The 244592-nt window shown below is 39.4% G+C and overlaps 3 protein-coding genes and 1 long non-coding RNA gene across 13 annotated transcripts; 3 read left to right on the top strand and 1 right to left on the bottom strand.

Annotated features, from left to right (window-relative positions):
- Window positions 1-27231: 27231 nt before the first annotated feature.
- On the top strand, window positions 27232-98125 carry LOC127432188 (elongation of very long chain fatty acids protein 2-like). 2 transcript variants are annotated; one of them, XM_051683061.1, is made up of 8 exons: window positions 27232-27369; window positions 40209-40272; window positions 75083-75270; window positions 77020-77097; window positions 89266-89437; window positions 91724-91848; window positions 92249-92383; window positions 97013-98125. In XM_051683061.1, exons 1-8 carry the CDS (start codon window positions 27367-27369, stop codon window positions 97130-97132), a joined length of 885 nt encoding a protein of 294 aa, XP_051539021.1. In that variant the 5' UTR covers window positions 27232-27366; the 3' UTR covers window positions 97133-98125. The 2 variants fall into 2 exon arrangements, with proteins under 2 accessions (XP_051539021.1, XP_051539022.1); XM_051683062.1 differs by lacking the exons at window positions 27232-27369; window positions 40209-40272 and adding exons at window positions 73997-74110; window positions 74776-74951.
- A 117-nt stretch (window positions 98126-98242) lies between these two features.
- LOC127432180 (synaptonemal complex protein 2-like) lies at window positions 98243-126409 on the bottom strand. 8 transcript variants are annotated; one of them, XM_051683037.1, is made up of 33 exons: window positions 126301-126409; window positions 122657-122773; window positions 122462-122563; window positions 122331-122355; window positions 122149-122234; window positions 121967-122055; window positions 121479-121513; window positions 120497-120639; window positions 120346-120398; window positions 120187-120232; window positions 119996-120088; window positions 119859-119919; window positions 119513-119676; window positions 119308-119347; window positions 119164-119206; window positions 118982-119015; window positions 118860-118903; window positions 118721-118778; window positions 117624-117740; window positions 115611-115660; window positions 113466-113511; window positions 113254-113356; window positions 113104-113147; window positions 111987-112107; window positions 106936-107006; window positions 106790-106853; window positions 106583-106684; window positions 105411-105517; window positions 102844-102938; window positions 102536-102635; window positions 101624-101682; window positions 100285-100366; window positions 98243-98380 (listed from the first exon to the last, which is right to left on the bottom strand). In XM_051683037.1, exons 1-33 carry the CDS (start codon window positions 126325-126327, stop codon window positions 98294-98296), a joined length of 2508 nt encoding a protein of 835 aa, XP_051538997.1. In that variant the 5' UTR covers window positions 126328-126409; the 3' UTR covers window positions 98243-98293. The 8 variants fall into 8 exon arrangements, 5 of the variants coding, with proteins under 5 accessions (XP_051538997.1, XP_051538996.1, XP_051538998.1 ...); XR_007895707.1 differs by having other exon boundaries at window positions 100285-100385; window positions 122462-122773; XM_051683036.1 differs by having other exon boundaries at window positions 122462-122773.
- LOC127432184 (chorion-specific transcription factor GCMb-like) lies at window positions 126199-137499 on the top strand. Its single transcript, XM_051683053.1, has 5 exons — window positions 126199-126801; window positions 127510-127762; window positions 128384-128496; window positions 129885-130010; window positions 133958-137499. Exons 1-5 carry the CDS (start codon window positions 126706-126708, stop codon window positions 134864-134866), a joined length of 1497 nt encoding a protein of 498 aa, XP_051539013.1. The 5' UTR covers window positions 126199-126705; the 3' UTR covers window positions 134867-137499.
- LOC127432190 (uncharacterized) lies at window positions 130020-133125 on the top strand. Of its 2 annotated transcripts, XR_007895711.1 has the most exons (5): window positions 130020-132034; window positions 132131-132275; window positions 132367-132477; window positions 132579-132630; window positions 132724-133125. It is a non-coding gene; the product is annotated as an uncharacterized LOC127432190 (long non-coding RNA). The 2 variants fall into 2 exon arrangements; XR_007895710.1 differs by having other exon boundaries at window positions 132367-133125.
- Window positions 137500-244592: the final 107093 nt, after the last annotated feature.

The following is a 244592-nucleotide window of genomic DNA, read 5'->3' as shown; positions in this document are numbered from 1 at the left end:
GATTGGTATTGGTATTGAAGAATACTTTGTTTTTAAATATGAACCACTAAAGTTAAAAACCCACTTTCCACAACATATTCAGTGTTGGGTGTAATCTGATTACAAAGTAATTAGTTACTAAATCCGGTTACCTTCAAAGGTATTCAAAGAGTCAAAAAGTAGAGTAAAACATTACAATGTAACGACTATACAATGACTTTGTCACATATTCCGTGTTGTTTGTTTTGACTTATGTTGAAATTCTGATTTAGTTCCCTGTTCCTGTTTCCTGTTAGTTTTGTAGTCCTTTGTAGTTTCTTTTCATGATTGGTTTTCCCCTGATTGTTTCCCCAGGTGTTCCTCGTTCCCTTGTTTTCCCTTGTGTATTTAAGCCCTTGTTTTTTTGTCAGTCTTCATCTGTATTATGCTGTGCTTTGTTCCCTGTGTTTTGTTTCATTATGTTCTGAGTTACCTGGTTTACTTTTGTTTTATTAAAAAGGCTGCATTTAGATCCTCATTCCTCTCCTGTCTCATCACAGAAAGACTGACTGAGAAATGGATCTAGCGGCCATCAGGATTCTACTCCTTCAGTTTTTAGAGCTGGCAAATGTAGTGCACTATCCAGACCGCTCTCTGGTGGTTTTCTTCGGAGCCGGTCTGAATAGTGCACTGAGGGAACTCATGCCTCCGGCTGATCCTCACTGGACGCTCTGCGATTATGTGGAGAAAGCTCTGGAACTTAGCGGTTCCCCTTATACAGTGGATTATGGCGGGAACCCTGGGCCAAAACCTGCGTCCATGGCCCCTGTCTCAAAAGCCTTCCACGGCCCTTGTCTCGAAGCCTTCCAAGGCCCCTGTCTCCAAGTTGTATGATCTGCCACTGATGTCGGTGCATAGGTCCATGAAGACCCTACCTCAAAAATTGTCTGTGCCCACGCCTGCCACGGTCAACGAGCCAGCACCCACGCCTGCCACTGTCAACGAGCCAACGCCCACGCCTGCCACGGCCAACGAGTTGCCAGCCTCGTCCGTCCCAGAGCCAGTGATGCCAGCGTTGCCAGCGTTGCCAACTTCGGCCATCCAGAGGAGGAGGAAGAGAAGAAAAGTTTCCGTTCCCAAGTCTCTTCCCATGTACACAACCATGGAGGTCATTTCCGAGTCTCCCCCCATGTTCACAACCACGGAGGTCGTTCCCGAGTCTCCTCCCATGTTCACGACCACGGAGGTCGTTCCCGAGTCTCTGCTCATGTTCACAACCACGGAGGTCGTTCCCGAATCTCTGCCCATGCCCACGACTACAGAGGTCATTCCCGAGTCTCTGCCCATGCCCACGACTACAGAGGTCGTTCCCAAGTCTCTTCCCATGTACACGACCACAGAGATCATTTCCAAGTCTCTGTCCATGCCCACGACTACGGAGGTCATTTCCGAGTCTCTGCCCATGCCCGCGACCACAGAGGTCGTTCCCGAATCTCTTCCCATGTTCGTGAACATGGAGGTCATTTCCCATTCATCCAGGACTCTTTGTCTCGAGCCTCCCACGGCTCCGCCTTCCACGGCTTGGCCCCTCGAGCCTCCCACGACTCCGCCCCCAGAGTCTATTTCCCCAGCGACTCCGCCCCCTGAGACTATTTCCCCAGAGGCTCCGCCGCTCCCCCAGAGACTATTCCTCCTGCAGCTCCTCCCATTCCCCCAGAGACTATTCCTCCTGTGGCTCCGCCCGCTCCCCCAGAGACTATTCCTCCTGCGGCTCTGCCCGCTCCCCCAGAGACTATTCCTCCTGCGGCTCTGCCCGCTCCCCCAGAGACTATTCCTCCTGCGGCTCCGCCCGCTCCCCCAGAGACTATTCCTCCTGTGGCTCTGCCCGCTCACCCAGAGAGTCCTCCTACAGCGGCTCCGCCGCCTGACCCTGTCTCGGTCCTGCGGCCGCCTCTCTGGCCTCCTGACCCTGTCACGGCCCTGCGGCCACCTCCCGCCTTCTGGTTTAGTTCCCTGTTCCTGTTTCCTGTTAGTTTTGTAGTCCTTTGTAGTTTCTTTTCATGATTGGTTTTCCCCTGATTGTTTCCTCAGATGTTCCTCGTTCCCTTGTTTTCCCTTGTGTATTTAAGCCCTTGTTTTCCCCTGTTTTTTGTCAGTCTTCATCTGTATTATGCTGTGCTTTTGTTCCTTGTGTTTTGTTTCATTATGTTCTGAGTTACCTGGTTTACTTTTGTTTTATTAAAAAAGGCTGCATTTAGATACTCATTCCTCTCCTGTCTCGTCACATTTACAATGACTTTCAATTAAGGTCATTACTTTTAAGTACTGTACATTACTTGGATTACACATTTAGTATTTTTGCAGTTCTGTGACAGCTAAAGAGCATACAGCCCCTAATGAGTCATTGTAAGGGAGAAACGTTTGGTGCATTGGCCTGCGACAATGAACAAGGAGGAAATATAGATATTGGGGATGCACCAATATAAAATTTTTGTCTGATACCGAAAACTATAGGCCGATAATGATTTTTTGCCACTTACCTTATTTTGTTATCTGATTTTACTTTGGAATTATGCTTTAAAAATGTATAAAGAGGTATTTACTGTTCTAACAATAAAGAATTTTCTCAAAAGCATAAGAAAAAAAAAAAAAAAACAGGTGTGCTACAAAGGCATCAAAAAAGTATAGCCACTGGTGCTCATTGGAAAAAGGGGTAACAAAAATTCTTGAAAAAAGTGGTATGAATTAAAAAGCCCTTATTTAACCGGGCTACAACATCTAAAATGGCTAACGCATTTCGGCTAAGAAAGCCTTCATCAGAGTACAATTCCCCATTACAAAGAGGCACAATATATAGTCTTGGCCATCAGTGAAAACATCAACAGCTGATCAACAAGTGGGAGTGGCTCACTGTTACGACCCCGTCTAGGGTGAGGCCGCAACATAAAACTGGAACACATAAATAAATGTCTTTTTACGATTTTATTTAAAAACATCACAGTGGAAGCAACAACTTCAGGGGTGAGCATAAGCCAAAAAAGCAAAAACAAAAAACAAAGCCCAACTAACTCTTGAAAAAACAACTAAATAAACTATAATAAGACAAATTAAATTACAATAAACACCTTTACTCCCTGACTAATTCTAAACAAGAGATAAAGGAGATATAAAAGAAAATGGCACCCTCCTCCTACAGCTTCCAACAGGTGAACTGGCCTTTTAAAATATTTACAAAAATATATACAAAAAGAAATAATGTTGATCAACTATCAACACAAAAATCACAATGTTATTTTTAACAGTCACACAGTCAAGCAACAACAAACAATCAAGCAAGCAAACAACAGCACACACAACATAACAAACACTCTTAGCACAACAGCATTTTTAACAGCAATAGTATCAACAGGAAATCACAAATAAAACAGCACTTCCCCTGTAGGTGTAGTGGTCTCTTATATACTCCTGTCTCTTGGGCCACACCAATCACAGGTGGAGATCAAACCAGGCTGGTCCAATCCTGTGAAAAGTGGAGACAGGAAAAAGAGAGAGGGAGAGAACAAAACAGGGAGAGAAACAAAAAGGACAACACTGCAACATGTATAAATGACAATATGTCACTGGACGTAACACTCACAAACTAGCTGTAAGAATGCCAAATATTCAGATGAAGTAAAAAATAACCAACAGATAGTACACTTAAAACAACAGCAACAACATTAAAAATCACACACACACACACACACACACACACATATACCATGTTTTTATATCATTGTGGGGACTCTCCATAGACTTCCATGCATTTTATGGATTTTATACAGATCTAACAATAATTTCTATCTCCTAACCATAACCCTACCCCTAAACCTAACCCTCACAGAAACAACAGTAAAAATCACACAGACATGCACCTACTATTAGGGATAAGGTTGTTCGTAGCTATCTCCCTACTCCTGAAAAGAGAACATGGTTGAGGCCCTCAGCAGGCAATCATAGTTGTGGGGATTGCAATCACTGCAGTAACATGGTTAAAACAGAAACTTTTAGTGATGTAACAAAACACACACAATTAAGTCTTTTATCAATTGTAATTCTCTCTATGTTGTCTATAAATTGGAGTGCGAATGTGGCCATTTTTACATTGGTCAAACAAAAAGGAAGCTCAAAATGAGAGTGGCCGAACACAAATATGCCATTCGTACTTCCAATTTGGTATACCCAATGGCAAAACTTTATAAGGAAGCTGGCCATTGCAGTAATAGCTCCCTTCAAGTGACAGGAATAGAATCTATACCAAGTTCCATAAGAGGTGGTAATAGATTAAAACGTCTACTTCAACGAGAAACTTTTTGGATATATACACTCCGTGCCACTACATTACCTGGTGTTAATGAAGAAATAGATTTTACACCTTTTTTATAGGTTCTTATAAATATTGATATGAATTAACATGTGTCTGTGTACATACGTACGTACGTGCGTGCGTGTGTGATTTTTGTTGTTGTTGCTGTTGTTTTAAGTGTACTATCTGTTGGTTATTTTTTACTTCATCTGAATATTTGGCATTCTTACAGTTAGTTTGTGAGCCACTCCCACTTGTTGATCAGCTGTTGATGTTTTCATTGATGGCCAAGACTATATATTGTGCATCTTTGTACTGCCAAAATGCATTGGCTATTTTAGATGTTGTAGCCCGGTTAAACAAAGGCTTTTTAATTCATACTACGTCAGTGCTTTGGATTGTTCTCTTTTTCAGTATATAATTTTCATTGAACATGGATTGGATCTGTTGAACACATGACAGTCAAAAATTTTAAAGAGAGTCAAATGGAAGATAAAAATATAAAAAAGATTTAAAAAATAACTAAATATGATAACATTATGATTGATATGAAAAAAAGTTATTTTGTACTTCTAAACATTTTTGCACTTCTGTTTTTGGAGTTTACTACAGAACATTAAAACAGAAATAGAAAATTATCAAATTCATACTATGCATATGTTGGCCAATTCCACAGAAATGTCCACCACATCATGGAAAAAAAAAAGTTTTAACCAAAAGAACAAAACCCCCTTTTAAATTCTGTATTATAGTGGTATAATAGATCATGTATAATGCCGCCCAGACCGCTATAGAGCACTGCTTGCTAATACAGCTCTAACTGAAGCATTGAACGAAGACTACATTTTTAAACGGTTTTTAAGGTTTAGTAAGGCCATACTGCGATTTCAAATATGCAAATGGTTTTAATTTGGTCAATTACTGGCCTATAAATAAGCATGTGCTAAGTCTGGGTGCAAGTTGGTTTGGCAAAATTTCATGCACAAAACACTAATGGCTGGGTCAAGTGCAATTTAATTCTGAGGTTCTTCACTGGTACAGTCTGCATCTTAATATATAGTCAATTCACTGTCAAGCAGCAGCAATATAAACAAAGACAGCACATTCATAAGAAGTTGATTTTGTAAATGGACTGTGTATAATGAATTAGAAGAATAGAAATATGGATTTGTACATTCTTTTGTGCATTAATTGCTTCCCTGTTGAATGTCAGACATATTTCTATGACAGTGACATGCTCCTTTTATATGCATGGAAAATGTGGTTCTCGTCTGGATTTGGATTTGCGCTCCTTTAAATTATAGAGAATATAAGTATTATTAATAATTTTCATCTACTGACACACAAATCATGGCTAATAATAACAGTAATTGTATCGGAATGCACTTCACTTCTACCAGTTGATTTTGATAAAAAGAAATAAATAAATAAAATAAAACATTTATTGAAACACGAAAAAATTAAACCAAAAATATTTCTAAAATATAATCAAAGTAACGAAGTGGTCAAAAAAATGATACCAAATCCAAACATTTTGCATTGTCTAACTTCTTTCACCTGCTCCTTTTGCTGACTTAAAGTCACTCTAAGACAACAGGTGGGAAAATACCAATACAAATTAGATCATAAATGCTTGCTTGCTGCTTAGAGTAGTCCATCGTATCCGATGATGACGTTCCTCCTCATTAACGGTGTGTTCTTTGATGGCTGAAGAGTCCAATCATAGATCCACAAATTTTATTGCATGTTGGGCATGCGAAGTCTGGGTTGGTGGGGGCAGGCATGGCTGTGTGTCTTCTAGGTCTTTTTTGCTGTTTCTTCATGTTCCTCTCTGATTCCAGCTGCTCAATTCCTGTGTGGCAGAGCTGCTGCCAGATGGAACGGTTAGTGGCAGAGGAGAGTCCTGACATTCCATGTTTCCAATTTGAAGGGGATCCTTTTCTTATTTTGACCGCAGGGTGGAAGTCCCACTAATTTTTAGGCCACTTTTTCTAGGCCCTTGCCCTGTTGGGAGTGAGCAGTAGGGCTGCTCAGTCACACGGGGGTCTGCCGAAAGCAGCTGCTAGTAACCATATAACCCCGTGCCGCTGACGTGCAGGGTTCTAACTAGGAGCTCCCAGGCCATTCTTCCCTGCTCCCGCCACCAGGCACCCCATCACTGCCAGACTTTAAACGGATGTAAGGTCAGATATTGTACACCATGGTCAGAGGTGGAGACCGACGCAAAGAGGTTTTTTAGAGTGTCACAGGGGGTGCAGAGTCCCCAGTAGCACTATCTTCGCCATGATGAGGTAAATCCCGGTGGCAAAGGGGAAACACAGGATGACCAGTCCACCAACATTGCTGCATGAGGCTGCCTGAGTCCCAGTCTGTCGAAGGACTGCCTAACATGTGCTGCCAACACACTGCTTTTCTCTCAGGGTGTGCTCCCCTAGCCTTTGTCTCAATAGACTTACCCACAAGGCAGCAGGGCAGTGGCTGGCCATGAACAACCTCTGGGGACCACTGCAGCTCCGAGATTCCCCACCAAAGTTAGCCTGGGGCTGCAAAGCACCCAGTTACCGTGTGTGGCCTTGGAGAGGCCTGGCAGGAGTCTTGGCGAAGGAGAGGCTGTGTACTGGCAAGGGGGAAACTTATGCACAAGGCTGCTTCCCTGTTCATCACAAGGGCTAGCCAACAGCAGCAGGCTGTAAGCGAGAGGTTAGCAAGCAAACGGGTGCACTGGTGCACTAGACGCATCACATCACCCTGTGAGCTAAGCACACACACACACACAGATCATAAATACAACTGTAAATATAAACATTATAATAATAATTGAAAATTGAACCATTATCTAAATATAGCTGAACATGAATCTCATAAATATTTGTTTATTAAAACGGCTACCAGAGTGATTGTCATGGACATAATTTGATGTTGAGTTTGGACATGAACTTTATTACTACCTGCTGATGGAATCTCCAAACTGCAAGTGCAGGAACTGAGTTTGGAGTTTGCGCTGCAAACAGAAGTGCTTTTGAAACATCTTTGCGCAATGACCTATTTCTCAGGGAAATAGCAAATTGTGCTTTGGGCCTCTTCATTTAAATACACCCACAGATAGCACAAACCCTCCCACCCATGCCTACTTGCGCTTTTCGGTGGCATGAAAATGACACTTAGAATTAGCACTCCCACGACAATTGGATGAGACATTGCACACGGTCGTAGTGCATCTAAAAAATTGTTGACCAAAAACTAAATTTTTTCTGTGAAGTTTTTTAGAAAGTAGCTTAAAAGTAAAGTAATACGCAATGTGATTACTTTTGCAATGAAGTAATCAGTAAAGAAATCTGATTACAATTTTATAGAAGTAATTTGTAATGGATAACTTTTGTAGAAACTTACCCAACACTGAACGTATCAATGTTTATAATGTATTATAGGCTGTGTAATGTCTTTTCTGCTAAATGTAAACAGCAAAACAATTACTTAAACACAAAAGATTTCATGAAACAAAAATTGTCATATAGGCTACAGTAGGTAGGTGATATAAAACCACTTCTAGAGAAAACAAGCATTTGTGTAATTGGATGTTTGACTCAAAACATAGTTATGGAGATGTGTGACAACTATCTCCAGTCTCTGCTACATAATGTATATACTGTATGTAAGGTCAAAAGAGAACAGATGACAGTCTGTGGTTATGATAACAGACCAAAACACAGTTACATCTTGGGGAAAAAATGCAGCATTGCAAATATGGTGGATGTCATGCAAAGTAAGTTTGCATAGCAGTGTCTACAGAATAACAGTTCAGTGTACAGCTCTACAAATAGTGAAATTGGATACTACTAAAATGTAGAAAATAATGATATCACAATGGAAAGGCAGCTTAAAGTAAGTGCAATACATTTACATATTCATTTCAATATCTAAATAAACTATTTGATGTCTTCAATATTGCCCATATTGTTGCATTAGTCCAGTGTAAAGGGCTGTATGAACATAATGCAACATTGGCAAGGTATTCAACTATTAAATAAGGCAAAATAAAAACAACTTTATAGTTAATGCCTTCAAAACAAGCAGATGCCCTCTGTATTTGGATGGTAATTCTCTTCTCACACCATGATGGGATTCACAGAACACTACCGTTGCCGGAACAATGGAAAGATTTTCCTGTGTAAAATATGAAAATGACATGCAAAATTTATCTTAAAGGGTTCCAAAGCCATGAATAGACTCCAATTAATGCAAATGATGGGTACTGACACATAATATGATTCCAGAATGGAAACTCTGGAGAAATGTTCTGAGGCTCCCCCTGGTGGACAACATCTATTAATCGACCTATTTCATCATCTTTGTGCATTAACTATTTTTATGGTTTAGTAGTATATCCAAGACTTGTATCATTCCCATAATAAACAAATAATAAAATGCAACTAACCATATAATCATGCATAGTTAGAATAGTACAACGAATAGGCTTATCAATGATCAAAAGGGAGGAGAAAAAGATTCAAGTACCTTTTGTTGTTGATGCTGAAGGCTGTGCTTCCAGTCAAAGTCTATGGTATTTTGACACAAATTCACCTGTCACTTGGTAGATGTCAAAATGGATTGGTTGCATTACGTGCGCTTATCCTCAAAATCCATTAACAAAATTATGCAATGTAGAAGAAAATGACCAAGACTAAACTAAATATGGGTTCACTTTCTGCAAGGATAAACATTTGAATTTAAGGGCATTTTTGTTTAGTTTTGTACAAGAAACAAATTTAGAACAAGAGAACGATCATCAAAACTACCTTAGCTTTGACTAGTCATATTGTTCCTAACTCCTTTATAGAATGCAGTATTAGAAAGACACAGCTCTTGAATATATGTTGCCATCTAGTGGTGTGCATCCTCATGTAACCTTTTGCAGAAGATGATTAACTGGGATGAAATTGTTTGTTTGTTTGTAAAGAAAAACCTTAATCAGTATAAACCCACAAAAATACAGCATTAAACATTTTATCCAAGTTAGAGTGAGTTACTACTATATAGCTATATATTGCTGTAACTAGAGACTAAATGTCTCTTTTAGCTTTCATCTGAATTACATTTTTCAATGTGATCACAAATGATGACATCGCTCTTGTTGATGGGAATGGCAATAACGAGGTTGCTGCGCAAGTCATCAAAAAGTCCCTTTATAAGACCGTACGTGCGTTAGAACTTACACACTTTCCCTTTATAAATCCAAGTTAGCAGATGATTGTGCATGCATGCACGTGATTTATTCCCCACCCCATCTCCTCCTCAAAATAACAATACATGGCGTGTACAATGCCTCCTTTTACAATGTATAACCTAATCTACATAACAAATACCATATGCATATCGCCATCCAGACTCGTGACTACAGCTTTTAATGGTATGAGAAACCATGAACAGATGCCCCAAGTGCCCATAAGTTAGATGCTGGTGCTAAAAATTATTTGTTAATCTTTGTCATCCTTTAAAAAAGAAAATCTGTTCACCCGAAAAAATATGTATTTATTTTTAACTTTTTTAATTTTATATATATATATATATATATATATATATATATATATATATATATATATATATATATATATATATATATACACTGTATATGATATTAACTTGTTTTCAGAGAATATATCTTAAATATCCCTTGACAAATTTTTTTTTTATTTTTTATTTATTGTTGCATGCATAAATCTTTAATTTTTTTTCCAATTATTTTAAGGGTGTTTATATTGAGAATTTAAATATTTAATACTGGAAACAAAGATTATTAAAATTATTTTTACAGTGTTACTCTATTGTCTGATATCATTGCTTTACTAAAAGTGCTTTTTAAAAATAAATTTCATTGCGATTTGAGTCAGGTGAAGTGGAGCAGGCAGCATTTTATGGTCATGTTGTGCAGTGCTCTGCCTGTTCGCAATTGAACAATACTGTGTTTCTGATGAGACCTATGGACCCAGTCTCTCCAATAGTCTGTTCGACTACTGAAAGTTTCCGGCAGTGTCTGTTATTATACCATCTGTTTTACCAGACCATTTCACGTCAGTGTCAAGTGCGCATCACAGATCACTGTTTATTCAAATTACCTCAGGACGTGATTTCTGTAATAGAACACAATTCTGAGTGTACGGCCTTTGGGAACCAAAAACATCAAAAGCCAAGAAATACTAGCTGCCATTAAAAAAACGTTCCCTCTCTATGATATCAGGGGAAAGTCTTTCAAAGGCAGAGTGCTGCAGGTTCACCCATTCACACAATTCCAAACATTTGAACCCACTTAAAGTTATACAAATCTAAAACACAACATAGTATCACTGAAATCTAAGAGGTGACAGTGTTTCACCAGATTTGTAAGGAGGAACATTGTAAGCTGTGAAATACATACTGGCATTGCAGTGCACTATTATTGTTTCATCAAAATAAAAACTCCAGGTGAATACGACAGAAATGTATTACTATAGACCATTTTAAGGACGTAAACAATAACAAAGGAATTAAAATGTTACTGCGCATGTCTGGCCCTGACACACTTCTCGTAGTGGCATTTTTATAACCCAGAACTGTCAAAATAAAATGACTAGCATATACTTTTAGAGTCAAACGATGAGGTATTATTACCAGATCCTTTAAATAAGACTCTGAGTTAACATATGTTCTCAAAGAACATCTTTTAACTGAAGTGACTTATCCCGACAAGTTGTTGATACTGACCGCTAGTGATGTGTCACATTTATGTGTTTTGGTTCATGTTTTTCATGTCTTTTATTTTCAAGTTTAGTTCCTGTTCCCTCATGTGATCATGTCTTGTGTTTCCCCTGTTCATGTGTCTTGTTTTCATTGGTTCTTTGTTTGATTACTTTGTTATTAGTCTTGTCTTTTCATTGGTTTAAGTTAATTTAGTCTTGTTATCTTGTTTATTAGTTTAGTCTTGTGATTGGTTGTCTTGTTTACTTGTTACACATGTCCTTGTATTTAAGCCCTCATGTTTGCCATTGTCTGGTGTGAGGTATTGTTAATGTAACTTTGTTGGGCTGGTCTATGGTTAGTTCCTGGTTATAGTTAGTTTTTTTTTTTTTTGGATTCCATGTTTGTAAATAAAACTGCACTTGGGTTCATCACGTCATTGTCTCTTTGTCTGCCTGTTGACAACATTGTTAAATGATGGGAAGATTGGCTCATTTAACTGAATATTATCTTTGAATATCTTTCAGCAAAATGAACAAATCCTTATTCAAGTCATTTCATTCATTTGTCACGTGACAGCCACACCTGGATCCAGGCCTGCAAGAAAACAAAAATGTGTCAAAATATTAATAACTACAGTCTTGATCAACACAAAATAGGTGTTGTTTGCTATCGTAAAGCTTAGAAGCTCTACTTCACAATGCATTTAGTCATTTTGACCAAAACTGAACAAGTGCTTTGAAATTTGCTGACAAATCTGAAATGTTCCGATTTGATCATTTATGAAAAATGTTGCACTGTAAATATTGTCATGATCATCTGTACTTTGTGTGTGTGTGGAGGCGTGAAGAGACGTACATGACAACTTCAAGTCCAGTTAGATGTGAACTTTACTTTAGAAATGAAAAAACAAGTGATTACAACAACTGGTGTGATGCTCTTGTCCAGCGTAGATGGATTTGGTTGTTACCATCCACATCGGAGCCTGCAAGCAATCAACTGTCAAAAAACAAATGTAAACAAACAAACTATACTCCCGTTCCATGATGTAGTGACATATGATTTGCAAGAACTATGAAGAACATTTGATTATTATAATGCATTTAACTTATTACCTTAAACTTGTAACCCCATAACACTACCCCCTTTTTTAATTCCTGCAGAGCCCCTTCTGCATTAATGAAACTTTTAATTAACTTATTGACTGGCCGGTTCTCAGTCCATGTAACGTCTGGGGGCACGAACAGTTCGTAATCTTAGTGTTTTCACTTCCTTACCTTCAACAGAGTCACTACTGTAGCTCTTGAAGTGAGAAACTTAAGGCTGTTTAGGCTGCTTTCTTTTACCTTCAACAGGGTTGTCACTAGGTTGAGGAGGAATCTTTATCTCTGCTGGTGTATGCTGCTGCATGTTAGTTGGTTCTTCGGAGGAGTCTGCTCTGGATTGGTGTACTTGTGTTGTAGGAACTGCATCCAGGTAGGTATGTTTTCACTTAGGTAAGGCTGTAACTGATAATGATGCAACATCATCTCACTACGCTTGTCCTTAACCCTATAGAGCACTGGAACTGTAGCCCTTTTACTGCTTACCTTGATGAACACAAGATCACCCATGTGGTATGACTTCTCTCTTGCCCGCAGGTCATAGACTTTCTTTTGATGAAACTGTGTGCCACTTGGTGAGCATGCTGAAGACTAGCTTGTAGCTCCTGGATAAACTCAAGTACATCCTAAGCTTTCCATGTGGACTCTGTTGTTCTTAACCAGATGCCATGTGGCTGGAAGACCTCTCGACCCAACATAAACTGATTTGATTTGAAGCCTGTAGCAGAATGCACGGTGCTCTGGTAATCAGCAGTTAGCAGGGGAAGATGTTCATCCCAGTTCCTTTGATCTTGATTGATGTAGCACCGTATCATTTATAGCAATGTTCTATTGAATTGTTCCACTTGACCATTGGAAGCTGGATGATATGGTGTGGTTCTGGTCTTGGTTACTTGCAGCAGATGACAGACATCAGAAAACAAGACACTCAAAGTTTTTGTCCCGAAGTTTTAGACACTCTCAAAGTTTCGATCTGTGTGAATCTCAAGCGGTTCTCCAAAATGAGAGATGAAGTCAAACACCAGCCTCTTTGCTGTGGTTTCTGCTCCTTGTTCAAGGACAGGAAATGCCTCCACCCAGCGAGTAAACTAATCAATTATGACCAGTATATATCTATTCCCTGATTTTGACTCTGGGAATGGGTAGTTCTGCAGCTTGTCTCTGCCTGCAGGACTGGCTGCCTTGTAGGACTTGCACTGGGGACACTTCCCAACAAACAGGCAAATGTCATTTCATATACTGTACCAGTGATAGCATTGATGGATACACAGGAGGGTCTTTTCTTCACCTAGATGTCCAGCTGGTGTTGAATTGAGATAGGCTTGAAGAACCTATTTTTTTAGTGATGCAGGTACCAGTAATCAGAGGGAAGGTGCAGCCCCAGTAACAGTGTCCCAGCAGTAGTACAGAATTCCATCATGCAATTCCACCTGAGGCCAGCAGAGCCAGTATTTCCTGACAGCTGGATTCTGCAGCATGGCTTCCCCCTTAGTTGGCAGAGAACAATCAGACATCCATTTATGCAGAACGGAAAAGTCTGGATCAGCTAACTGTCCTTCTCTAAGGCTTCTCAAGTCCAAAGGTTGCAGCCAGTTGCTGGAAGGATCAGGGCTTTCATCATTTCCTGCACTGGCATGACAGAGGGTGCTGGTGAGAACATTATCATCTTTAAGTGAATGGGTTTGCCTAATGGCTAGGGGGATGATGTCATCAATATCCTCTTCAAATCTGGCCCATTGTTAATGGAGTTTCTTGCTAAAGGAGCAGCCTTGGCACGATAAGTTATTCAACTCTCTTCATGCTTGATAACAGTCACAGATTTCCCCTTCTGGAAACTTCCTAGACTAGTGGTTCCCAACCCTGTTCCTGGAGGCCCCCCAACACTGCACATTTTGTATATCTCACTTATCTGACAGACCCAATTCAGGTCGTAGAGTCTCTACTAATGAGCTAATGAGTTGAATCAGGTGTGTTTGATTAGGGAGAGATCCAAAATGTGTAGTGTTGGGGGGCCTACAGGAACAGGGTTGGGAACCACTGTCCTAGACAATGCATCAGCATTTGAGTGGCGGGTGTCCGATTTATGCTCGATAACAAAGTTGTACTGGCTGAGTTCTTCAAGCCACCAAGCAAGTTGTCCTTCTGGCTGCTTGAATCTGAAAAGCCAGGCCAGACTGTTATGGTCTGTACATAGCAGAAACTTGCAGCCTAGTAGGTATTGACGGAATTGCCTGGTGAATCTTAGTACTGCAAGGAGCTCTCTTCTTGTGACACAGTACCTCTATTGAGCAGGTGTGAGATTACAACTGGCGAATGATATGATTTTCTCCTTTCCCCACAGCATCTGTGAGAGCACAGACTCTATACACTGGTTTGAAGCATCCGTGTCAAGAAAAAACTGGCCTTCTGTGGGTGGGAATACCAGAATAGGTGCTTTTGTGAGGCTCTATTTGAGATGCTCAAATGCACGTTGCTGCTCATCCCCCCAGATGAAGTGAGTACCTTTCTTCAGCAACACGATCAAAGGGACAGCAATCTCTGCAAACTTTACAACAAACCTCCTATAATAATTACAGGGGCCAAGGCAAGCCTGGAGTTCTTGGATGTTGGCTGGGAGGCTCCATTCATGGACATCTTTGATTAGAGATGGATTGGTCCTAATTCCTTCACCACTGATGATATGACCAAGGAACAGGGACTTCATCTCTTAGAAGCTGGCATTTTGAGGGCTTTAACTTCAGACCATATTCCTGCAACCTTTGGAAAACTTCTGCCAGACACTTGATGCATTGCTCCACATCTTCACCGAAAATGATTATGTCATCGAGATAGATGAGCAAAGTATCCCACTGCAGACACCTCAACACCAACTCCATGGCTGAAAAGTGCATGGTGCGTTGTATACTCATATAACCCATATCTCGTCACAAAAGCAGTCTAGGACCTGTCCTTTTCACTCATCTCGATCTGCCAATAGCCTGATTGCAGGTCTGCTGTAGAAAACATCTTCACTCCACCTAAAACATCAAGACATTCTTTTATTTTTGGTATTGGATAAGCATCTTTGATGGTCAGGTTGTCGAGCTGCTGATAATCCACACACCACAGGATGCCTCCATGCTTTTTCCTCACAAGAACAATTGGGAAAGCCTTTTCGGCCCTTCACATACTGTTTTTTTTTCTTCGTACTGTGCTTTCATTTTTTCTAACGCCATCTGTGCCTGTTCAGAACAATCTAAAGGCAGGTTTCTCTCACTTTTTCTATCCTGTCTCTTCTTCGGTCTCACCCCAAGCCTTGTTTGTCTTTCTTTTTCTAACTCCACATGACCCTCCATCTGCATTTCTCCTAAACCTTCTACAGTTCCCTTGAGTATTGGGAACTGACCTTGGAGGTGGTTTAACAAGGACCTCTCCTTTTTTACTTATCTCTTTTTCTGTATCCTTTAGTATTTTTCTTGCCTGTCTTATATTTTTCAAAGAATTTTCTCCTTTTTGAACAGTGCTAGCACTTCTCTCTCTTTTTCCCTTTTTGGTTATCTCTTTTTACTTTTTTTATTTATTCTTATCTTTTTAGTTTTATAAATTTTTTTTTTTTATCTGAGTTTCCATTTCCTCGCACAACGCTACATCAAATGTCCCTTCCTTGGCCATTTTGTCATCATATCTTTGGTTCTCTTTTGCCATTTGCTTGAAAGCTTATCTATAAGTTCTCTACACAATCAATATTTTAATCCTAATATGTCCACAGGAGTGGCGGCCATGATTTTTCTTATAATACAACAAACCCTATCTTTAGGAAAAAAATATCAAGGTATACATTTTTGTAACAATTTCTATTTGTTCAAATAATATTTTTTATTATTTTAATTATTAAATTATTATCATTATTTATAAACCAATTTCCCTTATCTTGTTCTATAACATGTAATAATTATTATACCACATACATGTACAAATTTCCTATATGTTGTCAATGTACTTTTAGATCACTCTGCATCCAAATAGTGCCAAACCACTATAACAGCTGCTTTTTCTTTATTGAGTCTTTATTTCTTTCACTATTATTTTTACTTGGTATACAAAGAATGAAAAATTATTTTATCACCATTCATTTAGATAAATCATTAAATTTAGAGGATAAATGTATATCTTACTATTTTAATTTTATTTCCTACTACAATAAACTGCACCGCCAATATCTTGAAACAATTTTCTCTAATTTCTTTCACCTTCACTTTTTTCTAATACACACATACAAGTCCCTTTATTATTTTGTGGGGCTCAAATTCTCATACATACATATTCTCATACATACTTGTGCCCTTTTTTGAGCTCATACACTCATTCTTTGTCCTTTTATTATTTAAGGCTCATTCTCTCATCCACTCCTCTCAAGTGCAACAATAACTGTGCCCCTCTGTTTAGTCACACTCAAGTGATGGTCCAGGAGGCACCCACTGTCCACAAGATACATAATTTATTTTCTTATACATTCACAGATATACTCACACAGACAATTACACATACACTTTTCCTATTCTGCACTCCCTTGAGTGACATAAGTTCTGCTTTTCACTGATACACTTCCTCAACACAGTGAAAAGTAATGTCCTGCAGGATTTTTGCCTACCCGGTCAAAACCTCTGTGATTCACTTCCTCAACACAACAGAGCATTACCTGCAAGAATGTTTGCCTTATACTTTATCTGCTTTCATTTACTGCTATCCGTCAAGGCCCTCTTAACAGTCAAAATGGATCATTGCATGCAATTATTTCTTCTGGAATCAGAACCCTTTTATTCTTTTTGCACTTTAAATTTGGAGGAGCTTTTTGAGTGATCTTACCACCACAGGCAAACTCTGGCAAGCAACACAAACTAATTATATAAGCAAAGAATGCTTACCTTTTAGGTGGCCACCTGTTTGTGTTGCTCGTCCAGCCAGCCCGCTGTGGTCTTCTGCTCCTTTCCAGTCCCATCTGGGGTGACAATTTGTTGTGGCTTCCGCCACCACTGTGAAAGATCACTCTCAAAGTCTTGGGGTTTTGATGCCAGAAGATAGACTCTGCAGAGCAACTCCAGCAACTGAGTTTCTTCTCGCTTATGTATGATTTACTAAGGCGTGGCTAATACATGTCACTATTATCTATCATTTTGTTCTGTGACTCCAGTATATATTTTCTCTAGTGTCAAAACAGGAAACTCAGTTTACCATATGTGAGCACATTCCATTCCTACACAGGCCTCTACACAAACACACACAGTAAGTTACATGCTTGACTATCAGAAATAATTGTAGAATAAAATGTTTATATTTACATTGATTATACTTGATTAATTTATATACAACTTGATAAAAATATTCCACATTATGCCCAGTTGTTGATGTTTCCTTCCTTCAGAAATGGCTTTCCTTTTCATAGACGTGCCTTTGCTAAAGTTGGGAAAAAACTGCAAAATACCCCCTCCGTGGCTCAGGGGTGAAGAGCCTCTGGCGCCCTTCAGAATTTCTTGCCTGTCGTTATAACGGAGGAGCTTAAAGATCAGAGTGCGCGGCCTATTTCTGGTGGCGTTATCATCCGCATACAAGCAATGTGCACGTTCAATTTCAATCGTCTTCCACCACAAAGACGGTATCCACCTTGGGATTTGGGTCTGCAAAAACAGGATAGCATCCCCTCCTTCAGCTCCTTCACGTAAGCCCACCAACCTTAATTTATTTTATCTAGATTTGTCTTCGTAAAGATACAGCTTCTCCTGAAGTTCATCCAGGCGAGATTTGCTTGCAATCAAGTCCTTTTTGATATCTCGCACCGTAGTTTGCACATAACCAAATTTGTCGTTAAAGGATTTAACATCCTTTTCCAGCGAGTCAAGTTGGTTGGAAATTGTCAGTATTTCTTCATGCACAATCGAAGACATGCTAATCTTTATGCCACTAAGCTGTTTGTCCAGCATGTCAGTGATATCATCGTGCAGGCGATCATCCTCTTTCAGCTTTTTCTTGGATTGAGAAAATGGCAACTCCCATTTAGATGCCATCGAAAATGTCTGTGAAAGTACAACTACTAAAAAACTCGACTTAGCTGTCCCTACATCATTCTAAGAAATAACAAAGGACATTTGGGGTAGAGAGCGACAGATCTATGTGACCGCCATCATTTGCTACATATGCGCGCCTCTCGTGGGAGTATTTTTGACATACGTGGTCGTAATATCACATCAAGTTGGACAGATTTCTAACCAGCATGCATCTCTTGGTGATCACCGGTGATTGGTTCTGCACAGAACTTGCCAATCTCAAATAAGTCTTATGAAATGCATGCTGTTATTTCTTCAATCATTGGATTGGATCATAAGCAGAGAATGTGAAACATAAGTAGCCTACTGTCGTTCACATGTCGCATGTTTTAAAAAATACACTCTTTTAACAATTTAAAATGTTTTCACTGTAATGTTCTAATTACAAAATAGAATGTAGAAGATGAAAGTTGAGTTTTAAAATGTAATTTGATATCAAGTATGTGAACACTGATGAAAGTCTGGATATAAAACAAAGCATTTGTTTTTTTAGCCACACTCAAACGGCCCACCTGTTGGCCAGTGACAGTTAACAGGTTTAAAATGGGCGTGTAAGACGGCCTCTGTAGCACCCCCATTTTCACCTACAGTCACCAAAATTGGGACGTATATAGTTCTCCTCAAGCCATAGAACTTTCATAATTATAGTCATTAGGTCCACCCAACAGTAAGTCGGCCATTTTGGGTTTTTTTGATATTGCAGTCTCTGAACTTTTAAATATTTCTCCTAGGGGATTCATGTGACTGGCACCAAATTTGAAAATAATGTCTAATATCTCATTCACCGAACCAGCACAAACGTACATTTTTGTGGCACAAATGCAGCACAAACGAATGGTGTAGATTTGGTAATTGGTAATTTATTATATGGTGTGCCAACTTCACGGAAGTTACAAGCATCCAGTACGTAGTGGATTTAATCCAGTACATCACTGCGCTACAGGCTGCAGCGAGGACAGACTCAATAGGTTCGTTTGAGATGAGCAAGTTCTGTGCAGAACCGATCAATGGAGATCACCAGCAGGTGCATGCTGGTTAGAAATCTATCCGAATTGCTGTGATGTCATGAAGACGTATGTCAAAAAATGTCCAGTGAGAGCGAGGCAGCTGCAGTTGTAGCATGCAGGCGGCGCAGTTGCTTTTTCCGAGCTGTGCGAAATGACTGGCTGACGACTCATCTTAATGCTCATTGGCTTAAACAACCGTGATGTTTTATCTTCTAAAATGTTATAAAATATATTTTTTTTAAATATGTAATATCATGTTTTTATGTGTATAAATTGTATGTGAATATTCCCAAAATTCTGACACCGTACTGTTTTAGCAGTATAAAAAAATGAATGAATATTTAATTATTATCCTTTTATTTCTTCTTGCCAAATTTCATATTCATAGAAACTAATTCAGTAATCAAAAGCCCTTATTTATTATTTTTGAAAAAGAAAAGAGTACATCCAACCCATCTCTTTTTCAAAAAATACCAAAGCTCTAAAAACCGTCAACCTGTGCTTTATTTTTAAAATATTTTTGTAAGTGTTGTCTTTACACTTTTGTACCTGGCACATTTCTCTTATTTTTTTCTTCTTCCCTATTGTACATTAACTAATGTAAATCTATGTATCTATACTTTTGATGTTTGTTCTTGTTACAACTCCTTGCCAATAAAAAAAAAAAGTTGCATCCAAAGGCAGCATCTAATAAGTCCTAATGCCCTACCTACTACACGTGTTTACTCGAACTGTGCAGCATGCACACCTTCTTTACTAGTGAAGTTTTTCTTAAAACATGCACCCGAACATGATGTAGGGCCTCATGTATTCAGATAGAAGACAAAGGCAGGCCTAACACAGTCGTAAAACCTAACTCAGCCCCCACATACCAAGTCGTAAATCTTACTGATACAAATCGCGCCAAAATCAAACAAAGGGAGTCCAAAACAGACTACAAATCCCATGAAGCCTTGCTCACTAAAGGATCGAACTCTCAACTCCTATTGGATGAGGCACACAACAGAACGTCCCTCAAACCATGACATCATCAGGAGTAGAAATACCTCTGAAATGCTTCCGGGATTTGCTTCCAGCAACTTTGCTTGCAGTGGGTAGATGCAGCTCATCGCTGCTCTCAGGTGCAACCTCGTGGCACAAGGAAGTAACGTCCGACTTGAAACTGTGGCCATACAATCTCCATCTCGCTGGACAAGTTGAGATTACTCTGTGTTCAACCAAACACTCTTCCATCTTCAATCAAGTCGACATTTCTGATTTCTCCGCCAGCCCGCCGAGAATCAGCAGCCGTACGCCTGCCGACAGAGCAAGGAAACGGCCTCCTGTCATCACCCAAGCCTCGAGGAACCAAGTCTGAGTTAAAGGACGGATGAACACACATTCTGCATCCTCATGCGATTCAAGTAAGAGGTTTACATCTGGGCAGAGATAGAATATTATAGTGTGTTATTCTTGTGTTTCAAGGTTTTTGCTTGTACAGTTTACAGACCGCCATGTCCGCTCATTATTAATACTCAGGGTATTAATTATCACGAATTTGATTTGCTGTATTGTGGTTCAACCACATTGGACTGTTGTGCATTTTCGCCATCGCGGGTGAGACCGGCAAACTGAGTTTATCCATTAAAGAATCAAAGAACGCGGGACTGTTTATGAGCCGTCCACCGCGTCTCTGAGTGATAAACTAACAGCTGCTTTCTCTCCCACGATTGCGAAATCGGCTTTGGGGCCGTCACTTAATTCTCTCTCTCTCTCTCTCTCTCTCTCGTACTAACCACACACACGCACACGCACGACCCCTCACAAACATTCTGGCACACATTTTTGGCTTGTAGATAACTTCGTGCTAAAGCTCAGCTTTGTCCCTAAGCTATTGTACAAGCGGATACATGCGGTAACTGGTAGACGCCATTGACTGGTTTCTCTCTGCCCACATTCGCGGCCATATTCCCTGGCCGGAGGTCTCGCGTGACATACTCTGCATGAGAGCCACGTCCGCCATTTTGTGCGCGTCCCTCCTTACACACACTGACACACACACACTGTCACACACACACCTTATGTGTTATAGGATTATTTTATTTCCATATCTAATCATATCACTGTTTAGTTTGTAGTTGTAAGTCGGAAGTTTATTGACTGCATTGTATTGATTATTAATTGATATTACTGCATAAATAAACTTTGTTTATATTACAAAGAGAAGTGTTTTGGTTTGTTTTACATACGCCTGTGTCATGCTGACGGGATGTCAGTGCTCGGATTCAAACCTTCATTCATTGATTTTTTTCCCCGAAAATCAATATTCTTCGGATGTCGATTTTCCTAAGAAAACAATCTAATATTGAGACTGTTATATTATCTGGTTATTAGTCCCTGATTCCAGGGTGGTGCCCCGTCAATGTTAATCCTTATTAATATTCTATTGATTTTTGATAATTGATAATTATCTTTGATGGTTGTTGAATTTGAATGATCAATAAGCTAGTGTTCATTTTAATTAATGTTTCATCGATGTTAACAATTAATGATTATCTTTGATAATTGTTGATTTAAAGGATTAAAAAAAAGCTAACATTGATTCTCATCAATGTTCTATTGATTTTAATAATTAATAATTATCTTTGATAATTATTAATTATGGCTAATAACCAAACTTGCTCCTAAACGTAGCACACTACGTTTACTGGAGCCCCATATGAGGTTTTAATGAGTTAGATTCAATTGATTAATTTAAATATTAATTAATAACTACAGAAATAATTATTAATTATTTCTGAAAGTAACACTGATCTAAACAACCAGTAAAGCCCTACAATGTTAATCCTTATTAATATTGTATTGATTTTTGATAATTGATAATTATCTTTGATGATTGTTGAATTTGAATGACCAATAAGCTAGTGTTAATTTTAATTAATGTTTCATCGATGTTAACAATTAACGATTATCTTTGATAATTGTTGATTTAAAGGATTAAAAAGCTAACATAGATTCTCATCAATGTTCTATTGATTTTAATTATTCATAATTATCTTTGATAATTATTAATTATTGCTAATAACCAAACCCGCTCCTTAACGTAGCGCACTACATTTACTGGAGCCCCATATGAGGTTTTAATGAGTTAGATTCAATTAATTAATTTAAATATTAATTAATAACTAAAGAAATAATTATTAATTATTTCTGATAGTAACACTGATCTAAACCAGTAAAGCCCTACATCTTCATCAGAAAACGAAGACGTGGAACTATAGAGATCAAGATAGAATTCTTTAAAAGCATTATTAATATCAATGGCTGAGGTAAAAATTTCACCACCAGCAGATTTCACTGAGGGAATAGTAGAAAAAGACTCTCTCTGCTTTATATATCTAGCCAAAAGCTTCCCTGCTTTGTCCCCTGACTCAAAGTATGACTATCTTGCCCTGAATAACCAAAACTCCACTTTCTGCGACAAAATAGTATTATACCTGTATTTCAATCGGGTCAGTTCTCTGAGGCCATCAGATGACATATGGTGCTTCAGCTCTGCCTCGGCACTTTTAATATTTCCTTCCAACTCAACAAGTTCTCGTGCTTTGAATTTTTTGATAAATGAGGCATACTGTATGATCCAACCCCTAAGAACTGCCTTAAGTGCCTCCCAAGCCACACCCACAGAGGATACTTAGGACCAGTTGGTTTCCATATAAACATTGATTTCAGTCTTTAACATTTGTTGAAAATCAGGATTTTGCAAAAGGGATACATTAAAGCGCCAATTATATGATTTCCTTTTCTCTGTATGTGGCAAAATCTCTAAACTCACCAGGGCATGATCTGAGACTAAGATATTTTCAATTGAGCAGTCAACAACAGATGAAATGAGGGACTTAGATATAAAAATAAAAATAAATCTATTCTAGAGTAAATCTTATGAACTGATGAAAAAAATGTATAATCCCTACCAGATGGGTTCAAAAGTCGCCAGATATTTACAAGATCAAGATTTTTACAGATCTTGTGAAGTGTCAATGTTGCTCTAGGGGGTTTACACACTTTTGCTTCACTGTGATCAAGGACTGAGTCCATCAAAATATTAAAGTCTCCTCCCAATATTATGTCATGAGAGATGCCAGCAGCTTGTAACATCCCTTCAAGATCTATACACTTACCACCCAGGAACTTTGAAAATTTGTTACACGGTGTTATCTAATCAGCCAACTGTGTGGCAGCAGTGCAATCACGCAGATAAGGGTCAAGACCTTCAGAACTTCAGCACTGACAGGTTCAATAATGTCCATATCCATTAGCTCTTTTATTTTCCGCTCCACCGCTTTTCTGAGATTAAAAGGTATGTGCCTGAGTGGCTGCGCCACTGGTTTCAGATTTGGGTCTATGTATAACATAACTTGGTTCGTGTTCAGCTTGCCAACCCCATTGAATACTTTTGGGTATTTTTGCTGCAGCACTTGTTTTATGTCAGTTACCACAGATATATCAGTGCCAATTTTGAACACTCCCAGCTTAACAGCAGTCTCTCTTCCTAAGAGTGGTTCCCCTTTTCCTCTGATCACAATGAATTCAGCCTGCTCAGTTCTATTTGCACTTCACAACTGAATGCACCTTTTACTGTTAGAGGTTGGTTTGAGGAGCATGCGTAGAGCTTTCTCTCTGTTTCAGGGATGAATGACTTGCATTTTATGTTCTCTGATTTTAGATTTTCCCACGTGTCTTCATCAATCAAATTACTCGTGGTACCAGAACCGATCCATTGATTCTTCTGTATGATATGTCCCTTTCCATCTGCGTATACTTCAGAAGACTTAAGCCATCACGTCCATTTTGGCCCGAGCGTGGCTGGGTCTGAGAAACAGTAAAAGTTTTGAATTCTGCTTTTCTCCATTTTTTTTAATCGACTGCAAATCGCAAATACACTCCACTTGTTCGATATCTTTGTCGCAAATGTTACATCTCTGTCTTACTCAGATTAATTAGAAAGTGATCCTGAATTAAATCAAAGACACAGACACACACTTGTTTACTCGAACTGTGCAGAGTGCACACCTTCTGTACTAGTGAAGTTTTTCTTACAACACGCACCTGAACATGGTGATGTCACATGCGAGTAACAACTGCAGGTAACAACCCTCAGTCATCCCAATACATGACAAATTGTTGGATGGAAAAAGATGCTGTATACAGGTGCATCTCAATAAATTAGAATGTCGTGGAAAAGTTCATTTATTTCAGTAATTCAACTCAAATTGTGAAACTCGTGTATTAAATAAATTCAATGAACACAGACTGAAGTAGTTTAAGTCTTTGGTTCTTTTAATTGTGATGATTTTGGCTCACATTTAACAAAAAACCCACCAATTCACTATCTCAAAAAATTAGAATATGATGACATGCCAATCAGCTAATCAACTCAAAACACCTGCAAAGGTTTCCTGAGCCTTCAAAATGGTCTCTCAGTTTGGTTCACTAGGCTACACAATCATGGGGAAGACTGCTGATCTGACAGTTGTCCAGAAGACAATCATTGACACCCTTCACAAGGAGGGTAAGCCACAAACATTCATTGCCAAAGAAGCTGGCTGTGCACAGAGTGCTGTATCCAAGCATGTAAACAGAAAGTTGAGTGGAAGGAAAAAGTGTGGAAGAAAAAGATGCACAACCAACCGAGAGAACCGCAGCCTTATGAGGATTGTCAAGCAAAATCGATTCAAGAATTTGGGTGAACTTCACAAGGAATGGACTGAGGCTGGGGTCAAGGCATCAACCACACACAGACATGTCAAGGAATTTGGCTACAGTTGTCGTATTCCTCCTGTTAAGCCACTCCTGAACCACAGACAACATCAGAGGCGTCTTACCTGGGCTAAGGAGAAGAAAAACTGGACTGTTGCCCAGTGGTCCAAAGTCCTCTTTTCAGATGAGAGCAAGTTTTGTATTTCATTTGGAAACCAAGGTCCTAGAGTCTGGAGGAAGGGTGGAGAAGCTTATAGCCCAAGTTGCTTGAAGTCCAGTGTTAAGTTTCCACAGTCTGTGATGATTTGGGGTGCAATGTCATCTGCTGGTGTTGGTCCATTGTGTTTTTTGAAAACCAAAGTCACTGCACCTGTTTACCAAGAAATTTTGGAGCACTTCAGGCTTCCTTCTGCTGACCAGCTTTTTAAGGATGCTGATTTCATTTTCCAGCAGGATTTGGCACCTGCCCACACTGCCAAAAGCACCAAAAGTTGGTTAAATGACCATGGTGTTGGTGTGCTTGACTGGCCAGCAAACTCACCAGACCTGAACCCCATAGAGAATCTATGGGGTATTGTCAAGAGGAAAATGAGAAACAAGAGACCAAAAAATGCAGATGAGCTGAAGGCCACTGTCAAAGAAACCTGGGCTTCCATACCACCTCAGCAGTGCCACAAACTGATCACCTCCATGCCACGCCGAATTGAGGCAGTAATTAAAGCAAAAGGAGCCCCTACCAAGTATTGAGTACATATACAGTAAATGAACATACTTTCCAGAAGGCCAACAATTCACTAAAAGTGTTTTTTTTTTTATTGGTCTTATGATGTATTCTAATTTTTTGAGATAGTGAATTGGTGGGTTTTTGTTAAATGTGAGCAAAATCATCACAATTAAAAGAACCAAAGACTTAAACTACTTCAGTCTGTGTGCACTGAATTTATTTAATACACGAGTTTCACAATTTGAGTTGAATTACTGAAATAAATGAACTTTTCCACGACATTCTAATTTATTGAGATGCACCTGTATGTTACTCTCAAACACTGTCCTTTGGAAGGGTAAACTTCTGTTTGTGTTTCCCACTTTACAAACATGTCTTGCCTGATTCTCAGTACTTGGGGCACTAGAGTCATTTGCCTCTTTAGATTTAAACTGCACCTGAGAGTTTTACTTTTTTATTTATGCAAATGTGTACTCATGTGTCAGTTATAAGTGATACATCCCACAAAGGGATTTTTAGAAAAGTGTGAAGTCTTCAATGCTGGAGTTTAATTAGGTATAGGCCTACATGACATACTGATGTATGCTACATGTCAAAGGCATTATGTCCTAAATTATTGAGAAAGTATTTATATATTTTTAAGTATATTTAGAAAGGGGTCAGGGACTTCATAAAATCTCCAAAGATATGTAAACTGCTTATTTGTTGCCCTTCATGTTAGCCTTTTTTTGTGCAAAATAAAGTTGATGTTCAGAAAATCTTCATTCAGTTCCATCCATGAGACATTAAAATAAAGTACCTTGGATTTGCATTCTTTATATGAAAACATTTAGTGAATGTTTTTAAATAATCTGTAAAAGTAACCTAAAAATTTGCTTAATGTAGCAACATATAAATTTAGTGGGTTTTATTCAAGACAAAAATATATGGCTATTTAATCTAATTCAACCTAACTACTTTAGGTTACACCAACAAAAGTAATTTTGGTTAGACCAAGTAGAAATTAATCCTTCAGGTAACAAGCCCCTTTTAATATTTTGGGTTCAATACAAATTAAGCTCAATCTACTGCATTTGTCATCAGCCAGTCTGTAAACTTTAAAATACAGTGTTTCACAATTCACAAATTCGTTTAACAGTGTGGGTTTAGGATATTATTGAATTCTAAGCATTAGGCCAGCTATTTTGATTAATTTTAAAGAGTTTGCAAATCGTGTGATGTATAAATGGCATATGCCACAAAAGCACACTGGGGATTTTCTGTTTTAGTGGATGACAAAGAGAGTAAGTGGTGTGAGTGAATACCCAAAACGGACAAACTAATGCGCTTTAAGAAGAAGAACTTTGCTTATGCAGTTCATGCCGTTCTTTTAAGATAATATTACATGGTTAACACATACATAAAGCTTATGCAGTTGCATTGGTTCAAACTGTGACCCTGTCATCTGATAGTCCATGACCATGCCATCGTAACAGCCAAGACGTGAGCCCCGATTGGTCACCATCACTTCCGTTACACTTTTGGCACCACCACGCCACCTTGCGTCATTCTCCAGAGCTCTCTCTCGCGGTCGGACTCATTCATTCATTCACAGAGGAGGAGCGAGCATCCGAGCGCACGGCTGCTGCTGCTGGAGAAGATCCCTCGACCAGTCAAGAGTTTCCCAGCTGTCCTGTGTTGTTTGCCGAAATCCGTAGATATGGTAAGCACCCCCTTGATTACATGCACTAGATGTTTTAGCGCGGGAATTCCGAAGGATTCGGTGCGATGAATGATCGCCTATTTATCAAAGTTCATCATGTTTTGCGTTATGGTGATGGGTACATCGGGTATTTTAGTAAAATCAAGTTGAAACATTTCAAAACTGAAGCTAATTTAAAGGGTGCATTGATAAGACTATAAGACATAAGGTTTCTACTCCGTTAGTTTTACCTGCTCATCTAAGTTTTTTTTACCTAGATGTATTAAAATACAGTATAATGTTCTTAAATTTTCTTGACATAATTGCTAACTTTCTAACTTAAGATTTAAGCATGATATAAGATTAGCAATATTTATTAGTGTTCTTAATGAATGTTATTGTAAAGTATTACTTTTTTATACCATTGGCTGAGAGTCTGGGTGGGGGGTCCCTAGGTCTGTACAGGTTAAAAAAAAAAAAAAAATCTACTATCTCTGTTAAAGTGTTGTCAGGTACACTGAAAACAAGGTTAACCTAAATCTGCTTAAAAATGTGCTTCATGTGGTAACATTTAATTTAACTCGTTTGATTCAAGTCAAAAATATTATTTAACCTCAACTTCTGAATCAACGTGAATACAGGTTACACTAACAAAACTTTAAGGGTTAGATCAGGTTGAAATAGACGTCTTCAATGTAACAATTGCAGGTTACAACATTATTTTTATTTTTTTATACAGTGTAATCTATAAACATGTTTTACATGATACATTCTAAATAAAATAATTAGTTTTAAAGCAAAAAATATAATTATCTACTGATCTCCTGGGATTTTCACACACACCAGTCTCTAGAGTTTACTCAGAATGGTGCCAAAAAAAAAAAAAAACATCCATTGAGTGGCAGTTCTGCGAATGGAAACACCTTGATGAGAGAGGTCAACGGAGAATGGCCAGACTGGTTCGAGCTGACAGAAAGGCTACGGTAACTCAGATAACCCCTCTGTACAATTGTAGTGAGCAGAATAGCATCTCAGAATGCACAACATATCGAACCATGTCAGGAAATTTATTAGGACCATAGTGTTCCTAATAAAGTGCTCAGTGAGTGTGTGTGTGTGTGTGTGTATATATATATATATATATATATATATATATATATATATATACACACACACACACACACACACATATATACATTACTGTGCAAAAGTTTTAGGCACATGGGAAAAATGTTGCATAGTGAGGATGTCTTCAAAAAATAATGCCATAAATAGTTTTCATTTATCAATTAACATCATACAAAGTCCAGTAAACATAAAAAAAGCTAAATCAATATTTGGTGTGACCACCTTTGCCTTTAAAACAGCACCAATTCCCCTAGGTAAACCTGGACACAGTTTATCTTGGTTGTTGGCAGATAGGATGTTCCAAGCTTCTTGGAGTATTCACCAAGGTTCTTCTATCTATTTCGGCTGTCTCAATTGCTTCTGTCTCTTCTTATAATCCCAGACTGACTCAATATTCAGTGGGGAGCTCTGTGCGGACCATGTTGCAGGGCTACCTGTTGCAGGGCTACCTGTTCTTCTATTCTGTTCTATTTGCAAAAGAAATGTTTGGGAGTCTAAAATGTATATTTCCTATTGACACACTAAAGCTGAAAATATAAATAACCATCTTAAGACAAATGTTTTTGTGAAGCATTTTATGTGCCTAAGACTTTTGCACAGTACTGTGTGTGTGTGTGTGTATATATATATATATATATATATATATGTATATATACACACACACACACACACACAGCTGTGCTCAAAATTTGCATACCCTGGCAGAAAATGTGAAATTTTGGCATTGATTTTGAAAATATGAATGATCATGCAAAAAACAAAAAAACTGTCTTTTATTTAAGGATAGTGATCATATGAAGCCATTTATTATCACATAGTTGTTTGGCTCCTTTTTAAATCATAATGATAACAGAAATCACCCAAATGGCCCTGATCAAAAGTTTACATACCCTTGAATGTTTGGCCTTGTTACAGACACACAAGGTGACACACACAGGTTTATTAAAGGTAAAAATTAAAGGTTAATTTCCCACACTTGTGGCTTTTTAAATTGCAATTAGTGTCTGTGTATAAATAGTCAATGAGTTTGTTAGCTCTCACGTGGATGCACTGAGCAGGCTAGATACTGAGCCATGGGGAGCAGAAAAGAACTGTCAAAAGACCTGCGTAACAAGGTAATGGTACTTTATAAAGATGGAAAAGGATGATAAAAAGATATCCAAAGCCTTGAAAATGCCAGTCAGTACTGTTCAATCACTTATTAAGAAGTGGAACACTCGGGGATCTCTTGATACCAAGCCAAGGTCAGGTAGACCAAGAAAGATTTCAGCCACAACTGCCAGAAGAATTGTTCAGGATACAAAGAAAAACCCACAGGTAACCTCAGGAGAAATACAGGCTGCTCTGGAAAAAGACGGTGTGGTTGTTTCAAGGAGCACGTCCCTTTATATATATATATATATATATATATATATATATATATATATATATAATTAGATCGATAGATAGATATAAGGGCTGTCAATCTATTAAAATTTTAATCAAATTAATTACATGGTGTGCCGATTAATTAATCGCATATATGAATATTAGCTGAGAAAGCCCCTCAAATAACAATAATTCAATATATAATGATAATTATAAATAGTTATATTTAAATAATTACAAATAATATATATAATATAATTTTATAAAAAATAATATTCAGATAATTGAAATGCATTACATTATTGTAGCAGAGGAGTTAAGCATTGATAAGACAATACAAATAGTGGCTTTAGAATCCAGTGTATTGTTTATTTGCATATTATTTGAAAATAATTCAATCATTGGCTTACAGCTCACAGCAATCCATTTTACAATTGAATTTTTCTATCAGTCTGAGATTTATAATGAGGGCTTGCCTAAGGACCCATCAATGTACATCTGCGTCAGACGGACGATTTTGGAACGTATCACTTTGGTTGCGTCACGTCACAAACACAATTTTTAGGTCGCTGTGTCAAGTTAAACGTAGTTTAATACTTAGAAAAACATGTCTTGAGATCCCTAAATTCGGATTTGCGCTCCAAGTTGTTGAATTTTTTTGAACGCATAATTTAGTATATAATTAATTGCACTGAATGAACATGTTAAATCGACAGCCCTAATATATATTCTAAATTTGGAATGACACAAACAATTGTGAAAACTGCTCTGGAGGCAATGCCTGGAAAAAGTACTCAGCCCCTAGAGCAGTTTTCAAAATTTTTTGTGTCTGATTCCAAATTTAGAATATATTAAAGCATGTTTTTTTTTTTAACCCCCAGCTGGTACACAGTATTGTATATCATGACAAATATTTTTTGAAAATATTTATATTTAAAATAATTAACTTTGTAAAACAACTCCCTTATATCAAACATGTTTTACAGTATTTGCACATGTTTTGTACATACACATTGAATAAATGGCTTATTGATTAATGGAATGGTGTGGTAGATATGACATATCTGCATAACTCGCAAACTCTCCCCTCATCATGTTGCGGTAGCAGGACACAGTATCAGCACTTCATAAGAGCTGCCTGTGCACAAGAATAATTGCTGGTACTGTGTGAGGGATTGTGCATCATTGCAGGTACGGCATTGCTGGCCAACTTAGAGCATTGTGAGGAAGTATCTGCACAATTGCGTGTTCAGCTCAAGGTCCTTTTTTGTGTCACATTTGACACTATCAGCAAGGTTGAGCTCATTTGCTGAAAAAAACATCATGCAACAATGAAAAAACAGGGCTCTAGGGTGCGAGAAAATTTGAGTGAAAACTACTGTGTGTGAATGTGTAATGTGTGAATTTGGCCGCTCCGTTACGAGTGACATCTGACTCTCATCAAAGCTTATGAACTTATACCACGTGAAAGTTTCTTGTGCGCGCGGATAAATCTTGGGATTTTTTATCCTCTGCAATGGTCACTTAAAGGCTCTGTACCACAGTAGTAGTATATATATTCTAAATTTGGAATCTGACTCAGAATGTTTTGAAAACTGCACTGGGGTCTGAATGCTTTTTCAAGGCATTGTGTGTACATATATACACCGATCAGCCACAACTTTAAAACCACCTGCCTAATATTGTGTAGGTCCCCCTCGTGCCACCAAAACAGCGGCAACCCGCATCTCAGAATAGCATTCTAAGATGCTATTCTTCTCAACACAATTGTACAGAGCAGTTATCTGAGTTACCATAGACTTTGTCAGTTCGAACCAGTCTGGCCATTCTCTGTTGACCTCTCTCATCAACATGGCATTTCCGTCCACAGAACTGCCGCTCACTGGATGTTTTCTGTTTTTGGCACCATTCTGAGTAAATTCTAGAGACTGTTGTGCATGAAAATCCCTGGAGATCAACAATTACAGAAATGCTCAAAACAGCCCATCTGGCACCGACAATCAAGCGACGGTCCAAATCACTGAGATCAAATTTTTTTCCCCATTCTGATGGTTGATGTGAACATTAACTGAAGCTCCTGACCCGTATCTGAATGATTTTATGCACTGCACTGCTGCCACACGATTCAAATCAAATCACTTTTATTGTCACACAACCATATACACAAGTGCAATAGTGTGTGAAATTCTTGGGTGCAGTTCCCAGCAGCATAGTAGTCGTGACAGTGATAAGACATATACCAATTTACAATAAACATCAGGTTTACACAACACAATTTAAAATCTAATATACACATAATTACACAACACGATAAACAAATAATAACATTCAACATACAGTATACAATACACACAATATAGAATACACATTATACAATAAAAATAGTATGTGTAGTGTATATATAAAATATACAGTAGGTTGTATTGTACTGTATTGACATTCAGGCTGTCGGTTGATAGTAAGTTGCCAGTGTGTTGTTAAGAGAGAATATAATTTATGACAGTCCGGTGTGAAATAATAACAGTAATAAAGTGCAGTGCTGATGTATTTTGATCATGAGAGATCAAGAGTTCAAAAGTCTGATTGCTTGGGGGAAGAAGCTGTCATGAAATAGGCTAGTGCGGGTCCTGATGCTGCGATACCGCCTGCCTGATGGTAGCAGTGAGAGCAGCCCATGGCTCGGGTGGCTGGAGTCTCTGATGATCCTCCAAGCTTTTTTCACACACACCGCCTGGTATATATGTCCTGGAGGGAGGGAAGCTCACCTCCGATAATGTGTCTGGCAGTTCGCACCACCCTTTGCAGGGCTTTGCGGTTGTGGGGGGTGCTATTGCCATACCAGGTGGAGATGCAACCAGTCAGGATGCTCTCTACAGTGCAGGTGTAGAACCGTGTGAGGATGTGGCGATTCATTCCAAACTTCCTCAGCCGTCTCAGGAAGAAGAGGCGCTGATGAGCCTTCTTCACGACGGCCTCAGTGTGGACAGACCATGTGAGTTCCTCAGTAATGTCGACACCCAGGAATTGAAGCTGCTGACTCTCTCCACTGGTGCTCCATTGATGGTGATGGGGCTGTGTTCCTTCTTCTGAAGTCCACCACAAGCTCCTTTGTCTCACTGACGTTGAGGGAGAGGTTGTGCTCCTGACACCAGTGTGTCAGAGTGTGCACCTCCTCTCTGTAGGCTGTTTCATCATTGTCAGTGATCAGACCTACCGTCGTATCATCAGCAAACTTAATGATGGCATTGGAGCTGTGTGTTGCCACACATTCATGTGTGTACAGGGAATACAGGAGTGGGCTGAGAACACAGCCCTGCGGGGCTCCAGTGTTGAGGGTCAGTGATGAGGAGATGTTGCTACCCATTCTTACCACCTGGCATCTGCTTGACAGGAAGTCCAGGATCCAGCTGCACAGTGAGCTGTTTAAGCCAAGAGCCCGGAGTTTCTCATCTAGCTTGGAGGGCACTATGGTGTTGAATGCTGAGCTGTAGTCTACAAACAGCATTCTCACATAAGTGTTCTTTTTTTCCAGGTGGGAGAGAGCAGTTTGTATTGTAGATGCAATGGCATCATCAGTGGAGCGGTTGTTGCGGTAAGCAAACTGCAACGGGTCCAGTGATGGAGGCAGCACAGAGCAGATGTAATCTCTGATTAGTCTCTCAAAGCATTTGCTGATGATGGGGGTCAGAGCAACAGGACGCCAGTCATTTAAGCAAGTGATTTTGGATTGCTTTGGAACAGGCACAGTGGTGGACGTTTTAAAGCATGTGGGGACTACAGACAAAGAGGTATATTCCCTCAAGGTTGAAAATGTCCATAAAAACACCAGCCAGTTGGTTCGCACACGCTCTGACCACGCGGCCCGGAATGCCTTCTGGACCTGTGGCTTTGCGGATATTCACCCGCTGGAAGGATCGGGTTACATCCGCTACAGAGACGGAGAGTGAACTAACATCTGTAGCTTCGGCCGTGAGAGCTCTCTCCATGAGGGCGGTGTTATTTCCCTCGAAACGAGCATAAAAAGTATTTAGCTCATCCGGGAGAGAGGCAGCGGTGTTCACGGCGGAGTTTTTATTTCCTTTAAAGTCCGTGATGATGTTAATTCCCTGCCACATGCTTCTAGAGTTGGTGGTGTTAAACTGTCCTTCGATCTTGTTCCTGTACTGATGATTTGCTGTTGTGATAGTTTGTCGGAGGGCATAACTGGCTTGTTTATGCTCTTCCGCTTCCCGGAATTAAAAACGGAGGTCCACGCATCAAGTGCTGCGCGAACATCGCTATTAATCCAAGGTTTCTGGTTCGGGTAGATCCATATTGTTTTGCTTGGAACAACGTCCTCTAAGCACTTTCTGATGAAACACGTTACGCTATCAGCGTAAAGCTCGATGTCGTCATCAGAGGCGGACCGGAACATCTCCCAGTCCGCGTGATCAAAACAGTCTTGTAGCGTAGAATCTGATTGGTCTGACCAGCACTGGATCATTCTGAGGGTGGGTACTTCCTGTTTCAGTTTCTGCCAGTAAGCGGGCAGCGGGTGATTTGAGATTGGCTTTGTTAAAGTCCCCGGTCACAATGAACGTGGCCTCAGGGTGCGCGGTTTCCTGCTTGCTTATAACCCCGTACAGTTCCTTCAGTGCCCGGTCTAATTGATTGGCTAATTAGATAATCACATGGATGATTGTTGGTGCCAGACGGGCTGGTGGACGGAATGGTACCAAAAACAAAAAACATCCAGTGAGGGGCAGTTCTGTGGATGAAACGCATTTGTTGATGAGAGAGGTCAACAGAGAATGGCCAGACTGGTTCGAACGGACAAAGTCTACGGTAACACAAATAACTGCTCTGTACAATTGTGGTGAGAAGAATTGGGTTGGCGCTGTTTTGGCAGCACATGGGGGACCTACACAATATTAGGCAGGTGCTTTTAATGTTGTGGCTGATCGGTGTGTTTATATACAGTGCATCTGGAAAGTATTCACAGCACTTCACTTTTTCCACATTTTGTTATGTTACAGCCTTATTCCAAAATGGATTAAATTCATTATTTTCCTCAAAATTCTACAAACAATACCCTATAATGACAATGTGAAAGAATTTTGTTTGAAATCTTTGCAAATGTATTAAAAATAAAAAACGAAAAAAAAATCACATGTACATAAATATTCACAGCCTTTGCCATGACACTCTAAATTGAGCTCAGGTGCATCCTGTTTCCACTGATCATCCTTGAGATGTTTCTACAACTTGATTGGAGTCCACCTGTGGTAAATTCAGTTGATTGGACATGATTTGGAAAGGCACACACCTGTCTATATTAGGTCCCACAGTTAACAGTGCATGTCAGAGCACAAACCAAGCCATGAAGTCCAAGGAATTATCTGTAGACCTACGAGACAGGATTGTATCGAGGCACAGATCTGGGGAAGGGTACAGAAAAATTTCTGCAGCATTGAAGGTCCCAATGAGCACAGTGGCCTCCATCATCCATAAATGGAAGAAGTTTGGAACCACCAGGACTCTTCCTAGAGCTGGCTGCCTGGCCAAACTGAGCGATCGGGGGAGAAGGGCCTTAGTCAGGGAGGTGACCAAGAACCAGATGGTCACTCTGACAGAGCTCCAGCATTTCTCTGTGGAGAGAGGAGAACCTTCAAGAAGAACAACCATCTCAGCAGCACTCCAGCAATCAGGCCTGTATGGTAGAGTGGCCAGACGGAAGCCATAGTAAAAGGCACATGACAGCCCGCCTGGAGTTTGCCAAAAGGCACCTGAAGGACTCTCAGACCATGAGAAACAAAATTCTCATGGTCTGATGAAACAACGATTGAACTCTTTGGCCTGAATGGCAAGCATCATGTCTGGAGGAAACCAGGCACTGCTCATCACCTGGCCAATACCATCCCTACAGTGAAGCATGGTGGTGGCAGCATCATGCTGTGGGGATGTTTTTGAGTGGCAGGAACTGGGAGACTAGTCAGGATCGAGGGAAAGATGAATGCAGCAATGTTCTTCCAACAGGACAACAACCCTAAGCACACAGCCAAGATAACAAAGGAGTGGCTACGGGACAACTCTGTGAATGTCCTTGAGTGGCCCAGCCAGAGCCCAGACTTGAACCCGATTGAACATCTCTGGAGAGATCTGAAAATGGCTGTGCACCGACGCTCCCCATCCAACCTGATGGTGCTTGAGAGGTCCTGCAAAGAAGAATGGGATAAACTGCCCAAAAATAGGTGTGCCAAGCTTGTAGCATCATACTCAAAAAGACTTGAGGCTGTAATTGGTGCCAAAGGTGCTTCAACAAAGTATTGAGCAAAGGCTGTGAATACTTATGTACATGTGATTTTTTTTTTTTTTTTTTTTTTTTTTTTTTTCATTTTTCTTTTTAATAAATTTGCAAAGATTTCAAACAAACTTCTTTCATGTTGTCATTGTGGGGTATTGTTTGTAGAATTTTGAGGAAAATAATGAATTTAATCCATTTTGGAATAAGGCTGTAACATAACAAAATGTGGAAAAAGTGAAGCGCTGTGAATACTTTCCGGATGGACTGTATACAGTAAATACTGTATATTATGGCTGTGTATCACCCACAACGTCCCAATACAGTACGCATCACAGTACAGAGGCCACGGTATGACATGTCGTGATGCATGTTCATTTTGAACTGAATTTCTCATGAGCATAGTTAAGTATAACAGTTATTTATAGTAAACTGTATATTTTAAACTACTTTACTGCATATAATTTTGTGCCATTTAAAACACAATAAGATCCATAAAGATTAAAAAACTATATAAATAAATAATGTGTTACCTAAAAGCAAATTACTTTATTCTTTCTGCTTTAAAGTGTGTAACAATCGGCCACATCCACTGTGCTACACACAAATTAATGTTTGCCTAATAAGCTTCTTTTGTTTTTCTGGCTGACCTGCACCTGAGTTCGTTCTTCAAAACCCTGACAGAACGATTTCACCATTAAGGTGTCAGTGCAGCTAGTGCTCAAGTCATGGTCCTGTTCCTCCCCCGAGCCCCAGTCCATTGGGAGACCATTTCCCCAAACATGGCCCAGTCCAGCAATTCTCATTTTCCTTTCTAGGAATACACTCAGATTTTCAGAGAGCTGGAGGCAATGAGGCTGTTTGTGTTGGATGGCTATCAATTTTGTTTTAATAATGGGCTCAACAACCCTCTCCCTGGACCCTCTCCCGTCCCGGAGCAGCTGGACCACATTCCTGCTCTGGATTCTCCTGGTTCTCCAGACTCCGGTTATGCCCCTGTGCTGGAGCCATTGGACCCCTCTCCCATCCTGGAGCCGTCTGACCTATTCCCACTCCGGAGCCCCCTGGTCCTGCACCCGCTCTGGAGCCGCAAAAATCCAGTTATGTTCTTGCCCCAAAGCTGCTGGACCCAGCTCCTATCCAGGAGCCACCAGACCCCATGCACGCTCTGGAGAAACAAACTCCAGTTATGCCCCTATCACGGAGACCTCTAACCCCATTCCTGCTCTGGAGTACCCTGGTCCTGCCTCTGTTCCAGAAAGGCCAGACTCCAGTTATGGAGTTATGGGGGGCCCCATGCTCTGTTCCGTCAGCACCCTCATGGTGTCTTGCTCAACCAGAGCCCTACTGGACTCTTTTGTTGGTTTCTGACTGATGATAGACTTTTTCTTTTGTTGGTTCTGTTCTGCTTCGTTTTATTTTGATCAGGTTGGGACACCATGTAATAATGTTAGGATCCTGCCAACAAAGTTTGGTTTACATTTTAGTGGCAGAATCCTGTAATCTCAGTTTGACATTTGGTTCTGGCTTGTTTATGTCTTGTTTGTTTTTGTTTGAGCACTTGGCTTCTGTTTGTTTCTCGTCACCATGTGCTACTCCAACTTGTGCCTTGGCCCCGCTCCCTCATTTGCCCTGTCTTCTCCAGGTTATTCCTGCCACCTACCCTCCTCGTTAGCTCCCTGATTTATTTCTTCTTTATATTCAATTTTGTCTGCCATGTGTTTGTTGAATCTTGTTCCCAGTCGGTTTGTTGACTTGTTCACTGCTTTTCTTACAGTCTTGTTAGATTCCTGTTGCATTGCTGGGGGATTTTTTGTTTGTTAATTTTTCCTTAATAAACTTATTTTCTTTTTTCTGGCTGACCTGCACCTGAGTCAGACTATTAACTATTGACTTGAATAAGTTTGTTTTTTTAGGTTGCCTGCACTTTTTTTTTATTTATTTTTTTAAAATTGTTGGAAATGAAGAGGAAATTATTTATCTTTTTAGACACTTAACAGTATCTGTTCAAATGAAGAGAAATGTAAAAGAATAGTTCAGCCCAAAATGAAAATTGTCATTTTTTTAAACACCATTATGTTGCTTTAAACCTGTGTAATGTTCTTTTTTTCTGTGGAAAAGAGAGGATTTATTTATTAATTTATTTATTTTTTTAAGAATCTTCATGCTGGGGGGCCTGGGTAGCTCATCGAGTAAAGACGCTGACTAGCACCCCTGGAGTCTCAAGTTCCAGGGTGTGCTGAGTGACTCCAGCCAGGTCTCCTAAGCAACCAAATTGGACCGGTTACTAGGGAGGGTAGAGTCACATGGGGTAACCTCGTCATGGTCACTATAATGTGGTTCTCACTCTCGGTGGGGCGCGCGGCGAGTTGTGCGTGGATGCCGCAGAGAATAGCGTTAAGCATCCACACCAGCTATGTCTCCGTGGTAACGCGCTCAACAAGCCATGTGATAAGATGTGCGTATTGATGGTCTCAGACGTGGAGGCAACTGTGATTTGTCCTCTGCCACCTGGATTGAGGCGAGTCACTATACCACCACGAGGACTTGGGAATTGGGCTTTTGAAATTGGGGAGAAAAAAAAGAAAAGAATCTTCATGCTGCCTGTCAAGCTCCAAATGGGACACCAACACCATAAAAGTATCATAAGAGTAGTCGATGCTCATGTGCTATTATCCAAGTCTTCTTAAGATAATGCAGACATTACAGCATCTTTTTCTGTTACAGCATCATTTTCTGTAAAGCTGCATTGAAACGATGTGTTTTGTGAAAAGCACTATAAGAATAAAAATTACTTGAAGTCATACGATAGATTTGTGACGAACAGCCCAAAATTTAAGTCATTATTTTTGGATAATAAGGGACGATTTTCAACAACTTACTCACCGTCACAAAAAGCTATCATCTGTCTTCAGAAGACTTGGAATATAGTGCATTAAAAAAATAGACTTTTAAGGTGCTTTAATGGTGTTATTTATTTATTTTTTTGTCCTTTTGAGCGTGGTCACTATTCTGGTTCACTCTAAGAAAAAATTGTACTGTTTAAGGTTCAATGGCCATCACTGGGTAGGGCACCCTTGTTTTGGCTACATATTTGTACCCTTAAGGAGACAAAAGGTAAGTTTGTTTTGCTCCCAGAGAAACAACACATACATATTTTCAGTTTGGGGACTATTGTATTCTCTTTAAGCCTAGCGTTTAGTATATGACAAGTAATTTTTTGTAAATTCAAGTCATGTAAACATATTGTTTTCTTTTTTTTTTAACTGTATGTTCAAATTTGTGCTGTTTTAATCTAAGATGGAGGTTTTGCGAAATTTGGGCTTTAGGGTAATAACTTCTGATGCATCTTCCGGAAATAGTGGAATTTGAGAATGCTTATTCATGTTCTGACTTTTTTGTACCTCTCTTGTTGCGTTCAGTCAATAAACATGAAAGGTTTTGGAAGTGTGAGGGCAAAGCATCAAGGTGTTTTGAATTAGTTGCTAAAATTTGACCTACCATACAAATGACCTCTTAGACAGATACAAAAGAGAGGGAGGGAGCAATGACCTGCAAAACGAGAGAGGACACTTTTGTCGTTTTAGCACAGAGAAAGTGTCTGCATTTCATTTTCAGCCATTTCTGCTGATCATGGAGAAATTCGAACCATTTCAGAGGATTCGTTCCAATGTATTGGTTTGTTTTGCCGTTTGGTTTTTGGGTTGAAGAATGGCGGTGAAAAACAAAACAAGCTCTCCTAATTTACAATGTTTGATTGGTTCACATCCCATTTGATATCTGTAAACTACATGCATAATTCATGTAAGTGTTGAAAATCTAGTGCTGTGATGCATCATACTATTCTCTGAATGGGTGAGTTGCTTCAAAAATGTTAATTGATCTGTCTGTATGGATAGCAGATCATTTTTCTTGAAGCAAGCATACTTTGTAATCTGATTGAGTGTGTTGCTATGTCGGGACTCGGGGCAAATAGATCAGTGGGGAATGGAAGGTCATTTTGGCCCAGAGCAGACACAAAGCCTGCATTCTCCCTAATGAAAAAAAAGTCATTTTGTTTTTCTGCTTTTCTCATGTGTTTCAGGACCACTTTAAAACCATCGACAAGCTGTTGAACTCTATAGTGGATAGTCTGTTTGGAGAAAGAGGTTTGCACTTTTACTATATTGTCAATTGTTCCATTACGAATAGTTTTGTAGCCTGTATTTATCATAATATTTGTTTTAATTTAGTGAAATAAAACCACAAAATGCTCTCAACATCTTGAGACACTTACTGTGAATTACAGGTCGACCAATAGTGGGTTTTGCCGATACTGATAACTAAGGTGGGAAAACAGGCCGATAGCTGATTAATCGTCCAATAGTTTTTAAAATTGTATAATATGAATGAAAACTTTCCTCTTAATTTAAAATAGTGCTGAACTTTAATAAGTATCACTTTCACTGACAATACTTCATACATTTCTCCCACACTGGTACCTTCTTCAAAGCCTTTACCATCTGAAATGAATGAAAATTTTTACTGTGAATTCGGCAACAATAGGTTTGAACTACTGCCCCCATTGGCTGAAGCGAGAAGTGTTGTTGGGTATATGGGCACGTGAGCTTCTGGATGAAATGTCCACAGGGGCGCCCAACAGTGAGTTGTACAGCGAGTTGTTTTTAGCTGTAAACGATGTAATACAGTGAAGGGATACAAAGAGGAATACAAATTTTATTAACTCTACCCCCAATCTCTAAAACCTAACTGTCAGTGGAGTTATAATTTATTCTAAAGCTGGTGCCACACTAACAGGCTAAATAAATGACTTGTTTTGGCCGAGGGTGTCTCGCTCTCTTCAGTCGGAGGTATGACACACTTGCCAATACAAAATGGTGGAAGGATGACACACCTACCAACTCAACGCAACTCTTTCTCTTTGATTCCCTGTTACGTGGAGCTAGCAGAAATGACAACAGGAGTACCGCATGAGGGGGGACAGCTGGACCTTTTGTCCCAGGCCCGGGCTTGAGGGGGGCCCACAGAAAAGCTATTCCATATTGTAGAGTGCATCTAAACGCGTTCAGTGGGAGATGTAGGGCTTGACATGAACACCCACTCGACAAATGCATGTTGAAATTGGCAGTGGTGGGAAACTCCGTTGCTCTTATTAGCCACTTTGGTGGGTAGCCGTAGCCTAAACAGATTTAATTGTATTCATCTTGTGTTCAGCAAATATGCTTCTCACACCTGACATGCGCATCTGTGCAGGTCAAATGAAGCGTGGTTTCACACAAACCCCCCACAGCGCACATCAGCATGCTCCAGAGATAGAGCCAGATTTCTGGGACAGTGCAGAGTGAAACTTTTATGATTCAGTTGGTATTTATGCAATATCGCGGCTTATGTGACCTATTTGAATTCCAAAAAAAAATGTTCTAGTATAAAGCTCTATATAGAGGAATTTGAACCACTCAAATTGCTAGACAGCCCTGACATCAAATCAAATCATTTGTATTGTTACACAACCATATACACAAGTGCAATAGTGTGTGAAATTCTTGGGTGCAGTCCTGAGCAACATAGCAGTCATGACAGTGATGAGACATATACCAATTTACAGTAAACATCAGATTTACACAACGCAATTTAAAATCTAACATACACATAATTACACACAGTGTACAATATACAATTAATAACATACAATGTACAGTATACAATACACACAATACAGAATACACATTATACAATAAAAAATAGTATATATAGTATATATAAAATGTACAGTAGGTTTTATTGTACTGTATTGACATTCAGGCTGTCGGTTGATAGTCAGTTGCCAGTGTGTTGTTAAGAGAGAATATAATTTATGACAGTTCAGTGTGAGATAATAAGATTAATTAAGTGCAGTGCTGATGTATATTGATCATGAGAGATCAAGAGTTCAAAAGTCTGATTGCTTGGGGGAAGAAGCTGTCATGTAGTCGGCTGGTGCGGGTCCTGATGCTGCGATACCGCCTGCCTGATGGTAGCAGTGAGCGCAGCCCATGGTTTGGGTGGCTGGAGTCTCTGATGATCCTCCGAGCTTTTTCACACACCGCCTTGTATATATGTCCTGGAGGGAGGGAAGCTCACCTCCGATAATGTGTCTGGCAGTTCGCACCACCCTTTGCAGGGCTTTGCGGTTGTGGGTGGTGCTGTTGCCGTACCAGGTGGAGATGCAGCCAGTCAGGATGCTCTCTACAGTGCTGGTGTAGAAACGTGTGAGGATGTGGCGGTTTATTCCAAACTTCCTCATCTGTCTCGGAAAGAAGAGGCGCTGATGAGCCTTCTTCACAATGGCCTCAGTGTGGACAGACCATGTGAGTTCCTCTGTGATGTGGACACCGAGGAACTTGAAGCTGCTGACTCTCTCCACTGGTGCTCCATTAATGATGATGATGGGGCTGTGTTCTCTTTCTCTTCTCCTGAAGTCCAGCACAAGCTCCTTTGTCTCGCTGACGTTGAGGGAGAGGTTGTGCTCCTGACACCAGCGTGTCGGAGTGTGCACCACCTCTCTGTAGGCTGTTTCATCATTGTCAGTGATCAGACCTACCACCGTCGTATCATCAGCAAACTTAATGATGGCATTGGAGCTATGTGTTGCCACACAGTCATGGGCATACAGGAGTGGGCTGAGAACAGTGGGCTGTTGAGCGTCAGTGATGAGATGTTACTGCCCATTCTAACCACCTGGCATCTGCTTGACAGGAAGTCCAGGATCCAGCTGCACAGCGAGCTGTTTAAGCCCAGAGCCTGGAGTTTCTCATCAAGCTTGGAGGGCATTATGGTGTTGAATGCTGAGCTGTAGTCTACAAACAGCATTCTCACATAAGTGTTCCTTTTTTCCAAGTGGGAGAGAGCAGTGTGTAGTGTAGATGCAATGGCATCATCAGTGGAGCGGTTGTTGCGGTAAGCAAACTGCAATGGGTCCAGTGAGGGAGGCAGCACAGAGCAGATGTAATCTCTGATTAGTCTCTCAAAGCATTTGCTGATGATGGGGGTCAGAGCAACAGGACGCCAGTCATTTAAGTAGGTGATTTTGGATTGCTTTGGTACAGGCACAATGGTGGACGTTTTGAAGCATGTGGGGACCACAGACAAGGAGAGGGAAAGGTTGAAAATGTCCATAAAAACACCAGCCAGTTGGTTCGCGCACGCTCTGATGACGCTGCCCGGAATGCCGTATGGACCCGCGGCTTTACAGATATTCACCCGTCGGAAGGATTGGCGGTGTTATTTCCCTCGAAACGAGCATAAAAAGTATTTAGCTCATCCGGGAGAGAGGCAGCGGTGTTCACGGCGGAGTTATGTGTGTGTCTGTACGTATGTGTATAATTAGTTTTTATTTTTTATTTTTTATTATTATCTATGTCTTGCTGCTGTTTTTGTATTGTTGTACACTGGAAGCTCCTGTCACCAAGACAAATTCCTTGTATGTGTAAGCATACTTGGCAATGAAGCTGATTCTGATTTAAAGTCCATGATATTAATTCCCTGCCACATGCTTCTAGAGTTGGTGGTGTTAAACTGTACTTCAGTCTAGTTCCTGTACTTGCTGCTCTGATAGTTTTGCGGAGGGCAAAACTGGCTTGTTTATGCTCCTCCGCATTGCCGGAATTAAAAGCGGAGGTCCGCGCATCAAGTGCTGCGCGAACATCGCTATTAATCCAAGGTTTCTGGTTGGGGTAGATCCGTATTGTTTTGGTCAGAACAACATCCACTAAGCACTTTCTGATGAAACACGTTACGCTATCAGTGTAAAGCTCGATGTCATCATCAGAGGCGGACTGGAACATCTCCCAGTCCGCGTGATCAAAACAGTCTTGTAGTGTAGAGTCTGATTGGTCCGACCATCACTGGATCATTCTGAGGGTGGGTGCTTCCTGTTTCAGTTTCTGCCTGTAAGCGGGCAGAAGCAGAACGGAAGCGTGGTCCGATTTGCCAAATGGTGGACAGGGGAGGGATTTGTAGCCATCCCGGAAGGGAGAGTAGCAATGGTCCAAAACCCAGTCCCCTCGTGTGTTGAAGCTGCTATGTTGGTGGTATTTTGGTGTGATTGATTTGAGATTGGCTTTGTTAAAGTCCCCGGTCACAATGAACGTGGCCTCAGGGTGCGTGGTTTCCTGCTTGCTTACACTCCCATACAGTTCCTTGAGTGCCCGGTCTGTGTCGGCTTGTGGGGGGATTTGTTGATCATAAAAGATACACCACCACCTCTACTTTTACCTGAGAGGTCTTTCGCTCTGTCCACTCGGTGCATGGAGAAACCCGTGGTCTCGATGGCTGCGTCTGGAATTTCCGTGGACATCCATATTTCTGTTAGGCAGATAATGCAGCAGTCCCTTGTCTCTCGTTGGAAAGAGATCAGCGCTCTGAGCTTGTTGTCCAGAGACTGAACATTTGCCAGTAGAATACTGGGTAGCGGGGGTCGATTTGCACAACGTCTTACTTTGATGAGAACGCTGTCTCTCTTTCCCCTTTTTCCTTCTGCGTTTCTGCGGCCGGGCTGCCCAGACAAAGGGCTCCGCTGGCGTGTTTGTAAACAGCGGGTCGGCATTGAGGAATTTGAAGTCCTGACGAGGAAAAGAGACAACTTTGTGTAATGCATCAACATCGATAAATAGGTTTTTAAAATACACATCAACATCCAAACTAAAACGTTTTAAATGCAGAAACACCAACTCAACATATTAAATTGATTAGGGCGAGTCTGTAAGACTTCGTTTTTGTTATTAATAATTATTCTGTCATTCACTAACCTTTTATTTTGATCCAAACCTGTAGGACTTTTTTTCTTCCATGAATGGAAAAAAGATTATTGTATTATTCCATTTGTGGAAAAAGATGCAATGAAATTTAATGGTGTCTGAGTTTAATCTACCCAATATCACCTTTTGTACTCCATGTAATTATTAACTGTGAAGTTTTAGTTAAAGGATTCTAAATGTGTTTAAGCCATTTATTTTTCATATCAAATACTAGCCTATAGTTTATTTTTTAGTAAGACTATCTACATTAGCCTAACCATAGTATTGTGGAGCTGTTCATGGTCTGACCTGTGGTTATGGCCTTTATCATTACAAATGCCACTGTTAAGAAAAATGGAAGAACAATGGTAAATTTTCATGAAGGCAAGTACAATTTAGAAAAGTTAAAAGGGTTGAAATCTGGATTTCCATGGACAAATGGACAAATTATTTTAAAGTTTTAAAGTTTTCCCCTTGTTCTATCCTACTCCTGTTCTTACTGGCCATGTTTGTCTTCAGATATTCTAAAGGTGACTTAAATCATTAGGTCTGTCCTGCTGAACTTTTTATTATTCTTTTTCAAATAAAATGTCCAAACAAATTCATGCAGTTACAGTCTCCAGTTGTCTTTATCACTTTTTGTGGGACTGGGGATTTTGGCTAGTGAAAATGCTGAGTGGCTAGTGACTTTTACAACTAGCCACAGTGGCCACTGAGCCAAAAAGTAAATGTCAAGCCCTGGAGAGACGTGGATATAAACATGGAGACAGCGTGCAACCATGAAAGCCATCCGGATAGCGCATGTTGATGGGATAACTGACCACCCCCACCCACAAACAAGAATTCCTAAGTGCAGCCCTGCATGAGCTTGTTAACATTCATAAGAGTGTCCACTCTCTGAAGCGTTCTTTGTTTACATTTATTGAGTTACTTTATAGTTTTAATGTAAAAGTACATTGTAATTAATCTCGATGAACTATATTATCATTCAAAAGGTCTAAGCCTCAGGCATCGATGTTAGACCACTGTTTTACAGTAGAAATGTTACTGCCAGAGCAGGGTTTAAAGTCTTAAAATGTCTTAAATTCAGTTTTCCAAAATTTAAGGTCATAAAAAATCTTAAATATTTTAAATGATACAACAAAAGTCTTAATTATCATTTAAAGAGGTCTTGAATTTGCGGGCGGAAAGACAGGCATCGTGATATGACCTAATGTGATTATCAAACTTCAAAAGAATATGATTTTATTAAATAAATGCATGCGCTGCATCCTTCAGAGTGAAAACGCGGCACTGTTGTATTTCACCCAGCACATGGGGGCTTGTGAGTGTTTCCAGCTGTTGCAGAGCAGTTCGCAATCATTTGGCCATATCAGAAATTTGTGACAGGTGATCACTAATGATCAACTGTTGATGATGATGATATAGTGTTGATGAAATATAACAATGTTTACTTTTAATTGCTTATACTGTAATACGCTGTAGATCATTGTAAGAGTGCACATTTTATTTCCCTTATCTGTTTGAATGAGCAGCTGAAAGCAGTGAAGCGCAAACATGTCAAAATAAGAGTCCCGGTGTATTTCAGCCTTTAAAGTTAAAAGTTCCACACTGAATCAAATTTTTTTTTTTTTTTTTGGTTCTTTTTTTTTTTTTTTTTTTTTTGGTTGCACCATAAACTGCATCTGGAATTTAATTCAATTTGGACTCTTGTAGGCTCTGTCTGGACCTCCCCATCACAGGAAGGAAAGACTAAGAACATTTAATATAGGCTACTAATTTTAAAAACTTTCAACATATTATTGTATCAGCAAAATCCAATATTTGTCGACGACTAATTTGTATTTATTTATATAACTGTACATATTTTAATGTGATATACATTATATGTGGAAAACATGTCTTGAGTATTTAAAACTTGCATATATCCTACCCTGTTTCACTGATAAACAATGGCAAAGCCATTTTGAATGTGTGCACCTGCCTATTTAAGTAAGAGTCTGTGATGCATGATTTATTTTGACATTGTGTGGGTTTGTTTTGGTATAGGGATACAGTATTAATTTTATTTGTTTAGGTCTTGAAAAAGGTCTTAAAAAGTCTTAAATTTGATTTTAAAAACTCTGATATTTTGACATATTTACATAAATTAAGAAATTACTCAAAGCGATTAGTTATGAAAATGAAACTGTTATAAAGACGCACATATCTACTGAATGATGTAAACTGTTGATTTGTTCCTAGCAGGAATAAGTGAATAATATCCAATAGAACACTTAGTCCGAAAGTGTGCACATTTACCTAAATATTGATGGATACTCATTTACTTTAGGAGGAATAATTTTTTATGTCCATTTTCCACTAAATTATGTGATGTGATGCGCTGACTTGCTGTAAAACTCTCATATAGTGATTTCCAATCCTCCAGGAAGCTAGAAGGCCCACAAGTTAATTTCTCATTCCAAATATGGTCAAGAGAAGAAAAAAGTTATGACATCTTGTCTACTTCAGTGCCACAATGACAGGGACTTCCCCATACCATACTATAGTAGTATAAAGCATAAAACTAATGAGTTAACTTTTGAGACTTGTAAATAAATAGACGTATACAAAAATATATGGTTTATCCATTATTTCCATGCAGTGTTTGGTATATGAATATGTGTATTGACCATTCTGGAGCTGTCAGTGCAGAGGAGCAGCACATCTGCCATCAGGTGCATGCTGGAAATTCTATAAATAATCTGCTTTCTGCCTTATTATTTGAATGGAATCCACATGAGATCAGTAATGGTGTCTGGACAACTTGGCCCTCAATACCTCAAAAACTAGAGAGATAATCGTAGACTTCAGGAAGACTAAGAAAACAGAACACTCTGACCTATACATACACAGAGAGGAGGTGGTAAGGGCAGAGAATTTTAGGTTCCTGGGAGTTTACATGCGATCTCACTTGGTCAATGCACACATCCCATCTGGTTAAGAAGGCACAACAGAGACTGTTGTTCTTACAGAAACTGAAAAAGGCCCACCTACCTCCACAACTACTGATCAATTTCTACTGCTGTACCATGGAAAGTATGCTCTGTTATTGTGCTGCAGTGTGGTATGCCAGCTGCATTGCTGCTGACAAGTGAGATCTTCAGTGTGTCGTGAATGCAGCCCAGAGGGTGATCGGTTCTGAGCTCCCTGACCTGGGTGAGGTCTATGCCAGCAGGTTGCAAAATAAAGCTAGAAACATTGCCAGGGATCCAACCCACCCTGGATACTCCCTGTTTGAGCTACTATAATCTGGAAGATGTTTTAGGACACTAAACACATGAACAAACATATTGAGGAACAGCTTCTTTCCATGAGCTGTAGCCTCCCTTAACTCAATAACACAAAGTAACTGAGACTCATTTGTCAGGCTCCCCTATCATCCTCTTTTACTTTCTCCTACGCACACACAGTACAATACAGACACACACACGCTGCTACCCCCCACCCTTTTCCCCACAATGCTGCTACTACTACCCACCTGTGTATTGTGATTATATATGCATGTGTGGAAATATGTATATGTATATGTACAGTGGTGGCCATAAATATTGGCACCCTTGGTAAATATGAACAAAGAAGTCTGTGAAAAAAATCTGCATTGTTTATCCTTTTGATCTTTCATTCAAAAAATTCACAAAAATCTATCCTTTAATTGAAGTAAAACAATTGAAACGGAAATATCTCATTAAATAAATATTTTTCTCCAAAACATGTTGGCCACAATTATTGGCACCCCTAGAAATTGTAATGAGTAAAATATATCTGAAGTATATTCCCATTCATATTTTAAATTTTTTAGTGCACCTGGGTAACTAGGAACATGAAATTGTTTAGCCATGACTTCCTGTTTCACAGGGGTATTAATATGAGTTAACACACAGGCCAAATTCCCTTAATCCTCAATCACAGTGTGTTAGAATAAAGAATATAGTTCTGATGTGTGTCAAAAGGTTGTTGAGCTTCACAAAATGGGAAGAGGCTATAAGAAATTAGCTAAAGCATTGAAAATGCCCATTTCCACAATCAGGGCAATAATTAACAAGTTCCAATCAACTGGAGATCTTAAGAGTTGGACTAGAAAAGGACATGTGTCTATATTGTCTCCATGCACAGTGAGGAGGATGGTTCAAGTGGCCAAAGAATCTCCAAGGATCACAGCTGGAGAATTGCAGAAATTAGTTGGGTCTTGGGGTCAGAAAATCTCATACAAAGTTGTTAGGGAGGGTTTCAAGAAAAAAAGCCTCTTTTATCATCCAACAACAAACTCAAGTGTCTTCAGTTTGCCAGACACTACTGGAACTTCAAATGCGACTGGGTGCTTTGGTCAGATGAAACAAAAAAAGAGCTTTTTGGCAACAAACACCAGAGATGGGTTTGGCGCACACAGAGATGAAGTACCCAATGCCCACAGTTAAATGTGGTGCTGGATCTTTAATGTTGTGGGGCTGTTTTTCTGCCAGAGGTCCTGGACATCTTGATTGGATACATGGCATCACGGACTCTATCAAATACCAACAGATAAAAAAATCTAAACCTGGCTGCCTCTGCCAGAAAGCTTACAATGGGCCCTGGTTGGATCTTCCAGCAGGACAATGATCCAAAACAAACATCAAAATCAGATGATAGAGATTCTGCATGGAGGAATGGTCTCAGATCCCTTTCCAGGTGTTCTCCAACCTCAAATGGCATTATAAGAGAAGAATAAGAGCTGTTATCTTGGCAAAGGGAGGTTGCAAAAATTATTGAATAAAAGGGTACCAATAATTATGGCCAATGTGTTTTGGAGAAAAATATGTATTTAATAGTGAGATATTTCCTCTTTTAATTGTTTTACTTCAATTAAAGCTTAGATTTTTTTTTTAATGAAAGATCAAAAGGATAAACAACGCAGATTATTTTTTCACAGCCTTCTTTGCTCATATTTACCAAGGGTGCCAATATTTTTGGCCACAACTGTATGTTTGTATATATGTGTATGTATATGTGTGTGTGTTTGTGTGGTATGTATGTACACCGATCAGTCACAACATTAAAACCACCTGCCTAATATTGTGTAGGTCCCCATCGTGCCACCAAAATAGCGACAACCCGCATCTCAGAATAGCGTTCTGAGATGATATTCTTCTCACCACAATTGTACAGAGTGGTTATCTGAGTTACTGTAGACTTTGTCAGTTTGAACCAATCTTGCCATTCTCTGTTAACCTCTCTCATCAACAAGGCATTTCCATCCGCAGAACTGCCCCTCACTGGATGTTTTTTGTTTTTGGCACCATTCTGAGTAAATTCTAGAGACTGTTGTGCAGTTACAGAAATACTCAAACCAGCCCGTCTGGCACCAACAATCATGCCACGGTCCAAATTACTGAGATCACATTTTTCCCCATTGTGATGGTTGATGTGAACATTAACTGAAGATCCTGACCCGTATCTGCATGATTTTATGCACTGCATTGCTGCCACACGAATGGCTGATTAGATAATCGCATGGACACACAACAGTCTATAGAAACTACTCAGAATGGTGCCAAAAACAAAACAAAAAAAAAGTTCTGCGGACTGAAACACCTTGTTGATGAGAGAGGTTAACAGAGAATGGCAAGACTGGTTCGAACTGACAAAATCTACAGTAACCCAGATAACCACTCTGTACAACTGTGTTGAGAAGAACATAATCTCAGAATTCTATTCCCACATTAAACTCAGCAGGGAGTCCTGATGGTCAAGTGATTAACGAGCTCCCACTGGCATATGCTAATGCACGCTTTGTCAAAAATCGGCTAGTGTGCTGCTGGCTTTAGAGGGAAAATGGAACCTTAGAATCGTGATCATTACTGATTCTGAGAACAAGATTATTTCCTGGGTTCAACATAGCACGAGAACCCAGGTCTCCAACCATACTGACTCAATGCGCTATCAGTTGCGTTATAGATGAAGATTAACATGCTTGAACTGATGCAAATGTGTCTGATGGGAGATGGTGCTTGTCAGTAACTGCTTAATGGGGCTGATGTCAGGGTACTGGAACATTTGGTAGCAACATGCCAACTTCCCGTGCAATCCAGTTGTTTTAGTACATGACGGTTAGCGTTGAGGCAGATATACGATTGTTCTCCTGATAAAATAACTTTTATCAAAGATATGCATTTCAAATGTACAGTATTTTTCTACTAGGAAAATGGACCAAAAATATTGGTGACTCATCATCAAGATTTTATTTTTTTTTTTATTTTTATTTTTTTTAAAGAAAATAGGACAAGCTGTTTGATATGTCCTAACTAAATAGGAAATATGTCAACACAGGAAAAAAAACACCCACGGGAAGCCATTTCAAGGGGTCTTCATCCTGCTGTACTTTGAATATTTATACCTTTAAAATTCATTTGTCAAGCGAAGACAAAAAGTTGATTAAAAGTGATGATAAACTGTGACCAGTTACAAGACCTGAGATATACACGTTCTCTTATGCATTCATATCAATTAACCTAAAAACTTAATTAAAATTTCATTGACATATTGTGCATCAAATACTCATGTGCAACTAGAACTTCACCATGTATGTGACACAGGGCTATGCTGAGAGAATTTATCTCTCAGATTTGTTGGGGCTCAAAGTCAATCTGAACCAGGTCAGAGTATCTAATCTACTTTAGCCATATAAGTAATATTAATCCTCTCAGAGGCCCATCAGCTCTTCTGTGAGGAACCTGCAAATAGCTTGTTTCTGTTGTGTTTCATAACACATCTCAAGACTTGAGAAGACTGTAAGCTACTGTAAATATAAAGCTGCTGTTCATGCATAGTTAGGATAGCAAAATAAATAGGCTAATCAACTTTAAAAAGGGAGGTGAAAATGCTTCCCATATCTTATTGTAAGCACTTGACCATACACTTGTAAAATAAATAATAATAATAATAAATTATTGCTGCACTCTAATCTCTGTCTTGGCTAGTACTTTTCTGATGTAAATGAAACTTTGAAATGCAGCCCTTTTCATGTTTCTCTCTCCTTAAGATGAATCACTTATGTTGTCTCCCTAGTTTTGTAAGTCACTTTGGATAAAAGCATCTGCTAAATTAATAAATGTAAATGTAATATAAATGTTGTTGATGTCAAAAGCTGTGCATCAAACTCAACAATGTTTTGGGTGCAAATTCATCTGTCACTACATCACATGCCCCGTCCTCAAAAAGCCTGAACAAAACCATGCGAAGTAAAAGACAATAAGACCTAGAATACAATAAGTAAGAGTTGACAGGTACAGTTGTGCTCAAAAGTTTGCATACCCTGGCAGAAATTGTGAAATTTTGGCATTGATTTTGAAAATATGTCTTTTATTTAAGGATAGTGATCATATGAAGCCATTTATTATCACATAGTTGTTTGGCTCCTTTTTAAATCATAATGATAACAGAAATAACCCAAATGGCCCTGATCAAAAGTTTACATAAACTTGAATGTTTGACCTTGTTACAGACACACAAGGTGACACACACAGGTTTAAATAGCAATTAAAGGTTAATTTCCCACACCTGTGGCTTTTTAAATGGCAATTAGTGTCTGTGTATAAATAGTCAATGAGTTTGTTAGCTCTCACGTGGATGCACTGAGCAGGCTAGATACTGAGCCATGGGGAGCAGAAAAGAACTGTCAAAAGACCTGCGTAACAAGGTAATGGAACTTTATAAAGATGGAAAAGGATATAAAAAGATATCCAAAGCCTTGAAAATGCCAGTCAGTACTGTTCAATCACTTATTAAGAAGTGGAAAATTTGGGGATCTCTTGATACCAAGCTAAGGTCAGGTAGACCAAGAAAGATTTCAGCCACAACTGCCAGAAGAATTGTTCAGGATACAAAGAAAAACCTACAGGTGACCTCAGGAGAAATACAGGCTGCTCTGGAAAAAGATGGTGTGATTGTTTCAAGGAGCACAATACGATGATACTTGAACAAAAATGAGCTGCATGGTTGAGTTCCCAGAAAGAAGCCTTTACTGCGCCAATGCCACAAAAAGCCCGGTTACAATATGCCCGACAACACCTTAACACGCCTCACAGCTTCTGGCACACTGTAATTTGGAGTGACGAGACCAAAAATAGAGCTTTATGGTCACAACCATAAGCGCTATGTTTGGAGAAGGGTCAACAAGGCCTATAGTGAAAAGAATACTATCCCCACTGTGAAGCATGGTGGTGGCTCACTGATGTTTTGGGGGTGTGTGAGCTCTAAAGTGTGAAAATTGATGGCAAGGTGAATGCAGCATTTTATCAGAAAATACTGGCAGACAATTTGCATTCTTCTTCACGAAAGCTGCGCATGGGACACCTCTTGGACTTTTCAGCAGGACAATGACCCTAAGCACAAGGCCAAGTTGACCCTCCAGTGGTTGCAGCAGAAAAAGGTGAAGGTTCTGGAGTGGCCATCACAGTCTCCTGACCTTAATATCATCGAGCCACTCTGGGGAGATCTCAAACGTGTGGTTCATGCAAGATGACCAAAGACTTTGCATGACCTGGAGGCATTTTGCCAAGACGAATGGGTAGCTATACCACCTGCAAGAATTTGGGGCCTCATAGACAACTATTACGAAAGACTGCACGCTGTTATTGATGCTAAAGGGGGTAATACACAGTATTAAGAACTAAGGGTATGCAGACTTTTGAACAGGGGTCATTTCATTTTTTTTTCTTTGTTGCCATGTTTTGTTTTATGATTGTGCCATTCTGTTACAACCTACAGTTGAATATGAATCCCATAAGAAATAAAAGAAATGTGTTTTGCCTGCTCACTCATGTTTTCTTTAAAAATGGTATATATATTACCAATTCTCCAAGGGTATGCAAACTTTTGAGTACAATTGTAAATCACACTTCTGTTGTTTATGCAATTACAAAATGCCAATCAGTCTCATGAACTGTCAGTTTAGCTGAGAATTACATGTACTCTGCCAGTGCTTGTCCTAGTTTAGACTTCACTTTTGTGATGAACACATTGGAGTTCCTACCCACAATCCTCTCACACTCCTAGCCTGGTTGCCGTTGGAATGCCAGCACCGGCAGATAGCAGAGCTTCAGGAATACAAATATCCTTTCAACCAGCACAGAGCATTAACCCCTTAACGGAGCACAAAACCAGTTACTCTCCTTAACAGGAGCCAATTACATCAGTCATTTGCAATAGTTTTTTTTTTTTAATATATATTTGAGAGTGGCGTTAAATTCCAAAAACAACGTTTATTTTCCCCTTTAATTTCTGCAGTTCAGCAGTTAGGCTGTAACAAACAATCCACATGCAAACAGTGTTAAATTTACTTAAAATGCACCAATGAGTTCCAGTGGCATGCAGTCAGCCACTTCAAACCCTACAGAGAAGGGGTGACATAAATTAAGCTGGAAAATGTATATAAAGTATGAAACATTATTTTCCCCATTTAAAAAATAAAATAAAAAAATTGATATGCACTTAAGAAATAAATGCAGTAAAATACAATAATATACAACTTTAAAAACAACTTAAAATAACTGTAGACTACCTCAAAAATCTTCACATTGTTTCTCCTGTTTGACGGAGTAAGCGGTGGGTGACAGCCAATCAAAATGACTTATCGCACTGTAGCTCTATGTTACTGCATCCCCCTTCACAGGAGATTTTGTAGTTCTGTAATTCATTTTATTAGCAGAGTGACAGACAATCTGGCCAATCAAATGTGTTATTTTCACCTTAGGAGTTGGCCGTCAGCAGTCTATACCTTCACAGCTCCAAGTAGGAGGGCTTACGCATTGAATGTAAATTAGTTGAAGGGGTAAGGGGTTTATGCACTACAAGCCACTGATGAGTTCTAATATAGGTACCTGGAATCCTCTATCCATTAGCATTCACATTCTTACCAATGGCAGTTGCTTGGCTTGCGCATGCAGCTCTGAAAGCACACAACATGCATTGCTACCATTTTTGCTTCATAAGCACTCTCACTTCCGACCATTTACCTGAGCCACAAGTGCTACGTAGCCGATCACTCTACTCTATATTCAGTGGTCAGGGAAAAATCAAGTCTATTTCACACTTTTAAGAGCCTTAATAATAATTAAAAAAAATAAAAACAGGCACTGATTAAACTTAAACTGTAATGTAATAAAAGATTTGTGAATTGTGTTGATGGAATCTTTTTCTTTCTCCAGAAAACACTGCTACTGCTACTGATTGGCTGATGGCATCACAAGAACACGCACAGTCTGTAACATTTCACTAGCGACTTTGCTGAGCAGTGACATCAAAAGCAGCAGACAGGGAATTATACTGTATGTCCATTTCACGCTTTTAAGAGCTCTCTAAAAAAGTTGATCACAGGCTACTGAACTATTACAATATAATTAAGTATTTGCAATATACTGTGTGTTGCTCATAAAACATTAATTTCCCCAGTATACACAGGTACTATTGAATGGCTGTCAATGGAGAAAGATGTTTCCCCACCCCAGTAGCAGAGGCTAAATAGCTAACATTGACCATTTAGGAAAAAATAGGCTGGGAAAAATATTGATTTTCCCATACATTATGATTTTATTTTTTTTTAACAATCTCAATATCAGTTCTTAAATCCCAAGGCCGATCTTTCACTCAAAGTGAGTATTAGCTTTCATGTGTTATCAAAGTTTGCGTTATGCGACTAAAAATGTCACTGATTAGCCTTTGGCTGGTACATTTTCAGATTTTACTCACCAGCTGTATTTGACTCGTTCCATGGAATGTGTGTCTAAAGGCGAGAGCAACGTGTAGCGCCCACTGAATTAAAATGCTTGAATTAAATTCCTGCTTCACTACTGTTTGGACACTTCAGGTTATGGCTCCGTGCTCTGCTCCCTTGCTTAGAAAAACTAGAGACTTTTGGGACTGAAATATTACTTCAAAAAGGGAATTTTCTGTCAAAGCAGTGTATCAGCCTCCTGCTGCTGGAAATGTATGTCCGTCTGCCTTCAAACAGAAGAAAAGAAAGAAAATGCTTCCTTTGGGTTCAAATTGAACTTGCTGGACAAATGCTGCCAATACAGGTATTCTTTCTCACGTCGCTTTTAAAAGACACAATATTAGGTTATAACCCTAAAATGGAGACCCCCATTGTGTTTCATTCAGTTGCGCTGTCTTGCTGTTTTGAAGGCGTCCTGGACCGTACATAGATCACATCAGTCAGCAGCTAACACTGCAGCTGGCAGGCGCTCAACATTGAGCAGGCACGGCTTTCTGCTGAGATCACAGCCAAGCCCAGCACTCTGATAGAGGGTTATTCCATTATCAGAAACATTGATAGCAGGGCTACCACTACTTGCTGCCTTCCTCAAACAATGGCTTGTGATGTAAACAAGGAACTTTGGAACATTCTGATGTAAATCGGGTTATTATACATGTGGGGAAAAACGATATTCCGAAAGAACAGTCAAAACTCCCAAAGAAGGATTTCAATGAACTCTCTGAAACACTTGGAACATTGAAAGGTCAGTCGTTCATCAGTGGACCACTCCCAACCTGAGGAACAAATATTGTTGGTTGCTCAGTCTAAACCCTTGGCTGCACAAAATCTGCAACATGAAAGGACTGAATTACGCTGACAACTTCAAACTTCCCTGGAGTCAGAGAGAACTGTTTAAATCAGATGGTCTCAACCCAAACAAACTTGGTGCAAGAGAGCTAAAGGGCAATATTTACTTCTCCCTCCTTCATCCATCTCTGATATGCACGAATCCACTCAACCTGGATGGCAAACAAACAACTCCGCAGTGTCAGGTTGACCATATGATCGCACTTCAGCACCAGGATGGACATTTGGTCCACTCATCCCACAAGAAAAATGAAACCACAGTACAGCCACGACATCCACTGCTCATGGAAACAATCCAGGCTTAGCCCCACCCACAGAGCATACTACAGTCGGACTGTAACGACTTGGTACTGCTTCACGATTCAGCACCCAAGGATGACTTGCTGTAAAAAAGCCAAGGAAGCTAAGATAACATACTTCAACCTCCAGGAACACCAGAGCCACAGCCCCTCTCATCTCACACTTTCTCCCTCTCACCAACATCCCCACCTCTGAGCTTCTCTGAGATGGAGGAACTAGTGTATGCTGGAACAAAGCTCTCCCACTCTTTTGCTGCAAGCCCCCAGATACCAACCAAAAAATGGCGGGCCCCTCTACCACCAAAGCCTGCAGGCCCAGCTTGCCCTCCCACTGAGAGAGCTCTACGGCGATTGCCACGACGCTAGGACACGCATTGTCCTTCAACTGCTCTCGGTGAACAACAAACAACTGATAACAGCTCTCAGTGATATGTGTCGGGTCCCCGCTACGCTAGCAGCAACATTCATAAATGTACACAGAACAAGCGGGAACCCAATGTGCCTGTAGCTTTCTCTATATTTGTTATGTTAAGTGATAGAAAGACTAAGGTCTTCTCAAAACGTATGGCAAACCTATCTAATCTGTTGCAATTAGATGTCAATCCGAGATTGCTGTGGGGCCAAAAACAGATACTGTCAAGTTAGCACTTTTAAGCATCCACTCACTTAAGAACAAGTAATTTTTAGTCAGTGACCTCATCACCATATACAACCCTGGATTTAATGTTTCTAAATGAAACTTGGTTAGATAAGAGCTGCAGTGCAACAGTTCTCAATGAATCAGCCCTTCCAAATTTTACTTATGTAGTTCTGTGCAAATCGACGATTGAGTGTCTGCAGAGCTGTTAAAAATGGTGGAGGATTAGACGCGATATTTAAAGATGTCTTTCAATGCAAGTGTAACTTGGTGATTACTTATCCTTTGAATATCTAAGTATTTTACTAAAAGGTGCTCCACGCATTCGGTTTATAGTTATTTATAGGCCTCCAAAATACTCTCCAGGCTTTGTTGATGATTTTATAGAACTGTTATCAAAAACTTCCTCTCAGTATAACTGTTTTATTATTGCTGGGGATTTCAACATTCATATAGATAATCCTGAACACAACACAGCCAAATAACTCATAAGAGTTTTAAACCCTTTTGATCTGACTCCACTTGTAAATAGACCCACACACAATCGTGGACACATTCTGTATTTGCTCATTAGTAAGGGTCTAAACATTTCATCCACTCTTATTAAGGATGTAACGCTATTTAACCATTTCTGTATTTTCTTTGACATATTGATTTCTCCTGCCACTGAAGTTAGAGCTGTCTCTGTTAAAAAGAGGTACATAAATGAGAATACTAGCATGCAATTTATGAAGGCTATATCTATGACACCAAGTATATCCACAGACTGTGTTGATGTTTTCCTCTAACTTTAACTCAAAAGTTGAAAATGCTATTGATGGCTTTGCATATTGTAGGTCAGGAAGATTACTGGCAGTCATAAAGCACCTTGGAGAAACACAACAGGAGTACAAAACATGAAAATAAAATGCAGGAAAGCAAAACGAATGAGGCGTAAGACAAAACTTGAAAAAGAAAGCCCTCTTGCTTTGAGTGTGGAATTAGGCACAGCTAGACAGACTTTCTTGTCAGACATTATAAACAGCAACATAAACAACACCTTGTTGCTACTGTAGAGAGACTAGCTAACCCCCCAACACAGGTTCCCAGTGAAATGGTCTTTGACAGCAAAATGCAACAAGTTTGCATCTTTTTTCATGAAGAAGATCAATGATATTAGAATGCCGATCATCTCGTCCTCATGTTACGCTGAGGTCTGGCAGCACCCACCAAAACACCTGAATAAATTAGTCACTTTTTCTGATTTTGATCAATTGATGGCAAAACCCTGGAAGAAACCGTGCACCTTCTTAAAACGGCAACTTGATGTCTTTACATACTCTCCACATCATTTTTTAAAAAATGCGTTTAACTGTCTAGAAAACGATCTCTCAGAGATAGTAAATACATAATTTCTTTCAGGCACTTTTCCAACTGCAGTTATGTAGCCACTCCTAAAAAAGATAAATCTGGATAACTCCATATTAAACAACAACAGATCAATCTCAAATCTTCCTTTTCATAGGCAAAATCATTGAAAAGGTTGTTTTCAATCAGCTGAACAAATCCTTAAACTCAAATGGCTACTTGGATCATTTCCAGTCTGTTTTCCAACCACATTACAGCACAGAGATGGCACTCTTAAAGATACTTAATGATTTTTGCTTAAGTACTGATTTAAAATATCATGTGCCTGTCTGTAGCTACAGACACTATCCTTCCATGCACCACGAAATACTTCTAATTTTGTATTCTTCCACTTGCGCTCCATTTTCCTAGCTGCTCTTCTGAGAGAGAGTGTGAGTGTGAACATTGTACCATGGTGCGGCGCTTTTTTCTTTAATTTTCTTTCATCGAAGAGGGGCGATACTATCAAGAGTGCTAGAGAATACTGTATTTATATTTTCTGTTATTACATCAAGTTCTTCTAGACTTTTTGGCTAACTGAGTAAGTGAGATATTTCTGGAAGATTTTTAGTGAAGCTGTCTTTAGTGGTTGAAAGAATAGTTCTACCTGAACAATAGCTTGGTGTAGGTTGAGTGACATTAGCAAATTGCAGCAAACAAGAGACGAGGTAATGATCTGAGAATTCATCGCTATGCGGTAGAATTTCTATAGTATCAACATCAACACCATATAACAGAATTAAATCTAGCGTATGAATATGGCAATAAGTTGGTCCTGTCACATTTTGTCTGACTCCAAGAGAGTTGAGAATATTGATAAATGCTAATCCCATTGTGTCATTTTCATTATCTATGTGAATGTTGGAGTCACCAACAATTAAAGCTCTATCTACAGTAACTACTAGATCTGATAGAAAATTTGCAAATTCAGAATTATAGAATACGGCCCAGGTGATCCATATACTGTAGCAAGGGAAAAAGACGACACAGATTTTTTATTTGTATCTGACGGTGTCACATTAAGCATTATTAGTTCAAACGACTTAAACTTATATCCTGTCCTCTGAGTAACACCAAAAACTTCACTGTAAATTGCAGCAACTCCTCCACCTCGACCGTTCACAAGAGGCTCATGTTTATAACAATAACCTGGGGGAGTAGATTCATTGAAACTAATATATTAATCCTGTTTAAGCCTTTTAAATGGTGCATTTCACCCAGGACATGCCGAGGAGGAGTTAACAATATTAATCTCCACACCATCAGCTGTGTAACAGCTACTGCTAGTGAACCATTACTGCTCAGGATTGCACTTACCAACGCACGGACTTTGGTAAACAAAACTTTTATATTACATGACTTTTTTATTACACAAAGATTGAATCTTCTCTTTGTCACAGAGACTTGGATTAAAATGGGAGACTTAAGTCCGTTTTCTGAACTAGTCCCTCCGGACTGCTCATTCACACTGGTCGCGGCAGAGGTCTGGCTTCTGTTATAAAAAAACACACTTCACTGCCGCTCTGTACCTACAGCTATATATCATAGCTTTGAGGTTTTGTTGCTCCGTATGGAACTTGGTAATCCAGTGTTGTTCATATTGATCTACCGACCTCCACAACCAAATAAGGATTTTATCAATGAATTCGCTGATTTTCTGGGTGGGATTGTGACAAGCTTTGATAGCATTATACTTTTGGGTGATTTTAACATTCAATTATGCTGTGCTTCAAATCCACTATCTAAGGAGTTTTCAACCCTTATTGACATTTTGTTCAGTGGGTAAATGGCCCCACGCATTCACATGGTCTTACCCTTGACTTGGTTTTAACACATGGAATATCTGTTGACAGCACTGAAATCTGTGACAACACCTTTTCTGAATACAATCCGATCCTGTTTTCAACCTCTCTCTCAGACTCTGTGGTGAAAGTCCCATCTCAGATACGTTTGTCACATATATTTCCTCCACGCTCCTCTACTGACTTCTCAAATGCATATAACGAGGTCCGTAAACCTCTGGATTTTGCATCTCCATCAAATAATTGGTATGCAGAGGAACATCTCAACTTATTCAATTCCATCTGTTCAAATACCTTAAACTTTATAGCCCCACTAAAGGCACGTCACCGAAAACCGAAATCAGAGCCATGGTTTAATGACACTACGCGATCACTCAGGCAGATCTGCCGGCAGGCGGAACGTAAATGGAAAAAGGACCATCTACAAGTGTCTTACGAAATAATGAAGAATGCATTGTCCACCATCAACGTAGTTTTAAATCCTATTACAACTACTTTTCCTGAGACATCAGTGGATCTTTGTGAAAATTTTCTTATTTTTTTTTTACTGAAAAGTTACCAGTATTCGATCTCAGCTGCTGCCAGATGTTCATGACCTGGTTGAAACTCCATCCTGTTCAGCTGTTTGGAGAGAATTTGAGCCTGTTTCTCTCCAATTATGCAGAGAAATCACTGCACAACGCACAGTCTATTTTTGATTGTAAAATTATATCTTACACAAATGATTGTAGCCTGATGTAACCTTTAAAATATGTGTAGTGATTTGTAATCACTTATAACTAACAAATTGATGATTATATTCTTTAATCTTGTCTTATTCATGTCATTTTACTAGAATGGTAACCATTCATGACAAAGCACATCATGTTTACTATTGTTGAGATTCTTTCTGCATTTCAGGAATGTTTATGTTAATTAATTTTTTATATATTCAGTTGTATCCAAGATATAAAAGGTCATGATTAAACATTGCCCTATTTTAAGCGGGAAACGGGAGGAGGGACAGGGAGATGATCACATGGTATCTGAAAAGACACTTCTGATTGTCTCAAGACACCTTTGGGGTGCAGCCAACCTCAACAGTACAAAGCCTCCCCGCCTGGGACGAACTCTCTCTTCTTCCTCTCTTCTCGTCATGCTTTTGTCTCCTCCAGTCTTCCTCTCTTGCCCTCGTGGCTCTTAGCCTTCTTCGGCGCCCCTCTGCCCAGATTCGCACAATGTAGAGTCCAGGAAAGCTCGGAATGCAAAGTTCAGAGGAAGCTCTCCCTCTCTGCTCTATGACTCGCACACGCGACGAGAGTTGCGAGTCTTCCTTGTGGAAGGCCTCACCTCAAAGCCCCGCCTCATCATTCCAGCAACTAATTATCCACGATCTTAACAGAGGTCCAAAACATAGCCGGAACAACCAAAACTTTCTACAAAGAGCAAAAGAACCAAAGCAAAACAAGGAAATGCAAGTACATCTCCAAACTTTCGCTGAAAGTGCTGGCGTCCCTTTAATATAATTTGAGTAACCCGATTGCAAATCGAGTTAGACTAAATGATGTATCAGTGGTTCTCAAGGCATTGTCTATAGACTCCATGAAGTAAAATTTTCTCGTAACAGAAGGATAATGGAAAAGATCTGTACAATCTCAATTACCAACCTGTTTGTGGCAGACAAGCCTCTCGTTCATCAGGAAAGGAGGAGGCAGGAACCGGATTAATAATCAAGAAGACTTTAGTTCAACATAAAACACTGAACTGAAACATAGCAAAAGTGCACACACAGACACTGCTGCGTGCGTCTCTCTCTCTTGCTCTGTGGTGTCCCCGGCTCCTCCTTTTATCTCTCGCCCGCTGATTGGGCAACTCAGTGTCTGGCGTGAATCCTCTCGGCCCGGCCACGCCCTCCTCGTCACAGTGTTATGTTTGTCTATATGTGTTAGTTAGTTTGATGTTTAAGATTAGCAATAAAGTCTTGTTTGTATTCAAAGCCAATTATACTGTGGTATATTTTGATAAATAATCTCGTCACTTGATTTTTAAAAGATCTGCACTCCGAAGCTCGAACCGTATCTAAACATATTTGTGATATTATTTTCAATAAGCCATGAGAATAGTATTACTCTAAAGAGTTAACAGATGCGTCATATCAACTCAGCGTGGCCGAGTGATCAGACGTACACCTTAATTCTTTCAATAAGTGAATTAATTATAATTCCCTTATTAAGCTTATTCCTTACATGTAAATTGTGAGCAGATACAACGAGCATGTTGTATTACATTTTTAATGGTGGAGAATTTTATTCAGATTTCTAATCTAATCATTTGTCATTTATCCTTCTTATAATGGTGGTCGAACGCAGCTAATTCCATTATATAATTTCCTACATATTAATGGTGGATAAATGCGGGTATATTTAAATCTGCCCATTACATTTAGTGTTCTGTTATACAATTCTTACAGCTCATTGGATATTTGCATGGATCAAATCAATCAAATCAAATCACTTTATTGTCACACAGCCATATACACAAGTGCAATGGTGTGTGAAATTCTTGGGTGCAGTTCCGATCAACATAGCAGTCGTGACAGTGATGAGACAGTACCAATTTACAATAACATCAAATTAACACAACACAATTTAAACATCTGATATACACATAATTACACTCAACAATATACAAATAATAACATACACTGTACAGTATACAATATGCACTATATAGATACACATTATTCAATAAAAATAAAAATATTTAAAAAAGTATATATAGTAGTATATATAGAATGTACAGTATTGTACTGTATTGACATTCAGGCTGTCGGTTGATAGTCAGTTGTTAAGAGAGAACATAATATAATAATAATAATATAATTTATGACAGTCCGGTGTGAGATATAAGAGTAAGGGTAATAAAGTGCAGTGCTGATGTATTTTGATCATGGGCGATCAAGAGTTCAGAAGTCTGATTGCTTGGGGGAAGAAGCTATCATGGAGTCGGCTGGTGCGGGTCCTGATGCTGCGATACCGCCTACCTGATGGTAGCAGTGAGAACAGCCCATGGCTCGGGTGGCTGGAGTCTCTGATGATCCTCCGAGCTTTTTTCACACACCAACTTGTATATAATTCCTGGAGGGAGGGAAGCTCACCTCCGATGATGTGTCTGGCAGTTCGCACCACCCTTTGCAGTGCTTTGCGGTTGTGGGCGGTGTTATTGCCGTACCAGGCGGAGATGCAGCCAGTCAGGATGCTCTCTACAGTGCAGGTGTAGAACCATATGAGGATGTGGCGGTTCATTCCAAACTTCCTCAGCCGTCTCAGGAAGAAGAGGCGCTGATGAGCCTTCTTCACAACGACTTCAGTGTGGATGGACCATGTGAGTTCCTCAGTGATGTGGACATCCAGAAACTTGAAGCTGCTGACTCTCTCCACTGGTGCTCCATTGATGGTGATGGGACTGTGTTCTCTGTCTTTTCTTCTGAAGTCCACCACAAGCTCCTTTGTCTTACTGATGTTGAGGGAGAGGTTGTGCTCCTGACACCAGTGTGTCAGAGTGTGCACCTCCTCTCTGTAGGCTGCTTCATCATTGTCAGTGATCAGACCTACCACCGTTGTGTCATCAGCAAACTTAATGATGGCATTGGAGCTATGTGTTGCCACATAGTCATGTGTGTACAGGGAATACAGGAGTGGGCTGAGAACACAGCCCTGTGGGGCTCCAGTGTAGAGGGTCAGTGAGGAGGAGATGTTGCTGCCTATTCTAACCACCTGGCGTCTGCTTGACAGGAAGTCCAGGATCCAGCTGCACAGCGAGCTGTTTAAGCCCAGAGCCCGGAGTTTCTCATCTAGCTTGGAGGGCACTATGGTGTTGAATGCTGAGCTGTAGTCTACAAACAGCATTCTCACATAAGTGTTCTTTTTTTCCAGGTGGGAGAGAGCAGTGTGTATTGTAGATGCAATGGCATCATCAGTGGAGCGGTTGTTGCGGTAAGCAAACTGCAGCGGGTCAAGAGAGAGAGGCAGCACAGAGCAGATGTAATCTCTGATTAGTCTCTCAAAGCATTTGCTGATGATGGGGGTCAGAGCAACAGGACACCAGTCATTTAAGCAAGTTATTTTTGATTGTTTTGGAACAGGCACAATGGTGGATGTTTTAAAGCATGTGGGGACTACAGACAAAGAGAGGGAAAGGTTGAAAATATCCGTAAAAACACCAGCCAGCATATTCACCTGTCGGAAGGATCGGGTTACATCCACTACAGAGACGAAGAGTGAACTAACCTCTATAGCTTCAGCCGCGAGAGCTCTCTCCGCGAGGGTGGTGTCATTTCCCTCGAAACGAGCATAAAAAGTATTTAGCTCATCCGGGAGAGAGGCAGCGGTGTTCATGGCGGAGTTTTTATTCCCTTTAAAGTCCGTGATGATGTTAATTCCCTGCCACATGCTTCTAGAGTTGGTGGTGTTAAACTGTCCTTCAATCTTGCTCCTGTACTGGCGTTTTGCGGTTCTGATAGTTTTTCGGAGGGCATAACTGGCTTGTTTATTCCCGGAATTAAAAGCGGAGGTCAGAACATTAAGTGCCGCGCGAACATCGCTATTAATCCAAGGTTTCTGATTCGTAGATCCGTATTGTTCTGGTCGGAACCACGTCCTCTACGCACGTTCTGATGAAACACATTACGTTATCAGCGTAAAGCTCGATGTCGTCATCAGAGGCGGACTGGAACATCTCCCAGTCTGTGTGATCAAAACAGTCTTGTAGCGTAGAATCTGATTGGTCCGACCAGCACTGGATCGTTCTGAGGGTGGGTGCTTCCTGTTTCAGTATCTGCCTGTAAGCGGGCAGAAGCAGAATGGAAGAGTGGTCCGATTTGCCAAATGGTGGGCGGGGGAGGGATTTGTAGCCATCCCGGAAGGGAGAGTAGCAATGGTCCAAAACCCAGTCCCCTCGTGTATTGAAACTAATGTGCTGGTGGTATTTTGGTGCGACTGATTTTAAACTGGCTTTATTAAAGTCCCCGGTCACAATGAACGTTGCCTCAGGGTGCGTGGTTTCCTGCTCACTTATACTCCCATACAGTTCCTTGAGTGCCGGTCTGTGTCGGCTTGTGGCGGGATGTTCACAGCTGTGATAATGATCACTGTGAATTCCCTCTGTAGCCAGAATGGTCGACACAGAAGCATAAGAAATTCCAGATCAGGAGAGCAGAAAGACTTGATAGAATGTATGTTCCTCTGATCACACCAGGATTTGTTGATCATAAAACATACACCACCTCCTCTGCTTTTACCTGAGAGGTCTTTCGCTCTGTCCGCTTGGTGCACGGAGAACCCCGCGGGTTCAATGGCTGAGTCTGGAATCTCCACAGACATCCAAGTTTCCGTAAGGCAGATAATGCAGCAGTCCCTTGTATCTCGTTGGAAAGAGATCCGCGCTTTCAGCTCGCAGAGCTTGTTATCCAGAGACTGAACATTTGCCAGTAGAATAGTGGGTAGCGGGGGTCGATTTGCGCGGCGTCTTACTCTGATGAGAACGCCGGCTCTGTTTCCCCTTTTCCATTTGTGTTTCCGCGGCCATGCTGCCCAGACAAAGGGCTCCGCTTGCGTGTTTGTAAACAGCGGGTCGGCATTGAGAAATTTGAAGTCCTGTTTACGGTGTGAAATTTCTGAACCAATGTCCAAAAGTTTTTGTCTGTCGTAGACAATAAGGCAGACAACATCCAAGACAAAAAACATAAGAATTGTGGACAAAACAAACAAAACACTACTATGTTGTGTCAGAGCTCGCAATGCAGCAGCCATACTCGGCGCCATCTTGAGTCCAGAATTGGCCAATCCGGCCAATATTTGTATAGTAATGGTTTAACTGGCAGGTCATGTAGACAATAGTGTGAGGTTTCCTTGGCTACATGGGCTGGCCTTTCTCAGATTAGAAAGCGACATTAACCACATTATCATTTGGAGTGATCCAGAGGAGGCGTAATGTCTCCCACTGTGTGCATGACTGATCAGACCCTAAATAAAATGTTCTCACTCCTTTTCTTGATGGATCTATGCAAACATACAATGTTTTGGATAAACAAATGTATTTTGTAGATGTTCCACACAGTTTTTATGAGGAACACTCAATGTACTGGCAGGAGGGCATGATCTGCCCGAGCGCTCAGAGCAGCTAACGGGCTAAAGGCTATTACACACCGGCGCTCATCTAATGTTCATGCATGAGCACACCTGAGTGTTTTATTACTTTATTGCATCATCTAGTGACATAAACCAACTCTTGTATAATTTATGGCAGAAAAAATATAATATGTTTGTTGAAAATGAAAATAGTTGCTGGCTCCAACTGCTAACAGCACTTACATTGTAACAAGTTATTTTAGAAGATATTATAATATTTCTAATCTTGTAAACATCTTATATAATGTTATGCAATAAAATGTTGTCACTTCACATGTGGTTTGATAGGTGTTTCTAACATTAGTTTTGTTTAGATCCAAAACTTTATATTAGGGGTGGGCGATATGACCAAAATCTTATATCACGATGAGTAATTTTATATCACGATAACGATATATATCACAATGTAGTTACTTTTTTCCTGAAAAATCAATTAAATTGGATAAGATATTAAAGGAATAGTTCACCCAAAAATGAAAATTTGCTGATAATTTACTCACCCTCAAGAGTTTCTTTCTTCATCAAAACAGAATTTAAGACTTTTAGGATTTCATTTCAGGCCTTCTCCTCTAAACAATGCAAGTGAATGTACTCCATTTTTTGACGGTCCAAAATGCATATTTAGCGTGCATCAAAATAATCCACATGACTCCCGTCGACAAATAAAGTTCTTCTGAACCCAAATGATTGATTACTTTTAGAAACAAAACAATACTTATATACTTTTTAAATACAAATGTTCGCTTCCATACATCTCTGTGACGTGCGCTCATGAGAGGGATGACGTAAGCTCATTGGTAAGGTCACGTGGAGGAGGCAGGAAGCTCGCCATTGTTTTGCATTGTTTTTTTTATTTTTTTATTATTATTATTTGGAAATGATTCTTTATTTTATTTAATATTGTTTTGAAATTGTTTTGGACTGTTTTGGTTTGTGAATGGTGCTTGGTCTGTGCTCTGTGCAAGTTTCTCTTGTAAACATTGATGCGCTTCCTGCCTCCTCCACGTCACACGTGACTTTACCAACGAGTTTACGTCATCCCTCTCATGATCGCACGTCACAGAGATGTATGGAAGCGAACATTTTTAGTTAAAAAGTATATAAGTATTGTTTTGTTTCTCAAAATAATCAATCGTTTGCATTCAGAAGAACTTTATTTGTCGACGGGAGTCGTGTGGATTATTTTGATGCACGCTAAATATGCATTTTGGACCGTCAAAAATGGAGTACATTCACTTGCATTGTTTAGAGGAGGAGGCTTGAAATGAAATCCTAAAAGTCTTAAATTCTGTTTTGATGAAGAAAGAAACTCAGATACATCTTGGATGGCCTGAGAGTGAGTAAATTATCAGCAAATTTTCATTTTTGGGTGAACTATTCCTTTAAGCCGTAATTAGATATTATGTCGCAATGTGTAATTTTAAGTATTCCAGTCAGTGAATTAAATACTTTATAAATGAAAACTACTTCATCTTATATAATTTCTCTTTATTTGCAAGTTGACAAACTAAATTAAAGGTGCAATATGTAAAAATTTTCATGTAATATTCACCTTTTTTTTTTTTTTGCCAATGTGTGAACGGCTTGTAATGCAACTTAAAAAATGAGCCCTTCCCGGACTTCCTAGGTTGCCTATTAAAGCCTGTAGACTGATTTTCATGTGAAGGGAGCGGGTCGCTTCTGCTGGGAAAATCCAAAGGATGTGATGTTTATGCGTGCTCCTGAGAGCCTTGCCTCAGACAGTAATAGCGCTTCTCTTCCGCTGTTCAACAGTGACAACAAACTGCAACACTAGGTAATGTTATCTTAGAGATGGAATCCTGCACACATCACCGACTCCTACACAAACTCCGAGTAAGCCAAAAAAACAAAAAACATTTATCTACTGAATCCCTTCTGGCTAAGCGGGAACGTGATCGTGGTCGAGCGAAAACTAGAGTGAACATCGGCAGGGCATTTGATTCCTGGAGGGACCTTCGTTTGGTTTTGGGGATCAGAACCGACACTGAATTGGCATTCTTCTTATTGGACAGGTAAGCTTACATAACTGCAAAGCATGTGAAATTATAGTGCCATAAGGATTGATCTGTGTAATTTTAGCTAACTTGATCTTGCCTGCTAACACTGACGTTAAGCTGACGTTCGTAACTTTCAAATAATTTCAATGATCTTCTCTTTATACTAAAAGTCAGGTATACAGGATAAATTTAAGCAAATATGCTGGTTTCTTATCCGTAGTACAACATATGACATACAAAACATACAATAGTGCAACATAACAGTGCAGCAGTAAACTGTCTGGTATAGTTCGGTAGTATGTAGCTGTATGTGTGTATCAGTATGCTATGTTAGCTGATAAGTAGTTTTAGTTTAGTCTCAAAGTATGCAGTAAAACAATCATAACTGTGTAATTTTAATTATGCTACCTCATCTGTCAGCATGATGCTGGTGGATCATGTTCAGTCTCTTTGTATGTTACGTCATTGTTTTGGCTGATGCTCGCTCGCGTCCCTATGGAGTGTGTGTACGAGCACGAGCAACAGGTAGCTGGCTGCAGTTCACTTAACGGCCACAGGTGTCATTAATAAGAAGGGTTTCTGAATCTTACATACTGCACCTTTAAAGTAAAAAAAAAAAAAGCCAAATTTCAGTCTGATGATGTGCACTAATCTTTTTTATTTTAATTATTATACTTATTATTATTATTGTTAACTTTCCTCAAAAACTTAACATCTTCTCAAAGCAATGCAACAAAGAAAATAACATATAAGTAAAACATCCATAAATAAACACTTAATTAGGCTCTTAGTGTTTTTAGTATCTATATAAAAATAATATAAAATATCTGAAGGAAAATACGGTATGGATGGTTTGTTTCCTGATACCAAACATCATTTGAGCTGAATTTTAGAAAGGGATCTGATGTGTATTTCAAAAACCCACATGACACTGAGAGAAACCAGAATAAGTAGTGGGTGTGATCTGCACTTTTTCTGTCACAGAAGCTGGAATGACATCAATACTCACAAAAGATTGCGCGTCCGTGCAACGCTCGCACAAAACACAGCTGCTCGTGTTTGGATGGGAGGCATGTTGGGAGCGTGGGATGAATCTCATTGAATTTGCCTTGGTGGTCGCTCAAGCGAAATTTCGGGCCTCAGAAGTGGATTCAGTGACATTTTCTGCTTTCTGGACATGCTTTTCATCTAATGACACGTGCAGCTGTCAGTGAAAAACCAAGCGTTTCATAATTTCTCCACTGATAGACACGTGCACATGGATATTTACAAACTGTTTATCGACATACACAATGTGCAAACCTTGCAAATCGCTGTTTTCTGCTCGGTATCACGATTTCTAAAGCCAAACCAATTCCAGACCACGGAAGACGCACTTTTTCCTTCATAATCTCCTCTCATTCAAATGAATTTGAGGAATGAGCAATCCATTTATCCGACAGAGTGCGTACGTGTTATGTGCTGTACACATTTCTCATGTGGCAATTTTGTGTTACCACGATAGAGACAATAATCAAAATGTATACCAGGGTGGCAAATTTCTACCGGTTTATCATGTCTACTGGTATATACTGTCCCACATTTATGGCTTTTTATGAAGAAAAAAAAAAAAACGCCTATAGTCCTCTTCTTAGAAAAGGCTTTCCTATAACTGATCTTTTTGTATTATTGTTCTCAAATTCATATCAGGACATGGTCAGACAAGTGGCTTTGGTTACTTTGGTGTTTTTATGCCAATTTCTGCCGAGTTTACTCAGATAATTGTGCAGATGTGGTATTTTGGGAATCATTGACCAGTGGAGCTTGGCTGTCCTCTATTGGACATTTCTGGTACTGCTTCTAAACAAATTGCCATTAAAAGGTAATTTTTTGAGATATCGACCTGAAATTTGGAACAGAACTGGGTTACACATATGGCAGTGGTTTTCTAGTATTTTTACATTTCAGTTGATATTTTTATATATTTTATTTATATAACATTAAAAAGTTTTTGCAGTACATTTTCATTACTATAAACTTAAACTTCTATAACTTTTTTATTTCACTTTACACACTATGTTTACTTGCACAATAAACTGCCAAGTGTCTTCTTTAAAAAGAGACCAGACTTAGGTCTGTACTCCCTAGCACTCATGAGTTACAACCGTTTAAGGAAAAGTCATTTTCTGTTTGTTTGGGGTTTTTTACAAAAAAGGGGAGTGACAGTTAACAGGTTGAGGGCACTACAGAGCCCCCTTACACACCCATGCGTGAACTTTTGCCCAGCCCTAATGGCCATTGTCTCTGATATGTGTGCAAAATTTCATGAAATTTTAAGCATGCCAGGTGCCTCAAAAACACCCAAATATAGGAAGAAAGGAATAATAACAATAAATGTGTTGCCATGACAACACTATTTAAGAAATCAAATATTCCTTTACAAATTTACAGTACTGTGCAAAAGTTTTGGGCACTTCAGATGTTTCACAAAAACATTTGTCTTAAGATGGTTATTTATATCTTCAGCTTTAGTGTGTCAATAAGAAAAATACATTTTAGACTCCCAAACATTACTTTTGAAAATAGAAAAGATTAGAATGGAAGAACAGGGTGCTCTGCAAGAGATGGCATTGCCCCCACAGAGCCCCCCCACTGAACATTGAGTCAGTCTGGGATTACATGAAGAGACAGAAGCAATTGAGACAGCCTAAACAGATAGAAGAACTGTGGTGAATTCTCCAAGAAGCTTGGTAGATCCTATCTGCCAACAACCAAGAAAAACTGTGTCCAGGTGTACCTAGGAGAATTGGTTTTAAAGGCAAAGGTGGCCACACCAAATATTGATTTAGATTTTTATGTTTACTGGACTTTGTTAATTGATAAATGAAAACTATTTATGGCATTATTTTTGAAGACACCCTCATTTTGCAACATTTTTCACAAGTGCCTAAAACTTTTGCACAGTACTGTACATCAGCAGTGTCTTGACATTATTCTAAATAATTTTTAAGCAATTCATGTAAACATAAGAGGGCTATTTCAAAGTCTGTTAAAAGTGCCATACTTCCTGCTGCCATTTGGTGGTGCTATGACCGTGACCCATAATAGCCACATCAATGTGATCAGCCCTCATTACCAAACATACAGCTCAATTTTCATCACAATCATACAATGCACACAGATGATATAAGGCACTTCCTGTTTTCCATTTTTCACCATAAATGTATTGCTTCACCATGGCAACACTGTTCAAAATATAAAACATCTGTTAGCCTCTACAATATCTTGGCATGATGTTGCACAAATTTGGTGCCAGTCACATGAATCCCCTAGGAGGAGTATTTAAAAGTTTAGAGCCTGTGATTTTCAGAAAATCCAAAATGGCCGACTTACTGTTGGGTGGAGATAATGACAATGAAAGTTGTCCGGCTTTATGAGAACTATATATACCTTAAGTACCGAAAACCTTGAAAGAATAAGAATAATCCTTAGAAGAACAATAGGCCCTCCGCACTTTCAGTGCTAAATATAGCGAGAATTAAATGTTTTGTATCCAGTTAAGGAAACTTGTTCATGCGTTCATCACCAGTAGGGTGATACTGCAATGGACTCCTCACTGGCCTTCCCAAAAAGACCATTAGACACCTCCAGGACCAAAAAAATCTGAGAATATTACTCCAGTCCTAATGTATTTACAGTGGCTTCCCACAACCGCCACCATGTGGCAAATGTTCAGGCCCTGAACCCCTCTGTGGTCGTGAACATGGGCAGAGACTTGGAAATGACCTCTGTGGTCGTGAACACTGGCAGAGACTTGGAAACGAAAGCCCATCCTCTCTTCCGCCTCCTCCAGATGGCCGAAGTAGGCAACACAGGCTCTGGGGTGGACAAGGCTGGCAACGCTGGCTCTGGCACGGATGAGGTTGGCATCGCTGGCTCTGGGACAGACGAGGCTTCCAGCTCGTTGACTGTGGCAGGCGTGGGCGTTGGCTCATTGGCCGTGGCAGGCGTGGCCATTGGCTTATTGGTCGTGGTAGGCGTGTTCGTCGGCTCGTTGGCCATGGCAGGCAAGGTCACTGACAATTCGTGGCAAAGGGTCTTCGTGGCCCTACGCACCGATATCAGTGGCGGATAATTTAACTTGGACTGTGACATGACGTGGAGCAGACTCAGATGTGGCTGTGACATGGCATGGAACAGGCTGAGGCGTGGCTGTGACATGGCATGGAACAGACTCGGATGTGGCTGTGACATGGCATGGAGCAGGCTGAGGTTTGACTGTGATATGGTATGGAGCAGGCTGAGGTTTGGCTGTGACATGGCATGGAGCAGGCTGAGGTTTGACTGTGATATGGTATGGAGCAGGCTGAGGTTTGGCTGTGACATGGCATGAAGCAGACTGAGGTGTGGCTGTGACATGGCATGGAGCAGACTGAGGTTTGACTGACTCGGAAGCTGGAATCGGGATTGTGAGAGGAGGATCCTCTGTGGCGAGTGTGTCGAGTACTAGCCTCACATATTCCTCCCAAGTGTAATCTCCGGTCTCCGGCAATTCCCTCCACTGGCGTGTTGTAAGTCTGATTCTGTATATAGATTTCAAAACCAGTGTGGGCGGCAACAGTGGAAAAGAAATGTGAGTACTCCCTTATTGATAAGTCCACCTGGCTTAATTGAATGAAGAATGCTGCTAGATCCATGGTGCAGTGAATTGTTCTAGCTGAGGCCAGGTGTGCTGCTGGGTTTGATGAAGGAGCTGAGACCTCAGTGGTTAGTTGGAAAAAGCCGCTGGATCGGTTTGTGGCGAAGTCTTCTGTAATGATGAGTCAATGGATTTGAGATCCATATGCAGCTTTAATAGCAATAAACGTAGTAATACAGGTAGGCAGGGGTCAATCACCAGCAACAATAATATACAAGCTAATCCAGAGAGGTAATCAATAAACAGGCAAGAGGTCAGGGCAGGCAGCAGACAATCACAGGTTATATCCAGGTAAACAAGGCAGTAATAGTAGGCAGGCAGCAACGGGTCAAAACAGGGTAAACAGTCCAGGATCATACACAGGAAATACAATAAACTCAGAGAATGCTCAGAAATGTCAGCCAGGGCAAAACAAGACATTGCAATGACAGCGAGTGAGAGTGAGACTTAAATAGCTGCATGAATTGGAAACAGGTGAACAGGTAATCATTGACAGGTACAGGGATGATGGGAAATGGAGTCCAGAGAGTTAAAGTCAATCCCCAGGTGATGGAGCCCTCTGGTGGTGAGCGGGAGGAACAACAAAGGTAGGATTCATGACACCATCCTGTGGTTTAAATGACCAAACACATCCAATCCATTCATGAGGCGTTTTAATAATAGTATGAGTATGTATGATTTTAATAGGAAAATAACTTTTGTGTAGCACGGAAGAAAACACTGAGACGAGGGAAGCATATTACAGTTTATTGCAATACATCAGTCATTTGTATGACATAAATATGTAATGAATAAACCTGTGTTCACAGATGTTTTCTTAAAATAAAGTGTTGGATAGGAGGCTAGCTATATTTTGATGCCTGTATTGTATTAATTTGAAGTTCTGTTTGCTCATTGGTTAGTCTCTATGGGAATAAATGTCATACCTAGCCAAGTGATATGATATCTTACAATTTTATAATGATGTATGAATTATTATAAGTTGTCATGAGACTATGTTGAACAAATCCATGTGTATATATTGATATGACCTTATGATCTACACTGATCAGCCACAACATTAAAACCACCTGCCTAATATTGTGGAGGTCCCCCTCGAGCCGCTAAAACAGCGCCAACCCATCTGAGATTATATTCTTCTCAACACAATTGTACATAGCGGTTATCCAAGTTACCGTAGTCTTTGTCAGTTCAAACCAGTCTGGCCAATCTCTGTTGACCTCTCTCATCAACAAGGTGTTTCCGTCCACAGAACTGCTGCTCGCTGGATGTTTTTTGTTTTTGGCACCATTCAGAGTAAATTCTAGAGACTGTTGTGTGTGAAAATCCCAGGAGATCAGCAGTTACAGAAATACTCAAACCAGCCCGTCTGGTACCAACAATCATGCCTGCTCACTTAAATCGGAATTAAACAATTTTGCTAACAAGGTTAAGCCATATAATATAATAAATGACTACCTATTAAACAAAAATAATTGAGTTTGATATAAAATATATAATATATAACAAACACTTAAAATCACTTATAAATTATTATAAAAATGTGTGTTTGATTTTAGACACTCGCGTAAGAGGATGGCTGCTACTGGATTCCTACACACCAACCTTCTTCCTCACTCTTGTCTACCTCCTTATAGTCTACCTTGGACCAAAGTACATGAGAAACAGACCAGCATACTCACTAAAAAACATCTTACTGCTCTACAACTTCTCTCTCACCATGTTGTCGTTCTATATGCTGGTTGAGGTAAGAGAGCGTACATTAGCATCTACAGTGCTCTCCACTAATATTGGCACCCTTGGTAAATATGTGCAAAGAAGCCTGTTAAAAATATGTCTTTATTGTTTATCCTTTTGATCTTTCATTCAAAATATTCACAAAAATCTATCCTCTAATGGATATCAAACAATTGCAAGCACAACACAAGTTGTATAAATATATATATATATATATATATATATTTGTCAAATATATGTGTAGCACAATTATTGCCACCCTTTTATTCAATACTTTGTGCAATCTCCCTATGCCAAGATAACTGCTCTGTGTCTTCTCCTATAATGGCTGTAATGAGGTTGAAGAACACACGACAAGGTATCCGAGACCATTCCTCCATACAGAATCTCTCCAGATCTTTCAGATTCCGAGGTCCACGCTGGTGGACTCTCCTTTTCAGTTCACCCCACAGGTTTTCTATGGGGTTCATGTCAGAGGACTGGGAAGGCCATGTTAGAACCTTGATTTTGTGGTCACTGAACCATTTTTGTGTTGATTTTGATGTTTGTTTTGGATCATTGTCCTGCTGGAAGATCCAACATGACCATTTTAAGCTGTCTGGCAGAGGCAGTCAGGTTTTGATTTTTTATCTGTTGGTATTTGATAGAGTCCATGATGCCATGTACCCGAACAAGATGTCCAGGACCTCTGGCATAAAAACAGCCCCACAAAATTAAAGATCCACCACCATATTTAACCATGGGCATGGGGTACTTTTCCATATGTCTACCTCTCTGTGTACGCCAAACCCATCTCTGGTGTTTGCTGCCAAAATGCTCTATTTTTGTTTCATCTGACCATAGAACCCGGTTCCATTTGAAGTTCTAGTAGTGTCTAGCGAACTGAAGATGCTCGAGTTTGTGGTTGGATGAGAGAAGAGACTTTTTTCTTGAAACCCTCCTAAACAACTTGTAGTGATATAGGTGACATCTGAATGTAGTTTGAGACTTTCTGACCCCAAGACCCAACAAATTTCTGCAATTATCCAGTGCTGATCCTTGGATAATTTTGGCCACTTGAACCATCCTCCTCATCGTGCGTGGAGACAATATAGACAAACATCCTCTTTCAGGCTGATTCGTAGTATCTCCAGTTGATTGGAACTTCTTAATTATTGCCCTGTTGGTGGAAATGGGCATTTTCAATGCTTTAGCTATTTTCTTAAAGCCACTTCCCATTTTGTGACACTCAACAACCTTTTGCCGCACATCAGAACTATATTCTTTGGTCTTACCCATTGTGAAGGATGAATTTGGGAATTTGGCCTGTGTGTTACCTCATATTTGTTCCTGTGAAACAGGAAGTCATGGCTGAACAATTTCATGTTCCTAGTCACCCAAGTGTACTAAAAATGTAAAATTTGAATGGGAATATACTTCAGATATAATTTACTCATAAGAATTTCTAGGGGTGCCAATAATTGTGGCAAATGTGTTTGAGAAAAACATTTAATTATGAGATTTTTTTACCCCTTCAATTATTTTACTTCAATTAAAGGTTAGATTTTTGTGAATATTTTGAATGAAAGATCAAAAGGATAAACAATAAAGACATATTTCAGGATATTTACCAAGGATGCCAATATTAGTGGCGGGTACAGTATGTTTGTGTCTTGCAGTAGCAACGCAAGTGCTCATATGTTGCTGTGTTGATGTAAAGTGTATTTAAAGCAGTTTTTACCTAATGTTTTTTGTCTATGTGTGCATCTGTGTTTGGTAGCTGATATCAGCGGTGTGGTCTGCAGGTTATCGTCTACAGTGTCAGGGATTGCATGAAGCGGGTGATGCAGATATTAGGGTGAGTGACTGTATTTACCATCATTCTTTTCTACTGCTCCAACAGATCTTGTTTCTCATGTAAATATTAGGCTCATTTGTGATGCAAAATTCAATTGGTGAAAAGAATTGTCTTGAGAAAATAAGGCTATGTATGGAATATCATACAATACGTGTGTAGTATGCTAATTTTCTGTATGATTGGAATACGCAGATTACCTAGTATGCCAAGTGTGTAGTATACTGTGTAGAATTATTTGCATTTAGATTTGTATTTATTAATTTAACAGAATTTTATCCTAACTGACTTACAAATGAGAATAATTAAGAGATCAATTAAAAGGAAAAATGCAAGTAGTGCTACCATACCTTCCATTTCCAGTGTGATAAATAAAGTGGAAGTAATATAAGCTGTGATTATTTGATTGTTTGGAGGTCTATAATACCTGGTGTTCTCTATCCATTAGCATTCCCATTCATCTCAATAGAATGCAGCAGGGGTTTTTAATCAATAGTATATGCTTATGTTTAAGCCATTAGTCTAAATGATTTCAACTGCATTTTTTCAAATGAGAAAGGTGAATAAAGGCTCGCTGGATCCACCAATCAGAGAATCATGTCAAACAAAAAAGCTGTGCATTGACCATCCACTACCATCACGCACTGTCATTTATGCGATCGGGTCACTCTGCCTAAAACTACTTATACACATCTGAATATTTTGCAATCAAACCAAAATCTATTGTTTCTATACTTATAATAAATAGTTTTATATTTTCCTGTATTGTTTTTTATTTTTATCCCCTTTTCTCCCCTATTTGGAATGCCCAATTCCCACTACTTAGTAGGTCCTGGTGGTGGCGTGGTTACTCACTTAAATCTGGGTGGCAGAGGACAAGTCTCAGTTGCCTCCACTTCTGAGACCGTCAATCCACGCATCTTATCACGTGGCTTGTTGTGCATGACACCGCAGAGACTCCCCATGTGGAGGCTCATGCTACCCTCCACAATCCACGCACAGCTTCCCATGCGCCCCATTGAGAGTGAGAACCACTAATCATGACCACGAGGAGGTTACCTCATGTGACTACCCTCCCTAGCAACCGGGCCAATTTGGTTGCTTAGGAGACCTGGCTGGAGTCACTCAGCACATCCTGGATTCGATCTCACGACTCCAGAGGTGGTAGTCAGCGCCAATACTCGCTGAGCTACCCAGGCCCCATTTTTCCTGTAGTTTTAATTAGATTACGTCATTCACGGTGCTTCATGGGATTGTAGTTCATTTCCTCATTAAAGATGTTAAATTCACAGTCTTGTACCTTTTGTCTTTTTGTCTGATGTTAAATACTTTTTTGCTTAAAATTAAAGTTTGTAATGTTGTTATTCTCCTCAGAGCTGGTTGGATTTAGGGATGTGCAAAACTACCAATTTTCATAATCGACTAGTCAGCTGGTTGTTTCTTGGGACATTACCTAATGATAATAATAATATTAACAAGAGATTCTGAAATTACTGGAAACACCTCTTTTAGGGACTTAGTCGGTATTGGGTCTAACATGTATGTTGCTTTTGATGTTTTGATAAATTTTGTTAGATTTCAGATATCAGATCGAAAAGTTGTACCAGTGCATCAGTAGTTATAACTACAGCCATTCAAAAGTAGCCACATATCCTGAGGAAATAAATGTTTTTGCAAACAACATATGGCAAAAATACATGGCAAAAATACAATTTATAATATAAACTCAGCAAAAAAAGAAACATCCTTTCACTTTCAACTGCTTTTATTTTCAGCAAATTTAACATGTGTAAATATTTGTATGAACATAAAAAGATTCAACAACTAAGACATAAACTGAACAAGTTTCACAGAAATGTGACTAACAGAATTTGAATAATGTGTCCCTGAACAAAGGAGGGGTCAAAATCAAAAGTAACAGTCAGTATCTGGTGTGGCCACCAGCTGCATTAAGTACTGCAGTGCATCTCCTCCACATGGACTGCACCAGATTTGCCGTTTCTTGCTGTGAGATGTTGCCCCATTCTTCCACCAAGGCACTTGCAAGTTCCCTTACATACAGTATCTGGGGGGGAATGGCCCTAGCCCTCACCCTCCGATCCAACAGGTCCCAGACGTGCTCAATGGGATTGAGATCTGGGCTTTTCGCTGGCCATGGCAGAACACTGACATTCCTGTCTAGCAGGAAATCATGCACAGAATGAGCAGTATGGCTGGTGGCATTGTCATGCTGGAGGGTCATGTCAGGATGAGCCTGCAGGAAGGGTACCACGTGAGGGAGGAGGATGTCTTCCCTATAACACACAGCATTGTGATTGCCTGCAATGACAACAAGCTCAGTCCGATGATGCTGTGACACACCACCCCAGACCATGACGGACCCTCCACCCCTGGTGAGACAAAACCACGACTCGTCAGTGAAGAGCACTTTTTCCAGTTCTGTCTGGTCCAGCGAAGGTGGGGTTTTTTCCCCATAGGCGACGTTGTTGCCGGTGATGTCTAGTAAAGACCTGCCTTACAACAGGCCTACAAGCCCTCAGTCCAGCCTCTCTCAGCCTACTGTGAACAGTCTGAGCACTGATGGAGGGATTGTGCATTCCTGGTGTAACTTAGGCAGTTGTTGTTGCCATCCTGTACCTGTCCTGCAGGTGTGATATTCCGATGTACCGATCCTGTGCAGGTGTAGTTACACGTGGTCTGCCACTGCGTGGACAATCAGCTGTCCTTCCTGTCTCTCTGTAGCACTGTCTTAGGCATCTCACAGTACGGACATTGCAATTTATTGTCCTGCCCACATCTGCTCATGCCTCCATGCAGCATGCCTAAGGCACGTTCACACAGATGAGCAGGGACCCTGGGCATCTTTCTTTTGGTGTTTTTCAGAGTCAGTAGAAAGGTCTCTTTAGTGTCTAAGTTTTTAAAACTGTGACCTTAATTGCCTACCATCTATAAGCTGTTAGTGTCTTAATTACCGTATGCATGTTAATTAATTGTTTATGGCTCATTGAACAAGCATGGAAAACGTGTTTAAACCCTTTACAATAAAGATCTGAAAAGTTATTTGGATTTTTACAAAATTATCTTTAAAATACAGTGTCCTGAAAAAGGGACGTTTCTTTTTTGCTGAGTTTGTAGTTTGATGATTCACTAGTGATTTATTTATTTATTTTTTTGGAGGGCATTTAACAGCTTGAGATAGACTTATATTTTTAGCTGTCTGCAGAAAAGAGTTCTAATATTGCGTAATCAGTTTATGGCTCATGTAATTGGCTAATAAAATGTCCATGAGCAAAGATGGCAGCTTTCAGGTTGGGTACTTTGGGACTACATGCACCAGGGGCCGGATTCATGAAATGGCAGAAGAGAAGAAATTTCTTCTTAACTACCATTTTCTTCTTAATTTGTAACTTAAGAATATTTTGTATTCGGGCCTGGGTAGCTCAGTGAGTTTTGATGCTGACTACCATCCTTGGAGTCGCGAGTTCAAATCCAGGGTGTGCTGAGTGACTCCAGCCAGGTCTCCTAAGCAACCAAATTGGCCTGGTTGCTAGGGAGGGTAGAGTCACATGGGGTAGCCTCCTCGTGGTCGCGATTAGTGGTTCTCGCTCTCAATGGGGCGTGTGGTAAGTTGTGCATGGATCGCGGAGATGCGGAGTCTCCGCGGTGTCATGCACAACGAACCACGTGATAAGATGCGCGTATTGACGGTCTCAGAAGCGGAAGCAACTGAGACTTGTCCTCCACCACCCGGATTGAGGTGAGTAGCTGCATTACCACGAGGACCTATTAAGTAGTGGGAATTGGGCATTCCAAATTGGGAGAAAAGGGGATAACAATAATAATAATAAAAAAAAGAATATTTTGTATTCCCGAATAAACTTAAAGTTCTTAAATTTTTTCTTAAGATTGTTCTTGAGAAAAAACGTAAGCAGCATTCAAATTCTTGAAAACAATGTTCTTAAATATCGTTGTAAATATCATCTTAAAGTTAGGATAACCTCACAGTTGCCTTAAATTCTAAAAGGTACGATGATTAATGAATTTACTGGGTTTTTCATGTTGAGTCTGAAGTCGCAATGGGCCGTTTACGTAGAAATGTGATTTATGTTATTATTGTATTATAATATTGTATTATTGAAAATGTGTTTAATTATATTATTATTTTTTCAGCTTGTAAACCATGTAAATAGAAACATAATAATTATAACATTAGAAAGCTGAGACTCTTTTTCACCCCCCATCCACATCCTTATCGGAGTTGGGCACAGCGGAGACAGCCTCTGTAACCCTTTCCATTTGCCTGCCTCTTACTTTCTGATGTGATATTATCAAGATTCCTAAGGAGAACTTTTTCCTTGCAGTAATTTCCTCAACAAGAACCTCTTGTCTACTAAAGTTTTTGTTTCTTTTCTTTTCCTCCATGTCAAATTAAAAGTTATCAGATATTTAGCAGCAAGTAAATTCTCCTATGATGGTTAATGTTGTTAAACTAACACATCTCATGCATTTTACATAAAAAAAAAATGATCGTGAGGTGCTTGCTACTTGAAAAAAAAAAAAAAAACGTTAATGGATAAATTTATCATTACAATTTACCAGTGTTGAAGTATTGAATTTGTTATAGGCTATTAGACAAGGCAACTCCATTAGCAGGCTGATCAGACAATGTCAAAGCCTGTCTTTTTATAGGCTACTTAACCCTTTAAAGCCTGAGCCCCAAATTCCGAAAATTCCATTGTGCCAGAATATGATATTCATATAACATCACACACCTGAACTGTATATACCATATTGAAGAGAAGAACTAGGGCTTTCAAATGATATAAATATATGTATGATTATTTAAGGCTAATCATCCTTTATCAGTAAGATTTCACACAGCAATTTTTACAAAAATCTTCTCCAGCCACCATACTTCAATAGACAACTGCATTTTAATTTACAAGCTAAAGGGAAACTTAGAGTATATGAAATATACATAATTTTGTGGGCAATGTAGAATAGCAGACATATTAGAAATATAATCTATTGTTTAAAAGTTATGACCATTCTAGTGATTAGTGGGAAAATGGAAAAAAACTAAGATACATTTCACATAACCACTCCTCAAATACTCCTATTGAGCACCTGTAATAATAAATTGAGATTGCATCTGAAATTGAAGGACACAAACACTGAAATATACATTTTATGTGTTCAATAAAACACACACTTTATTTAATTTGAACATTAGAATTACACATGAATTACACAGCAAAATATACAAAATCAAACTTTCAAACTATCTACAGTAAATACATTTTTAATAAAGAGTGCAGGAACAGAATATATATAAATTCATAAATACTCAACAACTGCAGTACCTGTGGAGAGAAGAGAGGGAGAAAAGAGGGGAGGGGGAGGACGACAACACCAGTAAACACAGCCCAACCTAGGCCTCTTCGCGAAACTGGTCACACTCAGCTGAGTGCCAAGACTGAAAACAGTTCCTATCGCGAACCAAAGTCTTTTGCCATTACATTCCGGCACGCAACAAGCTAATTTAGTTTTATTTTCAGTCCTACTTTTCCGATAGCATAGCCAACATCTCTTAGAGGACTCTTCAAATTTAGGGACATGGGCTGTGTGGAGTGATGATGAAGGAGGGACTACAGGCTTTAGTGTATGCAAAGGGAAACTTGCGTGAATATTGATACTTCCCAGCTGACGAGCCAGGTTTTCTCTGAAATCTTAAGTTCACCGGTCTACGCTCATCCCCTGGTGCCGCATGAATGTGTTGCCATTCCTTAAACAATATGAAACTATTGATGACGGCAATGTCTATGAAGTGGAAAAAAAAGAGTCTTCCACCACTTCTGAGTTTTTTGTAGGACGTCGTAAGATTTTATCATTTGGTCTGACCTATCAACACCGCCCATGTTTTTGTTATAAATCGCTGATGACAGTGGGCTGAAGGGCTTCTTCTTTGTGCAATCGCCATAATTTTTTACAAACCTTGTAATTTCGGTTGAGCCATTCACATTGTGGAAATTGGAGAGGCATGTAACTGCACGCGTGTCCTTCCACTGAATTACAAGTACAGGTGCATCTCAATAAATTAGAATGTCGTGGAAAAGTTCATTTATTTCAGTAATTCAACTCAAATTGTGAAACTCGTGTATTAAATAAATTCAATGCACACAGACTGAAGTAGTTTAAGTCTTTGGTTCTTTTAATTGTGATGATTTTGGCTCACATTTAACAAAAACCCACCAATTCACTATCTCAAAATATTAGAATATGGTGACATGCCAATCAGCTAATCAACTCAAAACACCTGCAAAGGTTTCCTGAGCCTTCAAAATGGTCTCTCAGTTTGGTTCACTAGGCTACACAATCATGGGGAAGACTGCTGATCTGACAGTTGTCCAGAAGACAATCATTGACACCCTTCACAAGGAGGGTAAGCCACAAACATTCATTGCCAAAGAAGCTGGCTGTTCACAGTGTGCTGTATCCAAGCATGTTAACAGAAAGTTGAGTGGAAGGAAAAAGTGTGGAAGAAAAAGATGCACAACCAACCGAGAGAACCGCAGCCTTATGAGGATTGTCAAGCAAAATCGATTCAAGAATTTGGGTGAACTTCACAAGGAATGGACTTAGGCTGGGGTCAAGGCATCAAGAGCCACCACACACAGACATGTCAAGGAATTTGGCTACAGTTGTTGTATTCCTCTTGTTAAGCCACTCCTGAACCACAGACAACGTCAGAGGCGTCTTACCTGGGCTAAGGAGAAGAAGAACTGGACTGTTGCCCAGTGGTCCAAAGTCCTCTTTTCAGATGAGAGCAAGTTTTGTATTTCATTTGGAAACCAAGGTCCTAGAGTCTGGAGGAAGGGTGGAGAAGCTCATAGCCCAAGTTGCTTGAAGTCCAGTGTTAAGTTTCCACAGTCTGTGATGATTTGGGGTGCAATGTCATCTGCTGGTGTTGGTCCATTGTGTTTTTTGAAAACCAAAGTCACTGCACCCGTTTACCAAGCAATTTTGGAGCACTTCATGCTTCCTTCTGCTGACCAGCTTTTTAAAGATGCTGATTTCAATTTCCAGCAGGATTTGGCACCTGCCCACACTGCCAAAAGCACCAAAAGTTGGTTAAATGACCATGGTGTTGGTGTGCTTGACTGGCCAGCGAACTCACCAGACCTGAACCCCATAGAGAATCTATGGGGTATTGTCAAGAGGAAAATGAGAAACAAGAGACCAAAAAATGCAGATGAGCTGAAGGCCACTGTCAAAGAAAACTGGGCTTCCATACCACCTCAGCAGTGCCACAAACTGATCACCTCCATGCCACGCCAAATTGAGGCAGTAATTAAAGCAAAAGGAGCCCCTACCAAGTATTGAGTACATATACAGGTGCTGGTCATATAATTAGAATATCATCAAAAAGTTGATTTATTTCACTAATTCCATTCAAAAAATGAAACTTGTATATTATATTCATTCATTACACACAGACTGATATATTTCAAATGTTTATTTCTTTTAATTTTGATGATTATAACTGACAACTAAGGAAAATCCCAAATTCAGTATCTCAGAAAATTAGAATATTACTTAAGACCAATACAAAGAAAGGATTTTTAGAAATCTTGGCCAACTGAAAAGTATGAACATGAAAAGTATGAGCATGTACAGTACTCAATACTTAGTTGGGGCTCCTTTTGCCTGAATTACTGCAGCAATGCGGCGTGGCATGGAGTCGATCAGTCTGTGGCACTGCTCAGGTGTTATGAGAGCCCAGGTTGCTCTGATAGTGGCCTTCAGCTCTTCTGCATTGTTGGGTCTGGCATATCGCATCTTCCTCTTCACAATACCCCATAGATTTTCTATGGGGTTAAGGTCAGGCGAGTTTGCTGGCCAATTAAGAACAGGGATACCATGGTCCTTAAACCAGATACTGGTTGCTTTGGCACTGTGTGCAGGTGCCAAGTCCTGTTGGAAAATGAAATCTGCATCTCCATAAAGTTGGTCAGCAGCAGGAAGCATGAAGTGCTCTAAAACTTCCTGGTATACGGCTGCGTTGACCTTGGACCTCAGAAAACACAGTGGACCAACACCAGCAGATGACATGGCACCCCAAACCATCACTGACTGTGGAAACTTTACACTGGACCTCAAGCAACGTGGATTGTGTGCCTCTCCTCTCTTCCTCCAGACTCTGGGACCCTGATTTCCAAAGGAAATGCAAAATTTACTTTCATCAGAGAACATAACTTTGGACCACTCAGCAGCAGTCCAGTCCTTTTTGTCTTTAGCCCAGGCGAGACGCTTCAGATGCTGTCTGTTGTTCAAGAGTGGCTTGACACAAGGAATGCGACAGCTGAAACCCGTGTCTTGCATACGTCTGTGCGTAGTGGTTCTCCCCCACATTTTTGAATGGGTTTTGTTTCACAATCCTCTCCAGGGTGCGGTTATCCCTATTGCTTGTACACGTTTTTCTACCACATCTTTTCCTTCCCTTCGCCTCTCTATTAATGTGCTTGGACACAGAGCTCTGTGAACAGCCAGCCTCTTTTGCAATGACCTTTTGTGTCTTGCCCTCCTTGTGCAACGTGTCAATGGTCATCTTTTGGACAACTGTCAAGTCAGCAGTCTTCCCCATGATTGTGTAGCGTACAGAACTAGACTGAGAGACCATTTAAAGGCCTTTGCAGGTGTTTTGAGTTAATTAGCTGATTAGAGTGTGGCACCAGGTGTCTTCAATTTTGAACCTTTTCACAATATTCTAATTTTCTGAGATACTGAATTTGGGATTTTCCTTAGTTGTCAGTTATAATCATCAAAATTAAAAGAAATAAACATTTGAAATATATCAGTCTGTGTGTAATGAATGAATATAATATACAAGTTTCACTTTTTGAATGGAATTAGTGAAATAAATCAACTTTTTGATGATATTCTAATTATATGACCAGCACCTGTACAGTAAATGAACATACTTTCCAGAAGGCCAACAATTCACTAAAAATGTTTTTTTATTGGTCTTATGATGTATTCTAATCTTTTGAGATAGTGAATTGGTGGGTTTTTGTTAAATGTGAGCCAAAATCATCACAATTAAAAGAACCAACGACTTAAAATACTTCAGTCTGTGTGCATTGAATTTATTTAATACACGAGTTTCACAATTTGAGATGAATTACTGAAATAAATGAACTTTTCCATGACATTCTAATTTATTGAGATGCACCTGTATATTCCCCTCAATCATACACCACCTCATATCCCCATGAGCTGTCTTGCGTTCCCATCTTTTGATATCTTTAAATTCTGCAGGAAACAGTTTATGATTCACCCTGCATGTCTCACAGGCATTAGTTCCCATTTTTAACAACTTAACCATAAGAGCTGGGGACTGGGGACCAAACATTGTGGCCCTGGTCTTTGAATGGCTGCAGTAACGATTCAACTACTTTGGTGGCCAAGTCAGTGACACGCCCATCATGACTACCTGTGTAAACATTAAAGTCGAGAGTATACCCAGAGTCTGATGTTGCAATTACCCATCATTTAAAACCCCACCGAGTAGGCTTGCCCTTCATGTATTGTTTAAATCCTGACCGAGCTTTAGACTTGACCATACGTTCATCTATTGTGAGATTTTGGTTAGGCTGAAAGAGCTGCTGGCATTTTTGTTTGAAGTGGTCCATAAGATAACGTAACTTCCTAATGCGATCCCGATTATCCTCTGTGGTAGGGTCTACAACATGTAGAGCTGATAAAAGAGCCTTATAGCAGTCACACAACATAAATCCCCTCGCCCACGAGCCCTGAAATGACATGGTTCCCCAATTACGATGGGAATCAGGGAGAATTGAAAACCCCATGTAAATGAGCAACCCAAGAAATTTTTAAAATTCATCGGGGGCCACCTCCATCCAAGCTCCTTGGTAGCTGGAATATTACGGACCGTTTAGGACGAGCTCCAACCCCTGATGGTTTGTAAAGCTGCATATCTCAGCAATTACAGTAAAAAACAGCATGAAAAAGTCAATTTCTCGCAACATCATATTGGAGGCTGACCGCACAACCTGACGCACGCTACCTAAGTCAATACCGAATGAACGGCTAGGCTTAAATGGGAGAGGTTTTGGTGCCTGTGAATCGATGTCAGAGTACGAGGGATAAGATACAGGGTCAGGGAAGCGTTTACGCTTTCTAGCTGACTTGGGACCTGTGTGAGAATGGCTAGCCATACCTAAAATAATAAGAGTAACAGTGTTAGTGTTACTATGAGTATCAGTCATATGAGAAATAGAAACAAACAATACATACACATTCATATATACCCAGTTGATGGTCTTGGCTGGGGATCAGGTTCCATCTCATCCTCCATCTCCTCGTGGTCCGGGTCTTCCTGCAGTAGTTCCTGGTCCAGCAGATCTTCCTCCTGTGTGCTCATGCCCTCAAAAGCAGGGAGGCATAGTCTCTATCCATCTCTACAACAGAAAAAAGTACACAATTGGTAGCCAGCAGTGTGTTCTTCACAAATCCGTACACTGAATAGTCACCAAAGGCTTGCAGACTAAGCAGAATGTCCAACTGCAGATAGCCCTCCCACACTTTCCTTGTGAACAGGAAGCTACACACAATCTAAAATCATGTCTGTGTGATGGACGGGTAAGTCTATCTGCTAAATTATAGAAAGATATCTACCATTTTTTTTTTTTTTATTACATGGGAAAATCAACAAGCTAGATAACTTATCTAACTAGCAGGCCAGTTTCCAGGCAGGTCTGAACAGCGTAAAAAAAAAATAAATAAATAATAAAATCTAAAAAGCGTCTGCTCTCTGCCTCACATTACTTCAGGAGGATTTTTCACAAGCGACAAAATTGGCAAAAAAAGTTATTGATATTCTGTACATTTTTAACTTAGTATTACTAGTTAGTTTATTTAGCAAGTTTCACAGAAACTACCAAAAAAGAAAAAAAAAAATTATATAAAAAGAGGCTCGCCAATGACGGTCATGTTTTTGTCCAAAAAAAAAAAAGAAAACAAAAAAACTATCTATCGCTACTACAAATAAATGCTTCGTAATTAAAAAGGTTTGACTATCTTCCACAAGCGACAAAATTGGCCAAAATACGTATTGATATTTAGCTAAAAATGTACATAGTATTGCAAGCTAATGTTTATTTAGCAAGTTTTACAGAAATTTGCTTAAAAATAGAGGCTAGCTGCCTGTCCGATGAACGCCGACGGTCATGTCATTTTTTTACATTCGTTACTCCTACAAATAAATGCTTCGTAACTAAAACGTTTTGACTTTCAACTGACAATATTGACAACACATGTTAAATAACTTGTCTTACCTCGAAAGATCGCCTCAGTTTTCAATTTGAAGCAGTAAGTCCAACACTGGAGGTAATCTCCCGGGATATCCTCTCTGGCTCCGCTCAGGCAAATGGAGGATGACGCTGATGACGATACATTTATTATTCACGCCCAGTAACCCCTTAACCAATCATATGTGCTTTTAGCTTATATTGTCTTGAATATCTGGCAGTTTTCAGAAATAAAATCGGTGATTGGACGGCGAAGATATTGAGACAGGAACCATGGGAATAATTGTTCCCAAATTTGAACGCTCCGGCTGGACAGGGTTAAGAAAAATATTAAGATGTTCTTAAGAAAATATTTGAGAACTACTTAAGAATTGCACTTAAGAACATTCTTTCGAACTTCTTATAATTTATCCTAAGAACTTTCTTAATTTTTTCTTAAGAACATTTTCGTGAATCCGGCCCCAGCTGATCAACTACCACTGAGAATGCTAATGTGTATGAAACTATTCAACCTTCTTGGGTTTGACTACAAAGAGTTAAGAGATTTTTTTCACAAAACTGGATTAATAATGTGAAATCACCATTTGTATTTCTTAGATGATAACTGGATGCCACTCACTGAATTAAACTTACACCATAAAAAGGTCATGTTGTCTATTAATTTTTACAGATGTGCCTTGAGGATTTATCATACCACTAACACAGTTGGAAGTAATGAACATGAAACAGTAGTTCATGGTCACATGCAGTACATTAAATCTACTGTAGGCATTAAGTCACTGTGACATACTATCTATTTTGACATTGAAATTGGAAAATTAACATGTTTGTACATGGATAGGTAGCAAAAGTCCTGTGGTGGTACTATTTCTCCAAGCTGATTGAATTCCTTGACACCATCTTCATTGTGCTGAGGAAGAAAAACAGCCAGATCAGTTTCCTACATGTGTATCATCACACATCTATGTTCAACATCTGGTGGTGTGTTCTCAACTGGATACCCTGTGGACAGAGTAAGTCCATCTATTCTAAAGGACACACTTACAGCAGGGGAAAGTTCATGGACAGTACTGCCATGAGGAATAGTGGTTTAGAGCAGAAGGTCTGTTTTAAGATGATGTTTCCAAAATAGCCAATGTAATATTGTTACATCAGTCAATGACTACTACAAATACTAATAGTGTAGATGGCATACACAAGTAGTACAGATTTACATTACAGGGTTTGAAATTAACACCCACTAATACTACCATGTCGATGTTAACTTGCTTGCAATTTGGCGGATTATGAGAGTAATAATTGCATTCAATGACTAGGCAAACCATCTCTCAAACAGACAACATCGGTGGCTGCAACCTGAAAAAAAGTTTAGCTAAGTCAAATCTCAGCAGATTCAGCGCAAATACCAGCGGATTTGCACAGCATCTGCACAGATCTGGCTTACATGAACATAACCATAACTAGGCAACAAAATTTCAAAATCACAGATTTTGTAAGTGCTGAAATTTGACTCTGTATATACTTTTCCTGTGAAAATGCATTAAGTTCCTTCTTAGGAAAGAAAACATCATGTGTAACATTGTCTATAAACTTTTCCCAAACAAAGCCTTCCACAGTATAAAGACATAAATGCACTAAAATAACACCAATTCAACATTAAATGTTTCCCAAAGTCAAAGTGGGAGGTTTACTAATTGAAAAGAACTAGTCCCCATAGGTTGAGTATTCGTTGCAATGAGCATTAAATCATCCTTCACAGTAAACCTAACCTTCTCTTACAAAATTAATCATGGTTTTACTACAGTAATCATAGTATCACCGTGGTATTTTGTAGTAAAATCGTAGTAACCACAAAATTAAACATGGTTACTGCATTAACACCATATTACTGTAGTAACACCATGGTTAATTGCATCAAATCTATGGTTTCCACCAAAAAACTTGGTTAATGCAATATTACTATAGTAAAACTACCTTTATATTCAATTTTATGCATTATTATAAGTAGTATTAAAGAAAATATTAAGAGTGGAGGCAAGAAACAGAATGGGGAAAAGAGTGAGACAAATGCGGAATCGAAGCCGGGTCGAAAAGGCACGGTCGAACGGGCATTACGCCCCATGCCACTGCAGCGACACTTACACCACAGTTTGCCGTAAATTGCTACAGCAATCGTGAAGCTGCATTCACATGATTTGCATCAGTGTTACATCACTGTCAAGCGGCGCTTTGAAGTTCGATCTTCACATGAAAAGCGCTTCAGAAAATGGCTAAGTTCGGAATGGCATACTACACATACTACTCTTTCTGCTTCTGCCATATCTATGTGTGTATGTTTGTGGTGTGTATGTCAGTGTAATGTCCCCTGACATATTGCACAGGTAATGTCCTATTCCTAAACTCACACACAGCTGAATAAAATGTAAGAATCTAATGTAAGACTGGTAAATACATTAATTGCGTTTAAAAAAATCTATGTGTTAAACATTTTAAATGAATTGCATGTGTTAATACGTTAATTTTGACAGCTCTATTTTAAATCTGTGCTATGACTTTAATAATCAGTATTATTTCTGACCCTTTTTTTTTTTTGTTTTGGTTAGTAGAATGACTGCTAACCTTAAAATTTAGTAGCCAAATTGGCTTGTGAATAAAGTTAATTTCAAACCCTGACAACATACCATTACCTGGTAAATACTTATTCAAATGGTGAAATAGAGCTGTTTTTGTCATAAACATTTTGCAATTTTGTATCTGGAGTGATATTTAAAGAAATTATTAAGACTGGTTTGCATGAAATCACATACATATGCTCATTGGAAGCATACAGTGGGGGTCCAAAGTCTGAGACCACTAGTAAAAATTCTTCAATTTTGTATTCTACTCTAAAACATAATTTTGATTATAAATCATATTATCAGCATAACCATTTGAGTGCGTTAATATCCGAATTTTTCAGAATTCGGTTTGTCCCCTTTTGCTGGCATGAACAAAACCTGATGATCATGTCATTCAGCATGATGTGAGAATGTTCCAAAAAGCATCTTGTATGCATCAATAGAAGGAAGGAAATGTGACCTTTAGTACAAAGGAGTTAACATGTCACAAATTTGCTTATATTTGATTAGTGATCTAGAAATAGTGCAGAATTTAATATTTCTTCTTCATTTTAAGACATAATAATGTTTAGTTCCAGGATAAAATGAGAGGTTCTCAATGTCTTTTGGAACCCACTGTATAAACAAGCATGTAAACAGGTGGCATGATGGTTTGTGATATGATGCAACATGTTTGTCCAGGTTTCTTTGGGCCGACGCTAAACAGTTTCATCCACATCCTCATGTATTCTTACTACGGTCTGTCAACCATTCCATCCATGCACAAATATCTGTGGTGGAAACGCTACCTCACACAGGCTCAGCTGGTTAGTGCACAAACTCTCTATCCAACTACAATGCACATTTACCATCTTCAGAACATGCTACAGTCCTCATTGCACATTATCATTACTTTGTTCTAATTTGTTCTGCTTTATTCTATTCTGTTCTATGTTACTACTGTATCTTGTGTACTGTTATATTCTGTTCAATTCTATCCTGATCTTTTAATTGTTATTTCTAATTCTGTTTTATTCGGTTCTATTCAATTCCCTTCTTTTGTTATTATGTTTTATTCTCATTATGTTCTGTTATGTTCTATTTCATTATTTTCTATTATGTTCTGTTCAATTCAATTATATTCTACTTTTTAGTTGGATTCTTTGATGTAGAATCCAACTTTTTAAAAGAGGATTGTGTTTAATTAATTTTCTCTTTGTCTCTCAGGTTCAGTTTGTATTGACTATAACACACACCGTAAGCGCATGGGTTGTTCCTTGTGGTTTCCCTCTAGGCTGTCTGAAATTTCAAACCTCCTACATGGTCACACTCGTCCTCCTGTTTGTCAACTTCTACATGCAGGTGAGAAATGCACACTGTTAGTTTTCACATAAGTTTCTTCTTGAAACTGTGTTGTATTATTTTTTTAAATGTCATGCAGTTTCCTCTGTGAAACCAGGTTATATAAAAGCAGTTTTATTAAAGTTAAAATGTTAAAAAAGTGTAAAACCCTTCTGAGAAGAAAAAAGAAATAAAAAATAGAAACAAAACAGAAAAATAAACACAACAGGAACAGGGCTCTTATTCAGAAAAAAATCTTAAGGCTAAAAGTATCTCCTAACTTAAAAATGTAGGTGCAGCTCTTAAAAATTAAGGGCGTTACTCCTAATTTTAGGACTCGTAAATCTTTAATCTAAGAGTATTTCATGGAGCATTTTAATGCTAAAAGTAGCTCCTAAACTCACAACAACTTAGAAGTCATCCTGAGGACTATGTGTGTGTGTTGCAGACAAATAGCGGTTCTCTGTCTACCTATCACTTTAAAATATTTTATTTAAATTGCCTAAAGGCAATTTTCATAAAATGTGACGATACCCATAGCAATGAGGTCAACTCTGCCTTTACTCTTACCTTCAGATTTTTCCTTTGTAAAAATTGCTCTTAGTAGTTTTGTGAATAGATTTTAAACAAAAACTTCTATTTGTAAGATAAAAATCCTTGTGAAGGCGGGCCCAGATTAGTTATGCTACGTTCCATTCAAGTCGGAATTGGGATATTCCTACTTGATATCCCTGATCTCAGACCATAAAAGCATTCCATTACCAGATTCCGGAAGATGATGTGTAAGGAAACAAAACCGCAATGCTCCCATAGCTTAGCAGGGGTTTTACTGTCTCGAGAGATGTCCCCTAGCAACCCAATTGATAAACAGTGCTGCAGAGCTAGCATTTGTGCTACAGGTGTACGATTATCAAATGAGAGTATAATTCCATGTTTTATACACCTGTTTCTGCAGGTGTTTGTTAAACAAGCTTTAATATCATGTAATGTAGGAACTTTGACTCATTTATCAATATTATTTAATATACAACAGTTAGTTCCGGTCCTTGAATCTGATTGGACGACTCATTCCATGAGTGCTGATGTCTCAGACACTTTGTTTGTATCACTCCGCTTGTGTTCACACCATTCTAAACTAGTGTAAGAGCAGCACAGATGTGTAAAAGAGCTCTAGGTGTGTCTCTTTTCATTTATCTCAGTGGCATTAAAGATTTGGTGACAAATGACCATTTTTGTGTGTTATGAGTGAGATGAGATGACGTTCACTTGAGTCAGCGAGCTGTTTCTTTTAAGTCATCTGCAATTGCCTCTCACTCCATGATCGCTAGGAGTACTACTAGACTACAGCTGGAAAATACAGTTAAACTAACAGCTTCAGCATCAAGTCTTATCTCAGCTGAGAGACACAACAGACAAAGTAATCACACATACTCAAGGGGCTTACCTACCGGAGTTTCCACTTTGGAGCAGAATGCAGATGTAAACATTCAACATGGCGGAGGAGAGAATACTCAGGGAGGACCCTGCTCGGATGGCTATTTTTTACACAGAGAAAATAGGATGCACTTGACCAAAATGACATTATATACAGTAAGCTAACTAACAGTAAAGATGAGGAATAGAGTTAAACAGCTATAGCTTTACTGTTCATCTCTACTTGGGAGGCATGACAGACACAGGTAATTGCACATGCTTAGTCGCTTTCTCTCTCTCTCAAACACACACACATCCTTGTTTCTCCAATAACTTGTTAGAAACAGCCCAAGCCATTGTTACTAGTTCTAAAGTAACATTTTCTAATTAGTAATGGATGATTGGGGTGCATCTTTTGAACAAGCAATGGCAGATCCTGATCTATGGCTTAAGAATGTAGTTCCATGCACATATGCACTTTTTTTGTGACAGTCCATAGTTTTTCCTCATTGTTTTATTTACTTGTTCGTTGAACTGTTGTATATAACCAATACCACACTTGCAATCATGCTGTATTGCCCTACAGTAAATCAGCACACTGTAATAACCTACGGCACTCGGCCTGTGGCAGAATCACTGCCGTGCTAATGTAGGGCCATACAGCACTTTTGCTCATGTGATATTGCTTTAATAAAAGAGAATGTTTGTCAATTACTTTGTATATCTCCCTGGGTGCCGACATGTTTGTGTGACATCACGCACCTGCATCTCTGCGAAATCAGAGTTGAAAATGTCTGCACAAGTTTCCAAGTTGAAATTCCAAATTCAAGTGCCGATCCATTGCACATTTCCTTGTAGGAAGTTGGAAAATCAGACTTTACGATTTAAATGGAATGCAGCATTATTTCTGATGTACAATATAAATGTACAAGAATCTTCACAAGGGCAATTTTCACAGGGGTTATGAGGATCCAAACACCAAACTGCACAAGTACCTATTTAATGTGTTAGTATTATTTATATCTGATTATTATTCTGGATAGTATTCTTTGGCAACCCTTAGAACTGTATGATTAAAAGTATTTACCACACTGATTGCGGAGGGTCTGATAATTCCTCTAGCGCCACCAACGGTACAAAATTGCACTTATGTTTATACCATCATTTATTTAATTCATAATTTTAAATTTGAGTAATTTTTTTTTTTGCTAGTCCTACAAATTTTGTCCAGTCTTCCAGACAAATACTTGCCAACAAGATTGAAGGGATTTTTTAATTTTTTTTTTTTTTTCTGACTCCATTCTCCAATCAACAACAAATTTGTGGACAAAGACATCAAACAGCAAGTGAGCCTATATCTTTACAAATTGAAACAACTTTGTGGGCATCATTGCCACCATGTCCTGAGAGTGTTTGAGAAATGTTGTAACAGTGCCACTAAATAATCTAAAAATAATAATAATAAAAAAAGGCAAAAACACCCTCACAAATATCTAGAGTTCTGGCAAACAAATGTGACAAACATGCCATAATTTGCCACTTATTTGTTTTAAATGCAAATGAGCTTTTGTGTCAAACTTTTCATTGTTACCACAGGTTTGCCACAGACAAATTGTCAATTGTTGCCAAAATTTTGCTGGATGTTCAGCACTACCGGTGAAGAGCTGCAAACTTCTGCCAATAATATGCAGCAAATTTGTCTTGTTTGCTGCAAATTTAACACATATTAAAAGTGCTTTAAGTGCTGTAAGAGTACCTCGGGAGCTGCTGGAGGAGTATGTCAAGAGGATAGGGGGACAGCTTTGGCGAGCCAAGAGCAAAGCATCTTGAGATCCATGCATTCAGTGAACGCAATCGGCCTCAATAAGCGGCACTTTACATAAAACAGTGCTCGTGGCTGCCAGACAGAAGTATGCTTGTTTTCATGTGCTTGTGGAAAAATTCGCAAAATGCCATCTTTTTAAAGACTGTTTAGCAAACGGCTCTTTTTCTGCTTGTGTACAGTAGTTACACACACACAAACACTGTAAATGCGGTGGCATTTATGAATACACTTCTGTTGAGGCAGTGAAACGGCAAAACGAGGGTTCCTCACATCTGCTGACACACAGGAGGAGAAATCAATCCACACGCTGTCGACGTGCAGTCACATTGGCAAAGCATCTATAAACAGTGATCATCGGAGCACTGGGAGTAGACTAAATTAGGCTAAATGATCCATCCTCTGTAAAGATATGTAAATTTTGATGGCAAATCCAAGGTTGAAAATATAATGCCATGCACAGAACTAAGATAGATTTTGCTACCCTGAAGGAGAAAATTTGTATCAGATAATTAAAATTGCCGTGATTTAAAAGAAGTTCAGAGATTGGTTATACCTGCGGAGATAACCCCATAGCGTCAGCTGACACAACATCAAAATGACCGGCTTGAAAGGGAACTCAAAGATTTCAGTAGCGTGACAGTAGTTCAGCCATCTTCACAATAGTGTAGCTTTTCCATTAACAAACTACATTTTCCAGCGAGTAGCGCTGTATCGTCACAAAACATTACATTAATAACACTGTATTGAACGCAGCAGCGGAGCCGAGGGAGTAATCAAACATGCTCACCTAAACGGTTCTCCATCTGTAGCGCTGGGTAAACAAATGAAGTGAATCATTTGGACATCACATAAATGATTAACTGGTTCACTTGTGTCCCACGTAGCCTGAAAGGGACTTTGCCAGAGTCACTGCTTTTTTATTTTTTATTATTAAAATATTTAGTTAATTGCTGCTAATCACTATATTTGATTCAGTTCTAGTTTAATTTGTGCATATTAAGTACAAATTTGTAACATTTCTCACCCCATTTTTTTTTTTTTTTTAAACCCTTACCCTTGAATTATCCATGGTTTTACCATAGTAACTGATATTACATTAACCATGACTGTATTAACTATGGTTCATTTTGTGATTACCAAAGTTTAATTACAAATATCACGGGTATGGTATATTTACTACATCATATGGTTAATGTAGTAAAACCATGACAAACTTGTGTCAGAAAATGTCACGTTAAACATTTAGCTATCAGGTGATATTGAATTGTGCAATCAGAACTGATTGCTTCATTTCAAAGCATATTTTCTTCTTTAAATAGCTCAAATGTAGTTAACTACATTTTGTTTTAGCTTGGGATGTCAGCACATGCTTTCAATCTTATCAGTCATTAATGTATGGCATTTCTCTGCAGACATACAAAAAAAGGAGACTGGAGGGTGACAGTATGATGAAGATTGAAGATCTTAAGAACAATCATTCAAACGGCCATGTGTCCTCGCTCAACGGCAACTCCAAAAACAAGCTGCAGTAATAAGAGGACTATGCTCTTCTTAATACAGTTATGTTGAACACTAGTGTAACAGCAGGGATAATAGTCTAACTAAACCTTTTTTTTAAATAGCATAGTACTTTCTAACTGTTTTGTATTTTGTTTTACATGCATTCCTCTGAAGTCTCGATTTGTGTAAACACTGTACAATAATTTTATGCAGAGGCATTTAATTGTGCTTCAAACATTTGACATTCAACTGTTATTCAAAACAAACGGCTCTAGAGTACTGTATCTACTCTATTACACAACATATTTTCTCTCGCAAGAACAGAAGTATCAGTATCTGTCTTCAATCACCATATTCAGTCTTTAACAAAAAATGCCTTAGTTCAATCCTTTAACTAAAATGCTAGAAAACTGCAGTGTGGTTGAATGTGTCAGGATGAAGGATCTAATAGCATGTCACATTACTAATAACAACTCCAAGCCTTCATTTTAGCCAGACTTGGCAGGGCTCACAAGGTCATGGGGAAACATGTAACTATCAGGGAATTTTTAAACTGGGATTTCCAAGCCTGGAAAAGTCATGATAGTCGATACGATTTGTTTCTAAATATAGCCCAAGCCTAGCCTATTAAATATTTAATTGGCAAGAAATTGCACTTTGAGTGCAATTTCTATATCATTTTTAAAATTCCACATCAAGTAATGAGACAACTGGAAAGGTCATGCTGGAAGATTCATTAAATCAAAGTTTCAACACACTTTGACTTGGACAGTCACATACAGAAACCAAAATTCATGAAAAATGCTGCATAAAATCAGTTTTTGGATTCTGAATGTTTCTGAAAATCACATTTATAGCACTTACCAAGTCCTTATTTTTGTAAAAAAAAAAAGAAAAAAAAAGGCACAAATCTACAAATTAATTTGAACATGTCTCTGTGGCTATTTTAAGTGACTGGTACATACAGTATGAGAACTGTTGTTCAATTATTGTCTTCATAATAACAGAACTATAAGCACTTCAAACCTGTTGATCCGTGATGTTTTATTTGAGCAGGTCTACAGCTATAATGCATACCTGTGTAAAATTAACATTACACACAATATTCAGTTATTTTAATTATATGGTATAGATACTTCAGACAGACAAAGAAAAATGTAAGATGAAAAGGAAAGCATCACAGTGAAGATATCTTATGAGGGGTCTGCTGTAGTGGTTTCTGACGGGTCACCCATGGATGAGTGCTCTGCAGAAGACTGGGATGTCACGATATCTGCAGGCTGGAGAATATGAAACATCCGAATTCAAAAGAATTACACTGCATCCGATTATGCACACTTCTCTACTATACAGTATGCTAAAACCAGTATACCTGAATGCATAAGAGTAGCTGAGAAATATCTGGAATCTGATGACCTACTACATCCAAGAAGATTCTAAAAGTGCACATCCACTGGACCCTTTACTATCCCATAATGCCACGGGAGCAGAGACAACATCACATTCAAGACACTGAATTTTAATAAATTATGGCACAATCATGATTTGAAACTTGATTACACATCCACGCGCTTAAAGCATTTGTGCGTGTACATGACTAATGCGCCAGGCGCATGGAAGTAATCTAGCTTCAAATCATGATAGCGCCTAGAAGACTGCAGATGGCAACATTTTGGTCCATTTCTCACCCAAAACCAATCGTACTGCTTCAGATGAAATGGTTTAAACCATTGGAGTCATATGGATTACTTTTATGCTGCCTTTATGTACTTTTTGGAACTTGGAGGCATTGGTCCCTATTGACTTGCATTGTATGGATATTTCACATCATATCTCCATAAAAATCTCTTTTAGGTTCTGCAGAAGAAAGTCATACGAGTTTGACACGGCAAGGGTGATTAATGTGAACTCGTTTTTGAGTTAACTATTCCTTTAAATTGTGCTTTTTTGCAAAACCAGAGTAGATTATTTTCATGGTTATTATGTCATATATTGGGGTCTCGGAACAATGCAAAATCGAGTTTAAGAGAGAACTAATTAGTGGATGTGGCCTCAGATGGCACACTGGTGGAACCCTCTGAAGAACCCCTAGACACCCTTTCAGTTAGTTCCTACAAGAACTATAAAGACCATCAACAAATCTTTTCTGGAAAATAATTTGTCCTGGAAAATATTTTGGTATAATATAACTGTTTTGCCAAAGTTTTTGATGTATGTACAAAAACATGGTGATCACGAAATCTAGTCATAATGTTAAATTGGCATCATCTATAAAACACAATGACATGGAATATGACATTTGGGTGAAAATGGATGTTTGATTTTTCTAGTACCAAATGATCAGTTTAGCATGATTACTCAAGGATAAGGTGTTGGAGTGATGGCTGCTGTCTAGATTTGATCAAAAATTACTTTTTTCAAATAGTGATGGTGCTGTTTTTTTACATCAGTAATATCCTAACTATACATTGCGATCAGCTGAATGCCACTTTGGTGAATTAAAGTACCAATTTCTTTCCATAAGAGCTAAATCGGTCCATTATTCCAAACTTTTGGCCGCCAGTGTATATAACCTGCAAGCGATGCGCTTCAAAATGAACGTGTGAAACCAGCCACTAATACACTGAAAATGCCTCATCATGATCATCGCACGTGCTCGTGTGTGAGATGACAGAGCAGAGTCCTCTGAAGTGTGCAACTCGAAGACTACGGGGGTATTCACTAAGGAAATGCGACTGGTAATATCTAGATTTAAAATGGACACATGTATTTTTGCTTAAATATTACACTTGTTGGTCATATAAAATGTCCTGGAAAATTCTGCCTTGAAAAAGAGTGAGAACCCTGAAGACTTTCCTGTGGCATCAATATATATAGAGAGCGTGCTTTTAATGACAGCAAGAATTTGTCTCGTGACCTATTTTCATTTCCCAAACACTGTGTGCTTAAAATTGCATAACCTGATTTGTCATTTTAGAAAACATAGTAAAAACAGGTGTTTTAAACTACATGGATGCTTATTTCTGGGAGGAAATGGGGTGGTGAATAAAGTACATGCATGTACGTACAATGTTCTGCTAATTGGGATTTATAAAGTGAACTTTGCACTGGTTCTGGCGTATGTATGGTTTTATAACTTTTGTGCATACACAATTTTAGGAGCTGTAAAGAATAAAGCACTTACCACACTTATTTTGGCCTCTTTGCTCTCTAAAAGACCAAGTGAAGAATCAGCGCTCTTACGGGGGAGTCTCAGAGAATCCAGCCTGCCATGGTAGACAGAGGCTATGTTCGGAATAGCACACCAACAAACTACTCTTAACATTTCTGCAGTTTATACAACATATACTGTGCACTTTATGCTAATTATGTGCATGCATACCCAGAATACCATAAACATTTGCCAAAAAGTGTGCAGTATACAACAGATCACACTGTTTGAAATAATGTATCCAACAATACAACACACTCAACCTTCCATTTTGATGGGCGATGAATGAACTTGAAGTATTGATTTAAGATATTTGATCGGACCGTCAAAAATTGAGTCAAAAATAAGAAATTTACACAAAAAGTTGACATTTTTTCCCCAAAAAAAACCAAACAAACTGGATGCCACTCACATGCAACGTGATGTCATGTGACAATGTAGCATACTACTGTTTGAAACATGTATTGTTGCGCTACGCATTCTCTTTCAAATACTATTTTTCTTCATTTTTTTATAAATACCGTAGTAGGCAGTATACAGTGTTTAAAACTGTAGCTTTCCAAGCTACAAGCTACTCATAACAGTTTAACTAGTCAAGCTATTCTTTTAAAATAAATATACTTTTTATAATAATAATAAAAAAATATTTTCCAAAGTATGTGGTAATGGAGAGTGTCTTTGAAATGCTGTTTTTGGTGGAGGAAAACGGCTGTCTTGTTTGGATGCGAGGTGTAAATGTAACAGTGTTTTCAAACGAAAACATTAGTGTGGACATGGCCTCAGTTACTAACAAAAAGTAGCCAACTACATTAAAGTTATCTAAATAAGAAAATATTTTTAAATCTATAACAACCAGATGATATTTAATTCTGCAATCACCAGATATATACATTTAATTAGGGTGACATTAAATCGAACATGTATGTGTATATACTGTGTGTGTAATATACACACACACACACTTAAGGGAGGGCATTTAATTACTCCCTTGGCTCCATTGCTGTGTTCACAATATGATGTAACAAATGTAGCATTTTGTAACAATACAGCACTACTCGTTGGAAAATGTAGCTTGTTACTGGAAAAGCTACACTATTGTGAAAATAGCCGAACTACTGTCACTCTAAGTTAGTAGTGTCGCTACTGTAAGTTACTAACACTGTACAGTATATACTGCATAGTAATTTAGTTTTCAATTCTGAACATATCCAGACAAATGAGTCAAATACCATACTGCCCTTACCAAAACACAAAAACATACACTGAAGAGCAAATGATACCAACATCATACAACAGGTTTGGAGTTTTCTACCTCTTCTGCTGTCTATCACAGAACGCCCGAACTGCGTTAGACTCAGACTGCCAGAAATTCTGAAACATAAGAGAACAGCACTGCATTTTCAAATATATTTCATTCAGCTGTGCAGATGCATTTTAGCTTGAATTGCAGGACATACACAAATTCAGTTTTGTTTTGAAAATCCTGTAAAAAGACTAAAGAATAGTTTAAAAATTAAATTTATTTAAAAAAGTATGATTTACCTTATAGTTAAAAGTATAATATATATATATATATATACATACACACACACACACACACACACACACATACACACAAAGACTACAAAATGTACTTGTATGGTAATTGAATATAGTTAAAATTAGAGAAAAACAATAATTGTGTTTCCAAAAGTTCCTGCGTGTCCTATCACATTTCATTATATTGTACTGAAATATTTGTTTCTTCTTTTGATAACAGTACATTGGGTTGTTTTATGCAACAATTGTTTTTTTTTTTTTAGTTTCTTGCATTATTTTCATTACCATAATTACGTCATAATGCCTTAAACATGGTTATTGTATTTATGCCAAATTTATGGCAACCACAGCTGCCAGTTTTTCCTGTAAATTGAACAGGATTTATTTATTTTTTTCAGTGCACCCTCATGTTGTTCCAAATCTGTATGGCTTCCTTTCTTCCACAGGACACAAAATTAGATGTTTGCAAATATTAGAAATTGATAGCCTCAGTCACCATTTACTTTCATTGTGTCTTCTATAAGAGTCTAACATTCTGCCTAACATCTTTTGTATTCTGCAGAAGATTAGGAACATCATACAAGTTTGGAATAACATGAGGGTAAGTAAATGTTGATAGAACTCATTTTTGGTGAACTTTTGCTTTATGAAAATGTGCCCATTGTATTGAGATGCTGAAACAGACCACAGTTTCTCTCTCAATAGTTTTGAGAGAAAGACAGTCTTGCTCCAAACACGCCAACTGCTGCACCACAGAGTTCTGGAACTGCTCCAAATGCACCAGCCTACACGCAAAGCAGAATCGTTAATTTGATACACCTTAAATGTAAATCGGCAAGTACATTAAAATGAGTAGTGTTATTTTAATCTGTAAATACATTATACATCCAGTCAAAAAACAAAAACACCACAAATAAATGTATAACAACCAAAAGGCAAAAACAGGATGAAACAAAAGCTGCAACTGAATGTTAACTGAATGGTGTGCTTTACCTCTGATTGTGAACCGTTCCCAAGAGGGAGGTCACATTCCTTTGACAATCAGTTAAAGACTGCAGTGATCTGGCTTCAATCTTTTTATACCTGCTCTAGATCACAAAGAAAACAACCCAACCAGTTACACAATTAAAGGATAAGTTAACCCAGAAACATCCCTCTTGGCATCATAAACAGGTGGGACTTTTTACTGAGAGTTCAATAATAAAAAATAAAATATATATAATTTTCTCAAGAACGTTCCAGAGGCTATTTTCTATACAGTGCATTGGTTTTTACTGCCAAAAAAATAAAATAGATATAATAATAATAATAATACATTAAATGTACCATACGACTTGTGTGCTACATTCTAAGTCTTCTAAAGTCATACGACAGCATTTTGTCAGTATTCACTGAAAATCTTCCCTCCAATGATGTTTTCAAATCTCATTAATGGGTGCATATAGTCAAATAAACCACAAAGATGCTTTGAGCCAGGTTTATCTATGATGCCAAATGACATGGGTTGTCTTATGTCACACTGCTCCAAGCACAGCCCAATCTCATGAAAATTACGTGACTGTGGCGAAATTTTGCCGAATGACATTACATGGATTATTACACACATCGTGGCAGTTCTGTGGTGAAAGGTCCATTGTGTGTTGCTAAGAGTTAAATATTCTCCCAAACCTGCACATCAACAGGTTTTAAAGGATTTTTTTAATATATAAATCATTAATCATATTTTTTCTGGAAGCAAAATAAATAAATGTCTTATTGCAATTAAATAGCTGACATCATCGGATCACAGCTTTTTAAATAAATAAAATGTGTAAGCTTACTCTGTATTTTGTTTTATATTAGACTTATACCATAACACTGCTGAACGGCAATGACACTTCATTTTGTTTCAGTACCACGAATGGGGATATCATTGCGTTTCAGGATGGGATTACCAATAAACGGGTAAAGCTGCAAATTTTATGCTCATGTAATGCAGAGCTGCACGTGCGCGGCTGTACAGTAACAGGTTTCTGATAAGCCATATCCAGACAGCAAACCACCAGTCTGCAATGGTCCTTTCAACTTCTGAATGCATCTGTTTAATCAGTCAGAGTCAAGTGCACATCACTGATTATTTTTATTTGAATGTCTTACCTCAGAACATGATTTCTGTAACAGAACAATTTCATGCAGATGACCTTCAGGCATAAAAAAAACACTAAGAAATCCTCACACTCATGAAAAGTCTGTCCACTTGATCAAGTCATTTTTGTGTAGTGCTTTCCACAACACGTATAGTTCAAGCAGCTTTACAGAAAATTATGCTTTACAGAGATTACAGCTTCATTATCTGTTAATATCTTGATAGAAACATGATCGTAAATTGTGCTTTAAAATAAATATGAGTAAATAATATTTGTATTTAGACCCCCAGTGAGCAAGCCAAAGGCGACTGTGGCAAGGAACACAAAACTCCATAAGATGATGGATAATGGAGAAAAATAACCTTGGGAGAAACCAGGCTCACTGTGGGGGCCATTTCTCCTCTGACTAAACATGACTGTGTCAATATTACTTGTGCGCAGTGCAAGTCATGGTTTAAAATGAGTAAACCAAGTAATTATTAAGGGTCCAATGTTTAAACAAATATTTTGTAAGAACTGTGTAAGATTAATGACTAATGTCTTTGAAGTTCATCCTGGATTAACTGCAGAAGTTCACAGATGCATTGTCCTTTGTAAATTTGCTGAGGAAGGCTTTTGTTGGCAATTAATTGATAGTCTATGTATTCCATTATAAGAGTGTAGTCCATCAATAGACAAAGGTGATGCAGGCAAAGGTCTGTGATGTGCATCGCAGTTCGACTGGCAGTTTGTGATGCCACGGGAAAGTCTTCCAAAAGCAATGCATCCATTACCAACATTTCCTTTTAACAGCTTGTATTTTAATGCATTTTCAATTAAAATATCGGTTGCATAACAGTTAATTCTGTTATGATGCTTAACTCCATACTTTATTCTAAATGTGGCTTATTTAATGAAAAGCGGTAGCATTCGATTTAGTTAATTGTCCAGTTGGAGTCACCAATTTACACACACACACACCCACCCCAGTAAGAGTGCATAAGCTCAGACAAGAGTATGAGGACAGTGCGCATGTTTACAACAAGTTTATTTTTTTATAAATTTGGATGTGCTTGGGAAATTGCTTACATGCATTTTAATGCCCATTTTATGCGTACACAACGTTTACATATCAGGCCCCAGGTTAAGTTTGAATATGTCGAAGTGCAAATGAGATTTGAGAGCTGCAGTGGAGGGAAAGACTTACTGTAAATAATGACTTAATTTCATAGTCGTATGACTTTAGAAGCATATATCGTATGCACTAATGACATTTCAATTTTTTACTGTATTTTTATAGTGTTCTTGTAATGCCACGGGTGTTTCGGAAAAGGTATTACAATCAAAAAACACATTTGATTTAAATGTGGAATAACCTAACAAACAGAAAACACTACTTGTAATCTTAATCCAGGTTAAACGGGGTGTGTTAATTTGCTTTTGTCTTGTACTCACAGAGAAGTGTGCCCTCAGTTGAGTCTTAAATGAGTTAAAAGCGGCTCTGACGCCAGAACCCAACTCTTCCTCTGACTCCTCATCCTCCAACGCTTGAGTTACTCGCTCTATATACACACACACACACACACACAGTTTTTCTCAGGGTTTTTTTACACTAGCACTTTTGACGGCAAAGTTCAGTTTGAGGATGTGAACGATGTTTTTTTTTCTGAACTCTGGTGCACACTTGTGAGCCATACCAGAGTCTGCTTGAAACGGTGGTCTGGGGTACGGTTCATGTGAACTCTGGTACGGGTGTCTGCTGATATGAATGCAATCATCCTAAAGGTGGGTTTCATACCAGGCACGTTTGCTGCGCTCAGAATCAGATTGAGAGTTCCCAGCGCCCCCTGCAGTGTTGGTCCATCATCAACTTGCATCATCACAAACTTGCACTTGACTAAACTGCCAGTGTGAAAGCGTCCTAAATCGGGGAAGTGAACCGCTATTGATGTATAATTAACATCATTTGCAGGTTCACGATCTCTTGCAACATATCCACAGGCTAATGGCAGACAAGCACTAACATTCTTCATGTCACTGCACATTCATTGCATTTGTGGCAGACAAACAAGTGTAGTTCTGTGCATGTAAAGTTTTGGTGATAAATCCAAATGACGAATACGAATACTTCAATAACTCAGTGAAGCTGGTGCCTCGAGTTGTTACCTAGTTACAGTGGTAAACAGCTGCTGCTTATACTCATCTGTTGATGCAATCAGACTAAGGTTTGGACCCAGATAATATGATATAAACAGACCAGCAGAGACAGGGGAGGGGAAAACGAACTCTGGTTCGGACCAAGCAATTGAACCAAGTATGCAAGCACCCTCATTGGCATTCAGGTCACTCGCATTGTCTGCCAGAAAGCAGCTGCACACAATAGGCGCTTTTCAGCCTTCTTTCAAGTAGAAAAAAACCCATCAAGCACATTTGAAAAATGCAGCCAAAATAGGCTAAACAAAACATAGGATTTTAAGATGTATTTTACACAACTGTGTTAATGGGAGAGAAATTAAAACACTAAGAATTAGATTAGACACCACATCGACTGAAAAAACGTCTGTAAGAAAGCTTGTTCAGCATGAACAAAAAATGTGTTTGTGTTCAGTCTTTAAAGAAGAATTTACCTGCAGTGTCCTCTAGTGAGCTGGACAGGAACAGTTTTCTGGGTTTGATTGTCAGGTGTTTGGGCAGCTGCTGCTGGTCAATTTTTAAACTCACATCTTGCTCTGTGTGCCACATAGAGCCACTGTTAATCCCACTATAGTCTCACTGATTGGCTGAAGGTGCCATAGATACTGGACTTAAGTTTTTGGTTTGGATGAAAAACTCACCTGATGATTCAAGTGGTTCACTTCTTTGGGGAGGGGGTGATGCTTCTTTATCTAAACTGGGTTCCTAAAGCAGTAATTTATTTAAATCAAAAGAAATCAAATATGCAGCAGGCAAAAGCACTGAACACACTGATTTTAGGTTGTACCTCTTCAATAAGATTATCAGGTTCCTCTACCGGTAAACTGGTTTCAGAAACAACAGTCTTGTCTTGAAAGCCTGGGAAAGACAATACAAATGATAGATTAAAAATAGATAACTAAATACAATTATGATAACTAGTTTTAAACAAAAGTTGGCTTAACCAATGTTGTGAGTTTGAGGCAGGACTATCGGTTTTACTAACCAAATGGAAGACAAGAGAAACTTCTATTTCATTTGATGACGGTACTGCAAGCCCTTTTGACATTTAATCATCTGCAGGGTATGAATTATAGATATCTATTAGGGATGTTAATGATTAATTAGAAATTTGTCCTGAAATTAATGACAATGTGTTCAGTAATCATGACAGCAGACATAGATAAAGCCGTCTATACAGTCACCAGCCGCTAGAGGGTGCTTGGCGCTGCATGTCATGTCTTCTCTGGTTCATGGAAGAGCCGCACAAATGCACAGATCAGAGATAAAGTAGGCTCAGTATAAACAGTGTCGGAGCGTTTCTTTATAAACATTTGTTTTCTGCACACACCGTGATAGTGTGTTGAAGTACAACATGACAAGCACGGTGGATCCCTTTGTTTCATCCCAAATGTACAATTACGTCAGCGATCGCCGGGAAAGCAAATTCAGCTGACATCTCACCATCACCTGAGTAGTGGTATGTTATGTACTGTTTACACAGCAAGTTATTATTTTCACTTAAATTTACATCTAAAAAGGTCTGAAATATTCCACGATCCACAATGTGAAGTTTTTAATAAACTCAAACATGTATACAAGTTATATATCTTCAGTTATTTTTTAACAGTAATTAAGCAATTCACAAATTTGTACTTAGCCTAAATGTGATAAAATACACTGAACTAAGAATATTTTGAGGAAATTGCCAGTACTTGCATTTATTAAATTTATATCCCATCCCAACCCTGTTCCTGGAGGCCCCCAACACTGCACATTTTGGATATCTCCCTAATCAAACACCTGATTCAACTCATCAGCTCATTAGTGGAGACTCCAACACCTGAATTGGGTGTGTCAGAAAAGGTAGACATACAAAATGTGCAGTGTTGGTGGGCCTCCAGGAACAGGGTTGGGAACCACGGATTTATATTATATATTAACAGTATGCTACAAGCACATATTATTTGGAGTCCTCCACGTGTGTTTTGCGATATTAAATTTAATGATTAATTGATCGTTAATTTCCACACGATAGATTATGAAAATGTCTGAAAATTGTCATCCCTAATATCTATAAATAAAATTCACTAGTTTCTTATCATAAGGAATAATTGACGTCAGACCTTTGAAATCAGAAATAATGCTCACCTCAAGGTGGTAATGCGGTCACGACATGAACCTCGGGTGTGCATTATTTTTCAATAATTTAACAGGCCGAATTCAATTATTCCAGTTCTACCACTGTTACCACACCTCAAGACACTTTTCTGGTTTTCATCCCCAAAATGTTTTTGTGGGTGGAACTAGTTTCACCATGGATTCAGAGTCTTGCTTTGATATAGCTCAAGCCTTCATTGCCTTTTCAAAACGTCACTTTAGAACTAGTAACAGAGGCTTGTGATGCTTTCAAGCATTTACTGGAGTAACAAGGTAATCCCAAACACGATCTCTGTTTCTCTCTATCTAGCGCACATGCACAGTCAAGTCAAGATTTATTTCTAGAGCACATTTAAAAGCAGAGTTGCACCAAAGTGCTGTACAGTAAAATAAAACAAAAAAAATCCAGGAGCAAATACGCAAGTGACAACATTAATAAACATGCGGCATACAAAATATACCACACAATAAACAGAATACAGTCTGTGTAACTAAACCATAAAACACTTAAGCTAAGAATTATCAGAAGATAGAGAATACAGATAAGATTTTAGAATAGATTTAACTACACTGTAAAATATATATATATATATATACACACACACACACACACACACACACACACACACACACCAAAAAACAACTGGCAGCTGTGGTTGCCAGAATTATGTAAAAAATACAATGTAAACAACTTTATAGAACAACTTATAAATTACAGTTTTAAACTGTAAAATGTAGATGACCACGCTGGCACTGTTAAAAAAAAAAAAAATAATATAGTAAACTTTAATAAACAGTTGTAATAAACTTGATATAACCTTCTGAACCTATAAAATCTGCTTTTCACTTTATAATGTATTGTTAATCACTGTATAAATTACAGAAGAGCACATGATGACATGAAGTTCATCAAGAGAGGCTCTTCCAGAAGCAATGACCAATAAACATGTAGAGACAGTCCTCAGTGTCACTCAAACACTAAACACCATCAGGGTAACGTGTGAAATTAAAATAATGCAATAAACATTAAACTACATCAGATATAACAGAACATCCCAATGTACATAACTGATATTACAAATAAGAAACATAACTAGTCACATAAAATATAATGAAATGTGATGGGTCATGCAGGGAATTGTGGGAACACCAGATTATTGTTTGTCATTTTAACAATTTACTGTAAAAAGTACATGTACTCTTGTTAAACAATGTACATTTTTACCATTAATTATACAGGAAAATCACACTTTACATCTAAACATTTATATTTATTGTAAAAACTACTGTATTGTCTTAAAATATGTATACATTTTTTACTGTATTTTACAGTTAATACTAGTTAATCAATTAACTAGTTTGTTCTGTAGCATTTTCTGTTTTTTACCGTTAAAATTAGACCTTTTTTTTTTTTTTTTTTTTTTACAGTGTAGCTAATCAAGGAGCAGACCTCATGTGAATGGGCAGGCTGTTCCAAAGTTTGGGAGCTGCAGCGGAGAAGGCCCGACCACCCTTAGTTTTACAGCGACAACGAGGGACAGAAAAGAGAAGTAGATTACACAATCTAAGTGCTCTTTGGGGAGAGTAAGGAATCAAAAGGCAGACACCAGATAAAGCCTTGTACACATTGATGTACACAATTGCTGTTTATTCTATAATTGACTGGAAGCCAATGTAAAGAAATATGATCCCTCTTTTTTGTACCAGTAAGCCTAGCTTTGAGATAAAAGACCTTAAGAGCAGTGCAAGCCTCCGTTACCAGTTCTAAAGTGACATTTTCGAACTAGCAATGAAGGCTTGGGCTGTATCAAATAGGGATGTGCTATGGTGGTCGATTAATTGACTAGTTGTCCATCAATCACTTAGCCAGGACGACTAACATTTTTAGTGGTGGTGGTTTTAATGGGAGACGCAACTTCTTGGAATGTTTTTGCATGATGGTGGCTTGTTGTGCTTAGTGAATAGTTAACACAGTAAAACCCTCTGCAAGACGTTTAGTCCATTTATGCACCACTGCTGTTACAGAAAGTAACAGTCAAAGTGCTGCGTCAACAATACATTACAACACTGTCGGATGTTAAATCCTATGCTGATTGAGGATTTTCCTGTATTCTGATGTGCTTCGAGAGATTAAAATTTATGCTGATTCTGTCTGACACCGCTTAAAGCTACACTATGTAAGATTTTTGTTAGAAATTCAATTTCATTAAATGAGCAAGTACACAATCCATCTTCCAACCCATGTTTTTGCCTTATTCACTAGAGTAAGCCTATAATAATGATTTATATTTTAGAGCTGTCAGGACAGATTTGGTGGGAGATTGCATACTTCTGTCATTCGTCCGTGTGTGTTTACGTCATGTCCGTAAAGAAAAGGAGGTCCAGCTACTACAGCGCGTGTATGTGCGCGTTGATAGATGTGGTAGTAGTTTGAAGCTGAAAGCTTGTAGCCACAACAAATGAGTGACACTGACCATGGATCATTCAAAAAAGCAACCCTCTGGGGAAATCACCCGTTTTCAAAATAAAGAAACCTCGAACAGAGAAGAGTCTACAAACAAAAAGGAAAAGCGACAGAGCCCGTAATAAAACACGAAACAATGGATTGGCTTTTCAGAGGTGGCGACAACTCCAAGATATTAAAGGATTTAAAGCTGACCCAGAGATGGAGTTCTTGCTGGACAGGTAAGATGTTTTATTGGACCGATAGAGAGCCAGGTAGCTCTATTAACATGGTAGTTTGTTAGATAACGGTAGCCACTCTAATGGGGCATTTTATTATGGATTGTGATACTGCAATGATTTCAATTTCATTTCCGAGGAAGGAAGATCAACGGCAAAAAAAAAAAATGCTGGTAATGGTAAAAATGCTTATGCTGGTAACAATGCCAATCTCTAAACTGATTACTACCTTGGTCTATTTGCCTGCTGGCTACAGTAGGTTATAAGTCTCCACCGTTTGATTCGACCTATTATGACTAGCAATCGTTTTGCCTAATCTCATTGTTGCCTAACTTTTGTAACGCTCAAATTTAATACGTCAAAAAAAAAAAAAAAAAAAAAACCTACCTGCTCATAAGACATATTTATTTGGACATCCATCTTTTCCGTCCTTTCGTTATTTATTTTTTGAGGGGAGGGGGTGAGTTTTGCTATCATTAGTGACATTTGCTCTGATAAAATGATCACCTGTAACCATGGTTACACCGGTATTCCTCAAACCATCAGATTCATCCGTGCAGAAGAGCAGAATCAAAGCCCAACTCAAGTAATTACCAAAACAAAGTTCCACCGCAAGTAACAGTTTTATGCTTCAACCGTTAGAGTGCCATAAGTTACATAGTGGAACTTTAAATAAATACTTGCTGTTAGAAAGGTTAAACTGCTCGATGTTGTGAAGTAGATGTGTACATGTAATACTATTTTGCAGTTCTGTGCTTTTGACTGCGCAGCGAGGATTATCCTGAGACTCCCACGCTCTGTTCTCGATTTATCAAAAATGGGCATTTCCGGGAGTATGATGTCATGCATACAAGTACTGATATCAAGAATTAGCATTTTTAACTTGCAAAATTTTTATTTTAGATATCTATATTTCATATCTTGCACAAGATTAAACGTGAAAAGGTTACAGTAACACTTCACTTTTAAAAGGATTTTATCCTGTAAGTTGTCATTCAGGAGGATTTGTTAACTGACCTGAATCAGAAGTGAAAAGGGATGACTCGATATTCAGTGATCTCAATAATTTGACTTGAGGCTGCCATTCATCACTTTTCATTCGTTCCCTTCCATGAAGTCTGTGTTTGGGTGTTGAAAACTAGGAGAAAAGATTAAAAAAGAACCACACTTTCAGAACAAAATGTTCAATCATAAATTTGAAAACGCCCTGCATAGAGCAGCAGTTAAAATACCTCTCAAGTTCGGACACACCTACTCATTATTTATTATGCCTATTTTGTATACGGTTATTCTAAAATAACAGTAAAGTCACCAAAACTAGGAAACAAAAGTATGGGAATTATGTATGAGAAAAAAAAAACCCATTCAAAACTTCGTGAGGTGCATCCTGGGATGCTTTTTGAACACTACTGAAGAAATTCAATTTATGCTGGATACTTGACTGCTTTTACATCATCTACTCCAACTTTAGCATGAAATAAAATCAGTTTGTAAAGAAATTTAAGGAAAATTCTGAGTTCAATACAAGTTAAGCTCAATTAACAGCATTACAATGTTGATTTACACAAAATAATTGACTTGTCATGTTAAAAAAAAAAAAGTGGTTACAGTAAGGCACTCCCAATGAAAGTGATGTGCGATAATGCTTACCAACCTTATCTGTGTAAAGTTATATCCCAAATTACAACTTAGTTGTCATGGAAGAAAAAAATAAAAATAAAACCCACACACTATAATAGTACTGGATATAACTTTACACAGAAAAGGTTAGTGATTCAATCACACTAAAATCATGTAAACAAGCATATTGTGGCAATACTTTCGAAATATGTTAGCATTTTTGAACTGCCCCATTCACTTCCAAACCACAAATTAGATTGTGAGTTGAAATTACTTGTTGAAATCAACATTATGTAGAAAATAACATTAACTGAGCTCAACTTGTATAGAAACCAAAATAATCCTTTAGCACAATTTATATTTGTCTACAAAATTTCTTTAGATCATTAGAAACAAATTAAATCATGCATGTTGAAACTTTTGACTGCAAGTATATTTGGCAAAAGGCCGCAATAGAAGATTGCTGTGAAAAACTCTTCATTTGTGATTCTTAGACAACAGATAATCACTGTACCTTGGAGAATTCCTCATTACTGCTGGGTGAGGACAGAGGGAGAACTGTGAAAGAAAAACAAAAAAAGTAGAAATATAAGTTGATAGTAGCATTTCTGGAGGATTTGTAAAGTGATGCCATCCAGCAGGTTGGTAAACTGATGGATGATACCCCTGAATTTGCTCTTGGCTCTGGGCTTCCTCCTGCTGTAGTCAATGCGAGGGGTTTCTCTGCGGAGGAACCCTTCATCTGAACGCAGCACCCGTGTCCTCTTCTGCAAATAATAAGGGTCATAGGACACATTATTCTGACACTGTGGGCTGTGTCTAATGTGTGTATAATTCCCAATTTATGCACAAAGGCAATCACATATTCTGGCTAACCTTCACAGGTGTTTTGCTCAGAGTGTCAGGGAGGGATTTTGTGGACCTGATGAAGAAAGATACTGAATACTGAACCTAAATACCGTATAACAAGGTAACTTTATTTGCAAGCGTGTTAAAAACTTTAAATGTTTTTGTTAAAAACAAAATGGTCATAAGTTACACACCCCAATGTGGTTTTAAACCCATATGACTTTCTTCCTTGGAACATAAATGGAGATGTTAGGCAGTATGTTTGTCAGTCAACATTCACTTTAATTGCATCTCTTTTTCCCCATACTGTGCAGTGAACGAATGGTGACCGAGGCTGCAATTCTGTCGAACATCTTTTGTTTTCCAGGGAATAAAGAAACACATGGGGGTTTGGAATAGCATAAGGGTAATTAATATTAATTCTATTAATTGTCATTTACTATTCAAGTCATTTAAAATGAACTCTGAAAAGATGTTTGCTCAGCAGTACATTTTGACAGAGACTGAGACACCTTGATATGCTGATTGCAGAGGTGGACAGTAACGAAATACATTTACTTGAGTACACCGAGTATCTGTACTTTGAGTTATTTTTTCTGGAAACTTGTGACTTTAACTTCACTACATTTGAAAGACAAATATCGTACTTTTGACTCCACAACATTTCTATCAAGGTCCTTGAGTAGAAAGTCGTTACTATGTAGCAGCTTTGAAAATCAGTGGATGATTTTTTTTTTCCCCCCTTCTCTAAAACGTGATTGTTTTTTTTCCAGGTGACAGACAGCCTATCAATAATCATTCTTGTTGGGTCACGTGTCGTGAAGTTCAATGATTTCCCAGCATTTTTTGAACACTGATCAGTTGGCAAAATGGAAGGCGGTGGTTCCTCGGCGCAGTGTGGCCATACTTAAATGTTCCAGTTTTCTGAAAATGTTAAAGATTGTTTCGTTTTAAATGTTTGCCTAAAACGTACCATATCACAGCCTTCAAAAACTCGCCGTTCAACCTGCGAAGCATATTGAGGTATGTAAACTTTTAATTTCTTGTGAAAGCTCGAAATTATCTGTGCTTTAGGGCTAAAAATTTCAGTATTAAGTATGGTCGGTCAAATTATTGTTTATGGATTTGCCCGCCAAGTTGCCATAGCCTTGTGGATACACCGCTAACGCATAGGTAAGGTTCGACAATGACGTTAGTTAGCATGCAAATGTGTTAATTCAAATTATTGCTTAAGAGTTAAATAAGTTAATATCTTGTAACTTATAGTTATTTTGTTGTTGTTACCTTGCATAATTACTATAGTTATGTGTAGACCTGCATGATTAAATCATAAAAAGATCGTGATCAATTCAAACACCCACACAATCTCTTTCCTAAATGATAACGATTCGCCTGTCTATTAAACCTTTGACAAAAATCATACCGGAACATTCAAATCTGCGTTGGTGCTGCCGCTGAGCCAGAGAGCGCAGTTATCATGTATAGGTATGAAACAGCTTCATAAATGGTCTTTTCTACCGCACAGTATCATTATTTCTTTCTGCGTTACAAATATTCAAATTATCACAGAAGTACTGGGATAAAAGTTTACAGTTCGCATAAACACTGATGTCTTTTGAAAGTAACTTGACGCTTGAAATAATGATTGTACCGATTACATTGTTTACAAGTGACTTTGAATAAGACAATTTTTTTTTTTTTTTTTAAATAATTCAAATCAATTAAACATTTTTAAATAGACTGCAGCAATTAATATTTTGTCAGAACCTCTAGTAAATTACATGTTATTTTCTTTAGTTGGCGTTCAGAATCGTGGGAGAATCATCTTTATTTGAAACAAAAACATTGTGATTCTCAGTTTATCCAGAATCTAGTCAGTGTATTCAGTAGGTTGCTTCAGAGGCATAAGGTATTGTAAATATTACATACAACAATAATAAAACAATGCGTTGATATAAAAAAGGAAAATTTACTTTTGATACTCAAGTACTTTTAAAACCCAAGTACTTCTGTACTTAAGTAAAAATCTGTCTTTACAACTTTCACTTGTAATGGAGTAATATTTGACCAGTAGTATCTGTACTTTCAAGTAATGGAGTTGTGTACTTTGTCCACCTCTGGCTGATTGTAGCATCTTTAGAGCACACAGGCCTTATGGAAAATGTAACTTACCCATTAGAAGATGGCTTCTGACAGAACAACATTGTCTTGGCTAGAACAACCTACAATGAAATACATTAAAAAAATAACTAATAACTTCAAAACTGAAAAATAAAAGTAACAACACTATACAAACTAATGCCACTTTCCACAAATAGGGAAGACAGCAGGGCTTGAGACTCAAAGCACTTAAGTTATTTTTCAGAAAATGGTCAGTGAAATGAGGTGCTTAACTCAATTTAAAACCCTGATGTGTGCAATTGTTTGTTTTAGCCATAAACACTAAATAAAAGACAATGGGTAACAGGGTTGCTAATTTAATCAAAATTAAGCTCACACAGTAGGGGCTTGCTAGTTTGCATCCAAATGTTGGTTTGTATTTGAGGAACCTTTTTTGTTTTTGGTTTGCCAATCTATAGAGAACATTTGTTTGATAATTTCTTTTTTCCAATAACTTCAATAGGGTTCAAGAGCTTGACAAAATGCAGGCAACACAAGTGTAAAGTGAGAAAATGGAATTAGATTTACTTGACTTCCAGCCATACTGTGGAAAGGTTTCAAATGATGTCACTTCCTTGGTATCACAAGTTTGTAAAACTTACATTTTTAAATGGGGGGGTAACAGGTTTTATGTAGTAACAGGTTTGCATACCAAAAGACATTTAGTTGATCATTTTAATTTTTACAAAAAAAAAAATACAATTGTCAAAATTATGACTTGACCAGTGTTGGGTGTAATCCGATTACAAAGTAACTAGTTATTGTAAATTAATTACTTTGAGTCAAGTAGTGTAACTCATTTCAATTTAAATTCTTGTAATCAGATTACAGTTTATAGTCCAAAATTTCATGAAATGAGTCATGGGATTCATGAAACAATACATTAACCCTTAAATGCATACCTCGGGTATTTAGTAACCCAGTATAGTACAGACTTTAACATCAATTATTTGGGTTAGGCATTTCTAAAGATAATGTGCTTAGAACACATAAAACATTAATTATGTTCATACTACATATACGTGTTTCTGTGACACCTGTAGGGACAATGACAAATGAACGAGGAAAGACATTGAATTCATGGAGCAGAATAACAAAAACCTTTCTGTGTAACATGTTTTAAAAAGTTAATGCGATTACCTATTATTTTGTGAAAAGCAAAGTAATCCAATTATAATTTTTAGAGATGTAATTAGTAATGGATTACTTTGAGTAGCACAACTAGTTACACAAGTGAGATATAAACCCCATGCTCAGACTCCACAGGTGAGCACAGTATCCAGACAACAATTTTTGTTGTCATCTAGTCTTTTTCAGAATCCGACCGAGCCATATCCCTCATCAGCCCACCAAAGACTTCCCACACGAGAGCTTCCCCGGACACTAAAATCCTCACCTCGCACACGAGGCACGACCCGGAGGAACCGACACTCTACTCACCATTCACAATCACTAACTAAAGTGTTAAAAGTTCCCTCCGGGTTAAAAGAAAACCCTTGTTTCGTCTATGCCTCATTCTCTCATCACAACATTTAAACTACCTAATCTTCAAGATACGTTCATGTTAGATATTATCTGCATCTAATATTGCTCTGATGAACATGTAATTTGTGTCTTTATTACTTTGTTTTAAAGCAATATGTAAGCAATTAGTACCCTATTCATAGAAGTGCCTCATCTTGCTCAGCTCAGGCCACATGCTAAATTTAGTGGAAGTGAGGAGATTTTTTTTTTTTTTTTTTTTTCCTCTTCCAAGAGGCTGAGAAAAACAGTAAGATTTGACAAGGGTCAAATAAAACTAGAGTTGCTACAAATCCCTCTAGCTACCACAGATTGATTTAGGGGCAATCAGTTGAGTGGCACAGTGGTCAAAACACACTGAAATGAACAAATCATGAACTCAGAAGCCCACATACTTTGAGGACTGTTATTCAAGAAATTTCATGCTACAATAGCCAATGACAATGCACATGGACTGAAACATTTTTAGTGTTTCTCATATCAGTGTCTCTGCATACCACTGACCTGGTAGTGCCATAAGGCGCTCATGAATGTTATAGTCTCTGGCTTCCTGTCATGTGACTTCCCTGACCGGTCTGTTTCAAAAGTTTCACTCAGACATTGGGACACCTCAAGCATCACCTGAGGCAGTCATATACACACACACACACACACACACACACACACTCGCATCACAGAACCATAAACACTTAATTAAAACACTCTTCAAAAGGGCCACTCTGGCCATTTCCCCATCATATGTACTGTAAGTTTGCATCTGACTTGAATGAACTTTGCTGTTCAGTGCAAATTAAAAGTGGATCATACACTGTAAAAATCACATTAGTTGAACTTAAAGCATGCAAACCGATTGCTTTCAAAAACACTCGTTTTGCTCAAGTGAAAATAAGAACTGCATGTGTAACAAAAACAAAAAAAATTAAGGTAGAATACAAGTCAACAAATTTGAGTGGTTATTTACTCACTACGCTTAATGTTTACATCTTTCCAAAGAAACATTCATGAAATGAATCATGGGAATCATAAAACAATGCATTAACCCTTAAATGCAAACCTAATGTATTTAGTGACCCAGGACCTAATTCCACCCCATAGACCTCATCCAATTTTATGCCCCCGCTTTTTTAATATTCCTTAACCTTTGTCTAGTGTAACAAAAATATACAAATGCCAAAATTACAAATAGCTGAATTACCAAAAGTGTATACTGCATTAGTGACCCGAGATATGCAATAGTGTCACAATATATATTTGTACTTTTTTTTTTTTTAAGTTTAACATCACAGGATAACTTTATTACAAGACAAATGAGTACTACATGTAGAAATTATGAATATCATCTTTTTGATATGAAAGATATATATTCTATCCTGTTATTGTCTAATTTATTTGAAAATTTGACACTATCTGGGCATCTTGTAGATTAATTTGTGATAGATATACTGTATGTGCCAGACCGCTAAAGACCAGAGGTATGTAATAATGTGGCAAAACACCCATGCATTTAAGGGTTAACACCTTGGTCACCAGATTATGTCAGTAACATCAGTATGTTAGCAAAATACAAGTGAGGTTAAACACCCAGAGACACTCATACACACCTCTGAATCTGAATGATCCTTTAAGTAAAAGATATCTTCTCCAGGGGAACTTTTAACCCTTCACTCACCAAAAGAGAAAATGATCAAAACAGTATATTCTACTTAAAAAAAAAAAGTGAAAAAAAATGAACATGCTTACATTGGTCTAGGATATCTGCTTGGTCCACTCAGACGGAAGGAAACCTGAAGAATGATTGGCAGCTGTGAAATTAGAGGTCCATAAAAAAAGGTGATGTTGATTCCTTTAGTTCAACTTGTTACCTTACTGATGTCTTTGGTCTCTTCAGCAGGTGAACTAGGGGAGAAAGAAAAATGCATCAGTGACCTTAAGATCTTACCACAAATATGTTACTAATTTGTCTTATGGAATCAAATATAGTTATCAAGATGACTTGTGCTCTTGCAAAGTAAATACAATGGTTAAATTTCAACAGTTAACATGCCTGGTAACTGTCTGTGGCATCTCAGTTTGCCCATGCTGGGTCCCTGAATGAGATGACATTTCATATATTTATGAAAATAAAAAGGCCTTTTTAAATGTTCAATGTATAATTTAACATTTCTTATCTGTAGTGTAAAGTGTGTGCCTTCTGTCACAGCTAAGTCCTCTTCTAATTTCACAGAATCCTAAAAAAATAATAATAATAATAATAATAATATATATACACCCACACCCACACACACACACACGGAAAAAAAAAAAAAACACATTTATCGTGATGACTAGATAGTTTGTATATGAAGCATATTTACATGTAGGACCATGAGTGTATGAAAACACTATGGCAAAACCTTTGAGTCAGGGGCAGGCTGTGGTTTCTCTTCAAACACTCTTGTCAGGGCAGTTTGGATGTTGTGCTCCAAGCCAAAGATGATTTGGACCATTTTGCCAGTGATCTCTCCATGACAGACCGGGATAATCATGTGAATGGTCAATATCTTATGATCACCTTGCTCTAAAGCAATGAAAAGGGAACATTTCATTCAAGACATTGTGACTAACAATAACATGACCACAGAATATTTGCTGGACATGTAACAGCCTATTCCAGTCACGTAAGTTTTTAATAATATTGAAGAAAGCTGTGATAAACATGTTTTATCATGTTTGGAGCAATTTTGTAGTCTTTAATCCCACCTTGTAGATCATACAAGTTGATGGCATTTTTAGGCAGATGAATCAGCTCCCACAGTGTGTTCTACAGAGCAGGGAACCTCAGTTTTAGTTAAATTACTAATCTGTTAAAACAAAAACTTGATATTCTTTAAACTCACCTGTGGGTCATTTACAAAGAAACTAATAGTTGATGTTCCAATGTTGAAATCCACCCAAAACTCCTTTAGAGACTCATCCTCGGGCTTGAAGAGCTAAAGAGATAATTCAAACACTGGGTGATAAAATGTAGCACTACATATAAACTATTCTAGATTAAGACTGATTAAGGAAATAAAGGTGTCATTCTTACTTCAGTTGAGTCAAGAAATACCCTAATGCAAGGGAATGAGAAGACTCTATAGGACAGAGGTATGGGGAGGGGACAGCAAACATACCAGAACTATTTTTTGTTACATAGTTGACTAGGTAAAGCCAGCATTATAAAGATCCATCAAAAACTCAAATATACCTTCTCGAGTTCCCAAAATAGCTGTTGAGTTCATTCAGAAATGTCCTGCAGTCCTTAAAACATGGGGCATAGAAAGAAAGAAACTAATACCAGAAACATACCGTTTACAAACCATAATGTGCGCATCTGGAAAAACAATACTTTAACATACAGTTTCAAAATCTTTGTCACAAATTGAAGTAAAAGCTGAAGCAAAGCTTCTGAAACTGAACCATTTGCCAGCAAAGTCTTCTCTCAGTTTCTTTGGCGTCATCCTACAGAGTGCCTCAGAAATTGCCACCTGCATTTCATAATCTGGTGACAGTATCAAATATTACAATATGAACATTGTGTCAATACACAAATTCTTATGAATTAAAGCTGATGTGTGTAATTTTTCTGTTAAAATTATCTTAACTCCAAGCATAATACGCTGTCAGCTGTAAGTAAGCCATTTGTAAGTTGATTTTATCTAAAAGTGTAGCACTGTGGCACCATCAAAACATTGCTGTTTGTTTTGAGCGACCCATCCAACACGACAACATCGGCTCAACCAATGTTGGGTGGTTCTGCACTGTTCAAAACGGTGATTTAAAATATATATGTTAGATACAGCTATGCTAACAGGGTTGACAGTTTTATAGTTCATTTAGTACTACAAGGTGTTTATTAGAAAGAAATTACTTTTTCCATTATGGTTTTCTGTCGTCTTTTTTTTTCTGTACAAAATCGTGGTAACAGGGTTGACAATTGAAGTTGCCGCCTACTTACAAACCTAACAAAATAAGAAAAAGTGATAAAGGCATCCTCATAATAAAGACGAAAAATAAAGTTGGTGAATTTATGCTGAGAAAAGAAAACTGGCTATAACAAACGTAAAAGCTGTTCACTGTTAAGTCATCATTTACACATGTTAGGGACACAAAAGGGACAGATTTCGTGAAATGGCTGTGGTGTTTGGGGGCGGGACTGTCTGTTTGTACAAGCAATGGAAGACTGAAGTTCGCTGGATTCTGTTTGAAAAAAGTAGGCTTAATTATTTTTGCAGTTTCATTTAATGAAACTAATGGCACAGACATTACACACTTCAACTTTAAACATGAATTATACCCAATATGTGAAGATTAACACAGTTGTCAAAAAAAATGACCTACCACCAATGTCAATCAGCGCTTTTGCCAAGTCTTCTCTGTAAGAAATCACAAGGGAAAAGTGTTTTGCCAAGAAATGCGTTCCTTTTCTCTTTTATAAATGACAACATTAACGCATGTGTTGTAGTGCAATAAAATATCCACTAGAGCGCAGCATTTCAACATACAGTGAAGGGTTTCATGAACTTTATTTCAGGGCATGCATTATTGCTGTGATGGCACGGTGAACCAATCAGGTGCCTTCATTGATGCTTTTACACAGCTATTTGGAGCCTGACGATTGAAGGGATGCGATTTAAGATACGGTGCCAGTTTTGGACACGGACTACAAACAAGAGCGCTCACAGACCGATCAATGAATGCGTCTATGCGCGGGCTTGCTTTCAGCTTCAATATATCGGTGCTCGAAGTGTAGACGAGTATGGATTCTCGCTGTGTCAACAGATATTCTCTAATTAAAGAAAAGTAATGATAGGTAAAAGATCACTCACAAGAGCCCGATATGGTCATCTGACTGGCAGAGTTTCTTCCTGATGTCTTTAGGACTACTGTCCAACATGGAGTTTATGGTTCTGATAGCCTAGAAGTACGAAATTATGTCAGAAGCCATTTCACAGCAGAAGTGTTTTAGCCAGTCATTTTACTAATAGACACATGATGTTTAGTAGGCTACCTCTAGACGTAAACAGAAAGGCACTTCATGATCCAGCACAACAGCCCCAACCCGCAGCAGAAAAATATCCAGGATCTTATTACTGCCTTAAACATGCACAGAAAGTATGCCGTTTTTAATGTGTATAATTACACAGCAAGAATATATATAACTGACTTTATAAATAATGAAATCTGGGTCACCTGCAGTGGTGATCTGACACAGACTCTGTATTAAAAAAAAAAAAAAAAAAAAAAAAAGCATTCGTAATTGAAAAAATAAAAAAGTAAACAGAAAATAGTCTTCTCGGCAGAGACAAAATATAGGCTATTACCATGGAAACTTCGTAGAAAACTTCGATGAGCTTCATGGCCACCTTGGATCGTTTGTGCGGTTCTTTAAGATTCTCTGACACCGTCTCAAACCAATTCAGCATGTAAAACGACAGCACATTGTAAATGAATATACTGACTAGTATGCATACTCGTGATCTTTTAAATGTTAATCTGAATGAATTAAAAATGCTTATCTTCACAACCAAGCCGCGATGAACAAGTTTCTGGATACAGTCTTCATCCTTACTGATCACATGGTCAATGGCTCGTAATATTAAGGCGACATTCTTGTGTTCGTTTTTATGCAGCTCCTGAAGAGGAGAAATAAGGTTATACATCGGTAAGAAATAATAGAGGTTCCACCCTTGCAGTGGAAAACATTATTAACCTATTGAAAATAACGAAACAGGTTTTAATAATTAAAATAATTATCATCATGCTATCTAGTACTGTCGAGGTTGCATGAAAACATGAATCCAGAGAAAGCGTAACATGCCTTGATAACAACCTCATCCAATCGATCGACCAAGGATACGGAAGATTTTTCCTCAATAACAATCAAAAAAATCTCATTAACGTTATTTTGGATAAAGGCATCCTGTAGTCTGCTTGCAAACTGGAATTAGGAACAGAACTAGATTAAAATATGCAATATTAAGAGAAAAAACAGAAAGAAACAACATGGTTCAGTGTATGTGCTTCAGCTGCAGGTAATATGGTAGCCTAAGATTAAATGTGTTCATGTAAGGCTGTTAGACATCGATCTATAATCATACCATAATGATTGAACAGTCATACAGCTTTACGAATGTGGATCTTGTAAATAGGCTTACTACTACTAATAAAAACACTTAAAAAATCTCCAGAGGAACTCACACTCATGACGAACAGGCCAGTGAACTCCTCACACTGACTGACTCATTAAATACAGGTGTCTTTTAATTAAGAAAGGACCGATCAGTGGACGATGAACTTGGCTCACTTTCAGTAGGCTACTAGCCTAGTTGAAATAAAACGAATTATTTCAGTGTATACATTTCTATGTTGGGTTTTGATTAGAGAACATTAGCTGTAGCTGCACACCTTGACCTACTTGTAATTTACCTGGCAAATGTTTAAAGTTCTAACATTACCAGAGATTGACTGCTATGCTGTGCATTCCGTCTCCAAAACCTACAATTGAATCATCTACCTAAACATTTGAGGGAATTCTTTGCCACTGTCAAAGAACGGGTCGACTTTTTTTAACGTATACTGTAAGTTAATTTACTAATTGTGGACAGTGTGTTCACTTCAGTGTTCACAAAATAAACCTGATAAAGTTACATTAACCTACATTGCTCAAAGTGTCATAGGTTACAACGAAAGCACCGTAACTTCAACTACAAGCTTAAATTTGGTTGTAATTGTGCTGTCGTCCTGAAGGTGACTGCATCATATGACTAGCCTACTCCAGAATAACACGATTTTCAGCTGAAGTAAAGATGCTGGAAGGTCCAGTGTCGTGATTACTTCATATTTATTCATCAAACCAGATATGGTACCATATATTAATTAGCCTGACCAACGCCTGCCTTTCACTAAATAAAGTAGGCTTACTGGGGCAACGGCACAGAAACGTAATTAATATTCATGAGCCAAGCATTTACCCAGGATGCATATATTCACGTCGCCCCCTATGGCCTTTAGACATATACAAACAAACAAAATAATAATAATTACGTAGCCTATAAGCCTACCACTTTTCATTTGCTCAAATATTTTAATCTAGCCTATTTCAAAGATGATAAATAATTCAAATGTAAAAAAAAAAGTTCAAAAAGAATTAGCACAAAAAATTGCTCATTGACTATTTATTTAATTATTAATTTCATCTTTGTGAACTCGTATTTGTTTGCGCAAACATTTTCGCTAAATTCAAGTGGCATTTTATTTTTAGCTAAGCAATATATTCTGTTGGTCATATCTGAGGTAAGCTATTTTATTTTATTGTGACCAATTTTATTTGATAACTTTATCCATATCTACATTTGTCAGAATTTGGCAATGAGGTTAACCAGCGCACACTCGTTAACTTTATTTACTCTCCAGGGGTTTGATCAGTTAGGTAAATGCTCGGATCAGACGTCTGTCCTTTCTTAATCGGGGGAAATGAACCTACCTGTGCAACAGAGATATTTGTTGTACAACTTAATTCCGCGCTAAAGAGGAAGGATCTCTGAACACTGAACTCAGAACTGGCGTTTATTCTCAACATCACCACCTACTTTTTTATGACAGTAGGGTATTAATCAAGGTTATTGCTACAGTATAGTTTGGGTTTAAGAAAGTGTAATAGATGCACATCTTCATCCCATCACCTGCATAAAATCTGAAGGTAATAGAGTGTGAAAAACTAAAGACGAATAGTATAATCCATCCAGATTTGAGCAAATTACATGCATTTTACAGACAGCCAATACGAAGTACACACACAATGTGAGTAGCTGTTTGTGTTTACTGTAACCATGAAGACATAAAGGGAGTGATGTTTTGAAGAAAATAGCAATGGTAAAATAATGGTAAAATAATGCAACCCAGAAAGATACAGTATTACAATCAATAAGTAAATGTGGGACTTTTTGATGAGTGTCTGTTAATAGCACATGTTACGACGAAGTTCGAAGATGAACGTAACTACAGCTGCTTTCTCTTTTCTGAAAAAGAAATAAATGGCCAGTATGACGGAAGCATTTTTTTTTTTTTTACAATCTTTCAGTAGGTTGGATATATGCATTTGCAGTGATATATATATATATATATATATATATATATATATATATATATATATATATATATACTGTGAATAGGCCTATATGATTTCATTGAGATTGACAACACCATAATGGATTGGAGAAAAACGAGTCAATTTAAAATAAAAGCACACATCAAATATTTTTTATATCTTGTATAAAGTTGTAACATTAGACAGGGAATGCACTCACAACAAAGTCTTAAGTTTTAGTAAGAATATATTCAAGATGTTTATTCAAGACTCAATTAACGTTGATTATAGGCTACTTTAATTAAAAGATATTTTGTTCTAACAAGACTAGTACAGCCACGAAAAATGTATTTAGCTGCTCGCTATTAACTACAATAATATGAGCCGTTCATGTTGAATTTAACCAGCAACATACATCAATTTTAGATTTAGGTTAAATAATTTAGTTGAGATTATTGTGAGTTTCTTATGTGAGGACTGAAACCAATGCAGTACTGAGCATGCTCGTTGCATTAAAAACATATTAAAATGATTATTATTAGCTATTATTATTATTATTATTATTTGACAAATTCGCGTACTAATAAAAAACAGATCTATTGATTTTGCGATTCAGATAATGTCAACATTTGTCTTCTTTTGTTGCCTTGCCGTAGACCTTTAAACTGTAAAGTTGAGCATGTGTTCAGGGTGAATGTGTCGCCTGAAAATCACTAATATTTGTCATTTCCAATGACATCAGTGATCTTCAATGGATACATACTGTAAAAAGGTGCGTGTGTTTATGAACTGTGTTGTGTTTGTTGTGTTAACGACAAGTCCGTGTTGTGTCAGCTGTGCGGCTTTTCGTTTACACACAACAACTAATGACCTGCAGTAGATCACATTACTCCACCGACTGGACCAGTCACCAGCAACTGCGGTTCAGTCCCACTCAAAGTTGCTCGCATAAATTTCGCTGACGACATGTGAAATACCACACCGTCGGGTTCAGTTAGAACAGAGACTGTCATTTTCCCCTAAAACTGCAAACGCAAAGATAAAATCTGGGATGCGTAAGGAAAATGTATTTACCCGAAGCGGTGTCATTCTGGGCCACATCTCTGCTGTCTCTAGTCAAACACTGAGCTTTCGTTCCGCGGTTGTGTTAAAATCACTCGCCGTTAGTAAAGGTGAATCGCACGAATCATGTAAAGTGAAAGTACGCAGTGTTTGAGCTAGTCATTGTGTGTGTGTGTGTGTGTGTGTAAGCCCAGCCTCCTTCTTTACATAGACACAGCAGCGTTTACCTGAAACCATTACCTGTGTGAAGCGCACCTGGACGGGCTCACACGAACGTGGATTTAACAGGAGACAAGAACGACAGTTTTGCAAGTATAGGACGTGAATGGGAGATGTATGATCCATTTTATGAACTGATTTAGTGTCTTGATTTTTTCTTCTTCTGATGGTTACTATGATCCGGATCTGAGAATCATCATGTCAAAATCCTCAGATCAGTTTGACAGCTCGGACTGCGTGTGTTCTATAGGGATGAAGTTGACTTGGGATATAAACGACCCCAAACTTCCGCAGGTAAAGATTTAACTCTAGCGCATATAAAGTCAAATCTCTTACGCATTTATGAGCATAAATGAATATTAATAAAATATTTAAAAAGGCGCTTGTAACCTTAAGGAGCTATTTCTCCTAATTTGATATATGTTTTTCACTTCTATAAAAAGTCACATACTTGTAGCCTATATAAATGCAACATATATTGAATTTTTTTTTTATTTTTTTTTTATTTTTTTTTTTTTTAAATGGCAGTTTTCATATAGTGTAATTTCAATATGTACATATAGGCTATGCTTAAATGTATGAACTGTACTTTTATTTAAATGTTCATATATAGCCATATTTCAGAATTCTGTATGGGCTACCTTATCTGTCCCTTAAAATGATGTTGGTTTAAATGTAATCAGTTGAATGTAGTCAGTTTGATTCAGACATAATATTTTTGTGTTAAATCAAACCAAAAAAAAAAAAAAAATGGACGTCTATGTAATGCAATGGACAATAAATTCAAATCTTTAAATATTTGTTTAGCTTTTATTTGCTTACTTTAATGCTTATAAAATATCATAATATAGCCTAGCTAAAGTAAGCAACAAATTATATTAAAAGTGAATAAAAGATAAATATACAGTATATACAGTATATTGTTAGCATCGCTCCAATGTTCAATATTTTGGCAGGCTTGAATTACATATAGCAAACAAAACATCTTGACTTTTTTTCCAGGTAATGAAGCAGTATGATGTGTTCCAGGAGTGGACGGATGGATATGTGCGTTATATCTACAGCTGTGAGGATAAGAATGCGCAGAGACACCTGAGCGGATGGGCCATGAGAAACACAAACAATCACAACTGTCAAATCCTGAAGAAGTCTTGTCTCGGAGTGGTGGTGTGTTCACGGAACTGCTCTCTCCCAGACGGGGCCAAACTCCAGCTGAGACCGGCCATCTGTGATAAAGCTCGACAGAAACAACAGAGTGAGTTCACCAACTTTTCTTTCAAACAAGCAGCATCTACCAAACAAGTTCATCTTGTAAGAAACAGATCTGATAAGAAAAATCAGATCTTACAAAACAGGCTTGTGCTATTATGGTATGGCAAGTAGGTGCCTGCTAGACAGTTACACCTTTCAAATATCTTAACATACATTCTTAAAAATAAAGGGGTTTTGTATCACCAAAGACCCTTTTCTTATTAAGTTTTTCGCTGTAAAGGGTTCTACCTAAAAAGGATCTCCTCCAGCGTCATAGGAACTTCGTCATGCTCTACAATGCTTTTAGGAACTAAATGCTTTTAATGCAGTGACCTCTGTTAATGGACCTTACTGTATAGGAATGTCCAGTATGCTCCCAAAACACATCCACTGCGGGTCACTGAATTATCCTCTTCTGTCAAGAGAGTCTGACCCTCTAACTCTTAAGTCTCAGTTTGCTTAGTTAGAGAACACTTGACCTTTTGTTTGAAGTTGTGAAGTGTAACGTCCCATAGCATTTCTTGAAAAAAGCAGATTTAAACAACAATCTTTGTAAAATGTAAAAGCATGTGTAAATGATGTGCATTCTCAACAGAAATATTGAACTTTCTGCATTGTTTTACAGAAAAGCTTTGCCCGAACTGTAACTCAGCTCTAGAGTTGATTTTGTGCCGAGGTCACAGTGGATATCCAGTCACCAATTTTTGGAGAGTTGATGGAAAGGCCATTTTTTTCCAGGTGTGTGTAATTGTATTGAAGACATTGAGTATTGATTAATACAGTAGGGGAGGTTATTGTTTTAGTATACTGCTGCAAAGAAAAAAGTTATCACAGTGGTAACTTCAAATGCTTAAATGCTCCAAAACAAATACCAAAAAAGAATAAATATTATAATTATAATATCAAGGTACTGAATAATAAAAAGATACTGAAACATCTATATTAACTGATTTTGTCTTAGTCAGAAGTATCATATGACCGATTCAACCTGACTACATTAGGTTACACCAACTAAAATAATTTTAAATGTCAGATCAAATAGAAATAATTCCTTAAAGCAGTAGTGTAGTCTAGGGCTTAAGGCGTATGCCCACCTATCTTTCTTAGGATTTTGCGTATGCCCACCTAAAATAAGTGATGGTACATATAGCCATCAGTACAACGAGTAAAGCCTTTTGACCCGGAACTTTTTCAATCTAATAACACGATGCTGCAGCACCGTAGAGTGAATATATATACATTTAAATTTAACTTATGCAATTAAACTTGGTGAAAATACTGCATGTTATTGCACCCGTGCTAGTTTTTGATGCTCTTTGCAGATGCTGGACAACTGTGTCCCGTAATTATATCAAACGTCTTTTTTATTTTTGTTGTGCCTTTTACTGCTGTCGGTGGAGCCTTTTTCTCGTGATATCAAATCATTTCAATTTATATTTCTAAGTAGGAAAACAATTTCACTATACACAGAAAAGCACATTATAGTACACAAATAAAACAAATAACCATTCATTCTTACCTAGGCTATATATGGTAATACTAAATAATGTGTTAATGTGAACATTACTACACTCATATTATGCTTAACAGTTTATTGCATATTATGTATGTGTTAATTATTATAGTAATTTTTATATTTTAATATTTAATTTAAATACATATTTAACATCATGTTACTATACCATGGTTCTTAGTAGTGTACTGTACACCATGCCAGCAAGAAACTTACCCTGATATACTATTTGTAACAACAGCCATTTTGTTTTTTTATGGACAAAATATATTTCTTACACATTTTACATATGTACTGTATAAAAATGTAAATATATTAATTTTATTATTAATTTATTATAATACTGTGAATTTATACTGTGATAAATTCACAGTATGCCCAACTCTTCAGACACTACACCACTACCTTAAAGTAACGACTAATATTTATAAGCACTACAGAACATCATAAAAATAAGGCACAGATTTAGAATTAATTGCACAGATTAATGTTACTGTACAATAGAACTGTGTATACTTATTTTTAAATACAGTTGTGTATTTGAATAGTTATGATTGATGGGTTTTATGGCATTTTTAGATGTTTAATTCTCTCTGTAATGTATATTTTTAAGGCTAAAGGAGTCCATGATCACCCCAGACCAGAGAGTAAGTCTGATACAGAGGCAAGAAGGAGTGCAGTGAAGAGACGAATGTCTTCACCTCACTTCTCGCAGAAAAGAAGACTGGTGGAGCCAGAGGTAACACACACACACACACACACACACACACACACACATGTTGGTTTAGCTATCCTTATGAGGACCCTCACAACGTAGGTGATCTCAGGTTTTACTATCCTTGTGGGGACATTTGGTCCCCACAAGAATAGTAAAACCTGTACACACACACACACACACACACACACACACACACACACACACACACACACACACACACACAAACACACACACACGTTGGTGCGGCTATCCTTATGAGGACTCTCCATAGACATAATGATTTTTATACTGTATGAACTATAAATTCTATCCCCTAAACCCTAACCCTACCCCTAAACCTAACCCTCACAAAAAGCTTTCTGCATTTTTACATTTTCAATAAAACATAATTTAGTATGTTTATTTTTAAGCGATTTGAATTATGGAGACACTAGAAATGTCCTCATAAACCACATTTATAGCAGAATACCCTTGTAATTACCAGTTTGTAACCTAAAAATATTTCCTCGTAAACAACTTAAACCTGCCCCCCCCCACACACACACATACACACACACATAAACACACAAAAACACATACACACAAACACACACACACACACACACACACACACACACACACACAAATACACACACACACACACACAAACACACACAAATACACACACAAACACACACAAATACACACGCAAACACACACACACACAAACACACACACACACACACACAAACATTGTGATACTTATAGTTAATTCAAAACACAAAATCGCAGGTTGGTAAAGACAGAAGTTATACTTCTAAATCAACACAGTATTATTATTATTTTGCATTTAAAACCATTTTGGAGAACAAGTGTGATTCAAGAATTTGGCCAGGCAAGAGCTCTTCTGCACATCCCATCAACCACCACAAAGATTGAAAATATGACTGAAATATTTGTAATGACCTTGAAAAAAACATTTAAAGGCCTATGCTTACATGTCTGAAATTTTATAGACAAAAACAAATTGTGAAAATGAATGAATTCTTAAATAATTAAATAATAATAATAATAATAATAATAAAAAAACTGGATTAGATAAAGGAAAAGCAGTCAACAAGTGTCCAGCATACATGGGAAAGTTTTTTTTTTTTTTTCACTACATAATTCTCATACTTTCATTTGTGTTATTTCATAGTTTTGATGACTTTACTATTATTATAAAATCTGGAAAACTGTAATAATAAAGAATTAGTATGTGTCCAAAGTTTTGACTGGTACACTCTTAGAAAAAAGGTTCTTTAGGGTTCTATATAGAACCCTAGGTTTCTTTACTCAGCTCCAAAGAATCCTTTATGCCAAAAAGGTTCTATTTAAAAGATTTACAGAAAAAAGAACCTTTTTGCACAAAAGGCTGAGAATTGCTGACAATTGCTTAATGCGAGTATGTATGTATGTATGTATGTATGTGTATGCATAAATTACACGATTGAAAGTTTTGTTTATAAATAGTTTTGAACACTGCACTACATTACTTCGGCATTTGCATTTCATACTGCAGAAAAATACAACTTTTCCAATGTACTTCTACAGCTTTGGGTTTGATTAGAAAAGGATAAATGACAGATGATCAGATCCAATGTCTTTTCTCTTTTAGATGACAGGTTTATCTTAATATTAATATACATTCTTGACTCATAATTCAACAAAAGATGCAAAAAATTGTGTTTATCATAAACAGCAAACAACTTGAGCGTGTAGCGCTGTTTTTTCCTCCTAACTACAAAGGCGCATTGAAGCTGTGCGCTCGCAGATGCGTAACTCGAGCAAATGATCAAAACTCAAATTTTAATGGTCACGGAAAGTCGGCTGAGCTGAAAGCTTAAGGGCGACATTACCCTGGTAAGTAAGAAAAATCAATAATTTTTTTATTCATTTTATGTTATTTTTATTTATTTTGACCCAACTCCTTGTCATTTATGACTTACATGTTTATTTCAGCAAGCACAAAGAATAAATGTCGACAAAACTGTTTCATCCAGGCCTGCAATACTCTCTGACAGGAGGTAAGTCATTTCACACAAATCACTAAAATCTCTGTTGTGGGTTGACAAGTAATCCTGATACCAGATTATGTTATAATTCATTTTCTTTGCATCTAGAAAACATGGGAGCGCATCACAACATTGAATTAAGCAAACTGCACTGATATAAAGAGATTAATAAAGCTCTATTCAAGAGTGTGAATATGTCAAATGTCCAAAGTCAAAGACAGGAAGTGATGGACATGTTTCAATTTCTCAACTTGTGAGTATATGTTGTTTGTAGTTTTATTGTCATGTACAAAAATATGATAATTTGTATTTATTTATTGAATATGTCATAATAATTTAACAAGGGTTTTGGCAAAGACCTTCGCCTAACTCAAGATGACAAGTGGCAAGATGACAAGTGGAAGTCAAAGGGGACATTTGACTTCAAAACAATGGCATAAACATTGTCATAAAAGGTACATATTTTTCTATTATTTCTCATTATTTTGCATTGCATCAAGGTTTTTATGATACTAAATAATATTTAATTTCAATTGGCTGTGGCTCTGGAGTGTAGCATTACTTGTATGACCATCCTTATACAGATAAAATACTACACTCCTATTCATGTAAGTTTTAAGATGCAACTTATACCAATTTCTTGGTTTTTAATTATTCTGCATTCTGACAGCACGTCTATAAAATGTTTCACATACTTACAGGAATCAGCACATCCATCCTCATCCTGATCTCTCATATGGTGTCCAGACCCCTCAGAGAGTGCAGAGAGTTGGCATCAAACTGATGATATGGAGATGGCTGAAGTGAAGTGATCTTTTGTTTCATTTGTTATATCCAAAAGACCTCACTCAGTTTGTCAGACCAGTGGCAACAAAATTATTATGTGTCTGCCCCAGTGTTAAAATTGTTTAACAGCTTTTCATTGGTCATTGATTTTATTCATTTTTACTTAGTTTTTTTTACTTGTTTATTAATCTTATTTATGGTTATAATGTTAACTTATAGTTAATGTTAAACGATTTAATGTGTATGATTTTTATATAAATAATATAACTACTAATTAACTTTTAGCTTATTATTACAAACCTGTGGATTTATTAAATCAATTCTCATAACTATTGCATTATGAATTGTGTTTATTATTGCTTGTGTTTTTGTAAATACAAATGATTAAAAATGCTTTACTTAATACTTAAATGTCTTTATATGGTTATTTCACTTTCTGAGTTATATAGTATATGAACTATTCAATTCACATTTCCATTAAACGTTATAATAAAAATAAATAAAAATAAAACAAAAAATAAATGTAAAAATGAAACAAAAAACAAATGTTACAGTTGCATGTTGGGAACCCCTAAAAGGTTCTATATAGAACCTTTCCACCTGGCGCAAAGAACCTTTTAGGGTTTTTTGATAGTTCTATTTTGAACCTTTTAGGGGTTCCAAATATGAAGCGAGCCACAGAACACTTTAGGGAATTTTTAAGAGTACAAATATTCCATGTAGTCTTTTAGTTAATATGAGGTCATAAAACGGCATGTTTCATAATATAAGAATGGGAAAAAAAACATTTATTTTAAATACATTTAGAAGAATTATTGCATGTCACACCACAGGAGACTGTTAAAATTTCACAGCACAAGAAATGGCTTAAAATTTCATGTCAGTTTCATTCCAAATACTAAAAATTTGACCGATATGCCTGATCAAGTTTCACTATGTGAGATTTATGTTAACAAAATGTTTATAAACCTCTACACTATTGTATACAATAGCTAAAAATGTTCTATTTGGTCCTAAGTGATTTGGAGAAGATTACTGTAGCTGGGCTGCTTGGAGACGTTGAGCTCTCTCTGACAATTGGAATTAATCTCATCACAGTTCTGAGAATCATTCGTAAATCAATAAATCTTTGTTTTCTGTTGTCATCAGCCTGGGCGCTACTATGATATGGCCTTCCCAAATATCCACCAGCTCACCATGGAGGGTCCAGACCGCTTCAGCATCATTGCAGAGTCCAATTTGCCAATCCAAACCCAACACTACCCGCCGTTCCAGAACCCAGAGCCCTACAAGTTCCCCTATGACACGCACACCGCTGCGGCCATGGCTGATGCCCCAAGTGCACTGCAGAAGCCTGCCAACCACTGTCTGTATATGACTCGCCCCCCTTGTGGCTACGATTTCACAGTTCCTGGATACCTCGGCTCAAGCCCTTATCCAACGGCACTGTACAAGGACCCTGCTAGCCCACAATCTGAGACCGAACCTAATAAATCTGGGCCCTGTCTGAGCGGGGTGTCTCACGGCACGAGTACATTAGCCACCCATGAGCGAAGCTTTGCAGACACCACGGGAAAACATCACAGCTGGAAGCAGATTCTTAGTAAAGGTGCTTATGGGGAGCGAGGAGACTACCCTCAGCTGCAGACCAATGGCAACCACCACTACTACAACAACGACTACCCGTGTAGGTACACAGGACCTGCTCCCACTACCCCGGCAGCGCTCCAAACCATAATAACCACAACCACAAAAGTGTCCTACCAGCCGTGCCCTAAGCCATCTGTTGTCAAGTATGGAGAGAATATCTATGATGTAAAGGGCCTGTCTAACTGTAACTCGCTCTTGGAAGAGGCCTCTCCCAACTCTCCCTACTCTGAACTGAAGATTCCTGAAGATTCCGGAGTGATAAAATCTGCCCTGTCATACCAGGACACGCTTCCAGCTAAAATTGAGAGGGCTGAAAACTTTGAGGGCTATCGCTACAGCAGCTACAGCTCAAATAGTTACCCTGAACGGATGTCACATCCATTCAGGTATGACAGTGGAGAATACTGAGGGACTCAAAAGAGATACTGAGAGATACAAAGAGAAACGGATAGAAGGGGTACAATATCCCCATAGCAAGTTGTTTCAGCCTTTAAATATAGGTCTGAAATGCAAATACACCAACGCAAACAGTTCTAGCTACACAAGCTTGATTTCATGAATCATTGCATTTTCACGTGTGCAACTCATAATGCAATGCTAGAACGAGTTGAATTTTCAGCATTGCCTCAAGGGGCAGCATTAGGAAAAACTTCTGTCTTGTTCTATGGTCAATTTTCCACTTTAGGTCAATCACTGTGATGGTGGAGCAGCATTTTGAAGAGAATCTCGCTGAGCAAGTTAGTTCATTTAGAATTAATTAATAGGTTTGCTTTGGTGACTTTTCTTGCCTGTAGAGAAAAGCCAAGAACATTCGAGTGTGGGCTGTGAAGGATATCATTTGTTGACCCTCTAAACAAGGAGTATTCAATTAAAGTTCCAAGAGGTCCGGTCTCTACATTTCCTTACCAGCAAAGGGCCAGACAATAACTTAATAACAATAATGGTGTCAGTATGGCTATGAAATGACATAAGAATTTGCAAATTTTTTTGGAATAGTTATTATACATTTCCAAGTTGGCAGCAGTAGTACTTTGTAAAAGTGCAAGAAAAAAAAAACCTAAACAGTCAAAGGAGTCTCTTCAAAAGTTGGCAAGGATTAGGACATTGGGGGCCCAGAGAAAAAGCCAAAGTAGTTGGGTCTTGAGGATCATCTTCCAATAGATTATTTTGTGAATGAGGAAAGATACTGTGTAGAGGTTCAGGGGTATCTCCCAAGAAAAAAATTAGAAAATGTAAAAGTCTGAATGAACCATTTTTATATTTTCCTTAAAGTGAGAATCTACCAACAAAAAACAAACAATGGTCTGACTATCGAATTATGGAAACAGTCTCATTAGAACTCCACTATGCTACTAACTAGTAATTAAAAGTTTTTGTTGCTTTTCCTTGCCATCCATACCAGGGATGATGACATCTTTGATTTATTTAAAAAATGTTAGATCTATTTGTCTTTATAAAAGGATCAAAACATGTTTATTAATAAAGTTAATTTTAGACCAAAAAAAAAAAAAAAAGCTTTATAGTCTAAAGGCGCTCTGGAAGCATGTTGTCCTGTCACAAACCTGGCTCAGCTGAACCGTCTGAGTCTGATCAGACACATGAAGATCAATTCACTGTCAATCTCATTTTCTGCAGTGTGTTTTAGCAAAAAATGCCAGTATCCATCTATATTCCTGTTCACTTTATTTTTTCAAGTGGGCAGCAGGCGTGGACCGGGAAAGGGTATAAATGAAGCGTGTTTGGTACTAGAGAAAAATATTTGAGGATACAGCGCTGAAAGATCAGTGCTATCTACACCCCTGAGCGCTTGCGATGAACACAGCTCCATTGTTTTGTCATGCTGCTCACTTAAAGTGTAGAAAACGTGAGAGAGGGCAACCCTAGTCATAATGTCTCACGGTCCGGATGGAACCCATCCGGGGTACAGATCCAGAACGCGGTCCGCTAATTGGTGCTCTAAAGGAATATACACCTTCATTGAAACAGGCAGTGATTTGAGTCAAACTAAATTTTTTAAGGCGCGGTCACATTTACCTTTGCACGAAATTCAACAGTAATTTCAATTGTAATCCATGTGATCGTAAATTTCATGCTATGGACTTTCGGTGGCGAAGAATTTCCCGTTGCGGATTGCGTGATTAATTTTTGGTGAACTTTGACAGGTGAATTCGCCGCATTGACCAATAGGAAGTTGCTTGGTTTGGCAGCGACCTCTGTTTGGGCAGTGCTTTGTACAGAGCTACACTGAATTTTCACAATGGACAAGGATAATATTTTATCAGCAAGTATCTTTTAAACATCACTCTCACAGAGTATAAAGTGCTATATTAAAAAAAGGCTGCGTGGCAATTCGTTTTTTGCTGGTTTCATACCCGCTCAACATCTTCCCACGGCTTCTTTGTGTAAAGGCAAAAGTGACTGCGCCTTTAGACTTGTATTGGTCCTGAATGACTCTGTGCTTTTGGTATGCAATGACTCACTCAAAACACATTAATGATGCTCATTTGTCTCCACCTACTGGTGCAAAGGCATAATTTGCAGAAATGTTCATGGAAAGAATCAGTGAGCGAATTATGATACTTTTTGATGAATGGATTCAAAAGACTCCAGTTCATTCAAAATCCCCACCATATTAGTTTAAATATCAAAATGTTTTTAACTAATTACCTAAATAATAAAACATCTGGTTTAATAGTGAAGGCTTTTGAAGCCCCCTTGAGTACTTAAGTTTGTCACATCACATCAGTGCAAGAGCAAAATTACAATGGGACTGCAAGCTTACAATATGATAGCCAAGCATTCGCGTCTGTGTTAATATATTTTGTAAAGTATGGTTCTAGCCATAGAAATATGTTGTTATTTATATTCAGTATTTGATCTGTTCAAATGTCTTTAGTTTTAAAGTGATTATAGATTCCTGGTAGATTTTTGTGTAAATCTTTAATATGTATTGATGAAATACAGTTAAATCAGTGTGGAGTACATTTCTAGATTGGTTAATAGCTGTTGTCTTAGAAAGAAATAAAGAACAGTGTGTCAAATGAGAATTCATGTAAGAATTGTTTCTTTGTTCTGTTTGTTAAAAATGGTCTCTCTTCATAACTGAGAACATGTAAAGTGTGATATTATTCTACAACAGACATATTGTCATTTATAACAGATCGAGTCACTACTCATATTAGTCATTTTTAAGAGGAGAATTAAGAATAAAAATTCAGTCATAAAACATTATTACATGTGGGATTAACAAAATAAAAAGGTCCTAAAATATCTTTAGCTTTGACATGTAGACCTCTTAAAACTCTCTGTTTGTTTAGCATCGCCTAATAGGAAGTCCAAAACATGACATAAAAGCATATAATCATGGGCTTTATAACTGAGAGCTTTTTAGACATCAGAGAGAAAGAGAGACACACTTTTCAAGCCTACACAGTCCAGTGAAGAATATTCTGCTGTCAGAAGGGATCAAGAATAATCACAGTCAATTAATCGGCGGGCCTGTCATCATACCGCCCGAGAGAGGTGCCGAACAGGCTATAGAACTTCAACCACTAGACAGACAGAAAGAGATACAATTAAACACACAGATAAAATATCTGACATCACAAGAGACAACAAGCAACAAGAGAAAACAGACATGTAAAAGGAAGGAGACTGTGAAAACACAGAAAGACACTGAGAGAGAGAGAGAGACACACTGTAATACCTGTTGCTGACAGCATCTCTCTTCACAACCACTTTATAACAGAAAAAAAAAAAAAAAAGCAGGAATGAACAAACACACACTCCAGCTAGTTATTTTCAGATATTCTGTTTACTGTAGGTGATTTAATCTGTGAATAATCATGAGTGTAAATTATGTGTGTGCCTGGATTGGCGGTGGCATAGTGGGCTAAAGCACAGAATTTATAAGCAGAAGGTTGCTGGTTTGATCCCCACAGCCACCACTATTGTGTCCTTGACATGATGTCATTTAACTCCAGGTTGCTCAGGGGAGATTGTCTCTGTAATAAGTGCACTGTATGTCACTTTGGATGAAAATGTCTGCCAAAAACATAAATGTAAATGTAAAAATAAGAAATACTTACCTGAGAATGCACGAAAAGTTTCCAGCCATGCAGTCAACACAATGACACTCAAATACTTTTTATCATTTCTCTTGCTTTTGCCAATCCACAAACTTTCACTGGGTCCAACATTAACACTTGTAGCAACTCATAACGTAATAACAAAGCATAATGTAATAAGTGCACATAATGTAATAAGTTAAATGAAATAAATGTTCATAATGTAATAATTTTCTCAAAACGTAATAATTATTACATTATGTAAGAGTACATAATGTAATAAAGAAATCACGGCCCCTAACCACATCCTCCACAGAGTTAATATGTGTTATTAATAAAAATTGTATATCCTTTCTTATATGCTAAAATGAGAACTTTCCTGACCCATGACTTATAAAAAATTTTTTAAAAAGTAATTATTTGTCGATTTTACAAATTTTACAAATATTCGATTATTTGCCTTCTTCATCATACATTTTGGATGGTTTATACATATTTTTTTTATTTTTTATTTTTTTATGCAATTTATTTAATTATTTATTTAATTTGTTTATTTTTTCCTTCACCTGTACTTGTCTTTATGATTGTATTCATACATTGTTTGATCTTATTGAACATTTATATAGAAAAAAACTCCACAGTTTTACCACCATTTGTGGACTTTTCAGACGGTCTCTTACCACACCCTCCACAGTATTAGCACGTTTTAGCACAATGTCTGGACTTTTCAGACGGTCCCTTACCCACTGTAGGCATATTTTCCAACTTATATCAATGTTAAATTGGCGATCTGGAACGATTTCATCGTGACGCCATCTGACCATCTTAAATACGGGACAAATCGCGTCCCGTATTGATTCAATAGGGGACGCATCATTTTATCTTTAAATACGGGACGATCCCGTATTTTACGGGAGGGGTGGCAACCCTATTGGTGAATGGGAAGAATATGTCCAGAACACAGGCCGCTCATTCACTTACAGTATGTGAAATAACTTTTGTGTTAAAAGAAAGAAAGAAAGAAAATATGGGTTGGGAACAACACAAAGGGACTGTATTACCTACAAGATGACTGCAATTTGTCTTGAATTAATAAATATGGAATGATTAATCAAATTTTTTTTATTGGTGTAGCCTTTTTTGGATAGGAAGTGCTGGATAGGATTTTATTGGATTTTATTTGTCTAAATGTTAATACAAGTTGTACATTTTCTACGATGTTACCATCTGGTTAACTTATACCAATTATTACAAGTTTGTCATGAGCAGTGTTGGGTTACTTAAAAGTATTCCAATACAGATGACTAATTACTTCTATAAAATTGTAATTAGATTACTTTATTGATTAATTCATCGAAAAAAGCAATCACTTTGCCAATTACTTTTACTTTCTGAAACACATTTCACAGAAGTTTGTTTTTCCTGCTCAACAAATTCACTGTAATGTCTTTATTATAATGTCTATACACTCCTTTCAGCTGTCACAGAAACACAAACAGATGCACATACTGTATGAACATAATTCAAGTTTCAAATGTATTATACATTTATACATATATTATACAAATGTAATGTACATAAAGAATATTATTTAGAAATATGTGTAATCCAAGTACAAAGTATTTAACTTAATTGAAAGTCAGTAACAGTAACCTGATTACAATATTTTAAAATGTAACTAGCAACTAAATGACAGTAACTAAATACTATGCTATCAGATTACACCCTACACAGGTCATGAGATTTAGAGACTACATTGGATGCTGCGAGTGACACAATTACATGTGCTATATGTCACAAGTATGCAGGGCCAGACAGAATCTGCATACCATTTTCTACGCTAATTTTGATGGAAAATCTGCAGAAGGGATTTAAACAGTAAAATGCATTAAATGGAGTTCAGAGTACGACACTCTTATTGGTACTGTAGCTGAAATTCTGTAGAGTTATGGAATATTAATGAGTTCTGGGCACGCAAAGAAAAACATCTGAATAATATAATTGGCACAGGGACAAAAATATACAGTATTTTTAATAATGCTGTCAGTCAATTGAAATGTTTAATTGCAATTAATCACATCATTTTTGTAGTTAATCGCAATTAATCACAGATTTTGATAGTGCTGAAATTTAACACTATATATACTTATTTTCTTGCCAAAATGTATTTATTTCTATCTTAGGAAAGAAAACAAAATAATATGTAGCAATATAATGCATTATTAAGATTTTCCAAACAAATCCTTCCACAATATAAACATAGAGATGCACTAAAATATCACCAATTCAAGTCACATTATTAGGGTTCTGGCACTGTAGTGTGTGTTTGTGGCGTGTGCTTCAGTGTAATGACTCCAGGTGGACACATTACAAAGTTTCCGCCCTTCACACCACTGTTTATGCTGTATTATGCTGTATTAATGGTAAATTCGTTAATCGCGATTAAGATTAATTTAAACTTTTTTTATTAATCGCATGCGTTTATGCATTATGCATAATGTTAATTTTAAATAACATTTAAAATATTGCAAAAATGGTTACATGGCTGATAGGAAATACACTACCTATCAAAAGTTTAGTCTCAACTACTCATTTTTTAACATTACTATTTTTCACATTTTAGAATAGTATAATCTAAACACACAAATGGAAGTATGGGAATTATCTTTGAATTGTGCTTCTGCAAAGTAGCTAAACTTTGTCTAGATTATAGTTCTGCCTTTAGATTAAAATATAAGCCTAAGTATAACCCTTTATATCAAAAGCGTTTTAAACTCACATTTGGTCAAATATTTGCCCAAAATGTGACAAGGAGTGCATTTACGTCGGGTATATTTTGTAAATTCACATACCATTGTCAGGAGTGGCAAATAATGCTGGTGATGACACCTTCCCTGTCTACTCTTCCTTCTGTTCAGCTGCACTAATATGTGTGTATATATGACTGATGCAACTCTATCTCTGTCACCTCTATATTTCTGCTGTAGCCCTCATGATATGCAGCTAACTTCAAGCAGAGATGTTTGTAAACAGTGAGATAGAGATAGGCCAGACTCAAAGGCAGCTGCATGATAATCTGTGGAGGCATAGAGCACTTCAAAGACACCTTCATGAGCGGCACTACACCCATGAGTGATCAGAGACACGCTGGGCTTGATACAGGCCTGGACTCCACTGCACACACTTCATATCTGCTTTGGTCCTTTTGAGATGCATACTTCAGTAAATTTTTGAAACTTAATCAAGTTTGGGCAAAAATAAATAAATGAAAATAAGTTTAAGAATTTTCGCCCTTTATATTTATGAGTAGGGAATTCAATTGAATTGACCACGCCCCCTACTGGATGTTAAATTGGAATTTAAATTGCTATGACAGGAAGTGGATTTAAATAAATTCAACTTTCAAATTTCATTGGTCACAGCAACAAAAATAGGCAACAACAGAAAATTTCTTAGGTGTTCTGCACTGTAAAAAAATCCTGTTAAATTTACAGTAAAAAAACAAAACAAAAAAATAGGCTGCTGTGGTTGCCAGAAATTTACTGTAAAATATACTGTACAGTGACCATGTTTCATGCATTAAGGGATGTTATATTGGTTCTTGTATATTTTACAATTCACTACTGTATACAGTATATCATTAAATTACATAAATTTATCCGCTTTGCATTTTTTGTTACCATCTAAAAGTCACCATATCACCCTAGTAAAATACACTATACTGCCAAAAGTATTCGCTCATCTGCCTTTAGACACATATGAACTTAAGTTACATCCCATTCTTAATCCATAGGGTTTAATATGATGTCGGCCCACCCTTTGCAGCTATAACAGCTTCAACTCTTCTGGGAAGGCTTTCCACAAGGTTTAGGAGTGTGTTTATGGGAATTTTTGACCATTCTTCCAGAAGCGCATTTGTGAGGTCAGACACTGATGTTGGACGAGAAGGCCTGGCTCGCAGTCTTCGCTTTAATTCATCCCAAAGGTGCTCTATCGGGTTGAGGTCAGGACTCTGTGCAGGCCAGTCAAGTTCTTCCACACCAAACTCGCTCATCCATGTCTTTATGGACCTTGCTTTGTGCACTGGTGCGCAGTCATGTTGGAACAGGAAGGGGCCATCCCCAAACTGTTCCCACAAAGTTGGGAGCATGGAATTGTCCAAAATCTCTTGGTATGCTGAAGCATTCAGAGTTCCTTTCACTGGAACTAAGGGGCCAAGCCCAGCTCCTGAAAAACAACCCCACACCATAATCCCCCCTCCACCAAACTTCACAGTTGGCACAATGCAGTCAGACAAGTACCGTTCTCCTGGCAACCGCCAAACCCAGACTCGTCCATCAGATTGCCAGATGGAGAAGCGTGATTCATCACTCCAGAGAACACGTCTCCACTGCTCTAGAGTCCAGTGGCGGCGTGCTTTACACCACTGCATCCGACGCTTTGCATTGCACTTGGTGATGTATGGCTTGGATGCAGCTGCTCGGCCATGGAAACCCATTCCATGAAGCTCTCTACGCACTGTTCTTGAGCTAATCTGAAGGCCACATGAACTTTGGAGGTCTGTAGCGATTGACTCTGCAGAAAGTTGGCGACCTCTGCGCACTATGCGCCTCAGCATCCGCTGACCCCGCTCTGTCATTTTACGTGGCCTACCACTTCGTGGCTGAGTTACTGTCATTCCCAATTGCTTCCACTTTGTTGTAATACCACTGACAGTTGACTGTGGAATATTTAGTAGTGAGGAAATTTCACGACTGGACTTGTTGCACAGGTGGCATCTTATCACAGTACCACGCCGGAATTCACTGAGCTCCTGAGAGCAGCCCATTCTTTCACAAATGTTTGTAGAAGCAGTCTGCATGCCTAGGTGCTTCATTTTATACACCTGTGGCCATGGAAGTGATTGGAACACCTGAATTCAATTATTTGGATGGGTGAGCGAATAATTTTGGCAATATAGTGTAGGTGGTAAAACAAGAGGACACATGATGACTTAAATTACATCACAAGTGGTCCTTCCCAGAAGCAACTGTCAATACATTTGAATAATTATGTATAGACAGTGCACACAGTCACACAAAGCACAAAACACCATTAATGAAAAAAGGTGTAACACAAATATAATACAATGAACATTAACTAAATAACATTAAATGTCACAATTTAGCACAATGTTGTCTAAATGTGGTGACAGTCTCATGAATGCCCTAGGAAGAGTATTTAAAAGTTCAGAGACTGCAATATTAAAAGAAATCCAAAATGAATGACTTCCTGTTGGGCAGAGCTAATAGCTATAAATATGAAAGTTGTCCAGCTTGATGAGAACTATATATGTACCAATTTTGGTGACTGTAGGTGAAAATGGGGGTGCTACAGAGGCCATCTTACATGCCCCCCTAAATGCCCATACGTGAATATCCCTTGAATATTTTACATCAGTAGTGTGTTGACATTATTCTAAAGAATTTTGAAGCAATTCATGTAAACATAAGAGGGCTATTTCAAAGTCTGTTAAAAGTGCAATACTTCCTGCTGCCAGCTGGTGGCACTATGACCGTGACCCAAAATAGTCACATCCACGTGATTAGTCCCCCAGACAAAACATATATCTCAATTTTGATCTAAATCACACATTGCACACAAAAGATACAAGACACTTCCTGTTTCCCATTTTCGGCATTAATTTAATGCCTTGCAATGGCAACACCATTTGATATATCCAAAATCTGTTCCCCCCCTTACATGCCCATTTTCAAAGGGGTACTACAGAGCCTCCCTGCACGCCCCCCCCCCCCGCAACTTTGCCTAGCCCTATTGCCCAATGACTCTGATGTGTGTGCAAAATTTTAAGTGCTTTCACGCATGTTAAGTACCACAAAAGTACCGAAAACTTTTAAAATAATAATAATAAATATAGCTGCAAGCAGCAATTATCGGATCCAAGCACAGGAATGGCCAAAATGAGTGAAAATAGTAAAAAAAATTTTACCTCAAGCTAGCACTGTCCTGAAACTTGTTGAAGACCTTCAGGGCATTGTGCCGATGACACATACCGAGTTTCGTAATGATACGCCAATGCATTTGTAAAATACAGAATTTTACAACAAAATTCTAAATGGCCGACATTGGCAAAATTGGTATAATTCGACATGGTATGCCCCACAGAATCTAAAGAGTCCAGTTTCGTGATTATAGGACAAAACTTTCAGAAGTTATAAGCAAAAATCAACATTTCTTTTTGTATCTTGTAACCAGTAGGAGGTGCTGTGCTGAAACCACTCCTGTAACCTCAGGTCATGGTTGTCATAACTCTCACCAAGTTTGGTCGCTAAAGTGTTGCAGAGATATAGGCTTACAATTGATTTGGAGTGTTCACCGTCAAATTTCTTCATGGGTTATTTGAGAACAGTTTAATCTTTCAAAAATCTTTGAACAACTTTTTGTCGGCATGGTCTAAAGACAAAATGCAAGAAGCAGACGTGTGAGTGACAAGCTCTGTGCACTTTGCTTTAAAATTTGATACACCCAGTTACACATTTGCTCTTTGAGGCAAAACATGGCAAAGAAGTCAAAATCCTCGGGCTCTGGAGACATTAAAAGACACTAACGTGTTCAGGATGAAAGCCCCGACAGGCCTACAGACCGGGGACTCGATTTGGATGGCACGGCGGGAGAGGTGATCCAGTGTCAGTTGTCCAACATGTCGGTGATGTTGACGAAGGTTCTTGCTGACTTGGAGGATCTCACTGTAATACGTCAATCGATTACGGCGATGGAAATAAAATTCTCTGAGATAGTTACAAGAGTGACTGATGTTGAGAGACAAATCGATTTTCTGGAATCTTCGGAGAGGGAATTTACCGCTAATCCGCCCGTGACCAAAGTTGATGTGGAACATCTCCTTGAAAAGCTTGAAGATCTTGAGAATAGAAGCCGCAGGAATAATGTTCGAATTGTTGGAATTCCTGTGCATGAAGAGGGCAGAGATATGGTGAAATTCCTAGACGAGCTTTTCCTGAGTCTGCACGACATGACAGGCCACAAGCTGGAAATCGAGTGAGCTCACAGAGTCCCTGCTCGGAGATCTGCTGAGGGAGACAGGCCCCGATCGATTCTGGCCAGATTTCTGAGATCATCCGATAAAGATCTTGTGTTGCGCCAGGCGAGGAGCAAAGAGAAGCTTTCTTGGAAGAACCATAATATTTTCTTGTTCCCGGACTTTGCGAACTGGACAAGAGAGAAATACGATCAGTTCAAGGAATGCAAAAAACTCTTACATCAGAAAAAGATCACTTTTGCTCTGATGTTCCTGGCCAAACTGAGAATAGAAACGAAGGTCGGTCGCAAAGTATTTATATGTCCCAATCATGCAATGTCTTTTATTGAATCAATGAGCGAGTAAACTGCATTGGCTCCGCCGAGCGGCTGGAGCTTGTTTTGTGAATAACACTTTTCCTTAAAGAAACTTTTGCATTGATGAAAGATTACTTTTGCATTGAAGTTCCCAGCCAGTTTGAGAGTGGTCACTACAGATGACCGCAAAATATCTACATGCTCACACAAAGGATGTCTTTTATAAAGTTGAAGGATTGTGTAAGTCATGGTATATATGTTTATGAGGCCTCCGAGTGAATTGACTCGACCATCCGGGGAACCGGGATGCCGGTTTTGTTTCTTTTTGTAATGGTTCCGCCTAGCAGCTGGAGCTTGCTCTATTGAATAGCACTCCTTTGGAACAGCTGTAGATTAATCTGTTCGTTCTTCGTGCTTATTCCTCCTGCTGGCTGTAGTTTGTTTTGTTGAGTATTTTTACCGGACATTGGAATGATTACGTCATCTGCTGAACTCATAACAGCCAGCTCACTGAACATTCATTTGTCTGTCTGAGGAATCTGAACGGTTTCATATCAGCTGGAATTTGTTTTTGTGGAAGATCACACCTTTGAGACAGTTCTGTGAATTAATCTACATGTCCTTTGTGTTCATTCTTCCTATTTGCTGGGGTTTATTTTACAAAGTATTTTCTGTTCTGTAATTTTGCCTCACGGAATGTGGTCTGTATAATTTTGTTTTTGACACACAATTAAATTTTTCTACTATATAAAAATGTCAGATGTTAATATAAGTGTACTATCTCTCTCCACATGGAATGTAAATGGGTTTGGGCACCCCATAAAAAGAAGGAAGGTTATTTCTTTTCTTAAACATAAGAAATATGATATAGTGTTTCTTCAAGAAACACATCTCTCCCCACAGGAAGCTGAAAAAATTGGGAAGATATGGGGTGGACATGTTTTTTTAGTGCTGGCTCAAGTAAGAGCAAGGGAGTCATTATATTGGTAAATAAACATCTGCAATTCAAATTTCTCAAACAGATTAAAGATAAATTAGGAAGAGTCGTTATTGTATTAGCTGAAATTCAAGGGCAAAGGTTGATTTTGGCTAATATTTACGCACCTAACGCTGATGATCAGGGCTTTTTTATAGATCTTGAAGGGATGCTGCAAGCTGCTGGCACCCCTCGTGATATAATATTGGGAGGAGACTTTAATCTTTTGATGGACTCAGTCCTTGATCATAGTGAAGCAAAAGTGTGTAAACCCCCTAAAGCAACATTGACGCTTCACAGGATGTGTAAAAATCTTGGTCTTACGGATATTTGGAGACTTTTGAACCCATCCGGTAGGGACTATACATTTTTTTCATCAGTCCATAAGATTTATTCTAGAATAGATTTTTTTTATATCCAAATCCCTCATTTCATCTGTTGTTGATTGCTCAATTGGAAATATCTTAGTCTCAGATCACGCTCTAGTGAGTTTAGAGGTGTTGCCATATACAGAGAAAAAGAAATCATATAGTTGGTGCCTTAATGTGTCCCTTTTGCAAAATCCTGATTTCCAACAAATGTTAAAGACTGAAATCAATATTTATATGGAGACCAACTGGTCCTCAGTATCCTCTGTGGGCGTGGCTTGGGAGGCACTTAAGGCAGTTCTTAGGGGTCGGATCATACAGTATGCCTCATTCATTAAAAAATCCAAAGCACAAGAACTTGTGGAGTTGGAAGGAAATATTAAAAGTGCTGAGGCAGAGCTGAAGCGCCATATGTCATCTGATGGCCTCAGAGAATTGACCCGATTGAAATATAGATATAATACTATTTTGTCACGGAAAGTGGAGTTTTGGTTATTCAGGGCAAGACAGTCATACTTTGAGTCGGGGGACAAAGCAGGAAAACTTTTGGCTAGATATATAAAGCAGAGAGAGACTTCTTCTACCATTCCCTCAGTGAAATCTGCTGGTGGTGAAATATTTACCTCAGCCACTGATATTAATAATGCTTTTAAAGATTTCTATTTTGATCTCTATAGTTCCACGTCTTCACCACTGATGAAGATATTAGGAACTTTGTGGAACCATTAGATCTCCCTAAACTGATGACTGTGCAAAACAATTCTCTTGATTCTGAGATAATCTTGGAGGGGCTCGATGAGGTAATTAAGGCCTTGCCTATAGGCAAGGCTCCGGGGCCTGACGGCTTTTCCTCTGAGTTTTTCAAATCTTATGCTACAGAACTGGCTCCACTTTTGTTAGAAGTTTATACGGAATCATTAAAGAACAGAAAGCTTCCTCCAACCATGACACACGCCCGGATCAGTCTGATTCTTAAAAAGGACAAAGATCCAAGCGAGTGTAAAAGTTACCGCCCAATTTCCCTGATCAGGTTAAATGTAATAATTTTGTCAAAAATTCTGGCTAATCGATTAAGTAAAGTTATGACATCACTTATACATATAGATCAGGTGGGGTTTATTTGAGGCCATATCTCTCCTGATAATATCAGGCGTCTCATCAATATCATGTGGTCAGTAGCGAATGATCAATCTCCGGTCGCTGCCATCTCTCTTGATGCCGAAAATGCGTTTGATATGGTAGAATGGGATAATCTTTTTAAGATTTTGGAAATGTATGGGTTCGGGAGTACATTTATTGGTTGGATTAAGTTACTTTATAGACACCCTGTAGCAGCGGTGCAAAGAAATAGGTTAATTTCAGATTATTTTACTCTGGATAGGGGCACCTGGCAGGGTTGCCCTCTTTCCCCATTATTGTTCTGTCTTGCCCTGCAACCATTAGCAGCCGTGATAAGAAAGGAGGATGATTTTCCAGGGGTGACGGCGGGAGGTGTGGCGCATAAGCTTCTGCTTTACGCAGATGATATTTTATTATTCGTCTCCGACCCTACTAGATCTATGCCTTGCCTCCACAGAATTATTAACTCCTTTTCCAAATTCTCAGGATACAAAGTCAATTGGTTTTAATCTGAAGCTTTGGCTTTGACAGCGTACTGTCCAGTAACGGCCGTCCAGCCGGGTGCCTTCCAGTGGCCCAAACAGGGAATTAAGTATTTGGGAATTTTATTCCCAGCAAATTTGTCTGATTTAGTCAGAATTAATTTTGATCCCTTAATAAAAAGGTTTTCGAATGATGTGGACATGTGGGCTTCATTACACTTATCGATGTTTGGGAAGGTTAATGTTATTAAAATGAATTGTATTCCAAAATTCAATTACCTGCTACAGTCACTCCCTGTAGATGTCCCCCTCTCTTATTTCAAGCAATTTGATAGCATAGCGAAGTCCTTTATTTGGTTAAATTTTAATAAGTTACATAGGCCGATTGACAAAGGTGGGTTAGACCTACCCAAGATTTTGTTTTATTATTATGCATTCAGTCATAGACATTTGGCTCACTCCTCCCTGGTTTTGTATTGAAAAGGAAGTTCTTGCCCCTATCTCGCCACTGCAAAGACTTTAGATTAAACTAGCCGGAGAGGTTAAGTCGCACCCCGTTATTTTGCATTTGCACTCGATATGGACAAAAGTGTCCAGAGTGTTTAATTCTGATATTTATTTAAACATAGCCTCGAGCATATGGCTGAACCTTAAACTATGTATTAATAAGTCCCCTTTCTGTTGGTCAGATTGGATTGTGAGGGGGGTTAATACACTTGGTGACCTATATGAGAGTGGAGTATTGAGATCTTTTGAAAATTTGATTCAACATTTTGGGATTCCCAGATCTCAATTTTATAAGTAAGCTGCGCCACCTGCTCTGCTCTGTTTTTGGGAGTAGCATACACCCCCCTAGATGACAGATACTCTGGAAGAGGTGATTGCTGCTTTTGGGAAGGCTCATGAGGCATCAGTGTATTACTCCCTGTTAATTCAGAGTCTGGGGGACGGAGCTTTAAATTCTCTCAAAAGATTATGGGATAGATTTAAATTTGTTATTGGAGGAGGGAGTGTGGGCAAGGATTCTAAAAAACATAAAGTCTGCATCTAGAGATGCAAGGGTTCGCCTAATGCAATTTAAGATTTTACATAGATTTTATTGGACCCCCTCTAGATTGTATAGGCTTGGTCTTAAGGACACACCCATCTGCTGGCAATACCTTTCTGAAGATGGAGACACCATCCATGTTTTTTGGGGGGTGCCAGAAGTTTTAAGCAAAATGTTTTTTATATCTCCTGACCCGTAGGGGGCACTGTGCTGAAACGCTGCAGGTCACCTCAGGACACAATGGCTATGACACATACCAAGTTTCGTCACAATCCGTCAAAGAGTTGTGGAGACACTGCCTCAAATTAAATTTGCCACATTCTTTGTTGAATTTGTTGAAGCACCATTCAAAAATGGTTTGGTCTATCAAAATGTTTTTAATACATTTTTGTCATGAGTGTCTCCAGATGACACATGCCAATTTTCGTGCAAATCGGACATGTGGCCTAGGACGAGTTTAAAAAAGTAGGGTTTTCTGAAAATTCAAAATGGAGCTTTCTCCATTCTCCATCTAGCTTTCGATTTGGCATGAGCTCAGGCATCAGGGAAAAAAATATTTTTGTCTCTAGTCAAGTCAAGTCAACCTTTATTTATAGAGCACATTTAAAACAACAGAAGTTGACCCAAAGTGTCTAGAACTTAAGGTTCAAAAATTATTAGCATAAACATGAATGAAACTTTGAACTGTTGGTGGTGCAAGATGGTTTGAGATAAAGACTCCAAATTTGCTATGGTAGCACTGTCCTCTACCTGTGTGCAAAATGTCATAACTTTTCGGTTGGTTCTATGGGCTGCCATAGGACACCTATGCAGAATAATAATAATAATAATAATAATAATAATAATAATAATAATAAAAAGAACACTAACAGAAACAATAGGTGCCTACGCACCTTCAGTGCTTGGCCCCTAATAATAAATATAGGTGCAAGCAGCAGTTATCAGGGTTCAAGCTGCTTAAGGCCTATAAGCGCATATGCATAATCATAAAATGCAAAAATTAACAACTGGTTAACAATAGACAAGTACTATTAATTGGAACGATCCTGTTAGCGTAGCAGGAGTTAGACTGGTCAGAGCAATCATATTATTCTGTAAATGATGCTGCAATGCTCACCTTTGCGTTACAGGTGCTTATAGAAAGAGTACAATGTAGCATGATTAGAACAAATGTCTTTGGAAATGTTTGTTAAACAAGTGTTATCATGTAATGTAGAACCTTTGCCTCACAGATTGATATTTTTTAATAAAAGTCAAGGTGTAGTACCAAGTTTGGGCATCTTTCTGGTTTTGGAAAGTTAGCATGATCACAGGCCTCTGCGTCTTTGCAAAACCTAAATAAAACTATTTTAAAGTGTCTGTTTTGATAAATGTCTTGGATGACAAATAAACAAAAAAATAAGGGTAATAAATTATATCAAATAAAATTAATATTTATTACACTAATACAAAATAAATAAATAATAAGACAAATTAGAATTTAAAGTATTGGAGCAACAGGATTAAAGTTAATTCAGATTTACTGTGAAATTTAAATCAGGATCAAAATGATGATTTAAATGTAACCCTGATTATTTTTAAACAAAGTTTAACATTTTGTGCAACAGAATTATCAGATAAACCTTGATTTAATATAAATGTAAGATTAATCCAGGTTGGTGCAACCCACACTTAGTCTACCTTTAAATAGACAAACAGTACAACAGCCTTTTCAGCCTATTGCCTGAAATACAGTTGAGAAATTAAGTATTTCTTATGTTAAAGCCATGCCAAAATTATTACATTTTGCATGTTACCTCAAAGTTAATCCATAACTGAGATGTAAGCATGTTAAAAATGAGCTGAATTAAGAAGCACGGAATGTTTAACCATTATGTAATCCCTGCAACAGTTTAATGACAGTCAGACAGCCATACATAATGGACTTAAAAAGATTATCTGATTTACAGGGGCTGTGGAAAAATACAATATGCTAGAATTTCTGTGGAATCAGACATTTAAAATTTTTTGTCTTGTGGCTCCTTCTGGTGGACAAACAGTAAAACAGCCTCTCTATCTCCATATTTCTAACTGCTTAAAAATGCAGCTGTAATAATAGCTTTCCCTATCTGTCACTCACTCGACGTTGTGTTGATGTAGTGACACTAGGGGTCACTCTTGGGAGCCCGAGACAGCTCTGGTTTTTGATAACAGGCCAATGAAAATTGGCGAGTGGTATTTGCATACCAATCCCCCGGACATACGGGTATAAAAGGAGCTGGTATGCAACCACTCATTCAGATTTTCTCTTCAGAGCCGAATGGTTTATGTTTACTGAGCTGACTGTTCATTCACCTCTGCTGGATCTGACGGTGCATTTCAGCGGCTTCTCCCTCCTCTGCACTGGTGCACTGCAGAGAATGCCCCTGGGCGCTTCGGCAGAAAAAAAAGAGTATATTTTCCTAAAAGAGTATATTTCTCTAAAAGAGCAGCACACACCGAACGTCTTTTTAAAGATGCATCTTTTTAAAGATGCCTTTTCCGTTTGTGTGATATTCCTGGTTGCGGTCGTTACCTCTCAACTTCTGACGGTCATGATCGCTATCTTTTGTGTCTGGGCACGACCCATGCGGAGACAGCGTTCGTGAATGGATCATGTACTCACTGCGAGAACATGACCATGGCAACGTTGCGGTCCTACTACCTATGGGTATGAGGCCAGTGCGGCTAGCACTGGGGGTGATTTGGGGACCCCAATGGGACCACCTTCACCGGGTATCCCCCCACGGACCTCCCATTCCCCAGCACGCTCATCTGCCCCAATCGGGCTTCCAGATGAGTCCGCCGGCTCGTCTCACGGCGAGTTCGACCTCTTGTTCGGAGCCCGCGAAGCTGATGAGCTCTGAGCGCAGCATCGGAGAGCAGGCTCATCCAGTCGGACGCAGAAGCCTCAGCTGGGCTCCTCCCCTCGGGTACGGTTGCCCAGTCACAGGCTGATGCGGAAATGACGGACATGCTTTCCCAGGCAGCCGCGAGCGTCGGGTTAGAGTGGAACCCTCTGCTCTCCCCTGAACCCTCGCGGCTCGATGATTGGTTCCTGGGCTCGCAGCACCACTCAAAGCAGCCACGCCCCGCTCCAGTTCCTTTCATCCCGGAAGCGCATGAGGAGCTGACAAGATCGTAGGAGGCACCTTTTACTGCCCGGTCCCGATCTTTCAGCTCCCCCGCCCTCACTACCCTCGATGGCTAGGGGCTATTCCCCCGGTGGATAATGGCGCTCGCGGTGCACCTATGCCAGCAGAGCGCTGCCACCTGGTGTGGACGCCCAAAGCTCCCGTCCAAGGCCTGTAGGTTCATGTCGTCCCTGAGGCCAAAGCCTACAGTGCCACTGGACAAGCCGCCTCCACCCTGCACGCCATGGCTCTCCTGCAAGTCCACCAAGCCAAGGCGCTAAAGGAACTGCACGAGGGTAGTTCTGCCCCAGATTTGATGCAGGAGCTGCGCTCGACGACCGACCTCGCTCTCCGGGCGACGAAGGTCACGGCGTGGTCTCTCGGGTGGGCGATGTCCTCCTTAGTGGTCCAGGAGCGCCCACCTTTGGCTCAACCTGGTCGAGATGGGCCCCCATTTCCCAGGTTGGCCTATTTGGTGACACCGTCGAGGACTTTGCCCAGCAGTTCTCGTCGGTGAAGCAGCAGACAGAGGCTATCCGGCACATCCTGCCCCGGCACGGCTCAAGATCCCGCACCATGCCTGCTCATCGCCAAGGGCATCCCCCTACGGTGACTGCACCGGCTCCGCCGCAACCCGCCCCTTCGGAACCCTCGGAAGGCTTTGAAGCGCCCCTGAGATGGGCGACCCAGGGACGACGAAACCCACCTTGGAGCTGGTAAGCAGACCACTCCATCCCTCGGTGGAGGGCTGAGAGGAGAATTTTTTGTTGCTTTTTCATTTAATTTTGCTGCATGCCCAAGTGGCTGCAGTACCCAACAGTTCAGAAAAAGATCAGTTTCCTCGTTCCCTGGGTCACGTACCCGGTGTGCACCGTCCACCTTTCCATCTTTGCAGATTTGGCGCTCCAGCGGCGGTCTCCCCACCCCTACGCGCCCAGCTGTGGCACAAATCCGCCCCCGATGTGCCTCTTCCTTCACCGTCCCAGGCTGTTCTGGGGGTGGTCACAAGGAGCCAGGTAAGTGCTTCGATGTCCCTGAACTCAGCACAGCCAAAACATGGCGTGGCACCTTGGGCTCCGCCCTGCCGCGAGGCCCCACCTGCCGGTACGTCCAATGAGATTGTCCCCTTGGTCCCCCTCACTCAGAGCTTGAATGCGTGGCTTGCGCTTTCCAATCCATCGCGATGGCTGATCCAGACCGTCTGACTCGGCTACGCGATTCAGTTCACTAGGTGTCCGCCCAGGTTCAGCGGCATCCACTTCACCTTGGTGAAGGGTGAGAACGCTGCTCCCTTGCATTCGGAGATCGCTACCCTCCTACAGAAGGATGCGATAGAGCTTGTCCCTCTGGCCGAGATGAAGAAGGGGCTTTACAGGTAGACCTGAAGGATGCGTACTTCCACGTCTTGATTCTACCTCGACACAGACCCTTCCTGCGGTTTACATTCGAGGGTCGGGCGTATCAGTACAAGGTCCTCCCTTTCGGTCTCTCCTTGTCCCCTCGCGTCTTCACAAAGGTCGCAGAGGCAGCCCTTGCCCCGCTAAGGGAAGTGGGCATTCGCATCCTCAACTATCTTGACGATTGGCTAATCCTAGCTGTCACAGCAGGTTACCCTCAGGGGAGAGTGGAGACTCCACCCTCAGGTGGTCCAGCTGATCTGGAGTCGATTCAGACAGGCACAGGTAGACCTATTTGCCTCCCAAGAATCCTCCCACTGCCCGCTCTGGTACGCCCTGACTGAGGCACCTCTTGGTATAGACGCGCTGGCACACAGCTGGCCCCCTAGACTTCGCAAATATGCGGTTCACCCAGTGAGCCTACTTGCACAGAACCTGTGCAAGGTCAGGGAGGATGAGGAGCAGGTCATCCTGGTAGCACCCTACTGGCCCACCCAGACGTGGTTCTCGGACCTCACGCTCCTCGCGACAGCCCCCCCCGGCAAATTCCCCTGAGGAAGGACCTTCTTTCTCAGGGACGGGGCACCATCTGGCACCCACGACCAGACCTCTGGAATCTCCATGTCTGGCCCCTGGATGGGACTTGGAAGACCTAAGCGGTCTACCACCCGCGGTGGTAGACACGATCACTCAGGCTAGGGCCCCCTCTATGAGGTGTCTTTGTGCCTTTAAGTGGCATCTGTTCGCTAAGTGGCGGCTGTCCCCTTCCACCTTGAAGGTGTATGGAGCCGCTATAGCGGCACACCACAACAAAGATGACGGTAAGTCCTTAGGGAAGCACAACCTTATCATCAGGTTCCTGAGAGGCACCAGGAGGTTGAATCCCTTCAGACTGCGACTCGTTCCCTCATGGGACCTCTCTGTAGTTCTTCAGGTTCTACAGAGAGCTCCCTTTGAGCCTTTGCACTCAGCTGAGCTTAAGGCACTCTCCTTGAAGACTGCCCTCCTGACTGCGCTCACTTCCATCAAGAGGGTAGGAGACCTGCAAGCGTTCTCTGTCAGCGAAACATGCCTGGAGTTCGGTCCGGGCTACTCTCATGTGTTTCTGAGACCCCGACTAGGCTATGTGCCCAAGGTTCCCACGACCCCTTTTAGGGACCAGGTAGTGAAACTGCAAGCGCTGCCCCAGGAGGAGGCAGAACTAGCCCTGATGTTACAATCTCCGGGTGGAACCGGGTTTGTCCCGTGTAGTGGCACGCACAAGCAGCTAAGTCCGGGACAGCCAGCTGGGTGTATCGCTTGCACATTGCGCCTTTCACCTCCCCTGAGCTGAAGACGTGCACCGTTAACTCCCAGTAGTGTTCACAAACAGTATTTCCTGGTTGATTTCCTCAAAGCCCTGTGGCAGACAAGTTTGCAGAGAGACTCGCTGCCGGATCAGTACACGTGCTAACTAAGCCCTGTACTGGGGTAGGTGCTCCGCATGTGGTGGTTCCCTGTAGGTAACCTTATGCAACGTATATCTTCCGCTAGTTCGTTTCCCTGTTGGCAAACTGCATCTTCCTTGGGCAGAGGGCCCTCTGCCCCAGTCACCATGCTTGTTGACGATTGCTTCTGTTATAACACTGCCAAATTTATGAAATTATGCATGTTACTTCAAAATGTTATTTTGTGCATGAATATTAAATTTTGTTAAGTGTATAAATTGTGCTCACAAGATATGGGTCAATTAGTCATAACAGGCCACATCTAAAAACCTATCAGCTAATATCTTCTGAACGATTTGACATATCATAATTCTTTTGATTACTTTTTGTAAGGAATAACTGCAGATAATGTGTACAAAGTTTCGTGTGAATAAGGCAAACAGCCTAGGAGTTCGAAAAAGTAGTTTTTTCAATCAAATCAAAATGGTAGACAAGTTGGAATGGAAATTCATGTAACCAAATGATTTGGAGGCACTGATGGATTCACAGAAATATATATATATATGTACACGTATATTTATCATATACGGTTCTGGAGTTAATTCAACTGCTTTTAGCACAGTTATAGCTCCCTCTAGCAACAAAAATGAACTAAACTCGGCTTGTAACCTCAGAGTGTTCTCTTGTCTATGTGTACAAAGTATTGTTAAGGTTAAAAAATGTGCTCACATGATACAAGCTAAATAGTCATTGTAAGCCACACCCCAAAATATATTTGCTTATATCTTCGGAACAATTAGACGTATAAAAAATCTGTTGAAAATTTTTTGTCAGGAGTGTCTGTAGATGATGTATGCCAAGTTTCATGTGAATTGGGAAAACGGCCTAGGACGAGTTTGAAAAAGTAGGTTTTTCAAAAAAAATATATGTGATAAAAAAGTTTTCTTGCGGGAATGGAATTCCATGTGACCATATCATTGGAGGGCACTGGTGGATTCAGAGAAGCTACAAAATTTTATTGTAGTCTATACCGTTCTGGATTTATTAGCAAAAACACAAATTAGCTAATTATAGCACCACCGTGTGGTCGATTGTCACAAAATTTGATATGTTGCTTCAAGTTGAAACTCTGCTTGCGTATAGTAATTTCCATAACCCTCGACCACTCCCAATACAAGTTATAAGGTGCTGATATTTGATTGGCCTTGGCGGCCATTTTTGTTAATTTGTCGAATAGATTTTTTAAGGATATGTTAGCATTTGAACCAATGAAGAAGCATATTTTGCTGCTTAAACCGCTGAGAAGTTATAACAGTTTTTAATTGAAGCACCCCCTTTGGGCGGAATTGTACAAAACTTTGCTGACATCTTCTAAACATTCTGTTGACTACGTATATTGAGTTTGATTATGTTTGGTATTTGCATTGAGTAAATATTGATCAATTACTCAAATCACGTTAAACCAAAGGAATTGTATCATTAATATCTTTGGAATTAATTGAGGTATAAAAATGATTTTGATATCTTTTTGTCAGGGGGTTCTGTAGATGATGTATACCAAATTTTGTGCTGATCGGACTAAAGGTCTAGGAGTTCTAAAAGGTAGGTTTTTCATAAAATTCAAAATGCCACGATGAGACGAGTGTCATCCATTATGTCTTGTTTTTCCAATTGTGAGGTAAAGTGAAGTTCTCCGACCACCAGCCTGTCACGTGATTGCCGCTTTCTGCTGAGATGCAAGTGTCTCCCCCCCTCCCCCACACAATATAACATGCTGTGTAGTGTATTTCACATGAAAAAAAAAAAAACAATTCTTTAGATATACTTCTGATCACATTTGTTATATTTGCAATTCCTGGTAATAGTGTGTTTTGGTTTTCTTTGCTTTACCCAAGTCGTATGGTGACTGTGAAACAGAGTAGACTTTAATGATATGCATTTATGTTGAAAATGCTACATTTTCGTGTCAGTCCATGTTCACTTTGACCATGAAGAATGCTCTATCACTTTAATTCAGGTCGTGCAGCACAGAAAAAATAGACTCTGTGTGGAAATGTTTGCTGCACTGCCGCTTCTGCACTGCTCCTGCAATGCATTGCCATGCTGTATCCACGTGCGGTCTGAATGCTCTTACCTGTTAACATGGGTACTGAAAAAAATATGTACTGCATACGTACTGCAAAAGGATCATGTGTGAAATGGGCGTTACGGTTGCAGAGATATAAGTCAAAACATAAAAGTGTTTATTATAGTGCCACCTAGGATCAGATGGGTGTGTGTTTGTGCGCCTGAGTAGTGGGGGGGATTTGGGATCATCCTGCCAAGTTTGGTGTCTCCACGACTTACGGTCTGTGACACTCAGACACTTTAATGGCAGACAAAAAGAAGAAAAAATTACAATAGGGTTCCAGCAGCTTTGCTGCTTGGCCCCCTAAATATAGCTGCAAGCAGTGATTAATGGGGTTCAAGCTTTTAAAGCACTTTAATTATTAATCAATAAATCAATTACATATGTGCTTGTTGTCAGATATCACCTAAAACAGTGATAAAATGTCATTATTTTCATAATGATCAGGTTAGGTACCATAGAGATATGGGCTTTATAACATTCATAACTGTTATAGCGCCACCTATTTCCAATTTACGCCAAATCTTGCACACATCTAAAGAATAACATGTCGTATATGTGTTCAAAATTTGATGATAATCGTGTTTGTCTTTTATGAGTATTTATTTTTAAATTACCTTGTCATAACCATGACAAATAAAAAGTTCAAAATGTTTTGGATATTTATTGATCTTGGCTGTCCAAAGATTCTTCCTGGACCGGTTTTGTTGCTGTCGGGTGAAAAACCTAGAAGTAGTTAGCAAAAGTAGGTTTTTCAAATAAACTTCAATATTTATTGAACGATTTGATTAACACCAATGGTTCTTGAGGCAAAGTTGTTCAGAAAGAGGAGATGTATCATATCATATGAACAATGTTTGTATTTGTGACAAACCGCAAAGTATTCAACAATTTACATGCATGTAAAATGCGATATTGCCACCCGGTGGCTGATTTATTTATTTATTTTGCACAGACCCCTTGGACATAGAGACAAATAGACCCAACATGCTGTGTTCTGATCTGCCTTTTTAACCTTGTCTAAAAGCTGCTAAAACCTGATTGGTCAGTGGCAGCCATGCTTTTTCAAGATAAGCAGATGTCCTCAGACCTTTGTTGGCACCTTGGACAAAGGCAAAATTTCAAGTAATTCGGACCAACGGTTCCATAGTTAGAGACATTTCTAGAATTTTAATTATTATTATAGTGGCAAATCCAAGGTAAATGGATTATGTGTCCTCACTTTGATCCCCTACAGATTCTTCTCAAGTTAGGTTTAGATTGCTCATTGTGTTCATTGTGGGTTTTTTCTTTTTTTTTCAAAATTTCATACAGATGTCTATGACCCAGAGTTGAATAAGCCCATGAAGTTTAGTTTTGATCGGCCATTGCTATCCTTGCCTAAAAGCATCTGATTCTTAATTGGCTGATGGCGGCCATATTTTTTTAGATATGCAAATATCCTCAATGGGGTGTTGGACAAAGAGGCTTCATACAAAATTTCAAGTAAATCAGGGCAATGATCTCATAGAAAGAGCCATTTCCATGTTTGTTCAAATTATAGCGCCACCAAGTGGCCAATCGCCACCAAGTTTTGTGTGTCTCCTCAAAATTATTCCCTACATTAGTATGTCAAGTTTGGTGAAGATAGCTATTTCCTTTCAAAAGTTATAGCCATTTAAGTAAAATTGGCCCCACCTACTAAGGACATTTTGGATGGGCATGGCCATCCTAAATTGAAAGTTCAACATGTTTTTGATAATTATTTATACTATTCAATATTTCTGTAATTATTGATAATGGGACTTCAGTATTACAAATATTTCTGCACTGGTTTGGTTCCGATTGGGCAAATGGCCTAGGACCATTTTGCAAAAGTAGGCACTTGAGTTTGAGACGTATGGTTAAAAAGTTATGGGCATTTTTGCCAAATGTATTTTTTTTTTTTTGTTTATCACAGTAGAGCCACCGTGTGTCCCATCAGGGTGAAACTTTGCATCCACTGTGCCAGCTGGAGTACTACCATTCCTGAAAGTTTCAGGTCTCCAGGACTTACGATTTGGTCTGCACGATGAGTTTAAGTCATAATAATAATAATAATAATAATAATAATAATAATAATAATAATAAAAGCAAATCCTAACAAAAACAATAGGGTTTCTAGCGCTTCGTCCTTGAACCCCTAATAATAAAAATCCTGACAAATACAATAGGGTTTCAGCCCTTCGGGCTTGAACCCCTAATAATAATAATAATAATAACCCTTAGAAAAACAATAGGGCCTCTGCACTTTCAGTGCTTAGGCCTTAAATATAGCTGCAAGCAGCGATGATGAGCCCAAGCACCATGGGACCATTTCCACCTGGTGGCTTTCGGAAAACAATGCAAGGTGGACACATGCATTTGGCATTTGACATTATTCTAAACAATTTTGAAGCAATTTGGGTAAATATAAGCAGTGCTTGAAGTGGAAGAAAAAAAGTGCATTTATTTTAATGTAAAAATACTATTTTTACATTAAAATAGCATTTAATTATGTTAAAAGAGGTATTCAAAAAACAAATATGACCTTACATCCTCAACTAAAAAATGGGTTTTGATTTACTTTGAAAATAAAAACATACAAAGTAGGGTTATTGTTTATGAAGAAAGAAAGAATATTGAGATCTGCTAAAGTCTGTATCTAATGTAGAACTGTCTTTTTACACAAAATAAATGTAGCCTAAAACTGATAAAGAGCATTATGTCTTCCTTATCCTGAGCACATTAATTTGCACAAGCCTGATACTTGTGCAGATAATAATCATTAGACACGGTGAACAAACTGATTTGACGATGTTCAGGATTGAGAAACAAACGCTGTCAGGATATATGCATAGGCAAGTTCAATGACAATTCACATCATCTTTTTACAAGCACTACAGAAAAGAATGGAGAATAAAAGCAAATCTTCCTATGTATTTTCTTTGAAGTTTCGGTTTTCATCATTGTTTTGCCTCTTGTGAAAAGAGGTTGTGCATATGAGCTGACATCACTTCTGTAACAGCTTTTTTAAGTCTGTAGTTTTGACTGCACCCAGCAGCTAAGCAATTTGCATATATGCATTTGAGTGAATAAGACGCGATAAAATGTGGTCATTCAAAATTTGCCGGTTCATGTTTTGGAGAAGAGTGAAACTGAACTATGTCCAGACAAGCTTAAACATGCACGCTCCTCTGGAACTGGACCACGGATAACTTGACGAGCACCGATGCTGTTGCACATGTTGAGTGTCATTAAACTCACTGCTGAGTTTTGCTCACAGAGCGTTCGGATGTTTACTGTGATTTTATCAAAATCATTTGGAAGGTCAGATAAAAGTGATTGGCAGGCCACATCAAATCACTGATTTACAAAAATAAAGACATTACATCGTACCAGGAGACTCTGAGAAGTGCCGGTACACTGTAGAGTAAATTATAGAAGTGCAGGTACTGCGTACCGCCCCACTTCAAGCACTAAATATAAGAGGACTATTTTAAAGTCTGTTGTGAGAGCCACACTTCCTGCTGCCAGGTGTTGGCACTATGACCGTAACCCATAATAGCCGTATCCATGTGATCAGCCCCCATTACCAAACATACAGCTGAATTTTCATCAAAATCACACAATGCACACAGAAGATATAAGATACTTCCTGTTTCCTATTTTTTGCCATAAATGTATTGCTTCACCATGGTGACACTGTTCATATGCCAGCCAGCGCATCCTGCTGGATTTTTTCCTCATAACAGCGGAAAAAACTTAAAATACACTGGGCATACAGATAAGTGTAAGACATCATTAGAGACTATAAAGGGTCTACTTTTATTTGTGTACACACACAATAACAACAAAACCTTGTGCTTTTGTAAAATAAAGAAAATAAACAGGGTGTGCTTTCTGCCGTCTCTGTCTCCGCGAGCATCTTTCTGAAACACGTCACAAAAATGAATGGAAACTCCGCGAATACTTATCACACAAACATGAATCATATGTCTAAAGAAAGCTTAAAATGTCTACTTTTAAATAAAACAATACAAATTTAAAACAAATATTCTGCTGCAATGTAATCTGTATGAAACAAAGAGATGTACAGTTTCTCCTGGCTCAGCTAATTATCGCTAATGTGATCCCACCCACGGGCAGAGGGCGCTATTCATATGGTAATGTGCTGAGGCGATCAATGCAAATGGTAAACGCCCCCAACAATGCCTTAAAAACAGATCTAAAACTTTTAAATGGTAGTGTAGGTCTAAAGTTTTTAAGATTCATTCACTTTCCTGCACATTTGGAAGATGGCACACTACACAGGTGAGGAAGAGTTCACATTTTCCTCAGAAGAAGAGCGGGACTCTGATGAACGTTTGCATTTTGAAGAGCGACTTGATCCAGCCGAGGATACGGATGAGTAAGTCTTTACTTACATTAGTTGACATGCTCTTTTATATAAACATGTACATATTTTACTAGTTGGACTATTTCCAGACTTGCCAGGCAGTATTCAAAGTATTGAAATTTGAAATAGGCCCTAATAGGCAAATTTTAGTTACATTTAAATGTTGTTTCGGCTAAAGCATGTATTTAAATTGTATGCTGTATGATATAAATATGATATGTAATATGATATAAAAATAATATGAATGTTTAGATTATATTTAACTAGTGTTTATGCTGCCTCATTATCATCAGTGAAGCTTGTGCTTGCAAATACCTGTTTGGGTGTAAATGTGTAAAATGTGCTGTAAATATGCCCATATTAGAAAATCAGCATATTAGAATGATTTCTGTAGGATCATGTGACACTGAAGACTGCAGTAATGATGCTGAAAATTCAGCTTTGATCACAGGAATAAATTGCATTTTACAATATATTCAAACAGAAAGGTTATTTTAAATTGTAAAAATATTTCACAATATCACTGTTTTTGCTGTATTTTGGATCAAATAAATGCAACCTTGGTGAGCAGAAGAGACTTCTTTTAAAAACATGAAAAAATCTTACAGATCTAAAACTTTTAAATGGTAGTGTTGGTCTAAAGTTTTTAAGTAAAGTCTTTATGTAAAGAAAATGTATAGTCAGATGACTTCTTTTAACTTAAACTTGATTTTGTGAATAAGCTACAAACAATACATTCAATCATTAAGTCTCCTCACATTCATTCTCTCTCAGGGGAGGGGTCATTGTCTCCTCAGGTGTGAATCACATCAATATACATGATCATCCACACCTCCTCGCATATGGCTTTTCTAACACTAAAAGTGTCTTACAAAAGTTAAATGTCTATATTGTTTTGTATGAATGAGTGATCAGGATGGTTTTTACATCATTTTTGTAGCAAAAACTCTAGGCTACAAGATCCAGTTCTCAAAAGTCTTGTGAACAAATGTTTAGTATGTGTTATATGGCCTTATTTCAGTGACTTAAAATTTTAGGTTTTTTTCAAAAACCATGCATAAACGTTATTTTCTCAAAAATACAAACATGTACATACATGTTGTTCACATATTATTGTAGCCCAGTTTGTGCTGAATACAGTGTTATCAGACTTTAGAGATTAATATGTTTTTAAGCAACTGAAAAAAGCACAAATGTCAAGGCATGTCAAAACTTCTCCAGGGCCCAAAACACCCTCAGACCCCAGAGGGTTAAAGTGGGCACTACAGAGCCCTCCCCCCCATGCCCATATGTGACTTTTGCCCAGTACTAATGGCTGATGGCTCTGATGTGTGTGCAAAATTTTAAGCATGTCAAGTGCCTCAGAAACACCCAAATATAGGAAGAAAGGAATAATAACAATTAACGCGTTACCATGGCAACAGTATTTAAGATATAAAATATTAATTTACAATTTTACATCAGCCGTGTCTTGACATTATTCTAAAGAATTTTGAAGCAATTCATGTAAAAACAAGAGGGCTATTTCAAAGTCTGTTAAAAGTGCCATACTTTCTGCTGCCAGTTGGTGGCACTATGACCGTGACCCATAATAGATGCATCAATGTGATTAGCCCCATTACCAAACATACATTGGAATTTTCATGAAAAATCACACAATGCACACAGAAGATTTAAGGCATCAGTTCGCAATTTAGCATCTACAATGTCTTGGTATGATGTTGCAAATGTTGGTGCCAGTCACATGAATCCCCTAGGAGGAGTATTTAAAAGTTCATAGCCTGCGATTTTTAGAAAATCCAAAATGGCTTGTTTGGCAGAACTAATGACTGTATGAAAGTTGTGAGGGTTAATGAGAACTATATATGTACCTATTTTGGTGACTGTAGGTGACCCAACTTTGCCCTGCACTAATGACCGAAGTCTGATGTGTGTGCAAAATTTCAAGAGTTTTCACACATGTTAAGTACCCCAAATATACCGAAAACCTTGAAAAGAATAATAATAATAATCCTTAGAAGAACAACAGGGTCTCCGCACTTTCAGTGCTTGGGCCCTAATAATCCAATGTGATGGGTCCCACAAGACGTTCACCACATTTAACAGTAATTTACTGTAAAGTATATGTATTGTCTTGTTAAACATACTTTTTACCGTTAACTGAAAAGTAAATCATACTTTTCACTTCTAAATAAAAAAAATTTCAAAAATATTTTATCATAAAATTATTATTTTATAAATAATATTAGAATATAATATTTTCTTTAATGACGTAATACAGTATTTCACCATACATGGTAACAACCAGCTAACCAGCTGAATTGTTTTGAACTGTATCAATTTTTCATTTTTATTTTAAAATTACAAAAAACAATTTTTACTATGTATTTCAGATTTCCATCTTGTAAGCTATTTCATGTTGTTTAGCTCCATTTTATAACCTATATATTGTGTGTATAGCTTCTGAGTAATTCATCCATCCATCCATCCATCCATCCATCTTCTATAGCCGCTTATCCTAATTCTTTAAAAAAAAAAACTTTACAAAATTTATAAAACATTTTAAGCAGTTTATGAATTTCTTTGAATTTCATTCTATTTTAATTCTACTTTGTTACATTCAAATTTAAATTCAAGTCAAGTAATTTTCCTTTGTATAGCGCTTTTCACAACACACATCGTTTCAAAGCATCTTTAAAGAAAATCATGCATTAACAGAAAATTAAAACTGTAATATATATAAAGTCTTAGAGTCATCATTTTGTACTTTCATTAAATATAATTGTATATTGTGTATAGAAAGAAATAATTAAATATTTAAACTAACTGTATTTAGAACCCCAGTGAGCATGCCGTAAGCGACTGTGGCAAGGAACACAAAACTCCATAAGATGTTGGTTAATGGAGAAAAATTACCTTGGGAGAAACCAGGCTCACTGTGGGGGCCAGTTCCCCTCTGGCTAACCAGCATGAATATAATGCCAATATTAGTTATTTATGTGAAGTGCAGGTCATGGTTTAAAATGAGTAAACTAAGTAAGTGTTAAAGGACAGTGTTTAAACAAAGATTTCAGTTCAACCAGCAGGTCATTTCGTTGAGGTCTATCCAAGGTTCAGGCAGTGGCATATGAAGTATCCCATGTTTTATGGTTGGAGTTGGCATCAGTTCATCCCCTGAAGTCTATCGTAATAGACTGAAGTGATGTTTGGCTGGCACTGGCTGCGTTTAGTCGTCATCGCTCAGAGACAGATAGCATTGGAGTCCAACACCAAGCAGGATCTCACCGGCTCTTGTATGAATCCGAGGTTGAGACAGGGAAAACAAATAGAATAATATAAGTGTAGATGCAATTACATTTCTTACAGAGTTGTATAGCATGATAAATATTTCTGGTTCCACCTGACCTAACTAAAGCAGCCTAATTGTGAGTTGAAGGATAAATTAGGTGAATGCCTGGCTAAGATGAGTCTTTAGTCTAGACTTAAACTGAGTGAGTGTGTATGCATCCCGAACAGTGTTAGGGAGACTATTCCATAGTTTAGGAGCCAAATAGGAAAATGATTTAACTCCTTTTGTGGATTTTGATATTCTAGGAACTATTAACAGGCCAGAATGTTTTGATCATAATGAATGTGATGGAATATAGCATGGTAGAAAGTCACTTAAGTACTGCGGAGCTATACCATTCAAAGCTTTGTACGTAGTTAATAAAATATTAAAATTAATGCAAAATATAACAGGTAGCCAATGAAACAATGTTAAAATGGGGCTAATATGATCATATTTCTTGGTTCTAGTCAGTACTCTGACTGCTGCATTTTGAACCAACTGATGTTTATTTATTGAACTTGCAGGGCATCCTCCCAGTAATGCATTACAATAATATAGTCTTAAGGTCATGAACACATTAATTCATTTTTCGGCATCAGCAACAGAGAGCATGTGTCATAACTTACCAATATTTCTGAGGTGGAAGAATGCTCTTCTACAAACATTGGAAATTTGATACTCGTTTTCCGGGGACGCCATGCGAGAAGCAGACGTGTGAGACACGAGCTCTGCGAACTTTGCTAGTTTTTTAATTATTTTCATGTTATAATCTGGTGAGATTCGATACACCCAATTACTTACTTGCTCTTTGAGGTAAACATGGCAAAGAAGTCAAAATCCTCAGACTCTGGAGACATTAAAAGACACTTACATGTTCAAGCTGAGGCCTCTGGCAGGACTGCGAGACGGGGACTTGATTTGGACGGCACATCGGTAGATGATATTCAGCGTCAACTGTCCAACATATCGGTAATGCTGACGAAGGTTGTTGCTGACTTGGAGGATCTCGCTGTAATACAATCGATTACGGCGATGGTTGTTTACAAGAGTGACAGAAGTTGAAAAACGAATTGATTATCTTGAGTCATCGTAAAGGGAATTATCCGCTAATCCGCCCGCGTTCAAAACAGATTTGGAATTAATTTTGGAAAAACTGGAATATTTTGAAAATATGAGCCGAAGGAATAACATACGAATTGTTGGAATTCCTGAGCATGAAGAGGGCAGAAATATGGTGACATATGCCTGGACGAGCTCTTCCCGAGTCTGCTCGACATAACAGGCCACAAGCTGGAAATCGAGCAAGCTCACAGAATCCCGGCTCGCAGATCTGCTGAGGAAGATAGGCCCCGATCGATTTTGGCCAAATTTCTGAGATCATCCGATAAAGATCTGGTGTTGCGCCAGGCAAGGAGCAAAGGAAAGCTTTCTTGGAAGAACCATAATATTTTCTTGTTCCCGGACTTTGCGAATTTGACAAGAGAGAAACGCGATCGGTTCAAGGAATGTAAGAAACTCTTACACCAGCAGAAGATCACTTTTGCAATGATGTTCCCGGCCAAACTGAGAATAGAAATGAAGAATGGTCGCAAAGTATTGACATGTCCAAAACAAGCACTCTCTTTCATAAATACACTGGAGTAAGTAAGCCATTTGATGTTTCTTATATTAGTGGACTGACTCGCAGTTCAGGAACTCTATTATCTGAGGAAGCTGGGTGCCATTTTTGTTTATTTTTGCGCTGGCTCCGCCTAGCGGCTGGAGTTTGTTTTGTGGCATAACTCCAAGAAACTTTTGCATTGATGGAAGATCTTTTTTACACTGAAGTTTCTGGCCAGATCGAGAATGGACACTTTGGATGACCACAAAATATATACATGCTCACATAAAGGACGTCTTTTATAAAGTTGACGGGCTGAGTAAGTTATGGTGTATTATTTATTTATTTATTTTTTATTTTTTTTGCGGCCTCTGAGTTAGTTTGACTCTTGATCATCCGAGGAAATGGGATGCTGGTTTTGTTTTCCATGTTGGCTCCGCCTAGTGGCTGGAGCTTGTTCTGTTGAATATCACTCCTTTGGAACAGCTGTGGATAAATCTGTTTGTCCTTTGTGCTTATTCCTCCTGCTGGCTGGAGTCTGTTTTGTTGAGTATTTTTACGGGACATTGGAATGATTATGTCATCCGCCGAACTCATAACAGCTGGCTCACTGAACAATTGCTTGTCTGTCCGAGGAAACTGAACGGCTTTATATCAGCTGGAGTTTATTTTGTGAAGGAACACTCCTTCGAGACGGTTCTGTGAATGAGTCTACATGTTTTTTCTGTTATTCTGCCTGTTGGCTGGGGTCTGTTTTACAAAGTATTTTCTGTTATGTAATTTTGCCTTACAAAATTTGTATAGAAGCACCGGACTTGGGCAATCCGATGGCAAAGTTGTTGCGGGGTTTCTCGTAGGCGTACATGGACTCTTTGAGTTTTAAGGGATTGACGCCGGTTGGCGATGTCGTGTGCGGGGTTAATGCGCACGTTTTTCTTTTCTCTGTTTGTTTTGATCGGGGGGAAGTTCAGGGTTTGTTTGTTGCATTAATGGGGAATGTGGTCTGTGCAATCTTATTTTTGACACACAATTTATTTATTTTTATTATATCAGTATGTCAAATGTTAATATGAATAAGTTGTCTCTCTCCACATGGAATGTAAATGGGTTGGGGCACCCCATAAAAAGAAGGAAGGTTATTTCTTTTCTTAAACGTAAGAAATATGATATTGTGTTTCTTCAAGAAACACATCTTTCCCCGCAGGAAGCTGAAAAATTTGGGAAGATATGGGGTGGACATGTTTTCTTTAGTGTTGGCTCAAGTAAGAGTAGGGGAGTCATTATATTAATTAATAAACATCTACAATTCAAATTACAGATTAAAGATAAATTAGGAAGAGTCATTATTGTTTTAGCTGGAATTCAAGGGCAAAGGTTGATTTTGGCTAAAATTTATGCGCCTAACGCTGATGATCAGGGCTTTTTTATAAATCTTGAAGGGATGTTGTAAGCCGCTGGCACCCCTCATGATATAATATTGGGAGGAGACTTTAATCTTTTGATGGACTCAATCCTTGATCATAGTGAAGCAAAAGTGTGTAAGCCCACTAAAGCAACGGTGACACTTCACAAGATGTGTAAAAATCTTGGTCTTGCAGATATTTGGCGACTTTTGAACCCATCTGGTAGCGACTATACATTTTTTTTCATCAGTCCATTAGATTTATTCTAGAATAGATTTATTTTTGATATCTAAGTCCCTCATTTCATCTGTTGCGGATTGCTCAGTTGGAAACATCTTAGTCTCAGATCACGCCCTGGTGAGTTTGGAGATGTTGCCATATACGGAGAAAAAGAAATCATATATTTGGCGCTTTAATGTATCCCTTTTGCAAAATCCTGATTTCCAACAAATGTTAAAGACCGAAATCAATGTTTATATGGAGACCAACTGGTCCTCAGTATCCTCTGTGGGTGTGGCTTGGGAGGCACTTAAGGCAGTTCTTAGGGGTCAGATCATACAGTATGCCTCATTCACCAAAAAAATCCAAAGCACGAGAACTTGTGGAGTTGGAAGAGAATATTAAAAGTGCAGAGGCAGAGCTGAAGCGCAGAATGTCATCTGATGGCCTCAGAGAATTGACTAGATTGAAATACAGATATAATGCTATTTTGTCACGGAAAGTGGAGTTTTGGTTATTCAGGGCAAGACAGTCATACTTTGAGTCAGGGGACAAAGCAGGGAAGTTTTTGGCTAGATATATAAAGCAGAGAGAGTCTTTTTCTACTATTCCCTCAGTGAAATCTGCTGGTGGTGAAATATTTACCTCGGCCACTGATATTAATAATGCTTTTAAAGAATTCTATATTGATCTTTATAGTTCTACGTCTTCGTCTACTGATGAAGATATTAGAAACTTTGTGGAACCATTAAAACTTCCTAAACTGACAACTGAGCAAAGAAATTGTCTTGATTCTGAGATAATCTTGGAGGAACTTGACAAGGTAATTAAGGCCTTATCTACAGGCAAATCTCCAGGGCCAGATGGTTTTGCTGCTGAATTTTTTAGATCTTATGCTACAGAAATGGCTCCACTTTTGTTAGAAGTTTATATAGAATCATTAAAGAACAGAAAGCTTCCTCCAACCATGACACAAGCCCGGATCAGTATGATTCTTAAAAAGGACAAAGATCCAACTGAGTGTAAAAGTTATCGTCCAATTTCCCTGATCCAGTTAGATGTAAAAATGTTGTCAAAAATTTTGGCTAATCGATTAAGTAAAGTTATGACATCACTTATACATATAGATCAGGTGGGGTTTATTCGGGGCTGTAGCTCTTCTGATAACATTAGGCGCCTCATCAATATCATGTGGTCAGTAGCGAATGAACAATCTCCGGTCGCTGCCATCTCACTTGATGCTGAAAAGGCGTTTGATATGGTAGAATGGGATTATCTTTTTAAGGTTTTGGAAATATACAGGTTCGGGAGTACGTTTATTGGATGGATTAAGTTATTTTATAGACACCCAGTAGCGGCGGTACAAAGAAATGGACTAATTTCAGATTATTTTACTTTGGATAGGGGTACCTGGCAGGGTTGCCCTCTTTCCCCATTATTGTTCTGTCTTGACCTGGAACTATTAGCAACCGCAATAAGAAAGGAGGATGATTTTCCAGGGGTGGTGGCGGGAAGTATGGCGCATAAACTCTTGCTTTACGTAGATGATATTCTATTACTTGTCTCTGACCCCAGTAGATCTATGCCTTGCCTCCACAGAATTATTAATTCCTTTTCTAAGTTTTCAGGATGTAGAGTCAATTGGTCTAAATCCGAAGCTTTGGCTCTGACAGCGTACTGCCCAGAAACGGCTTTCCAGCCGGGTGCTTTCCAGTGACCCAAACAGGGCATTAAGTATTTGGGTATTTTATTTCCAGCAAATTTGTGTGATTTAGTTGAAGTTAATTTTGACCCCTTAATAAAACGGTTTTTGAGTGATGTGGGCAGGTGGGCTTCATTACATTTATCTATGATTGGGAAGGTTAATGTTATTAAAATGAATTGTATTCCAAAATTCAATTACTTACTGCAGTCTCTCCCTGTAGATGTCCCCCTCTCTTATTTCAAGCAATTTGATAGCATAGCAAAGTCTTTAATTTGGAATGGTAAGCGTCCCAAATTACATTTCAATAAGTTACATAGGCCAATTGACAAAGCTGGGCTAGGCCTACCCAAAATTTTATTTTATTATTATGCATTCGGTCTCAGACATTTGGCTCATTGGTCGCTTCCACCTGAGAGAGCACCTCCCTGGTTCTGTATAGAACAGGAAGTTCTTGCCCCTATTTCGCCACTGCAGAGCCTTTCTATCAAATTAATCGGAGAAGCTAAAGTACATCCTGTTATCTCGCACTTGAACTCAGTATGGACTAAAGTGTCCAGACTGTTAAATTCTGACATTTTTTTTAAATGTTGCCTCGAGCATATGGCTGAACCCCAAACTATGCATCAACAAGTCCCCTTTTTGCTGGTCAGAGTGGATTGGGAGGGGGGTTACTACACTCGGTGACCTGTATGAGAATGAAGTGTTGAGATCCTTTCAAAATTTGGTTCAACTTTTTGGGATTCCCAGATCTCAGTTCTATAAGTATTTGCAGCTGCGCCGCTTGCTCTGTACTGTTTTTGGGAGTGGTTTACACCCTCCTAAAGTGGCAGACACTCTGGGAGAGGTGATTACTGCTTTTGGAAAAGGTCATGAGGCATCGGTGTATTACTCCCTACTAATTCAGAGTCTGGGAGATGGAACTTCAACTTCTCTTAAGGGATTATGGGAGAAAGATCTAAATTTGGTATTGGAGGAGGGACAGTGGGCTGGGATTCTAAAAAATTTCAAATCTGCATCTAGAGACGCAAGGGTTCACCTCATGCAATTTAAGATTTTACATAGAGTCTATTGGACCCCCTCTAGATTGCATAGGCTTGGTCTTAAAGACACACCCACATGCTGGCGATGTCAATTAGAAGATGGCGACACAACCCATGTCTTTTGGGGATGTGATAAGATGCAGGAATTTTGAATGTGGATTCAGAGTTTTATGTACGAGGTTTTGGCCTCTCAAATTTTATTTTGCCCCAGACTCTGTATCTTGGGAGATGGGGCAGTCATTAATTTGGAGAATAAGCACGTGAAAAACTGGGTCCTATCTAGTGTTATGATCGCCAGACAGATCACTTTGAGGAGTTGGAAGTCGGCTGGAGTGCCCCCTTTTCAGGAGTGGTGTTCAGAGATGGCCAGAGTGGCAACTCTTGAGGAGGGGGTATCCAGAAGACTGGAGAGTCTGGACATGTTTGCAAAGCAGTGGGGCAGATATCTGTCTATTTTGGAGGGCTCTCGGGGAGGGACAGTGGAGAGAGAGGTGTAGGGCTTTTATGTGTGTGATTGTTTTATTTAATTTATTTTTATTTTTTTATTAATTAATTAATTTTTGTCGTTGGGGGTCAGGCGGGGGATTGGGGGGGTGGGGGGGGGTCTAGTGGGGGTTGTATATTGATTCTGTATATGTGTGTTCTGCTATGTATATATTTAATGGTTGAATCAATAAAAATGTTAATTGGAAATTTAATATTCAAAGGACAGATTGGTATCAAATATAACACCTAAGTTCTTCGCTGTAGAAGATGATGTAACAGTACATCCATAGAGAGTAAAATTCTATTTTAGCGGCTTATTTTTAGAGGTTTTTGTTCCAATAATAAGTAGCTCTATTTTGTCGGAATTGAGTAGAAGGACATTTCTGGCCATCCAATCTTTGATTTCATTGATACACTCTGCTAATTTGGAGAATTGTGAAATATGAAGAAATATAAAGTTGGTTATTGTCGGCATAACAATGGAAACTTATTCCACGATTCCTGATAATATCTCCCAGAAGAAGCATATATAAGGAGAAAAGCAGAGGCCCTAAAACTGATCCCTGTGGCACTCCATACTCTTTTTTTGTTAGATTTGACAATTCCTCGTTTACACAGATAAAGTGGTAGCGGTCTGCTAAATAGGACCTAAACCATGCTAATGCAAGTCCACAAATGCCAACATAATTCTCAGGCCTATTCAAGAGAATGTCGTGATCTATGGTGCCGAAGGCAGCACTAAGATCTAAAAGCACTAGAAGAGAAATGCAGCTGCTATCAGATGATAAGAGCAAGTAATTTATAACTCTGATAAGTGCAGTCTCTGTACTGTGATGGGGCCTAAATCCTGACTGAAATTGTTCATATATACAATTTCTCTGTATAAATGAACATAGTTCATGTGGAGATTTGAAATCAGCCTATAATTAGCCAGTTTTCCAGGATCAAGCTGTGACTTCTTAATAAGCGGTTTGATAACTGCCATTTTAAAGTTTCTTGGGACATGTCCTAAAGATAGCCGAAGTTAACAATATTAAAAAGAGGTTCTGAGATTACAGGGAATACCTCTTTTAAGAGCTTAGTTGTATTGGATCTAACATACATGTTGTGACTTTTGATGTTTCGATAAGTTTTGTTAGCTCTTCATGATCTATGACAGCGAAGGACTGAAGTTGCTAGTGAGGAAAATTATGAGATACAGTTTTCTGTGGTGCTGTGACAGACGATTGCATAGTTCCAATTTTATTTCTGATTATTTAAATTTTATCAGTAAAGAAATTCATGAAGTCATTACTATTGTGCTGTGACGGAATATCTGGTTCAGTCGAGGCTTTATTCCTAACCAATTTAGCCACAGTACTGAATAAATACCTAGGATTGTTGTGGTTATTTTTTATGAGTTTGCTAAAATATGCTGACCTGGCAGCTTTTAGTGCCTGTCTGTAGCTACAAAAACTATCCTTCCATGCACCACAAAATACCTCTAATTTTGTTCTTCTAAACTTTTTGGCTTACTGAATATATGAGATAATTCTGGAAGAATATTAGTGAAGCTATTTTTATTTTTTTCCCCTTTTTTCACCCAATTTGGAATGCCCAATTCCCAATGTGCTTTTAAGTCCTCGTGGTCACGTAGTGATTCGCCTCAATCTGGGTGGCGGAGGACGAATCCCAGCTGCATCCGCATCTGAGACCGTCAACCCACACATCATGGGTTGTGTTATCATGTGGCTTGTTGAACGTGTTGCCACGGAGACATAGTGCATGTGGAGGCTTCACACCATCCACGCTCAACTCACCACACGCCCCACCGAGAACAAACCACATTATAGCGACCATGGGGAGGTTACCCCATGTGAAAGAGATCTCATGTTTAGTAGCCCTACCTTTATATGATGTTTATCTTCTATTTTTTTGTTATTTTCAAGTTTTACCTTAATCAAATATTTTCTTAATGATTTAGGGAGGGGCTTGTGTTTGGTAGTTTGGGGAACAGACACAGTCTCTGTGTGATATCTAGGTGATACAGTCTCTATGTGTTGTTGTTTATGTGACCTGTGTAACGTCTCAAGGCAGCTAGCAGACATTCAGAATAGCCAGTTTGTCTGCTTCCTGACCAGGGACCCCAGTTAGTCAAATACTATCACTATTAAGAATATGAGCCAAATTACTAGAGAGGAGAGCGGCACCTTCCCTGGAGGGATGGAGTCTGTCTCTCTTTAGCAGGTCAGGTCTACCCCAAAAACTCTGGACACTACTCAGACATCCAGCCATTCAGTGATACTAAACTACTATAAACCTCGTCACCACCATGAACAGGGAGGGGCCAGAGCAAATTACAGTCCTTACAGTACAAATTACATCCTTTTTGCAAGTTCACACACCTCTTTAATATTATCTTTATTGATCTCCAAATGGCGAACCCGGACGTCGTTAGTGCCAACATGAATATCAATTTTAGAAAATCTAAATTTTAGCATTAGCCAGCACTTGTAAATTTGATCTGATATCAGACGCACTGGCACTGGAAATGCATTTAAAAATAGTGGCTGGAGTCTCTATTTCCACATTCCTTACAATTGAATCTCCTAAAACCAAGACTCTTTCAACAAGATTCTCAGTGGGTGCATCACTGAGTGGGGAGAATCGATTGGAAACCCTAACAGGAAAGGGAGAGGAGTGAGTATGCAGCCGAAACGTTACCCAAACGCCCTGCTGCGGGGGCTCTACAGCCAGAACCAAAGTGTGTGTGTTGCTCACTCTACTGCCCGCATCCGAAACAGAATCTACCGGCTTCTCTTTCTCACTGACCTCCACTAGCATTCGGATGTGTAACTCATTAAACTTTTCCATCAGCCTGACTAATTCCTTACATTTATCACATGTAAACCCCTCACTGCTGACAGAAGAATCTATAGTAAACATGTGACATGCAATGCAGGAAGCAATAATATGAGCGGATGCCATGACTTACCGCAGTTGTATATTGTTGTTGTTGTTATTGTTGTTCTTGAGCGGTGAGGGTTTGAGATCGATGTGAATCCCTCACGCAATTGTTTGCTGTTGTTGTATTAGTTCCTGATCAGCAGATGTTTGAGACTGCTACAATAATCCGTGTAAAAGAGTAGAAAACAGACAGAGTAGAAAACGAATGCACACAGTCAAAATGCGAGATGTAGACAAGCGGTAAAAAGAAAAGAAAAGAAAGAAACGGGTGTGCGTGGTAATATACACCAATTGAAACAGTAGAAAATCACTGTAAAATAAAACGATGAGCATAAAGGAATAAGCAATGCTAAGCAGGCTAGCAAGCTACAAACAAACAGACTCCTGCCAAATTCAAATTATTTTTAAACACTTTAAAGTAATAGCTCGCCCAAAATGATAATTCTCTCATTATTTACTCATTACTCAAGAAATATAGTGAATAAGGACTTAAATTTTGATCTGTTTCTCACCCAAAGCGATCATATTGCTTTAGAAGACATGGATTAGTGGTAGACAATAACTTAACAATAATCTGAATGCTCTGGATCTTTGTAAAGATCTATGACAATACATGTATGTGCCATTGTCCTTCCATTTACTTTACCTTCCAATGGTTAATATTGCTTCAATTAAAATTCACATGGACTGCTGAAATCATCTACACAGATACAGTTGAAATTAGTATGAAGTTGCAAATTTAAAGAGATGGGTTCAATATAATTTTAATTTACCATGAAATCTGAGAGTCCCAACAGGGGTCTTACATGTATAAGTGGTCGTACATGTCTCTCGGTCAGTCTGTGTGAAGCATTAGCAGGAGAGAGCGCAGGTGGTGTATGCTGTGACAGTCTGAGTAATGTCCTTTTACTGTCTCCATTGTTCCTGTATTGCAGCCATTAGCTCTGCTACTCTTCATGCTCTCCACCTGCAGTACTGAGAGCAGAAGCAACTCTTTTTGTTCAGCGTGTCAATCAGACCAGCGGCTGGAGTGCTACTTTGTGCTGTAAAGCCCTTTGAAAGTGCATCTCTGTCTCTTTGACCCTGTAAAGCGAGTTAAAGTCTCTTTGCAAGTTTCTAAAATGGGAGTACATTAAAAGGGGAAAGCATTGGTAAAATACTCTATATGCAAAGCGAAGGGGTTTTGTGAAACATCTAAGAAGTTCTTACTTGAAACTTTTCTCTGATAAATGTTATGAAAATTTGAATTGTGCAAAGAGTTTGCAGAAAATCTAAGTTCTAAAGATGATCAAATAAATAAAATCAGTTGCCTTTGTTGTTAACACTTTACAATGAGGTTGTATTAAGCATGTTAAAACATTGGTTAATGCAATAGATAACATGAACTATACTTTTACAGCATTTATTCATTTTGATTAATGTAAATTTCTACATATACAAATGCATTTTTAACTTTAAAAGTGTTATACTGTATGTTTACATTAATTTATCCTCCTGTTATTTTTGGCTCATTTCTGACCCATTTAAGAGAAAAAAAACTTTCATTTTCATTTTAATCTTTTAATTTTTCGTAAATAATATCTATTTGGTCAAAATGCCTATGGATTCTTCACAACAATAAATAAATGAATAAGTTTAATAAGTTAATACTTATGGGTCATTGACAAATAAGGTTGTCCAAGGTGTTAAAATGAGAAATATATATATATATATATATATATATATATATATATATATATATATATATATATATAAAAATCTAGTTTAAAACACGTGTCATGTTCTCAGAAATGTAATCTTTATGTCCAATTTGGTTTCATACATTTAATACAAAACCCTTTTTAGCATTTTCTAAAAAATTCAAACTTGAAAATTGTCATGTGGTATAACCATCAAGTAAAAAGTATTATAATATTTTCTTTGCACCTTGAATACATGAGTTTAAACAACTTAATTATCATTTTCCAAAAAGTTTTCAAACATATTTTGTCAAGGTAAAAAACATATTTTATTAATATTATGAATTTGAGTAAAAAATTCCAAGAAGTTTTCTCAGGGTTACACCACATGACTTGAACAAAATGTGCCTTTTCATAAAAATGTCAAATGTCACGCTCAGTCTTGAGGGTCTAAAGGTGTCTGCTCTGTTTTAAGGTTTTTATGGTCAGCATAAACAAAATGGCTACCTACATGTTGGTTACACCCAATAACTATGATTTGGTGGACAAAAGCACTTTTAAATATGAATCATATTTTAAAACACAATTGTCACTAATATTTTTTTTTTAAGAACTAACAATAAAATATTATTCTGTACAAGTCATGCCAACATTTCTTTTTTTCAGGAATTTCAGCTTTTAATGAGACTTTGACTTTTTTTACTGTCTCTGGTCACCACATGATTTTTGTTTTTTTACTTTAAGCCCCAGAAAAAAATATAGATCTGACTTTAAACTCAGAAATTTAAAATATGCTCATCATAGAAGAGGTGTATTCAAGTAAAGGGTTTGTGTGAATTGTATTTTTTATGCATTTTTAATTTAATAGATCAGGACAAAAATGAGCATCACTTCATTGACCCTCAGGACACATGGCAATAATATGCACCTGTTACCATCTGTTATTATATTTTATGATGAATCTTGTGAAAATTATCCACGTTATTATCATGAAAAGACTTTTCACTCTCCCACTGTCACAGAAACACATTTTTTCTCTACTTCAATAACCGAACTAGTAAAGGAAGTTTGGGCTGTTTCTATGAAGGATGCTAAAACAGTGGTGTAAAAAAGAAACATTTTCTACACACAAAAACATTTTATGGGCGACACCCTGAAAATTGTTTCATAAACTGTACACTCAACATAGCAATTTCTCACCATCAGTTTTCTTCTTTTTAAAGAAAGACAAAATACTTTCTCGAACTGTTCTCTTGGCCATTTTTGAAAGTGCGCGATACTTTTGAAAATTTGCATTACCTTCAGTGGCGTAAGTTTCATGTGAACACTAGGAAGGACAAGACAGCCCATCGCAAACTCCGACATACCTGTTTTACAGTGTTTTCAGAAAACCAGCATCTTTTTTCGCAGTGGAGAGAGAGCTTGAGTGCTCAAGGTTGCCAGATTGCGTGACTAAAGTGTCACCCTGGCAGAATATATTTGAACCGTACAAATGTCAAGATCTGATTGGGGGATTTCACCTATAGAAATCTGGCAACCTCACACATCGAAATATAATTCTGATCAGCTAATTGCCCTTATTTAAAGTCTGTTATTTATCAAACGTAGAAAATGTCATATTTTACTTGCATGATTAGTTCTAAGTAATACATGACACAGTTAATCTAAAGGGGATGGTAAGGGCGGATGGTGGTGTTACAAGGAGGATGCTTTTTGGTATTTCTTGCAACAAGGGTGATGGCATCCCCTTGCATCCCCCCTCAACTCGAGCCCTGGCTGTATTCTCCTGTGACCCTGCGTCCTCATATGTGGACACTGAATTTTTACTTCCCTGTAGCCTATACATAATTTCAATTCATTTAAAACCACTGTTCTCAAGTCAGGAGACTCAAGGCTTTCATTTATGGGGTAAATTATCAAAGCATGAGTCACATGACCAAAAAAGATGGCAGCAATTTCACTGAAATTCTTCTATGGGAGCAGACCAAACAAAAGTGCATCTGGTAAAGAAAACTCATTAAGTTTTTACATTGAAATCTCTTTGTGTCAAAAGAGTAACATTTGTAGTTTCATCTAATGTGAACCCCCCCCCCCCAAAAAAAAACAAAAACAAAAACAAACAATAAAAACATTAAAACCTTTGCACCTATCAACATGGTTGGCAGTCAATGGACTACAGCATGATGAACATTACTTTCATTCAGAATTGATAAAGCTCATTTCCGATTGTTCAAATGCTAAAGCCCTGGCTACCACTTGTTTGTTTGACAATGCAGAGGGTCAACATTAATATTTTGTTGGCAACGTAAAAAAAAATTGTAATAAACAATTTGATACAAAGCTGACTTTCAAGAGCTTGGTATTAAAAATCCAAATCATAGACCCATTGTCCCCATACGAGAACATCAATTTGAAATTGCTTTGTTTGTTTGGCTATCAGGTGCTACTAGTTACAAATCGTAAAGGGAATTGGAAAATGCATGCAGAAATCTTGTCTTGGTCTCAGGAGGGTGTATCTACTGTGCTCTACCAGGTCGTTTTTGACATGAACAAAATGGTTGTTTGGGATTTTCTCAAACAGAAGAGTCAATGTATTATGAAATAACATGAATTATACCACGGGCTGTTAAATGCTTGATTCTGATTGGCTGATGGACATTCTAAGGTGTGCAATTATTTTTCAGTAAAAGCACGGCTATTAAGTAGTTCCAGCAAAATAACCAAATAAAACAAATACACTGGCTAAGTACATCGGATAAGAATGACAAACAAATATATTTTAATATCTGCAGAAAGCACCCTCATTCTCAATCTCACCCAAACTCTCACAAACTGACACAAATACTTTACACACACGCACCTCTGCGGTGTAGCAGACTGAAAGTTTAGCGACAGAAAAGCTCCATACAAGAATAGCAATGTACCACCCTGCTATAGAGAAGTGTTGTTAAATGCATAACTTAGAGAAGGATTTGTGAAGATTCCTGAATCCGTCATTTTGAAGATCACATGACTATGACAAACAGGATGTTTGACATTTCTCACAGCATACATCTGATCAGAAGCTATTTTCAGAGGAAACTGTCGCACTGATGGAACTGTTGTTTTGTCCTCAGCAATGAACCATAGAAGGAATGCTAGCAGATGGAATGCTAGCCCAAAGAAGGGGTTTAATTGCTAAGAACGTCTGCATAACAACAGGTTCGTCTTTATTCCATAGTATGAGATATCAGCAACTGATGTGTTTGGAATGTGTGTGAAGGAAGGATGAGGAACGTAACATAAATCAAGTGTAACCAACAGAAAGGTCATTGAATTTGATCTATGTGAGGCCCCCTAAAGTCACACTTTTACTCTCAGAACTATATTGTTCTCATTATGTTCTTATCCATCACATTACTGTATAAATAAATAATGCAATTTGTCATGCAATCTTTCATAATTAGGAATTTTCCTAAGATTAGAGAAATTTAAGCTTGAAGTACATCCTCCATGTCTGCATTCACACAGGACAGATGGAGTGCAACTGAATTGAACAGAACAGAATGCAGTGGTCTTGAAACACACTTTTCAGACTTCATATGACGTCTTAAAAACACTTTGTTCGTCGAGCAAGACACCGATAAATGAACTCCATTACAGAGTAATTATCTAAAAAACTCTGTTAGGTAAAGCCGTTGCAATAGTTTTTATTTTGTGAAAATGAAATGCCTCTTATTTTGAAATTACTTACACATCATAGCGCATTGCTATATGTGCGCATTTACTCACCTTGCGTGGAGCTCATTATTTGACATACAAATCACAATAATGGTGACAACCAAAGACAACATATTAAGTATAAGATGAGCTCTGAGTAAATCACAAAATGACAAAAATTACTGCAAGTTACAACAAACACAACAACAGCAGCGTATATAAAATCTGCAAACAGTAAAACTATGAGCAGTACAGTCATTTGCGTAACTTATTCATACCACAGGGAGCTGATGTCTGAGACCCAGGACCAAGATTTATGCTCGCAGAGTTAAAGAAATAAAAGGGAATTTATTAAATACAAAATAAAGGGGGAAAACTCAACCAAAACTCCCACAAGGGGGAAAACAAACATAAACAACCCCATAGGGGAAAACGAACAATCCAGGGCTGGGGCAGAGGGAGACGGGGAACCAGGACAAACCGGACTGGACAGGGATGGGATGAGGAACAAACAGGACCGAACAACTACACAAGACCGACTGGATCACACAAGACACACAAGACTGGAAACAAGATGAACTAGCCCTGGACAGCAAACATGAGGAGACTGAAAGAGGGAGAGAAATCAACAGGTTAACAAGACAGGGCAGGTGTGACTAATAAACTAATAATGGCAAACAAGGAGGCGGGGAATGACGTAAGACAGAGAGACACGCGACATGCTCACACAAGGCAACAAAACACCTGAATGGCATGAGCGCACATCGCCAAGACAATAAGTCAATGACAAACTGACAAACAAGACGAGAGAATGCATAGCAATGCCAAACAAAGCGATGCCACGCATTCTCACACTAAACGAAACCTGAGCATACATTGCAAGGCATATGCCACGCAATGTACACAACAGGCGACAAAAACAAGACAGGAAATCAGTGTGAGATTTAGGCCACACACAAACCCGAAACCTCAGACCGAAGTGACTGAACCTCAGCACAACGTGAAGATAGTTCATGACCCAGGCGCGCAAAGCGAGCACAGCGTGCGTTCGCGGTCACGAGAGACAGACATAGATTACTGACGTGAGTGCATGCCACCAAGATGACATGCGCAATGCACTCACGCCATTACAGGACCAGACTTGGAACATCAGTGTCCGGATCCCGACACCAAAACCGAACCAGACAGAAGGGTCAGGATCCAGACACCATGCTCCAGACATGAAACAAGACTGACCGAAAACACAAGACAGACATGGGACGATAATGCAACAGTCCTGTCAGACAAAAACCCAGACTGACAGAGTGATAGGACCGTGACAGCTGAAGTGCAGCTTGCTGAGTAATGCTCATATGCAGAAAATAAGTAATGAAAAATATTACTTTGTGGCTATTTGAGTCTTTGAGGTTTACTTTGTTTAAAGGATAGCAGAAACAGCGCTTGTCAAAGCATAATCTGGGGAAGGAATTAAAACTGCAGACATAAAGATGCGACAAACTCACAGAGTGAAAATATGAGCAATTGATCTGCAAAATATCTGCAAAGTTCTACACTTTAAGAGGTTTGATTATTTTTATTTTTTTTACATATATTAATATTTGTTTATATTTATATATGTACATATTCTGGCCAACTTTGTTTTCATTGATTTTTTAAATAAACATTTATACATTTATGTGGGTAACTGACAATACATTTTAAGCATTTTCACCAGTGTCCTGTTGTGTGACACTTTTTTCATCTATTTTAAACAAGATTTTATGATCTTGTATAGCTATACAGTATATCATATATTATTATTATACTTGTTGTGTTCACAACCTCATATAAACTAAGACAATAGTTTATTTGCACTTCTAGAAAAAATTTGAAAGATGATTAAGATCTTTGAAGAAATGCTTTTCACAGTACCTAAAATACACACTTTTACTTGTGTATGTACTTTCATGTACATTTTAACCTAACATCTGTATTATTTTTAGTGTTTTCTCTAAAAAGAAACACACACACACACAAAGCAGTTTTAAATGATTGCAAATGCAATACAAGAATGGGTCCTATAAGAACGACTCCCTCAGTCTACCTCAGAAAGACTAACAACTCGAATGCAAAACCGATTGTTGTGGTATATAGGCAAGAGATGGACTCATGTTCAGTGATATGGAAATAAAACAAACTATATATTGACTTCTAAAGCCACTTTTTGTAATGTTTATTGAATACTTTCGTCAGCCATAATGTAATATCTTTTAATTTAATTTTTTTGGAGTCTTTTCACAGCAAATATTGATATATGCAATTAATTGTTATTATTTTAAGTAACTGGCATATCATGTAATTAATTTGATTTAACTTTTTAATTGACTGACAGTTCTAATTTAACATGTTTACCATTTAATTTGTTAACTGCTGAACTTTCAAAAAATCATGGTTTCTCACCTTGTTTACAAGGGTTGAAACTGCCAAAGACAATTTTTTTTTTCTTTTCAGTTTTTCAATAAATTCTTTTAAATATGTGGTTGAAGGTTTGCAAATTGCAAACAATTATTTATTTTTACTAAAATAAGCATAACCCCAAAACACTACATTATTTCATCCTTATCACAATAAGTTTTATATTTCATTCAAAATGTGGAAAATATTCTGGTAGTATAACTTAGATTTAGTGTGTATGGGACTATCTATTATTTTAACCAATGGCAGATGAAGGGTGTATTCTTAGAGCTGTTTGTTTATTTTTGCAATTCCGTTTGGTGGTGCATGTGCACAGAAATTACACACTCAAATTTAAAATATATTGTAAATATTAATAACCCACGGCATGTCCCTTTCCAAACATGTTTTGTGCCAAGCTGTTACATTCAAATGGGGTTGTAGATAAGTTAAAAAAAGGTTAATAACAGCTATAACATTAGTCTAACATTTAGGCTAGTCAACACTAGTCTTAGCTACAGAAATATCACTCCACCACACAACATTACTTACAGTTAGTATTCTGGCCCAAGAGCAATATTTTTGTAACCATTTGGAGTTCTAAACAAAAGTTCGGGAGGTGCACATTCATCTAATCTCAAAATCACAAGGCTTGTATATCTCTCTCCAGCAGACAATTCTTCCAGCATCCTTCCTCCACCCTATCTCCACATTTATTTTATATTTAGTATACATTCATTACCTTTAATCTATTAACATGTTTTATCTATCTTCATATAGTCCAGGGGGGAACTTGGAGCGTGAGTCAAGTCTCGTGCTCGAGACCCTCCACTGTGGACTGCAAGCCAAACCAGTTTAACCATTTACAAGATTATATGAACACCCAAACTCATGAATACATGGTTAAACTATTGAGCTTGATGTGGCCAATAGAAGTGTAAACATAAAGAAATACTGATAATGACTGTTTGAACCAAATAGTAAAAAAAAGTTCTCTGAATGTTTTTTTTTTTTTTCAGAGAACTTTCCTCAGCTCTCTGAGGATTAGCACCTGCACTCAGGCTCATCCATACCCCAGCTGTCTCAGCGGCAGACACCCATAAAGAGCAGGAGGGGTCTGTTTGATAGACCTGATAAAGTAGGTGTCACTTCTGATATGTTTGAACTTTCTACACACAAAAACAAGAGGTCACTGCCTCAATGTAGCACCAGTTGATGGCTTAATAGATCCCAGATGCAAGATCTGGTTGGGACCCCACACAATACTGGGAGCAGAGGATTTTATGGTCTGCTTATATAGACATACTAAGATAAAACTACTTACAAATAGCAAAGCGTGTTAAAGATATACAGGGCTGATGAGTGACCTGTGACAAAGACATAAATGTTTATGGGTGATTCTCAGGAAACAGTGTCATTTGTGTGTAATATTTGTGTCTTCATGACATATACTGATATAATTTATAGCATACTGAACTTAAGTCACATTATTTTATATATTTAACTCTGTTTAGTGTGTAATGAAATATAACTTTTAAAAAGAACATTGTTCATTCAGAGCAGCCAAATATGGACAACGATTCCAGTCAGAGAATCAGGCATGGGAGGATTCCTTCATTGAACATTCATTTATTGAACTACCATAAATTAACCGTGTAGTACATTGCTCACAGCCATTGCATCATATTGGTATTAGTGCTCCATATTAGGTCTGTTAAGTTAGGCTGGTGATTATAATTGTTTGAGGTGATAGTTGTAACAATTATAATGATTGTGGTGGTTGTGGTCTGTTAAGAAATAAAAGAAATAATACAATGACATGCTGTTTTCAGATACATATGGTCAGCATAATATCTCACACACTGGTGACTACAGCAGCTCACAAAATGTACATTCAATTGACATGAAATGCACTGAAATTAAAAAATATATGATCAACCGATCCAATGCAAATATGAATCACAACATGTTTTGCCACGATAGATAATGACTCACAAAGAATATAATAATAAGTTGTGTATATAGGACTCCAGGATCCTGTCTTGACATACTTAATGAGAAAATGGTGGATATGTATGATAAGATGATAAATAAAAAATGGTCTTTGTTTGTGGGGATTTTAATGTAGATCTGTTAAACCTAAATAAACACAAAAAAAAAAAAAAAAAAACAGAGGACACAGTGGACACACTGTATAGTTTAAGTCTATTTCCAACTATCTTACAACCAACCAGCAATAACAAGGGACAGTGCAACATTAGTAGATAACATTTTTATCAATGAAATTGGGAGTAGAGTAGTAAGTGGACTGCTTTTTAATGATATAAGTGACCACCTTCTTGTTTTTGCAACCTTACAAAACTTCAAGACAAAAATTATAGAAATTCTAATATTAATAAATTGATACGATACAGAACACCAGAAGCCATAGGGGGTCTTAAGGAGGACTTCATGAAGCAAAGCTGGAATGAGGTTTATTTAAAAAATGATCCAAACATAGCCTATGATGAATTTCTCTGTAGGTTAACTACCTTATACGACTATCATTGTCCTACACAAATACAAAGGAAACACAAATATGAAGACAAGCCCTGGTTCACTAGGGGACTAGAAAATGCCTGTAAAAAAATAAAATAAAACTATTATATAAGCAGTATTTAAAGTATAGAACAAAAGAAGCAGAACATAAATATAAAAAGTATCAAATATATTGATAAGTATAATGAGATTCAGTAAGAAGGATCATTACACCAAATTATTGGAACAGCAGAGAAGTAATACACAAGGTACATGAAAAGTGCTTAAAAGCATCATTAATAAGGGTGCAGGAAAATTGGATTATCCAAATTATTTTATTACAGGAAATCAGTCTAACATAACCAAATCAAAAGAGATTACAAATGAATTTAATGATTACTTTGTGAATGTGGGTTATAATTTAGCAAAAGATATTGTAGATCCAGTAATGAAGGAGGGTGTAGATGTAGATATTATTGAAAGGAATACCAACACCATCTTTCTGAAGAGAATTGAAGAGAATGAATTAATTGATGTGGTAAATAACTTTAAAAAAAAACAAAAAAAACAAAGATTGTAATGATTTTGATATGACACTAGTTAAAGAAATTATAGAGTACATAGCAAAACCAATGACTTATATCTGTAACCTGTCACTCCAAACTGACATATTTCCGTATAAAATGAAAATAGCAAAAGTCATTCCCATCTACAAAAATGGAGATTTGCAATATTGCACAAAATAAAAAACATACATTTAAATGCATTACATATATTGAAATGTTCCTTAATAGTTCCATACATTACCTATTGTGTGGAGGTTTGGGGACACACATACAAAACAATCACAAATCCAATTTTTATAGTACAGAAAAAAGCAATAATAATTATAAATGGAGCTGATTATTATGAACCAACAAACAATTTATTTATAAACTCATATGCTCTCATATTTAGAGATTTGATGGAGTTTAAAACTGCACAAATAATGTATAAAGTAAAAAATAAGATGCTTCCAGACTGTGTCCAGAGGTTTTTTCAAATTAGAGTGAGTCATTATGAATTAAGATGATTTTGCATGTTTACAAAATCTAAGATTAGAACAAATGTAAAACAAATATGTATGTTAGTTAAAGGAGTTAATTTGTGGAATAGCTTTGATAAAGAAATGAAAATGTGTAAAACACTAAACAGATTTAAAAAAATACTTAAAAATAAGATGATTAACAAATATAAATCCGAGGTATGAATACTAGCGTGTAAGTACATTTTTGTTGTTGGATTTTTTTGGGTAAATAAATATACATGTTTATAATGTGTATGTTTCTAAAGAGATCTGCATAAAATAATATATGTACAAAGAGTAGGTGTAATAAACTAAGGCTTCAGCCTACACCTTTTTCCATGAATTTGCATAAACCTATGATTATTTATTAATTTACATGTCTTTTTGAGATGTATGAGGGGAAATAAAAAAATAAAAATTGGTGAATACACAGTGAACGTCATTTAACATATATAACACATTATACAAGTGGCAGACATTATGTAGTGACATCTATTACATATTAAATAACAGAATAACAATGTGCATTATTTACTAACTTAGTTTGCATAGATGCACAACCCAGCATACATTTTGGAAGCTCCTCTGAAGCAGCTTTACAGCACTTCCTTATGCAATGGTCAGAAAGGTCTCCTGGAAACAGTATATACAATAGTTCAGAATGGGCTTTCTTACAGAGCCGAATCAACCAGGATAATTGTACCTTCTAAGAAAGGTCGTCAAAAGGGTCCATGTTATTGTCCATTAGTTGAGGGAGTTGAATTAATTAAACAGTGGGACGAGTGTACTCCTTTTACCTACTTTGACTTTAGCAATACCAATCCTTCCATCAGCTCCTGCATAGGTCTCTGCCACAGTGCCAATAGGCCAGGAAGCATGTGGTAGTTGAGGATAAATTATGAGGGCTACTTGGCCCACTCCAAGCTCTTTGCCATCTTTCCTCCATTTCTGTCTGCCTTGTAAACTTGGCAAGTAGCCAGGATGAAAACAGCCCAGAATTGGTCGGCCAGCACTTGGCTGCATCTCCACCTGCGCCTGCCTAGCAGATTATTAGAGTCGTAAAGGACTTGTGGTAAGGATGCGCAGGGTTGGGGAGTATCAGAATACATGTAACGGGATTACGTATTTAAAATACAAAATGTAAGTAACTGTATTCAACTACAGTTACAATTTAAATCATTGATAATTAGAATACAGTTACATTCAATAAGTTGATTACTGAGTTTTGATTACTGAACAGAATACTCTGCATTTTTCTGTAATTTCTGTAATTCATTTAATATTTAGTCCTTTCAGATGGAAAACATTTATACATATAAATGATGCGATCCAAAGTGCATTTGAACAGCGGTGAAACACTTTCTTATGATGTGTTACATTCATATGAGCAGACAGAGAAGTACGTTTGAAGTAAGTTTGGAGCAGAAGAAATAGAAATAAACCTTGTGTAAATTGTCAGCTTTACATTAAGCTAAAATGCTATTTTTAGCCATTTTACATGCACATGTTACCAGGCAGGATCATATTTTTTTATCAAGAAAATTCACGTTGGATCATAATTTCTTTTTTTCTAGTAAGACCTTTGATATTAGGACAAAAATCGTATTGGAGTTCAGGGGCCATGATGTTGAATGTATTCCATAGCTCTCGATCCTGTCCTGTGAAGTTGGTGCCATTGTCACAAAGCAACTCGAAGGGCTTCCCCCTTCTGGCTATGAAGCGTCACAATGAGAGGAGGAATGCATCAGAGTCTAGGTGTTCCAGGAGGTCCAGATGCAGACATCTGGTTGTCAGGCATTTGTACAGGATCCCCCATTGTTTCCTCTGACGATGTCTGATCCTCATTAGAAAGGGTCCAAAACAATCCATGCCCATGGAGTAGAATGGTGGCTTGAACAGACATAGATGGCTGGGAGGTAGATTCACCATCTGTGGTGTCTGCAGCCCACCAAAACTGACAGTCACAGCAGGAATGTTGGTGTCTGCGTATAGCCTCGTGGCTTCTGAGTACCCAGTATTGGTGGCGTAGCTCAGATAAGACTCACTCAGAGCCAGGGTGATGGAGTCTCTGGTCTACATCCTGGATTAGTAGCCTTGTGACATTTTGTCAGGAGTCCAGAATTATCGGGTCAACAGTTTCTGCACCCTGGTTTTTGGCACGGCAAAGTCATTCACCCGCTCTGATGAGAACTGTCACTTCGTCATACTTGGGTGCAAGAGAGCACAGTCAGCTGTCTATAGAAATGGCTTTCAGAACTTTGATTTAATGTGGAAATGAATCCCTTTGGGCCTGCGCTAGGAGGAGCTTCTCTGCCTCTATGTAGTCTGAGGTGTTGTACGAGGTGTCTGGGATGGCCGCCCAATGACGGGACCTGACAGTGGCTTAGACTAGAACATTCCAGGTGTTGAATTGGCTAAGGTCCAGAAGTATTAGACTAGAAACTACTGATTTTGCTCCAACAAAGGCTGCCCTTCTCATTTCACTGAGATCAGGATCAATCTCGATATTTGGTGTGGATGGCCACTGGTCAGAGGCCTGAGTCAAGAATGCTGGACCAGAGCTCCATTGATGAGGGCCAGCTAATTCGGTCAGGGTAACACAACGGGTGATGTGGTCAGCTGGATTTTGAGCTGAGTCAACATACCTCCATCTGTTCACATCCGTCAGTGTCTGGATCTCGGCTACACGGGCTCCCACATACACCTTATATCGACATGATTCAGATTTTAGCCAATGTAGCACAGTGATGGAATCAGACCAGTATGTTACTTGATGGATGGGAAGGGTTAGCTCTGTCTGAATCACTTTGGCCATATGAGCTCCATTAATTGTCACCCTTAACTCCTGGAATTGCATGGATAAGCATTTGCGGGGTGCTACCCTTGATTGAGAGAGGATGAAGGTAACATGGACATCCCAATGATCATCTGTGGTATGCATATAAGCCACTGAGATATAAGATCCCTCGCTAGCTTCCGTTTCTTAGACTGGAAATCATGGCGTCTTTTTCTGCATGGAGCAAGTTGATAGGTGTATGCCATAAGGGGGTTGCATACCTTTGAACACCATCCACGTTTACTCTGACAGTTGTAGGGCCTTGGCCCACTTAAAATGGCAGCAGAGACCGCATGGCCCTTTGTTCTATGATCAAAAGGAGAGACATTATACTCAGTTTCCCAGGATCCTTCACAAATTCACAACTGGATGCTGTGTTAGACATAATTTAGCTCAGGTGTAAGCGCCCTTACCGCTTTCTCTCTCTCCGGAGAGATGCTTGACCACGCCCCCGCTGCCACAGATGCGAAGTCCCGCCCATGGACCCAGTCTCAAATGCCACTGGTCGAGTGGCCTACGACTGATGACGTCATCTCGTCAACAAAACCCGCGGACTGATGAATTTCGGCCTCTCTGTGCTAAGCTCTGCCTGGCTGTTAAGGGACATCTGTACTGTGCACGTACTGAAGGAGTTTTCCCTCCGTTTGGACTGAGAACAAAGAGACCACGTTTTTCTAACCTCACCATTTGGCCACGGTAGAGTAAGATTAACAGCTTTGTTCAAGTCTTATAGTATACTTATATCAACCGGTTCAGTTTCACTGTAAAGCAACAGTGAATTTATTTTGAAAAATGGAAAGGCGACCAGTTTCCCTTCTCCCTCTTTTTCATTCAACGTTGACTACATTCTGCATTCTTCTCCATCGTTGGATCCGAAGAATAAAGCAGAGACGCGTCTTTTCGCTGACGAGCGTAAGACAAGGAACCATCCAGACCGTTTATCCTGACCGCTCAATGCAACAGGAATTCCAACGGACAAACCTACTGAAATCACACAGGATTTCCCAAGTAAGGCTTGATATCTGGGCAGATTTAGTTTAGAAACTGTGATTTTTCTTGTGAATCTAAATCGTATTTTTGATTCTAAATGCTGATGTTTTGAGTATATTTTTGTATGTTAAACTCTGCTCGCTGCTTCGAGTTGGGAGATTTGTTTTAGTTTCTTTTGGGGTTACGTTTGTACTGTTGAGTGATTTGAACTAGTAATTCAGTCCCGCTGTTACGAGCGGTTACACTTAACTAAACTGCATGCATTTTTCCTCTCTCTCTCTCTCGCTCTCATTCTCTCTCTCTCACTGATATTCATTGAGTGAGCGGTGCCTCGGTTTGTGTTCGACTCAGGCTGGTGAACCAAATTCTCCCGCCTGTTTCGTCAGTTCCTTTGTGTGTCCGCTCATTTCCATCCGCACATGGGATCAGCTCCATTTTGGACTTAATCCTCCATTTTGAACCTGATCCTCCATTTTGATTCCTTTGTTAACACACCTGGACACACACACACACACACACTAGCATATAGCTCCACTGTTTGTTTAGGATTTCCTTGATTTTATTTTTGGAATATATTCGGATAGTATTGGCTGTGTTCACTACTGCTTGATTATAATAAATCTTGTTATATTATAATAAGTACTCCTGTTTGTTTTTGTTTGAATGCTGTGTTGAAGCCAACCTCTGCCATGTGAAGAACTCCCAAGTTACCTCAGAGTACTATTATGTTATTGGTGTTAGAAACTAACTGTAACTAGATTACTGTTGGATTTGTATACCAATAATTTAACTAGTTTTTCCCTTTTTTGATTATTTTGATTAACAATTAAGATACTCAACCTACAGGGTAGATTTTTGTTTTATGAGACTCAATCAGTAACTTGCTATCATTTTTCTCTTTTCAAAGAGTGGTGCCCCGACAATAGAGTTTAATGAATTAAATTCCATTTAATTACTATTTAGTTCTTTAATTGTTATTTGATTATTCCATAATTAATAACAATTAATTATTGATTATTTCTGGAGAATAGTTTAATGAGTTAAATTCTATTTAGTTATTTAATTGTTATTTGATTATTCCATAATTAATAACAATTAATTATTGATTATTTCTGATAGTAAAACTGATTTAAACAACCAGTAGCACCAACACAGTGGTGGTCTGTAACAAGGCATATGCTTGTTGGTCTTGCCTAGACCTTGTGGTCACCTTCTCATTTTATGTCAAGGTGTCAATTTGCCATAAGCGCTCCACATGCTGGTATAACTCATCCCGTGGTAGAGAACTCATTATATGCAGGCACTGTTGTTGACCTCGAGGGGGTTGGATTGAACTCATTGGGCCTTGAAGAGCCCAACCAAGTTGTTTGAATGTAGCAATGTGGCCTCCCGATGGTCCTTTACGTACAGGCTGAATGGGTGTCAGGAGGTGTAGCATATCAGACCCTATGAGAAGTAGCGGCTTTACTTGATCTACAGGGAGCAGTAGAAGACCTCTCAAGTGGTGATATGCCTTTTGAAAGGCTGCCAATGGATAATTATGCCCTGCCAGACATAAACCAGAGGCAGTCAAGGTGTTATGTCTCACATACTGTACCTATCTGTTGGTCTGGAGATAGGAGACGCCTCGAAGGTTACAGTTGACCCTTCAAGTTCGTTATGGCATTGTTGGAATGTCTGTAATGGGAGTACCTCTGGTGACCCACTTAGCTTGAGCTTCTGCAAAACTGGGGGAAGAATAATGGTTCTCTCCGAGCCTTCATCGAGAACAGCATAAGCTTCCATGTTATGGCCACCATTATGGAGAACTCTGACAACATTCAGCATGACTTTCTGTGATAGATTAAGCCTGTCGAGGTAAACTCGTGTTTGCTGCAGATTCACCATAAGTACAGAGCTAGAAGTGTCCCTGATCAAGTCGTGCAAGACAGTGAGGTGCAACTCCCTACAGATTTAACATGGCCGCTTGAGATTGCAGTTATCTACTGCATGGTTCTGACCACATCTCCAGCATCGTTTACCCTCTTTAATCCAGGCAATAATCTGATTAGTAATCAACCTCTTGAATTTATCACAGGAGTTCAGGTAATGTTCCCTGTTGTCACAATGAGGATAGTAGGCCTTTAACTTGGAGGATGCAGATTTCACATGAACAACTTGAGGTGGCTTGTCACTTTTCTCCAGTGTCAAGAGGACTGTGTTGACTGCTCTTGGTTATGTGTGATTCCCCTACCCTTCCCGAATAGCTTTGGAGGGTCAAAATGAAACATGGCCGCTGCATGGCTTGAGATACACTTTGCTTGGGCTTTTATCTGTAGCCAATCTGCTAGGTCTGGAAGGGTATACGTTCTGTCTGTGCCAGTTTGGAGGATTTCTCGACTTAAGCAGTATTCAATGAAGCCATCACAGTAAGCAGGTGGCATCTTACTGAAGAGCCAATCAACATGAGAGCCACAAATGAGCTCATAGCCGCTCTGTCCCTCAAGAGTCTTTAACATTCCAACTAGTGATTGAAAGTACAGAGCAAAGCATTCAAAGGAATTGGCATCACCTTCTTTAAGTGGTGCAGCATTTATTATGGCATCCAGCTCCGACTGGGTTGGCCATACTTGTCTTGGAGGGCCTGTAGTGCAGCAGTGTATGGCTGTGTGTGATACATGTAAGCTTTAGCAAGCTGGGGCGCACTCAGAAACTTCAGATGACTCAACAGTACATGATATTTATACTGCTCACTGAGGTGATCATGATTACTCATCAAATTTTCTATTGCCAACTTTAACAAGGCAAAATCACTCTCAGTTCTACTATCAAATACTGGCAGTGTAGGACAAGGAATGCCAAAGCTGCAGCAACAAGAAGCTCTGTTCCGGGTGAGAGAAGATAGCCTGGGTTGGGAACAGGCATAAGTGGGGGTGCGTAAGCGTGACTGAATAGATTGGATGCTATGTTGGCCTGGAATGCGTGACCCATGTCGGCAGGGTCTGACCGAGTGATGCTGCTTGTGGCACAGCCGTGAAGGGTTGCAGTGGCTGTGAGACTGGGGCAGACTGCTGTGGCTCAATTGGCAGAATGTTACTCATTGAGTGTGTAGCTGGCATTATCTCTGGAGTTTGCATGACCACACTCATGGGCAACATAACAGTATGAGCTGGTGCCTGGCTGTGTTATGGGAACAGCTACTGCTGATGGGGCTGCTTGCTGTGTCGTAGTGAGCACTGCAGTATGTTGTGGTTTCCCAGCATCAGCTGCTGGTGGTGCATACTGAAAAGGCCTCGGTGTGAACTGTACTGCATTCGGATCTACTGGTATGCTTTGTGCGGCCGGAGCAGTCTGCATATCAGGCATCATGAAGGGTAATGAACGTGGAGGTTGCTGAGAGATAGAGGATGAAGATGCTGAGTTTGCACCAGACAACTGCGGCAGAGGCAGAAGTCTGACACTTGTGGACTTGGACTTGCTGCACAGTTATCTATGCTGAGCAAAGAAGTGACAATCTTGGCCATTTACAGATCTGATTCTGCCCTTTTTAGCTTATGACTTCTCTCTAATTGCTTGGATAAGGCCTCCTTAGCCATTATAGCCTCTTACTGGGCTTGTTGAGCCTGCTTAATTTTGGCTTGCAACCACTGATTCTCTATATCAGCTAGGGATTCCTCCTCTATCTGCTGTCAGAGGTCCTCAAACTGCCGCCATTTCATCCTCTCCTCCAACATGGCAGTCTGTATGCTTGAGAGAGCCAAGAGTCGATGAGTACAGACAGCGGAAATAGAATGCCTGCTGGACTTTGAGTGCTGGCTAGACCCAATGTAAGATGATTTCCTCGAGTTGCTCTTGTGTTGGCTGGGACAGCGAGTAGGAGCTGTTGGAGGAGGGTTTGCAGATACCAGGTAGCCAACCTCATATTCATCCAGATGAGCTGGCAATTGAGTCGTTCTGCATGGCCTAACCTTGGCCTCTGTAACACATTCAGCTTCACAGTCCATATTGGTTGATACTAATATAGCTTGGATCTGGCTCGAAGAACCAAACAATTATAGGAAAGCACCTTTCTATACTATATTGAACTTCACTGTTCATTCAGAGTGGCCAAATATGGACAATGATTCCAATCAGAGAATCAGGCACAGGAGAGAGGATTCCTTCATTGAACGTTCATTTATTGAACTAACAGTAAACAGTCCACAGCTTCCATCAACAGTAGTTCACCATAAATTAACCGAGTAGTACATTGCCCAAAGCCATTGCATCATATTGATATTAGTGCTCCATATTAGGTCTGTTAAGTTAGGCTGGTGACTATAATTGTTTGAGGTGATAGTTGTAACAATTCTGTTAATTGTAGTGGTTGTGGTCTGTTAAGAAATAAAAGAAATAATACAATTACATGCTGTTTTCAGATACATATGGTCAGCATAAATTCTCACACACTGGTGACTATAACAGCTTACAAAATGTACATTCAGTTGACATGAAATGCACTGAAATTAAAAAATATATGATCAAACGATCCAATACAAATGTTTTGCTGTGATAGATAATGACACACGAAACACACATGACAGAACTGACATAATAAAACTAGTGCGACTAGCGTGATTAGCCCAGTTGGTGATTACACAGTGTAGTGACTGAAGGCAGAAGGAAATTAAGAAGAATTAAAACAGAATTTCACCACGATATACTAGAGCACCAGAAATTCATGAGACATCAAACTAAGAGCTGACAAAATGGCTCCCTAAAGTCTAGCTGAAGCTCACATCTGGCCAATAAAACAAACAAAAGAGACTTGTCCAGATAGCACATGACTTGAAAACTTCATGTTTCTGAAGAAACCCCCCCTGGTTACCATGGAAATCCAAATTCCATTCCTTCAACCTCCAACCCTTCGGTTAGCCATCACATGACTGGCCATTTGCTGAGGGACTACTCTGTCCATGATCGCCAGAGACACGTATTGTTGGAAGCCTTGTGTTCTTCAATATAACCAACTCTCCACATTTAAAACTATTATACTAATCATGAGGCATGTTTCCAGCTCACCAGCTCACATGAAGCTCCATTCATGAATGGTTGACATGGACCTTGGCTTTTTCTATTTCATGACAATCCAAATACACAGACATGTGTAGGATTATACTACAAATATGGACGAATGCATCCTATGCAGATGATAACCCTGAACATTGTTTTCCATAATGTGTAATGTATTATCCATGTTAAAACTAACAAACTAATTAATAGGAAGTTTTATCATGCATTATAACTGAATTATAACTGTAATTTAATAAGAATGTACAAGTGTTTGGTTTGTAATTGATTGTCTCTTAAATTCCAGAATGATGGTGTGAAGTATTTTCAGGTTATTTGCAGTTATAGTTTTCTTGTGAAATTCATGATTAAAATGTTCAGTTTTTGAGTGGGAAACTGACAAACTTTGGAACAAAGGCCATAAATTAATTATCTTGAGGGGAGGACAATCTTGACCATGTGCCTCTGAAAAGCTGCTTCTGATTGGCTCAGGATACCTTTGGGGTGTGGCCAATTTCAGCTCAAACTTTCTTACAAGGAGGAGTCTTTTCTCGTCTTTGGTTCTCTTCTTGCTTCTTTATTTGCTCTGCTCTACAACGAGACGTTGTTGTCACATTCACACCAGACTCCCCCTCTCACTCCACACTCCGCTCTCTCTCCCCGGACTACTAATCACTTACACCTGATCCCAATATATCACGCAATTACCTCACCTCTATAAATACTCACCCCGCCACTCCATCCTTGTCTAGTCTCCGCAAGGAACTCTCAGAATCACCTGCTTGCCTCGTATTCCTCATGAAGCTGCATTAGTGCCCTCAAATCCCTCGTCCTCGATATTCCGAAGTTTCATCTTCTTCCTTCGACTTCCTGGAGTGGCAATCCTTCAGCATTCTCCCTGGGAACACGAACTCTGTCATTCAGACGACCAGCCCTCCGACTACAGCTCTCTGCCTATGATGACAATATGGGACTGGAGCGATTTATCCAACTCTTCATCCACGTGGCCAACCGGATGAGGTCCTGCCTGGTTGAGAGCACCACAGTACCCCTTTCTCCACCCAAACCAACACCTTCCGTTAGCCCCTCCGGGCCTTTAGAGGAGCCCATGCAGGTAGATTAATTTAGTCTGAACCCCTCTGAGCGACATCGCCACATTCAAGCCCATCTCTGCCTATACTGCGGGGCCGCTGTCCATCACATCGCCGAATGCCCAATCTAACCACCTAGACTCACGGTGAGTTCAGTCACCTCCTCTCCAACCATCTACTCACCCCTGAGCACCACTGTGACCTTCTCCTCTGTGACACTCTCCTCCACAGTGTCAGCCCTCCTCGACTCCGGTGCGGCTGCCAACTTCATCTCACTGGCGCTCTGCTGGCAGCTCCACCTGCAACTAATCGCTCACCCCAGCGTGCACCCAATCCACTCCATCGTCAGCCAACCATTGGGAAAGGGACACATTATCCATCAGATAGCGCTCATTCTCCTGCGTGTGGGTGCTACTCACTTTGAGGACATCTCCTTCCTGGTGTTAGATGGCTCGACTTCTGACATCATCCTCGGTCGACCCTGGTTGGTTCAACATTCACCTGTGGTGTCCTGGACATCAGGAGAGGTGCTGTCTTAGGGTCCAAATTGTTTCCATGGGTATCTAATCCTCCCCCGTCGGCAGCAGAAGAATACTGTTCCCTCCAAGAGCCCAACACTGGAGTCCCCTACACAACTGCCAGGTCTGCATTCTCGAAGCCTATTCCGAATTCCAGGATGTCTTCAGCCCTCAACTAGCCACTCAACTTCCTCCACACTGACCAGGGGACTGTGCAATCTACCTGCTTCCTGGTGCCCCACTGCCCAGGGGATGTGTCTATCCCCTTTTACTACCTGAGCAGAAGCCATGGAGGAGTATGTGGAGGAGGCCATGTCCCAGGGATACATACAACCATCAACCTCCCCTGCTGCTTCCAGCTTCTTCTTCATGGCCAAGAAGGACGGAGGTTTAAGACATTGCATCAATTACCACGCCCTCAGCAATGTCACCGTCAAGTACCGCTATCCCCTTCCCTTGGTTCTGGCCGCCCTGCAATTGCTCAGAGGAGCAATGGTGTTCACTAAACTGGACCTGGCGGCGCTTAAAACCTGATCCGGATACAAAAAGGGGACAAGTTGAAGACCGCCTTCGTCATGCCCACAGGGCATTACGAATACCAGGTGATGCCGTATGGCCTGGTCAACACCCCCTCCGTATTCCAAGGTTTCATGAATGAGATCTTCGGGGAATTTCTCCAGTTCTTCGTGATCATATACATAGACGACATCCTCATCTTCTCCCGAAACCTCCCTGATCATATCCATCATGTGACGCTGGTCATACGGAAGCTCCGCGAACATCATTTGTTCCTCTAGTCAGAGAAGTGCACTTTCCATCAGCCCTCTGTTCAATTCCTGGGTTATAACATTGGTCCAGAGGGAGTGGAGATGGACCAAGGGAAGGTTCAGGCAGTCAAGTCTTAGTCACTACTGACCATGATAAAGGTGTTACAACACTTCCTTGGATTTACTCATTTCTACCGCTGGTTCATCTGAAATTACAGCACCCTTGCTTCACCCCTCACTTCGCTCCTCTGCTCCAAGCCCAAGTCCCTGTCCTGGCCTACATCTGCAGCCGCAGCCTTCCTACGGCTCAAGGATGCCTTCACCTCCGCTCCCATCCTCGTTCACCCCAATCCCAAACTACCTTCCGTGGTCGAAGTTGATGCCTCCACCGCTGGTGTCCGCTGTCTGCTCCCAGCGGCAGGGGAGTCCCACCAAGCTGCACCTTTGCGCATTCTTCTCAAGTAAGCTGTCCCCGGCGGAGCAGAACTATGACATCGGCAACCAGGAGCTTCTGGCCATCAAGTTGGTGCCACTGGCTGGAGGGTTCCTGTCACCCATTTCAAGTCATCACTGACCATCGTAACTTGGAGTACCTCAGATATGCATGAAGGTTGAACCCCCGTCAGCCTCAGTGGGCATTGTTCTTCACCAGATTCCACTTCCACATAACATATCGTCCAAGGTCCAAGAACACCAAGGCAGATGCTCTCTCCCAGATCCCATCACCACTACACCTGACACCATCTTGCCATCCTCTCTGATAGTCAGTCCCATTCACTGGACCCTGGCCGACCAGATGTCTGAGGCCACCATTGCCAAACCCCCTCCACCGGGGTGCCCTGAGGGATGCACCTACGTCCCCACTCCTCTCCGCATTCAATTATGGGAAAAAGTCCACTCCTCCCTTGGAACGGGACATCCTGGAGTCCACCAGACCCTCTCACTCCTCAAAGATTGTTATTGGTGGCCCCGAATGTCTCGGGAAGTTCAACAATTCGTCCAGTCCTGCCCTGATTGCACCATCTCAAAATTCCCCCGTCATCTTCCTTCTGGCAAACTGGTTCTACTACCTATTCCCCATCGCCCCTGGTCACACCTAGGAGTGGATTTCATCACCGACCTCCCTTCCTCAGATGGCTTCATGGGTGTGCTAGTCGCTGTAGACCGGTTCTCCAAGGCTTGTCATCTGGTCCCCATGAAAGCTCTTCCCACAGCTCTGGAGACAGCGGAAACTCTGTTCCATCATGTCTTATGGAACTTCGGCCTGCTGGAGGACATAATGTCTGATCGCGGTCCCCAATTTACATCAAGAATGTGGAAGGCCTTCTTCTCCCTCCTAGGTGTGTTAGTAAGCCTCTCATCTAGGTATCACCCACAGACCAACGGACAAACTGAACAAAAGATTCAAGAGATAGGATGCTTTCTTAGGACCTACTGCCACCACAACCAGCATGGCTGGAACAGGTACCTCCCCTGGGCCGAGTATGCCCAAAATTCCCTGCACCAACCAGCTACTGGCCTAACTCCCTTTCAGTGCATGCTCAGTTTCCAGCCAGCCCTGTTCCCGTGGTCTGGAGAAGCTTCCGACGTTCCAGCCATCAACCACTGGTTCTCAGAGAGCGAGAGGGTCTGGGACGCCACCCATGTACACCTCCAAAGAGCCGTCTGATGCCACAAAGTTCAGGCGGATGTTCGACACTCCACTCCACCTCCGTACCAGCCCGGACAGAAGGTCTGGCCCTCCACCCAAGACATCAGACTCCGACTGCCCTGCAAGAAGCTAAGTCCCCGATACATAGGCCCCTTCCCAGTCTACGCCGTACGTGAGATCCTGGACTTTCAATGTCGAAGAGGTCATCTTGAGTACCTCATCGACTGGGAGGGGTACGGCCCAGAAGAAAGATCATGGGTGGCTCAGGATGACATCCTGGACCTGGCCCTGTTAGCCAGCTTCCACGCAGACCATCCCCAGTGTCCTACTCCCCATGGACGGGGCTGGCCTCGACATTGGGATTTCCGGGCCTCTGGAGTGGCCCGTGGAGAGGGGGGTAATATCACATCCACACCGGACTCCCCCTCTCTCTCCACACTCCGCTCTCTCTCCCCGGACTACTAATCACTTATACCTGATCCCAATATATCACGCAATTACCTCACCTCTATAAATACTCACCCCGCCACTCCATCCTTGTCTAGTCTCTGCAAGGAACTCTCAGACTCACCTGCTTGCCTCGTATTCCTCATGAAGCTATATTAGTGCCCTCGAATCCCTCATCCTTCGACCTTTCTGGAGTGGCGATCCTTCAGCATTCTCCCTGGGAACACGAACTCTGTCATTCCAAGCACAGTTACCAATCCCTGATATAACTGTTGACTTTCCTGAAAATTATCTTCAGTAAAGCTCCCACTACTGGGTTCAACCTGTCATCTGTGTCTGTGTGTCATGACAGTTGTATTACGATTTTAATGGTGGAGAATTTTATTCAGACAAATAATCTAATTATTTGTCATTTATCTTTCTTATAATGGTTGTCGAACGTGGCTAATTCCATTATAATTATAAACATGGCACTTTAATCCGTACCGTGTACATCTACATTAACTGAAATTCCTACATAATAATGACGTAGTATGCAAACAGTTTAATTTAATTTCTAACACACATACTGTTCCAACAACAGTGAATGTAATTTCAAGTCAAGACATTTTTATATATATAGCGCTTTTCACAACGCACATCGTTTCAAAGCAGCAGAAAATGAAACTGTAATATCTATAAAGTCTTTGAGTCATCATTGTGTAGTTTGATTAAATATGATTGTAAATTGACTATAAAAATAAATAATTAAATAATAATTGTATTTAGAACCCCAGTGAGCAAGCCAAAGGCAACTAAACTCTATAAGATATTGGTTAATGGAGAAAAATAACCTTGGGAGAAACCAGACTCACTGTGGGTGCCAGTTCCCCTCTGGCTAAACAGCTGAATAGTATGCCAGTATTAGTTATTTGTGTGCAGTGCAAGTCATGGTTTGAAATCTGTAAACTAAGTAAGTGTTAAGGGCCAGTGTTTAAACAAAGATTTTGTATGAACAGTAAGATTAATGTTTTAATATTTAACATATATAACATATTATACAAGTGGCAGACATCCGTAGTGGCATCTATGACGTATTAAATAACAGAATAAAAATCTACACTATTTACTCAGTTTGCATAGACACACAACCCAACATAACATGTTGGGATCCCTTCCTTGTGCAACAGTCAGAATGTTCTCCCAGAAACAATATATACAATCAGTTCGTCACAATAAAATTTTTTATGGGTTATATCCAATTCCACCTAAATCTTGATTTGTATTTATTTATTTATTTATTTATTTATTTTATGTTACAGTTCCACTGTCTATTTACTTTCTAAAATGCTTTTTGTGTTTTCTGAGAAAATTAGTATTTGCCTCTCACTTTGTCTCTCAGAAACCCTATTAAGTTGTGACATTTCCCTATTTAAAAATAATGGTTTGATCTTTCACTGATGATATGTTAATTGATAATACGGTAATACTTTACATTAAGGTTTCCATTGCAAAGGGTTTATAAAGGGGTTCATTAATGACTAATAACTCATCTACAAATGCATTATAAATCACTGATATGCAGTTATAACAACATGACTTTCATGCAATACTTGCAAATAGAGAGCATTTTTAAACTCACATGTTAAAAATGCTTAATAAAGTTACTTATTAATACTTATTTTTATCAAAATCATGAAATGTTTAATTCATGATTTATGTCATGATGCAGCAAAATAGATTATTAATAGATTATTTAACTGAGAGAATAAAAAGTGTTGTGTTTGTATTCATTAACTCTATAGTCTTAACTCATGTCACTTTGTTTGTAGAATTGGTAAAAAAAAAAAAGAATGCTGCTTCTCAGAATGGTTACCTACATATCAAAGTTGGAATGTCTCAGCCAAGCACCTTATAGGTCTTCATGTTCATCCACAGCAATAACATATACCTGTAAATGTAATAATTCATGATTTATGTCATTATGCATCAAAAATAGACTACTATAGTGAGACTTTTTTTAAAAGCTTTCATTTAGTTTGTTATAATTTGTTTTTATCAATCTAAGTATCCTCAAAAAGTGTACCTTAATGCAAAATGGACAACCAAGACTAATAATGAGTTACCCCTTAACCATTACCATCAATAACTTGTACCTTAATGTAAAGTGAACACCTGTGAACCATTTATTAATGAGTTACTGGAATTATAAACATATGAAAGTGTACTCAAATGTAAAGTGAACCCCTGCAAACCATTTATTAATGAATTACCAAAATTAGTAACCTATGAAAGTGCACATTACTGTAAAGTGAACACCTCTGAAACATTTATTAATGAGTAACTGACATTAATAACTTATGAAAGTGTACCGTAATGTAAAGCGAACCTATATGAACCATTTATTAGTAAGTTATGGACATTAGTAAACTAATAAAGTGAACCTTAATGTAAAGCGAACACCTGTGAACCATTAAGTAATGAGTTACTGGCATTAATAACATATGAAAGTGTACCTTAATGTAAACTGAACACCTATGAACCATTTATTAATGGATCACTAACATTAGAAACCTATGTAAGTGTACCTTAATGTAAACTGAACACCTGTGAACCATTTAATAATGCATTACCGACATTAGTAAGCTATGAAAGTATACCCTAATGTAAAGGACTTGAGTCTTTTTGGACTCAAGATGGCGCCGAGTATGGCTGCTGCGTTGCGAGCTCCGACACAACATAGTAGTGTTTTGTTTGTTTTGTTCACAATTCTTATGTTTTTTGTCTTGGATGTTGTCTGTCTTATTGTCTACGACAGACAAACACTTTTGGACATTGGTTCAGCAATTTCACACCGTAAACTGGACTTCAAATTCCTCTATGCCGATGGGGTCGCGGAAACGCAAAAGGAAAAGGGGAAACAGAGCCGGCGTTCTCATCAGCGTAAGACGCTGCGCAAATCGACCCCTGCTACCCACTATTCTACTGGCAAATGTTCAGTCTCTGAAACAGCGAGCTGAAAGCGCAGATCTCTTTCCAACGAGAGACGAGGGACTGCTGCATTATCTGCCTGACGGAAACTTGGATGTCTGCAGAGATTCCAGACTCAGCCATTGAACCCACGGGGTTCTCCGTGCACCGAGTGGACAGAGCGAAAGACCTCTCAGGTAAAAGCAGAGGTGGTGGTGTATGTTTTATGATCAACAAATCCTGGTGTGATCAGAGGAACGTACATTCTATCAAGTCTTTCTGCACTCCTGATCTGGAATTTCTCATGCTTCTGTGTCGACCATTCTGGCTACCAAGGGAATTCACAGCGGTCATTATCACTGCTGTGTGCATCCCACCACAAGCCGACACAGACCGGGCACTCAAGGAACTGTATGGGAGTATAAGTGAGCAGGAAACCATGCACCCTGAGGCCACGTTCATTGTGACCTGGGACTTTAATAAAGCCAGTTTAAAATCAGTCGCACCAAAATACCACCAGCACATTAGTTTCAACACACAAGGGGACCGGGTTTTGGACCATTGCTACTCTCCCTTCCGGGATGGCTACAAATCCCTCCCCCGCCCACCATTTGGCAAATTGGACCACTCTTCCATTCTGCTTCTGCCCACTTACAGGCAGAAACTGAAATAGGAAGCACCCACCCTCAGAACGATCCAGTGCTTGTCGGACCAATCTCTTCTACGCTTCTAGCAGATTCTACGCTACAGGACTGTTTTGATCACACGGACTGGGAGATGTTCCGGTCCGCCTCTGATGACGACATCGAGCTTTACGCTGATAGCGTAATGTGTTTCATCAAAAAGTGCGTGGAGGACGTGGTTCCGACCAGAATAATACGGATCTATCTGAATCAGAAACCATGGATAAATAATGATGTTCGTGCGGCACTTAATGTGCGGACCTCCGCTTTTAATTCCGGGAACTCGGAGGAGCATAAACAAGCCAGTTATGCCCTCCGAAAAAATATCAGAACCGCAAAACGCCAGTACAGGAGCAAGATTGAAGGACAGTTTAACACCACCAACTCTAGAAGCATGTGGCAGGGAATTAACATCATCACAGACTTCAAAGGGAATAAAAACTCCGCCATGAACACCGCTGCCTCTCTCCCGGATGAGCTAAATACTTTTTATGCTCGTTTTGAGGGAAATAACACCGGCCTTGTGGAGAGAGCTCTCGCAGCCGAAGCTACAGACGTTAGTTCACTCTCCGTCTCTGTAGCGGATATAACCCGATCCTTCCGACGGGTGAATATCCGCAAAGCCGCGGGCCCAGACGGCATTCCGGACCGCGTCATCAGAGCGTGCACGAACCAGCTGGCTGGTGTTTTTACGGACATTTTCAACCTTTCCCTCTCTTTGTCTGTGGTCCCCACATGCTTTAAAACATCCACCATTGTGCCTGTTCCAAAGCAATCAAAAATAACTTGCTTAAATGACTGGCGTCCTGTTGCTCTGACCCCCATCAACAGCAAATGCTTTGAGAGACTAATCAGAGATTACATCTGCTCTGTGCTGCCTCTCTCTCTTGACCCGTTGCAGATTGCTTACCGCAACAACCACTCCACTGATGATGCCATTGCATCTACAATACACACTGCTCTCTCCCACCTGGAAAAAAAGAACACTTATGTGAGAATACAGTTTGTAGACTACAGCTCAGCATTCAACACCATAGTGCCCTCCAAGCTAGATGAGAAACTCCAGGCTATGGGCTTAAACAGCTCGCTGTGCAGCTGGATCCTGGACTTCCTGTCAAGCAGACGCCAGGTGGTTAGAATAGGCAGCAACATCTCCTCATCACTAACCCTCAACACTGGAGCCCCACAGGGCTGTGTTCTCAGCCCACTACTGTATTCCTTGTACACACATGACTGTGTGGCAACACATAGCTCCAATGCCATCATTAAGTTTGCTGATGACACGACAGTGGTAGGTCTGATCACTGACAATGATGAAACAGCCTACAGAGAGGAGGTGCACACTCTGACACACTGGTGTCAGGAGCACAACCTCTCCCTCAATGTCAGTAAGACAAAGGAGCTTGTGGTGGACTTCAGAAGAAAAGACAGAGAACACAGTCCCATCACCATCAATGGAACACCAGTGGAGAGAGTCAGCAGCTTCAAGTTCCTGGGTGTCCACATCACTGAGGAACTCACATGGTCCATCCACACTGAAGTTGTTGTGAAGAAGGCTCATCAGCGCCTCTTCTTCCTGAGATGGCTGAGGAAGTTTGGAATGAACTGCCACATCCTCTCACGGTTCTACACCTGCACTGTAGAGAGCATCCTGACTGGCTGCATCTCTGCCTGGTACGGCAATAGCACAGCCCACAACCGCAAAGCACTGCAAAGGGTGGTGCGAACTGCCAGACACATCATCGGAGGTGAGCTTCCCTCCCTCCAGGAAATATATACAAGGCGGTGTGTGAAAAAAGCTCGGAGGATCATCAGAGACTCCAGCCACCCGAGCCATGGGCTGTTTTCACTGCTACCATCAGGCAGGCGGTATCGCAGCATCAGGACCCGCACCAGCCGACTCCATGACAGCTTCTTCCCCCAAGCAATCAGACTTCTGAACTCTTGATCTCCCACGATCAAAATACATCAGCACTGCACTTTATTACACTTACTCTTATATCTCACACCGGACTGTCATAAATTATATTATTATTATATTATATTCTCTCTTAACAACTGACTATCAACCGACAGCCTGAATGTCAATACAGTACAATACTGTACATTCTATATATACTACTATATATACTTTTTTTATATATTTTTATTTTTTACTTTTATAGAATAATGTGTATCTATATAGTGCGTTTTGTATACTGTACAGTGTATGTTATTATTTATATATTGTTGAGTGTAATTATGTGTATATTAGATTGTAACACTTCTCAGTTAAAGGAGGAGGCGAGAAGCAGATTTTCTGGTTCAGGTAAGCGTTTTATTCTCCCCACTGCAGCAAATGCACTCTTTCATTGCTCTCACCGTGTTCAATAACTCAGTCTAAACATAAACAACTACTTCAGGAAAATAAACTCTCAACTTTACAATAATAAGCTCTTGACTTCAGAATCAGGTCTCTAGTGCCCGGGTTCTCGCTCTCATCTGAGTGCTGCTTGGCCCTCTTTATCCCGCTCTCCCCATGCTCACTGAAATTAGATACAGGTGTTAGACATCATTTAGCTCAGGTGTAAGCGCCCTTACCGCTTTCTCTCTCTCCGGAGAGATGCTTGACCACGCCCCCGCTGCCACACAGATGTTTAAATCGTGCTGTGTTAATTTGATGTTATTGTAAATTGGTACTGTCTCATCACTGTTACGACTGCTATGTTGATCGGAACTGCACCCAAGAATTTCACACACCATTGCACTTGTGTATATGGCTGTGTGACAATAAAGTGATTTGATTTTTTTTTTATTTGATTTTGAAGGTGACACCTGTGAGCAATTTATTAATTAGTTTTCAATGTTAGTAACATATGAAAGTGAAAATTAATATAAAGTGGACAGTTAATAAACATTTATGAAAAGATTTACTGCAGGAGGCATTCCATTTGTTAATGAGTGGCTTTTAATGCTTCAAGATTACATAAATTATCATACATATTATACCTTTCATAAATGAACTACTTTAAATGCTGGACTGATATAAGCAAACTAATACTCCTGAACACATTTCAATCAGGTCATAGTTTATTTAAAACATAATTAACAAACACCAATTAGAAACTTCTACAGGATAGTTTAACAGTACATAATGAAATAAATCAGTATATATATCCCATCATGTTCCATTAATTACCTGCACTCCTCCAAAGAGCAAGAAGTTGCCTAATCGAAGCTGTAGTAATAGCATTGCTCTTTCCAGTGCAGCAGTTCCGTTTGCAGACATCATTGTATTTTCTGTCTCTTACACAATCTGAGCACTGCCATATTCAAATAAATACACTTTACATTAAGGTTGCCTTTGTAAAGGGTTTATAAAGAGGTTCATTAATGACTAATAACTCATCCAAAACTGCATTATAAATAATTTATATGCAGTTATAACATGTTACAAATGCTTAATAAAGGTACTTATTAATACTTATTTAACCCTTTACAAGCCTGAGCCCAAAATTCCGAAAATTCCATTCTGTGCCAGAATATGATATTCATATCCAAATTCATATTATATTCATATTCATATAAGATCACACACCTGAACTGTATATACCACATTGAAGAGAAGAACTAGGGCTTTCAAATGATATAAATATATGTATGATTATTTAAGGCTAATCATCCTTTATCAATAAGATTTCATACAGCAATTTTTACAAAAATTTTCTCTGGCCACCATAATTTATCAGACAACTGCATTTTACTTTACAAGCTAAAGGGAAATTTAGAGTGTATGAAATATACATAATTTTGTGGGCAATGTAGAATAGCAGACAGATTAGAAATATAATCTATTGTTTAAAAGTTATGACCATTCTAGTGATTAGTGGGAAAACGGAATAAAACAAACATATAGAATGTTAAGATACATTTCACATGAACACTCCTCAAATACTCCTTTTGAGCACCTGTAATAATAAATTGAGATTGCATCTGAAATTGAAGGACACAAACACTGAAATATACATTTTATGTGTTCAATAAAACACACACTTTATTTAATTTGAACATTAGAATTACACACAAATTGCACAGCAAAACATACAAAATCAAACTTTCGAACTACCTACAGTAAATACATTTTTCATAAAGAGTGCAGGAACAGAATATATATAAATTAATAAATACTGAACAACTGCAATACCTGTGGAGAGAAGAGAGGGAGAAAAGAGGGGAGGGGGAGGACGACAACACCAGTAAACACAGCCCAACCTAGGCCTCTTCGCGAAACTGGTCACACTCAGCTGAGTGCCAAGACTGAAAACAGTTCCTATTGCAAACCAAGCAAAGTCTTTTGCCATTACATTCCAGTGCGCAACAAGCTACTTTAGTTTTATTTTCAGTCCTACTTTTCCAATAGCATAGCCAACATCTCTTAGAGGACTCTTCAAATTTAGGGACATGGGTTGTGTGGAGTGATGACGAAGGAGGGACTACAGGCTTTAGTGTATGCAAAGGGAAACTTGCGTGAATATCGATACCTCCCAGCTGAAGAGCCAGGTTTTCTCTGAAATCTATCTGGGTTAAGTTCACCGGTCTATGCTCATCCCCTGTGTTGCCATTCCTTAAACAATATGAAACTATTGATGACGGCAATGTCTATGAAGTGGAAAAAACCACTTCTGAGTTTTTTGTAGGATGTCATAAGATTTTATCATTTGGTCTGACCTATCAACACCGCCCATGTTTTTGTTATAATCGCTGATGACAGTGGGCTGGAGGGCTTCTTCTTTTGTCCATTCGCCATCATTTTTGACAAACCTAGTAATTTCGGTTGAGCCATTCGCATTGTGGAAATTGGAGAGGCATGTAACTGCAAACGTGTCCTTCCACTGAATTACAAGTATATTCCCCTCAACCCTACACCACCTCATATCCCCACGAGCTGTCTTGCGTTCCCATCTTTTGATGTCTTTAAATTCTGCAGGAAACAGTTTACGATTCACCCTGCATGTCCCACAGGCATTAGTTCCCATTTCTAACAACTTAACCATAAGAGCTGGGGACTGGTAAAAGTTGTCAAACCAAACATTGTGGCCCTGGTCTTTGAATGGCTGCAGTAACGATTCAACTACTTTGGTGGCCAAGTCAGTGACGCCCATCATGACTACCTGTATAAACATTAAAGTCGAGAGTATACCCTGAGTCTGATGTTGCAATTACCCATCATTTAAAACCCCACCAAGTAGGCTTGCCCTTCGTGTATTGTTTAAATCCTGACCGAGCTTTAGACTTGACCATACGTTCATCTATTGTGAGATTTTAGTTAGGCTGAAAGAGCTGCTGGCATTTTTGTTTGAGATGGTCCACAAGATAAGGCAACTTCCTAAGGCAATCCTGATTATCCTCTTTGGTAGGGCCTACAACATGTAGAGCTGGTAAAAGAGCCTTGTAGGAGTCACGCAACATAAATCCCCTCGCCCACGAGCCCTGAAGTGACTTGGTTCCCCAATGACAATGGCAATCAGGGAGAATTGAAAACCCCATGTAAATGAGCAACCCAAGAAAATTGTAAAATTCATCGGGGGTCACCTCCATCCAAGCTCCTTGGTAGCTGGAATATGACAGACAGTTTAGGACGAGCTCCCACACCTGAAGGTTTGTAAAGCTGCATATCTCAGCATCTACAGCCTGAGTAAAAAACAGCATGAACGCACGCTACCTAAGTCAATACCGAATGGACGGCTAGGCTTAAATGGGAGAGGTTTTGGTGCCTGTGAATAGATGTCAGAGTACGAAGGATAAGAAATAGAGTCAGGGAAGCATTTATGCTAACGGTGTTAGTGTTACTGTGTGTATCAGTCATATGAGAAATAGAAACAAACAATACATACACATTCGTATATACCCAGTTGATGGTCTTGGCTGGGGATCAGGTTCCATCTCATCCTCCATCTCCTCGTGGTCCAGGTCTTCCTGCAGTAGTTCCTGGTCCAGCAGATCTTCCTCCTGTGTGCTCTTGCCCTCATGAGCCATGTCCTCCTCTGCTATGAACCTAAGCTCATCAGCAGCCAGCTGCCTCCTCCTCTTGAGGGTGCAGAGCAGGGAGCCATAGTCACTATCATTTTCTACAACAGAAAAAGTACACAATTGGGAGCCAGCAGTGTGTTCTTCACAAATCCGTACACTGAATAGTCACCAAAGGCTTGCAGACTAACCAGAATGTCCAACTGCAGATAGCCCTCCCACACTTTCCTTGTGAACAGGAAGCTACACACAATCTAAAATGTTTGTGTGATGGATGGGTAAGGCTATCTGCTAATTTATAGAAAGATATCTACCATTTTTTTATTACATGGGAAAATCAACTAGCTAGATAACTTGTCTAACTAGCAGGCCAGTTTCCAGGCAGGTCTGAACAGCATAAAAAAAAATGAAAAATAAAAAAAGGTCTGTACAGCGTCTGCTCTCTGCCTCACATTACTTCAGGAGGATTTTTCACAAGCGACAAAATTGGCAAAAAAAAGTTATTGATATTTAGTTAAAAATGTACATAGTATTGCTAGCTAATGTTTATTTAGTAAGTTTCACAGAAATTTGCTTAAAAATAGAGGCTAGCTGCCTGTCCGATGAACATCGACGGTCATGTAATTTTTTCAAGAAATAACAAGCGTTACTCCTACAAATAAATGCTTCGTAACTAAAACTTTTGACATTCAATAGACAATATTGACAACACATGTTAAATAACTTGTCTTACCTCGAAAGATCGCCTACATTTTCAATTTGAAGCAGTAAGTCCAACACTGGAGGTAATCTCCCGGGATATCCTCTCTGGCTCCGCCCAGGCAAATGGAGGATGACAATGGTGACGATACATTTATTATTCACGCCCAGTAACCCCTTAACCAATCATATGTGCTTTTAGCTTATATTGTCATGAGTATCTGGCAGTTTTCAGAAATAAATTCAGTGATTGGACGGCGACGACACTGAGACAGGAACCATTGGAGTAATTGTTCCCAAATTTGAACGCTCCAGCTGGTAAGGGTTAAATCAAAATCATGAAATGTCAGAATTCATGATTTATGTCATGAAATATAGATTATTTATATTTATTTAATAGAGAGAATAAAAAGTGTTGTGTTTGTATTCATAACTCTAATGTCTTAACTCATGTCACTTTGCTTGTAGAGTTGGTTGAAAAAGAATGCTGCTACTCAGAGTGTTAACCTACGTATCAAAGTTGGAATGTCTCAGCCAAACACCCTTTAGGTCTTCATGTTCATCCACAGCAATAATGCATACCTGTAACTTTTATTTCTCTCATGAATATTTTTTGACCACTAATCTGAGTATTAAGTGTGGTCCTCTATGGTGGTGTCATGAATCCCGCCTTTGTTGTTCCACCCACTCACCACCAGAGGGCTCCATCACCTGGGGATTGACTTTAACTCTCTGGACTCCATTTCCCATAATCCCCGTACCTGTCACTGATTACCTGCTCAGCTGTTTCTCATTTACTCAACTATTTAAGTCTCACTCTCACTCTCTATCATTGCGAAGTCTTGTTTTGCCCTGGCTAACATTTCTGTGCATTCTCTGTGTTTATTGCATTACCTGTGTATGATCCTGGACTGTTCACCCTGTTTTGACCCGTTGCTGCCTGCCTACTATTACTGCCTTGTTTACCTGGATATAACCTGTGATTGTCTGCCACCTGCCCTGACCTCTAGCCTGTTTATTGTCTACCTCTCTAGATTACCTTGGATATTACTGTTGCTGGTGATTGACCCCTACCTGTCTGTATTACTACATTTATTGTTATTAAAAGCTGCATATGGATCTCAACTCTGCTGACTCATCATTACAGAAGACTTTGCCAAAAACCGATCCAGCGGCTTTTTTCCACTAACCACAAGGTCTCAGCTCCTTCATCGAACCCAGCGGCACACACGGCCTCAGCTATAACAATTCACCGCACCATGGATATAGCAACATTCTTCCTTCAATTAAGCCAGGCAGACTTATCAATAAGGGAGTACTCCCATTTCTTTTCCACCGTTGCCACCCACACTGGTTTTGATGATGCCACTTTGAAATCCATATACTGGATCGGACTCACAGCATGCCAGTGGAGGGAATTGCCAGACTCTGGAGACTACACGTGGGAGGTATATGTGAGACTAGTACTCAAAACACTCGCTTCGGAGGAGCCTCAATTCTCAATCCCAATCCCGGATTCTAAGTCTTCTACGTCTGAAGCATTCCCATGCCATGTCACAGCCACGTCTGAGTCTGTTCCATGCCATGTCACAGCAACACCTCAGCCTGTCCCATGCCATATCACAGACAAACCTCAACTTGCTCCATGCCATGTCACAGCCACGCCTGAGTCTGCTCCGTGCCATGTCACAGCCACGCCTCAGCCTGCTCCATGCCGTGTCACAGCCATGCCCCAGTCTGCTCCATGCCATGTCAAAGCCACATCTGAGTCTGCTCCACATCATGTCACAGCCACGTCTGAGTCTGTTTCATGCCCTGTCACAGTCAAATTTGAGTCAGCTCCACGCCATGCTAGAGTCCAGCCTTCCGCAACTCATTGCTCGAAGGCCTTCATGGCCCTTGTCTCCAAGCTGAATTATCCTGACCTCTGTCCATGCCCACGAACACAGAGGTCTTTCCCAAGACTATGTCCATGCCTACGACCACAGAGGTCGTCTCCGAGTCTCTGCCCATGTACACGACCACAGAGGTTGTCTCCGAGTCTCTGCCCATGTACACGACCACAGAGGTAGTTTCCAAGTCTCTGCCCATGTACATGACCACAGAGGTCATTTCAAAGTCTCTGCCAGTGTTCACGACCACAGAGGTCATTTCCAAGTCTCTGCCAGTGTTCTCGACCACAGAGGTCGATCCCAAGACTATGTCCATACCCACGACCACAGAGGTCGTTCCTGAGACTATGCCCATGTTCATGACCATAGAAGTCGTTCCCGAGTCTCTGTCTATGCCCACGACAACAGAGGTCATTCCCGAGTCTCAGTCTATGCCCACGACCACAGAGGTAGTTTCCAAGTCTCTTTCCATGTACATGACCACAGAGGTCATTTCAAAGTCTCTGCCAGTGTTCACGACCACAGAGGTCATTTCCAAGTCTCTGCCAGTGTTCTCGACCACAGAGGTCGATCCCAAGACTATGTCCATGCCCACGACCACAGAGGTCGTTCCTGAGACTATGCCCATGTTCACGACCATAGAAGTCGTTCCCGAGTCTCTGTCTATGCCCACGACAACAGAGGTCATTCCCGAGTCTCAGTCTATGCCCACGACCACAGAGGTAGTTTCCAAGTCTCTTTCCATGTACATGACCACAGAGGTCATTTCAAAGTCTCTGCCAGTGTTCACGACCACAGAGGTCATTTCCAAGTCTCTGCCAGTGTTCTCGACCACAGAGGTCGATTCCGAGACTCTGTGCATGCCCACAATCACAGAGGTCGCTCCCGAGACTCTGTTCATGCCCACGACCACAGAGGTCGCTCCCGAGACTCTGTTCATGTTCATGACAACTGAGGTCATTTCCCAGTCATCCTGGACTCTTAGGCTTGAGCCTGCCACGGCTCTGACTTCTACAACTTTGTCCCTCAAGCTTGCCATGGCTCCGCATTCTAAGGCTCTGCTCCTCGAGCCTCCCACGGCTCCACCTTCCACGGCTTCATCCTTTGAGTCTGCCATGGCTCTGCCTTCTACAACTTTGCCCCTCGAGCCTGCCACAGCTCTGCCTACCATGGCTCCACCCTCAGAGTCCTCCATGGCTCCAGTCTCCAATCTGGGGTCACCACCCAGGCCTCCTGATCCTGTTTTAGCTCTGTGGTCATCAACCAGGTCTTCTGATCCAGTCCCTACCCTGAGATGGCCTTCTGGGTCTCCTGGCCAGCCGCCTGTTCTGCTCTGGTCTTCTGGGTATCCTGGTCGTCCGCCTGATCTGTTCTGGTCTTCTGGATTTTCTGGCCATCTGCCTGATCTGCTCTGGTCCCCTTGGGCTCATGGCCATCCGCCTGGTCCGCTCTGGTATTCTGGGTTTCCTGGTCGTCCATCTGATCCACTCTGGTCTTCTGGGTCTCCTGGACATCTGCCTGATCTGTTCTGGTCTTCTGGATCTCCTGGCCATCTGCCTGATCTGCTCTGGTCCCCTTGGTTTCATGGTCGTCTGCCTGATCCGCTCTGGTCTTCTGGGTTTCCTGGTTGTCCACCTGATCTGCTCTGGCCTTCTGGGTCTCCTGACTGTCTGCCTGATCTGCTCTGGTCTCCTGGGACTCCTGGCCGTCTGCCTGACCTGCTCTGGTATCCCTGGTCTCATGGCCGTCTGCCTGGTCTGCTCTGGCTCTCTTGGTCTCCTGGCCATCTGTCTGATCTGCTCTGGTTTCCTTGGTTCTCTGGTCATCTACCTGATCTGCCCTGGTTTCTTTGGACCCCGGCATCACCTGCCTCCTTGCTTCAGGAGCCGCTTGTGGGGGGGGGGGGGGGGCGGGCTCTGTCATGAATCCTGCCTTTGTTGTTCCTCCCGCTCACCACCAGAGGGCTCCATCACCTGGAGATTGACTTTAACTCTCTGGACTCCATTTCCCATAATCCCCGTACCTGTCATTGATTACCTGCTCAGTTGTTTCTCATTTACTCAACTATTTAAGTCACACTCTCACTCTTTATCATTGCGAAGTCTTGTTTTGCCCTGGCTGACATTTCTGAGCATTCTCTGTGTTTATTGCAGTACCTGGGTATGATCCTGGACTGTTCACCCTGTTTTGACCCATTGCTGCCTGCCTACTATTACTGCCTTGTTTACCTGGATATAACCTGTGATTATCTGCCGCCTACCCTGACCTCTTGCCTGTTTATTGTCTACCTCTCTGGATTACCTTGGATATTACTGTTGCTGGTGATTGACCCCTGCCTGTCTGTATTACTATGTTTATTGTTATTAAAAGATGCATATGGATCTCAACTCCACTGACTCATCATTACAGGTGGACCCCTAATGTCTAATGACCCTGGTATTGTGGGCCTGAGGTGGGAAAACTGTAAAAGTTCAGAGGTAACCTATTCCAATTAAATTATAAAAAAGTAAAAGTAAATTAAAATATCATTGCATTAGCATAAATGGCACCATTTCCTGAGAATAACCCTCATCATGTGTGAAGGGTAGGCCTCCTACACAACAGCCTCGGCAAGAGTAGCCAAAATCAGTCTAAATACTGGCTGAAGTGTAACAGGGTATGTAAACAATACCCTCAGTTCCAAATGACTACACTTATCCCTAATCCCCACCAATGTTTCAGATTGTGTGTTTACCAAATGGACCTGACGCCCCCACTCACAGATCCCTGTTGTTATCTTCACTACAGGAGTGTGCAGCATTTTAGATAACAATGGCAATATAGCAACTTTATCATTGTGTGTACGTGAAACTCAGTGTTTTACTTCATTCCATGAGGAAGCTATACTTGAAAATTGGCTATATGTACCAGGGACAGTACTTATTTTAAAACATATTTTATTTATATGACATACAGTATGTATGCTGGCTTCCAAAAGAACAACACATGGTTCATAAGAGAATAACAAACACAGTTTAGAATGAAAGAACCATAAAGTGTTAGCATTAGTATGAATAAATCTAAGAGATTAGAATGCATTTGAATGAGGATGTGATGTGCCCCATTTTACATGTGTAACAGAGAGCAGTCGTCAGATGCTATCATGAGTTTCAGTATGATCCATAATTACTGGAGAACTGATGCATAAATCAATACAGCAACCACACACACTATCGTAATATTTCATCCCATCAGTCACGCTGGGTTGACTAATTTTGAACAGGTTTTGACAGCTAAAACTATCTTACACATCTTCTAGAAAAATAAACTGTGTTCACACCTACATAACTGACTATCAGTGAACCAGAACACCTCTACTCACAATAGCAGCAGTATAGAAAAAACAAAAACAAAACAAACACTATTCCTTCAGGACTGTATATTCAGGTTTATAATTGTATATGGGTGTCTATTGTAAGCCCTTTTGACATTTAATCATGTGCTGTATATTAATTATAGATATCTATAATAAAAAATTTTACTAGTTAAAATGCAAATGCTTGATATCAGCAATGGAATTGCTATCAGTTAATTCTTGGTAAAATTATGTACTAACTTATGTAATACCCCAAAAACATAATTTTAACTAGTAAAAAACATAATTCGATTTATTTTAGATACCTATAATGTAATTGTAACTAGTTAATAAGTAATTTCAGATATCTTTAATTATACTTTAATTTATAGATATCTAATACCCATTTCCAGATATCTGAAATACTAAATCTAACATGTTACAATTAATTTATAGGTATCAAAAATTTGCCTTTTCAGTAATTGCAGATATCAACAATTATGTTTTATACTAATTGAAATGCCATTTTTTGATATCAAGAAAGGGCATTTCTGTGAGTAACTATGTGATTTTTTATATCAAGGATGAATGTTTTTACTAGATCAAATCTAATTACTGATATCGTAAATTAGCATTTTCACTAGTATTAAATCCATTGCTGATCTCAAGAATTTAACTAGTGAAAATGTAATTATAGAAATCTATAATTCATATCCTGGACATGATTGAATGTAGAAAGGGCTTGCCATACATGTGTTCTTCAATAAAAGCAAAGAAATCAGAACTTTTGTGCAAAGGAGCCACAAATATTTGATTAGTGACAAAAATTCTAGACTTCCAATGTGGCCTCAGACTTTTGGACCCAAACAGAGATTATTGCAACTGCAGTTCTGACAGAATGTTATCATTGAAATCAAGTGAATAAAAAGAAAATCTACTCATTCATTCATTTCTGAGTGTGTCCAGGCATGGTGTCAAACCTTTCAAACCTCCGGAACAACAGCACCATTGTGACTTGATGTGTCTGGACTCAGTATCACTAATCTTCCACCTGAACTGATTCTTGAAAACCCATCACACTTTGAATTCTTGACTTCAAAGATAAGTCTACCCAATCTGACAGTTAGTAAAACTGGTTTTAGATGCATTTTACTGGTAAACTTCTGCTTATAGTTACTTGTGCCTGTATAGGTGCCCTTGACCCAGACCAAGCTACTGTTGAAACGGTGGCCTTTGATATTTATATGACGAGTTTACACTAGCTACACTGTCATGTCACACAGGTGGATCACTTCATAACACAGATGTATTTTGTTGCTGTGATAACAGAGCCCTTCATGAGTGATCTGCATCATTATATTACAAAGAAGAATTAGAGACAAACTGACCGCATAAGGTCTACGAGTGTTATGTAAATGTAAATGTACCTGTATGTAAATATTTTCTCTCCATCTGTATTTTCCTAGTCTATTCAACACAAATCATATCATGATTTCAGGAGTCATCATGCAGGTTGAGTGCATTGTTTTCTAAAATGAATGAAATATGAAATGTGATTATGAACAGATTATGTCAAAATTATTGCATTGATGATTGTAACATTGTATGGCTTTAATTTCTGTTACAGTCAAAAAGGTCTCAACCCCTGAGGTGGAAAGGGCCAAAGTCACAACTTTCAGTTTTAAGGGCACGAAGTGGGAGGGGTGGTTTTATTTAATGTGTTTGAAAATTCTTTTCATGTTATGTTAATTTTATGTAAGTTAATAGTTTAACATATCTTATAGTTCTCTTATCTAACATATCTAATAGTCAGTTTCTGTGCTAGGATGTACATTCAAGCATGTACTTCCTGGAAATTTATATATGCCAATTTTAGCAAAAGGAAGTGGGAAAAAATATTAGCGAAGTTTCAGGAAGTAAAAAAAAAAATGGATTCTGCATGAATTGTTATTTTTTTAATGTGTTAAAATGTGCAGAAATGAACGCATTAAATTTCCCAGCCCTATTAATCACATTACTAATAACACTACTTTTATGATATTTTCTAAAACACTACACAGAAAAGTTTATATTTCCTTCCAGTTAATTTTCAAACGCAAGTCATACACTGAGGAGAACACGTTTCTTTCTTACAATGACACGTGAGTGACTCTTCAGCTGTCACAAAAACACAAACATATGTACATATTAACATAAATCATATTTTACATGTATTCCACATATATATAACATTTTTTCTTTAATAATCCAAAATGTATTTACATTGCTGGTATACGACCATCAAATGCTTCTCAACATAAGAAACACTGTTGAGTTATTATCAAACACAGATCTGAGAGGACTACACTCCAACTTTCCACCCCCTCCCTTCTTTACTTCCCCCACGTCTTCAACGAGGGGAAGTAAATCATTGCAATCTTCGCCCGCTGTGTCCAACAGCACAGCCGGTTGGCGATCCAGTGCAAATCAGGATGGCTCTGGTAAATGCTAGATCACTGGTAAACAAGACATTTATTTTGCATGACTCCTTCACCTAAAATGATCTAGATTTTTTATTTGTGACTGAGACTTGGCTGAGAGCTGGGGATATAAGTCCCTTTTCTGAACTTGTGCACTCAGATTGTACATTTTTAAACTGCCCCAGAACAACTGGTAGGGGTGGAGGGCTAGCGTCCATTTTTAAAAGCAAATTTTGTTGTCAGATTTTAAAAACTGAATTGTTTTCAAGCTTTGAAATACTCCTGTTTCACTTGGACAAGGATCAAATAGCAATCACAGTGGTGTATCGTCCGCCGAAGCCTAACAAGGATTTTATAAATTCGTTTTTGGAGAAATTGTACTTAAGTACAATAGACTTTTGATTGTGGGGGATTTTAATATTCATGTTTGCTGTGACTCAAATCCATTGGCAGGGGAGATTGTTAGTCTTGTTGACTCTTTGATTTTATCCAAATGGTGCATGGACCCACTCATAAACAAGGCTATACATTAGACCTTGTTTTATCACATGGATTTTCAATATGTGATCTTAAAATCTGTGATTTAAGCTTTTCTGATCATAAGCCTGTTATGTTTACCTGTTCTTTTTTAAATGAAATCTCAAAATCCAAGAGGCCAGTACACTGGACTCACATGTTCAGTTCTACATCTAGTGATGATTTCTCAGTGTCTTTTAAGGAGGCTTGTCAAATTTATAACCTTGATTGCTCTTCCAATAATTTAAATGCAGAAGAACATCTTGTGATGTTTAATTCTATCTGTACTGACATCCTGGACTCTATAGCTCCACTGAGAGAAAGACAACAAAAACCTAAGTCTGATCCTTGGTTAAATAACACCACACAGGCACTAAGACGGGCCTGTCGAAAAGCCGAACGAAAGTAGAAAAAAGACGAGTTAGAAGTGTCCTCTGAGTGACTCATTGAACAGATATCAGAAAGCAGTTAAATCTTCAAAGTCTAAGTATTTCTCAGATATTATAGCAAAAAATGGTCATAGACCTAGGACTCTTATTGCCACTATAAATTCTGTGATTAATCCTCCTGTAACTGTTCACTTGGATGCATCAGCTACAGTGTGTGAAAGTTTTCTTACATTTTTCACAGATAAAATAACTGATATTAGACAGCATATTGTACTTTCAGATTATGATCCATCTGATCCTCCTTGCTGTAAATAGTTTTTTACAGAATTTGAGTCAATTTCTTTAAACTCGTTTCAATATATAATTAAGCAGTTAAAACCTACTATGTCTCTGTATGATATTATCCCTACACTGTCACAGTTATTCACCGTTCAGTTCTGTGGACTCTTATTTTGATATGGTTTTTGAATCATCCTTCCTTAGTTTCCCCTGGACTACACTTCCCATAATGCACTGCCCTCATCACTGCCATCTGTTCCCAATCCTTCTCACCTGTTCTCCGTTCCCTCATCAGCACGCTTGTGTATAAATACCCTCCAGTTTTGTTCATTCCTTTTCAGTTCTTGTATTGTTACGTTGTGTTGTTAAAGTGTTATTTAGTTGGTTATGTGATGTTTAGCATTATATTTTGTTCCACTCCAATGAGTTTCCTAGATTATTCCCTGTATTTGTTCCACTCCAGCGTCTACTATTAAAAGATAGAAAAGTTACTCCCACGTCTCCTCTCTTCCATTCCTTGAATCAACATTACAGAAGGACTGACCCACAAATGGACTTCTCATATTCCTTCACAGTCACCTAAGTCATGGAACTGACCGGTCCTTTCTTGGAGCTATTCAAACAAGACCTTCCTCTCCTGCAATAAACCATAAAATTCTGCCAACTCGTCTCATCCACCACCATCTCGGACCCCTACCATCTATGGAATGGGCTTTAACTTCCACCATCCTCCTGCTCTTCCGGAAGTGGAGAATCTTCCTTTCTTGGATTATGTCTGAGCCACACTTTTCATCCATCACCCCTCGCTATCTTCCATTACCAAGGTTACTCCTTTCCCAGCTTTCTCCCCTTACATTGTGGGTTATGGCGGGAACCCCGTGCTACCTCCTCCCTCCAAGCCTTCCACGGCTCCTCCCTCCAAGCCTTCCACGGCTCCTCCCTCCAAGCCTGCCACGGTCAACGTGCCAGCGCCCACGCCTGCCACGGTCAATGCGCCAGAGCCGGTGCCTGTAGCCTCGACCGTCCCAGAGCCGGTACCTGTAACCCCTTCTGTCCCAGAGCCTGCTTTAACGGAGCTTATTGATCTTGATTCCATTCCCACCCATATGCCCACCCAGTGTACTCATCGCTGGCTCTGCCCAACATCATGGACACCCTAGTTCCGCCCAGTACCCTGGTCCTTCCTCCTCCACTAGCTCCACTCAGGACACTTCCTCCTCCTCCTCCTGGTCAGCTGGCTCCTTCCACATCACCAGCTTGACCTTTGCTCCCTGCGAAACCATGGTCAGGGGGAACCTCAAACCCTCTGACTCTGCCTAGATTTTCCGAGCCCTGGACTCCGCCTTGGCCCTTCGTTCCCTCTGTCCAACCTTGGCTCTATGTCCCTTTGGCTCCACCGTGGTCCTTCAGCCAATTGGCTTCTCCGGGGTCCCTCGTCCCTCCTGCTCCGCCTTGGACAGTCAGTCACCTGGCTCCGCCTAGGCGCTCCGATCCTTCAGCTTCGCTTCGTCACTCTGAGTCTCCGGCTTCACCGGGGACCTCCTTCCCTATGGCTCCTCCTCAGTCCCACTGGCTCCGCCTCTGTCCTCAGATCCCCCAGCTCCGCCTCGGTCCTCCAAACCTTCAGCTCCACCCTGGTCCTCGAGCCATTTGCTACTCACCAAGTTCCCTGCCTCCCATCTCTCCACCCCTTGAGCCTCCCTTGGCTCTGCCTCCCTTGGATCCGCCTCCCATGGCTCCACCCCTCGAACCTTCCACGGCTCTGCCTTCCTTGACTCTGCCTCTCATGGCTCCACCCCTCGAGCCTTCCATGGCTCCGCCTCCCATGGCTCCACCCATCGAGCCTTCCCTGGCTCCATCTCACATGACTCCGCCTTCCAGGGCTTCGCCCCAAGGGCCTCTCACGGCTCCGCCTTCCAGGGCTTCGCCCCAAGGGCCTCTCGGGGCTCCGCCTTCCAGGGCTTCGCCCCAAGGGCCTCTCGGGGCTCCGCCTTCCAGGGCTTCGCCCCAAGGGCCTCTCGGGGCTCCGCCTTCCAGGGCTTCGCCCCAAGGGCCTCTCGGGGCTCCGCCTTCCACGGCTTCGCCCCTCGAGCCTCTCGGGGCTCCGCCTTCCACGGCTTCGTCCCTCGAGCCTCTCACTGCTCCGCCTTCCACGGCTTCGTCCCTCGAGCGTCTCACGGCTCCGCCTTCCATGGCTCTGCCTGCCTTTGTTGAGCCTCTCCAGGCTCTGCCTGCCTCCGTCGACCCTTCCTTGGCTCCGCCCTCTGTGTCTCCTACTGCTCCGCCCTCAATTCCTGGATCTCCACCTCCTACAGCTCTGCCCATTCCACCATGGTCTCCACTACTTGTGTCTCAAAACCCCGATCCTCCTGTGGCTCCGCCAGCTCCTCCTCCGGTTCCTCCTCTTTAGACCCAAATTCTCCGTCCTCCTGTGGCTCCGTCTCCAGACCCATCTCTGGCTCGGCCATCGAGCCCTCAAGTCCCTACTCTATGGCTGCCTCCTGATCCTGTCCCTGCTTTGTGGCCGCCTCCCAGGCCTCCTGACCCAGGCCCTGTCCTGTGGCCGCCTCCCAGGCCTCCTGACCCAGGCCCTGTCCTGTGGCCGCCTCCCAGGCCTCCTGACCCAGGCCCTGTCCTGTGGCCGCCTCCCAGGCCTCCTGACCCAGGCCCTGTCCTGTGGCCGCCTCCCAGGCCTCCTGACCCAGTCCCTGTCCTGTGGCTGCCTCCCAGGCCTGCTGATTTGATTCCAGCCCTGAAGCTGCCCCCCAGGCCCCCGGATCCATTCCCAGCCCTGAAGCTGCCCCCAGGCCTTCTGATCGTCTTCCTTGGATCCTTCCTCACCTTCTGCATCACCCTACCCTCCTCATCTGTCTTTGGGGTGCCAGGAGTTGCCCTTTGGGGGGAGGGGAGGGGGGGGGTGTAATGTCACAGTTATTCACCATTCTGTGGACTCTTATTTTGATATGGTTTTTGTGTCATCCTTCCTTAGTTTCCCTTGAACTACACTTCCCATAATGCACTGCCCTCATCACTGCCATCTGTTCCCAATCCTCCTCACCTGTTCTCCGTTCCCTCATCAGCACGTTTGTGTATAAATACCCTCCAGTTTTGTTCATTCATTTTCAGTTCTTGTATTATGTTGTGTTGTTAAAGTGCTATTTAGTTGGTTATGTGATGTTAAGCATTATATTTTGTTCCACTCCAGTGTTTGTTCCACTCCAGCGAGTTTCCTAGATTATTCCCTGTATTTGTTCCACTCCAGCGACTACTATTAAAAGATAGAAAAGTTACTCCCGCATCTCCTCTCTTCCATTCCTTGAACCAACGTTACATGCACATTTTCTTATTCAGGTTTTTAATGTTGCTGGGCCGAGTATTTTAGCAATAATAAATAAGTGTCTTCATACAGGGATTGTCCCAAAATACCTTAAACATGCAACTGTTAAACCACTGCTGAAAAAGTCAAATCTTGATTCAACTGTCTTATCTAATTTTAGGCCAATAACCAATTTACCTTTTATTTCTAAAATTAAGAGAAGGTTGTTCTTGTTCAACTGCAAAGTTTTTTTTTAGAGTTAAATAGTACTTTTGAAACACTCCAGTCTGGGTTTAGGAAACATCACAGTACTGAGTCTGTCCTTTTGAAAGTTTTAAATGATATTTTGTTACCTGTCGATTCTGGGGACTCTTTGATACTTCAGCTTTTAGACTTAAGTGCTGCTTTTAATACTGTAGACCACAGTATTCTTATTTCATGCCTAGAACACTGTGTGGGCATTAAAGGTAATGTTCTCAACTGGTTTAAATCCTATTTGGATGATAGAACCTTTTCAGTTTGTATTAATGGTTTTTCATTGTCCAAATGTACTCTGACCTGTGGGGTTCCTCAAGGCTCCATTCTGGCCCCTGTATTGTTCTCACTATACATGCTTTGCTTGGGATCTATTTTTAACAAACATGGGGTGTCATTTCACTGCTATGCAGATGACACTCAAATATATCTTCACAAATATGGCTTGAAGTCCATATTGGATATTAAATCATGGATGTCATTAAGTTTCTTAAATCTAAATGAGAGCAAAACAGAGGTGATTGTGTTTGGGCCTTCAGGCAACTCAGGCATCAACAATTATGATTTGGGAGATTTGGCATCTTATGTTAAACCCTCTGTGAAAAATGTGGGTGTCATATTGATTCTGCATTTAAATTTGACAAACAGATAAATGCTGTTGTCAAATCTAGCTTTTTTCAATTAAGGCTCCTAGCTAAGGTTAAGAGTTTATTTTAATCATTTGTAGAGTTTGAGTGTAGAGTGATACATGCTTTTGTTTCATCTTGACTTGACTACTGAAATTCACTTTATATAGAGATAAACCATTCATACATTAATCATTTACAAACTGTTCAAAATGCAGCTGCTAGACTTTTGACTTGTACTTGGAAATATGAACACATTACATCTGTCTTATTCTTTTTACACTGGTTGCCAGTCCGATACAGAATTGATTTTAAAATCCTACTTTATGTTTTTAAAGCCTTGAATGGACTGGCACCAAATTATCTCTCTGACCTTCTGAGTGCAAATACATCTGTTAGACATCTAAGGTCATCTGATCAGAGATTATTGATGATTCCTAGTTCTAGACTGAAGTCGAAGGGTGACTGTGCTTTTGCCATTGCCGGCCCTAAACTGTGGAATAGTTTACCAATATCCCTTAGAGAAATTTCAACAGAATCAGAATTTAAATCAAAGTTAAAAACTTTTCTTTTTGCGCAGGCTTACAATTGTCCTTAGAGTCCAAAGGTGTAAATTTATATATGTGCTTTAATGTACCTCTTTACCTTGCATTGCGGTTTGTACAGCATAGCTGTATTGATAAATTTTGGTGATGCATTTATGTGATGTATTTTTGTGATATTCCTTTTATTATGGTTGTACAGCACAGTGGTCAACTACTGTTGTTTTTATTGTGCTCTATAAATAAATTGATTGATTGATTGATTTTGGAAACGTGCAATCTAATATTATACTTAAAAGTAATTAACTTAATGGAAAGCCAGTAACTGTTATCTAATTACATACATATGTAATGTGTTATACCTTTTGACTAAAAAGTAATTATATTACAGCAATTAATTACTTTGTAATCAGATTACACCCAACACTGTTCATCGGACACCAATTTGTACCATAGTTTTTGTCTCTAATGCAACCCCTGATGTACATACACAATATAATACCTTCACCTCTACACTCTTGTTATGAGCATTGAATTGGTGACCGCATTCTCCTTCCAGAAGCTGGAATGTGCCTATGAAGCTGCAACATTTCAACACTACAACTCTCTCAGCACATTCACGACGATTACTCGTACACGACCCCTACAACAACTGAACCTTACCCAGTCAGCAGGTTACATACATCGCTCTGGTAAAATGAGATGTTGAGCAGGTGTGTGTCAGACATTACCCCATCCCTCACAGTTCATTTTAGATATTGTTTCTGTCGTCCCCCTCCCATTCTTCTCACCACTTTTACTGTTCTGTAAGCCATATCTATAGTAGCTTCCTGGTTCATGGAGAGAGCAAAGTACATTAGATGTGTTTTGTCTGCATATTAAAACATAGTGCGAAAGGATTTTTGCTGTGCAACGACCCTTACTTCACTCATTTTTGCTTGATCTTTGGTGCGGGAACCATTGTTAATGTGCAGCAATTCTTTCTCTTGTATAGTATAGTTGATATTTACATGAATATTGTATTTTGAACATTTCCCACTCACCCGCTCCTAAGGAGAGATCAATGCATTTTGGGGTTGAAAGACAAGACTTCCGAGAACCGAGAACTAGTTCTTATTGGGATATGTATAATGTATGTATATTATTTTTTACAAAGCTAATAAGGCAGCCAACAAGTGTCCAGCAAACATGTGAACTCCTTCTAAACTGTTTAAAAAACATTTTATGATGCACCTCATAAAGCTGCATGAGAGAATGAACAAAGTGTGCAGAGCTGGAATCTAGACAAAGGGTGACTACTTTGAAGAATCTCAGATATAATATAGTTTTGATTTTATTTGACATTTTTGGACACCTTATTTTAAATTCAATTAATGGAATTTCATAGTTTTTATGAATTTACTATTATTCTAAAATGTGGGAGATAGTAAAAATAAATCAAGTAGATCAAGTTGAGTAAATCAAGCAAATAGCATACCTTACTATAAAAATCATAGTACATTTATTTGATTTTAACCAAAATATTGTGTTTACTTTAGATTTTCAGTTGTTGTTAAAAGGTTTGAACAGCTCGAAGAACTGACAGATTTTGAGGGAAATTACTCGAAATGTTCCAGACATTCTGTCAGGCATGGACACTCACACATAATTTCCCTTCCCCAGCCACAACTCACTGAAGAACATGGGCTGAGTGAACACGTTTTTTGAGAAATGTTATTTAATGCAGAGCATCAGAAAATGAATGCAAAATATTTTAATTAACACATTATTTACTGACTGTAGTGTTTGCTAGTCTTAATTATTGTTATATTTTCCCCACTTTGATGAATGCATGTGCAACCGGTCCTACTCGACCCACTCAGACCGGGATTCGAACCGGTGTCTCCGGCATGGGAGGTGGGCATGCTAATGAAGAGGCTAAAGGCTACAGCCCCTAGCGTCAGTCGCTAGTGCTCTTCTTGAGACCAGGGGAGTGAGGTTTATACACTGCACAGTTACCTACCAGCTGGCTACCGTTACACTCACCCCCCTAAACCTCACTCCCATATGGGTCACGGCACCACTGTAACTGGTCCTGCTCGACCCGCTCCAAGCAGGATTCAAACCGGCGTCTCCAGCATGGGAGGCGGGCATGCTAATGAGGAGGCTAAAGGCTACAGCCCCTAGTGTCAGTTGCTAGTGCGCCTCTTGAGGCCAGGGGAGTGAGGTTTACACACTGCAAAGTTAACTACAAGCTGGCTACCATTACACATGTCATCTTGTGGAATGTTTCACTTGGTTGTTTCAGTTGGATGTTACAAAAACTTGCATTACAAACACACTTTGACTTTTTATGTTACTCAAAGCAAGTGTTGTTCTGCTTAAACTGGCTTTGTATGTGTAAAGTCAGCTGCCTGGATGCCTATTAATTACTTGTCTGTTTTGAATTCACTCTGGAAATGCTCTTTCCACACCCTTCAAATGAGGTTGACGCAACACATTTCTATTCGTCAAACACTTCCTCTGAGCTTTCTCTGATGTGTAAGCATCCTAGCTTTTGTGTTTCCTCACAATAGATGGCGTTCTTTCACAATGAGTATGTTTACATAGCCAGTTATAATCTAGCTACCACAGGTTTTTGCATAGTCAAGCTACAGTCTTCATCTCTCTGTCTAAGTTTACATGATACAATATGTAGTCAAATAGCTGAAGGAAGGACATCAGCTGAAAAAGTGGCATAGGAGGTTTTTACCTGTCGAAGAAGTCAGCAAACTACCTTCTCAACAGCAAGATGCACACAATAGGCAAAACAACATGGAAAACTTACATCCATATGCATTTCTTACATTCTTTTTGCGTTGACTTTGGTGCAGATCAGATGTAATTATCCGTTGTGTTTATGGTGATGTCCGAAGGCAGAAGACAATAAAATTTGCTCCAGGATTAGATATGAGCTATACAAGTTCTATTCTATATTAGCTCTGCTTTGCTTCACTTAGTGCCTTCAATTTATAAGGACATTATCATTATGAATTCAGTGTAAAGCATAATAATAATGTTTAGACTGAGGAGAGATATCATTAATAAATAGATGATTAAGAAAAATATATGTTATGTCTATATTTTCCTAGTGATCGCTGGTATTTTTATAGGTTTGTTGTCTGTATACTTCAACAGCTCTGAATCGGTCACTGGACCTGTCATTTGCTTCAGGCTGCATATTCAATAAATATCATGCTTTCTGCCTCATTCAATGAATGGAATCCACATGAGATAAGTAAAAGAAGCTGCTATAAACACTCTATGATAATTGAAAGCAGCAACATGCAGAGAGTTCCTAATGGGCTCAAATGTAAAAAAATCTATCACTACGGAGTTAATTTTAAGTAATTCAAAAATTACAATTATCAATAATAAAATATTTTTATCATTATCATTATCACCCTGGTAGATATTTTAAGCAGACTGTGTTCTGTGTGGTCACATTTATGAACATGTGATTACAAATATAACACAACTAGTATTTTATTTAGAAATAATTACAACAAAAATTAAACTTTTAGTGGAGTGATGTATCCAACAGGATCTTCGAAGGAAAATCGAAACATAAAATAAAAACCTACTGTACCCCCATCTGAACAGACTATTGCCAAAGTCCCATTCCAGGCAAGTCAGTCCACTCTGCGGCCATCTTTGGAATGATCCTGGGCAGGCTAGGCAGCTATTTCTTTTGATACCAGCTAATGAATATGCACATTCTAGAGTTGATTATGTAACGAATGAGGCTGGTATCCCTTCAGCCAACCACCAGAGGGAGCCCTCTCCTGAATACTGACACTGTACCGTTTCTTCTATGGTTACTTCCTGTTTGAACCATATAAATAGCCATGCTCTTCCATTGTGACTTTGCAAATTATTGCCAGTTTCACTGCCTTACCAAGCATTATTCTCGTTGCCTGTATACTGCCTACTTGTTATGACCATTGTGCCTGCTTTACGGATTTACTGATATTGGATTACTGTTTTGCTTTGTTTTCCCGGTTGGACTGATTACCTGTGCTTCAACGATTACGTCTCTGCCTTGTGTCTTGGATTTGTTTGCTGATTATAGTAAACTTCTTGTATATGGATTCTACCTTCGCCTCCATGTCGAGTCCCTTACAGAATACTTTGCCAACAATGAATCCAGTGGAAGTTTCTCAGCTCCAGGCTGCATTCGCTTCCCAGAGTGAACTTTTCAAAGGTTACCAGGAACAATTTAAATACCTAAGAGCTGCAAATGAGAACCTCACCCACTATATCCATTCTCTTCCTTCACCACAAGCTACACCGGTAAGATTCACTCTTCCTGATAATGGTTTTTACGTCAATGTAAAATAAATTTCTCCAACCAACAAGAGTCATTCAGTCAGGAGTCCAAGAAATATGCATTTATGATGACATTACTTACCGGAAAAGCATTAGACTGGACCTCAACTGTTTGGGAGAGCGATAATCAGATTCAAATGTCTTTTGATTACGTTTCCCAGATCCATGAAGTGTTTGAATACCCAGAGGGAGTTAAAAATGTCTCTGTTCAGCTGCTTCATGTATGCCAGGGTTCACATTCTGCAGCTGACTTTGCCATACACTTCAAGACATTAGTAGCCCAAAGTGGATAGAATGAGATTGCACTCAAGACTGTGTTCAGAGAGGGTCTGAACTACAATCTGCAGGCCAAACTTGCATGTAAGGGTGAGGATGCAACACTTACTGAATTCATTTCATTGGCAGTAAGGATTGATAATTTACTGCGTAATTCACCACGCACAAGGATTAGCTCCAAGTCACAACCATCAGTCCAAAGTCAAGTCCAGGCATGCGCCGAAGCTCCTGAACCGATGCAGTTCGCCTATACCAGAGTTTCTGATGAAGAATGCAATCGTCGTCATAAGGAGTGACTGTTATTACTATGGTGAAAGGAATCATCGAAACTCCACATGCCCTCACAAAGGCAAGAAATATCAAGACTCCAGAACTATTGTGAGTACCATGATTATTTCATCTTCCACACACCACAGTTTCACTCTTCCCATTGAGCTCTCCTTTAATAAACTGAAATGTGTTTCTGCACTTGTTGACTTAGGGGCTGCCGTGAATTTAATTCACCAAGGTCTAGTATGAGAACTCCATATACCTACAGTACCTTGATACCAACCATTAACATTGCTGCTGTGAATAATGCACCTATAGGCACAGGCATCACTCACCAAACAGTTCCAGTGACACTACAGATTGGATTGATTCATACAGAGATCACATATTTTATATCATCAACTCAACCAAGTATCCTCATCCTGGGTCATCCATGACTGGCTATCCATGATCCCATCATCTCCTGGAACCAGGGTGAGTTAAAAATGGTCAGATTATTGTCAGTCTAATTGTCTTCATGTCACAGTCACCATGCCATGTTTGACTACCAGCGTCGAAAGTCCTGAGAACCAAGCTCAAATCCAAGTCCCCAGGGAATATTCTGAATTCGCTGAGGTATTCAGCAAAGTCAAGGCAACCCAACTACCCCCTCATCATCCTTGGGACTGCACTGTTGAATTACTTCCCAACATGGCACCCCCTAGGAGCAAAGCCTATCCATTGTCAAGACCTGAAACCATGGCCATGGAGACTTATGTTGAGGAGGCTTTAGCTTCAGGGTTCATTTGTCCTTCCACTTCACCAGCTGCAGCAGGCTTCTTCATTGAGAAGAAAGATGGAGGGCTCCATCCATGCATTGACTACTGAGGATTGAACACTGTAACAATCAAGTAGAGGTACCCACTCCCTCTTGTTCCATCTGCCCTACAACAACTATGTGAATCACGCATCTACACAACTGGATTTGAGAAGTGCATACAACCTGATTTGTATCAGAGAGGGAGACAAGTGGAAAACCACATTTATCACCACTAGGGGGCACTATGAATACCAGGTGATGCCTTATGGCCTGGCCAACGTACCAGCTGTGTTCCAGTCATTAATCAATGAGATCTTCAGAGACCTCCTCAACAGATGTGTCATCGCCTACATTGACGACATACTCATACTCCCAAGATAAAGCACAACACAAAGACATTAAAATGGTCCTCTCCCACCTGCTAAAACACCAACTCTACGTGAAAACAGAGAAATGTGAGTTCCATGTTACCCATACAACATTCTTGGGGTATATCATCAGCCACAGAGGTGTTGAGATAGATGACTCCAAGATCAAGGCAGTCACAAAGTGGCCAAGACCCAACACTGTCAAGGAGCTACAACGTTTCCTGGGTTTTACGAACTTCTACAGGAGGTATATCTGCAACTACAGTCTCATCTCTGCCCCTTTAATGTAATTGCTCAAAGGAAAACCATCCAAGCTACCATGGAGTGACTCTGCTCAAAAAGCCTTTGACACCCTCAAGACAAGTTTCACGACTGCCCCCATTCTCAAGCATCTAGATCCTAACCAACCGTTCATTGTGGAAATGGATGTCTCGGACTGCGGCATAGGGGTGGTTCTCACTCAACACCACGGTAACCCTGGAAAACTATATCCTTGTGCTTTCTTTTCCCATAAACTGAACTCAGCTGAAAGGAACTATGATGTTGGAAACAAAGAACTACTCTCCATGAAGGCTGCACTAGAAGAGTGGTGCAACTGGCTTGAATGTTCTGTCCATCCATTCCAAGTAATCACCGACCATAAGAACCTTGAATACATCAAGGGAGCAAAACATCTGAATCCACGACAAGCCCAATGGTCACTCTTCACAATGTTCCAATTCACAGTCACCTACAACCCTGGCAGTAAGAACCACAAAGCTGATGCTCTCTCCCATCATCATGATCCCCTTCTCAACATACCTCAATCTATACTACCACCTTCTGTTATCATCGCACCCATAAGCTGGGACATCATGGAAGAGATCCAAAGAGCCCAACAAACAGACCCTGCACCACCCGAATGCCCTCCAACAAAACAGTATGTACCATGCACGCTACAACAAAGAACAATTCAATGGATCCATACCTCCTTCAGCACTGGACACCCTGGCATCCAGAAAACGATAGGCCTGGTATCTAACTAATTTTGGTGGCCTTCAATCATTAATCATGTCACTGCATACATTATAGCATGTCAAGTTTGTGCATAGTCTAAAACCCCCAGAGAACTGCCAGCCGGCCTGCTATAGCCACTGCCTATCCCTCAGAGACCCTGGTCCCACCTGCCCGTCGACTTCATCACCGATCTGCCAAACTCCAATGGGTATACCACCATCTTTGTTATCATTGATTTAGTCATGCAGACTAATCCCCATGAAAGGTCTACCCACTGCCATGGAAACCGCTAACGCTCTGTTCCACCAAGTTTTCAGGATCTATGGTCTGCCAGAAGACATAGTGTCTGACCGGGGACCACGGTTCACTTCCAGAGTCTGGCAGGCTTTCTGTAAACAGCTGTACATCAACGTCAGCCTCCTGTATGGTTATCATCCTCAGGCAAACGGACAGGTGGAGAGACTAAACCAGGAAATCGGCAGATACCTCAGGTCTTACTGAAGTCGAGAACAACAGAGGTGGAGCGACTTCCCATGGGCTGAATACACCCAGAACTCCCTCACGCACTCATCTACTGGACTCACTCCCTTCCAATGTGTGCTGGCCTACCAACCTCCTATGTTCTCTTGGTCGGGTGAACCCTCTACGGTGCCAGCGGTGGATTATTGGATCAGGCGGAGTGAGCAAGTGTGGGACAGTGCACGTGTCAGGTTGCAGTGGGCCATCCGGGCCCGACAGATCCAAGCTGACGGAGGCGTCCTTACCCCGACTTTCAACCTGGCCAGAGAGTCTGGCTATATACCCGAGACCTCAAATTGTGACTACCCTGCAGGAAACTCAGCCCCAGGTACGTTGGTCCGTTCAGAATTGTAAGACAAATCAATCCTGTAACTTACCGACTGGAGCTACCTGCTAACTACCGCATCTCTCCTTCCTTTCATGTGTCATTGTTGAAACCTGTCCACCCAACATCTGAACCACGGATCCTGAGCCGCCGCCTCCAATGGAGATAGACTGGTCACCTGCTTACATGGTCAGAGAGATCATAGACTCACATCATCGAGGGGGCCAGATGCAGTACCAGGTGGACTGGGAAGGTTATGGACCAGAGGAGAGATCTTGGGTAGCCGCCAAGGACATTCTGGATCCATCATTGATCCATGACTTCCACCGAGCGCACCCGAATAGTCCTGCACCACGACCAAGGGGACGACCCTGAAGAACACTGGGAGTTGTTCGTAGGGGGGTTCTGTAACAAATGAGGCTGGTATCCCTTCAGCCGACCACCAGAGGGAGCCCTCTCCTGAATACTGACACTGTACAGTTTCTTCTATGGTTACTTCCTCTTTGAACCATATAAACAGCCATGCTCTTCCATTGTGACTTTGCAAAGTATTGCCGGTTTCACTGCCTTACCAAGTGTTATTCTCCTTGCCTGTTTACTGCCTACTTGTTATGACCATTGTGCCTGCTTTACGGATTTACTGATTGGATTACTGTTTTGCTCTGTTTGCCTGGTTGGACTGATTACCTGTGTAACGACAACATTGCTTGCTTCAATTATGTCACTGCCTTGTGTCTTGGATTTGTTTGCTGATTATAATAAACTTCTTGCATATGGATTCTACCTTCACCTCCATGTTGAGCCCTTTACAGATTGTCAGGCGATTGTCTATATCTTAAAGGTGACTGGCTTGTTTACTTGTAAGTAAGGACTTCCTTTTCTATAAAGCGCAACAGTTTTTTTTGTGCTCTATCCGTTGATCCAGAGATTCTTTTATTTACTGAGATAACAACCTCCCTTCATTATTGGAGATTGCGTAATGGTCAACTAGTGTGTTACAACAGTAAGTCACCATTTGTGGATACATGCAAAGAATGGGGGGCAGCCCTAAACTGACACCAACCTACCATCTTACAAAACAGCAATTTTATCATTGTAATCTCAACATATTGTTTTTTCCAAAAGTATTGTTTTAGTGTAAACATGTTTTGTTGATGATTAGCAGACAGGCGGTCAGTTCATTAAATGATGAGCAGTTTCCTCACAGCAGTTTTTTTTTTTCAGCACACTGAAGTCAGGGGCAGTTTATGATTTGCAAGAGCCCAGAGGCCAATGATCTTTTAGGAGGCATAGCTGGAGTCTGTGCTTGTAGCCTGTTAGCCTGCTTAGCATTGCTTATTTTTCTATTTTCAGCATTTAATCTTTAATCTCTGCCATTTTACCACGTGCATTGTTTTTTCTACTTTCAACATCGTGCATTTTATCACTTTCATCCACTTTTCTAATTTTATCACGATTCCACTGCATGCATCCATTTTCTCTGCGTTTTTACACGGATTATTGCATCAGTCTCAAACCCCCGCTAATCAGGAACCACCACAAACAATTAAGTGAGGGATTCAGATCAACTCAAACCCCCGCCGCTCAAGAACCACCAACACAAACAATTGTGGTCATGGCATCAGAACACATTATTGCTACTTGCACCGCATGCCACATTTACAATAGCTTCATCAAACAGCAGTAAGGGATTTATATGTGATACATATAAGGAATTAGTTAAGATGACAGATGAGATTAATGAGTTAGAGACACGCATCTGAATGCTAGTGGAGGTCATTGAGAAAGAGAAGGAAGTAGATAGTTTCGGATGTGGGTAATACAGCGCCCAACACACACACTTCAGTTCAGGCAGTAGATCGTCCGCAACAGGGCGTTTGAGTGACGTCTATGTGGCATACTCATAGGGCAAAGTGATACCACTCTCCTGGTCCTGTTTGAATTTCCAGTAGATTTTCCCCACTCGATGCATCCACTGAGAAGCCTGTTGGAAGCGCCCTGGATATACACTATATTGCCAAAAGTATTCGCTCACCCATCCAAATAATTGAATTCGGGTGTTCCAATCAATTCCATGGCCACAGGTGTATAAAATGAAGCACCTAGGCATGCAGACTGCTTCTACAAACATTTGTGAAAGAATGGGCCGCTCTCAGGAGCTCAGTGAAATCACAGTACCACGCTGGAAAGGATGCCACCTGTGCAACAAGTCCAGTCGTGAAATTTCCTCGCTACTAAATATTCCACAGTCAACTGTCAGTGGTATTATAACAAAGTGGAAGCGATTGGGAATGACAGCAACTCAGCCACGAAGTGGTAGGCTACATAAAATGACAGAGCGGGGTCAGTGGATGCTGAGGCGCATGGTGCGCAAAGGTCGCCAACCTTCTGCAGAGTCAATCGCTACAGACCTCCAAAGTTCATGTGGCCTTCAGATTAGCTCAAGAACAGTGCGTAGAGAGCTTCATGGAATGGGTTTCCATGGCCGAGCAGCTGCATCCAAGCCATACATCAAGTGCAATGCAAAGCGTCAGATGCAGTGGTGTAAAGCACGCCGCCACTGGACTCTAGAGCAGTGGAGACGCGTTCTCTGGAGTGACGAATCACCATCTGGCAATCTGATGGACGAGTCTGGGTTTGGCGGTTGCCAGGAGAACGGTACTTGTCTGACTGCATTGTGCCAGCTGTGAAGTTTGGTGGAGGGGGGATTATGGTGTGGGGTTGTTTTATCAGGAGCTGGGCTTGGCCCCTTAGTTCCAGTGAAAGAAACTCTGAATGCTTCAGCATACCAAGAGATTTTGGACAATTCCATGCTCCCAACTTTGTGGGAACAGTTTGGGGATGGCCCCTTCCTGTTCCAACATGACTGCGCACCAGTGCACAAAGCAAGGTCCATAAAGACATGGATGAGCGAGTTTGGTGTGGAAGAACTTGACTGGCCTGCACCTCAACCCGATAGAGCACCTTTGGGATGAATTAGAGCGAAGACTGCGAGCCAGGCCTTCTCGTCCAACATCAGTGTCTGACCTCACAAATGCGCTTCTGGAAGAATGGTCAAAAATTCCCATAAACACACTCCTAAACCTTGTGGAAAGCCTTCCCAGAAGAGTTGAAGCTGTTGTAGCTGCAAAGGGTGGGCTGACGTCATATTAAACCCTATGGATTAAGAATGGGATGTCACTTAAGTTCATATGCGTCTAAAGGCAGATGAGCGAATACTTTTGGCAATATAGTGTAGGTGATTCTGTTGTGAGGAACGTGGAAATAGAGACTCCAGCCATCATTGTAAAATGCCTTACTTCGAGCGGCGCCGCGAGCCCAGGAACCAATCATCGAGCCGCGAGGGTTCAGGGGAGAGTGGAGGGTTCCACTTTAGCCTGATGCTCGCGGCCGCCTGGGAAAGCATGTCCATTATCTCTGCATCTGCCTGTGACTGGGCAATTGTCCCCGAAGGGGGGAGCCCAGCTGAGGTTTCTGCATCTGACTAGACGAGCCCGCTCTCCGATGCTGCACTCGAGATCTCATCAGCTTCGCGGGCTCCAAACAAGAGGTCAAACTCGCCGTGAGACGAGCCGGTGGACTCATCTGGAAGCCCGATCGGTGCAGACAAGCGTGCTGGGGAATGGGAGGTCCGTGGGGGGATACCCGGCGGATGCTGTCCCATTGGGGTCCCCAAATCACCCCCAGTGCTAGCCATGCTGGCCTCAAACCCGTAGGTAGAAGGACCGAGGCGGGGAGCTGCTGGGGTGGCTTGCTTTCTTACGAAAGCAAGCCGCGACCGCAACGTTGCCATGGTCATGTTCTCGCAGTGAGAATGTTCTTGCTGCTCTTTTCCATAACAATGAAGTAGATTGGGGAGTCGTGTGGCACCATGCGGGGGTCGGACATGTGAACGGCGATCTCAGTGCACTTTGCTAGTTTTAACTTTTTTTTTGCCTTAAACCGATTCAATTTACCCTGCTACATAACTGTTCTATGAAGTCAGTATATCAAAGAATTCAAAATCCTCAGGCTCTGGAGACATTAAAAGATGGGGCTGCAGACCAGGGACTCGGTTTGGATGGTGCAGCGGGAGAAATTCAGCGTCAACTGTCAAGCATGTCTGTAATGCTAGCGAAGGTCGTGGCAGACTTGGAGGATCTTGTTGTAATACGTTGATCGATGGAGACGAAATTCTCTGAGTTGGTTACAAGAATTGGGGACATCGAGAAACAGACTGATTATTTAGAGAGGGAATTAGCTGCTAACCCACTAGCGACCAAAGTACGCTATATGGCCAAAAGTTTGTGGACACCATATGTGCTTGATGAACATTTGATTTCAAAACCTTAGGCATCAGTTTCCCCCTTTTCTGTAATAACAGCTTCCACTCTTTTGGGAAGGCTTTCCACTAGACTGTATGTAGTAACATGGCTGCAGGGATTTGCTCTCATTCAGACACAAGGTTATCAGTGAGGTCAAGAACTGATGTTAGTCAATGGGGCCTGACTTACAGTTGCTGTTCCAGTTCACACCAAAAGTGATCAGTGGGGTTCAGGTCTGGGCTTTGTGCAGGCCAGTCAATTTCTTCCACGCCAGACACAGTAAACCATTTCTTTATGGACCTCACTTGTTCATAGGGGCATTGTCATGCTGGAACAGAAAAGGACTATCCCCAAACAGTTGCCACAAATTTGGAAGCACACAAAACCCAAGCCATTACATAAAGAAACATTAAGATTTCTCAAACTTTTGGCCATATAGTGTATATTTGGAACGTGGTTGAGAAAAGCTGGAAGACCTTGAGAATCGTAATCGGTGAAACAATGTCCGAATTGTTGGAATTCCTGAGCATGAGGAAGGCCGAGATATGGTAAAATTCCTAGACAAGCTCTTTCTGAGTCTGCTCGCCATAACAGGCCATAAGCTGGAAATTGAGCAAGCTAACAGAGTTCTGGCTTGGAGATCCATGGAGGGAGACAGGCCCTGATCAATTCTGGCAAAATTTCTGAGATCATCCGATAAAGATATTGTATTACGCGAGGCGAGGAGTAAAGGAAGACTTTCTTGGAAGAACCACAACATTTTCTTGTTGCCAGACTTTGCGAATTCGACAAGATTTTGCTGCCTAGTGGACCTGACTCGCTGAACATATACTTGACTGTCTGAGGAAAGTGGGCACCTTTTTTGTTTCTTTTTGTGCTGTTTCCCCACGGCGGCTGAAGTTTGTTTTGTGGGGTGGCACTCCCTCGGGACAGTGTGCGGGTGAATCTGCACATTCTTTGTGTTTATGCCTCTTATTGGCTGGAGTTTGTTTTGTGGAGTATTCTTTGCAGGACATTGGAAGGATTAGGTCATCTACTGTGCTCATGAACAGCCGGCTCACTGAACATTCATTTGACTGTCCGAGAAAACTGAACAGCTTTTTTTTTTTTTTTTTTTTTTTGTGCTGGTTCTGCTATAGGCTGGAATTTGTTTTGTGAAGGATCGCACCTTCGGGACAGTTATGTGAAGGAATCTAAACGTTCTTTTTGTTTATTCTGCCTATTGGCTGGAGTTGTATTATATATTTTCTTCTGTTATGTAATTCTGTCTCACAAAATTTGTACAGAAGCACAGGACTTGAGCAATCCAATGGAAAAGTTGTCGCAGGGACTCTCGTAGGCGTACATGGACTGTTTGAGTTTAGAGGGATGGACGCCGGTTGGCACTGTCGTGTACGGGGTAAATGTGCATGTTTTTCTGTTTGTTTGTTTGTTTCGGGGGGAAGTTCGGGGTTTGACTGTTGCACTAATGTTGGAATGTGGTCTTTATAATTTTAATTTTGACACACAATCTATTTTTTCTCATATGTCAAAATGTCAATTGTTAATATGAGTGGATTATCTCTCTCCACATGGAATGTGAATGGGATGGGGCACTCCATAAAAAGAAGGAAGGTTATTTATTTTCTTAAATGAAGGAAATATGACATAGTGTTTCTTCAAGTAATGCATCTTTCCCTGCAGGAAGCTGAAAAATTTGGGAAGATATGGGGTGGGCATGTTTTCTTTAGTGCTGGCTCAAGTAAGAACAGGGGAGTCATTACATTGAGAAGTAAACATCTACAATTCAAATGTCTCAAACAGATTAAAGATACATTAGGAAGAGTCATTATAGTTTTATCAGAAATTCAGGGGCAAAGGTTGATTTTGGCTAATATTTACGCACCTAATGCTGATGATCAGGGCTTTATTATAGATCTTGAAGGGATGTTACAAGCTGCTGGTACCCCTCATGTTATAATATTGGGAGGAGACATTAATCTTTTGATGGACTCACTCCTTGATCATAGTGAAGCAAAAGTGTGTAAGCCCCCTAGAGCAACAGTGACGCTTCACAGGATGTGTAAAAATCTTGGTCTTACAGATATTTGGAGACTTTTAAACCCATCTGGTAGGAACTATTAAAAAAATTTCATCAGTCCATAAGATTTATTCTAGAATAGATTTTTTTTATATATATATATATGTCCCTCATTTAATCTGTTGTTGATTGCTAATTTGAAAACTACTTAGTCTCAGATCACACCCTGGTGAGTTTAGAGGTGTTACCTCTATGCAGAAAATGAAATAATATAGTTGTCACTTTAATGTATCCCTTTTGCAAAATCCTGATTTCCAACAAATGTTAAAGGCTGAAATCAGTGTTTATATGGAGAGCAACTGGTCCTCAGTATCCTCTGTGGGCGTGGCTTGGGAGGCACTTAAGGCAGTTCTTAGGGGTCGGATCATACAGTATGCCTCATTCATGAAAAAATCCAAAGCACGAGAACTCGTGGAGTTGGAAGGTAATATTAAAAGTGTTGAGGCAGACCTGAAACGCTGAATGTCATCTGATCTGATACTATTTTGTCACGGAAGGTGGAGTTTTGGCTATTCAGGGCAAGACGGTCATATTTTGAGTCGGGGGACAAAGCAGGGAAGCTTTTGGCTAGATACATAAAATAGAGAGAGTCTTTTTCTACTATTCCCTCTGTGAAATCTGCTGGTGGTGAAATATTTACCTCAGCCATTGATATTAATAATGCTTTTAAAGAATGTTATCTTGATCTTTATAGTTCCATGTCTTCATCTACTGATGAAGATATTAGGAACTTTGTGGAACCATTAGAACTCCCTAAACTGACGATTGAGCAAAAAAAATTAGAAAAGTTAAAAAAAATAGAAGTTTATATGGAATCATTAAAGAATGGAAAGCTTCCGCCAACCATGGCGCAAGCCAGTCTGATTCTTATAAAGGACAAAGATCCAAGTGAGTGTAAGAGTTACCGTCCAATTTCCCTGATCCAACTAGAAGTAAAAATATTGTCAAAAATTCTGGTTAACCGATTGAGTTATGACATCTCTTATACATATAGATCAGGTGGGGTTTATTCAGGGTTGTAGATCTTCTGATAACATTAGGCATTTCATCAATATCATGTGGTCAGTGGTGAATGATCAGACTCTGGTCGCTGCCATCTCACTTGATGCTGAAAAGGCATTTGATATGGTAGAATGGGATTATCTTTTTAAAATTTTGGAAATATACGGGTTCAGGAAAACTTTTATTGGATGGATTAAGTTACTTTATAGACACCCGGTAGCAGCAGTACTAATGAATGGGTTAATTTCAGATTATTTTACTCTAGTTAGGGGCACCCGGCACGGTGATAATTTGAACCCCAAATTATGTATTAATAAATCCCCTTTCTGCTGGTCAGTGTGGATTGTGAGGGGGATTACTACACTCGGAGACCTATATGAGAGTGGAATGTTGAGATCTTTTGAAAATTTGGTTCAACACTTTGTGATACCCAAATCTCAGTTCTATAGGTATTTACAGCTGCGCCACCTACTCTGTACTATTTTTGGGAGTAGCTCACACCCCCCTAAAGCAGCAGATACTCTGGGAGATGTGATTACTGCTTTTGGAAAAGGTCATGAGGCATCAGTGTATTACTCCCTGTTAATTCAGAGTCTGGGGGATGGAGCTTTAACTTCTATCAAAAGATTATGGGAGAAAGATTTAAACTTGGTGATGCATGAAAGGATGATGCCCTTCCCTCTCCCTCCCATCATACTCTCTCTGAGGCTCTTGCGACCCCCATCCCAGTGTAAAACCTCCTTCTGGACAAGGCAAGCATTCCTGATGGTTCAAGTACTGTGAAGGGGAACCACAGCCATGAACTGTCTACTCCAGCCCTGAAGAAGACCCAGACCACTCCTCTGTGTCCCCACAGAGATTTCCTTGCCACCAAATGCCAGGATCGAGATGTTCACAATAATAGATCAGAAGAAATGCGTACATCTTGGAGTGCTACTTGCTGGAGGGACCTTGAAAAGTAATCCCATAAGGTGCACTTTGGTTGTGTTTCAATCAGTCCACGGCACTTCTTGTAGTACAAATGTTAAAAAGCCTTTATTGAGGTTTAGGTGGTCACATCAGGATTTATAAATAATAAAAGAATTTTGGCAAACAGCCTCCCTCAAAGTGTGTCAGAAAACAGACAATAGAATTTTTTAATGTCCTAATGTGACCAGCCAAACAGCAATAAAGGTTTTTTAACCTTTGCACTAGATGACGTGCCTTGGACTTTTTTTCTAATTGTTATGTTCATAATAATGTTACTGTTTGTGCTGTTGTTGCTCTGTGCCAAATGTTTGTCACTAGGGCTGCAACTAACGATTATTTTGATAATTGACTAATCTAACGATTATTAGAACTTTTATTTGATAAGTCAGTCGATTATTGATTAATCATTGATCATCAATTAATCATTAGCTCTTAACCGATTATTCAGCTTGTGCCTAGACTTAAAAGGTTGTATTAAATGTGCTTACTAACAATAAAGAGGACAAAATCATCTTTTTAAAATATCTCTAAATGACATTCACTGAATTACAAGGAAAAAAACTTTCTTTTTTTATTAAGTTTAATTCAGTAAATAAATTCACTGCAAAAAATCCTATTGTAATCAAGAGTTTTTGTCTTGTTTTCCATTTTAAATATCTAAAAATCTTTAAAACAAGATACATATACTTGAGAAGCAACATATTATATATTTAGACTTGCTTTCAGAGAATGTAAGTGTATTTTGGATATAAGTGTATTTTTTGACTTAAATATACTCATATACAATATATATTCTCTTAAAGCAAGTCTAAATATCTTATATGTTGCTTCTCAGGTAAATGTATCTTGTTTTAAGTAGGCTATTTTAAGATATTTTAAAATATTTAAATATTAAATATTGTATTCAGCATTCTCCAATAAAAATGTTTTCTTCTGCAGTATTGCTCCTAATGTAAATGTATGTTGTTTGAGTTTTAGAATTATTTTTTGAAAACAAGGCAAAAAATACTGATCAAAATGTATTTTGTTCCAGTGTATAATGGGCTAAAACTACACTCTCTCACCTTTATATTCACTTCGATCCATCTTTAACTCACAAAAACAAACTCTCTCTTCTTAATAGATCTGCGTATCACCGATTTTCTTCACAATAAGATACACACCGTGACACATAGTCAACAGTATATTATGGTTCAGTATGTCGCAAGCCTTCACATTATAATCTAGCTGCAGCAAACACGCACGAGGGATGAGTGTCCCCATGCCAGTGTGCCTCAGCCGGGTGCAGTTTTAATCTCTCCCCTTCACGCGTCTCATAGAAGCAGTGCTGACCGCACAGAGAAATGCCATTTTCGGAGTTTGTTTATGACCCACTTCCTTATTATTTGAACTTTAATAAAGGATGCATTAAAGATATAATGCCAGTTTGTTTGCTTTTTAGACGCTCTGACATGCAGGTTTTGCTTAAGTGGAATGCCAGACCCGGCTCTGCTTTATTTCATGATGACAGTGCTTCTGTATTTACTTATTTTGTGTTTTTGCATTATAATTCCCTCATTCTTTGCGATCTACATCACCTGAAGCTGTTTGGAAAGTTTAGAGTGCATCTGGACATATTTTTTCTTCCTCTCAGTCAGGTGCGAGCTGCGGTGCTCCTCTCGCACGTCATCATAAGAGTCATGTTATGTTAAATGAGCTCAAACGACTATTCGACAACGAAAATGTTTGTTGATAATTTGTCGATAACATCGACTAATCGTTTCAGCCCTATTTGTCATGTTCCAATAAAGAACAAATAAAGATAGAAGGTTTTGTTGCAGATATGTCCAGATGGGCACAGACGAGCCTCTGTGTCCTCTGGCTCATTATGCAGATAGGTGCTGCATCCTTCCGGGAATTTCCAGCTGGCAACTGAGCACAGTTGAACACAGCTATGTGCTTCAGTTCACGAGGTGGCTGCCCTTCTTCACAGCGTTCTGTCCTCCACCATGTCAGTGCGGGATGCACCAGTTTTACACTCAGAGGTACAAAGTCTCCTTGCCAAATGTGTGATAGAAAACAGTACCAGTGTGAGACACACAAGACTGCTTCTACAGCCATTATTTTCTTGTTGTCAAGAAGGAAGGAGGGCTGCAGCCCATACTGGACTTGAGATGCTTGAACCGAATACTCGCAATGTGTTCAAGATGGTTCCTCAGATACGGATTTTGCCTCATGTACTGCATATCTTTTTAAAGTCCTCCCCTTCGGCTTTCCCATCTCCCTTGCACATTCACGAAATATGTAGATGCAGTGATGTTTTGAATTACCTTGATGACTGTTTGCCTTTGGCATATTCAGAGGAGCATGTGTGTGAGCATAGGAAACATTTGCTCACAAATTTGGAGCATTTGGGCCTTAAAATCTGTTGGACGAAGAGTGTGTTAATGCCCAGTAAGCAAGTTTCCAGTCTATTCTACAATGCTTGACAAGCTTCAAGCCTGGGAGAATGTTGCCACTTAAACAGTTTCATTGGGCCTAGGGATTGATGTCACCGCAGCCAGTGTAACCCCGCTGGGCTAAGGCCTTTTTATTGTGGATCAACTTGAGAGTGCCTCGTAATTCATATGTCTTGTAGTGAAGCACCACTGCTTAGCTGTGCTAGTTATTTGGAAAACACCTTTGTTTTATCAGAAGGGTGTTGCACTCAGCCAGGAGGCCAGATGCAAAATTGTCACAGCAGACTCTGTTCTTCAGGCCCTTCTGGTCCATGATTCTTGTTTAGAGTTTGGACTGGCCTTATCAAAAGTGGTTCTCAATCCTAGGGAGGGTGATGAGCCCAAGGTTTTGTCCACTACCTTCAGAGATCAGGTGGTAACTGTACAAGTCAAGTAATTTTTATTTATATAGCGCTTTTCACTACACACATCATTTCAAAGCAGCTTTACAGAAAATCATGCATTAACAGAAAATGAAACTGTGATATCTATAAAGTCTCAGAGTCGTCATTGTGTAGTTTTATTAAATATGACTGTAAATTGTGTAAAAAAAAATAATAATTTAAAATTAAAAAAATTAAATAATAATTGTGGTGCAGTGAGCAAGCCGAAGGTGACTGTGGCAAGAAACACAAAACTCCGTAAGATGTTGGTTAATGGAGAAACCAGGCTCATTGTGGGGGCCAGTTCCCCTCTGGCTAAACAGCATGAATATAATGCCAATATTAGTTATTTGTGTGCAGTGTAAGTCATGGTTTAAAATTAGTAAACTAAGTGTTAAGGGTCAGTGTTTAAACAAATATTTTGTATGAATTAAGATTATTGACTAATGTCTTTGAAGTCCACATAGATGCATAGTCCTTTGTTAGTTGGCTGATGAAAGCTTTTGTTGGCAATTGATTGATAGTCTACGTATTTCATTTTAAGAGTGTAGTCCATCATTAGACCAAGGTGATGCAGGCAGAGATCAGAGTACATCACAGTTCAACCGGCAGGTCATTTCGGTGAGGTCTATCCTAAGTCCAAGGTTCATGCAGTGGCATATGAAGTATCCCATGTCTTATGGTTGGAGTTGGCATCAGTTCATCCCTTGAAGTCCATCATAATAGACTGAAGTGATGTCTGGCTGGCACTGGCTGCATTTAGTCATCATCACTCAGAGACACATAGCAGTGGAGTCTGACACCAAGCAGGAACAGAGCTGGATATGGCCGGCTCTGGTAACCTCGGGATATGAATCCTGAGGTTGAGACAGGGAAACAAATAGAATAATATTAGCGTAAATACCATTACATTTTTTGCAGAGTTATAGATCATGATAAATGTTTCTGGTTCCGGCAGACCTAATTAAAGCAGCCTAACTGTGAGTTGATGGATAAAGTAGGTGTATGCCTGGCTAAATAAATGAGTCTTTAGTCTAAACTTAAACTTAGTGTGTCTGCATCCCAAACAGTGTTAGTGAGACTTTTCCATAGTTTAGGAGCCAAATAGGAAAATAATCTACCTCCTTTTGTGGATTTTGATATTCTAGGAACTATTTACAGGCCAGAATTTTGCGATGGTAATGAAAGTGATGGAATATAGTGGGTTAGAAGATCACTTAAGTACTGTGGAGCTAGACCATTCAAAGCTTTGTACGTAGTTAACAAAATGTTAAATGTTAAAATTAATAAGAAATTTAACAGTTAGCCAATGTAACGATGATAAAATGGGGCTAATATGATCATATTTCTTGGTTCTTGTCAGCACTCTGGCTGCTGCATTTTGAACCAATTGAAGTTTATTTATTGATCTTGCTGGACATCCTCCCAGTAATGCATTACAATAATCTAGTCTTGAGGTCATGAAAGAATGAATTAGTTTTTCGGCATCAGCAACAAAGAGCATGTGCCATAACTTAGCAATATTTCTGAGGTGGAAGTATGCTGTTCTACAAACATTGGAAATTTGATTTTCAAAGGACAGATTGGTATCTGATATAACACCAAAGTTCTTCGCTGTAGAAGACGATGTAACAGAACATCCATCGAGAGTCAAATTATATTTTAGCGGCTTATTTTGAGAGGTTTTCGGTCCAATAATTATTACCTCT

Source organism: Myxocyprinus asiaticus, chromosome 41 (genome assembly GCF_019703515.2).
Source record: "Myxocyprinus asiaticus isolate MX2 ecotype Aquarium Trade chromosome 41, UBuf_Myxa_2, whole genome shotgun sequence".
Taxonomy (NCBI): Eukaryota; Metazoa; Chordata; class Actinopteri; order Cypriniformes; family Catostomidae; genus Myxocyprinus; species Myxocyprinus asiaticus.
Note: the sequence above shows the minus strand (reverse complement) of the source record. Positions and strands in the feature narration are given on the sequence as shown.

Excerpts from the sequence above, each read along its gene's own strand:
- LOC127432188 (XM_051683061.1), top strand. Across the intron at positions 75,271-77,019 it reads CGTTCTATATGCTGGTTGAG|CTGATATCAGCGGTGTGGTC; the intron begins GTAAGAGAGCGT and ends TGTGTTTGGTAG. Across the intron at positions 91,849-92,248 it reads ACCTCACACAGGCTCAGCTG|GTTCAGTTTGTATTGACTAT; the intron begins GTTAGTGCACAA and ends TTTGTCTCTCAG.
- LOC127432180 (XM_051683036.1), bottom strand. The coding sequence starts at position 126,327 with ATGTGGCCCAGAATGACACCGCTTCGG. Across the intron at positions 115,661-117,623 it reads GCGCCTTATGGCACTACCAG|GTTGTTCTAGCCAAGACAAT; the intron begins GTCAGTGGTATG and ends ATTTCATTGTAG. Across the intron at positions 105,518-106,582 it reads CTCACTAGAGGACACTGCAG|AGCGAGTAACTCAAGCGTTG; the intron begins GTAAATTCTTCT and ends GTGTGTATATAG.
- LOC127432184 (XM_051683053.1), top strand. The coding sequence starts at position 126,706 with ATGTCAAAATCCTCAGATCAGTTTGACAGCTCGGACTGCGTGTGTTCT. Across the intron at positions 126,802-127,509 it reads ACGACCCCAAACTTCCGCAG|GTAATGAAGCAGTATGATGT; the intron begins GTAAAGATTTAA and ends CTTTTTTTCCAG. Across the intron at positions 130,011-133,957 it reads GAAGACTGGTGGAGCCAGAG|CCTGGGCGCTACTATGATAT; the intron begins GTAACACACACA and ends TGTTGTCATCAG.